This window comes from Urocitellus parryii, chromosome 9, assembly GCF_045843805.1.
Source record: "Urocitellus parryii isolate mUroPar1 chromosome 9, mUroPar1.hap1, whole genome shotgun sequence".
NCBI classification, from domain to species: domain Eukaryota; kingdom Metazoa; phylum Chordata; class Mammalia; order Rodentia; family Sciuridae; genus Urocitellus; species Urocitellus parryii.
In genome coordinates, this window is record NC_135539.1 from 130970670 (window position 1) to 131214462 (window position 243793).

Below are 243793 nucleotides of genomic sequence, written 5' to 3' on the forward strand. Positions count from 1 at the left end.
ACCTTGGCAGATCTGTGTGAATTACTATGTGAATACATTTAGGCCAATGGGATATGAGGAAAAGTAAGGTGTGAAACTTCTGGTTTAATTTTAACTTAAAAGGATGTTAAGGGGCTGGAGTTATAGCTCAGTGGTAGAGCACTTGCCTGGAATGTGTGAGGCCCTGGGTTCAATCCTCAGCACCGCATATAAATAAATAAAGTAAAAGATCCATTGACAACTAAAAAAATAAAAATAAAACATAAAAAGATATCCTTTCCCCCTGTACTGAAATTTAAAATACCTGCATGGTGTGACACAGCTTCGCACAAGAACAATGCAGAGGAGGACAGGTTGTAGGATACAATGGCCTGAGATAACAAAAGTTATTCATCAGAGCTTCCTCTGAAAGAATAAGACTAAACAAAAATATTTGGGGTATGAAGAATGATAAAGCAGGGCTGAGGTTTTGGCTCAGTGGTAGAGCACTTGTGAGCATGTGTGAGGTACTGGGTTCAATCCTCAGCACCACATAAAAATAAATAAATAAAGTTAAAAAAATTAAAAGAATGCTAAAGCAGATTTAGATGGTGAGCCTACACACATACCCTCTAATTATATTTCCAAGGATGTCTAGGTCTCATTAAATCCTTGAAAAACACATGGTTGAGGGCTGTTCTTCCAACATCTGAGAAAAGTACTCTAGTGGCTTCTCTCTGCAACCTAGGGATACCCAGCCATGGCGAGCAATGTTGAATTGCTAAGGGTCCCATGACATCAGGATCCTGGAAAGTTGGAAGTCAAATTACAGCCTTTAAGGAGAGACAAAGCAGATGTGGTCTCCATCATATGGCAGCGTGTCCCATGGGGGTAATCTGAAGACCTTGAATCACCTTGGTTAACTGATCACAAAATCCCTAAACAGAAATACATGAACAACCACCAAGTCTCAATTTGATTTGTTTCACTAAAATCTTCAGTTTGGTTGCCAAGAGGTCTTACTTGAACAAGGACGATTCTCCCCATTTCCCAGAACACTCAGAACGAAGGGGGCTCTGGGCGCCTTTACCCAAGTACATACTGTGAGTCTATCTCCCAGAATTCCCCAGTGTCCTGCAGGGCAATTGCAGGATACTTCTTGGGGAGGAAGGATCTCTGGACCCTGGCTCTGAACATTCATTCCTGAGGACCCAGAATGCCAGTGCCATGCTAGTCATGGTAGACGAGTATAGAATGAGCCTTCCACCCGGCCCAGCTTAACTAAGACACCTATCACGGTTGCTTTCTTAGTTCCTGAGTATAGAACTAGGAAACGTTTTAACTACAGATGCAGAGAGAGTGATGGTTGGAAGGTCTCACTCTGACAGCAGCTAGGGTCAGGCTGTGTGCCATGTGCCTGGCGGTTCAGCATCTGATGCTGATGGAGTCTTTCCTGTGCTGGTTCCTGCTGGAGATCTCTGCTTCCCTGCCTCCTCTACTTGCTGTCTTCTCTCCAAGGCTGCTTTTCTGCCTTTCACTTCCGTTCTGTGTATTACTCAAAATACTTCCAGTGAATATCCTTTCTGTTTAGTTTAACCAGAATTGACTTCTGATTTTTGTGACCACGAACCCTGATTAGTACAAACTGCATATAAAACAAAACCAAGTAGATGTAGAAGAAATGGAAAGAAATAGGAATTTCTTTTCTCTTTGGGCTCGGTGCTTTATTGTCGGTTCGTGATGAAGTAGAATTTCCTAAGCCCCAGCCCTTCTACAGGGTGTCTGGGATAAAAACTGTGAAGAGGGGAGATACTGAGTGTTCTGGAGGACCAGGTTAGGGGAGGGACTCCCTGGCAGCTGAGGGCCTCTCTTTTCCTCTCATGTTTTGGATGGGGCTGGTGGCCCAGGGGACTCTGACTTCTTGGAGGCCATGTGGACAGTAAAGTCCAACGTCTTTTTGCTATAACTAAATTCATTGTGATGCCAAGAAATGAGTTTGACAAAAAGGTCATTGAGGGCAATGCTGACTCCGCATCAAAGGTGGAAGAATGGGCAACCTTGTTAAAGTGTCAGGAGACAACTTGGTCCTTGGGATAATCCAGGATATCCTTCAGGGGGACCTCCAGTTCTGCCTCATGTTATCATGTTTGGTGGCTTTCTCCAGAAGCCTAACACATCAGGGCAGGACACACAGAAGGTCATGCCAGTGAGCTTCCCATTCAGCTCAGGGATGACTTGGCCTGCAGCCTGGGCAATGCCAGCTCACGGGGGTCATGTTCTGGGAAGATCTGTGGCCATCACACCACAATTCCCTACCGGGGCCATCCATGGTCTTCTGGAGTCCATGGCAGGGACAGTGGTCTCAAGTCCCTCCACAGTGCCAAAGTTGTCATGGAAAACCTTGACCCGGGAGTTAAGCCGTCGATGGTGCAGGAGGCATTGGTGATGATCTTGAGGGGATTGTCATACAGGTGTGAACGCCAATTAAAAACATGGGACAACAGCAGAAGGGGCAGAGCAGAGACCTTTTTGGCTCCACCCTTTGAGTGAGCTCTGACCTTCTTCACGGTGGTGGAGACTTTGGTGGACTCACAATATATTCAGGACCAGCCTCACTCCATTTGATGTCAGCAGGATCTCGTTCCTTGGAAGACGGAGATGGGCTTTCCATTGATGACAAGCTACCTGTTCTCAGACTTCACTGAGCCACTGAACTTGCCAAGGGTAGAATCATACTGGAACACGTAGACCAGGAAGTTGAGGCCAACGAAGGGCTCATTGGCTGGAGTTGAAAGCAGCCCTGGTGACCAGGTGCTGAATACAGCCAAATCTGTTTACTTCAGCCTTCATCGTCTTGTCTCAGGCCTGTGGCTGGTACTGCATAAGATGATGCCATTGTCCGTAGAACAGGGAGGAGCAGAGCCGAGACAAAGATTTCTGATGATAAATTTTTATCTCTTAGATCTTGTTTTGTCCAAATCATTCAAATTTAGTAAATAAGCCAAAATTACTCTTCAAGTAGCTTAAGTACCCAGAATTAGGATTCTTTCATGTGATACTGGAATAAATATGAATTATATCTCCTCAAATTTCTGGTTTCTTTAATTTATAGAATTTGCAGGTGAGGACGTATTTAATGATTAGCTGCATTCCTGTAATTAAAGTGTAGGTCAGTAATGTACCAAGGAAATGGGGTTCACCTGAAAGATGAGTGGGTGGGAATGTTTTTGACAGTCTAACTGGAGACAATCAAGCTTCATAAAGACAAGAAATTACTCTCTGTACAATAAAGGGAAAAGACACAAGAGGAAAGCAGGAAGACAACACCCATTCTTCCTTTAGAATCAGGCTGGGTTCATTGTCTATGTGGCAAAGGTAGTAAAGAGCTTGTTTCTACGTTTTACATATTCCCAAGAATTTTGAGCAAGAGGTAGAAAGGTAAGGAAGGAGAAGGATGGTATCTTCAAAAATTTCAAGATCCTCATTATCTGGGGGTGAGTCATACACACACACACACACACACACACACACACACACACACACATGTAGACCACTCTTCCCTTCACCTTCACAAATGGAGATGCTGCTGTTTAATTTTCTCTACTATTGCTGGATGATGAGCCGCATAAATAACATACAGCAATTTGCTACACATTTGAATGTTCTGACACTTGGCATGTCTTAAACACACCGTCTCCCTTTCCTGGGCATTTCCTGCTCTTTGATTAAGGGCTAAATGGATGTCTCACCCCTCTCTTAGGAATGGACTCCAGGGAGGATACTCTGCCTGGCAGGGTCCTTTCTTTTTTCATCCAGGAAATTAACCTTCCTAATTCTGGCTGCTTCTCTGAAAGGCTTTTATTCTGAACAGCATTAAGGAGCTTTAATGGCAAGCTGAATGGTCATCCTTCACAGAAGGGAGCTCACTTCTGAGATTCTAGGCAGGTCGACAGTGACTTAGGCCTGATTTCCATAAGGTAAGGACAATTAGGATCTGTGTGCCCCACGAGTAATCTGTACAGTTTTCTTTCTTTCCTCCTTCTCCTTCTCCTTCTATAAAGTCAGTGCCAAGACTTTTTAAAAACTAGTTTGGGGCGGGGCGAGAAGGCACATGCCTGTAATCCCAGCAGCTTGGGAAGTGGAGGCAGGAGGATCAGAGTTCAAAGCCAGCCTCAGCAATTTAGTGAGGTGCTAAGCAGCTCAGTGAGAACCTGTCTCTAATAAAATACAAAATAGGGCTGGGGATGTGGCTCAGTGGCTGAGTGTCCCTGAGTTCAATCCCTCGTAACCCTCCCCGCCCCCTCCTGAAAAACAGCTAGTTTGGCAGAGCACCTATTAGATGTCCAGCCCTTGGATTAGAAACCAACAAACTTTAGAAGAAACAAAAGAGTCATGTCTTCCCACCCTGTCCTTAGACAAAGGACTTTTAGGTTTTGCTATTTCCCAGTGTCTTCCTTTGCTGGGGAAAGGAAACAACAGCTGATCCCGCAGCTGACAACAAGCCCTTCTCCAGGCAGTTGCCAGAGGACCCTGAGGTGGGAAGCAGCTGCTCCTTGTCCTCTGGGAAATCCACCCAGTGCTGGCGGGAGACAGGACGGAGGCCAGCGATGCCTGCTTTGCTCAGCAAGGGGAGAAGGAGACCTCAAGAAATAAATTAGAACTGATTTCCATTCTGTACATTTTTCCTCTTTTCAAGAGGGGGAGAAATACCTCTATGGACCAGAAATGCATAACCTGCAGGAACATTTTGGTTTGTTTCTTACCAAACGGTTGATTTTCAGAGCCCCCCAAGTGGCATCGGTTATAAACATTTGAAATTACCCTGGGCAAGGTTTTCCTCGCTCAGGATTGAATTGGCTCCCTAGAGCACATTCTTTGCTAGGCTAATTGGGACCCTGGATTTCTAGACACTGAACTAGGGCTAGGACTTCTGGGATGGGCAAAATGGAACTAGGACTTCTGCCCTGTTAAGCAAAGGTGCTAATGCAGAATATTTATCCAAAATACCTATGGATAATACAGTGTTTAGAGACCCTGCCCAAGATGGCTGAAATTATCCAGAACACCAGGAGACAGGCATGTCAGGAGCCTTATTTCACAGACCCCTGTGTGTCCTCTGTGCTCAGTAAAAGAGTGAGGTGTCCCAAAGCAGGTGGGGCTCTCTTAGGCAGGACAGCCCATCAGTGAACTGGTCCAACAGAATAAAACTTATGTTCACTAAGTGTGTCCCCAGAATTCCCGTGTTGGAAACTTAATTCCCATATTAATGATATCTGGAGGTGGAACTTTAGGGAGGTGGTTGGTCATGAAGGCTCGGTGCTGCTCTCGAATGCATTCATCCATCCATGGGTTAATGGGTTAATTGCTTATTGAGAAAGTAGTTTTGCTATAGAAGTGAGCTCTTTCTAGCAAGCTTATTCTGTCTTATTCTGTCTAGCACGCTTTGGCTCCAAAGAATAGAGTTGGCCGTCTATGGACTGAGATCTCTGAAACTAGGAGACTCCAAATGAACACTTTCTCTTCTGATTGTTCTTGTCAGGCCTTTTCATCACAGTTGACTATAACAACTAGGTTCCCTCACCTTCTAGCTTGGGCAGGTTTGGGCAGCTCTGGGAGGAGGTTGAAGGGTAGAAGGAGAGAGTATTGAGGGCATTTCCTGCCCTGGTTATGTCCCTACTGGGTCGTGGTTCCGTTCTGGCTAGGTTCCTTTCTCTAAGACCACATCCCTCAACTGGTTCTTGGAACTGCTTCCTCCAATCTTTGTCCCTTGCCACTGTTACTGTTTTTAGGGTACTTCCCCCCACCCCACCCCCAATCCCCTCTTGATTTTCCTTATCCTATCCACAGCTTTGTAATTGTCTCTTCCTTACCTGTTCTTCAATCATCCCTCTTGAGTGTGCCATTTGTTTTCTGAAAGGACTCAGACAGAAAAAAAAATCATCCCACCCCTGGAAATGGCCTCTAAAGTGCTCTATGGTGCTGTGTGATAGGCCGAATACTAACCCTCCAAAGATGTCCAGGTTTCAAGCCCTGGAATCTGTGAATATGTTATGTCACCTGGCAAAGGGGAATTATGTTTGTAGATAGAATTAAGGTTGCCAGTCTGCTGATCTACAGACAAAGAGGTTATCCTGGATATGCAGGTAGGCCCCATGTAATCAAAAGGGTTCTTGAAAGTGGAAGAGGGAGGCAGAAGAGTTAGCATCAGAATGATGTGATATGAGAAAGACTGACCAGCCATTGCTAAATTCGAAGACAGAAGGAACCATGAGCCAGAGAATGCCAATAGCATCCAGAGAAAGAAACATCAGGCAATCAAGTTGTCCCCCCTTGGGTCTCCAAAAAGAATAAAACCTGAATTTTTGCCCAGTGAGGCCTGTATCAGACTTTTGACTTACACAGCTGTAGGCTAATACACAGGAGTTGTTTTAAGCCAGTAAGTTTGAGGTACTTTGTTGCAGCAGCAACAGGAAACTGATACGGGTTGCTAACGTATCTGATGAGAACATAGAGCCTTCTTGTTGTAGGAAAATGGGATGCAGATAACCCATGGTATGTTATTCCAGTTATTACTAGGAACAGGGATTGGGGTGCAGAGCAGGTGGAGGGCAAGGCATTAAAAGATAATTAGCTCTGGTCCTTAGTTGCTATGGTGACAATGGTCATTATCAAGATTGTGGTGTGAGCTGGCAGTTTCTATCAGTCCTAAATGATGTCCGTAGATAGATTAAAAGCTTTGAAGGTTTAGCCAGGGCACAAGTAGAAAACTGTGTAAAAGCTCTAAAGCAGTTGCTTACCATATTGAGCTTGTTACATAGGAGTTAGGCTCACTCCAGTGTCTGCGAACTGCAACATCAATGTCTGTTTTGTTATGAAGGAGAGAAATAAGTAGAACCTTGAGACATGGAGGGGAAATGTTTGGGCAGACACAGGCAAGACTAAGGACTTTTTACTCATAAGGAACCCAATCCGGCAGAGGGGCTGGAGAACAGGGCACTGATGGTGGATACTGACTCCATGCTTGACAACTTACTCCTCATGCTCAGCTCAGAGACAGGCCAAGCAGCTGTGTTCTATGTTCATCATTCCTATTTCCACCTTGTTTCTCTGCCACCTTATATAAAAAGCACCAGTAAAGTTTTTAGGTTTAGATAGGGGTGTGATTGAATTCACATCACCTACAAAGAAATGGTAGCTGGTAGGACTTTAAGGGTCCTCACTTTGGGAGATGCATGTTTTTCCATCCAGACAAAAGATGCTGAGGTGAATTGTCTCCTGGTGATTACAGACCTTTCTCCACTCTGCGTACGTAGAAGCTGACCTTTGTGTCAACTAGACTTTATCAACCCCACTTCCTGTCTTCTGGCTTCTTGTAGGTTGGACAACTTGAGGATGTTTGTACTTGAGTCTGGAGGGAAGAACAGCTATCTGTCTGGCTGGAGGGTGAGCTGGAGGGAAGAACAGCTATCCGTCTGGCTCTTCCTCGATGGTTGACACATGGCTCTGTCTGCCACAGCTACTGTATCAGACGCTGAGCTGGTGATTCCAGCTCTTGTCCTTCTGGTGTCATCTGCAGCTTGCCCTGCCTCCGTCACCCAGCTCTGGTTGGTCTCCCTTCAACCTGCCCTCACTTTTCCAAATGGTGTCTTGGTTAGGCTCTCCTTGAACACCCCTTTTTGTCTTGCTGCAGCTCTGACTGATGCCGTCATTACAAGTCACATTTATGAAGCAAGCTATTAAATGCCAACCACTGTGTCCACACACCTTACATAAATTAGCTCATTTCACTCTCTCTACAACACAGACGCGTGGCTATCACCACTCCCTTTTATAGATCAGAAAACTGAAAATTGGCACAAAGCTTACCCTAACTAGTAAGTGACTGAAGCAGGATTTGAACTCAGTCTGTAGAGCTTAAGGAAATAAGCTCAAGTACAGAAGTAGCTGAGTTTTGAAGGCAGAGAGACTCAAATACAAACATCAGAAGGTGACATGAGTCGAAACACTTAATCCCTCTCAGTTCAAGTTTCTTAATTTTTAAGATGGGAACTACTACAATGCTGCTATCAGGGTTTTTGTTTGTTTGTTTGTTTATAAGCAATATAAGCACCGTCCAGTCAAAGTCACAGAAGTCCAGAAAGGAGTCTGCATTCACTGATTGAGGGTAAGGATTCCTGGAAAAATCAGTGAGTTTTTTTTCCCAAAAGCAGGTTAAGTGATGCTTTGAAGACATGCACAATATAAAACCTGTTTTCAGGTTTGCTGTATAAAGAAAAGAACAGGATGTAAGGAAAATGATTGGCATCGAGTCCAAGGCTTTCTCTTTCCTTCTGCCAGAGTGTTCAGAGAGTAGGATTTTGGTAGAAGTGGCAACTGGTGGTGGAAGGAATTCATGCTCCACCTGCTGTGTCTATTGCCTGTCTCTCAGAATCTACTTGATGTCTGTCTCTTGTTGTGCCCAGTGAGAGCTGCCGAACCCCAGCCCATGATGACTGTGCTTAAGTAGATTCCTCCTCTCTTGTCTATAGGCTTATGGCAAGAGTATGTCTGGGTACTACCTCTCCCTCATCTGGTCTATCCTTTCGTTAGTCAAGATTTTTTCCCTCCAACATTTCATTTTGAAAATTTTTAAACATACACAAAAATTGAAATAATTATACAGTGAACACCCATAATATATCACCTGGAATCACTGTCAGTATTTTAGTTTATTTGCTTTATTGCATTTCCATCCAGGTATCCATCCATATAACGAGCCATCCACCCATCCATCCATATAACGAGCCATCCACCCATCCATCTCTCCATCTATCCAGTGTCTGACAACATCATGTCTTAATGGGTTTATAAAGATTTTGTTTTATAATGATTCCAAATCTTTGCATCAATTAGCAGACAACTAACAGGGATCTCAGCAACTTTTAGGGGTTGGGAAAGTATCTCTTGGTTAAGGCTTTGAATAGGTGGAATTTTTTTTTCTTTTTTTTTTTTTAATTTGTTTTAATTAGTTACACATGGCAGTGCAATGACCTTGACATATCATACATTTGAATCACATGGGATACAATATGGTGGAAATTTTTAAAAAATATTTTTATTAGATGTTGATGGACATTTATTTATTTATTTATTTATGGTACTGAGAATCGAACCCAGTGCCTCACACATGCTAGGCAAGAGTTCTACCACTGAGCCACAATCCCAGCCCTAGGTGGAAGTTTTTAAAGCTTTTGTTTCTCACAAAAAGTAATCATCTTCTTTTTGTTCTTTCTGACGGATTTCTTGACTCTTACTCTAACTATGCCTCTAAAATAGATTTTCCAGAAAAATGCTTTGAGTTCTTGGAAAATATTCATTCTATGAAGTGACCAAAAATTAGACTATGTGAACGGAGCACATCCTAGGTAACAACAATAATAAAGATAGGTTTTGAAGAATGTTCAAAATTTGTACCACAGGAGTTTTTGATGTCTGATTACCAAATCCTGGAGCTGTCTAAGCTCCTAAGAGGGAAACACCTAATCTTGGGAATCTAGTCACCTCCACTCCTGAGGATGACTGGAATACCACCTCGAGTTGCATTAGAGTCTCATGTGACTGGGTTTCACTGTGAGGCTCATGGTTCAGGTTCAAGTTCCTAAATTCAAGATTCAAACATCCTGGTTCTTGCTGAGTCTCTCACTTGTTGAAAGATGAGTTTGAGCCAGTGCTGGTCAAATTGTAGGCACAGGAGAAGGTGACAGAGTAGAAGAAACATACCGCAGGCATCTCTGAAGTCTACACAAATATCAGTTTACAATCAGCTCTAAAACACGGAGCACCTGGTATTGGTGCCATTGGTCTGTGTTCTGGCACAAAACTTCTTATGTACCTTTCATCTGGAAGGATGCGTAGGCATGGAAGGCTGTGTATGCAGAGTAACTTGAGGACTGTGGAATCAACAGGCAGCTGAAGAAAGCTTGCTGGAAAACCAAAGAGCATGAGAATGATCCTGCCACCAGTGGATAGAAGGTGTAACCTGTAGGACAGAGTATGGGAACATAAACAGAATCCCAGGACCTGTCAAAGGATGTGTTAAGTACTGGTCTTTAGTGACAGGGTTCGAATGAAAAGGGGTAGGTGCGAAGGACAGTTGACTTGTTGGTTGTTTATCTTTAATTTTTTTTTTTTTGCCTTTCTCTCCTATCCCTTACAAAGAGTATCCCAAATTATATTCAGGTGTTCACCGTTGCCTGCTGCCTCATGTTATATATCTCAGTAGAAACTGAACTTGCCCATACCTCCAGGAGGGACTCTCATTGGCTTAAGCCAATTAGCACAGCCTACTGTCTAGTCCAGTCACTGACTCAGGGGTGGTTATGTGACTGTTATTGAAATGCTTGGAAAGAAAATGATCTCTCCCGGATGTGTGTGTGTTTCTTGGATGCGAAGCTTGGAATTGCTGCAGCCGCGTCGGCATCATGAAGAAAGACCCAGTGTGAAGCGTACCAGTGGAAGGCAGGAAAACCAGGTGATCGAGGACAGCCCTGAACCACACTTTGAAGGACCCCTGAACTCAGACAAATTTGACTTCATCATTAAATAGCTACTTGATATTGATGGTGGGGTTTCTCAGAAGGAATTAGCAGCAGCATTAACGGTGCAAATTTCATTCCCAAATTACAGAATATCTTCTAACCCATTATCAGGCACATGGAGGTTATTCAGTTAAAGTATCGGATGGAGGAAAAAGCTCTCATTTCACCCAACACATATCATTGCTAAATAACTGAGGTTGGAAGCAAAGAGAAGGTATTACAGGTTGTGTTATCAACTCCATGGTGTGGAGGTAGTAAGGCAATTGTGGCCATGAGAGGCGTGGAGGAATTGAGGGAGAAAAATTATATGGAGTGTATTTTCTCCCATTCACTCTCTGTGACCAGAGAGGAAGTGACTGAGGAGCTAATAAAAGTGATCAATGGACAGGTTTTCTCACCTTACCTACGCTGCTTTCTCAAGTTCTTTCTATTCCTGAAAACTGACAGCTCACAGAAGGGAGAAGCAGGTGTCTCTTCTTATGTTTTCAAGACAGAGAAAATGACTTAAAAGGGAAAAGAAGTTAGCGCCACATCAGAGCTCACGTCTGATATTGGCTCCTCTGAGTCACCACTGTGGCCCCAATATTCTCTCCCTGCTGTTGGAAAGTGTCCATCCATTTCCACAATGTGAATGACAAACTAGAGCAGCTTTGCTGAGATGTTTGGAGAATCTTAAAATATAAACAACCTGAAAAATATCCAGGTACTAGCTGCTTGGAGAAGGCATTATGCCCCATGAGAAATAAAAATGACATTTTCCTTGTCTTCATCTCTAGGACTTATGTGCAAGTATGTAAGTTATCAGTGAGTGACCCCCGCGAGCCCATTGCTAATGATCCTGAACATATTTCACAAACCAAACAAGGCACCATTCTGGCCAAGAAATGAGATCATAAAGTGGACACACCGATTTCTGAGCAACTATTGTGGGGATGGGGGAATACCTTCTTTACAGACTAAGCACATGAACTTGTATTGTGACTGATTCGCTTCCGAAAGAGTAGTGCATCTCATTTATCAAGACTGTGTACAACCTGGGGTGTGCATTGTGCTAGTAGAAGACAGAGAGTTGGTGAGTCCAGGGCAAATTAGAGTGAGCAGGAAAGGAAGGAGAGGGGCTGCTTCCTCAAGGCCTGTGGCACAGCGTCAGGATCCTGGAGGCTGGAAGGAGGCCTAGATGTAAACCTCACAAAGTCCAGGACTTAGCCACAAAGTAAGTATCTGGAGACTTCCAGGACTTAGCCCTGGAGAACGTGGGTCAAGGCTGCCATGGAAGTACTTCATCAAAAGCCCACGACTACACGCACCCAGTGCACAGAGACATCATGAGGGGGCTCTGCCCTCCCAAGGCACATGCTCCTTTAGGGAGACCAATTATGCACCCAGAGAGATGGTTTATCCTGCCCAATGTTGACACCTCAGGGCCAAAGGAGTCCGACTCCCGACGTTGCGGGAGCCCAAGGTAATGCCGTGGGCTTGGGTAGTTGGGGCGGAGACCATTGGTGGTTTTGAGCTGGGCTTTGCAGAAAGAGTAGTGCTGAATGCCGGGTGGATGGGAATGTGGGAAAGGACTCAGGGGTACAAGAGGCAGCCCTGGTTTTTCTGGGGCATCCATGGACCCCCGGCATGTCCCCCAATTTCCCCCTCACTTTTTCCATGTAAGCAACGACGTTGTACCTAAACGAAGATGATACCAACAAATAGGACAGGTGCCCGGGGGCCTTCTGGAACGCCTTCCCAAAGCGACTCCAGCCCCACGCCCACGTTCTGTTCCTTCTCCCTGGAGCCTCGCTCTGTCAAGGCAGAGGACAGTGCAGAGGGAAAATGCAGGTGACCTTCACACTGCAGCCCTCCTGTGACCAAGACACACAGACGTCCTTCTCTGGAGACTGAGAACAGCAGTGACGTCACCCAAGAGCTGAGCCTGCTTCAGGCCCTGTTTTCAGAGGAATCTTCCAAGGGGAAGGTTTTAGGCCAGGAATGACTTGTTCAAGGGATTTGTCATGAAGCACCAGGGCAGAACCACTCACAGCCCAGTCCTGTCATCATCTGCCTATTCCCAACTCTGACCTCAGCATTATCCTGGGGACAGAAGGAAAAAATTAGCAGTACTGGGAAACGATGACGACATTTCCTGTAAGTGTCAAAGACCCCGGAGGTCCTCCCGGCATGGCCGAGTGATTTCCATCTTCTTAAAGGGTGACAGCCTGTGAGGCAGTAAGTGGTTGGTGTCATTGGGACTGTAGGGTCCTAGGAAGGATGAGATCCACATCTCCTCAGCTGCCCTCTCAGGTCATACTCTTCTCATTGCCTGAAGGGTACGAAACTGAGTCATGATTTTATCCATTTTATTTCTTCCCTCACCCAGAGGCCTGTGAGGTTTTTATGATTTTTGTCATCATTGTGCAGACAAGGAGACCCCTATCAGAGAGGTTAAGTAATCTGCCCAAGGTGAGCCAGCTAGGAATTCTTAGGGCCAGGATGTGGACCCAGGCAGTGTGGTTCCAGGGCCGGCTTCTAACCACAGGCTCCACCGCCCCTGACAACACATGGAGTCACTGCCCAGTGAGTCCATTCAAATGAGGATAAACTGATTAGGTCATGGTTCTCATGATCCAGCCATCTTACCTCTGAACATTCCTGCCTTGGCACAGGAGGTTTGGGGGACACCTCATATCCAAACCATAACGCTTCTCAAAGGCCCCACACCCCAAGACCATGCCATTGGGGGTTAGGGCTTCAATGCATGACTTTGAGGGGCTCGGGGAGGTCGGAGTTCAGCCCACAGTCCTGGGTTCCAGGACTGACTCAGTGAGCTGCCGCTCGTGGAGGGCGAGACCTGAACGAGTGTTGTGAGAATGGCAGCGATTTGGACAGCCGAGGACACGAGCAAGCAGTAGCTTAGGTTCCAATCCGATTCGCCATGGAAATGACCTGGCTGAGGCGGACGGTTATTTTGTTGTTGTTGTTATGAGCAATTTGGCAAGAGTCAGCCTGGAATCGCAGTGGAAAGATTTCCGGCCGTCCCGAGTGGTCAACTTGGTGAAAGGCATTTGGCTGGCTCGTGTTTATTCTGTGCTCTGTTTGCCAAGGAAGAGGTGGTGCAGCCCCAGGTGGAGGTGGGCCATGGAAGCTGGGCTCCAAAGGCGCTTGCTTCCTGAACAAGCCCTTATCACAGCTCGCAGTGCCTTCCAGCACCTGTCAGTCACCGACCTCCTAGTCCTGTGCTGTCTTCCCTTCAGGAACAGGCTCACGGGGACCAGAGCTTCATCTGCTGGCTTCCAGGCCAGATGAGCTGGTGAAACAGGCCCTTCTCAGAGTGGGTGCTGAGCATGTGTTCCGTGAGCATTGGACAGTTTTCCAGAAAATGCAAGAAGGTACTTCAAGTGCTATCGGTCAGACCTCATTTTGATAAAAAAACAAAAGGTTCAATGTAGAACTCTGTCAGGAGAAAGCAGCCCATATAGGGGTGGGATCAGAACCATTTGCTGTAGCCCCTGAGCACAAGGGCCGTTGGAGACGTGGCCCCGGGTGAGCACACTCGGAGCAGACATTTGAGCCCAGCCCTCAATGAAATGCTGGAAGTGGAGTGTGGATGGGGCACCTTGGGTAGGATCCAGTGTTTGAAATTCCTTTCAGAATTTAATACCAGCCAAAATGTTGCTCTCAGAAAACCACGAAGACTTAAGTAGCTCCTTGCTGGGATTTTTTTCCTCTTTGGTTCTTTGGAAGATTGGAACCAAACTGAGTGCCCAGTGAGTACCCGTGAGTGACACTGGCCTAGGCTTTGGTTTTAGAATATTGATTTCTGTCTAGGTATGCTTTAGAAATCAATTTTTATTTTAATAAATCCACACCTGTTTCTTTTATTGTAAAGCTCCTGAACTTTAGAAAATGGGATATAAATTTAAACTTGAATAGCTGAGTAGAGATACAAAGAGCACTCTTAAAGAACACCAGTCATGACGGGGGTGGGTGGCTGGCTGGCAGCCCTGGAGGGTCCCTCCCCTTCCTGGTCCCCTGTCTGGAGTGCATTTATGCCCTCTCTGGTCCTCATGCTCATCCCTTGTTCCAGATTGGCGGGAGGGTCCCCGTCAGCCCATGCATCTCCTGCCACCTCTTTTGCTATCTCACGTGTCACAGCCAAGCATCCAGCCAATCTGCCTCTGGGTTCCACATGGTCTCCTTCAGGATGGTCAGGATCCACTGAGACGGGCAGACCCTCCAGCTGTGCTCCAGGTCACATCTCCTTCAAAATTTAGGCCACAAGACTCGGTTTCCTGAGTTCCTTAGACTTCCACTTCTGTGATTTCCCTCGTTCCTCTTGAAACGCCTCTTTAATCTCCTGATATCTTTGGTTCAGTAAATGCAAACCTGTTGATATAAAAGTGCCTTGAATGTCCTCTGTGTGCCTGGCACTGGGTCCTGGGGCACAGGGCTGCCACGCTCGGCCTTCGTGTGAGCTTGCCAACTCCCTTGGAGGCCTCTCTTTTCCCCAGGGCCTCCTCGTGGGCTTCCACTACCCTCCGTTCTTTGGCTCTGGTCCACAGGGTTGGACTTGCTTAAGCTTATGGCCTATTTCCTCTGCTTGACTCTGAGTTCTTGGAAAGCAGAAGATTCATCTCTGTATCTTAGATACAGAGGCAGGAATAATGGGTGTTGGTACCTACATTTTTTTTTTTAATTGAATAAGCTAAGGACATAAGCAGAATGAGAAAGAACAGGGCCTTTCACATACTGTGTGCTCACTCAATATTTGCCTAATAAAAAGGAACATGAGGTTCAGAGGCATCCAGTAACCTGGCCAGGGAAAGGGAGAAGTGGTGGATGGTGTGGATGAATGACAGCGTACATATGTGAGAATCACGGGGTTCTGTGAAGATGTAGTGACAGTGACTTTGAATGCATGTATCTAATTTGGTCCAATAAATACTTCTTGAATATCAACTATGAATAGGAAAGCAGAACAAGTGGCTGAGGTTTGATTAATAAGACACATGTATTGATTATTTGCAAAGCACTATGGTATTACAGGCATGTACTCTGGGACCAGAGGAACCAGATGTGTGACTTTGAGACTTACATAACCTTTCTGGCCCTCGGTAGTTTTTTTGTATAAAATAATAATTAAAATACCCAATTAACAATTGTTTATGGTTTAACAGGTACATTATAATCATCCTTAGTAGTGGGATTCACTGTGGTAGATTTGTGTGTGCACAAAGCAGGATTTGGTCTGTTTCATTCCCTGTATCCCTTACCTTTTCCTCCTCTTCCCGACCCCAGACCCCTCCTCTAGTCTACTGCTCCCTCATCTATTTTCACGAGGTCTCTTTTCTTTCCTTTTCCCTCTCCATCTCCCACATATAAGAGAAAACACATGACCCCTGACTTTCTGAGTTTGTCTTATTTTACTTAGCATGACATTCTCTGGTTTCACCCATTTTCTTGCAAATGATGTAATTTATTCTTCTTTATGGCTGAGTAAAATTCATTATGTACATATATCACATTTTCTCTATACCCATTCATCTGTTGGTGGACACCTAGGCTAGTTTTAAGGTTTGGCTATGGTGAATCGTGCTGCTATAAACATGGATATGCCTGTGTCACTGTAGTACGGAGACTTCAGTTCTTCACGATGAATACCGAGGAGTGGTATAGCTGGGTCGCATGGAGGCTCCGTGTTTAGCCTACTGAGGAGCCTCCATATGGATTTCCATAGTGCTTGTACTAATTTAAATTTCTATCAACAGTATGAAAGTGTTCCTTTCCCCCACATCCTCCATCTATGTATTATTACGCGTGCCCTTGACATTTGCCTTATGATTTTGAAATGAGACAATTCATGTAGTGTACAAGGCCCATAGCAAGGACAGTTTATAAAGGGTGATAGTAATGGCCAAATAAGGCATCAAGACTACTCTAGGTTCATGTTCACATACAATAAAGAGCTATATCAACTTTTTAAGTCAAGATAAAAATGTTTACCAAACTCCCAAATACTTAAGTTGAACCATATGAAATCATTAACATTCAGCAATTTTTGACTTATTAAAATGGCACTGTCCCCTTTAAGGTCCAATTTTTCCTGTATGGTACAGTCGGTCACGGGCCAAGCAGAAGCGAATCCCTTAGATCTCTTCTGACCACTCTGACTTCTTCCTCTTCCTCTCAGCCTACCTGTTCCTGTGTGTCTGTCCTGCCTGCTCCCAAAAGGACCTGGGGAGACTCACATCCCACAGCAGTGAGGCTGTCCTGTCTGTCCGGTTCATCTGGCAATTTAATCAGGGACATCTGTGACAAGACTTCCATTACCTTGAACGGCCCCTGAGGTGCAAGACACTAACTCAGGAGCTGAACATGGGCCCTGGTGAGGAGGCATTGACCATGGCCATCACCTGCATCTGAACCATGAGCCCGAGGAAGAAGACCTGTTCTATCTGTTGGCAAGATGTGAAGAATTAGGACCAGAGCCAGACACAGTGGCACATGCCGATAATCCCAGTCACATGGGAGGCTGAGGCAGGAGAATTGAGAGTTCAAAGCCAGCCTCAGCAACTTAGGGAGGCTCTAAGCAAACTCATGAGACCCTGTCTCTAATAAAATAAAAAAAGGGCTGGGGATGTGGCTCAGTGGGTTAAGCCCCTCTGGGTTCAATCCCCAGTACAAAAAAATAAAAAAGAACTAGGACCCACAGGAAGATTCTGGAGCAAGAGGTGGGATCCTAAACAGGGATCTGAGGCATGTGACTGTACCTCATCTCTGAGGGAAAAAAAATAAAGACAGGGGTACAGGGCTGCAGACGAATATATATTGTACTTTCTTTTTTTAAAAAAAAATTTAAAATTGTAAATGGACACAATGTCTTTATTTATTTATTTATTATTATGACTTATTTTTTATGTGGTGCTGAGGATCGAACCCAGGGCCCACATGCGTGAGGCAAGAGCTCTCCCACTGACCCAGCCCTATACAATGGACTTTCTAGACACCGAGCCATGGTAGGGCAGGTGGTAGTTCTGTGGCGACTGACCAGCCATCCTGTGCCTCTTCTTTCCGTTCCTAGTGCTTTCTGTAGGGGCTATCCTCATACCCTCCACAAGGTCTAGCCTGGCAGTAAGAACACCGTGTACTTGATTTTTATCCCTGGGGGAAGGACTGGCTCATCCTCATGAGGATGGTAATCTTGGATAATCATGTAGAGTCCCTAACAAGCTCTGCACCCCTCAACTCGCGACTGGAAGGGTACATCTGGCAAAGCTGAACAGAAAGAGTGCCATGGCTGTCGCCATCGGTATTTGTGGAGCTGGCTTTTCTAGACTTTCTCCAGTATCTCTCTGAACTCTGCTTCATAGAGAAGATGTGTGTTTATTACCCATCTCATTTTCATGAGGACTTAGAGAGGTTAAGGACCTTACCCAAGGCCACACAGCCAACAGGGAAGGGGTAGCAGTCTGGTCTTTTGACTGCTGTCACTGACCTGGGGTGAGTTTCCTCGAATGAGCACTCACAGAAAGCTGGAAAGGGAAGAGAAGACCAGGGGACGGAACAGGGGCAGGAAGATTGGCTCCAGCCCAGGAAGCCTCCGACGGGGCGGGGAACCCAGCAAGGGAGGCTGTCATGGGGGAGGAGGAGGCGGTGGCCAGGAGGATGCAGAGGTGCCGAGATGCTCCTACGGATTCATTCTGGGTGAGTGAGCCCAGCTGCGTCCTCAGCCTGGACAGATCTCCACTTAGTGACTGTCCCTGCTCCCGTGTGGCTGTCCTGGCTTGGAAACACTACACGTGCTCCTTCTATTTAATATGGGACCTGCGTTGCACAGCTACCTTGCAGCACTCTTGGGACTGTCTCTCCGCAGAGTGGAGAGCAGATGACAATCGGGCTCTTCCCCTTTCCTGTGCCGTGGAGACAGATACACCCAGGTGGACAATGGGCAGCAGCAATGGGTCTTTCCCTTCAGGCAAGAGACGCAACCTGTGTGTCGGGGGAGTGAGATGGCACCCTCTTCATCTCAAAAACTTGCTTCTTCCTGTGCCCAGGGAATCGCTACAGGCGGCTCACCTTGTCTCCTGGGTGTGCAGAAGGGAGGCATGTGCCCCAAAGTGGACCCAGAGCACAGCCTTCTTGGCCAGGGAACCGCTTACCATGATCAATGCCTCCAGGTCTCGACTGGACTCCACGTTTCCCTGGTGGCCTTGAGCAGGTCGCTAGATCTCTTTATGCCACAGATCCTGTAAAATGCTGAAATACTGTTTCTGGAGTTCTTCGGTAGACCTGGGGTGAGTTAATAAGATGAATTGTGATACACAGAAACAAACATGAATGGAAGCTGGTAATGAGCATGGCTTGTGATTATCACAGTGCCCTGGGAAGGGAAGCTGACTGGGCCTTCTAAGTGCTTTCCATAAGGCTAGACCTCCTCCCAGATAATATTTATGAAACCATTATTAGACAAAAAGACCGGTATTTTCATTTTTTTTTTTCTCTTAGCTCATACTGCCTTACGTTTCAATGGCTAAGGGACCACTATCAATACCCCTTAGTTGCAACTGGGAAAAAAGGTGGCTCCATGTGGTGCATATCATTGATTCACAGCCTCTGTGTCCTGGGAGTTATGAGCATGCACGCCACCTGGGCAGTCAGAGGGATGGACTTCTCCATTGTGGTGTGCAGGGGACCATAAAGGGGCCAGGGCTTCCCACCCACAGTGCTAGTAAACCCCAGAGGCTGAATGCCAGCTTCTGACCAATTATGGCACAGCTACCCTTTGAGGAGACGCACATACAGGAAGTCCAAAAGCCTTTTGTCCTCAGTTGTTGTTTTTTTTTTTTTTTTAAGTTCAAAAAAGTCTATTCCTTCTGAGTTTAAGACATTTTTTCTCCAAGGCTGAAGGGATTTGTGCATTCAATAATTCTTTATGGAATACATCCTGTGAGTCTGAGCACTTTCCTCCACAGCACTAGAAACTATAAGGATAAAAATACACAATCTATCCATTTGAAGAGCTTACAGTCCATGGAGAAGGACAGATAAGAGAGAGATCTCAGCCCAGGGTGGCATGGGCTCTGGGGAGGTGAGTCCAGGGTGCTATGGGAGACAGACAGGACCTCCAACAGCAGTGGAAGGACTCTCTCTATCTGTCTCTGTCTCTGTCTCTGTCTACCTAGGAGGGAGAGAACCGATTTCCATCAATGGTTGTTATAGGAGAAAATTCTGGGGGTAAACCCATGATGATGTAGAAATGAGAAGTGCCCTCAGACAAGGCTTTTAACACATCTATGGGGAAAAAAAAGACAGTTGACACAGTTGTGGTCAGAAAGAGATAAGTTGGAACACAGTAGAATGGAGAGGTAGAGGATGACAGGTAGCTAAAAAGAGCAGGATTTATTGAAAGCCTTGATGAGACTCTTGATGAGAGCATTCTTGCTTCTCCAGCATGTGCAGCAGCTGATTGCCAATCTCCAAGTTGAATGAGGGCATCCTTCAAAGCCTGGAATGGCCCAGAGATGAAGATAGCCTGTACCTTCTAGCATTTGGAAGTCCCTAGGAGAGCAGGCCTTCTGCTCCATCATCCAAGCGCTGTAGTTCTCAGCAGTGAATGATTTTGTCCCCTAGGGAAATTTGGCAGTGTCTGGAGCAGGTGTCTGGAAGGACAACCAGTTTGGGAGAGGTGGTGCAGGTCTCTGGAATATAGGGGCCAGGAATAATGAAATGTGTAGGTGAGATAGGGAAGAATTATCTTGCCCCAAATGTCAATAGTGACAATCTAACATAAAGTCCTCAAGTTTACATCCCACCTCCCCGCCCACCAAACAGAGCTCAGTAGCCATTCCAGCAATGTCCCATCCTGAAGGGTCTACTTAGCCAAGGGCCTGGCCTACACTGGATGCCGTTGGAGATGTGCTATGGCAGATTCATGAGATGGTCACAGGGACAGGAAGAGGAGGGGTGTTTCAACCTTGTTTTGGAAAATTCTGAGACCGTGCAACCATATTTTTAAAAAAGAAGAAAGCATGTGAATTAGGAAAGAGAAAATGAACAGTTCCTATGGCATGCCATGGGGTAAGAAAGGGCCCTGAAGGGTTGGCTGCAGTACCAGCATTGGCCAGCAGAGGGAAAATGGGACAACAGAGCAGAGCAAGGAGAATGCTGCCCCTCAAGGTGGCAATTCCAAAGGTTCTTGAACATCCATGATCTCTGAGCCAGGAGTTCAGCTGGAATTAAAAGCATGAAGCAAATAAGGTGGAAATGTCTGCTGGCTCCAGCACAATGCGAGTTTCCCACAGTTGAGAGCTGAAGCAATGGAAGAACTGGAGCTGAAAGGTGAGAGGCCAGAGGAACATGGGGCTTGGGAGTAGGAGAGCCTACTTCATGGCCAGATGCCACCCTTCCCCAGATCTAGGGAGAGCAGACCTCTGACGTGCCTTCAGGTGACAACTGGGTGTTGGCAGTGATCCCCCCTCCTCTGGACATCCCTTTTGCTTCTTACAGGGCCAGTGTCCCTAATATTTATTTGCATCCCGCAGGCGGTCACAGAACAGCTGGAAGGACTGACCTGCTGCAGGTGTGCAGTGTGGTGAGTGTGTCTGGAAGAGGGACTTCAGAACTGGCGGGAAGGTGGAAGCCCATCCACCACGCCCTGGTTGGAAGCGGGCCATTCCATGTGCAATTCTCGCCAACAGTGCCAGGAGGGCCCCGAGACCCCTGCAACACATGCTGGGGTGCTTCAAAAGTCACTCCACAGGCAGTTTTTTATTTTGTAAAAATAAAACAGGAAGCATTAAAACACTTCCCACAGGAGTTCCAGGGAAGACCTGGAAGTATTCTGGACCAACGCAAGTTACATTCTCATCAGAGATAAGAAACAGATCCACCTTCCAATATTCATCTGACTACCACTGATGATAGTTACTCATTCCATGTTTATTCATGAGTGTCTGCAACAAGATCAAGGTGAATATCTCAGAAATCTCCCTTATCTTTGGTGTGTAGCTAACCAAGGGGGCAAAGGGGAGAAGGTCCAAGGCCCAGGAATTTGGGCTAGTGTTGGTACAACCTCTATAGTGCAAACAGGATACAAAATACTGGTCCATTCCAGAAACCTGCTTAAAATTGCAGCATAAAACTCAGACCACAGGTTCAGAACATTGTGCTTTGTTTGCTGTCTTACAAAACATATTTTCCTGATATCTATCAGGAATAAACAACCCTCCCCTACCATTAGAGCGGGCAAGGAACTGCATGTTCTGTAAGGGCTGGGCACCATCCTTAGTCCTTTATTTGTTCTGACATCTGCTCCTCAGAACAGTCATTTGAGTTAGTATTATTATGCCATTTCATGTAATAAAATGAGAAGAAACAAAGGTTCTAAGAGATCACTGTCATAATCTACTGAGTTTTTATTACGTGTCTTCTGTATTAGGAACTGAGCCGTATTCTGGGGGGGAAATAGAAAACACGACAGTATCTCCCCTGTCTACACGATGAGCACACTCACAATCACATATCATCAGAAATAGCATAATGGAAGTGGGAACAACCAGGGAACCGCCTGAAGGAGCCTGAGACAATTTCATAGTGATGTGATTCCAGATGACTCTGAAGGAAAGGGATTTTCTAGTCTTCCTCTCTGCCCAACGCCCTAATCTCATACTGTCGCAAAATGATATTTCCAATTTCCATGGAAACTCCCTGCAGGCTAATTAGAATACAGCTTATAAATTTAAAATAGTGCTCGTGCTCCCTGATGTCTCCTTCCTGCTGGCAGAGTTCAGTAGCCCATCGAGAACATTTTGGGGATTCTCAGGATGGGACAAGACTGGTGGATGCCGTCACTCTCTGATCCAGCAACTGGATTCACCTGAAACACCACCTGGGGCAACTGAGTCACCTGCGTCTTCCATCTGCCCTAACCTGCAGCCACTTGGAGGGCTAGGTGCCCTCTGCACTTCCTTGGTGGCTCTCAGGCTGGCTCTGGCCAGCCCACCCGTGGCCCTGTGCAAGTGTCTTCACTGGAGCCCATGTTTTAGAGGGCAGCTGAAGGAGAGAGTCCAACATTAGTCCTCCGTTTCTTTGTTATTTTTTGATTGTTGGTTTTTAAAGAAAGTCTATTCCTTCTGAGTTTAAAATAAGAAAAAAATTTCCCCAAGGCTGCATTCAATAATCCTTTGTTGAGCTCATCCCGTGACTCTGAGCCCTCCCCTCCTCGACATCGACACTAGAAACCATAATGATAAAAACACACGATACCACCTCCATTCAAGGAGCTTGAGTGGGGAATCGCACAGGTCTACGACGGCAGACCCCCTGATTTGATTTCTCCCATCACTAATACGCCCTTTCCAAATATCAACTGAAGCAAAGGAGAAAATCAGGACTGTAAGTGAGAAAGCAGATATGAGACCAGATGTGTGTTGGTCGCCATTGCTGCCGTCACAGGGCTGGCTGGCCATGGGGTTATTACCCAGAAGACTTACTGTCACCTTCCATCTCAGAGGACATCACAGTGTGCTTCTTGTTCCACTGGATTACTTTGAATTGACGTTAGTGTGTAATCCGTACTCCACTGCCCTTCAGTGACTTTAAGTCAAACATTGTTCCCTGCAAGGAGTCAGTGCACGGGTAGCAGCTATGTGTGGTTAAGGTGCCTGTGGGTCCTGGCTCTGCAGAATGAGAAAAAGCCAAAGCCCATGTGGCTTGCCTGGCGACCCTGCAGAATATCAATCTAGAAGGTGCATAACAGGCAATATAGTTCATTTTAATTAGGATTAATTTGGAAAGGATCCGTCAGTTCATCTGGCCTTTCACCTTCCTGTCCCCTCTTCCGTGCGGGATCTTTCCCTCGGGTCTGCTCTCAAATGCGTGGTTCGTCTAAATTTAAATGACTGCAGCGAGGTTTACGTCATTCCCCTTGGGACGCTATTACACAGTCTAATGGATTTCTCCATGATTATTATTTTTTTTTTCACAGAGATTCAGCCCATTTTTTTTTTTGCTCAAATTTGTCTCCTTTTTCCTCATTATGTACCCTCAGAATCAGAAAAATCACAAAAATGAAGGTGAGAATGACCAAGCATCTGTTTTCTACTCTTTAGCAATAAAGATGGGGACTGGCCCTGAATGCTTTCTCAGTTTCACATTTTGTAGGTGAGCTGAAACATTTCCAGCCTTTTTACTCATGGAAGAGAGTCTCCTTTTCTCATAAAAGAAATCCAGAGATTTCCCGGGGTGGGGGTAGTTTTGTGTTCTGTGACGGCAATGACCTGCTCTGAGAGAGGATCCTTCTTGTGGGCAATAATGATTCTGCAAAAGCACTAATGAATTCAAGAATGGTAAGGATTGAATTGTTGCTTTTTGCTGTCCCCCAAGCAAAGGTCTCTAAATGCAGTTCCCCTGAATTATCATACTAGGTGGCAACTCAGGTAGAGTGAGGTGGATGGGAAGGAAATGACTCTCTTAAAGTGTGATGGGGCACAGTGTATCCATGCCCACATCTCTACTTCCAAGCCCTGGTCACTCCTTCAAACATTCCTTCTTTCCATCTTTTGGTTATTGCATGATGTTCTGGGCCCAGGCCTGTACTAGATCCTGGGGATAGTTGATCTGGTCTATTGGAAGAAAGTGGGGGCCACGCATCAGCACTTTAAGAGTAAAAAGCTGTACTCTCACTTGGTTTTGGAAGTAAAAGTCCATTGAAAATCTTTCAAAATGGATTACAAAGTTCCATAAAGCTGTGCAAAGTGAGAGAATATAACATAATGAGCACTTATCTGCCCCTAACTATCTTCATATTTAACATGTTTGCTTTCAGATCTTAGCATTTTGACATTTTTGCTCTGGCTTTTTAAAAATAATGAACATTACTACTGTAATTGAAACCTGCTGGGCACTCTGCCTACCCTTTAGCTAGCATCGTTCCACACTGAATGTTTATCATTTCCATTCATGTTTTTTACCCTGTCACATAGGTGTCTTATGTATGAATCTATACATAATAAATAGAACTCTTGTATATGCTTTTAAACTTTATGCAAATGGTATCCTATTTTATCTATTCTGCAATTTGATTTTTATTCAGCCTTATATATTTTGAGATTTTTTATGTTAATATATGTAATTTTACTTCATTCATTTCAATTTCTGCATAAAATTCCATACTATGACTATGTCACAGCTTATTTAACTATTTTTTTTAAGTACTGGGGACTGAACTCAGGGCCATTCTACCACTAATCTACATCCCATCTCTTTTTATTTTAAGACAGAGTCTCACGAGGTTGCTGAGGCTGGCCTTGAACTTGTGATCCTCAGCCTCCCCAGGAGCTGAGATTACAGGCCTGCACCACAGTGTCTAGTTTATCCACTCTTCATGGCCACTTGGTAGTTTCATTTTTTTGCTTTTTCTCACCATTACTAACAAGGTTAAGGTCAACTTTCTTCTATAAATCTTCCATGTAGATGTGACAGAGTTTTGTAAGATTATGTGCCCAAAAGAGGAATCTCTGATTGCTACTAGGTTCAAAGTGGTCTAGAAGAGTTATTACCTATTACTGACCCTGCTAATAATAACTTGATGGGTGAGTTATAGCACTTTACTATAGTTTTAATTGTAGTTTATGAAATACTGGTACTCTAGAACATCTTTTCACTTGATTATTGGCAATTAATGATTGTTTTCTATTTCCTTTTTGAGTTATAGTGCTTTCAAAATTCTTGGTCCCAAGCCTTTACAAGTTATTTGTGTTTCTTACAATTTATACGAAAGTCTCGGACTTACCTTTAATCTTTGTTTATGTCTTTCATTAAAAAAGAAGTTTTAATTTAACATTAATGTAGTCAACTTTGTGACTATTTTTCCTTTGTGGTTTTGGCTTTTGTGTATTGTCTAAGGAATTCCTCTTTAACCCTTAAGTCAAAGATGCTTTCCTATTTTTTTTTTCTAACAGTATATTTTTGCTTTCCTTTAGAGCTATTTCAGGACACTTAGGCTTGGATTTTGTGTATGTGTTTCTTGATTCTTCTCCACATGGATAACCAATCATCCATCTTTTTCCTATCTTATAATTTTAAATTTTGACTTATACATTTTTGTGCTCTTTTTCCCTATTCTATGCTCCCTTTTTCTATTCTTGCACTAGTATCATCTGCCTTAATTATTATAAGACTGTGATGGTTAATTGTATGTGTCCACTTGACTGGACCAAGGGACCCCGGATAGGAAGGTCAAATACAGTTTCCAGGTATGTCCAGGTGATTCTAGAAGATATTAGCACTTGCATCAGCAGACTGAGTGAAGACATCACCTTCTCCAATGTGGTGAGCATCATCCCACCTGTTGAGAATCTGAATGGCACAGAAAGATGGGGAGGGGCTGGAGCATCCACCTCTTACTGCCCTCAGATGCTGGTGCTCCTGGTCCTCAGGCCTTCAGGTTGGGCTGGACCTACACCAATAGCTTTTCTGAGCCTTTATTTTGCAGATGGCAGATTATAGGACTTGTCAGCCTCCATAATCCCATGAGCCAATCCCTCCTAATATAGCTCTCCATGTCTGTGAATATCCATTTTCTTCCATCTAGAGAACCTTGACTAAGACAACACTGTAAGAAATTTTGCTGCTCAGTGAGACAACTCTCTACCTTGTTCTGTTTCAAAACTTCCTTCCATCATCTTTTGTCTTTTGCTCTTGCATATAAAATTTGGGGCCAGCTCATCCAATGCCATGAGGGAATGAATCGACTAGTTCTAGAACTCTGGGCATTTGAGCTGCTGCATCTTTGCTCTGACTGCTGTGACAGCACAGAGGCACTAATGAGATGCAGGCTCATGCTAAGTGCTCTCATTATACACTCAACCATTTAAACCTCACAAGAAGCCTAGAAGGTAGGTACACATTATTTGTCCCTGGTTCTAGTTGAGGGAAGAGAGGTCTGGTGAGATTAAGTAATTTGGCCAAGTTCCCAGGGTTATTATGAGGCATAGCCAGAGTACTGGGCTTAAGTCCATTCTAATCATATGCCAGGGCTCAACTTGACATCCCAAAACTTACTATTATGCACTTACTGACATCCTTTTTATTTTACCAAGGAAGGAACTTAAAGCACGAGGCATATAATTGATCTAATGTCTTTGTCAAGTCCAGTATGGAAGAAGACTTAAATCCCTTGGCCTTCCCTGTATAGCAACTCCTTCTTCCACTCCCACCTCCACACTTGCCCTCCAGCTCTTGCCTCTATGCCTCTCTAGGTCAGAGAACTGGAAAGCACAACTGAGAGGCATAGGGAGCTAGCTCCTGGTCTCAGGGACTCTCCAGGTCTCATGCCCTCAGTGGCCCAGGGCACTGGGACAAGTGAATGCCAGCTCTAAAGACAGAGCAGTGTCTTCAGCCCGTGGTTTCTGGGATGCTTGGTGATACTTTCATTTCTCAAAACTCGTGGTGGTTCGGGAGTACAGACTGACATGACAGAGATCTCTCCTCTATGGCCACGCTTGCCAGATGACAGGCCGTGTGCACTTTCTGGGAAATCTGGGAGGAAAGCTGTGAGTGCTGGTGATGGCGGAGGTGAATCTGCAGGAGCAGATTACATGGAAAGTAATTAAGTAAGAAAACATCGGTTAGGAGCTGTCAAGGGAGCCAAAGAGAAAAGCATATTACAAAGAGATACTCATTGACTCGGGCTGATGGCTAGAGGACAGACCCTGCCATCTGCAGCTTTTGCTATATATCTCAACTCGGCCACCAACGTGCTCAGCAACTTTGAGCAAGTCACTCCAGACAGCCTGGATGTCTCTGTTCCCTTATCTGCGAGAGGAGGCCCCTGGGGGCTCTCACTAAGGGAAGAAAAGCAGCTGAGTCTGAAAGAAAGAGCACAGCCTATTAGTGGGTTCCTGCCCCGCAGATATTGGGCACACCTGGCTGCAGGGGGAGCTGAGGGAGTGAGGGCACGGGGGAGAGTCACAAAATCAGGCCAGTTGACTCTCAGTTCCCCCAAAGGGAGTCAGTTATAGACCAGAGACCTTGATCTCCACTTATTTTCCCCTCTACTCTTGTACTGCAAACAGCGTTGGCAAATCATGTCATTTCCCCACCTGGCAGTCCTCGGTCTCTGAGGCAGGATTAGAGTGCAGCCAGCTTAAAACAGGGCAGCAGATGTGCAAGCGAATGCAAGGTGCTGAGCATCAGCATCAAAAGCAATTAGAGGAAGATGAGGACGCAGGCGGGCTTCAATGGCGCTTTCCAGGGGTCTCGGCTCCCCCTCTAAGACTGCGAGACAGCCTCGGAGGAATTGCAGCGCTGGATGGAGGCCCCAGGAAGGAGCCTGGCCCAGCCCTGGAAGGAGAAGCTTTCCTAGCGGTTTTGATATTAATGAGGTCATTATTGTGCATGTTTACGCACCTGTGCCACATTCTCAGCCTCCCTGTGTTCTTTTTCCAAGGAACTGTGATTGCTGCGCCCATACTTTCCTCTGTGGGGAGAGGAGGCACCAATGGGAACTCTTATGTTTCCCATGGTGTTGGAGATGACTCGGGCACATCAGGGGCGCAGAGCTAGCAGCACAGCTGAGAAGGTGGCGTCTTGTAAGGGGCCCACACCAAGTGCTGTGGGTTGGAGGCTGCACCTTGCAGGAGGGAGACCCTTTATGGCCTAAAAAAGAATTCAGATTGAGAGTGAAAGACACAGACCAAAGAAAGATGGCTAGAGTGTTCTTGAGTCCCCCCAGGGGAAGGGAGACTAGGAATATCAGAAGGGACACTGCCATGTGGGGAGTAAAGAGGATGGTTTTTCCAGGACGGTCAAAGGAGCCTGGAAAATCTTAGGGGACAGAAGTCACACAGTTGAGTGTCTTCGCTGAGAGATGGAGGAAGAGAGAAAGCCATCAATTCCTCTACCTTCCATCAGAGGACCATAAAATAAGACTTGAAAGGATGTACTTTGCATGCATTCAGGGAGAAGAGGAAATTCAGTGGTTCCCTCCATTCTTGGGGGATGTGTTCCAAGACCCCCAGTGGATCCCTAAAACCACAGGATGTCTGGAATGGTACATAACACTGAACTCTTCAAATACTATGACTTTGTATACATTCACGACCATGATGAAGTTCATAAACTAGATGCAGTAAGAGATTAACAGTAAGAACATAATAAAATAAAACAATTATATCCATATACTGCAAAACAAGTTATGTGAATACCTGCGCGCTCTCTCTCTCAATATCTTATTGCTGTGTATTTTCCCTTCTTTTTCTAGTAATAATGTAAGAGAATGCAATACCTGTATGATAAGATGAATTGAGGTGAATGACACAGGCATTGTGACATAGCATTAGGCTACTATGTCAGGGTTACCTGTATACAAACACTGTGTTACCATGGCCTTGGATCTAACAACTGAGATAGCCTCTAAGTGACTACTGGGCAGGTAGTATATACAATGTGGACACTCTGGATCATATCCTAAGAGGGACAGAGCAGAATGGTGTAAGATTTCATCATGCTCACAGTCTAAAACTAATGGATTTTTATTTCTGCAACTTTCCATTATACATTTTCAGACTGTTTGGGTAACTTTAAGCACCACATGTAGAACTACAGATAAGGGGGGACTACTGTACATCTGTAGGAGAAGGAGTTTTAAACTGTGGTGGGAGGGCTTCCACCTGGAAAGAGAGGTTTGTCCTTACAGTGTAAGGGAGTGACAATACTTTATAGGCCCGAGGAGGATGGGCCTCACAGTGAAACCCATGACTTCAGTCTCGGATCTTCCATCTCCTGACAGCAAAACTTCAGGCAAGTCCTGATACCACTGGAGGTTTGGCTTCCTCACACCTAACCTGGTGGCCATGACTCCTGCCTCAGAAGCTGCTGAGGTCAAAAGAGATGAGATCGTGTGCGTGAAATCACCTTTTAAATTCCAGGGCATATGGGAAATGTTAGGAATGGTGTTTTAATCATTTTATTCTGGTGGTGATTCCAGAAACAAGAAGTGGGACATGCTATGGGCTCAGTGTGTAGCCCAGCCGCCTGGCACTTGTCCCCCTTGGGTAAGATTGCAAAGCCTGGGAAATGGTGACCAGGAATGATGTTGAGGTGGGAGGGTGAGTGAGAGAGCCCTTTCCACAGGGAACTCTCTCCTTCCCATGACCCAGTGAGAGGACAGAGATAAGGGGAGTGACCATAGTGACTGTCAAGTTGGAGGAGAGGATACAGGATGTGGGGCTTTGAGGAACCCCTTGTCATGCTCCTCCTCTGAGAAACATTTAACCAAAGTTCTTTGGAGTCTAATAAACATTAGCATTGAGGAGAGTGTAAAAAATGCAAACCTAGCTGAACCTGGGTGGGGCCGGCAGGAGGAGGGAGACAGCACACACAACGCTTTGGTGTCACCAGGTGACGGGAGGATTTTCAGGTGGAGATTTCTCTGTAGACCACACACCATCTGTTCTCAGCCTCCAACTCAACAACTCTTCTGAGTTCCCCTCAGGAGTATTTCCAAGACTCTGTGGTTTCTGACCTGTTTAATTCTCATCCAGTAGACTCTTTAAAAAAGAAAACACATATATTTAACATCAATAGAAAGGATGTCTACTATCCAGTGGAGCTCCATAAGCCTCATTTTTAAAAAGGAGTTCGGAGTCCTCAAGGGATACAGGAAATGAAATTTATCAAAATCAGGTGACAGTTCCAAATCAGGACAGGTCCACACAGCTTGCCTCCTTCAAACCCTGAGCAACCGACTCGGCATTCCCAAATCCCTGAGGATTCCAGTGTGCGTGTGCGACAGCACATTCCTACCAGGTGGCCCCACTTTTCCCCAAATCAGCATCTTCTAGAAGGGCAGTGTGGCAGCCAGCACCAGGTGCCCAGGGTAGGCATTTGTCCTTCAAAGTGCTCTGGCCACTCATGGAACAAGACCTGGAGAAGCTTCCCAGATGGATAAAAGTGTCGTTGATGTCCAAAAGCATGACCTGAGTTGGTAAAGAACTTCATAGTCCAACATTACCAGCTGATACTGAAGGACACAAATCCCAATTCTCGGATTTTAATTTTGTATACCACAGATATTTTCAAACCAGTATGATCCAGGAGCAAATTAAATTAAACCTTGACGATTTTAAATAACGACCTGCCTCCAGATGGCCTGGAAGGTGGTCGAGAGGTACAAGGGGCTGGTGAATGTTGACTTTGTAAACTGAAAAATGTAAATTGGAAGCAACGCCACAGGCTGAAGGATGTTGAAGGTCAAAGTGGAAGTAGATAGGAGGTTAATTAGGCTTTGACAACTTTCAAGGGGCCAGCACATCTCGTTATAACGGACAGCATTAGACTAGAAATCTGGGTATGAGTAAAACTGTTCAAAAGCCCCCAGTCGACCCCCTTTTTGTATAAGACAACAGGCTGATTTTGGGGAGGCTGGGAGACATGGTAATGAACGTACAGTCCTCAGTTCTACCCTTATCTAGCTGATAAATCTCCTCCTCGCTCACTGCCTCATCTCTCCATCTGTCCCACAGGAACTGTAATGCCTGGCCTGCCTTTTCTTTCTTTTTCTTTTGGTACCAGGGATTGAACTCAGGGGCACTCGACCACTGAGCCACATCCCCAGCCCTATTTTGTATTTTATTTAGAGTCAGGGTCTCACTGAGTTGCTTAATGCCTTGCTTTGGCTAGGACTGGCTTTGAACTCTCGACCCTCCTGTCTCAGCCTCCTGAGCCCCTGGGGTTATAGGCATGTACCACCATGCCTGGCTCTGGCTTGCCTTTTCCTAGTGGAAAAAAAAATGAGAAAAAGACATCATTTGATTGAAAAAGAGTAGAAGCCAAACTTTTCATCAATTAACACTGACAAAGCATTTTCAAATCTTGTTGGCCATTTGATCCTCACAATAAAGCTGTGGATAAAACCCTCAGATATTAGACCCTCCATATAAACCATCTTTTGTAGCACCTGTCATACTTTTACACGATAAAATTAACAGACAATACGTTTTCAATACACACAAGATATTCCAAATGATAATCATAATAAAAGGAAATAATTCAAAATTGTATAACAAGGCCATTAATGAGGGTTGAAGAACTCCATTCAGTTATTTTACAGACACGATTGCTCCACAATTCTTGAAGTTATTTTCAAAATTGAGAGCAATTAAAATTAATATTCAAGCATTTCTTAATGCTACTGCTTTGGACTCCTCAGAAAATAGGAAGCTCCTGCCATTTCACAACCAGCTCCTTTCCTGCCAAGGCTCCTCTGGCTGTGTGGGTCAGCTTTCCCGCAGTAAGGAGAAGCCCCAGTTCTCATGGCTGCCAGCAACATGTATCCTTCTCTGGTGTTAATGGAGGCTGTGGATTGGCTGGGGCTTGCTACAGTCTGTGGCTCAGCTCTCAGCTGGGTGTCACCTCTGGTCTGCTCCAGGTGGCATTTTCTTCCTGGGATCCAGGCAGAAGGCTCATAGGGTATGTAATTCCTCCAGCAGAATGGAATAACCAGGAGCTGGTGATAACCCAGATGCCTCTTCACAGCTCTTGCTGGAGTGATCTGCCCTTGGTCACACGGCAAAGGTCAGCGATACATAATCCTCTTAGAGGAAGGAAAAGTGGATAAGCGTGCTACAATTTGTCAAGATCTCAGTTCCATTACGGTACCACAGGCAGTCCTAACAGACTTGAGTTGGCACATTGAGAAACTTCTCAACTTTCTTGAGACCGAAGGTCACAAATTCTATCACTAATAGGAAGTGATAAGAACTGTGGCAAGGGGCTGGGGATGTGGCTCAAGCGGTAGCACGCTCCCCTGGCATGCGTGCGGCCCGGGTTCGATCCTCAGCACCACATACAAAACAAAGATGTTATGTCCGCTGAAAACTAAAAACTAAATATTAAAAATTCTCTCTCTCTCTCTTTAAAAAAAAAAAAAGAACTGTGGCAAGGAAGAGGCCATACCCCTTATAAAGGATCAGCCACCCTAAGTCCTAGCAAGTGGTATGATTGCAAATAAAAGCCCAAGTCCTCTGACTTCTCAAGTCAAAAAATCAGATATTTCTTCTTAAAATTTTGGCAAGTAGTTTCATTCAACAAGAGCAATTACTATTCTTCAGGCCAAACAAATATCCCAACTCCAAATTTGGATTAACTTTCAAAAGTTTTCATTCTGTGCTTTAGGACCACACTTGATGTGGCACACTGGGCAGGGGCAGAGCTCTCCCAGTAAGGAGTTGGACAGATTCTTTTCTCATGTGTTTCTATGACCCAGAGTCAGTGCTCACCTGGGCTGGAGTCATTAACTGGCTTCATAAACTGGCTCAGGACTCGGGTTCTGGTCTACCCACGGCTTCTGTCTTTTCTGCCCTGGGCTGGGCTCTCTGAGTTGTGCTGTCTCCCAAGAGAAGCCTTTCAGGCTGATTGACTTAAAATTAGAGCTCAGATGGCAAAAGAAGAGGAGAATAATAGGGAGAGAGATTGCCCTCATTTGCCTCTTTAAACTTTCATACGGAGTGTGATTTGTTAACAAGGGGGAGGGCCTGAGGCATTGAGGGGCATCAATAATTCAGCAGAGGCTGTCAAGCTGCAAATAGCCCCTTGGTGCCCAGCTGAGCTCCTGCCTGTGACATGGGCTACTGGGTCAGGCTCCAAGAGAAAGGGTCAGACTTTCAATACCCTACCCATCTCAGTCCTGTTCTCCGTTCCCAGTTCCTAACAGAACTGGAAACCATTGTAATGGAGGCATCTTAGGGAGCCAGCCCAGAACTCCACGGCTCTCAGGTTTCCTGAGGAAGATGGTGGCTGCAGGAGCTCCTCTCTCAGTAGGATCCTCAGTGTTAATGCCGTCTCCCTACCTGATGCACCTAACGCTCAGGAGTCAGTAAATAACTTCCACCCACTCACCTCTTCAGTCCCCCAACAAATGTTACTCCTTCCAGTTTGCCAGGCCTTGCTTTCTTCCTTTCCTCAAAATGAAACTCAAACCTCAACTGGACCTGGATGCTGGCCTTCCTCCATGATGGTGCCCCTTGGCCAGAAGTGGAGGGGCATGGTGGTAACAGCCTCTGCTTGGCCAAACTTAGGTTCCCCTGAATCCTTCCAAATTAGCCCTTTACATCTGGACTTCATTGTTCAATCTCAGCAAGAACCTTATAACAGGTTAGCCAGAATCTCCTGCCCTCCACAGACAGAGCTCCGGATTCTGTAGAGCTTCTTCAAACAGCAGGACAGGCCCAGTAACCCAGAGAGAGCAGGGAAGGCGCAAATGTTAACTAGTGGGATCTGCCTCATGCCATTAACTTAACTTTTAGAGTCGATGCTATCAGCCAGCAGTAGATCTAGGAGGTGCTGCTCTCCATTTCTGAGTAAAGCAGGGAGCTAAGGGAATACCACTGTGACCAGGAGAGTTTTGCTCCCGACAAAAGGCCTGTCCTCTCCCCTGTATGGTTGGGTCACCCATGTGGGAACAGGAAACTGAGCCAGGGGAAAGCACAGTAGGGAAAAGCACTTGTCCCTTAGAGAATGGTAAAAATCAGATTCAGTCTATAGTTTTAATAGTTTTCACTTTGACATTGTAATTTCCTTTGGATAATTTAGGGCTTGGATAAAAGTATGAGGTTCCTCTATTGCTTTGAGAAGTGGTATTATATTGAATAAAGGAGTGAAATAATATTGGAGAGTTTTCTTGTCCCTCCTTCATGTCCTCTCTGGCTCCTTGCTAGGAGAATAGACTCGAAGCCACCATCCAGGGTTTCCAGGTAGTGAAAGGCTGTGAGATGACTTTGGAGTGAGAGGGCAGCTGAAGATCTCAGGGAATACATGAAATGAGCCCTTTACTTTCCTACATGCTGTGAGAAGATAATCCACACAAGGAACAAGGGCTGGTAGGAGGCAAGGAGGGTGGAGAGGCTGATGCTTGGGGTGATAACATTCAGGCCTATAGATGCCACTCAACACAGAGTGGGGCTATGTCCTGAGAACACCACTGTAGATGAGGAAGATCCTAGGTTTCAAGTGAATGTACTAAGCCTCACCTACTGAACTTCATAGCTTAGCAATGCACACAGTACCTTATAGAGCAGGGTTTGTTTGGTGTCATGGTCATGTGGCTGACATGGAGCGGTGGCTCGGTCCTACTGCTCAGCATCATGACAGAGGATATCACCAGCCCCAGAAAAGAACAGAATCCAAAATTCAAAGTGGAGTTTCCACTAAATGAATATTACTTTTATATCATTGTGAAGTAAAACAAAAAAAATGGCTAAGTTGAACCAACATAAGTTGGGGACCATCTGTATAAAGAAAATCAAAATATAAAAGATTAAAATGAATATGATCTGAATGTGTAATGATCTTATCCCTTAAATATAGACCTTTGCTTCTCCGTGGAAGGTCATGTCTACTCAGAACCATCTACACTGGCCTAGCACAGTATAGATAGTTCCATATTTAACTGGATTTTTTTTTTTAAGTTTAGAAAGAACGTTCATGTGGAAAAATATCACACACTGTTTTGACTCACAATAAATATGAATGGTGGGAAATGCAGGCACGAATTTCTTAATTCTGTCCAATGTGTCCATCTCTTTGCCACGACTTTGTGTACGGTCCCCTTTTGTCCCAGATTGATGCTGCAGTCTCCTTGTGGCCTCCCTGCCCCTTCTTCATGGGACAAAGGCTAGTCCACATCCCACTCCCCTGCCTCAAACTCTCCAATGCCTTTGGGGAAGGGATAAGCCAAATGACACGCACAACCAACTGTTCTGCCTGCCCCCGCAGACTCACAACTCACCATCACCATCACCCCATCCTGGGCACTGGCCACAGCTCCTCTTGCCCCCAACCTTCTGCACCTGCAGCTCTGTCCTTCTATGTGTCCTTCTGTCCTCCTTCCTCATGGGGTCTGAGGCGGGTGCCACGGACACTACACAAACCCCAGCAGCACCTGCCATCCTCTGCTTCCTGGTCCACCTCTCCCCTAGGGCTGCATATCCCTGAAGGTGGGATTCCTTATGTCTCCTCTGCTTCTAGTATAATTGAATGAATAAAGTCATAACTTTGATTAGAAAACTAATCCTCAAAGGAGTGCAGAGTTTACTCAAGGTCACAGAAGCTGTACTGCAGGCTATGTGGTTCCTTTAGTTAAGACATTGATCTTTTCTTCCTCAACAAGACACTAAACCCGAGTCAAGAAGGAAATGTTTGCTTATGTGACAAAGGATGTCATAATTGGAGTTAACAGAAATATGATGGATTGAGAGAAAATATTTACAACACATAGAACAAGCGAAGGATTCAGGACCATACTCTCTAAAAAGCAAGGGTAAATAGAGAAGGAAGATCATCAGCCTTTTATAAAAATAAGGAAAGATAAACAATTCATACAGGAAAGTAAACACTAAAATGATCTTTAGCCTCAACAACAAAAATATCATTTTCACTCATTAAATTATTAAAGACTTAAAAAAGATTGATGAAAATCCAGAGGTGGTAAGGGTATTACTACTTACACAGGTAATAGAATTGTAAATTAAAAAATTCTTTCTTTCTTTCTTTCTGTCTTTCTTTCTTTCTTTTCACCATTATCCATCGAATTTTAAATGTTCATTCCCTAGGACCCACAATGTTAGTGTTCTGTGGCTGCTTAGCAAACTACTAACAATTTAGTGGCTTAAAACAACACATATTTATTACACCACAGTTCTGTGGTCCAGAAGAACAAAATGAGTCTCATGAAGCTAAATCAGGGTGTTGGCAGGGTGTGTCCCTTTCTGGAATCCCTGGAGGATAGTCTGTCTCCTTACTGTCTGTCTCCTGAGGACTGCCCACATGCTCTGGCTCACGGCCCCCTCCCTTCACCTTCAAAGCTGCACCATCAGGCCCTTCCTTCTCATAATGCCATCTCTCTGGCTCTGTCTTTCAAATCCCTCTTCTACTTTTAAGAACTCTTGGGATGACATTGTACCCTTCTGGATAATACAGGATAACCTTTCTACTGCAAGGTCATCTGCTCAAGAACCTTAATTCCTTCTGCAAGATCAACTCCCCTTGACAGGCAAACCTAATATATTTGAAGGTCCCAGGAATTAGGACAGAAAGATCTTTGGCAAGAGGCATTGTTCTACCTACTACACCCGGCAATTACAATTCCAGAAATCTATTCTACAGAAATACACACATATGCCTCATATTTTTTTATGCTGGAAGATATTTTATGACAGTGGTATTTCTAATACTAAGAAAAATAAAAGAAGAAAAAAAGAGAAAGAACCTAAATGTCCTTCAAAAGTAGAGTCCTTATACAATCCCATATGGTGGTTCATTTTATTTGTCAATTGATGGGACCATAGGTGCCTGGATAGTTGGTCAAGCATTATTCTGGGTGTTTCTGTGAGAGTGGATCAGATAACCACTGAAATCCATACATTGAGTAAAAGATTGTCTTCCAATCTTGGGTGGGTGATATCCAATTAGCTCAAGGTCTGAATAGAAGGAAAAGTCTAAATTCTCCCCTGAGAAAGAGAGAATTCTTTCAACTGGCGGCCTTTTGAACTGATAGACAGGCTTCTTTCCTGTGTTCAGACTCAAACAGAAACACTGGATCTTCCTGGGTTTCAGGCATGTTGGTTGTTGGACTGGAACTGGACTAATGGTTCTCTTGGGTCTCCAGCTGCCAATTCACTCTGAGGATCTTGGGAATTCCCAGCCTCCATAGTTGCATGAATCAATTCCTTAGGATGGCTTTCAACATCCTATTGGTCTGGTTCTGGAAGACCTTGAGTAAAATATTCTATTTTTATGAAAATGTAACCATCAGGAACAAGAAGGCTGAGTTTTATGAACTACCCATAAAATGATCTTCATTGAATAGAATTATATAAAAAAGGAAAATGTATAAAAATTGAAAGGAACATTTGTAGGAAATACACATCTTTATAGATAAATGTACAGAAAGTGACTGAAAGATGCAGACTGAACTCTTAACAATAATCATCTCTAATAATCATCAGATAGTGAGGCTGGTGGCTGGGAGTGGGAATGGGAGCTTGGAGTCTAAAAGGTTTTTATGTATTCTTCAGTTGTTTGGTTTTCTTATAATGAGAAAGTGTATATAAATTGCTTGTATTATTTAAAACACTAAGATAATCAATGATCCATTAATTGTTGGGCAGGGGAATTTTTTTTTCTAACTATCCAAATTTACAAGAAACTGGTTAACCAGCAGCGATACCCATGGATGAACTTACAATAAGGAAGGTTCCTTTCTATTGACTGAAACACCAACACCCTTAACAAGAGATGTGCACAGTATAAAAAAGTATGTAAGGGACCAAATTAGTGAACAGAAGGGGCTTAATAAGCATGAAATCAGAGCACAGGATGTCAGATGGCCTTGAGGGATGGCCTATTGTAGCTGAGGTTTTAACTCCATTGAATTACACAACTGACCCAAACACTTGGGCCCAAGACCCTGCCCCTCTTTCTAATATTATCTGCCCCTCTGCCCTGAAGAGTCACTGGAAATCTCTAACAAACTCTCACTGTCATTTTGTGACTCTGCATCAGATCCACCTTTTCTATTTGCACAGAGTCCTGCGTCAAGCCTGGTGGTTTGACGGATTCTATCAGACCACTTTCCATTCTCCTCTGGTGTTGTTAGCTTACTGACAGAGTACAAAAGATCAGCTGCACGCCCTCAGGAAACCCAGATAGAGGGGTTAACCTCAGAGACATTTTTTTTTTTTTTTTTTGCCAACAACAAAGTCCATTCATCCATTAGGGCTTTTCCTTAACCTTGCTGACATCATCCCTAGATCTCTGATGTTCGACTTCCTTTGAGGAACTGAACTTCCATTGACTATACTGAACTGTGTCCTGGCTGAGTGACTATGGGCAACAGCATTACTCTTTGCCATATTTTTTTTTTTGTTTTGTCCAAGATAAGGGAGTGAGAGCAGTGAAATATAAATAACACTCAACTTTGGCCCTGCAGGACAATGGCAAGATCAACACAAGGAATCATCCACCCATTTGGTAAGTGCTGAGCTCCTGACTTTGTTCAGCTACACCCACACTTGGCTCTGAGGACAGAGTTTCTAGGAGGAGGACAGACTGTGAACAATTACAACCTAGGACGCTGTGCTCCAGCCTGGGGGCTCGGGTTAAGAAAGGTTTGGAGAGTTAACTCCATTTCCTCTGGTGTTTTTAGTTTGTTGATGGTGTAGCAAAGGTCAACTGGAGAAAGAGCAGGAAATAGGACAACGTGGAGGAAGGTGTCCAAGACCAAAGGAACAGCATATGAAAAGGACAGAAGAAGGGACAGGATCATTAGACCCTTGACCAAAGGCAGATGCAGTAGATTTAAGACAACTCTAAATCCTTTGTCATTCCCCTCAAGAGGTGGTGTCTATGTCCCCACCTTTAAGTGGTGGGCCTTGTGGTTGCTTGACCAATAGGAAGCAGCAGAAGTAATGCTAGCCCAGACCTCAAGAGACCTGTGTATTCCACACCTTTGCTCTTGGAACTCAGCCATTAAGTCATGAGGAGGCTCAAGGAACTCCAAGAAGAGATCCAAATGGAGAGGAATAGAGGCTCCCCACCAAGCACCTGGGTGAACTGCCCAAAGACAACTGGCACCGTCCTGACAGCCAAGTGAGTGAGCAGTGTTGGAAATGGGTCAAGACATCTCAGCTAATATCATGGGAAGCAGAAGAGTCATCCCTGTTGAGCCCTGCCCAGATGACAGAGTCATCAGCAAAAGGAATGATAGTTGTTTTTTAAGTCACTAAGTTTTACCTCAAGAATCATCAGTTAATTAGCATCTGGAAAAAAAATGGAGATAAGAAAAAGATGGTCAAGCCTGATTCCTAGGTCTCTGGCTTCAGTAATATGATGGAGAGTCCTTTCAGGAAAACAAGATTTATAGATGGAGCTGGTTTGATGAATGGGAGGGAAGGGAGCACTAGACAGTGATAACAAATTCAGTTTGGGACTTATTGAGTTTGTGGGGCAGTGGGATTTTCTGGTATAGAGAGATGGTTTTGTCAGGCATATAGATCTGAAGTTGGGGAGAGGAAGAGAAAGAAAGAGAAAGAGAGGTATGGAGGGACCTATTTGTAAGTAATATTGATGGAGGCAGAATGCATGATCATGGCTATGAACATCTTTGGGGGATATATACAGTGAGGTGAAACAGGACTGAAGGGAATCACCACAGTTAAGGACATTGTAAAGTCTGAGAAGACATCTAAAACAAAATGGGAATAGGAGCATGGAGAGTTGATTCATCTTGGCGCTAATGAACCACCTTCTAACCACAATGGAGGCCTGCACAACACAACCCAGATTCAATGCTGGTACTATACCTTGGCAAGCACTGGCTGCCTGAGCCCTGCCTTACTGTTTATGGGGAAAGTAAGCTCAGGCTGGAGCTGGGAGGGTTACAACCAGCCAGCCAACAAGTGAAGTCTTCCCCTTCCTCTTTAGCTCTTGTAGCCTTTGCTTACACAGATAGGGCCAGGGCTTCTCCCTGTCCAGGAGACCAGGAAGTCAGCCCCACATGTACTTTTGGAAAAAGGACAACAAACCAAGAAATGAATTGGTGTTCTGCTTCTGGATAAAACTAAAAAGAGGCTTCTTTTCAATGTTGTGTGAAGCTTTTCCTCTCAAGCTGAACACCTAAACAGATGAGGGAGCAACGGCTCATTGATGCAGTGGAGTGGTAACTGTAAGAAAGAGAGGATGAATATTTCATGGGCACCAGTGGCAGTTAATAAATCATGAGGTGCTGCAGATGAGTAGGTTGCTGGATGATGGGTGCTCAGCTCTGGTCAAATGGAACCTCCCTTTCTGGCATGTCCAGACTGCCCTGCGTCTATGGGCCTTGATTTCTCAATTAGTGTGTGTCTTCATCTTTTAGCTACAGTCAACTAGATAAAGATATGCAATGGGGAAATTCAGAGGAAACCAACTTAAGATCACACCATTCTGTGAGTCAGAGTTTCTTGAAGTGACCATCAATGACTCGTGATGTTGAGTGATGTACTTTGTAAACAGTTATTGAAAAAAGTTTTTGTGCTGTGTGCTTTATTCCTGGGGAATATTGGTAACCCCTTTCAATGACTAGGGATATGAATGCACTTAGTTAGAAAAGAAAAAGAAAAGCAAAAATATAGTAGCAATGAAAAAAGTACAGAAATAAGAAGTACTATTTTGCCAAACTCAATATTTCCAATATATTCGTTTATCTATTTAGGATTTAAAAGTTTGACTACATTCAAAAAGAATTTCAGCTGACTTTGTCTATAAGGAAACAGTAACAATTGGTTACATAAATAGTAGTTTTAGCATTGTTAAAATTGCCATTTTATTAATAAACAATAATAACATTTTACCATTATAATAATGATAAAAAGGATACTACAACCATGGAATGCTCAGTCTATACTGAGCTCTATGTAGAATATTTTATAAATATTATTCTATTTATCCCTAAGTATTCTCAAAATAGGTATGAGAATACACACTGATAATAAAATTGGGCTGAGAAAGATCAATTTCCTTGTTCAAACCCCCAAGTAGTAGGGAGCTGATGTGAGATTTGAATCCAGCCTTTCTGATTCCAAGCATACAATTTTGTAATAATAAGTAATAGCTAGAACTTACATTGTATTCACTATGAATTAGAAAATATTCTCAGTAGCTCATTTATCTGGATTATGTTCACCTTTCATTTTCCCTAAGCTATTTTACAACTCTGTCAAGTGTGTAACACTGATAATAATACAAAGGGTTCTTGGTAATAGAAATGCAAATTAAATGATTATTGCCCTGAGGGTAGATATCTCTTACATCTATTTGTAAATTCATTTCTGGAGTCCTTATTACCTATTTATATGTAGTTCTTAGCATTCTTTAAGCCAGTTGTAATGTCTTAGTGAGTCCCTCATTTATTAATAAGCTAACTGTAGTATTTGACATATATTCATTTTCTTTTATATGACAGTCATGATTTAAAAAGAAAAAAAAAAGAAAACATTCTTGACAATTCTTTATAGACAGGCACACTCGCACACACCCCAGGAGATGAATGGGCCAGGCGTCTCTCCTCCCACACCACCCCTCCTGAGATGCGCTGGGGTCCTCCTGTAGGCTGGTTGCTACCAGGCCTGGGCTGCTCTGCCATGCTGGGGTCCTGGCTCATGAGTGTCCCGCTGTCTCACTTGCAGCTGCTCTGGAGTGTGGCTAGCTCTGCCTCCTCATAATCTTGCACTTGCTTCCTGGAATTTCATCTTGATGGTTTCCCTACCTGCTAGTCCGTTCTCATCAACAGCAGGGTGACCTCTCTACAGTATGAATTTAATAATGTCACTCTCCTATTTAAAAAATTCTTCTGCAACTTTTAGATTGATGGTCTGAGCCCAGTGGTCCAGTTCAACCTCATATTTCACCAAGCTCCCATCCTATCATAAATAATATTCCAGTATCTCCAAACTGCTTGCAGATCCCCAAATATAACATATTCTTGACCATGCCCACATCCCTTTTTTGTGTTGCCTCCTGAAGCCCCATTCACTCAGCTAAGTCCCTCCTCCAGGGAACCTTGCCTGAGTCTCCCCAGCAGCTTTCAGTGCCCCTCTCATGCATCCTCCTGACACACGATCAGAGCCCTTCACAAAACTCTGTCAGCACAGCCCATACGGACTGAAAACATTTAGGAAAAACCCCATACTTTTGTGGGGCCTGGTGATACACACCTATAATCCCAGGTTCTGGGGAGACTGATTGCAAGTTTGAGGCTTGCCTGGGCAAGGTAATGAGACTCTGTCTCAAAACAAAATTTGAAAAAGGGCTGGGGATGTAGTTCAGTGGCCGAGTGCTTGCCTAGAATGTGCAAGGCCATGGCTTTGATCCTCAGTACTGTAAAAACAAACAAACACCCTATACTTCTTTCCGAGTATTTTCTGGTCCTTCCCTACACTTAGGGCAGAAGGGCAGTCTATACTCACTACCCTCCAGAGCAGAGCTCTGTTAAATAAACACTTCACAAAGCAGGAAATAAGTTAATATTAGCTTTCGGAGTTTCCCAAAGCAGACTCGAGATGACAGTTCACTGTTTAAAGAAGAATGTTTGACAGGACTAAAAGCCCAGGGTCCTGAATGTCTTATTGCTGAAAATTTATTCCTAAAAACTTGATTAGGAGGCTTTATGGAATAGCTGCAGAGAAAAAGGAGGCCAAAAGGGACAGGAGCAAGAGAGCCACTGGCTGCCACTGGGGTGGGTGAGGGCCAGGAGAGGCTTTGGGAGCACAGGGCATCTGAGAGTTCTACTGAGGAAGGGAGCTGAGGGGGCTGAGGAAGGGTCTGTGGCCTCAAAGGGGACTTTCAGGTGGGCGTGGGAGGGCACATGCACCCTGCATGTGCTGCTAACTAGAATCAGGTAAGAACTCTGACCCCAGCAGATGCCCAGCGGGACTGAGATGCAGCCCTGGGGAGAAGGGCAAAGGGTGGAACCCTGGATTGCCTGAGATGACTCTGAATTGGCTGAGAGTAAACTTCTACAGGCATGACGAAATACCAAGATGGAAACTAAATGTGGTTATAGAAGGAAAAAAAAAAAAGAAAAGAAAAAGTAAAGGTTACCACTTCTTGCTGATCCTGAGTTTGCCGCCTGGGATTCCCACTTGAGACATCTGTTTAGAAGCCAGCCTTCTCCCCTGAACTGGAGGGTTTTTGAGGACAGCGACCACTTGCATTTGTCTCTGTAGTTCCGGCCTGACTCACAGTATCTACTCAGTGAGTGTTGGTCAAGTGAAGAACGATGAATGATCCAGCTGGGGGCCAGGGCTGAGGATCTGACAGGTCTGGGCCAGGGTAGTTGCGCTCAGTCAGACACAAGGTTCCTTAATGGAATTGGAGGTGAGTTTGAGAAACAAATTTTTTTATCATCTGTTCTTTTCTCTGTGTTACAAATAAGCTTGTTCAAATTAATTATTAATTAGCCTTTTCCTGATGCTGTGTGCATTTAGTCATTCTCATTTAATCTTCTCGTTGGCATTACTATGGCAACTAAATGGGAGAATTGTCATACTGCCCACTTGTTAATGTTGTCTAATTTACTTTAGGATATTCTTTCATAAATATTGTGGTATGAGTCAGTGTGTGTGTGTGTGTGTGTGTGTGTGTGTGTGTTTGTGTGTGTGTTAGTTTTAATCTACATGCTAGGGGTACCATTAATTGGGAATAAGCTATCTTGAGCTACTCAGAAGTTTTAAATTCCCTGTGAAGATCCTGAACTCCAGAGCATGTAATGTATGTGCTTCAAGTGTATCCATCCTCATTGGTAGTAGAGAGGTTGTTCTCCAGCAGAAGTAGAATTAGAAATGATACTCTAAGATAAGTGGAGTAGTGTTCAACAGACATGAATTGATTAGAATTGTGTTGATGCTGCTATGTAAACGCGTGTAGAAAATCAGGCACCTCCCTGTGATGCGCCAGGCCCAGATGTCCCATTTGGTCCCATGTCCCATCTCTTGCAGATGATTTTATGTCTGCTTCAGACCAGCTAGCTAGCCGACCCTCTCAAGAGAAAATTGCTCTATCTGTCACAAGTGATGGGCATGGAAGGTGTCTGGCGAAGCACCAAGGGAGGGGAGCCAATAAAAGCATATTGTAAGACACTTTCTGAATCTGTGTGCTAACAGATGTGTGGAGTGTTGCAGGATTTGGCCTGAGATTTGCCTTCCTGGTAATATACCACCTGGTAGCAAGTTTGTCAGAAAGAAGACCCAGAGCCCTTGCCTACTCTTAGACATTGGAGGAAACCATCATTCACCAAAAGATACCAATAGCCGTGAATGACCAAGTTAGTTTGGGTTAGGTGACAACACAGTACTCAAGATAATGCACATTATCAATACCTTTTCTTGATAACATTTCAGTTTTTTATACTGACAGACACACACATATATGTTACAAGCCAAGTTTCCTATATTGTTTTACCTCAATTCTCATATTGTTATATCATGGCTGTCACCCACCAGAACATCCCTGCAGTCCTCATTAGAACTTCTTTCTGGCTGGGACTAAATTATTCATCATTGAATGGCCCTCTAAGCCTGCTCTAGTGTCTTGCCTGGAAGATGCTCTCATTCATACATGTTTGCTGGCTTGAATGGGATGAAATACACCCCTCCATCACCCTGTGGGATCACTTCTAATGCCTACGAGAAAGAGGAAATGCAGTGTTGTCTTGAGGGATGGGCTGAGCCCTAGAATAATCAGAGGCCAACTACAGTACAGATAGACAGAGGCAGAGCCTTCCCTGGTATCACTGGGTGGGCACAGACTAACAAGGAAGAACATGTGGAGGGAGTCATGGATGTCCCAGGGGAATAGCTTTACACAACTAGATGGTTCAACCTGGTAGCCATGTCTGCCAATAAAATATGAAGCTGAAGCATGACTGTTCTACTTGCCACAAAACTTGGGCACCAAGAATGACGGCTCATTATCACTGGGCAGATGTTGCCCAGGAGAAGCTGGATGCAGCAGGGGCCCTTAGAGGAGGAATTTGTGTCTCTAGCACAGACACAGAGGGGTACTCAAGTCCGCTCAGTCATGGTCATCAAATGGCCAGCACCTGGTAGCAGGGCATTGTTTTAATTAAAGCCGTTTGGGTTACAAACTCACCCAGACTGTCTTAAGGAAAGAAGGGAATTTGGGAAAGATATAGGCAGAACTTGCAATCAGACCATAAAGGAGAACCAGGCACGGCTATTAGAATAAGCAGTTTTCTATGTATTCAGGGTCCCATGATTGCTCATCTTGGACTGTCATCTCTGCCCAAGAGCTTCACTATTCCCTCTTGGATTTGTTCCTTGTCTTATGATTGGCTTCGTGCTCTCAACCCTGTGGGAATACTGAGCACAGACTCTCAGAACTGAAGGAATGTTACAAAGTCAAGGACAAGCCCTCACAGTGGGAGCTCTAACCTAGACCCCCAAGTAACTCTGATTGATCCACCTCTATCCCTTCCCTAGTCACTATCCCTGTGCCATGACAGCATCACCACCACCAAAGACCACATCGCTGGCCAGTCACCCCAGAGCTGAATGTCCCAGACTTGCCAAATCATCAGAGTCATGCAGGGATACTTCTTAAAAACACACACCCTCCATCTCCTCCACTACGCATTCTGGTGTGGGCCCAGGAGTCTCTGTCTTTAATAAGCATCTCCTGGTCATTCTGTAATTGAGGAAACTTGGAAGCCACACAAAGCAATTTTAAAACTTTAATTAGCATCAGAATAACTTGGGTGTTTATTACAATGCACATTCCTACTCTCACCCCAAAGATTCTGCTTCAGTAGCCCTGTGGGGGGGAAATCCCTAGAAACCTGCATTTTTACTCATTATTTTCATTTGTTCTAATTAGTTATATATGACATTAGAATGCATTTTTAAAAAATTTTGTTTTTTTAATTGTAGATGACACAATACCTTTATTTTATTTATTTATTTTTATATGGTGCTGAGGATAGAACCTAGGGCCTTGCACATGCTAGGCAAGTGCTCTACCGCTGAGCCACAACCCCAGCCCTAGAACGCATTTTGACACATTGTACATAAATAGAGTATAACTGCTTATTCTTCTGGTTGTGCAAGGCATAGGATTACACTGGTTTTGTAATCCCATATGCACATAGGGTGGAACCTATGTTTTTTTTTTAAATATATATATTTTTTAATTTAAAAAAAATTTTAAAAACATTTTTTAAATATATTTTTAGTTGTAGATGGACACAATACCTTTATTTTGTTTATTTTTATGTGGTGCCAGGATGGAATCCAGTGCCTCATGCATGCTTGGCAAGCGTTCTACCACTGAGCCACAACCCCAGCCCCAGAACTTGCATTTTAACACTGATTATGAGAGATGAGTTCCTGGGCTATAGTTTGATAAATGTTATTTTAAAGAAATTCCATTTAGTTTCAGAATCTCCACTGAGTCAGCCATTGTGATCTGGAGCTAGCCCCATCTTCTATGGGTGGACCAGAGAAGAATTTTGATTCTTGGAGTCCAGGAGCCATAAAACCAAATCACTGGGTAGGAGGCAACAGATAGAATGATTCAAGGGGATGGGTCACAAAGGAGGAAGATAACTCTTCCATTTAACAAAAGAAACAAAGCAAGCTGCCTTAAATCGAATGTAGGTAAAACAACCTTTATATACAAATAACAACAGAAGAATAAGAATTGGCCACTAATGTACTAAGAGTTTACTGTGCACTAAATGCCTGAGGTATGTTGTTAAATCCATGAAGAAATTTTAATCTATATTTTTGAGAGGATAAAAAAATATATACAAACACAATAAGTGACAGAGCTTGGTCTCAAACCTAGGTCTTTTCTGAAGTCAAAGCATATGGATGTATTTAACCATCACAGTCGGTATGTTGAGCTAGGAACAGGCATCACTTCCAAAGTCAGGAAAAAGAAACCCATAAATGCAAAATTATATACACAGGAGGATGATTGGCTAATAAAAGGGACCTGAAGTTGATCACACAATCCTTTTGCGTTTAAAAAAAATCCACTCCCATAATTCACCAACTTTGTAAACTCGAATTTTTATGAATTGCCTTTTATTAAAGTAACACACCTGTGATGCATGGGAGGGCTCTAGAGGTCCCCGAAAGTGCAAATAATTGAAAGATACAGAGGTGATGTAAAAGGAAACCAGCTAAGGATTTCAGACTAAATAACATCCCATTCCCGTGGAAACGCAGCCACGGAAATAAATCGCACAGCTGTTCGCACTGTGACCTCCCCCGCTCGAGTCACAGCGCCCGCCGGGAGCCTGCACCTTAGCTGGTCGGCACCGGCTGGCTGCAGAGCCTCTCTCTGCGGAGGTGGGAGCCTGCAGGGCTGAGTTCCTGGCCCCCTAGCGGTTCCCATTCAGGCCACGCGTCGGTATCCAGCCTGCTCCTCCCAGCCTTGCCGCGCCGGTTTGCACCAAGAGGCGGGATCCGATCTCTAATTTTCTGCAAACTCAACGTGCTTGGCGAACAAATAGCTATAATCAAAATGCCTCCTGTTGACTTTGCAGAACCTTGGAGGAGGAGTTCACCGGTGCTAAATACACAGTTTCCAAATCCTCATCTTCAAAGCAGTCCTTTAAGATACCGACGTGTAGGGCCTGGGAGGGAAAATCCAGAACAATGTAGCAAGGTATGGGGAGGGGGTGGAAAACTGAAAAAGAGAGGCGTGTCCCAATTCCTGCCCTCACTGCCTCCTCCATCCTGTCCTGTGGTTCCTTGATACAGAGTTTTGGATTCCAGGGAAAGACCTCAATTTTGCCTTCTGTCTAATCAAATGGGAACAAAGATTCTGAGTCCGGTGTCAACTTCAGATTTTGAGACTGGATAACAAGGACCTTGACATACAAGTAGCTCCCAAAACCACAGATAAGCACAACCTCTCTACTCCGAGGAAGCAGCCTGAATCCTAAACAGTTCAACTCTCTGATTGTTGCTTGAGTCACTTTAGCAACGAGTGTTTATGGGCTAATCCGTCTGTAAATTCATCATTAACTTGAGCAGGAGCCAGAACGGCAAGACCTAGATTTGCCTTTAAGAAGCTCCTGGTTTAGAGGAGGGCAGATTAATAACAAGGGAACATGGTAGTAGACTAGATTATAAGGAGAAGCTCTGTGAAAGAGGCGGGTTTTGAACTATTAGGATTTGGAGAGCAAGAGAAAAACATACTGAGGTCATTCCAGGAGAAGAGAAAGGGCTTCAATTCTTTCCATTTATCAAAAACTTCTCGGGCCAGAACTCAAATCTGGCTTGCCCTTTCAGTTTTCAACCATGAGGACTGAGAGGATGAATGCGGAGTTACATAAAGTGTCAGTGACATTAAATGACTTCAATTGCAATTTAAGTATTATGCCATTTATAAAGATAGCATCCTGAATTCGAAACAGCCTGGACTTAGAAAAACCACCTGCCGAATACCTTTCACCCTTCTCTTTGCTTGGATACCTTTAAAATATTAAGCTGTAGAGGAAATAATTAGTTGGATGAATAAGAGCAATAACTCCCTTGTATATGATTATTTTCTCTGTACTATATGAACCAAACAGCTGCATTTAAAATAGATGCATGTGATTCCATTATTGCCTAAGCTATCACTTTGGAGGAAAATTTTGAAATACTAAAAGTACAGCTGAGAAGATAGTTTGCATCCTTTGGTTCTGAGAAGGAGGCTTTCTATGAGTTGGATGAAAGCTGCATTGAGACCCTCCACCTGCTTGCAAATAGAATCTTAACTGGCAATTTGGCTTCTAGGTAGTGTATTATGACTTAGAAAATAAATCAATCCTTTTTCTTTCATAAAGAACACAAGGCCACCATCAGGGCCAAGTCTGTTCTCCACAATAATTTGGCAGTGGGCCTGGATGTTCAGCAGACTTGCAGCTGAAGCTTCCTGGCCCATTTGCTATGTGGTGCTTTTATTTTTTGTCTTCCAGTTTAAGGCTGCAATATGTCCCACCCTTCCTGGGTTTTTTTGGACAATAGTATTTTCAACTCTCCCTTAATGTCTCATTTTCCTAAACCGGAGGTCTAAGATTGACTGTGATTCTCTTTAAGCTCTTATGGTTCTATTATTCATTTAGATAAGCCCTTGTGGACTCAGATTCAACTTAGAAGGTGTTCTCCAAACTGTTAAGTTTCTCAGGATATTAATAGAGATTTCATGAGATAAGGGTTCTGATGTCCAATAACAATAGGAAATGCCTCAAACCTTCTAAGTATCCACTTAGGGCTTTAAAGTGGACATCAGATTAAAAAAGAAAAAGAAGAAAAAGAAATCAAGCAGGAAATATGTTTATTTCAAAACTGATTTGTTTATAGAATTCTCTCTCTCTCCCTTCTTTCTTTTTATAAGCTCCCTAGAATATAATGAGAGCTAATATTTATAACTATTTCTTTTCCTTTAGTGATGATTACCTTATAAATTGTAATATGAACAACTAACAGACTTTAATATTAATAGCCTTACTCTCCTTCTGAGCCTTATGAGAATCTTAGAAATGCTGTCATGCCAATCACCACCTACCCTAACTTATATGTTATCCTCTTTTGATATTTTTGCCTCAAAAATTACACATTAATTGTACCATTCTTCATGGTCAACATTTATGCTTTTCATTTTTTGTGTGGCTAATCTTCCTCCTGATGTTATAAGGAAGTACCTGCATTAGAAATTCCTTTGTGAAGATTCATTGGTACTGAATTCTCTTGGGTTTGTGTCTGAAAAGGCTTTGTTTATTTTTTTGAAAGATTATGTTACTAAACATAGAACTATAACTTCAAAGTTATTTTCTTCCAGTATTTTGAAAGCTTATTTTCTATTCTTCTTTCTTCCACTGTGTTTACTAAATGGTCAACCATCAGTCATTGACGGTTTTTGGTTTTTGATTTGTTGTTGTGTTTTCTTGTTTAGCTGATTTTATTATCTTCTCCATCTATTTATTGTTCTGAATTTGTTACTCTGTTGTCAGTTTCTTTTCATTTATGGTGTTTGGCACTTTGGGGAACTTCTCTAATCTGTGATTTGGCATTTCTAATGTGTTTAACCCCTTCTGCAAAACACTAAGTCACTGTGTCTTTTAATATTGGATCTACCTCATTCTTATTTCAGAACTAAGATCATGTGTGTGCTGGACCTACTTATTCTGCCTTCCATGTTTCTTAATCTCCTTTTTGTATTTTTCTCTGTCTCTGTCCCACTTTGTGTGTAACTTCTTCAGCTTCACTTTCCAAGTCACTAATCATTTCTTTAACTGTGTTTAATAAAGTCTTAAATCTATCCGTCTGGATTCTACTTTTAATTATCATAATTTTCACTTCTGGAGACTCTTTCCAGAACTTTTTCCAATTTATTTCTTCATATATATTAATTTATTTATACATTTAAATTTTATATCATATACTTGGCATCTATTCATTCTAATAACTTCTAAGTCTTTACAGGTCTGATTTTGTGGTTTATTGTTTTTGCTGAATCTCATTCATGGTTGTATATTTCCTAAGTGTACAGTAGCATATATAACATGAAATCTGATTAAGGGATTTCTTTGAACCTAGGTTGTGAGGTTTGTTCCTTCAGAGAGGATTTGTGTTGGTTTCTACCTGACAAGACACTTGTTCTAATGTACATAAGGCTTATTATAAAGCTGTAGTAATTAAGATTATGTGGTGTTAGCAAAGGGATGGGAAACTGAGCTCATAAATAGATGTTCACATATATGGTAAATTGTAGATGACAAGTAGCATTGCAGACACTGTACAAAATATGAACTATATAATACATGTTGCAAGATAATTAAAAAAAAAGGAAGATGTTTCTTTATGGGACTACAACAGGAAAATGTCTTACCCTTGTCTGCTTTTTCATTATGAGGGACCATTATAAAACTAAAGTGAAGAAAAGTCATTTTTACATTAAGGAGTTGAAAATCGTATTAGCTACGGAAAAAAAAGATTTAAAAAATCAAGCAGGAAATATGTTTACTTCAAAACTGGTTTGTCTACGGAATCCTCTTGCATTAAGACCGACATATTGACTTCAGAGTACGTGTGAGCCCTGAGAGTGTATGAAAAGATAGCATATGTCTGCATAAAAAATGAAGGAAAAGCAGGATATACTCTTGTCCATGTCCCACGTGGGTAATGGGAATGGGGTTCCCCTTGGTGGAATGGGCTGGCTGAGAAATAAAAGCTAAGAGAAATAAAATGGTGAAAAAAAAAAACTACAGAACACAGAAAGTAATATCAAAAGTGGGGGCAGGATGGGCAAGCTGACCGGATGGATGGAGCTTCTAGATTCTGGCAAAATGGAGCCCGTGCCTGCTTTAATTATATCAGGAAACATCAAAGGCCTTCCATAAAATGTTTTTGTTTTTTTTTTTTTAACCAAAAATGGTTAAATGTGGGCCGTCCAGTTGCCAACAGGTTACACCCATCTCTGGAGCTACTATGAGGGATTTTCATAGTAGAGCAGAGATAAAGGTCACCACATGCATTGGGCAATCTATTGATGCCAGAGAGCCATGGATAGTTCACAATGCCAAACCTAAATCTTCCTGGCTACCCTACCCAGAGAAGACCCTCAAGTTATTCACAGATGGCTTCCTGCAGTATATATTTGCAAAAATGTTTTAAACTGTTTTTGAGTCATCATACTTGCCCAGGCCATTTTAACAAGGTATGCCCCTATCTCAGTTGGGTCCCCTCATTATAATATGGAAAAGCAGGTTCAGTGTAGCCATCCATGGAGAAAGGATTTCAGGAAGCACCTTAAGGGAATCAGAAAATGATCCAGGGAAGGCAGACAAACCAATAAATTGTGGGTTAATGTACCATCATGTGTGACTGGCTTAACAATTCTGGAGCCATTTTAAGAAAATGGACGCGAAACACTCCAGAACTGCTCCCCTGAAGGAACAGAAAGCTCAACTCCCACCCCTCACTGGTGGAGACCGGCTCCTGAGCACTGACTCTCGGGTTTGGTTGGCCTGGCTGCCCTACTCCTCAGCACGCACGGGAGCATGGACAAACTCAGTCCTGCAGCTGGCAGAGAGCCACAGTAAGCCAACAGAGTGTGTGAAAGCCACTGGCAGGTGACCTCCAGGCTAAGTGGAGGGGACATGGGTGGAGTATCTACAGAATCCCCGTTTCCATGGAAACGGGAACTCACGGAAATCTCTTGTTTGCCCCCATCAAGCACAAGCACGTTAGGTATCAAGAAAGAAGATGGGCAACAGAAGTCAGGCGCTCGCCGAAGGGAACTTGACCCTGCACAAGGCTGCGGGTGAACGCGGAGACAGTACAGCTACTCACCATTGCTAAAAGGGCAAAGGTTGAAAAACACAGTCTGCAAGCAAACGGGACTTTGGGCCTCTTCAGCACATTCCTCCATTTAACTGTCAGTGCCTTGGGCGTGAGTGAGGTCTGCGGTGCGGTTGGGCCTCCCCAGCAGGGAGGCTCTGGGCTATGGTGTCATATTAGGAGTGGGTGTGGGTGGGGTAGTTTTTAAAGGGTGACCGCTCTTAGGTCTATTCCCAGAGAATGTTGGGGTCACGGTGTTTTCAGATCTTTAGGTTTTTGACCAAAGGATGTGAAGGAAGAGGGCACAAAGACCCTAGTCAAGCCAACAGAAAGTCGAGTGGCCATGTTGATCAATTTAATGCCCCAAAGAGACCTGTCCCAACCAAAGCAATACAGTCACCCTTTTGGCGTTAATTTTAATTATTCAGTGACTCCTTGAGAAATAGTTCTCAGGAAAAAATCAATATGAAGGCAAAGTCAGGGACCCTGTGAGGAATTCCACAAATATATTCATTCACCTTTAACCGTATCTAAGGTTTTAAAGTTTCTTTATTTCTGCAAGGAGAGAGGAGTCTTAATGGCAGGTGGTCTTGTGATAGGCGACCATCATCATGGACTTCACTCATTTATTTATTCAACCACGCCAGACCCTATTTGAAATGCTGGGGTATCGTAGTGAGCAAAAGAACTAAAGTCTCTTTCTTCGTGTGGCTTAAAGTTAATTGGGAGGGACCAACGATAAAGAATTACTGACATGTACCGTAATGAAGTGACCATAATTGCTAAAGCTCACAATAAATCAAGATAAAGGAGACCAGGAAAACTGAAAAGATAGGTTGCTCTTTTCATTTGATGGATTCTCTAATAGGATGGCTTCTGAGCACTGTCCTGAAGGAAGAGAAGATGCTAGTCAGGCATCCACCTGGGGAAGAAGGTTCCAGACTGAGGGATAGTTTATGCAAAGACACCGAGGTAGGGCTGGGTGATAAGCTCAAGAACACCAAGGAGACCAAGAACAAATGAACTAAGAGAAGTTGTGGGAGAGAGAGAGGGTAGAGGGAATGTTGGGTCAGGTTGGGGAACCTGCCAAAAAACAAGGAGCCTGTGAACCTCTGAAGAAATTTAGTTAGTAACTGAGTGACATTAGAAGCCATTGGTGGATTTTGACTTAGGTTTGAAAATATCACTCTAGTAGAGGAGGGAACAAAGCATTTGAGATGCTGTTACAATCATTCAGGCAACGTGGTGGGGGCTTGGACCAGACCAGAGCAGTAGTGTGTTGAGAGCCACATCCAGGTCGGGATGGCGCCTGGCATTCTGCCAGGAGGAGTGGCTGAGAAGTAACGCCAGTGAGCCATTAAGATGATGATGATTGAGTTAAGCTGTGTATAATTATTAAGATAATGACTGATTTCTGTAACCGGATGATGCTGGATTGGGGCAAGCTGTGTATTCAGTTGTGTATGTGGACCTCTGCTGTCGGGCAGTGGGGCGGCTCCTGCTGCCTCGGGTGCCCGCTACTTTTGAGTTCTCGCAGAGTTTCCGTAGAGTTCTGGAGAGTTCTCGTTGGGTTCGGGCAAAAAAGTAGTTCCTGTTTGAACCTACTAGTGGCTCGTGACCCCGGTTATTTGTGCCCAGCCAGACTGCGGCAGTAGTGGTGGAGATAGTGTTTATAATAGAGTCACAGGATCTGTTCACATGAACACAGAATGAAGAGAGGAAGATAACTCCAATGCTCTTGACCTGAGCAGCTGGAAGGGTTGGGAACGTGCCATTCACTAATGTGGGAGGACTGTGAGAAGCAGATTCAGTAGGCAGAATCATACCTTTGGTTTTGGTCATTGTAAATTTGAGATGTCTCTTAGATATTGCTGTGGTTTTAATGTGTGTTTACACCCCCCCAAAAAAAAATTTATGTGTTGAAATTTAATCACCAATGCGATGGCATTAAGAAGTGGGGCCTTTGCTGGGCACGGTGGCACTCACCTGTAATCCCAGTGGCTCAGGAGTTGGAGACAGAAGGATTGCAAATTCAAAGCCAACCTCAGCAAAAGTGAGGCACTAAACAACTCAGTGAGAATTTGTCTCTATAAAATACAAAATAGGGCTGGGCAGATGGCTCAGTGGTCAAGTGCCCTGAGTTCAATCCCTGGCATGCGCACACACACACACACACACACATACACACACACAAATACACACACACAAACACACACACAGAAAAAGGAAGTGGTGCCTCTGGGGAGTCATGAGCATTTGGGAAACCTGAGGTAATATGTTAATCCATTTTTAGTTGCTATAACAAAATATGTGAGGTTGGGTACTTTATAAAGAAAAGAGAATGGTTTGTTTAGCTCACAGTTTTTAAAGCAGATAGTCCAAACAGTATGGTGTCATCTCTAGTGAGAGCCCCCTGGCTGCATCACATCATGGCAGATGGCATCATGGTGGGAACATGTGTGAGTGGGAGAGATTACGTGATGAGACAGAAAACCAGAGGGACTGGGAAGAAGTCTGATTCCTTCCTAACAACTCTCTTGTGAGAACGGCCTTAATTTCTTCCCAGGGCAGCACTCCCAATGACCTAGTGACCTTGCACTGGGTCTTGTCTTTTAAAGGTTCCGCCACGTCTCACCTTCACTACACTGAAGACCCAACTTTCATCACATGAACCCTTGGGGGACAGGCTCAAACCACACCGAAAACCTGGCCCGTCACCAGGTTCTCCACACTCTTATATATTAATCCCTTTCAAAAAGAGGCCTGAGGGAGCTTGGGTACCCCAGTCACCATGAGAGGACACAGAAGGGGCCATCTATGAGAAACACACCCTCCCCAGAGAACAAAACGGCTGGTGTCTTGATATCCAACTGCCCTGTCTCTAGAAGAGCAAGCAATAAATATCTGTTATTTATACATGACCAGGTTAAGGAATCTTGTCACAGCAGTCCAAAGACAGCAGGACGGACATCCAGAGGTCAAGTAGGCAGACATGCGTGTCTGGCGTTCTGCCTGGAAAGTTCTGAAGTACAAGTTAAGAAGTTGTATTTAAGGCTCTGTCACCACAAGGACTCACTAAAGGAGTGAATGTGGTAATGGAAGAGAAGAGTCCAGAGCTCTTCTTCCCTAATAGCCACTGAGGGAGAAGGACATGGGAGAGAGAGAGAGAGAGAGAGAGAGAGAGAGAGAGAGAGAGAGAGAGAGAGGTGGGTGGCCAAGGGAGAAAGGTGTTTCTGAGGAGGGAGGTGGAGAATGAACCTTGAGGTCAGATGCTGCCAAAGGAACAGGCGAGAGGAAGATGGGGAATGAACACTGGGTTTGGCTCCTCCGTCCCTTGGAAGTAAGTGACCCTGACAAGTCAGGATAAGGCTCTTTTCGTAAAAAATAGGTTCCTTTATAAATGAAGAGAACTTAAAACCTGGAATGCAGTGGAGAGGGAGAAGATGAAGAATTTACAAGGAAGGAAGCCCAAGGGAGAATAAACTTCAGTGACGACAGGCGATGTCCTTTGCTTCCTTGGCCTCTGGGCTGGTCACTGCCACATAAGAGGCGGGTTTCTATCCTAAGTTTTCTCTTCTGAATAATGGGAGTAATAATTGTAGGGTCACGCTTGGAATTCAGTGAGTTAAAACATGTGAAGCCTATAGGGTACTCATGGACATCCTAAGTGCCGTGATTATTGGGCTGTCATGGTCATGTCCAATACGCTTGTGTCCTCTTGAACTTGGAGAACTCATGACTCTGTGTCATCACCTCCTTGCCAAGGACCAGCCATCCCTGGTGGCTCGTTCTGGGTTATATTGCCGTAGCAGGGCAGATTTGCTCCCTGACCACATATTAGGCATGGCTTCCCAGTCATTTTCTCAGCCAGATTCAGTATTCAGAGTCAAGTAGGTAAGAAAAGGAGTGGGGAGGGGGAGTTCCATGAGTGGTGCTTTATTGACACCCACAGATCAGTGGATAGAGCAGGCTGTGATCGTGGGCTTTCACCTTAAGTTTCCTTGGCTTGACAGAGAACACTGTCTTGGAAAACTGGCTGTAGGGTTTGCGGTGGCTTTCGACATGCCTGCTCTCCGCAGCCTGGATTTCTTTGTCTGATTGTTTTTGAAGTGTTTACACTGCTCTCTCCAGCTAAAATTGCCGGCTGCCTTTGTTTCATCTGGACCTTATAGTACACCATAATGATTAATCCACTTGGTCTTTGCCCGAGTCAGCTGGCATCTAAGCACCACTTGTAAATTCCACACCCATGGAAGCCATTCACCCTAGCTTGGAGTTTGCACTTGACATACCTCCAATTCTCAGACCTTGATGAGAGCATCCAAATAGTGAGAGATTTTTGAAGTTAATTTTTTTTTTTGCTGACTTTTATCCTCTATCCAATTTCCAAATTTGAGGAAGGAGTTGCTTTAGAGATATGGGACTGAGACTGATAAAACTCAGAAAGGGCCAGGAGAAGACGAAATTGGTCTCATGATTTGATCTGTCTTCCTCCCCTGAGGCATGGATGGCAGGATGGGGCCGGAGTACAGCTGCCAGTGCACCAGGCACGTAGTCACTGAGGTGTGGGCTGTTGGAGAGGAGGGGGTGGGGAAGTCCTTGACTGACCTCCACTGTCCTGCTTCCTCAAAAAAGCTGGAAGTAGTAAAGCCAGGAATCCAGACTCTGGTCAGCCTCATTCTGAAGTCTATATTCCTAATGATGCCTCCTGAGTCAATCTTATTTTTTTTTTAAATTGTGCATATCAGTGTGTTCTCATATATTCAAGAGTTGTGCAAACATCAACACAATTTTAGAGGCTTTTCATCACCAAATAGAAATCCTGTACCTATCACCTTCTAAACTTGACATTATTCCAATTACAGGCAGCCACTAATGTACTTTCTGCCTAGATATTTGCTTACTCTGGACATTTTATATAAGTAAAATCATTCACTATATTGGTATTTGGTGACTGGCATGTTTTCAAAGTTCATCCATATCGTAGCATGCACAATACTTCATTCCCTTTAATCCCCAACTCTATCCCATTGTTTGGATATATTATACTTTATTTATCCACTCATCAGATGGTGGACATTTACATTGTTTCCACTTTCTGGATACAATGAACAATGCTTCTGTGAACCATCTGTGGAAAAGTTTGTACTTTGGATATAGTTTGATATATTTTGGGTACACAGGTAAGAAGGGAATTTCTGAATTACATAGTAACTATCATTTTGATCAAGTACTGGAGTGTTTTGTAAAGTGGCTATGTCATTCATAGGCTCACCAGCAACAAATGAAGGTTCCTTTTCTATACAGCCATTACCGATTTTTGCTATTATCTGTCTTTTCTATTCTAGCCATGGAAGTAGGTGAGTAATGGCACCTCACTGTGGTTTTGGTCTGCACTCCCTGTTGAGTATCTTTTTATGTGCTTCTTCGTTATTCACATATCTTCTTTGGAAAAATGTCTGTTAAGACTTTGTGCCCATTTGTAAATTGGAATTTTTGTCTTTTATTATTAGGTCATCAGAGTTCTTCCTGTATTCCTGATGCAAATCCCTTTTTAAATATCACTGGCAAACATTTTGTGTTTCATTTCTGAGTTGTGTCTTTACATTCTTGTGGTGACTGTATAAGTCTGTTTAGGCTGCTATAACAAAATGCCCCCAAACTGGGCATATTATAAAGAACAGAAATTTATTTCTCACAGTTACTGAGGTTAAAAGCCCAAGATCAAGGTGTCTGCAGATTGGGGTCTGGTGAGTCTTCCTCACAGTTGGCTCTCTTCACTGAATCCTCATACACATTGAAACGCAAGTTCTATGAAGGCAGGGGTATTTTGTCCATTGTGTGCACTGATGTATCTATAACACTTAGAACAGGGCCTGGCACAGGAAAAATAATAATCAATGGATACTTTACTTAAATTGAAAAGAATTGATTATATAATCAACAATATTCTTTAAACTAAATTATTATAAATTCTGGCTATTTTCAGACTTAAACAGTCAAAACAAAAAAATCAAGTAGATGTCATATAAGAAAGAATAAATTATGTACATTTTGACAACGTGCAATTAACTCTGATGAACTGAAGCTATGATATGGGGGTGGACATGAGAGTAGGGAGGGGACAGGCAGATGGGGCTATTAAATCCCTCACTGTCTTAGAAGGAAGGCAAGAGAAACTGTCCAAATTTGATGAACCAAGAAATGGAGGGTTGAAGATGAGTGGATAAAGAAAATATATATAAATAACATTTATACACACACACACACACACACACACACACACATACACTGGAATATTACTCAGCCTTAAAGAAGAATGAAATTATGGCATTTTCAGGTAAATTAATGGAGCTGGAGAATATCATCCCGAGCAAAACAATCCAATCTCAAAAAAGAAAGTCTGAATGTTTTCTCTGATATGTGAATGCTAATCCACAATTGGGGTGTGGCTAGGAAAGAATGGAGGAACTTTGGATAGGGTGGAGGAGAAGGAGAGGAGGGAAAGGGATGCCAAGGTGGGAAGGATGGTGGAATGAGTGGGACATTATTACCTATGTGTATGTATGATTGCACAACTGGTGTGATTCTGCATTGTGTGCAGCCAGAGGAATGAGAAGTTGTGCTCCATTTGTGTACAATATGTCAAAGTGCATGGATAACTAATTAGAACAACAACAACAACAAAAGAAATGGAGGGTTGAGTGTGAAACTATAGAAACGTCTCATAAAATAATGAAAACAAAATACCTGTGCGCATCCTTGTTGATGACTCAGTAATAAATGAACCCAGAGCTTTGTTTCTCATAAGAGGCCACAACAGATACACTTTGATGTTGATACATAAGAAATAAAGAGAGAGCGAATTATTATTGGGGGGGTTGGCCTCAGCAGGATTCAAAATAGAGAAACATTATGCAGTCACCTCTGGGGGAATATCATGGGGAAGGGGGAGATTTATGTTTCGTAAAAAACCTGCTCTCTAGTCCCAGCTACATTTTGATTGCTGCGTATTCATACTCTAAAAGTGATATTTTTGACTTAAAAATAGTTTCTAGAGAAAAAGAATTTTTAGGACAGGAAGAAAAAAAAATGGATCCAACAGTTTGCAATTACATACTGCCTAGCAGCAAGGACCATCAAACATTTTGCAAACATTATCCGATGGCGAGTGTCAGAATCTACGTTTGCCAGATGGAGAAACCCAGACAAAGACGGGAGCCACTTGCCCATTTTCAGTACATCTGTGACCAAGCCAGTGATAAAACCCAGGCTTCCCGGATTCTGAATCCAAAGACGGATTTGGATCGATCTCTTCTTAGAGAAACTACCACATATTGGTTCGACGACAGTTAAGGAAGAAATCCAAACTAATAGATGGCACACTTGGTGTTTGGGGCTTGGAAAATGCTTGTGTTTTTCCATCCAACAGTCTGGTGCCAAAATGCACATTGCCTGTCAAGAAAAAGACCAGTGCTTCTCGGAAGCACCTGACGGGAACACATATCATTTTTGGGGAGTTATGTCTGCAAAGACAAAAAATGACAATGTCTGCAACAACCACAGTTAATTCTTAGGTCTCATGATACAAGGACTGTGTCTCTCTCTGTGTGTGTGAAGCTCTCTGACACTTTATCACCACTTAAGAAACAATCTATGGCTAATTGGCTTGATAAATAATTCTGATTTTCCCTCCATATGCCTCTCTTTTTAATTCAGACTCCTCGCACAGGTGGAAAGGAGAAAAAGCATATTTGACCGATCTGGCATCATGGAATCTACTGGTTTCATTTTAATGTAATTTTAAAATATTTATTTATTTTTGTCTGGCTTTCTCATGTAGTGAGAAGACTGGAGGAAAGCAGTCAGAAATGACTACAGGAGAGGCCTCCTGCTTTGTTGGTCTGGCTTCCTCTTCCTTCCCGCTTTCTCCGTCATCGGCCAGGCCTCTGAAAACAAGGCTGTACCAGCTGGCGGGGTCCAAATGTCCCAAGTGAGAGCTGGATCAACTCTGGGCGTTCTATGGAAAGTGAGCATTGAGACAAAGCTATTGCGGGACTTCCAGGAGAGTGTGGAAGAGAGGATTATGAAAGCCCAGATGCAGTCTGTCTGGTTTCTCGAGTAAAGGAATTATAGCCAAATTATTGTTGGCTATAACATGTTTTAGTGTGTGATATAGAGACAGAAGTGACCAAGAAAGTAGGCGGACAGGGAGGAGCAAAGAGAGGGACCAATAGGGTGACCACAAAGTCATCGGTAGTTTTATTGTAGTCAAATATGCTAATATCAAATTTGCCACTTTAACCTCCCACCCCCGCTTTTTTTTTTTTTTTTTTTTTTGGTACGAGGGATTGAACCCAGGGGTGCTTAACCACTGAGCCACACCCCCAGCCCTTTTAAAATTTTATTTAGAGACAGAGTCTCACTGGGTTGCTTAGGGCCTTGCTAAGTTGCTGAGGATGGCTTTGAACTTGTGATCCTCCTACCTCAGGCTCAGAACTTCTGGATTACAGGTGTGCACTTCCGCACCCTGCTCTACTGTAACTCCTTTGAGTGTTCAGTTCTGTGTCATTAAATACACTCACCTGTGGTGCAACCATCTCCCCCATGCATCTCTAGAACGTCTTCCTTATCCCAAAGCTAAACTCTTTACATCAAACAGTAACTCTCCCTTGCCCACCCCCCCTCCCCGGGGAACAACTGTTGTATCTTCTTTCTCTATGGCTTTGACTATTCTAGGAATTCATTATTCTTACCAGGTTACTCCTGCTGGGAGTGGTGTCCTTAGCAATTTATTGTCTCCCAGATCCAAATTCAGCTTTCCATGCAATATGGATGGAATTTTGTCAAGCACTGTTCCTCTGTAGCATGCACCACGTCCTTCGTTCTCCACAGAGGGTGCTGGACAGACACTGCGTGAGGAAGGGGCTCTCTTGCTTTTGGTGGCTGCACCATGAGTCAGCAGTGTGGGTGTGGGAACATCTGGTGATGCTCTAACCCAGACATAGGCCCGGAACCCATGTTCCCCTGGTGACCTAGAAGCCCTGGCTTGGTGTGGCCTGCTGACCATCTTCCCATGGCCTTCTGGGCATAAATATGTCATACTCCAAACCTCCTGCCTGCAATGGTGTCTCTGCTCCCTGTGCACACCCACGTGCCAAATGACTGGCTGCAGTTTTCCCATGTCTCACCGATGTCCCAGAGGGCTGTTTCCTGCCTGCCCAGGGACTACAGCTCTGGCCTGGGAAAGTCAGCAGAACTCCTGCCACCCAGTGGCTGCTATGCCAGCCTGGGAGAAAGGGGTCCCCTTTATGCATGTGTTTCCTTGGGTTCTCTCCTGGGGGTACCTTAGGGTAGCATATACAGTTGGCTTATGTTTTTAAATTGTTCTGTCTTCATAATGTAAGAATTTTTTTTTTAGTCAAACATTCCCTGTTTCTGCTCCCTGATGTCCCAGACTGACAGAAAAGTGAAAAACAACAGGATGACAGATTTAAACCAAGGCAGGTCTGCACAATGTGAGGCCACCGTCTCTGGAGCTGGGAAGGCGGATCCCACTGCACTGAGACCCTGGCTCTAGTTTATTTCCGACGTCCGGATGTCTCCTGCCCTTGGGTTCTGAGACAAACCTGCTTCCCTAAGTTAAATTGTGTCTCTTTGCTTTAAGAAAGTTCAAGTGTGATTCTGTTACTTAAAACCAAATGAGTCACCTTTAATAAATATGCAATTTCACACTCTCTTAAACGTGGTTCAGAAGAAGGGATAAAGGGGTAAAGAACAATTCTAGAAGAATTAAAAAAGAGAAGAAGGGAGATTACGCTGAAGATTGACATGAAGGCAAATTCCAGTTCTTTAAAGAATCCCTTTGGGCTTCAGGTGATGGTAGGACTTCCAGTTTCATGGCTCACCCACGAGAGTCAAAAACTGCTCCTCATTTTCACTGTATTCACACTCTTTGCAATGTGTCTCCAAATCTCTTCCATGAGGAAGTGAAGTTCATTTCCTTCCTCATCCCTTGAACCCGAGATGGTCTTGTGATTTGCTTTGGCCAATAGAGTGTGGCAGAAGCGACATTGTTCCAGTATGAACATCAAACCTTCTCTGTCTGCCTGCCTCTCAGCCCACTGTGCCATGAGAGCCATGGTGGATGCAAGACACGGAGACCAGTGGAGCAGAGTTGAGTCAGCCTAGTTTCTTATCCAGAGTCCAAGCTATGTGAGAGCCAGCCAAGGTCAGCAAACCTCTGTTGCCTTGTAGCTGACTTCAGAGGCAAGAGCATGTCCCACCCACCAAAATTGACTCAGAGCAGCAAAATCCCCCAGTCGATCTTTACACTCATGGGCAGATCTGAGCGTTTATTACTGAATTCTACCGAGGTTTCAGGTTGCTTCTTACTCAGCATTATCCTGAAATAGATAGCTGATACATTTCCCTTGCTCGGTATTCTTCAGACTTCAGGAAAACACTAATTTTATCCCACTTTAGTCTTTGCACTTGTTCTCCCTGCCAAGAACATTCCACCTTGACCCGCCTGCCGCCAATAGCTATATACCTTGATCCCCAACCTACTGCAAGTCTTTTCTCAAACATCACCTTCTCAAGGGGAACATGTAATGCCTCTTTCTTTTCACATCTCCTATTCCTCCTCCTTGGCCGTTAACTTTCTTCTCAGCATATTTTGTATTTCCTTCTTTTTCTTATTTCTGATCTACATAATTGGAGAGAGCTTTGAGAATGGAGATTTTTGCCTATTTTATTCTCTACTATCTCCCCCTGGCCCAGAATAGCGCCTGGCATAGAAAACACACACAGTCTCATATGTGGAGTGAGTGTGAGAATGAGTGTGAATTCCTCAGAGAACAGTGGAGATGATGAGAGAACTTAAAAGATTTTTCCAATTGGTGAAGTTAAAGCTCCTCAGATTTCACTTGTTTAACCTCCTTTCCTCCTGGCTCATGGCTCTAGTCAGAGCTGCCTTCAGCTCTCGCTGGATTGTTTGCAGTGGCCTCCTAACAAGTAGTTCTGCCTCCTTCCCTGTTCCCACAATCCCTTTCTTCCCTCACAGCCAGGGTGGTCTTTATTTTTTTAAAAAAAGGTTTATTTTATTTTTATTGACATATAATTATAGCATATATAAATATATAATATATAATATATATCATGTATAATTTTTAAAAATGTATATGTTCTTATATGGTGTTGAGGATCGAACCCAGTGCCTCACACATGCAAGAGTGATGCAATACCAACTAAGCTACAACCCCAGCCCTATAATATTTTTTATTTGAATATGATGTGTTTTATTTTATTTATTTATTTTTTTTTTTGAAAAGGGAAAACTGATGGAGATCAAAACACTTAGCCTGGCCTTTATAACAGGTCCTGTATGAGCTGTAGAGCTCCTGAGAGCCATCTTCAGCTCACACAGGAGTTTCTCATTCTCTTTTCTCCCTCAGTAATCTTCAGGTATCTCAAAATATCCATGACTCTTGGGGCTTTTTCCAAGCTGTTCCCTTTTCCAGAGAGGAGTGCTTCAGTATCCCTGGGCCTCGTCAACTCCTTCTCCTCCTTCTGGTCTCATCTCCTCAGGAAAGTCTTCCCTAAATCCCCACATGCAAGTCCTCTGATAGTCTGTGCTTTTAAAAAAGACACCCACCACCTCTTATAATTTTCTTTGTACAATTATTTGTTTAATGTCTGCTGTCCCCAACATCCTGTAAACTCAGAGAAGATCTCAAACCCTTCAATGGATCCTTGGGCTAAATCTGGTCTCAGGTTCTGCTAAACTCCGGAGTTGAGAGACTTGTAGAATCAAACAGGAAACCGAAAGAGAAGGGCCTTTGCATGCTGTGTTAAGTCTTCCAGGAAGGACTCAGCTCCCGGGATATTTTTATTCCCCTCTAAAGCCACAGGCCTATAAACCACTCTTCCCCAGGACCACGACCAGCCCATTAGCAGGAGGAGACAGACTACACACACTCTAAAGGGCGTCGTATTGAGGAACAGTGCCCCTTGTCCTGCTTGCACCACTGTGATTTATGCAATCAAGAATTGCCTTTGACAGCAGCAATTAGGAGCCGGAATGGACCCTGTGAGAGCAGCAGACATTGCTGATGGGCTGCAGGTAGTGTATTAGTCTTCTATTGCTGTGAACAAATTAGCACAAACAGTGAATTAAAACAGGACACGTTTATTACCATATGGTTTCCGTGGATCAGGAGTGTGAGCACCACTTTAGCCGGACGCTCTGCTGAGCTCTCCCAAGGCTGCAAATCAGGGCATGGGCCGCTGGTCTCCCCTGAGCCTTGGGCTCCTCTCCAAGCTCATCAGGTTATTCACAGGATTCAGTTCCTCGTGGTGGTAGGAATGAGTTCTCCATGTTCTTGTGAGCTGCCAACTGCTCCTAGAGGCTGTTGGTGGTCCTTGCCACGAGCTCCCCATGGACCTTTCCTGGAGGATGGGTATCTCCTCCAGGCCAGCAGGAGGGCTCCTCTCTGACTCCTCTCTCTGCACCAACTGGAGGAAGTGCTCTGCTTTGAAAGGCTCACCTGATTAGGTCAGGCCCCAGCAGGACAGGCTCCTCTTGCTGTGTCACATAATCAGAGAGTGATGGCTCATCGCAACCCAGTCTCCACTCACACCCAAGGGGACTGACTCTCCAGGGCCTGCACAACAGGAGTGGAAATGCTGAGGGCTGTGTTAGAATCCTGCCTTCAGCAGGAAAATCATCATAATAATGAAAATAAAGTATTGGGTGTCTTCATTGCTGGAACTGTGTTAAGTGCTTCTCAGCATTTAATCTTTAAAAAACAGACTACAAGGTTAATTCTCTTACTTTCTTTGTTTTATTGGAGAGGAAAGGAGGCTAAGAGGCCAGGTAACTTTGCCCCATTTCATATTGTCAGTAAGAAGCACATCCTGAATTTTGAATTGGTGTTAAGGTCTGTAAATGTTAAGGTCTGTAGACAAGTCAAAATAACACCTGGTATTTTGCCAGGGGAATGTTAGAGTTTGTAAACAAGTCTGATTGGTGCCTGGCAAAATGCCAGAGGGAGTGGTTTGAGAAGTAACAAAAGCGAGCCATTAAGTGTGGAGATTCCTTATTGGTTGACTGATGTATCTAGTTTATGCTAATTAAGATAAGCTGTGCAAAATGTATAAATACCTCTGTTGTCCTAAAATAAAGGGCTCCTATTCCTGCTGTATCAAGTACACAAGTTATTCGTCACCCCCCCCCCCCGGCTATTTTGCCCAGCCAGCGGGGCTGCGGCAAATTGGGGTCTTTCTTACTCCAGAATGCACTCTTACCCAAGTTTCCTCATCTAGCAGGCTGCCCGGCAGGAATGATGATGATCAAGGTTAGGGGGACGTAAATACCCACTTGGAGAGATTAGGTAACATATACCACCCAGTTAGTACGGGGTAGAGCAGTCTTCAATCTCATCTCCTTGGTCTCTGCTCCTGACATCCCATGTTACCAAGGGACACTCCCAAATTGCTTGTCAGCTAGAAGAAAACTTGGTAATTAATCCTTCCCCAGAACAGGGGAAAAGAACATATCTTGGGGCTGCAAGACTTGGTGGTGTTACATGTCACATAATACGTGCTGTTTAACCTACTTTGTTCAAGCTGTAGTGAGTAAGAAACACCAGCGTTTCATTCTGGTGCTGGGGAATGATGGGAGCTAAGGGCCAGGGCACCTCCTCCCTCAGACGTTTCATAACAAGCACCAGGAGAAGGCACCCCCTGAAGGGAAAAGGTTACTGATCATTAACTTCCCTGTCCTCTATCCTGGGCCTCTGTGCATTTACATCTTTAAATGAAAGGTGTCCTGGGGTCAAAGCAAATGATTATTCAGGGCTGAAAATGTATTTGCTTGAAACCAATGTTGTTTTTTCATTACTTCTTGCAAAGAGATAAAATGGTTTTTGCCCACAGGTGTTAACAAATACAGTTATTCATTGCACACACCTTCACGCTGCCCTGTCTTGTGCTTTTAGCAGCCAGACGCTAGTTTCTCCTGATAGTGGTGTCCCCTTAGTTGCTTCTCAATGCCTGTGAATGCCAATGGCAAAGCTGGCCACTAAAAAAGCATAGTTGTCTCCCATGTCTGATGTCTTACCTCCTGGGTCCTGTAACTGTGCTTCAGGCAAGAACTAGAGCACAAAGTGCCCCAAGAGTTCTCATTTCCTTTGCATGCCCTGACAGGTCGTGGTTTGGCCATAACTGCATTCCTCGGTTAGTCTCCACAGCTCCTGTTGTGCACCTTCTCTCTCAGGGCTGCAGCTAGCCTAGGTGCCAAGAAGACCACTCCATCCTTCTGACCCCTAGGAGCAGGGTTGGCAATGTGTCCCCAGAAGCTTCACCATCTCTGGATGGTTCCCTTAGCCCTGCCCACACCAGAACAAATAGCTCCTTCTTAAAAATATTCTTAAACCACGAACCCCAATTGAAGATCACTGTAAATCCTTAATGAAATTATTGATTTAAGCAAAAAGCTTTAGACTGGTGGTTAAAAGCATTAACATTGTCAATGGGGAATTGGACACTTGTATATTACTCAAACAGCACCACATGCATAATTTTCTTGTCACTAGAGGGAAAACCTAATGCTACAATAGAAGAATTAGACTATTGGTTGGTCAATGCTAGGATCCCCAGTGATGGATCACCAGAACATACCTATCTCCTGACACTATACAATATGAAGTCCATGTCTCCACGGTATAATCTAGCTACCAAGGCTAAAGCTGAATCTAACACAGCTTTGCATTTTGCTTTCAGTTTATAAAAAAATCAGGTTGTTTAGAGAACATGGTAAATGACACCATAAGGAAGCAATTAGTCAAATCCAGAAGATGGAATATTCTATAGGTTAACTGGCCAAATCTATTTATCTCAGATCTATTTAACAAGCAAAATGTCCTGTCTATGATTGAAATGAAGTATACATGCAATGTATAGGCCTGAACTGGTTTCTAATTGGACAAACCAGCTACAAAGGATATTTTGGGGGATAAATTAGGTTATCAAACATAGACTGGGTATTAGATAAAATATATGGACAAAAATATATTGACATTTGTTGATATGGAAAATTTCAAAACAGTATGTAACAATTTTACAAAACAGTATTGTTTTCATATAAAATAATATATGTATATATATGCATAAAAATTATAGAAGGATATATAATAGGATGTCTCTGGATGGTGAGAATAGTGCATTTTAATTTTCTTACTATTGAGAATCTCGTTATGTGCTAATGTGTAGTTACAAGAGGTTTTCATTTTAATAATGAGGACAGGAAAACCATCTGTATAAATTGTAACAAAGCCACGAAAATAAGTGAAGTTGCCCAGGGGAGAGCACATGAAGAACACGAAGTCTGAAGAAAGGGCTTTTAGAAGCATCTAGACTTCAGAGAGGGAGCTGGTCAGAGACTAAGAACTCCTGAGAGACCTGGAAAAACAGGAGAGTCGGAGGATGGTGTTTCCAGGAGGGGATTGTCGGGTGCATCAAAGGCTACAGAGGGGATGAGTGGGAAGCCACAGAGAAGTCACGGCGGGAAGTCCATGGGGACGTGCCCATGACTGTCCTTTTGAGAAGCCAGTAATATAGGGAGAGCCACGGGCAGTAACTGAAGGAGCCGTAGTGCCCTTCTTTGCACAAGGAGAGAGTTCTCATCCTGGGTTTAGTCTATGTAGATGAAAACCCCAGGGACCGCTGCTCCTTTACCTGGAATGCAGGGTGAGTGGCGCCCCCTGGGGGATATACATAGAAGGACCTAGGAGGCCAGCCAACCAGACTTGTTTGGAAATGGAGACTTAAGTAGTTTGTAGACCAATTAGGAAAAGCCAGGGGAAATAGATTTAAAAAAAAAAAATCCAAGAGGAAAAGGATCATTTATGGACCAGGATCCAGGAGGTCACAGGATGAGCATTGTGGAGGACTGAGGCAGATGGCCCTGGAGTCAAGGCGAAGGGGCCAGGAAGGAATGTGCAAGTCACATCTATTCACACCTGTGGCAGGTGCTAGAGTCTGCTGGTGATCCGTGATTGTAAATATACTTTGAAAGCAACTTTCCAAGTTTCAGGGTGCTGCTTGGGGAGCCATTAGATCATGTGAGCTTCACATGGGTCAGGGATTTGAAGGGTGGAGAGAGACCTGTCACCCAGGGGATAGCTCCCAATCTGTTGGTCAGACAGCATTGCCTCTGGCATGTGCTTCTAGAAACTTCTCTTCCCAAATTATCCTTCCAGCAATGCCATGCAGGAGAGGTGTGGTGACCCCTGTTTCCCTCACAGATTTAAAAACTCTGGGGCTTTGTTCATATGGGTACACAGTGTAGAGGCTCCAGCCAAGAGAGGAGAGTGGGAAGGAGAACAGCAATGGCAGGGATTGGGGGAAGGTGCTGGGCCATTAATTACACTTCAGGGAACTCAGAGAGGAGCTCCAGGGCTCAAGCAAACAGGGGGCAGTTAATGAGAAAGTCCCTGAGAGGAAATGACTCAGTGGCATGGAAAGAGGTGCTGTCCATGGACAGGGAGGGAGGCCAGTCCAGAAGGGGCTCCCTGGGGGAGAGCGGGGACTCTCTCTTTGGTGCCCAAGTCTGAGGAGCCAGCTTCGTTCTCCACTCAGGGTGTTGGGGAGGGGAGCGTCCAGGGGGACTAGCTGTGGCCACAGGATTGAGGGAAGCATCCTGGCTCTCAGTGTGGGAGGGGAGCAGAGACCTTATTGTCAAGTATCTGCCTGGAGAAAGGTTGGAAGGTCTGGGGCTGGGCTTGCAATGAGGGATGCTGGAGAGTCCTCCCTGTGCCTGGGACAGAGAACAAAAGGAAGGGAGGGAGAGACAGAGGGAGGGGAAGAAAGAAAGGAAGAAGAAAGGAAGGAAGGAAGGAAGAGGGAGGGAGGCAGGGCAGACAGAAGAATTAAGACACAGCATTTGCTCTGATCCTGTTTCAGACTTGGTATGTACACTGGCGAAGAAATGCATTTTCTGATTCAAAAATTGGGGAATAGCATTTGACAAAAAAAATTTTTTCCTGCATGAAATGCTTTACAATAGTATAACATAAAATCATATTTTTTCATAAATGTAGCAAAATAAATTTATTAAAAATTATAACGTTGCACGACATTGAAAACACCCTGGAAAATCTGAGGTGAACGAACACCACGTTCTGAAGGGAAGTATATTGAGAAGGCTGAGGAACAAAACTGGATAAGTCACAAGTTGGTTAGTTGAATCAGCAGCGTTTGACGGGGAAAAGAGAGGGAAGAAGAAGTTCCTCTGGCTCCTCAGACTTGGAGAAGAGAAGTGGGAGCCCTTCCGGTGTGTTTGTGTGAGAAGTACCTAGAAGCTGGGGCCAGACAACTGGAACTGAGCCCTCGACCTTGGATTTCCTCCCTGTGTCACAGGAGAATCTGTTTCCTGATCTGGGAATTGTGGATCGCGCTCAGCTGGCTGGGGCTGATGTCCCCTGGGCACGTGGTCCAATGTCTGGCACTGGTGGACAGTGTGCAGACACCAGTTCCCTTCCTCCACCCAGTCTCTGGTGATGTGTGGAAAGTTGCCCAGCTTTTGAAAGGAACCCAGTCACCAAAGACACCTTGCAACGTAGCAGACATCTGGGGATTGAGTAGGTAAATGGGGGAGAGGAAACCCAGGACAGGGAGAGCCAAGCTGCCTGTTGGCCAGCACTCTGCACACCAGTAATGGGCGGGAGAAGAAGCTGTCAGTGGTCTGGGCAGCAAGAAATTTTACTGTTGAGCAAGGGGAAAGCAGGAGCCTGGTAATTATGGAAGAGCAAAGATCAAAAGCAATAAAGAGGGGGCAAATGTTAATGCAAATTAACTGGGGAGCCCCCAGTATGCTTTGTCAGACTGGAGGAAAAGCCTTGGTAGAAAGAGTACAGGAACCTCAGAAGATCAGAGGAAGTTTGCAGCCTTCCATGATCCAGAGAGCAGCTCCTTCTGCGAATTCAAAGGCGTTTTATAAACCACTCACCAATAACCTCCTGCAAGGGCAGGGAAGACTCCTGCCATTTCCACCCTTCCACACTGTCCCTTCTGGGTACCCTGGCTTTTTCTAGAAAGGTCTCTGTCTCTTACATTCCATCATTTACACTACTTGCTTCGGTGACTCTGCACTTGGCATGCTGCTCCGTGGTTTTGCTGCTCTCTGATCACACTGCACTTTGCTTGCATTACCTATCAGGGCTTGCAGTCCGGCCTCAGGAGCAGGTAGCCAAAGCATCTCATTCTGTTGGAGGCCAGTGGGCGGCTCCTGTCAACCAAAACACATTTTCTTCCTAAGGTCTCTTTTCTCATTTTAACCAGCTTTGAAGAAATTTTCTATGACTGAGCCACAGGGAGAGATCAAATCAATTTAAATTAACATGCATTTGGGCACCTGCCTTATGTAGACATGCAGGGGAAGCCGAGGTGAGGTAACCCTTCCTTGCTGCTCTCCTGGGCTTTGCCACCTGTGATGGAGAACAGCTGTGGGTGGAGGCGACTGTGATGAAACAGTTCACTCTTCTTGCACTTATTCCAGAAATATCCACTGAGCACCTACCATGGGCCATGTACCTTTCAAAACCCCCGGGGAATCAGCAAGGAGCAAGAATGTTTGATCTGAGCTTAGATAGAATTGTGCCCAAGCCCTGCCTTAGGCATGACTATGTTCTTGGGCAAGTCTAACTTCTCTGAGTTCCAGGCTTCTCATTTTAAAACATGAATCACAATAACAATCATCGTAATGTTAGTAAGAAGATCTATTTTGCAGAGTTCTTGTGAAGTCAAGAAGTAGTTACAGCCGGGCACAGTGGTGCATGCCTCAGCTCTGGAGGCTGAGGCAGGAGGATCACAAGTTCAAAGCCAACCCCAGCATTTAGCCAGATCCTAAGCAACTTAGTGAGACTCTATCTCAAAATAAAACATAAAAAGGGCTAGGGATGTGGCTCAGTGGTTAAGCGCCACTGAGTTCAATCCTTGGTACCAATAAATAAATAAATAAATAAATGTAATTATGCTAGGCACTCAATAAATAGTGCTAATTGGTTGCTCTATAATAGACAAACATATATGTATGATGGTTGCCTATACAAGGGGAAGGTAAAGAAAATTAATCTTATGTTCTGCTGAACCAAATGCATACACATGGCATAAGGAGAAATAAAAAGGTATCCAGAGAGTTGGCCTTTCAGACCTTGGTGTAATGAAAGAAGTGTTCCTCAAGGGTTTATGAGTTTCTAAAATAATGTTTTAATTTGCCATTTAAAGTTAAAATTTGATGATTATCTTATATAACATAGGTGTGCATATATACATGTATATCTATATACATACATATGTGTGATGCATATTTAGAAAATAGAGTATGTATATTCTTCTAAGCTTCTATATTCTAAATGATCTGAATGGTCCATACATCACACAGGGACCACATGATCCCCACCTCTGTTTGCTTTGTGGCCACATCAGTGCAAAGTAAAATTCACTTTATCAGGTTAATGAAGAGAGATAAACTTAACATATAAATACGTTTACATCTGTTGAAAACTAAAAACAGCAGGATGCCTTTTATCAAAAGGGTTAGAAGTAATTTTAATAGAGAAAAGCTGAGAGGGGAGAGAGATTTTTGTGTTAGTGACATGGTGGTGTGGGTGACTCATTTCTAAAGACCTCAGGCTTGGAAGGTCAGCACCAGATCATTTGCTAAGAGTTTGCACTTTAGCAAAACAACATTATGTCACATTTCATTAATGTTGGTATCTTTATTTATACTTGTTTGGAGACTTTTTCATATTTTCAATCATATGAGTTTGTTAGTCTTACATAAGCACTAAAGTAAAATGAGTTAACACCTAATCTTACACAAATCTAAATAACATATTAATAAAAATAATTGAAGCCTAACACAGGGATTCACCAGCCCTTTAAAAGGCAGAATGTGCTCTTTGTTTAGGAGAAGGCTGCTGGGATCTCCCCTGGGTAAGGAAGGAGGAAATCCTGACTCCTGTGGAGAAAGGTCCATGGTCTCTAATCCTGGGAACATTCCAAAAGTCAAGCTATCCCAGAAGAATTTGAGAGGCTGCAAAGGAGCATGGTCCTGTTTCCCCCACAGAACCTCCTGAGTCTCCCCACCTCCTACTGCTCTCTCCATTACTCACTCAAAAGGCCACAGAGTCCACATGTGCCAGCTACTGTGCGAAGCCCAGGGACACAGTAGTGGACCAGAGGAACACAGTCCCTGCCTGTCAGGAGCCTGCCGTGGAGTGGACCTTAGAATATTGTATTTAAACTTTAAATCTCAGCTCCCACTTCTTGTCCTGCCCCCAGACCTAAGTCTGTAGACTCATGCGCCAATTCCCCACCCTACTTTTGCAAATAAGCAAACTTCTTTGGATTTATTCAGCCACACACCTAGAAGAGGGAGCTGCCCGGTGAGTCAGGAATCTTTCCTCCAGCTGTTGTTCTAGGCCAGGCACCTTCAGAAAGCAAGAATTTGGAATTAGGGAGCAGAAAAACTTGGGTCAAGTCTTTGGAAGCAGAACCTGAGGCAGGATTTTGAAGACACATGATTTATTAATTCATTTAGGAAAAACTTGTAAGGAAGGAAGGGAAGCAGGAAAATGAAATGAACCAGTGGAGCAGGGATGAGGTCTCAGGAAAAAAATCCAAATTTGATCCACAGAAGACTCTGAAGCATAAATGACATCACAGTCTCTGGTGTGTGTGTGTGTGTGTGTGTGTGTGTGTGTGTGTGTGTGTTGGGGGCAAGGGGTGATTAGAGGGATAACCTCTATCTGAGGCAGCTCTCCTCCGCTGTAAGGGTTATTCCCAGAGAAAGGGGAAGCTATGAGCTGTTAGCTCACAGCCCCTGTAGAATGGGCGCACCAGCCCCATAAAGAGGATTGAGTCAAATCTCAAATGAACCCACTTCACAGAGGTTCAAATGCCTGTTCACTGTCACCAGCTGGTGTGACCTTTATGTAAGAGGACTACGAAAAACACCTCAAGCAGTAGCTGTCCCTCCCTCTCCCTTAGGTATTATGGACAGATTATTCTTGACAGATGAACCCCGTCAGAAACCTGATTTAAACTTCTGGGTAGGCAAGAAGGTAAACGTGGTTCATGCTTTAACTTAATACTAATCTGCTCACCCTTTCCAAACACATGCAGGAATCCAACCTCCACCTGGCCCAGGGCTCACCTGGTGCTTTGGTTGTTATCAGTGTCCCTAGAGAATTTATTTCTTTCCTGTCTAGAATTTATCCCTCTGGATACCTTTGGGGCAGTGCTTACCAAGCTGTATTCAATTAAACTCTGGTTTAGTGGGGTCAAGGAAGGAGTATGACTTCAGACACAATAACGTGCCCCTTCTCCTAATCCCTGGGACCTGTCACTGTGTTCACTTGAGTGTTAAAACAAATTTTGCAGATGAGACTAAGGTTGGGGACCTTGAGGTGGGAAGATTGTCCCGGACTATCCAGGTGAGTCCAATCTAACCAGGGTGACCTCAAAAGCTGAGAAATTTTCCTGGTTTTGTCTGGGAGCAATAAGTCGGAAGGAGGAGGAAGAGAGAGTCACAAGGTGAGAGGAATTTGATGCACCTCTGCTAGGTTTGATGAGAGAGGAAGGAGCATGGACTAAGGAATATGGGAGTCTCCAGAAGCTGGGAATCACCCTCCACTGACAGTGGTTGAGACCACAGTCCCAACCGCCAAGAACACAAATGACTTCCCCTTTGGGCCTGAAGAAAGGCATGCAGACTCACCATACCTTAATTTTAGCCTGGAAAGACCCATGTCAACCTTCCAACCTACAAAAGAGGCTCATGTTATCTAGCTGTTAAGTCTGTGGGAATTTTTATTGAAGCAGCAATAGAAAACAAACACAGGGATTCTGGTCAAATAATTTCAAGAAAGGATGCTGTAGATTATATCGATCATTTTGATTTTGAAGATTTGTGTGTGTGTGTGTGGTGCTGGGGATTGAACCCAGAGCAAGCACTCTACCCACTGAGCTATATCCCCAGCCCTATATCAATCATCTTGTTATAAAAGAGTCATAGTAAAAATAAAAATAAAGCTCTAATTGAATCAAGGAGAAGGTCATTTGTTCACCACAAAGGCAAAAGCTGACACTGCACTGATTCATAATTCTGTGGGTAAATAGAGGGCCGCTGCAGCCCCACAGCATGCAACTCCGTTGTCATGGCTACCCTCTGAAGAGAATGATGCCCTGACACAGACCAGATTGGCTGCTTCGAGTGGTGGGGAGGTACCCCGAGGGTGGCCAGATGTTTCTACATTCATGTCAGGGATGCTTTCTGGAATTTGTATTCACTCAGCTCTGCCCCAAATGGAATGGTCATTTGCATTCAGAAAACAGGAAGTCTATATTAACGAGGGATGTCTTTTAGGGAGGAGGAGTTGTTCTTCCATCCTAAGACCTAGGGGAACAACTAGCAGCAAAAGCAATGTTTTGAAATGGATTTTGCCCTGAATTAGGTGTTAACCACTAGCCACTCTCACACGCCATTTCCTGTCCTCCTCCAACTCGACCCTCCACTCTAACCACAGGCTTCTCCCCATTCCTTGGCAGGCCAAGCTTTCTCCTCCTCCTCCGCAGGGACCGTGCTCCGGCTCTCCCCCGGTCCAGGGTGCCCTTTCTCCATACTGCATGCTTCACTCCTTGCTCAGACATTCCCATTTTAGGAAGGCCTTCCTGAAGCACTTTATCTAAAGTAGACATCCCAGTATTGTTGGTCTCCTTACTTGAATTTATTATTTCCTCAGAGGGCTTCTGTATTTATTTGAGCACTAGCTTCCTGTATCCCCACAGACCACGAAGGCCAGGGCCTTGGCTCTGGCTGTATCCCTAGTTTCTGGCACATAAGTACCATGGACATTTGTGGAATAGACAAAAGAACTGCGGGGACTCTTGATTTTCTTGACACTGGCTCCACATAATTTGTTTTAAATCCAAGTTCTTCCCCTAGTCCAATGTCATTGGTGTCACAAGTTGTGTTTTTCCAGATGGCCACCACAGTGTGTAGCCCACACCACAAGTCCTTCCTACAAATGGGTGTTGATATTCCTCCCTTTAATACATATTTCTATGTTCTCTCCTCTTGCATTTGTACTGACTAGGATTATGGTGGGATTGTACTGTGACTTTGTGCAACTTCCGTCAACTTCTAAGACTAAGGTTATAAAAGGCGATACAGAATTGGCCTCATTCTCTTGGTCTCTCTCTCTCTCCTTGTGGAAGCAGTCTCCATGCTGTGGGGAGGCCCAGGCCATAGGAGAGCCCATAGGTAAGTGTCCTGATAGACAGCTGAACAGAGGACCCTGCTGACAGCCAGTGGGGGAAGTCTCTGAGATGACTCTACCCCATTCACTGTCGGATGGCAACTGCAAGAACCACCAACCAAGACCCGTCAGGCCCCCAAATCCATGGGAGTTAATAATAAATGATGGCTCTAGTCCTAAACCACTAATCTTGAGAGTGGCTTGTTATATATGAATATATAATGGGAAAGGATGGTGTTTGCTGGTCAAAGATCTGATTTTTAGTTTTCTTTATGTGCCATTCCCATTCTTCAGTCTCTGGATGGCCCGGGGACTCAGTGCCCCACCTCTCCAACCATGGCAAGCATGCAACCAGTGCTCCTAACCTTCGTCCTAGGGTGAGATTATGAAAATTGATCTCGAGAACAGTGCTTATTTTTTTAAAAGTGCATATAACTTTTGAGATTTTTCTATGATCAGAATTTAGGAATTTCCTGGGTTTAGCTACTCTCAAGATTGCTAGGTTACCCAGGACAGTGGGTCAATGAGCCTCCTCCCTCCATGGTCGGTCTTCTCAGTCCAGCCCCAGGCCTGGTAGCAATTCCTTTTCCAAGTGGCCCTTGCCATCTATGGAGCCAGATTCTGAACCCTTCTGAGCACATCTCTCAGAAGGCTGCTCTATTGTTCCCACCAACCTGTCCTTACCCAGGGCTGGGGACAACCCCTGTTGTCACACTACCTTGTTGTGCTATTCTTGTGGCACATGTGGGAGGGCTATCCAGGGAAGACAGCCTGGTTGCAATGGGAGCTGAAAAACAAGCCTGTGGTCAGAGTTCCTTGAATTCAATTAAACAGTGAGCCTGGAAAATAAGCTGGAGATCAAAATACATGCAAAAAAAACCAAAAACCAAAACAAAGCAAAAACCCTGCAGTCTATAACTGGGGGAAGACACTGGATAGGTTGAATGTATAGAATTGGTCAGTACAAAAATGAAGGTCAAAACCCTGAGATCTGACTTTAGGTAGGCCTAAGTTTGAATTCTGAGTCTTTCACTTGCAAATAATGTGCCCTTAGGCAAGTCCCCAACTCTCTCTAAGGCTCAGTTTCCTTATCTGTAAAATGGAACTAATATTAGAAGCTTCTCAGAGGGAGGTTTATGGCAGAAATACTGGTGCAAGCACTGGACACTGGCACAACCGAAGTCACCAGTAAGTGGGAGCCCCCACTTTCCACTAAGACGGGTCAGCTGGGAGCTGGCTGAGCTGCGGGAAACTGTTCTGATTTCAGAGATGCAGTGGGGAACTCACTGCCTCAGGGATGCTGCAAAAGGACCTTGGGCCTCTTCTGTTCCTTTCCTTCGCAACACCAGTGACACCCACCTCCACCTCCTCTGACACTGCCACCCACAGATGACTTTTGAGCCACTAAAATTGAGGGCCCCTGGGACTAGCATCATGGGAAAACCCTGCCCCCATCCTCTTCCATATCTCCTCTGAAGGTTGACTGAAGGGCCAACTCTCAACACAAAATAAAAACCAGAAAATCCACTTAGTGCCCTTGGTTTCCCAGGAGCTGCGGTGGACAGTCATTTGCACAAAACGGCGTGTACTAAAATAGGCAGTTGGAAATATTCCTGGCAGATGGTGCTAAATATAGACACAGTGACAGATTGGACCCACAGAACAGCTCTTCTCCTGCTCGTTAAGAACGTGCCGGAGCCAACAAGCTTCTCTTCTAGCTTCTCCTTCCTGGAAGATTGTGGCAACAGCCCCAGGATATCAGCATGCCAGAACACAGCACCTTGCTGAGAGCTGCCCAAATTACCCTGGGAAACTGTTTGGGAATAAAGAAAAGGTTGCAAACTGGAAGATCTGATGGACTCACTGCTTTATTGGCCTCCTGAAGGATTCACTAGCCTCCCAAGAGATCTCCTACACCAGCAAAACTCTGCTGAATGCAAGTGGAGGCAGCATAGAACAATGGTTAAGGGCAGAGGCTTGGGGGTCAGTGCTGACATCTGAGCCCTGCTTTTGCCCTCTCCTAGCTGTAGGAGCATGGTCAAGCTATTTAACCACTTGGTGCCTCCATTTTTTCACCTGCAGAATGGGGATAATGATAGCACCCACTTCACATGAAGATGAAGTTACTTAAAGCACGTAAAGGCCATGCACAAGGCCTGGTGTAAAACAACTCTGGCACAGATGGCGGCCAATTTACTCAATGGGACATGGAGGAGAGAGAAAGATACCCCAAGTGACCAAAGGTTTTAAGGCTTAGAGGAATATTTTGGATAAGAACAAAACTAAAATTAAAATAAATTCAAGTTGCAAATAGTTTTTCTGCACGCCAAGATCATATTTGCAATGGGCAGTATCATAAATACCCAGAGAAGGCTGCTCACTCAGGGTAAGGTGTTAGAGTGTAAGAGTGGCTTTCCATGGGTAGAGCCTCAACTGACATCTTAAAAGGGAAGACAAACCTTCTTCATAACCAGTAAGGATGCCTCTGAACATTGTGAAATTTTCTCTGTGACTTCCATACAATAAGACATTTAAAAGACCTAGAGGACTGTCCGTTAAACTTAGTTGACAGAGCTGGCCAGTCTGTGGCAAGGCATGAGGGGCCTTGAGATGGCCCTGGGCCCTGGTGCTTTCTCTGCTACATGTCATGTTCCTGTGTGGCCGTGCCTCTGGTTTCCTTCTATCCCATTTTGTTCTCTTCATATTTTGGAGTTGGATTTTCTGAGTGTTGATTTATGCTTTATGTGGTGCTAGGACCACATTCTGAAGGCCAGGAGAAATGTTGGCTCGCGAGCTGTTCTTGAAGACTAAACCCTGTCCCCCAGAGTCAGAGGAGGCTTTCCTACACAGTTTTAGTGGGAAATTGCGATGGGGCAACATCTTCAGGAGAATTATGGAACCATATTCAGGACTCTGGCTTCCAGAATCAATAGTCCCGTGCATGGTCTTCATGGCGCAGTCTTGCCTATGTCCTCACTTCCTGGGCTAGTTAGAAGAGGCTCACTCTGTGACAAACATACTCCAGCATTTCAGAGGATTCACACAGCAAAAACATCCCCCCCGCCCCCCCCCCCCGCCAGCAAAATCCATTGACACTGGGATGGGAAAGAGAGGGGATTGGTAGTTTCTACTCCATCCAGTCATCCAAGGACCCAGGCTGCCAGAGGCCCTGCCATTTTCAACTTGTGGCTTCCAAGGCTGCCTGGGTGTCATCATCCAGTAACAGACAGAGAAGGTGTGTGGGAACCACAGTAGGAAGATTTTATAACTCTCAAAGTGGTGCACATCACTTCCATGCACATTCTATTGGCTAGTACTTAGTCATATGACCATATATGCTGCAAAGGAGTCTGGGATGTGTAGTTTCTCTGTATGGAGAGGGATAATAGGAATTCCAGTGATGATCTAATCCTTCTAGACTCATCTCATGAAGTGCTACTTCAAGAGACCAAGAGACATTCTGCAGAGGTAGTTTGAAGAAATTTCAGAAGTGTTTCCAAATTCCTGTGTTGTTTTCACTCAGTCTTTGACTTGGACTTGCTAAATAATTGCTTGTAATCTGTATCTCTTCCCTCCAAGTCTTGAAATCAAAGAACATCACAGCTTCTCTCCAATGGGAGTAGGCTGATCTGTCCCTCATAGCCAAGGTTTCCTTGTAAATGACATGGTAAATGAGTATCTCCTTTTAAGAAATAAACACCATTTATTCTTTCAAAGAAAGCTCATTTCTCTCAGTGAAAGACCCAGAGTTTTGCAATTTGTATCATTACTGGAGTTTCAGTAGAAAACCACTATGATTACTTTTCCAATACTACTGGAACCTTCTGTATCAACAGTCTGCAAAAGAGCTTAGTAGACAAAGGGGAAAAAAAGAATGATCTTATTTATGAAAGAACTAGTTCTGTAACAACATAGAACAGCTCCCTAGAGTTTTTAGTAGAAACTATCAAATCCTTTTCTCAATTCTACTAGAATAAGTTATATGCATCAATATAGTAATATTGTATGTTTATAGTGTTCTCTTACCTTTATGATCATTTTAAGAACATTCAAAATTTCTGCAATATATTAATAGAAATAAATCATATTGCTACGGCATTAAAACCCTAATAAAAAAACTCCATTACCATTGAAAATCGCAATATATTGTTAAGTATACAGATTCTTGCTATGGTAAGACACAAAATTTAATATACATTCTATCCTATATGTATTTCTAACACTCTTACATTTTATTACATTTAGTTTTTTTATTAAATGTTTTTACATAGACCAATGGTTATGTAACTTTATTGAACATCAGATCACATGAAAAGCTTGTTATAAAAAATAGATTCTTGGACCCACTGAACCTCAGGGGTAGAGTTGGGATGTGTGTATCACTAACAGATTTGTCAGTAGTTTTGATGCACACCAGAACTTGAGAACTAGGCCTTAATGTCTTTACATTCCCAGGGCCTGGCATGCAGTAGCACCTAGTATATGTTGATAGATGAATGAGTGAATAAATGAACCAAACAAAACAGTATTCTCCTTACAAATAAATTTGCTACTGAGATGAAGGAACTAAAATAAAAATTCACTGGTGATTTATTACCACAAATATTAAACACAAAATAAGAAATGGTTTCATTACCAGGAAACTTGCTGCAATAGTTGAACTTTATTTGTATAATTTTCATTGTCATGTTTCACCAGTGTTAAATATTCAAATTACTACTAGAATATGAAAATGTCATAGGTGAATAATGGGGTTATTAGTAGGGTTTGTCACACTTGCAGAGTGACACAAAAGATTGGAGGACAATCATTTTCATGAAAACACAGAGTGCTGTTAACCCAAAGTCTCCATGCCACTGGTGTTCCAGGTACCTCAGGCTGAGAACTACATGTCTGATGTCAAGAACAATTTCAATTCTCATTTAACTAAGGAGAATTTATTATAACCTCTCTGGCTGCTCTCTCTCAGCATCAGGCTTATCATCCTCTACTCAACCACTAAATATTATCATTCCTCAGTGTTTTGTCTTATGTGTTTGTCTCTTCTCACTCACCATGGAGTGTGATCCATCTTCACATCTTCAGTTACTGTCTATTTATATATTGTGCCCAAACTTCAGTTCCAGGGCAGACCTCTCCCCTGAACTCCCATTGGTTATACAGGCTCTATAAGGAAAAAAGAAAAAAGACTCAGGTCTAACTTTCATGAGTAAAAGGAAAATATCAGCCAATCTTTTGAATTGATTAAGCATATGGATTATGCAAAGTATCTGGACTTGCCAGATACTTGTAAAGTATCTTGAAACATGCCAACCACCATTAACTAGCATATGCTGGATTCTGTTTTGTTTTTCCTTTTTTTCCTAAGATGTTGTATAACATAGCCCTCCAAAGCAGGATAAAGTTTGAGTTTCAAAAGCTATGTCAAGATGTATATCTGAGTAGATGTGTCAATCATGCTAGGATGGAATGATATTTGGCTGGAAAATGATCACTCAGTCTTGGACCTGCTTCCTCTGACAGCCTCTCTAAGGCTCAGGAGGGGAAAGTACCCATGCAGGGGAAACCTCTGTGTTCACTGCTCTGAAGGGTTAGCCCCTCTTTGCCCTCTCTGCTGGGAATCAACCCCTATTGAGCTGCACAGGGCCACAGGGATTCCTTTGCCTGGAGAATAAAGCCAAATAGCTTGGATCAAAATCAAGCACTGTGGCCTATTTCCTTAAGACCTGCACCTAGTTATGGTCTTCAACTGCCTACCACTATGATGACTAGAAAATTCAAGAAAGATAAAACCCAAGGACAAGCATTAAGGGAAAGGGAGAATTTCTTCCTATGGCTCAAAGCAGTGGGTATCCTTTATATCTCCCACCCTTTGCCCCAGTTCATCTCAGCATTCCATGGATATTAATCTGTTTCTGATATCCTCCAGATGGGGAGGATGGAAAGTCTTACACTTCCCCATCTGTTTGGTGATGCTTTTATTCATCCACCAAATATTTTGAGTGACAAATACATGTCAGGGACTATTCGAGGTGATAGGTATATATCAGTGATGAAAAGTCCCTGCCATTAGGGGCCTTTTTATTTAGTATACAATAAAATAAATACTAAGTCAGATGATGATAAGTCCTAAGGAGAAAAATTAAGCTGAGATGGTGGATGGGGAATTCCAAGCTATTACAATAACCTAAGCAAGACATGCCAGTGCCCAAAAATGACAGTTTGAAAAGTTAATGTCACATTCTCAATATCTAATTGAACAACAAGATAGAAAATCAACAAGGATACTGAAGACCTAGACAATAATGGATCTCAGTGATGTTTGTGAACATTCCATCCAGTGACAACAGAACAGACATTCTTTTCAAGCACACATGGAACATTCTGCAGAACAGACCATATGCTAGGCCATAAAACAAGTTTCAATAAATATGAAAGGTTCAAAATAATAAAAAGTATGTTCTCCAAACACAATGCACTTAAATTAGAAATCAACAACATAAGGAAGTTTGGAAATCACCAAGTTCTTGGAAATTAAACCAAACACTTCTAAATAACCCATTTGTCAAATGAAACATCAGAAGGAAAAATGTTTAAATATTTTGAACTGAACAAAAATGAAAACTTGGCCTATTCAAATTTGTGAAATGCAGCTACAGCAGAGAATAGAGGGAAAAATTTAGCTGTAAACACCTACTTTAGACCAGAAGAATGATATTAAATCAGCATCTAAACTTCTACCATAAGAAACTAGAAGTAGAGGAGCTAAATAAACCTAAATCAAGCAGGTGAAAGAAAATAGAAAAGATTAGGTAGAAAACAATAAGGGCAAACAGTAAAAAAAAAATTAAGAAATCCAAACCGTTTCTTAAAAAAGATCAACAAAATTGAGAATCTTTAGCTAGACTAAACAAAATAAAACAAAGACACAAATTACTAAAGTTAGGGAAAAAAATTAGGGTAATCACTACCAACCTCAAAATTAAAGGATTGTTATATATTGTGAACAGCTTTATACCAACAAGTTGGACAACTTAAGTGTATGGACAAATTTCTACATAGACATAATTTACCTAAACTGACTCAAGACTATAAAATGCAAATAAGCCTAAACCAGAGAAATTAAATTAGTAATTTAAAATCTTGCTCAAAGAAAATATCAGGCCCAAATGGCTTCAATGGTGAATTCTAAAAAATGTTAAAAAAAAAAAGTTCTAATTCTTCACAAACACTTTCAGAAAAGAGTAGCAGGAAAGTCTTCCAAACACATTCTATGAACCTAGTACTCCCCTGATACAAAAATCAGGTAGACATCTCGTGAACAGAAAATCTGACTGATATCCCTCATCAATATATGTGAAAAAAATCCTTAAATTTTTAGCAAGATTAACTCAGAAACAAATTAAAAGAATTATGTGTTATCACTAAGTGGAATTTAACCAGGGAACATAAGATTTAGTGTTTAAATATCAACTAATATAATATACTAAATTAATAGAATAATAGCCAAAATTCATGTAAGTTTCTCAGGAGATGCAGAAAAAGTCTTTAATAAAATTCAACATTCATGATAAGAACTATTATCAAACTAGTTATGCAAAGGAATTTCTTTAACCTGAAAAAGATACATCTACACGCAACCTATTGCTCATATCGTTCTTAATGATGAAATATTGAACATTCTCCTGCTGATTGGGAATAAAGTAAAGACAAGCATTGTTATTTCTTTTATTCAACTTTGTATCAATGTCAGTTAGTTTAATAAGGCAAGAAAAAAAATCAAAGGCATATCAGTTGGAATGGAAAAAAAACTGCCTTTATTTACAAACATTATAATCTTGTATGTAGAAAATCCTAAGAAATCTACACATAAAAAAATCTGTTAGTATTAATAAAAAAATTAGCAAGGTACAGAATACAGGAATGTATAAAATCAATTGTGTTTCTATATATTAGCAAAGAACAATCCCAAAATGAAATTAAGAATTCTATTTAGAATAATATCAAGAATAAAATACTTAGGAATCAATCTAACAGAACAAATGCAAGACAGAAATTGTACAACAAACACCACAAAATATTGCTAAATAAATAGAAATACATTTTACATTCATGAATTATAGATTCATTATTATTAAAATAACAAGTCTCCCCAGAATGATCTATAATTCAACATAATACCTGTAATGTTCTCAGGAGGGAATTGTTTTTGTAGCAATTGACAAGCTAATTCTGAAATGCATATGAAAATGCAAAGAAAATGGAAGAGCTGAAACCATCTGGAAAAAGAGGAATAAGTCAAAGGATGTACACTACTCATCTTCAAGCTTACCATAAAGCTACAGTAATCAAAACATTGATTGGCAGAAGATGGGCAAAGAGATCAATGGAACCGAACTGAGAGTCCAGAAATAAAGCCTTATGTTTACAGTCAATTGATTTTTAACAAATGTGCTAAGTCAGGTCAATGGAGGCAGGATAGTCTTTCCAACAAATGGCATTGTGACAATTAGATATTTATATGCAGAAAAAGAAAAAAATGTTGATGATACATCATACTGTGAACAAAAATCAACTCAAAATGAATTATAGACTTAATGTAGATATAAAATATTAAAACTTAGAGGAGAAAACATAAGGAAAAAACTTTATTTTTTATTTTTTTATTTTTTTTTTAAAGAGAGAATGAGAGAGGAGAGAGAGAATTTTTAATATTTATTTTTTAGTTCTCGGCGGACACAACATCTTTGTTGGTATGTGGTGCTGAGGATCGAACCCGGGCAGCACGCATGCCAGGCGAGCGCGCTACCGCTTGAGCCACATCCCCAGCCCAGGAAAAAACTTTAGTTATATTGGATTGGGTACACAATTCTTAGATATGACAGAAGCATAATCCATTAAAGAAAAGTTGGATAAATGGGATTTTATCAAAATTAAAAATTCATTCTTCTAAAAACCAGTGAGGAAAGGAATAGGACAAGGCAGTCACTAAGAGAAAAAGGCTGTAAAACATAGACCTGATGAAGGACTTGCTTTCAGATATATAAGAAACTTGAATAACCCAATAATAGGAAGACAATCCAACTTAAAAATAGCCAAAAGATGCAAAGACCCTTCACCAAAGAAAATTAGGAAAAGCTAATAAGTACATGAAAAAAGATGCTTACATCCTTAGTTACCAAAGAGATGCAACTTAAAACCAAATTGAGTTACACTGCACCCTCATTAAAATGACTAGATTTTAAAAAAAGAACAATAACTCTTCTATGGAGGCATAGAAGCCTGGTCCCCGTGGAAATGAAATATGATTGAGCCATTGTGGAAACAATGTAGCAACGTCTGATAAAGTTAACCATGTATTTTACCATACAATCAGCAATTCCATATCCAGATATCTACACAAGAGAATCTAAACATGTGTCCACACAGAGACTTACACATTCACAGCAGAATTAATCAAAATAGCTCAAATCCAGAAATAATCCAAATGTCCATCCACTGAAGAAAGGAAAAGCAAACTGTGGTCTAGCCATGCAATAGACAGCTATTTAAAAAAGAAAAGGAGCTAACTAGTGATACAGACTACAACATTAACACATTATGCAAAACATTATGTGAGAGAAGCCACACACAATATGCTACATATTGTATCATTCCATTTATATGAAATTTCCAGAAATGGCAAATCTGGAGACACAGAAAACCAATCAGGCAGTAGTTGTCTGGGGTTGAAAGGGCAAGCAGAATTGACCATAAGTAGGCACAAAGAAACATTTTGGGGTGATAAAGTTATTCTAAAATGGGATCATGATGATGATTATATGATTCTGTACATTTACTAAAAATCATTGAATGGAAGACTAAGAATAGGTGAGGTGAGTTTTATAATGTGCAAATTATCCCTCACTGAGCTTATTTTTTTTTTTTTAAGGAGGTGATATGACTTGGACCTTAGGTCTCAGAAGAGAGGTGATAACAAGGGATGGCAGGTAGTGAGGACATTCATTCCACTCACAGATGTGGGAGATTGGGGTCTTGATTCAGGACACCTCATAGATCAATAAATCCATGAAGACAACACTTGGTTCATTTTCCACCATGGACTATTACTGCAGACCTCTCTTCTGTAGGAAATCCTGAGAAGATGTGATAGAATATTTGCATTCATATCTCCTGAGGCCCCTTGGCTTACAGACACCCAACTCTACTGCTGAGGAGAGCCTGCGCTCCAAGCTGTCCCTTGAAATGCAGTCCTTTCTCCCTGGCTATTTCCCCCGTGATGGAAATGGGAGTGAGGAGAAGCACATCACTTCTTAGAGGTCATTCTAGGTAACTCATCTGTCCAAAGTTACACCCACAGCAAAGTCCTTGCAGGAGTGCCACATGATTGTCCCCAGTGACTTCTCTGAACTTTTCTCTTAATGCCTTCCCCAGTCTCCCTCTCCTCTAGCCACATCCTTCCCCTCGGGGTCCCCCAGCTCACCAGACATGCCCTACCTCAGGGGGTTTGCCTGGCTATTTGCCCTGCTTGGAATGCTTTCCCCAAATACCCACACGCTAACCCTCTCACTGAACTTCAGGTGTTTCCTCAACAGTCTCCATTTCTGAGGGATCTTGTCTGATCGCCGTACCTCCCAGTCAGCTGGCCCTGCTTTGGGTGCTCCGAGCTACTTACCACCATCTGGCACATTTTGTATTTTCTGTTGTATTTACTGTCTATTTTAGGTAGACAATTCATCTAAGGATTGTCTTTAGAGTCTTTAGAATCTAAGCATGCATTCTCTTTACAATAAAATACATCCTTATGTTCTTGACTCTTTGGAATATAAGCTCCATGAAGGCAGGATTTTGGCCTGCTTTTTTCTCACCTCTTCTCCCAGAATCCGTGACAGTGCCTCATTCAGTAGGTGGAATAACTATTTGTGGAATGAGCAAACAGCCAACAACTGGAGGACAAACAAGCACCCGTGGGTGGAGCTTGAGCCAACTGGCTTCTCCAGGGCACTCAGGGTGTGGCCCCAGAGGCCTTTAAACCTGCATCACTTGTGGGGCTCAGGAAGTACTGTTCCCTCACCACCAAGCCCACCCCACTTACTCATCCCATCCACAATACTTTGCCCCATCTCAGGTCAATGCTCAGTGATGTTTTCACCTGGTTCTTCACCACCTGACCTTCTTAGAGAGTTGATCCAAAACAGCTCCCAGGACTCACACCACTCCGTCGGCCAATGCTCTTCTGATTGCCATATTTTTCACTTTGCCGTTTGAATTGTGCAATGCTCTTCTGCATTTCTGACTGGTAGAATGGAATGCCTCTGACTGGTCACCGTCTGCTAAGAACCAGCAACCCAAATCTGACAACCACGCAACCGTGGCATGCTATTTAAACACCCAAGCTCTGGTGGGAGTATGGTTTCCCCTCTCCTCTTGCTTTGCTAGCCCAATGTGCTGCTCCCCACAGTTCCCGAGGATGCATAGCTGTACCCACCCTCATCGGGGCTCTGTTTTACACCCGTGGCTTGCTGGAGAACCACCTACAATGCCAATCTCTTTGTCTAACTCAAGGTGTAAAAAAAATCTTTGAAGACTGATTTCCCCAGAGAAAAGTAGAACAATCTTAATGTAAAATTACTACGTTTCAGTCCCACCAGCAGGCATCTAGCTTTTAATCTTTTATTTATTGTACATATTCTTTTTTTATTTTATTATTGGTTGTTCAATACATTACATAGTTCTTACAGAAAGAATATGTACCATGTACATATTCTTTCTGTACCTACACACACACACACACACACACACACACACACACACACACTCATTTCCTTGCTTATTTGTTTGTGTTTAGTTTTTTTAGTTTTCAGTTCTATGTACTGGGGCTGAATTCTGTTTCCGTTTCTTAGTGATTTATTCGTGTCTTTGCAGAAGACACCACGCCCTCCTGAGCTCATTGACCATTCCTCTTCTCTCTCCACACTGTTTTAATATGCAGAGTCTCACCACCAGTGTCACAGTTCCTGCAGCAGTCAGAGCTGCCCTAACCTGGAAGAGGAAATAAAAGAAATAAAGGAAAGGTTGTGGAAATACAACACGGAGACACAGCCAGCCTTGGAATCATGCCCTCATTCATATTTCATGTATCCAGAAGAACTTTTCTGTATTTCTAATATGTGAGGGTCACTGTGGAGGTAGTTTAAGAAATGCCAAGATATAAAAGATAGACTTTACCTTCAAGGAAATTGTGGCAAGTCATGGATATAGGAGAGATATGAAAGAAAGGGCAGCGTATTATAAGTGGTAAGCACTTGAGTGAGTGGCAGGTTCAAGGGCAAGCAAGCTCACTTTCAGCAAGTCTGTTCGGAGGAGGAATCCCTAAGGCAGTGGCTTAGTGGTGGCATTTGAACTGGGCCTTAGAGGATGGATGAGGCTTTGAAAAATAGAGAAAGGGAGGTAGAGGAGAAGGAACTCTAGGGAAAGGGAGTAGTTTGAGCAAAACCATGGAAACAGAAGAGTATAAATTGTGTTTGAGAACCTCATCAAGGCCAGAGTCTCTTCATTGGGAGCATCCAGGAAACAGAGCGACAGCCCAGATCACAAGTCTCACCCAGAAATTCAGTTGGAATGTTCTTTCTACTTCTCTTTGTAAGGTCAGCTTTTTCCCTATACATTTAACTCGGAGGTTATATATCATCTTCTCCAAAAAGACCTTTTCTGACCATCACATCTATTGTAGGACCTCTTCCTGCCAATTTTCTTTCTCTCTCAGCCCACGTTTAGATCTCAACATGTGCCATAATTTATAATCACTTTGTTGCTATCTTTGTTTACTTCTCTGTCTCTAAGAGTAGCATCTAAAGCCTCTGATAATCGAGACTGTTTCCCTGAGTGCCTGAAAAATAGCAGAAGTCCAATGAATATTTTGTTGATTGAATGAATGAATAGTGAATGAATAAATGGAATTTGCATTATGACTTTTATGAGACTGAAACATAAATTCTTTCATGGGTTCCTTTTTTTATTAAAAAATACTCAAAATTAAGTTTTATAACCAAACTAGTATAAATGTTAACATAATCCAACTTGGATTAGATTCATTTTTTTCTTTTGATTTTAAAAGAAATTAAAACATCATGGAACTCTAAAAAATATTATGGGACTAGGCAATGTGCCTCTCATATCTGACGGCTAAGTCAGCCTTGTGAATAGCAAAAAGCTCATAAAGAATTTGTAGGATGCATGGCTAGACAGATACTACAGAAGATAATTACAGAAGGTCTGGTACATAAGACTTTGAGTTTAGTAAATTTGAACTCTATTTGTCCAGCAATAAAAGTTATGGGAAGATTTTTGAGTATAAGAAGGTTTCAATATGCCAGAGCCATTGTAGGAAGAACTGAAGAAAGAACAGAGAAGGAAGATGTTGGGAGAAGGTTCCAGAATATGGCCCAGACAGTTCCAAGTGGAAAGGCATCTGAATTGTGGTGGTGATGGTGATGAGGTTTTTGGAAGAGTAAAGCAGGCCTGGGTGAAACTGTGGACATCTCTCACACCTGATTCTAGGGAGCGTGGAAGTTATCTGAGGCTGAACAGAGAGAACCATGTTACTGAACAGAAATAGGGCCATTAGGAGAGAAAAAGTAATCCATGGGGACCTTGATTTGGTTTGGAATTTGTTTGGTGGTAGGGGTGCTAGCAGAATAATCAACTGGAACATTGTAGTAGTCAGGAACTTACAAACATAAGACTAGAATTCTGGAGCTCCAAAATTTGTGAATCATGTTCAGCCAACTTCAAGATTTTTAAAATCATGGTCCATGAATAGTTAAATCCATAAAGAACATGTGTAACGAATCATTCAAGAATTAACTCTCTTGGGGCTGGCTGATTATTCCCAGAAACTATTTCTAGTTAAGAGGTTCCCTAAGTCTTCTCCCTTTTTGTTCTTCTAGCTAAGAAAAAGGGCAAGAGTCAAATGAATTATTCTATGACATAGGGTAAATATAGAATTCAATAGGGTAAATACAGAATTCAGTGAGTGTACTCCTACTCTCAATTAAACCAGAACAGGCCATAAATTATGAACATTTTATTTTTAATTAGTAGAAGCTTACACATTTTTTATCGTGTGTGTGGTACTAGGGATTGAACCCAAGACCTTATGCATACGAGGCAAGCACTCTACCAACTGAGCTATGTTCCTAGCCTAATGTTCTTAATTCCATAAACCTGATAGGCAAATGTGAGGCCTGCCTCATTTCAACAGATTCCAAATAAGAGAAAGTTGATTGGGAGAAGAGCAACTTCAGCAGTAGAGGCTGAGGAATTACTAGAACTTCTGGTTCCCAGTCTCAAAGTGTGCCTACTCTGAAAAAGATTCTTGAATGGGCAATCCCCCCCAAGCTCCATCCCTACTGTAAATGGCTAGGTTGCCATGGGTTTTTAGTATTAGAATGGGGCTATATTGCTGGAATGATTGGAGCAATAGCTATGTCTCTGGGTTGGGTTTGAGCAATCTATTCCTTTTCAACCAAGTTCTGAGTTATTCAAACATACACATTTTACTATGAAAGCAGGAGCAGGAGGTGTTATCATAGGTGTCTGTATCTTATTAACTAGTATGTGCCTCTGTTGCCCTGTTTGGAAAATGGAGGGAATACTAGCGTGAATTTCAGAGGATGGCCATGAGGATTAAATGAGATGGCCAGTATTTAGAAGAGCACCTGGTTCATGGTCAACTCTCAATTAACGTTGATTTTCAACTCTTTGTCATGGTAGTTCTTGTTCAGACGCTTTCCCTTATCTACTCCACTTTCCCCCTGAGACTGGAAATTGTACATGATCTGCATCAAAATCACTAAAGAACTTTTTGCATGTAGATTCTTGGTTCCTACCCTAGAACCATGGAATAGTGATCTCTTGGAATGGGGTCGAGAATGTTGCATTTGATCAACTTTTATAAGAGATATTTCATCTCCTTGGAGTTTGAGTCCACTGGTTACTGGATTTATATGAAGCATGGATGAAATTTGGATTAATATAAAGCATTCTACCTGAACTAGTTTGAAATAGGTTCCGACATCTAGAACCCCAAGACATGCAATAGAGCTGCAATGTCCTGTTCAAGACACGGTGGAGCTATACCACTCTGCAGACCACCTGATCCCTGTTGCACCCCTGTCCTGTTCTGGAACCCTACCTCATGATCTATCATGATCAAATCCCAGCCTGCAGTTGCTGGAGAAAGCCTGCCACAACAGCCAGCTTTCCTAGAAGGAAGTCTAAATGTCTAGAGAGCCTGGAACATGCTTTGAATGCATCTGTCACTGCCTCAATCAAGTTACATACACAACCTGCATAATTTCAGACAGCTCCTGACTATGAATTATCTGCTGCCCTGGCACATCAGCTTACCAGATGATTTAATTTGGACTCCAACACTCCTGGGTGGCCCATTCAAATTTAACCCCTTTAAGCAACCCCTTCCCAGAGTAGCTAATGCATGTCTCATATTTAAAGTATGAAAATCTTGCTACATCATCATAGCCATCACAGTACAAAACAAAAAGTCCCATAGGACTGCAAGGATGGTTGTCAAGGTACTTTCCCACCTACCATCCAGCATTCTTTTACAGTGGGAGTTAGAAAAATCAGGTGTCTCTTTGCTTTATAGAAAACAGAACCTCAAGGAGTTTATGAGATTACCTACATTTACCCATCAGATTCTAGGCTAACATGACACATGATTCTTCTTTTTGGGGAGGAGAGGGGAGTACCGGGGATTGAACTCAGGGGCACTTGCCCACTGAGCCACATCCCCAGCCCGATTTTGTATTTTACTTAGAGACAGGGTCTCACTGAGTTGCATAGCACCTTGTTTTTGCTGAGGCTGGCTTTGAACTCATGATTCTCCTGTCTCAGCCTCCCCAGCTGCTGGGTATTCAGGCATGCGCCACTGCACCTGGTGGAACATGACACATTATTCTTGATGCTCTGATCTCTGGGCAGGGGCTTGTGCTGTTAGTCCACACTGCCTCCAGCTGTCAGAACATTGGTGTGGAGAAGAGATTAGGGACGCTGGTCTTGGACCACACCTTATACCTTGACTCCAACACCCACCATCTTTGTGGCCTTGAGAAAAACCCACCTGACCTCAGGATGTCGAATGCAAATGACTGTGTGGCCCATACTTCACACTTGGTAGTCGTTACATGTCATCATCATTGCTATTATCATTAGCTACAGACTGACAGTGATGGTCGTTCTGACCAATATGGCTAAGTTTCCAGTAGGAGTCTATCTCTTATTTTTAGATAAAAAGAATAAGATAAAAAATAGTTATTCATTTCCATTTTTGTCTCTCTCTTTTTTTTTTTTCTTGGCAAAACTGATGGGTTGAACTCAGGGCCCTGTGCGAGCTAGTCAAGTGTTCTACCACTGAGCTACACCCCCAGTCCTGCCCCCACAATTTTTTTTCTTAAATAAAATAGAGAAACCCTTTGGAACTTATTCTTCAATGGTCAAGAACTTCAATCTAAATTATCACTCTATGATAGTATACTTGACATCAGGAATAGATTTTTTTTTTCCTCCCAGAGAAACAAACTTAAAATTCACCCTTGCTCCAAATCAAATGAATCCAGTTACTTTGTTTTGTTCAATTAGCTTCTTGGCCAGTATGGAAAATAAGTGCACAAGAGATAACACCAGGTCAGAGGAGTGGGTGAGCTCTGATCAGCCAAGGGGAAGTGAGTTGGACGAATCTCCCTGATACATGCTTGGCTTGCTGAATTGGTCCCTGACTAATTTCTCAACAACATCAAGAAATTCAGAATGAATACACTAAGTAAAGAAACAAATAAAAATATTGGTGCCCAGGGAACTATTTGCCTTAGATGATGTAACTCTAACTTTCAGTTAATTACAGTCATGGAGATTTTATGAACAACAATTCACTTCACTGCCACTACCTACGATGTATTTTGTTCCAGGTGCAACACTTACTGGGAACTTAATAGGCCCTTAGGGGAGATTGCAAAGTGAAGGAGAGAGGGACCGTGGAGATTCTAGGTTCAGAACCAACTTCTAGCAGAGGCAGTATCCCAATGATAAAGCTTAGCATTAACACAGAAAGCACTCTCTGTCCTAATGAGCATGAACCTCTTCCTGCCTGCCACTACCTGCCCCATCCAATGCCCCGGACGCACCTGGTAGCATGGGAATTCCTGAGTCCAGGGAGGACCAATGAAGTGTGACACAACAGTTATAGAATCAGAGTGGCCATAATGCAGAGAAGTGACCTGAGGGGAATGGAACTTCAAAAAAGAACTTGTGAGAAAGCAAAACTATGGCTGGGTATGGTGGTGCGCACCTGTGACACCAGTGGCTGAGGAGGCTGAGGCAGGAGGATCGCAAGTTCAAAGCCAGTCTCAGCAACTTAGCAAGGCCCTAAAAAACTCAGAGAGACCCTGTCTCTAAATAAAATATTAAAAAGAGCTGGGGGTGTGGTTCAGTAGTTAAGCTTCCCAGGGTTCAATCCCCGGTACCAAAAAAAAAAAAAAAAAAAAAAAAGAAAAGAAAAAGAAAGAAAGAAAGAAAGACAAGAAAGCAAAGCTATCTCAAACGATAGTCTCAGTGGCACTATATTTAAGGTGGGGAAAGTATATAGAACTAAAAACCACATGAAAGTATGGAAGGGCCAGAAATATCATGATGGGAACTATGATGAAATAATATACAGTTCTTTAAACTAACAAGTTTATGAGTTGCAAACCTGTGGAGATGTTCACATAAAACAATGTAAAATGGAGAGACACAATGGAATTAATTTATGTGTTTACACTGAAATGTTGAACAAAATGCTATAAGAATATGTCACAACCTGAAAGGTTGTAATCTTTGTGGATTCTAGCCTGTATCACTTTTTTATTTCTTTGTTTTTTATTCTAATTTGTTATATTTGATAGCAGAGTGCATTACAATTCATATTACACATATACAGCACAATTTTTCGTATCTCTGGTTGTATATAAAGCATATTCACACCATTCCTGTCTTCATACATGTACTTAGGGTAATGATGTCCATCTCATTCCACCATCTTTTTTACCCCCAAGCCCCCTCCATTCCCCTCCCACCCCTTTGCCCTATCTAGAGTTCGTCTAATCTTCCCATACTCCCCCTCCCATAGCCTGTCTCACTTTAAATGAACCTCTGGACCCTGTTGCTAGATTTCTTTAGCAAGGTCATTTTCTCAGTCTGGTAACCTCTATTTCATGCTTCCTCCACTCTCCAAACTTCTAAGTTCCCTCATAACAGAATCCCAGGAGCTGTCTGGGACTCTCCCTCTGCCTGCTCACATCTGGCAGCACCATACCTGTCTTCCATAAGGTCTTTTGGATCTTTGAATTTGCCATAGTCTTGAGGTCTTAAGTTCTTCTGTGCATTTTCTGCCGCAGGGAAAGCCTTGCATCAAGACGGTGAAAACTTAAGTGTCATATTTACACACTTCCACTATTATCCTCACTCTTGGGGACCTGCATTTCCCCTTCATAGCACTTCACACACTCTTTAATTATCTATGTATTTGCATGATTATGGTTCCACTGTGCCTCTTTCCCCTGCATAGATGGTGAGTTCCAGGAGGAATGTGATGGTAAGTTTCATGAGTTAGTTTGATTGGGCTATGGGGTGCCCAGATACTTGGTCCAACATTATTTGGCATGCTTCTATGAAGGTGGTTTGAATAAGGTGAACTTTTTTTTTTCTTCTTTTGAGATGAACATTTAAATTGTTAAACTAAGGAAAGCAGATGCCTCCCTAACATGCCAGTCCTCATCCAAGCAATGGAAGGCTTAAATAGAACAAAAAGGCTGACCATCCTACAGATAAGAGAGAATTCTTGCCTGATTGCCTTCAAACTGGCATAGTGGCTTTTCTCCTGCCTTTGGACTCAAACTGAAATAATGGCTCTTTCTGGGTCTTGAGCCTGCTGGCCTTCAGTGACCACACCACTGGCTCTCCTGGGGTGTCCACAGCTGACTCACCCAGCAGACCTTGGGACTCACCCATGTTTACAATTGCATGAAACACTTAAAATATAGCTCTTTCTATTAATATATACATTCTTTTGGTTCTGTTTCTCTAGAGAACTCCGACTAATATAAGTAATATCTGGGCTGTTCACAATAACACACCTTACCTAGCATCAGTGCAGTGCTGGCCCAAGTTGGTTGTTTCATAAAACTTCACTGAATGATTATATGAATGTATATGTGTGTGCAAGGGCAGACAGATGAATAAAATGATGTGGATATAATTTAATATTCATTAAATTTTAATTTTTCCACAAAACACTATGTGGCATATGCAGACTATTGAATATATGTGTTCACTTGAGTAGTATTTTTCAAAGCATTTTCATATACAGCAGTGTTTTATTATTATTATTCTTAGATCCCTTTGACGGTAGACATCATTCCAACTTCATATTTGAGGAAATGGAAGTTCAGAGAAATTAACAGATTTGCCAGTGCTCCTATTGTGAGACAAATGGCAAAGGCTGAAATTGAGACCTGATAAATTCATACCAAGGATTCGGATCTTCTGCTTCTGTAGGACACTGTGTCCACTGCAGGGTGTTGGAGAGCATGGAGGGCTGGAAGGCACAGACACATTATCCTGACGGGTCTCTCTGCAGTTCAGGAATGGTAGGAGGTGACAGTGGTCTGGTCTGGGGAATGGTCCTGGCCTGGCCCAGTGAGATTGGAATGATGAGGTCATGAGCAGTGGGCAATGAGCCTTAGACATGGCTCTCAGGTCCCTCTTTCACATGCAATCCATAGTTGTCATGGCCACATTTTCAGTGAAATTTTGGTGCTCTTGTAGGAGTCATATTAATCTCTTAATTATGACTCACAGGTGGCTTCATAAACACCCAATCTAGATGTAGGACAATGGAATGGGAAGCGCATGGGTTGAGCCCCAAAGGTGTGGTTGGAGAAGTCAAAGGACAGAGAAAGGTCCAGGAGAGCCAGTAGGTGTATTCTCACACTGTCTGTCACTCTGGCAAAGTCATGACCTTGTTACCCTATTCTTTATCCTATTTGAACATTCACAAAAGACACAAGCTCAAAGAGCAGAGCTGTGATGGGGAGGAAGGATGACATAAAACCACCCGTAACCAAGTGAAGGCCTGAGTCTCAGCTTGGATGCAGAGAACTCCTCCCAGGGCCCTGTGCGCCTAGCGCACCTTTTCATCATTCGACTTTCACGTCCTGTTAAAGCCTTCATCTTCTTTTCAGCTCCTGTCTGCAGCAGCTTTCTATAAAGAGCTTGATGACAGCTGAGTCTGCTGGGAAAACCACAACCTCCCTTTCCTCCCCAGAATCATCTTTGGACTGTGACACTCACCACCCTTAATGAGGTGGGGTTTGCAAGGCCAGCAGTGCAGGGGCTGGTTACCTCCGTCCTGACAGCTTCTGAAAGTCCAGCATCTGCCTCCAGGCCCAATGCTGAGATTCACCGGACAACGACAACCCGATAAACCAGGAGCTGAATGCTCGATGGCCTCTCATGATCTTTGCATTATTAAATTACTAATTTTTTATATTATACTTTCACAGTGCTAAAATAATAACAGTTACTTGAGGGACACAGTATAAGAAGATTAAAACAAATCCAATAATGAAAATAGCTACTCTTTTTAAGCTTTGTCTATGTTACATTTTTCATTTCTCAATAATCTATTTTCCTAATAAGGAAAATGAGTTTCAAGAGACACTTACCCAGCAGGGCAGGGAGTTGGAAGTTGGGAATTAAGTGTCTCTTGGCACTGAGGTTATTGGTTGGCTGTGTGGCCTTAAGTGAGTCTCTTTATTTCTGTGGGATTTAGTTTCATTTCTGGAGATAGGAAAAGAGCAAGTTAGACTTGAAGATGGAATAGATCTTCTCTTGCTCTAAGGGTTCTCGTGTTGAGTTTCACTGCTTTTCTTCGTCAATGATTATCCTCGTTCTTGTTTGGGTTTTTTGTTTCTTACTTCCCTTAACTTTCTCCTCATCCAATTCTCAAGTTGTCACCTTTCAGAGAGCCTTTCCCTGGCCAGGCTAGTCCTGTGTAAACGCCTGCCTGCTGTCCTCCACTTGTGGTCATAGCTGATGATTTCCTTTTCTTCTTAGCTTATGTTTCTTTTCCTTTTCCTTTCTAAACTTTTGTAATTAATACGTATTAATTATACGTATTGACGGAGAACCATCCGCCATCCCAACACGTTCCTACAGCATGCACTGATCAAATCAGGGTCATTCACATCTTTTCTTCACATTTGGAACCTTCAAGCTCCTCTTTCCTAGGTCCTCATAAAATGGACCATAGGTCATTGTTAACTGTAGCCACTCCACTGTGCTGCGTTACACCACAACATAGTCTTTCTATCTAACTGTGTCATCCAACCTCTCTTTATTCCTCCCGCCCTACATCAAGGACCTACATGTAAGCCATACTACTTAGTAGTAGTGCCTAGTAAGCACTACTCTACATCCAGGTCAACTTTTTTTAGCTCTTACATATGAGAAAGAAAATAACAAAGCAGGAGACATCACAATACCTGATTTCAGGACATACTACAGAGTCATAGTAACCGAAACAGCACAGTGTTGGTGTAAAACCATACACATGCACCAATGGGACAGCATAGAGAGCCCCAAAATAAGCCACACATCTACAGCCAACAGATTCTTGACAAAGGCACCATAAACCTACACTGGAGAAAGGACAGCCTCTTCAACAAATGGTACCAGGAAAACTGACATCCACATGTAGAAGACTGAAACTTGACCCATTTCTCCCACACTGTACAAAAGTCAACCAAAATGGGTCAAAGTGCCGCAGTCTGGAGCAGGAACAAACTTTATTTCTGAACTCCACCAGCACGCTCCACACACGCTCCCCGGGAATTCTCCTAAACGCCACCCACGTGGCTCCTCCAGGAACCACCAACCGGAAATCCCTCCTCTGGCACTTCCCCAACCAATGGGAACTCTCTGGGAATCCCCGCAACTCCAAAGTAGCAGGCCAAGGCGGACAGCAGGGGTCTAATATACACAGCTTAACATAACCATTATCATCTCAGTGGCTTGCTGGCATCACCTCTCAACCACTCCGTTCTGGCAAAAATGCCATGCGTCATTCGGACTCGGCTATGGCTCTCAGCATCAAGGACCTACATGTAAGCCATACTACTTTTTAATTGACTAATGCTTTTTAACACATGTCCCCAAAAACATAGGAGACAAAAGCCAGAATAAGCAAATGGTATTATACCGAACAAAGAAGCTTCCACACAGCAAGGGAAACTATCAACAGTGAAAAGGCAACCTACAGAATGGGAGAAAATATTTACCAACTATTCATCTGACAAGGGATTAATATCCAAAATACATAAAGAACTCAAAACCTCTAACAATGAAACAGCAAGATCTCCCATTAAAAATTGACTTGATTTTCTTCATGGAACTTTTTTCTTTCTTTTTTCACTCTATTGCTTCCAAAAGATTGCCAGCTGTATGAGCCCGGGATGTTTTCTGTGCCATTCACACCTGATCACCCGTGTGGGAGCTCTTTTATCATGCTCCTTACAAAGCCTAAATACCTGGCATTATTCCCACAAATTGGCCCCCACTTTCCCCCGAGGAACAAAGTCAATAATCAATAAACATTTATTGATTGAATTGGTGAAAAAAATCCAACTGTTTGCAAGTACTTTGGATTCTACCACAGAAAATTCTGGAACTCTGTGGTTCCATATGGTAGTCAATGGTTACATATGACTACTTAAATTTAAATTAATTAAAAATAAAAATCCAGGACCTCAGCCTCTCTACCACGTTTCAAGTACGCAAGAGCCATACGTGGCTCCTGGCTTGCCTAACATAGAGTGAAAAACAGAACGTTTCCATCCCTGCAGAGAGTTCTATTGGAGAGTGCTGGTCTACCTTCTGACCCTTCTTCTCCATCCCACCGTAATTGCTCACCTGGATTCTTACAATACCCTCTTCATGAGCCTGACAGTGGTTTGTTTCACACAAGTTCTTTTTCCACTTGGCTTTCTTCACTTATTTATGCCAGCTACCGTGTTAGGCACAGAGGACCAGCTGGGGCCTGAGTCAGATCTGGTCCTGATGCAATGAATTTACAGGCCAGTGATGATGTGTGCATGCCATCCCTGTGCTGAAGAGCAAGTTGGATCCTCTTCCCCAAAGTCCCTCAGTGTCCCAGATCCCTGGCTGTTCTTGGGGGATTCAGCAGAGCCCACTTTGCTGTGTCTGGAGGGATTTAGCTGAAATGAGGGTGGTAGGCATGCAGTGCAGGGTGGGGCATATGTGTGGGGTGCACTGTGTGGGAGTGGGATGTGTGTGTGTGTGTGTGTGTGTGTGTGGTGAAGTGTGGGGATGCAGACTGTGTGGTCAGTTGCACTTGTGCCTTTTGGCCCTTGAGTTGGGTCTCAGGGCGCTCAGCCCCATCCCTTTCTGGCAGATTCTGCACTGGTACCCCATCCTCTCACTTTATGCTCTTCCCTGTTCTCTGCCTACAGTCATACCTCATGCTTTTGCACAGGCCCAGCCCTCAGTGAGATTTTCTTTCTCAATTGCTTAACCTATGAATGCTCACTTCAAATTTCACTCTCTATGAATCCTTCCCAGCCATCTAGAGACATCAGGGGCTCTTTCTCTCTATGTGTCTGTGGGTATCTGTACTAAGCCCAGTACATTGCTGTGTTTACTCTAATGAGTCCCCTCCAGCAGACCAGATTTCCTCCAGGGAACTCTGTATCCATCATTTGATCCCCAGTGCAAGAGATGTAATAGGTCCCTAATCAATGATTTTGGACAAATGATGAATGAACCATGAAGAGATGGATAAAGTGAGTGAATAAATGTATAGATGTAAAAGTGTCCGAGCCATCTGCATCTCCCCAGGGAGTCTGCCTTGGTGCCAGACTCAACACTGAGGAAAAAGACCGTCATTGTCTGTTTCTCTTATCAAAGAGAAAATCTTGGTTTCCATCTTAACATTTTTATTTCCTACCGTCAATGTTCCCCTCACCCTATTTTCACAGAGAACACACCTTTTAGATGCACCCACAAACTTTCCTTTGTGGCTGGCCACAACTCTAGAGAGATCATTCACTTCATTTCTGAATACAGAGACCTAAGGTGCTCTTGCTTCTGATTGGGGAAGTGACTCTCTGATATCGAAATGCTCACCAGCCCCTTCTAACTTTTACATGAGAATCTGAATCAAAACTGTTTTATAAAAAGTACACAACGTTTTCATTAAATGGTACCAATTGGAAGCCATCTTAACGTTTCTTAATTTTCCCCAGACTTGTAAAAAACAAGCAAACTAAAGAGGAAACTGTGACATTGTTAGACAGAGGTTCTCTCCAAGGTCCCTAGAGGTGCCCTTCCATTCACCCACTCAGATTGTTGTTTTATAGTTCTGCAGAGGAAAGAAAGGGGAAGTCCCTGGCATCCCTTAACAAGCCAGGTCAGGAAGCCAAACGTTGACTAACACATTCAACTAGTTTGTGTGCTTTCTGAGATTCAAATAGGTTATCCTGATCTTTCAGGGTATGTTTAAATAAGCAGATTAATTAACTCCCTCCCCTGTTCTTCCAGGTGACTCTGAGGTACAACTTCAGAGAAGGGACCTGGGAATGTTTACCAAAAGTAGACAATTCCAGCTTCTTATTGCTCTCCCTTGAACTTGAAGCTCTGAGCCTGTCACTAGAGGTTGGGGGGACAAAGAGGGTTAGAACATACCTAGAATCACCACTCCCTAGGATGACTAATGTTAACGTTGCTAGTGTCAATCACGCAAGGACAATATGCCATCATCATGACACACTAGTTGCTAAAATCTTTTACTAGTCACTTATTCAGTGATTAAGATGCTAAGCCAAATCTACCTCTTGTTAAGTCTGTGTGTGTGTGTGTGTGTGTGTGTGTGTGTGTGTTAAAGCTTCTGGTTCTCAGTAGATATTAAACCACCACAGAGCAGGTGTGTCTGTGAAAACTAAAGGCTTGTCAGAGGCCCTGGACTACCCAGCTCTGACTTTTCTAGAAATGAGGGAATCTTCTTCAGACTGAGAAACGGTTGCTGACTCTTAACTACTAAAAAAGAAGTGATCTTAATATGAGGCAAGTAGGTTTTCGAGGAAACAGTGTTGTGAGAATCTGGTGTTTCCATGATCTTGATCTTAGCTAAGGTGGCATGTTATCCAGCCTCAAGTCTACATGCAGGCTTAATGAGGACACTGGACATCTTTTGTCCATCTTAGGGAAGACTTTTTAAAAATAAAATCAAGTTAAGTTTCAACCCATGAAACGTAACCACACTTAAGCGAGAACTACTTGATTATTAAGCTGGTCTGTGTGGCTTTCCTAAAAACAACAGGGAATCTGACAAGTATTGTCTGAGGGACAATTTGTGGAGGAGAGAAAAGAAAGTAAGATCCACACACAGTCTATGCTCTGCAAGAGGCCACAGTCTAGGTGGGGAGATAATTCACTCACAAAATCATGGTTAATATAGCATGAGACAGTGTCCACAAGGGCTGAGTGAGCCGGAAAGTCAAACACTCAAAGAGGAGGGAAGAGCCCCATGGTCTCTCCATGTTGAGCCTTGAGGTATGGAAAGGGTTTGGGATGAGGGGAGAATGAGAAAGAGGAAGAGGGGAAGAAGGGAAGAGAGGGAAGTAGAGAAGGAGGAGGGAGAGAAAGCGGGGGCACTTCAAGAAGGGCTACTATACATTTTAAAATTGAGTTTGAAGACAAATGCTATGTGATTCTACTTGTATCAGGTACCTAGACCCAGAGAATCGAATGGTGGCTTCCAGGGGTTGAGGGGAGGGAGGAAGGGGGAGATATTCTTCAATTTCAGTTTGAGAATATAAAATCATTCCAGAGATGGGTGATGGTAATGGTTGCAAAACAATGTGAAGGTACTTAAGACCATTGAAATGCACTCAGAACAATGGTTAAAGTGATGAAGCTCATGAATATTTAAAAGAAAAAAAGCTTAGGGGAGACAACCATCTGTCCCTAGAAGAGACAGGATGGATTCATACTGAATGCTTTTGATCTTTTTCTTCTATGACTTCATATTAACTACATGTACAACCCATGTGACAGCAGATGTGAAATGATTAAATATAATCCACTCCTGGGGTGCTGCACATCAGGAGGGTATTTAGAGGCTGTGGTTAGCTCCCCAACAACTCTCCTCCTTCGTAACACATAAAATCCACTTTCACTGTAGAAGCCAGTTAGGTTCTCAGTTTCTTGAAGGTAAAGAATAGACATGTGACCTATTCTGGCCCATGGTATTTAAGGGTAAATCTCCTAGGGAGCATATTCTTCAAAAACTTTTCCTCCTATTTAACAGAGAAAGAGAGATAATTCCACTAAGGTGCACCCTCTCCTTGCCTTCCTTTGGATATTGCTGTGGAATGACATAATGTCCAGCTAAAGATGGCTGGGGTGCCATTTTGCATCCACAGGCAAGAGCTAAAGAATTACAGACAGTCAATAGGGAGTCTTAATAATCTCATTACTGTATTTAACTACCATCAAAGATTAGACCCTTTATTGTTTAAACCACTTTTATTTTTGCATTCTGTCTGCTTGTAGATCCTACCGATAGATTATGACATTACCAAGTAGCCCTGTGGCACATTGTGGTGACTCCATATTCAGCTGGAGTTCACTCTTTCCTCCAAAAAACAACCATGTTTATTGATTTTTTTCCCTTCATTTCATGGCAGGCAAGTGAAAGAATACATAGAATATGGCACCAGGACAAAAAGAACATCAAGCACTGGGTTTGGAAAGATGTCGAACCATCAGGAGGCAAGTGGGTGGTGAACAGAGTGAATAGCCAGTGTTTTGGTGTTTTGCCTTGTCTTGGAAAGAATCAAAGTCCTTAAAACTGTGAAAAGTCATATATAAAGGAATGCTGAATAAAAGCACTTGGGACAAAGACTAAGGACTCTGAAGATGATAAGGTTCAAAAGCAAGCAAAAGCAATAGTCCAGTGAACACCAAAGGGAGGCTAACAATACAAGCTAAGAAGAGAATCAGGAGGCTCCAGAAAAAGAAAAACCCAACATCTACACCAGACCACTGTCTTTTCTCAACTCAGCTTCATAGATTTTCTCAGCCATGCTTTTTACTTTTCTTATAAAGACCTATGTTAAAGTTCCCCTGGACATACTGGTATAGATTCTTATGGTCTGTGTGGATCTGCTTTGATTCTTGAATTAAAGATTCTGGTGTTCTTCATAGAGAAATGCAGTTGGGACAAATCTGTTGTATCCTTCACAACTCTTTCAATGGCTGAAACTATAAATGTGTTTTTTTCCCCAAATCATGAAAAAAAAAAGATTCTGGTGTTCTTGTATCAGAAGATAGAAAAATTATTAGGTTAGACATCTTTCTAGGGCTATTACAATTCAGATGTTTACTAAGCACTTTTATCAGCTAGTTATATGCTAGCGGCCTGTAAAGGTGATTAAAGAGGCACAAACAAGGAAGCTCCATCTGTCCATTGAAGATGCTGGCAGCCCTGAGAGAGAGGTCCAGGCATGGGCCAATCTGTCACATCCCAGCTATGCATGTTCTATGGCACTTTAAAAAAATTATTGGTGCATACTAATTATGCATGATTCTTTGTGACATATTCATACTTTCAGATAAAATAATTTGATCAATTAACTTCCCAAGTACCTCCCCTTTCCCTCCCTTTTTCCATAACCCTGATCCTTTCCTCTACTTCATCGTTCTCCCTTCTATTTTCATGAGGTGTCTTTTTTACTTTTTTTCTCTCTGGCTTCCACATATGAGATAAAACATTTGACCTTGACTTCCTGAGTGTAACTTATTTCATCTAATATAATGCTCTCTAGTTTCATCTATTTTCCTGCAAATGACATAATTTTGTTCTTCTTTATGGCTGAGTAAAACTAGCCACGTTTATAGACCACGTTTTCTTTATCCACTCATCTGTTAGTGGACGTCTGGACTGGCTCCATAACTTGGCTATTGTGAGTTTCACTGCTGTAAACATGGGTATGCAAGCATCTCTATCATATGCTGACTTTAATTTGAGGGGGGCGGTAAATACCAGGGAACCGGATCACCATTCCTAGTCTTTTGAAGAACGTCCTGACTGACTTCCATAATGGTTATATTCATTTTCATTCCTATCAACATTATATATGAGTTCTATTTCCCCCATACCTTACCAGCATTAATTGTTTCTTGTATTTTCTAATTGCTGCGTTATAATTATACATAATAGTGGAATTCATTGTGCCATATCTGTATATGCACATAACATACTTTCATCAGTCTTATTCTCCAATACCTCCTTGTTCACTCTCCTCCCCATCCTTCTGATCCTCTTCCTCTACTCCACTGGAGTCCCTTCTATTATTATTATTAATTAATCACTCTTTATTTCATAGTGCATTATATTTGTACTTAATAATGGAATCCATTCTGGCATTTTCATTCTGGACATAGCATAATTTGGTTGATTTCATTCCTCAGGATTTCCCCATGCTTTCTTCTCTTCCTTCCCTCTTGATCCCCTTTCTCTACTTTATTGTTCTCCCTTCTATTTTATTTATTTATTTTTGCATTAAAATTCTTAATATACCACTCCCTTCTATTTTAATGAGATTTTATTTCTTGGGGTTTTTTTCTCTCCAGTTTCCACATATGAGAGAAAATATTTGACCCTTGACTTTTTGAGTCAACCTTATTTCACTTGATGTAATGCTCTCCAGTTTTATTCATTTTACTGAAAGTGACTTTATTTCATTCTTCTCTGTGACTGAGTAAAACTCCATTGTGTATATTTTCTTAATCTATTCATCTGTGCATGGACACCTAGGTTGCTTCCATAACTTGGTTATTGCCAATTGCATTGCTGTTAACCAATGTCTGCATGTATCACTATATTATTTAGTTCTTTGGGGTAAATATCAAGGAGTGAGAAACCTGAGTTACATGGTGGCTCCATTCCTAGTCTTTTGAGGAACCTCTGTGATGATTTCCATAGTGCTTTTACTAATTTGCTGTTCTATCAACACTGTAAAAGGGTATTTTCCCCCCTGCATCACCAGAATTTATTGGTATTGATAATCGCCATTCTAACTGGAGTGAGACAGATCTTGATATAATTTTGATTGGTATATCCCTGATTGCTGAAGATGTTATTTATTGCAGTTCTTGCATGTTTTTAGTTCATTATATATTCTGCATATTAACCTTCTATCAGAAGAGTGTAGGTAAAGATTTTCGCCCATTCTATGGGCTCTTCCTTCACGCTATTGTTTCCTTTACTGTGTAGAAACTTTTAAATTTGATGCCATCCTACTCATTAATTTTTGGTACTGTTCCTGAGTTTTAGGGTCCTTCGGAGGAAGTCTTTGCCTACACCTGCACGATGCACGGCTGCCCCGTGTTTTCTTCTAACAGTTGCAGTTCTAGTCTAACTCCTAGGTCTGTGATCCAATTTGGATTGACTTGTATGTAGAGGGAGAGACAGGGACTTAGTTTCATTCTTCTACACACGTACATCCACATTTCCCAGCAACATTTGTTAGAAGGGCTGTCTTTTCTCCAATGTATGTTTTTGGCACCTTTGTCAAGAACCAGATGACTGTATCTGTGTGGGTTTGTCTCTGTGTCTTCTATTCTGTATCACTGGTCTATGTGTCTGTTTTTAGGCCAGTACCATGCAGTTTTTGTTACTATGGATTTGTGGTGTGATGGAAATGAGGTAAAGTGATACCTCCAGCATTGATTGCTCTTTTAGCTCAGAATTGCTTTGGCTTCTCAGGGTCTCTTATTCTTCCACATGAATTTTAGGACTGCTTTTATACTTCTGTGAAGAATGTTGGTATTTCCATGGAGATTGCATTAAATCTGTAGATCACTTTTGGTAATATGGCCATTTTAACAATATTGATTCTGCCTATCCAAGAACATGGGAGGGATCCCCATCTTCTGGTGTCTTCTATTTTTTTTTCTTCAGTGCTTTGCTGTTTTCATTGTACAGCTCTTTTACCTCTGGTTAGATTTATCCCTAGGGTTTTTAAATATTTTGTTTTATTGTTCTTTTTTGAGGCTAAGTGGAATTGTTGTCCTGGTTTTTTTTTTTCTCAAACAATTCAACTGGTGCATAGAAAGCTACTGATTTTTATATGTTAATTTTGTATCTTGATAACTTTGCTGAATTTGTTTCTCAGCTCTAGAAGTCTTCTGGTGGAGCTTTTTGGATTTTCTAAGTATATATCCCCCTATTTGTATCCTTTTTATTTTCTTCTTTTATCTAATTGCTCTGGCTAAAACTTCAAGTACTATATTGAATAGGAGTGGTAAAAGCAGATACCTCTGTCTTGTTCCTGATTTCAGAGAAAATATTCTCGGTTTTCCCTGTTCAGTATGATATTGGCTTTGAGTTTGTCATATATAAACTTTATGATGGTGAGTTTTTTTTCAGGATTTTTATAATGAATGGGTGCTGAATTTTGTTGAACACTTTCTGAATCTATTGAAATGATAATGTGATTTTTTTTTATCGTTGGCTCTTTTTATGTGATTGAGTTGAATATGTGGAGTTACCATTGAATCCTGAAAAGGAGACCAACTTGATCACTGTGTTCAGGTTTGTAATGTGTTTCTGAATTCTGTGTTCTAATATTTTATTAAGGATTTTTGCATCTATGTTCATCAGTGATATTGGTCTGTAATTTTCTTTCCTTAATGTGTCTTTATCTGTTTTGGGTATCAGGGTGATACTGGCTTCATAGAATGAGTTTGGAGGTATTTCCTCCCTTTCTGTTTCAGGAAATAATTTGAGAAGCATTGGTATTAGTTCTTTTTAAAGGTCTGGTAGAATTCAGCCACAGATCCTAGAGTTTTCTTTGTTGGACAGTTTTTTTATTTCTGCCTCAATCCCATTGCTTGTTATTGGTCTTCTTAGGTTTTCTATATCCTCTTGGTTCAATTTTGGTAGGTTGTATGTGCCTAGAAATCTGTCAATTTTTTCTAGATTTCCCATTTATTGGAATATAAGTTTTAAAAACAATCCCTAATGAAATCTTGATTTCAGCAATGTTTGTTGGGACATCTTTTTTACCTCTAATTTTATTAATTTGGGTCTTCTCTCTTTCTTTTGATTAGTTTGGCTAAGAATTTACCAATCATATTTATCTTTTCAAAGAACCAACTCTTTATTTCATTGATCCTTTGTATTTTTTATTCACTATTTTACTAATTTTTGTTCTGATCATCATTGTTTGATTCTTTCTGTTGGTTTTAGAATTGGTTTGTTGTTTTTCTAAGGCCTTGAGATGACCATTAAGTTATTTATTTGGAAATCTTTCTGAATTTTTAAGTTAGCATTCAAAGCTATGAACTTTCCTCTTAGAACTGTCTTTGTAGTATCCAGAGGTTCTAGTAGGTTGTATTTCTATTTTCGTTTGATTCTAAGAATTTTACAATTTCTCACCTGATTTATTCAATGACTCACCTGTAGCACAGGACCCAAGTTACCATAGGATACACCTGTCCCATAGGAAGGGAGTTCCTTGACTTGAGGCAGCTAGATTTAGACACTTCTACAGAAAAAATAAATAAATAAAAGGGAGATGGGTTCCTTACTATGGCCTACCTGTTTCCTCTTGTACACATGCTGGTTCTTTTCAAAAAGGAACCTCAAGTTCCCTGGCAGGAAGCTGATCCTAATGGCTTTGCAAACGCTCCTAGGAAAAATTTGAGTCATGAATGAATGCATACAAATATAGTCATAAATCTGAAGCCCATGTGAAATGTGGCTGATCCCAAGCCTTCCCATAAGGCTCAACTTCCACATTAAGGCTAAACATGGAATTTGCAACTCCAGTTATATCATCTGATGTTGATCAAGGGCAGAGGATATTCTCTCAGCCTTCAAAGAATGTGATATTATTCCCCAGATAGCACACAAATACTCCATGATTTGTGGAGTCCCAATGGAGTTGTGTTTCGCCTCTGGTGAAAATGAATTTCCATGGAAAATGTGACACAAACACTACTTCTTGGGTCTCAACTGAATCAGATTGTACATCAGAATTTTCTGGTTAAAATTTTACTTTGGGGAAGTGAATCTCAAAGACCTGATGAGGACCCTGATGGTTTTCTAGGACTTTCCTGAGGCCCCAATGACCTGTTCTGTTTATTCAAGTTGTTAAAAGGGAGTCAATCATGTAAATCAGGGAAAGAATGTGAATTCAGATCTGGGTTTGAATTCGTAACCTGCTACTTCCTTACTTCCTTGTGATATTAGACAAATCATTTTTTCTGGGGACTTAATTTACAGGGTTGATGTGAGATCCTATGTTCTGTAAAAGTACCGAATGCTAACAGATTGCGCCACTGGAGCATCCAAGAGATCCTATATTCTGTACATAAGATAATAAAAGGATTATGTGAAAGACAGTAAACAAGAATAGGGATCTTAATCCAGTTTCAAACTTCACTAATAATTTCAACAAAATGAGCAATCTCAAGGCTGGGGTGAAGCAGGAGTAATATAGCTCCCAAAGTCCTATCAAGCCTCACCAAGATATCCTCTTGCCCAGATGAACACAGGTCTTCAAGCCACGTATGTGGTCACCTTACCTCACAGAAAAGAGCCATCATGAAATATCTTCACATCATGCTCAGATAGAGAACTTAATCATAGAACCCATCTCAGTATACCAATAGATTCTAGATTTGTTATAAATGAGCAAGCTAGGCCAACCAGGTACTTCTTTCTAAGAGAATTCCATAGGTAAGAACCCTGTGCTAACAAATATCATTAGTGTGTTTACCTGGAAGTCTGCATGGTCACATGAAGACTGGTTTGTGTTCTTTCTCATGGATTCTCCCTTGATAGGGAGAGAAAATTTATTATAGATATAGGGTATTGACTTAACATTTGAGCAGTCATCTTAAATGTTAGCCACCATCTTATGAGATAAGTTTCACTTTCCTGTACTTCCTCTTACCTGAATTTCCCCCAGCCCTATTAGTGACCTACCCCATGGTACCATAACCCTAAGCCAATCCCAGAAGGACATGACCCCTTTGCTCTGGAAAGCCCCATGGCACCATCACCTAAGCCAATCCCATGCTATTCCACACCATCCTCGCTCTGATGCATGCACTTCCAAGCCTATCCCATAGCAACACAGCTACACCTCCAAACCCCTGCCCCACAAAAGCTGAACCCCTGAACATCTCGGGGCCTCTCTCCACTCTATAGAGGGATGGCCTTTATTTGTCAGCTTTGATCTCTGTCTGGTCTCCATCCTTCATTTCTAGCTCACTGGTCTCTCACTTTCTCACTTTCCTTTCAATAGACCTGTTGCTAAACATTTCCTCCTCCAAACTTAACCCAGACTAAGAGTTAACATGTATAGATTTTAGCACATTATTGAGAATTGTCATGAGAAAAGGATTCTGTTTACATTTTCATTTCTGCTTGACTTCCCAGATCTTGCAAATCTAGCCTGCCTGTCTCCTGACAGCATCCATCTAGGGCTCAGTTTCCCAACTGTGTGTGACTCTTATTTCTACCTTTTCTTCTCTTGGTCTAGCATTCAAATACTCATCCGACCTGGCCCTGCTTAGCTTTGGAGACCCGATGAGATCAGGCAAGTTCAGGGTGGCAAGCCAACAGACTCTCTTCTTATTCTATTCCATTGCTCTATCCGTCTCTGAGGGCCATCCACCTGTCACTTTCTCTTGGAAAACTTCCAAGCCTACATAGGCCCTCACTGATTTCACCGATTTCTACCCTTTAGGATCCATAGTCTAACTCCGAACACAGAGTGTCTTCTGAGGCAGTTTCTTACTTTTACATGGACGACAGTCTTGTTCTCTAAAAGGATTGTAAGCTCCCTTAGAACTCAGAACTCCAGCTAACTTCACTGGACTCGTTCACATCTGGAAGCATCCCTTGATCCACTCCCCCAACAGATGTGGTCCCCTGATGCTGGACCCCTTAGCCTCTCACTTACCCTACTGTGATGAGATCATAACGCCTGCTTTAATTATTGCAGCAAACTCCGCAAAAACAGGGTCGCGTCTCTCTTGCTCACTCTTACTGCCTGACTCAGCACCTGGCAAGTAGAGATAATTAATAAATATTTGTTAAAGAAATAGGTTTTCTGGTGGTAAAACGAGGTGGAGCAAGGAAACTCATTAATCTATATGATGAGCATATGGAGAATCTGCTCTGGGTACTCCGAAGGCAGAGATGAATAAGTCATGATCTCTGTCATCTGGTCTCTGGTCTGAAAATGTTGGAGGAAATTTCTTTTGCATTAGCAGTCGAGCCTCCAGATATGTACAAACAGTTGTGTGGAAAAAATCAAAACCAAATCCTATTAATTAATACCAGTGATTTACTGGCAGAAAAAGAAAACAATGAGGGGGGATGCAGACCCAGAAGGGTGTGGGTCCTCTCAGGAAGACTTCCTCCCTGGTGCCCCTTCTTTCTCCCCAGATGGCCGCCAGGCAGGACTTACCACTGGCTCCAATTCACGTAGAAACAAATCCTTAAGTTTGAGTTTGAATTTAGTAGCTAGTATATCCTTCTCTTGCTCCTCGTTTCTCTTTCCTTATCCTACATTAGTGTAGATACAGGCTGAGACATGTCTCTGGAAACTCTTTTTTTTAATGATGCCATTGAAATAACCTTCCAACCTGTTGGTCACAGATTTGGGTCACCAGCACAACAAATTCAAAGGAAGGCGCTAATAATTATGATGTTCAAATCAGATAATAACATATTTAATTTTATTCATCTTAATTTCACCCCCGTAACAAAAACCATCTTTATTGTCATTGTTTTTCCTAAGTCAATAAATTTCTCATGGGTTTCCTACAAGTTGACTCCATTCCCCAGTTTTCTAAGAAACAAGGGAAATAATGGCTATGGTGTTGTTAGCCAGATCTTATGGACACCAGAACGAAGCTGTTTGACCAGTCTCTCAACTCCTCGATGAAGAAGGAGCTGAGATTATGGAATGGGGTTATGGGTGGATTGGCTGATGATATTTTCTCAAGCCAAATAAGCGACTCCCTCCTACCTCCTTCCCTCCCTATCTCCCTCACTTCTTGTCTTTGCTTTGTCCGCCCCTTATTTTCCTTGCTCCTTGTGTGCCAAATAATTGTTTCATCTATACCAGCCTCACCAGCTGCCTTCAGCCATGCATCAAAAAGATTGATTCTGTCAGAACAACCTGCTGGCTGCTTCTTTATTCCCAATTAAATTGTTCCTCCCACAAACGCTCCTCTCTCTTTCTTCCCTCCTGGGAGGTAACCTCCAAGGCCACTGCTATTCTCTTCAAAGCCTTTCTCCATGCCTCGTCCTCCTTGGTGGCCATATGTTAGTTACTATCCCTCTGCCCTCCCACTAAACTGGAGCTCTTTGAAGGCAGGATCTGCATCTCATTTGCTGCAGCACTCCCAGGGCCTTCGAAGGTGGATGCTGAGTAGGTGTTTGAATTTAATGAACACATCGAAACAACGTTGGGTGTATGAGCAAACAGTGTCAGGGAGGTACAAAAAGAAGCAGGTTCATTGAATCAGCTTTGGGCCTTTCATCCACCTGTGATGGAGGTACATATGGCAAGTGCTCCTCTGGGCTGCAACATCCGACCGTGTGAAGTCAGGGTCTCAGAGATTCAGTAAGAGGAAAGGACAAAAGAAATTCCAATGGAACCTATGGAGTCTCTAAAGACCATTGGACAGCCCTAATTTAAAGAAAAACTTGGGGAAAATAAAGCAACTGGTTTCAATGAAGCCAATGTAACCCCTTCCCACGTAGCAGAAGTTAGCCCATTTTTCCCTCTTTTTGCACCATTTATACCTCTGACCAGTGATCCCAGATGGTTCTAGTCTCTCACATGGATTTTAGTGCCATCTTTAATGCATTCGTTAGGATTGAACATGAAGGCAAAGAGAATCACGATTACTTGAGAAGCTTCAGCTACGGCCTCCCTCATCCTGTCTCAGGAGATCTGTAGAAAAAAAAAATCCACTTGGAGACCTTGCTTATGGGGTGTCCTGAGGAATGTAGACACTGTGAAACCAGAACCTCAGAGTTAAGGTGAAAAAGAGTGTCTTGTGCACAGCCTCTCCCTGATGTGCCCACGAGTCAGGAGTAGCTGGACCTCTAAAAGTGACAGATCAACCGTTAATCAAGGCTGACACGGATTGAAGTAAAATCTGCCTTGTAGTGAAAGTTCAACCCTGCAATTCCTAAAACCACTCAGCCTGGCCTGCTTCCTGACTGTACCGTCTAAACTAGACAGGGTGGAACGAATCCAATTATTTTATTTTATTAGTGGCTCTCTGTGCACAGTCCTAGCCTCAGGCACCTGGCCCTCTAAGACAGCCCATTAACTCACCCTTGGAGGCAGACATTTGACCAATGGACAAGCAGTTGGCACAAACGCATTAAGTCCCTCAGAGGAAGGATGCAGTCATATTTTTTTGACACAAATCATCATGACTTAAACACAGAAACCGGATAGAAAAAGTTGAGTGGCTGTGCTTGGCTTTCTCTCTGATGCCCTCAATTTCTCGTCAGAGGCTTCAAGTGGATTTGCAGCTATCTGGCCTTGGAGTTTCCAGAATTCTGTCCTAGAAAGACAGTGTTTTTTTAAGAAGGAATACAAATTGCTACCCTTAATGAATCTCTTACCTTGTGCCAGGAGATGTACCAAAGCCTTTTCCACGAGTCACCTGGGTATTAGTTTGCCGGAGCTGCTATAACAAAATACCTCAGAATGGTGGCTTAAACAATCAAAGTGTGTTTTCTTACAGTTTTGGACACTGGAAGTCCCAGATCAAGGTGTTGGCAAATTCAGTTTCTGGTGAGGCCTCTTCCTGGCTGACAGAGACCTAATTTCTTGCTGGGTCCTCACGTGGCCTTTCTCCCATGCACATCATGGGGGCAGGGAGGATGAGTGTCATGTCTGCTTTCTTCCAAGGATACCAGTCCTGTTGAGTGAAGGCTTCCCCTTCTCCCTCTAGATCCTAACTCCAAATACAGTCACACAGCAGGATAGAGCATCAGCGTAAGGGGATACCTTCAGCCCATGATATCCTCATGGAGACTTGATGACCAGCTGGGTGAGTCAAGGGCATCCTCTATATTTTATCTGTGGATACACAGAGCCGAGTATTTTGCTGGAAGTCTCACTACCAGTAGGTAAGCTGTGGGTGTTGCTTCTTTCCATAGAAGAGAAAAGGAGAGATGGAGGATTCTTTTAAATAAATGTGGGGCTGCTCCCAGGGAGGTCAGAAGGGAACCTGCAGGTGGAAACTAGAGTGGGGCACCGAGCCCTCGGCTGTTCAGTTCGGTTAAACATGTCACAAAATCGTGTGACAGGTGTGTCCCAGGACGCTGGGTTCCGGGAGAAGAAGTCGAGAAGATGTGGGCCTTCTTGAAGGAGCTAGCCATCTCAGCCTCAGGGAAGGACGGCTTCCTTTCCAGAGAGAGAAAACTGCCAAAGAGGAAAATATCCCCTGGGTTCCCTTCCTTCTCTGGGAGACACGTTTGGGTCCCTGTTTGATGTCTCTGTCCTCAGAGGTCACCTCCAATCTAACAGTGACAGCACACCCAGGGTCTTCATCAAGGTGACCCTTCTTTCCTTGTCCCCCATCCCACTCTCCAGAATTGTCCTGGATCTGCTTCCATCAGAGTATCTTGGTTCCAAGTCCTATTCCCTTGAGGCAAATCTCTCAGCTAGGAAAGCAAAGTTTCACCAGTTGCTTCTCCCGGGTAATGTATTGATATTTCATTAGTGGTCTCAGGAGACTGGTGACGTGTGGCACAAATTTTAGGTGCCACAGGAGGCAAAGTGGTGGGAACTTCACGGTGAGTGAGACGGCACCAATCCTGGGCTTTTCACAGATAAGGCTGTTCCTGCTTGGACCCAGAGCTGAGCCAAAGGGTGTGTCCCGGCCCTTAGACTGGACCTTCCAAAATGTGAAAGACCCTGCGCTTCTGGCCACCCGCTCCTCTAGCAGCAGCCGTCAACCAGTCTCTCTGCAGAAGTGGGGCGTCAATCCTCTGCTCCCTCGTCCCTTGCACAGGCTGTTCCAAGTTTTCCCCGTCTCAGTCACTCCCAACGGAGGCTGGCATCACGACACACCGGGATCGGCTGTCTCCCTTCCCCTCTGTCACTCTCTCACTGCCAAATAGTGCTTCCTGTACTTTACAAATCAGCTACTTGCACCCAGATCCTTTTCTCTAGGTCATCTTCTAGAGTATTCAAACGAACACACGGGGACAGTTAGAAAAGTGGACGGAGCAGGGCAGCTGCATGGGGACCAGCCAGGCTTTCTCATCAGCCGTGCCTGGTGGGCAGCTCCCTGTGGGCAGCCTCACCAGCACCACCCTTCCCTCCTCCGCCAGGGCTCTGAGAGCGGGGAGCCCACCCAGAGCTGGTCAACCAGTGGGGACATCAGGAACGCACAGCCCCAGCTGACCATGACTCTAACCTCTCTGGGTGGAATCTTTCCTGGAGTCTTCTAGGGCACAGGGTCCCTGGGAACTCACCTGTTTCCACAGGCTGTACGGGATTTGAGGTCAGCAATGCCCCATCTGGACTTTTTTGAGCTAAGTGACTACTTTATTTCTCTGGGCCTTATTGTCCTCATATGTAAAAGGGGGTAATATTAGCTGCTATAAAATACAGTTGCAAAAGTGATAATAATAACTAACAAGATTCTCAGAGGATCACATATAGTCGATGGAGCTCAGCAGCCCTGTGGGGATCTATCCCAAGGCCTGGGTTCAAATCTCTAGAAACCAGATGAGTCTTGGAGTTCAGCATCTGGGTTTAGTGAAGGCAGCAGAGTGCATATAATATATATTACAGAACTCCCTTCAAGGTCTCGGGCAATCCCCTAAATTCAAACATAAATTTTCTTTACCAAAAAAATAATGTGTATGTATATGTATGTATGTATGTATGTATACGTATGTATGTATGTATGTGTATGTATGTATATATATATATACATATATACATATATATCACTATATAGGTGAAGGCTGCAGAAAGTTTCAATTTGGAGTTGCAGGTAAAGGACTATGGCTCAGAGAAGTTGAGCAATTGCTCAAGATCACACACAGGGATTTGAACCCTGGATGCTGGCTAGAACCCCCGTTCTAACCACTACCTCCAGCAGACCATCCCTCTCACCTGGATGAGTGATGTCCCTGAAGGACTTGAACCTGATCCATAGAGTAAGTGAGAGCTGCTTCTTGTTCATACACAGATCACTCCTTCCAGAAACAAAATTAAAAATGAGATCACAAATTGTCACAAAATATTCACTTATTTCTTGAGAATGTGAGGAATAATTTAGATATGTTCATCTCACTGATCCCCATAAGAGCCCTATGAGATAGGTTTTGTTAGTATCCCCCCTTTGCATAGATGAAGACAAGTACTTTACCCAAGGTCACCCATAAGAGAGAGGCAAGGCAGAGGATCCAATTCAGGTCTGCGGAACACGGTGCCCCTTCCACGTTGCCCGGCCTCCAAAGGGCACTATGAGCTGCTGACCATCATTGTGTGACTTGCCTAAGGTCACAGTGGAGCCAGTGTCTAGAGCACCAAGTGCCTGGGCCTTGTGACCTTAGAAGGCTTTGCAACGATTAACTTCCACTTTTGGACAGCTCTGCAAGTTCAATATCGTTTCTTTTTGCTGCCCACTCTTGCCACTCTGAGAAAAGAACAGTATCTCCTGTTCAAGGGAAGATGAAACAGAATTGATCAGAAAGAAAATGTTATCTTACTCCAGTCCTGTCCATAGTGTCCTACTGTTCTATATTTAGATAAACGCTCTGCACAGCTAAAGAGGCAATAAAGCAAGCTAAGAAGGTACTAGGCGCATGCCAAGAAACCATAAAGAGCTGCGAGTTCTCGTTCTTTCCCAGAGAATGACTTTAAAAAGCAAGAGACAATGGGAACAGGCCGTCTCAGCAAGCAAATGGAGCTTTCAGGAGTGGGGCAATTCAGGATTGGGTGGAAATTGAAGAAGGATGGGGATAAGAGGGCCCTCTTCTCTCTCTCTCTCTCTCTCTCTCTCTCTCTCTCTCTCTCTCTTTCTCTCCTGGGGATTGAACTGTGGGCTTCCTGCATGCTAAGTAAGTGTTCTATCACTGAGCTACCACTCCCCAGGCCCTGTCTTCTCTCTTCATGGAAATGTGACTGTGCTATAATTTGGATCTGGAGTGTCCCTCAAAGGTTCAAGTGTTGAAGTCCTGGTCCCCACTATTGGGAGGTAGTGGAAACTTCGGGAAATAGAAAGAAGTAGCACACTGGGTGCATGTCCTGAAAGGATTTATCCTGTCCTAAGCCTCTTATTTCTTTATCTACTTCTGAGTCATCATGAGGTGAGCAGGTTAGTTCCACCATGCCATCTCCACCATGATGTTCTGTCTCAACACAGACCCCAGAAATGACAGACCCAAGAAGCCATCAATTGAAATCTCTGAAATTATGAGCCAAATGAAATCTTCCCTCCTTTAAGTTGTTTATCTCAAGTATTTTGTCACAGTAACAGAAAACTGATTAACATAGCTTCTTAAGGGTGGAACCTATACGAATCTCAGTGTGGATGACTTGTGAAGTCAGGGAAGAACACAGATAAGGAAGGCATGGGCTGACCTGAGGCATCATCTCAATGCCCAATGTATCAAATCTGAACCACAGATCAGATGTGAACCTTGGTGCTTCAACAAGATGAAGATGAGAGTGAGAGACGACTGAAGTCCATTCATTCGTAGGTTTGAGGGATAGATGAGCAACCAAGTCCGTGTTCCCCGGTCCTCTCAAGAACCTGTATTCTGGGTTCTCTCAGAACATGGTAATTCCTGTGCTGTTCATAGTAATATGTGTCTTGATTGTGAATCATCTTCCTATACAGTTATTTGAACACATGTATTATCTCCTCTTAAAGCATAAAGTCCTTGAGGGCAGAGATCAGTCCTTCTCTAGTAGCTGGAATAATTTCTAGTAGATTGAAATGTTTAAATGAACCTAAGCTATTCAAAGACTTTTGCAGTCATACAGTCTGCAGGTTGAGATTAAAAAAAAAAAAAGTAGTTTACTTTTCCAATCCTTTGAAGCATCAGCTCTCTGAATTCTATCTAGTCTCTTTAATCTCCACACTCACTCAAACAGATCCTTGCCTGAGTGCACATGTCTTACTACACCTTCAAATACAGTCCATAATGACCAACCTCTTCCCGGGAGATAGAGGCTTGTCTGGCACTTGGCCTTGCCTTGTAAATTATCACCAGCGACAGATTTTACCAAATGCTTTGTCATCTTTCCACAGGTCTCCATCTTCCCAGCCTTTGATATCAGGATGTCTGCCACCCACCATCCAACTGCTAAGCCAGTGCAATATATTTAGTTTTTTATTACATTAACCCCGACATCTAAATCCCAATTTATAAATTTACCAGGGTGATTAACACTACCTGCTATAATAAATGAACCTAATATGAAATGTTTATTTCTTCCTTATGAAGTAGGCCAATGCAGGTGTTCCTGGGTGATAGGCAGCTGTCTTCCCAGTGGTGAGTTAGGAACCCCAGGATCCATATCTCTTGTGGTTCCACTATCTCCAAGGACTTTTTTGTCTTCTACATCCAGCTAACAAAAGGGAAAAGATAGAATGGAGAAGACATGTTCTCTTCTAAAATCCTACCTCTCTGCCAGGCACAGTGGCTCATGCCTGTAATTGCAGGCACTGGGGAGGCTGAGGCCAAGAGAATCGCCAGTTCAGAGCAAGCCTCAGCAATTTAACGAGATCCTAACCAACTTAGTGAGACCCTGCCTTAAAATAAAAAAATACAAAGGACCAGGCATGTACCTCAGTGGCAAAGTGCCTCTGGATTCAATCCCTGGTGTCCCACATAAATAAATAAATATAAAATCCTTACCCGAGAAGAAAACCACCACACTCATGTTCTATTGTCTCCATGTCACATGTTCATACTTAAATGCAAGGAAAGGTTGATAGCTATTTCTGTCACTAAAGTCTAACAAAAATCACAAACTAGGATACATTATGCATCTTTGCTTCGCAAATTGTGTACCTTAATCATCTCCTATGTACAACAACAAAAAATGAAAAATGAAAAAATATAAACATGTATATCAATCTCAGAGCCTTGATGATTATAAATAATATACAATACTGTCCTGTACATGTATGTATTGGGGCTCAGAGGATTAATAATTTACCCTGAGTCCTGCCTAATAAGCAGTAGCTCACATAAGCCCTCTTTACTCTGTACCATGTAGCAAGAGATAAATAGATGTGTTTTGAGACTGGTGAGAACAATTTTTTTTTCATCATGAGACCTAATTAATTTAGGAAACAATTAAACATGACATGTATACTGACATAAAACATTCAGATTGATGTCAAACACACACACACGCTCTCTCTCTTTCTCTCTCATCATTCAGAGTGAAGTTGGCTGTCACACTGTGGGGACCCTATACAGGGGCCCACATGGTGAGGAATCAAGGCCTCCTGCCACAGGAGTGAGCTTCCTTGGAAGTGGATCTTCCAGTCCCATTCAAGCTTGCAGACAATGACAGCCCCAGCCAATGTCCTCATCTTAGCCTCATAAGCATCTTAGTACCTGGCTAAGATGCTCCCAAATCTCTCAATTGCAGAAACAGCAGGGAATAAATGTTTAAGCAGCTGAATTTGGGGATAATTTGTGACCCTACAACAGATATCTAATCTGTCCACACTCTCACCGCTGCACGTCTACCTGAGGACAGGAGAAGAGAAGTGAGATAAGAGCTAAACTTACGCTTTGCCCACTAGCATTATCAAGATTGGCTTCAAGATCAGCCTGTATGAAGTCTTTTCTAACAAGTCCTGACCAGTGCCTCATACTTGCGAGGCAAGCACTCTGCCACTGAGCCACAATTCCAGGCCCTAGGACTATTTTTTCTTTCCTCCTAAAGGCTCTTGGGCACATGTTAATATATTTCTCTGCACCATACATACTAGGAAGAGACAACATGTACTATGAAAAGATGGTGGGCAAAGTGTCAGGAGATCTGGTTCTCCTCCTCATCGCTTACCCTGTTCACTTGCTATTAAAACTTCACCACTCAGTGCCTTAATTTCTCCATCATCTGAGAATATGTTAATGATAACTAGCAAGTAACATCATGAGAATCACAATAAAGAGTTGAGCACACTTAGTGAATAGAGTGCAGCAGAACTATAATTTAGGGGTTATACCTTATACTGTCTTGTAATGCTCCCAAATCATTTCATACACAGGTTTTCTCCCTTTCTAGTCAATCATCTCCATGAGGTGCACTGTGCAATTTTTCTTGGTATCTGTCCCAACATTGAGTCCTTTCAGACAAATAATACACATACAATCATTGTTTAAAAAGTATTTATCCAAGTTGTTGAATCGTCTTCATTCTTAAGTAAACTGCACAAACTATATATGCCTCCTTCACAGCGTGACAAGTGTCCCTGCATTCACATTGATAACATGCTTCTAGAGTTTAGGTAAGGAGAGCTGTAGTTGGCTATGTGTTCCTTTAGGGCAGGGGTCATGTCTCATTAATCCTTGTATTCCCAGCACTTACTATAGTATCTAAGCACACAGAGGGCGTCCAGTTGTTATGGACTACAGTATGTCCCATGGTCCCAAATTCATAAGTTGATGCCCTAACATCCAAATGTGACTGAATTTGGAGATGGGGCCTGTAGGGAGGTAATTAGGGTTAAATAAGGTCATAAGGGTGGGGCCCTAAGTTTATAGGGCTGGTGTCCTTATAAGAAGAGGGAGAAACTCCAGGACACGCAACACAGAGAAAAGGCCGTGTGAGAGCACAGCCAGGAGTTGAACATGCACAGGGCAGCAAAGAGCTGGGAACTCAGTCAGCTGGCACCTTGACCTAGAACTTCCAGAACTGTGAGAAAATAAACTTCTGTTCTTTAAGCCATTCAACCTATAGAAATATTTTTATGGCTGCCTAATTAAAATACTAGTAATGCCTTAAGATAAATTAATAAATCAATGATGTGAACTTTAACAAAATACTTTTTAATGTTCTCTCCACTCAGTAAGCCTAAAACCCAAAACTTAATCTTTGATTTTGCTTACACTGGTTTTTGGGGAAATTTCCAGAATCATATAAACATTATAATAGCACAATATAGCTGGGCATTATAACAGCCCCATAGACATGTGATTTTTCCATTCTCCTTCCTAGTGAGCATAAACAGTTCTTACTTAAAGATCATTAGGAGAATTAGACTGCTGGAATGGAGGTGGTAAGAAAGAGAATAGTCATTGGCTAGAAAGGAGGGAAAACTAGGCTATTGCTCAGAGGACAGCATATTATTCTGTAAACAGTCAAGGTAAAACACGGCTGATGAATAAGAGCTTCTGGATAGTAGAACTAAAAACTTTGGCAGGAACTGCTGAACAGCGCTGATGAAGAGGCCTCCTGCTGGGAGCTGCAATGGAAAAAGTGACCTCAGAGAGGAATTCAACACAGAAAAGCCCTGAAAAAGATGAAACACCATGGAGTTTTGATTAAGTTATTTGGTTCCAAGCTTATAAAACTGTAAAGCTGCTTCAGCCAAAAAATACCGATGACACGGACTTTATGGGAGATTACTCGTCGTTCTAATTGTAGCTTAGAGTTCCAAAGTTTCTCTGCCCTCTCGCTCTTCACAACGGATCCGTGACACTACAAACACATTCTTCTACAGAGGCCCAGGTAGGAGAAGCAAGGTAAGTTATTCTAGAGGCACTGGACCTTGAGGACTCCACATTTCCTGGAGGCTTCCCAGCAGAGGGTACTCAGATCAGGAACTCCAGAAAAGAACAGCAAAGGCTGCACTAGAAAGAAATCCTAACAAGGCCTTTCCCTCTCTCCTGCCCCAACGAGAGAGGGCACCTCTACCACAAAAAAAAAAGAAAGAAAGAAAAAAGAAGTTTAGATTTATTAGAGCAGCAATTTACATCTTTTACTACTGGTATTTAGCCAGTTTGAGGGAATGTTTCAGAGTAGGGTCTGTTGTTATGTGACTGATGCTGAAATTCATTGAATAAATCAGGCTTTTGCAAGGAAAAATGAAAGCCATAATTTCATATGGGTCTGAACAAAACCATAATTTAGGGAAAAGAGAAAAAAAAAACCCACCTCACCATCCCACTCCAAAAAGGCTTTTGTTTTTAAATATAGATCTACATTTTGAGCAAAGCATGAATCAAGTCACATATTTAATGCCAGCAAAGTGTAATTTTAGAGGCCTGCCAGAAAGAGAGGGGGTGTGAGCACATAAAACTTATTTATATTTTTATTTATGCTACTTCCCACAGATTGAAAATAAATTTTCAAGAGCATTTCTCAAGCCAATCTAGTCCTAGTCTGACAATATGCTTATCTAGCAGTGCCCTCTGGTGTTGAACTGGGTCCTTTTAGTTTGCCTTGAGGTGAAAAGGCACCTTCAGTAGCACTCATTTGTTCATCAAGCATTTGCTGAACGTCTATAATGTGCCTATTATGTGCCAGTTATTGTGGAGAGTGGTGGGAGACAACAATATATGAAAAAGTCACAGCTTCTTGTTCTGTCCTTGAGGAGCTCATGGTCATTAACAAGGGAGACAAATGTATACTGAATTGCAAAATTATTTATCCAAACAACTTGACCTAGTTTTTCATTAAAATGAGGCAAATACAACTGGGCTGTCTCCTTTCCTAAACTGTGTTGGACAGTTTGCACATTAGCAGGCATCTGGCTGGCTTTAGACAGAACAACTTTGGCCAAGGAAATAGGGAACATCATCTGAAATGGAGTAAACATTTCAGGACCTAATAGTGGGATTGTCCTGGCTCTAAAGATTTGAGAAGGGGCTGAGGATGTGGCTCAAGCGGTAGCGCGCTCGCCTGGCATGCGTGCGGCCCGGGTTCGATCCTCAGCACCACATACAAACAAAGATGTTGTGTCCGCCAAAAACTAACTAACTAACTAAATAAATAAATAAATTCTCTCTCTCTCTTTAAAAGGAAAAAAAAAAAAGATACCTGAAACAAACAAAAAAAAAGATTTGAGAAAGTGCCTTCCACAGTCAAGCCTGGTGGTTACCTAGTCACCAGATCCAAAACATAAATACGACATGTTACACTTTTCACTTCTATCTAGAAGGATAGATTGTTCTTCTACCAATGTGATGAAAGTTCTCAAATGAAATCAGATGAGACCCTAAAGGTATCAAGAGACCCTAGAAATTTATCATATACTATTTTAGGATTCTTGGATCTGCAGATTGTCTGGCGTCATAGAAGCACACCCTGTTGTGAGCAGGTACATCTCCAGGACTTCTGGGAGAGCAAAGGAAATCTTAAGTTGTGGGCACTTTCCACCAAGAATAAAAGTGAAATTCTAATACTGATGAAATAAAGGAGCCAGGAAAGTCAATGGATCAGGAATAATGCTTTATACCATTTTGTAATGCAAATTTGCCATTTTTTCCCCCCATTCTTGTTACTGTTGTTTCCTAATCAGACCTAAGACCCTGGTGTAGGGGGGATCTAAAATTTGCTTCTAACCAATAGAACATGGGGAAGAGGAAGGATGTACATAACTCCATTACCTGAGATTACAAGGTCTACCCTGCTGAGAGAAAGTACCCCTCGTCTTGGGAAGGCCTATGTGGCAAAGAGCTGAGAATAGCCTCCCACCATCCCATTGACAACCGAGGCCCTCACAAGGAAGACTGCTGACCACCACAGGATCGAGGAAGCAGATCCTTCCCCAGGCAAGCCTCAGATGAGACTGTAGCCCAAGTAACACCTCCACTGCACCAATTAACCCATGCCCACACCACCTGCCCATAAAAGCTATGAGATCATAAATGTGCAGTTTTAAACTGCTAATAGTATCACGCAATGATAGATAATACAGATTTTGAGGTATTTTTATTTTAAAATATTTCATTATAAAAGTAACGTAAGTAAAGCTAAAATATTGAGGAAAGATAAAGTTTTCCATTCATTGCTCTGCCATCCTACTATAACCAGTTAGTAATTTCATCCACTTTGTCACATTCTAACATGTACTTGGTGAGTTACTTGCAGCCAGGATTACATAATTTTAATGAGTACATAATATACCTTTCATAGATCTGTTTATTGACTATTTACCTTGACCAGGGGATGACAAAGTACAGCCCAACATCTGACTCCTGCTCTAAACTTCAAGTGATTCATAATTTGAGTTACAAAACAAAACTGTTTGGAAAGTTTTTGTGCATATTATTTTCATACTTGGATATTAACAAGAGGAATAACTGGGTCTAATTAACAAGGATATTTTTAATGCTGAAACTGTCCCTCACTCTCTTATAATACTCAAGCTATGATATAATAAGGATGGTGGTGACAGGACAGAAAGGAAGGCCTGGCACTCTCATAAGTAAGCACTTCTCTGGTCCCTATTAATGCCGACATGTGGATTTACACTCTTGACAAGCATATTTTCAATTCTGATTTAAAGTCAACTCAAGACGGAAATAACAGTAAGTGCAACAGAAAAACAAACCCACTCAAATAAATCTTTTACTTTATACAAAAGATGGAAAAGCAGGCAGAAATAAACTCTCCACATTTCACAATGTACATGAAGTGCCAGCTCAAGCTAGCTACAGAGGTCAGAAGGCCCTGGGAGAGCAGAGTAAGGGAAGAGGTGGTGGTTTCAATGACGAGCCAGCAGCAGCAGCTGAGTGTGGGTGACGAAGAGGTACAGCAGTTCCACCCCTCTGAACACATCCTCAGCATAAATATGAGTACAACTGTAACTAAACTGTCTCTAATAAGAGTTCTAGAACAACAACTCTATGGTTTTAAGCAATACAAAACCTTTTATCTGAAAAAGTTTTATTCTTCAGAAAGAAAACTTATGGAATGAGAAGAGCTAAATCGACTCTGACTATCTCCGAGATAAAAGATAAAGCAGTTAAATGAGTCTCAAATTCAATCTTTTATGAATAAAGTGTTGAGAAGTACAGATGTCATCTTCTAAGGGTAATATTCTGCAATATAAACAAAAAAAGTTCAAAATGCAACTTTTTCTGAGTCATGTAATTAAATGCAAAATTAGAAAGCTATTTAATGTAATTATCCCATTATGCCAACAAAATATGAAAGAAATAATATACAAAACATTCATTTTATTAAAATGTCCCTGTCAAAATGTCAATGAATTTAATATCTCCTAAAGAAGTGTTCTTTTAGTTAGAACTACTAATAGTAGTAATAATCCTTATTACCTACTCACAAAGATTATGTTAAAAAATTCAATAAAATGTAACTAATTTCCCAACTTCCTTTAACATCACATCTCAGTTACTCACTGAATAATTAAATGCATACCTCCATGAAATACTCTGGGAAACTATGAAATTCTCCACAGAGGTGGGGAGTCAAACAATTTTTGCAAAAATAATAAGGAAGATATTACTCTGTACAAAACAGTTTTCTGAAATATGAAAATGTAACTTTTTTTCTTGAATATTTCTACGGCAAAAGAAGCAATCGTTCCATGAATGACTTAATTCACATTTTAAAATTTTGTCATGATTTTCCTTCTTCAGTTTATTGTCAGTTATCTGAAAACTGACCTGAGGGTCTGGCAGCATAAACCCGTCAGTGAGTTTATAATAGACTATTGTAGAATCAGACTCCACGATGGCCAGAGTGAAAGACATGGGTAAATCCGGATTCCCTCGTAGTTTCTGAGATGCCTTCAAGATGTCCCTTATCCTGAAAATAAAGACATGACATACTTAGGAGTTACAATCACTCAGCTGTGGATAAGACTGAATACTGTGAAATCTTGGGAAGAGGCAGGTGATTATATTTACAATGCTGAGGAAACGTCTGAAGGCTGAAAATAAGTATCTCAGCGCCTCTCACACAGGAAATCCTGCATGTAAGTGCTACCTGATGACTCTCAGTCCTTTTCAAAAGCATTCCCCTTTCTGTCCTTATCAACTGTATTCTGTCCTTATCAACCTACTAAGGGGGCTAACACTGTCCTGTGTATATAAATTGACTAATGGCCACAGGTGTTATTTTTTTCAATTATCCAACATGGTGTTATATAGTGGAACAATTGGTATTCAGGTATGATTCTAAAAAATAGACTGTAATACACTTTACCCCCATGTTTTTATATGGTGTTTATGATTACTATCTTTCAATGGTTATATAAAAATCTACTGATTCCTACTTCACCTAGTCATTTCCCTATTGTTATAAAGTTATTTTGGTTTAATTTGGGAGGCAGAGAATAGTGATCCTAATAAAGATAAACCATCATGGTCCTCTTTGTACATACGACTGTTTCTTTTTTAATATTTCTAGTTTTCCCAAGTATCAGAATTATTAGGGCTGGGGATGTGGCTCAAGTGGTAGCGTGCTCGCCTGGCATGCGTGCGGCCCGGGTTCGATCCTCAGCACCACATACAAACAAAGATGTTGTGCCCGCCGAAAACTAAAAAATAAAGATTAAAAAATTCTCTTTCTCTCTCTCTCTCTCTCTGTCTCTCACTCTGTCTTTAAAAAAAAAAAAGAATTATTAGAACTGAGTAGAGATACTCCTGTGGTTCTCTGTATGTATTCTGACACTTAAAGAAAATTAAGAGAAAAATATACAAAGAAATAAAACTTAAAAAAAAATTTTTTTGGTAATGTTAGTATTTTTGTGTGCTTGCTGTGGAAAATAAATAAACAAAATCTAATATAAAGGTCCTCAAAGGATTATTAGCCTTTGACCACATATTAAAAATCCTTATTACCTACTCATAAAGATTATGTTCAAAAATTCAGTAAAATGTAACTAACTTCCCAAGGAGCTTTCTTAAACAGGCAAATAAAAAATGGTCAGATGTTTTTTTAATTAAGCCAACCAATTTTCTAGAAATTGGAAAAAGATTTGCTAGTATATTACTATTCTACAACTGAATATATATTCTGATTCCAATTACACACATGTTAAATATACTTGATATTATACTGAAGGTCTCTGATGATTTGTTTTTCTATTGATATGGTTGGATTTATGTCTGTCATTTAGATTCTTGTATCAATCTGTTTTGTTCCTTTGATCTTTTACCATGTTCTTTTGTATTAAATTGATACTTTCTAGAGCACCATTTTCTTATTTGTTTTTATTATAGTTTCTAAGTCTCTTAGTGGTGTCCCTAGAGGTTACCATGGAATCTTATCACAATTTACCTCAGATTAATACTAACCTACTAAAATACAGAAACTGCTCCACTATACCTTTATTCCTTTTATATCTTTGTGCAATTATTGTTGTACATTATCTGTATGATATAAACTCATAAATATGTTATAATTATTTACATAAAACCTTCAGTCTTTTTTTTCAGTGCTGGGGATTGAACACAGGGCCTCGCTCATGCTAGGCAAGTGCTACACCACTAAGCTATATCCCCCCCCCATCCCTAATCTTAAGTTTTTAAAAAGTTAATAGGAAAAATAAGAAAATATATTAAGGTCTTTTATATTAACATATTTGACATTTCTGGCATTCTTCATTTCTTTACTCTCTGATGTCATTTCCTTGTTCCATATAGCTCCATTTCCTCCCTCAAGCTTTCTGTTAAAATTGTCATATATATTACTTGTTAATAAGCTATAAACCTTGTCAGCTGATAAAGTGCAAAGGCAATTTAATAGGGAATATCTTTTCAACAAGTGGTGCTATAAAATGAAGATGGTCTACCTCTAAGTCTACATAACACAATGAAGTGGCATATATAAAAAGGTTTTACAAGCCATCGAGTAGTCATTGAATACAAAATATTATTATACAGTAACAATACCAGTTTTATTACCTTACAAACTGAGACAAAATGTTTGTATACACCACCCTCTCCATGGTTACTGCTAAAAACAAATACTAACTCAAATATACTAAGGTACACTGTGCCCTTAGTGGAAATATAGAAAATGTTCTGTTACAGATAGCTGATCCCAGAAACTGACTTAGTCCTTAAAATATAATAGCCCACCATGTTGAACTACATGACAGAGAGTGAGATTCCTACAAGCAGTTTACTTCAGAGAGATTCATACAAAGAAACCACAGACATTAATCAGATACTTCATTACTCGGCACTAATGGGAAGTAACACTTGATAAAATAGCATTCCTTATATCATCAATGCAAATCTCAGTGTAATTAAATACTTTGCTTCTTCAAAAGTGGCAAACCAATATCTAAATTAATAGTCACAGGAAAAGATTAATTTTTATATAGTGTCCACCTTGAATTAATTTTTTTCTAAAATGGTAAGAACACTACAAATTGACTATAATTTTAATTTATCTTAATTTTCTGTTGTATATATCCCAGTTATTTCTCAATATGCAAAATACATAAAACCACTGCAGTGCCATAAGTTAAAAATTCGTTTCTCTAAACATCCCTAACTGGCAAATGAGAATAAGATGACACAAGAATGAAAAGAAACCTACCGAAATAATTTTTACACATTTTCTCTTCTTCAAAATATAATACAGTTTAAAGCAAAGGGAGTGTGTGTTTAAGGTCAACTGTGTGAAAATTCTAGCCCTTGAACTGAAATTTAGGATAGAAATTTCCATCACATTCACTGTTCTTCTTTCATTCTCAATTGATACTTGTTTTCAGAGTTCTTTGAATATAAACAGCAAAACATTTTCAGAAATATTCAAAACACCCATGTGGGAAAGTTGAAGGCTTGAAAATTAGCTCAGAGTTGTAAAGGGGGTTTTGTTTTCAGAGTTGAGGGAAATCACTGTCAAAAATGAAATGGAAGTTCCCATCTCTGAGCTCTTATTATCCTACGTGGTAGTCTGTATATTGGGAAAACTACCAATGAATCTTCACAGTAATATCAGAATAAAATAGTTTTTCTAACTCTGTTACCTAAAGCACACTTGGGAAGTCTTACCAAGTTCCTTGTTCAGGATTTTAGATAATCTATTTTTATTATACATACCCACTGAAGATTTTTCTTGTTTGTTTCTATTATGAGATACTGCATAAATCCATAAAAGTATTTACTTTGTCTTTAAGTCAGCAGACGGTGTTTTCTCGATTTATTAACAATAACAACAAAGAGTTTTAAAGTTCTACTTAAAAACTCACACATACTTGTAAAGATCCTGAAAATGGTGAAGCATCACCAGAATACTAAAACTCACTTAATTTCAAAAAAACTCATGGGAAAAGTCCCATCTAAAGAAAAAGATCTATAAAATCATGGCTGTTGATTAACAGCAACAAAATTTGTTGTTCACAGATTTTTCCCCTCTCATAACTGTTCACTGACAAGCTCTACAAATTGAAGAAAATAAGGTGATTCTAAAGCTTATTATAACTAACTTGACAAGAAACCTGAAGTAAACACACAGTTAATGCTATTTAGCTAATGTCCTTAGCCCAAGTTATTTAAATATTTTCCATGAATCTTAACATTGTTTTTAGGCTTTTTTTTTTTTTTTTTTTTTTGGTAATGATCCTAAAATAGAGACTAAGTTATCTCTGGAGATTTAGAGTGAGGACAAGAAGTTGAAGAAAACATTACTTTTAACTATAAATCTTGTTGAAATACAATGCAGTATGGGTTAAAATTAGTATTCATTGCAATGCACAGAACGTAGTGTTTCCTTCTGTCCTCAATGTGGCCAAACTGGTGTGTGCTGCAGTCTTATCAATAAAAGGTACTAACTCCTTGATATGCCTCAGGATGTAATGAGATGATACATATAATGCAACTCTAAAATACAATGCAAAATTAACTTGATGCCAGAGGCACCAAGAAGCCATATTCATCCACTAGCCAGTCCTAAAGGAAAGTTCCACAGATAAAGAACACCTCCTCAGGAATCATGCCAATCCATTCCTAGAAAAAAAAAAAAAATCAAAGCAGTTGAAATCTCAAGAGGATTTACTGAACAATCAAGTGCCTGTGTGGCTATTCCCTCAATGGGAAGTTATTCTGCTAAAATAAATTAGAAGATCCCCCACACCCCCCTTTTTTTGAAGGGAGGAGAAAAAGATGCTGTGTCAGTTGAAAGAAGCTGCCAGACTCGGAGGTTTCACCAGCAAGCAACAGAATTCCAACAGACGTAGGGTGAGGACACAAACATCCTGATGTGAAGAAAGCCAAACGACAGCAGGAACTTCACTAGTTATTAGATCTGAGGCATCAGATAAAACAGCGGTCATTAAATAAGTTATAATAAGGACTATGCTTTCAAAGGGGAATATTTTTCAGTTACAGGGAAATAATAATGGAGCATCCTTCAGTAAAATGTGTGGCATTTTAGGATTAAATTGCATAACTAAAAATATCTCTGGTTATGTTCCAAAGAAGTAACTCAGTGCTTATAACCCTTTATTCCACCATTAACACAGTTCTTTCCCCAAAACCAGGGAAAAATTAGGTACAAAAGGGTGGGGTGAATATAGATGAGGAAGAATTTAACTAAATTCTTCACTGAAAGGAAAGGACAGCATTGGCAGACTGCCTCTTCAGATTTGTGATTGTTCTCTGTCCTCCGATGCACATTATAATTACAGTGTAAAGTGTGGGAAATGGTGATAAATCCTGCAAGTAAATGGATTTTCCAGACAGTCTAAATTTTGGAAACTCTTGGAAGGATGCTTATAATATACAGTTTGTTCTTTGGGCATTTTAGTAAGTCTCTGCTGCAGATATTTAGTCATTCAACAAATACTTACTTAGCCCCTGGTATCAGATACCAGGCTAGGCACTGAGGATACAGTAATGTTCAGAACAAAGTCCCTGCATACTGCTTGGTGAAATAAGCCAACCCAAAAGGGCTACATTTTATATGATTACACCTGTTTAACTTTCTGAAAAAGGAGAAACTATAGAGAAAGTAAAAAGTTCAACAGCTGTTGGAGAGGAGGCTGGGAATGGGCAGAGGAGATGAACAGCCGAAGCACAGGGGATTTTTTAGGGCACTGAAGTTATTGTGTATGCAATGGTACACACATGACATTAGGTGTTTTTCAAAAGCCATAGGATTGCATAATAAAAAGAAAGAACTCCAGGGGGATGGGGTTGTGACTCAGTAGTAGAGCACTTGCCTAGCATGGGTGAGGAACTGGGTTCAATCTCCAGCACCACATAAAAATAAACAAATAAAATAAAGGTATTGTGTCCACCTACAATCATACCAAAAAAAAAGATGAACTACAAACTATGCACTTTAGTTAATGTGTCAATTAATGTGATTAATTATAACAAATGTACCATATTAATGCAAGATATCAACAGAGGAAACACTATCTGGACCAGGGCTTATAGGGAAATCCTCATACTTAATCACATTTTGTGTAAATCTGGAATTGTTCGAGAAAAATAAATTACACACACATGCATGCACACACTCCAAGACTTTGGCTTGAGCTTCAGAATAAACAGAGTTGCCATTTAAAGACCTGGGGAAAACTGCAAAAGGAGCAAATGTAAGGGCAAATCAAGACTTCTTTTTGGACATGCTGATTTGAGATGCTGCTTATACTACAGTGGAGACAGCAAGTAGGCTTTAAATAGAGGAGTCTGAAGTTCATAGGGGAGGCTGAAGTGGAGATTAAAATTTGGGAGTCATCAGTATTTTGAAATACTGATAAAATACAAAGAAAACCCAAAACTGTGAAAACAAATGAGGCTACTTAGGGAGTGAGTATAATTCTTTATGGCTTGGAAGACTGAGCCATATAGCACTTAACCAGAAAACAAAAACATTCTGGAGAAGTGAAGAAATGGCAAGTGACGGAGTTATTTAACCTCAAGTCCCCGAGTGATACTCATGCACTAACAGTTGGTTATTTCCTATATCCTAACAGATGTATAATTGATATCCATAACAGAAAATAGAAACAAGCATTACAATTCCTAATATCTTACTCAAATTTTTCCCTTCTTTGTTTCAGGAGTGTTTCCTTGTAGTAGCAAAACTCTGCATCTAATTTTCTCTTACTTTTGAATGAATAGGTCTTCCAATTCCTTAATTCTTACTAGGTTGCTTCTCCAAATATGGCTTCTCAGAAGTAGGGTTATTTTAAAAATATTCTTTCTCTCTCTTTCCCTCTTCTCCTCCCCTCCCCTATCATTCCCATCTCTCACTTCACATACTTTCTCTCTCACAGACATCACGCTGCTTTGCAAACATATATGCACAATCCAGGGCTTTCTCGCCAGCTGCTGGCAATTCCTCCATCTGCCACTACTCATGCCCAGTCATAATGAACTATTTGCAATTTGCAGGCTTTCTCAGCCCTCAGAACTTTGCCCAGAAGGTATTACTTCTGCCAGGAATATCCATCCCTCTTCTGTATTATAAGTCTGTGCATAATTAAATAACTTCTCCTCTAGCAAGTCTTCCCAGACTTACCCAAATCCCATACCACTAGTAGAGGTTCTGTCTTCTACCTCTGCAGCCCTCCTCAGTGCCTTGGACGTATCTCTCATTACATTTTTCCCCTGGACATAAATGTCTATCCATCTTGGCTCTAGACTGTCATAATCTCATGGGCAACATCTGGGATATTTTGTACTCTTGAACCCAGGTATCTAATAAATAAATGAGTAACTTAGAAAAATAATAGGACAATCTACATTTACCGTTTATCCCCTCCCCAAACCAAAACATGCTTCTTTTTTGCCATTAGTCTACAATTATATTCATATTCATTTATGAATATATGTTAAGGCTTAAATTAAAGGTGTAAGCATAGACATTTAGACCATTTTTACTAAGGGTATATCATTTTAGAGTAAGAACAATAAATAAAATTTTAATTTTTCCCACATAGTTCAGGGTTTATAATATTGATTCTTTTCCTTCTTCCCATAAAATACTAATGCAATAGATTTAAAAAAATAATTGGTCAATTTATATTATCTAGGTGACTACATGATATATTACTGGGATAATGTAAACGGCTAATAAAATATTTTCAAAAGTAATCATGTCCTTGAAAGAAAAATTACTATTGACAGGTCTTTAAAAACTATATTAGGAGAAATTAATTCTGTCAAAACAGAAGGGACAGTTCACTTAACTCAATGTAGGAAGAAAAAGGAGTGCATTCCTTTGAAAACAACACTGTGGCAAGTAGGTATGATCCAAAAATCAAGCATCAGATTAAGAAAATCAGAGGCTAGGAATTCTAACTTTGACTGCAGGACTCATTTCTTATGTTTATTGAATTGTTTTCATTTCTCCTTAGGAATAACTTTAACTGAACAAAAATTTTGTCCAAAAGAGTAAATGGCAAAATTTCTTAGACCTTTACTTTATGACAGCTGAACTAGCAGCTGAGCAATTTAGTGCTTGGAATTTGAAGTGTTTTCATAATTTCTAGAGTAACATTCAGACTTGAAAGAGATGCCAAGAAAGAACATACTGTAGGATTGTTTGTCCTCACTAGGAAAATATTTTATAATTAAGTTGTAGTTAACTACACAAATGACAGAGTTTGGTCAGGTTTTTACAAACAATAGATTCTAAAGCTTGGGAACACCAATAAAGGAGACGACGATCAAGCATTATATGCTCTTTGTAAATAATATGAAACTATCTCCAGCAAACTGCCAATTCCTCTGGCTCTCTGGTTTTATATTTTTCCAGTTTCCCCATTTTTTATGGTGTTTTTGGGGGACTAGGGATTGAACCCAGGAACACATTACTACTGAACCACATCCCCAACACTTTTTTTTGGACACAATACCTTTATTTTATTTATTTATTTTTACGTGGTGCTGAGGATCACATACTAGGCAAGTGCTCTGTCACTGAGCTACAGCCCCAGCTCCCCCAGCTTCTCTATTAATAAAAATATGATTAAAGTTTCTCAAGAATGCAGAGCATTAAAAAAAACCCAAAACATCCCATGTTCAAGCGGTTAAGCAGCAAAGCCTAAATAGTATTTTATAACTGGGTATTGTGTAGTATATGGCAAGTAATTTGTTTCTAATAATAAATATCAAAGTTGGCAAATTACTTCTTTATTTATTTTATTTTTTTGGAGGGGTTGTACCAGAGATTGAACTTAGGGCCACATCCCCAGCCCTATTTTGTATTTTATTTAAGACAGGGTCTCACTGAGTTGCTGAGGCTGGCTTTGAACTCACAATCCTTCTGTCTCAGCCTCCCAAGCTGCTGGGATTACACCACTGCACCCAGCAGCAAGTTACTTCTTAATATAAAATTAATATTCCTGACAATCAATGTAATCCATTCAAATTTTAACAGGCTTTCTTGATTGAGAGTCAAAAGGGGAAGGTAGCATTAAAGGGTCCTGAGAACAATATATACTAGCCAAATCCCACTTTATCATAAGAGATGAGATTACTTTTATAATGAAGGAAAGAGCTATGCCAGGTACATAGAAGGGGCTCTGGGATGGCTGGAAAAGTCCTTGCTCCTCACTTGATCATAGTTACAACGGTTAGAGTATCTGCTTTATGATGACTCTTTAATCCATATATTTGTATTGTGTGGTTTTCTGAATCTGGTTTTATTTTACAATAAAATATTTTTTAAATGCCAGTAAAGTAGGAAGAACTCTAATAGCTAAGAAACAGCTTTTTATATGTAAAATTATGATAAAACAAATGGCTTGTATACCTTGGATGAAATATGACTATATTCAAATTAAGAAGTTTTTCATTAATATACACCCCCAAAACAATGAAGGATGTAGTTAAAAACTGGAAAACACAGCCAACAAAAGATAATGTCAAGAATGTTTAAAGAACTCATACAAATTAATGAGAAAACTACAAAAAATCCAATAGGCAAAGAATATGCACAGACATTTAAGAGAGGAAATAACTATATCAAGTTATTACTAGTAAACAGTATTAAGTTATTACTAGTAAACAATATTACTAGTAAATAGAAAAATGCAAATTAAGACATTCAGATAACCCATTCAACTGGCAAAAACTTATGTGACAATACCAAATGCTGAAGACAGTAAGATTCCAAAGGATTTTGTTTACATGGTAAAAAGTAATGAGGCAACCACTTTGGAAGTAGTTAGCAATTATCTCCTAAAGATGAACAGCAGTAGCACTCTATCATCAGAAGAGCAGATGTAAAAACTGTAGTACAGTAACACAATGGAAAGTTATCTAGTAGGCCAACAAAATGCACAATGGATTAATTTTAGAAACACAGTATTAAGTGTGTAAGATGAGCCTCAAAAAATTACATACTTTTTTATAAAATTAAAAACATCTAGGGCTGGGGTTGTGGCTCAGAGCCACAGCACTTGCCTAGTATGCGTGAGGCACTGGGTTTGATGCTCAGCACCATACAAATAAAATAAAGATATTGTGTCCACCTATAACTAAAAAATAAACATTAAAAAAAAATCTAAAAAAAAAAACACCTCCTTATTGAACATAGGATTCAGGATAACTTATCTTAGGTCAGTAGAAGTAGGAAAGAAGAGATCCATAAGATCTAATGTCAGTCATTGGTAAGAATACAGCTTTTTTGGGGTGACTAGTTTGGAGATTCTTGTTACAGTATCAGTAACTAATTAAGTAAATAAATAAAAAACAATCAAGAACTAATAATGAGAGTATATCATGAAATAAATATATATGTAATACAGTTCTGTGCAGCTAAGATTTTTTTATAAAGGTCCCACCAGCTTTCTTTGATTTGAACTTGCATGTTGATCACACTCTTCACCAACTCCTACGGTAAATATGATTTGTATCATATGATGTATCCTACATATCTCTTGTTTTCTGCAAAGGTCTTGCCTCCTTACCAAGAATATAAATATTTCCCACTTCCTTTTATTTCTGTTAAAATAAGATCAAAACCACCTGCTCACCTTTGATGGCTGAGGGAAGCAGAGATGGGTGTAGGCAACACAGTCTGTAACCCTTCCCCTTCTATCTCAGTACCAACCAGGCAGATGAGCTGAAGTTCAGGTAATCCCACACAATTGACTTCATACCAACTTTTACCTGAAAGAATATCATTGAATGCACAACAATGTTTGTCAAAAACAAAAGATGAAAATTCCAAACTTCTACCTAATCCTCAGCTGAGTATACAATACTCATAATACTACCTCTCTCTCTATTTTTCCACTCTTTTCTGTTACCTAGTTATTCCCAGTGTAAATGAATAAACCATTACAAAGTTAATTGGCAAAATTCATAGCAATCATGGGGCTGGGGTTGTGGCTCAGTGGTAGAGCACTTGCCTCAAGTGTGCGAGGCACTGGGTTCGATTCTCAGTACCACATATATATATAAAATAAAGGTCCATCAACAACTAAAATAACTAAAATAAAATTTTAAAAAGTTAATAGCAATCATAAATGATATATTATTATATGTCAACAATGCTATATCCCAAACCAACTCCCCAAGCCCCCACCACAACTCCAATAACCAAGAAATATAAACAAACAACTTACTCTCCATGAGGTCCAGGTAAACCAAGAATGCTATATAAACTTGAGAGGCATCTCCAATATTTAATTCCATCATTTCTAAATACTGAAAATCAAAATATAATTGTCAAATAGAGAAGGAAGAATCTCTCAATCTTTTCTTTCAATCAAAACATATTCACAATACACACACACACACTCTTATATAACTGTCTTCTAGATTTAGTGGACATTAAAAGGCAATATAAGATCTGATCTATCTAAAGAATCTGTAATTGTTAGATTAAACATATACATACAGTGTTCTCTCCAGTATTCACAAGAGATTGGTTTCAGGACCTTCCCCTACGACCTAACCCCACAGATTCTAAAATTCAAGATGCTCAAGTCCTTTATATAAAATGTATATAACTGATGCACATCCTCCTGTATACTTTAAATTAGATTACTTATAATATATAATACAATGTAAATACCATGTAAGTAATTGTTAAACTTTATTGTTTAGGTAATAATGATAAGATAAAAAGTCTGTACATGTTCACTAGAGATGCATTTTTTTTTTCCAAATACTTCCACTCTGAGGTTGGTTGAATCTGAGGATGCAGACAAAAATATGGAAGGTTGACTCTACTTAAAACTCTTAGGCAAATAACAATATGTGAGTGATTAAAACCATGTGAGTAGAATTTAAAAAAAAAAAAAAAAAAAAAAAAACATGGTAGAGGAGCTCTACTCCAGGATTGGTTGGTGAATATTTCATGATATAAATGGGACACAAGTTAAGTCCTAGGGGACATGTATAATTTTAATAAACAGAGAAGCAGAGATAGTATGGGAGATCACCACACATATTCAAGAAAGAAATCTGCCTGAGTAGAGAAAACTTCAATAGGATTTTTGTTGGGACATGTTAGTGGAGACTCTGTTTCCCTGGCTTCTTATTTGCATGTGGAAAGAATCTGCTAGAACACCACTCCTAGCCTCTCCACCCTTTCTCTCTCCAAGAGTAGGGAATTATCTAATTACTGAATTTTAAAGAAGCAAAATTCTGTTTCTTTCAGAATTGCTAGTGGGCAAAAGAACATTTTTTAGGGACTTAACCCTGCAGGAGAAGCTGGAAATTATCAATACACATTAGGGACCAGGTATGTAAGCAGACTAATGTAAGGTAAGACAAAAGCAGACTCCACATGCAGGCATATGTGAGGTTACCTTCTCCCGTCTGCTTCATGATAAATATACAGGTATAGGAAAAGAAGGGTGTTGAGCTGTCTGCCCCAAACATCAAATGTGTTTGAAAGTGACACTGAAAATGTGATTTGGGGAGAGGTTGCAAGATCTTTGTGGCCAAGCCAAAAGTGTGAATTTTATCCATAAACAAACACTGAGGATTTCTAAGAAGGAGAATAATATAATAAAAGGAGTGTATGCCCAAGGATGATGAACCTGATAACATTTTACTGGATTCACTGAAGTCATTTTATTAAGTAATTTTCAAACTGAATTTTTTAAAAGGCAGAACTGTAAAGACACTCATTATTATTCCTTTTTTTAAAAATCAGTTTACTCCTTCAAGAAGAAAAATCAAAAGAAAGATTTGATGATCAGGGTCTATATAGTTATTAGCTTCAAAGAGAAAAAAATCCGCAAATATGAAAATTGTCTGAAAGCAACATCAAATCCAGATTAAAAAAAAAAAACTCTGTTACATTAAATACTTATATAGTGCTTTCTACATGTCAATGCTTTATAAAAAATTACTAACACTACGAGGTAAGTACCAATATGCCAGCTTTTTAGGAAAAGAAACTGAGGCATAATGAAATTAAGCAAAGAAACTTTGACATAATAAGATCAAGCAACTCAGACCAAGGTGGGGACAGAACTAAGATTCCCACTGACGGGGTCTGCATTTGAGTTCATGCTCCTAACCACTATGCTGCTCTCCTTGCTATTGTTTTTCTTTTTATGGCACTGAGCAACATTTCCATGTTATTGTTTCTTTCCTGGGAGGCTGAAAAGAGATAGAGACAGAAGACAAATTCGGGCAAGATAAAAAAAAAAAAAATCACTCTTTTCAGACTTCTATCTTCAAAATTTTCCTTTTCTTGACTGTTTCCAGACAATTATCTGTGAATTACAGCTTTCAAACAGAAGAGAGCCAGTCTACTGTACCAGTTCAGTCCCTAAGATTCCTACAAAATTCACATATCCATTCACTGTCTATTCGGGAATTGGGACAATATTGGTATAAGGCAGCAATTCCCCAAGCAGAAGCAAGATAGGTGCTATCTGTATCTTCATTGCTGCTAATCAAGAGTGTGTAGCTCCACATTGAGCAAGAACTTCCTCAAAGTTTTCCAAGAAATCTAAAAAATTGGTTATTGGCAGCTGTGCGGAATCAAGGTGCACACCCGGGGTCCGAGGCTAAGTGTAAACGTGACTGCCTAAACGTTACCACTGGGGGTCCTAGATCTCATCCACGGCCCACACACCGACTTGCACGGTCCCTGGGAACCAGCTAAGCCACAAAAGACGCTCTTTCTGGATAGCAAAACGGACAAGAGTGGAGTGCTTAGGAGGGTCTCCAGACTGGGAAGGGAGGGGTCCCATATAGGGTCCAGTTTAAGAATGGCTTGGTGCGGGGGTGGGGTTGCTGGGAGAGACGTCAGCCAGGGTTCTACTCATTTAAACAACAAACGATCCTTCGCGCGGCCGGTGCGCTTTGGTCCCGCTCCCTAGGCCAGCCGGCCTACTAGAACTCGAGCGCTGCCCGAGAGTTCCGCCTGCCTCAGGGACCGGAACTGGCGCCCTGCTCCTCTAGCGCCTCCTAACCTTCGGGTGGGTGCTCATCCAGGCGTCCGCCGGAGTCCACTTGTGAGCGCCGCCGCCATCGCGAACGCCGCCCGAGTCCAGACCACTACAGCCCGGGGTCGGCTCAGAATCGCCACTCTCCTCCATGCCCGCCCGCGCGGCGCTCCCGTGGTGCACCACGACCCGGGCCCGACCAGAAGCAGGGGGGCGCGCGTCAGGGTTCCGCCTCCCACCCACCTCCCCCGGCGCCTGCTCAGAGGGAGCACTGGAAAGTTGGGTCGGTCACTCTCTCTGACCAGGTAGCAGCACCTGCGCGATCGCACTTTAGTTTGGTTCTAGTCTATTCGAATCTGGGCTACCGTGGCGTGAAGGAGTTTCGAGAGTACCCTGAGCCCAGAAGCTCTTCACCCTCCTTCAGCCTGTGCACTTTGTAGCTCTCTGAGAAAAGTGGGGGACACTTAAATCCTCTTTGAGTTCTCCTTTGGCGGGGGGGTGGGGTGCTCATTCAGTGTCCTTGTCATAGAAATGTAAGCAGAGCCGTAAGTTTAGGGCAGACATACCTTTCAAGGTAAGTAGCACAGTTGTTTATGGATGGTCAGAAGTCAGCATAAGCAGGAGACCTGGAGGCCATGGACGAGCTGTCAGTTTCGACCAGCATTGAGGACATTATAAACATCTTTATGGATTTACCGAATGAAATAGGGGGACCTTTGGAGGCAGTATCACTCTAATGTGTTGAGAATGGACTGTAGCAGGCAAGAACAGAAGCAGGGAGTCGTTAGGAGGTCATCACATTAACCAGGACAAGAAAGGATTAACAAAAAGTCCCCGGCAGGATAGAACTTCTACTTCCAAACATGAGAGACTAAGAAGCTGCTGCTGAAACTGACACAGAAGGATTTTAATGTGACTCTTGTAACTATCCTCAATGAAGTAAAACAAAACATGTTTTCAGCAGATGAAAATCACACGAGGAACAAAATCTCAGCGGAGGGGCGGGGGAAGGACTTTTAAAAATCAAATGGACTTTCTATAAATAAAGAAGATAGTTTCAGAAATTTTAAAAGTTGCCTGGCCCGGTGGCTTAGGCCTGTGATATTCCAGCGGCTCAGAAGACTGAGGCAGGAGGATCGTGATTTCAAAGCCAGCCTCAGTAATTTAGCGAGGCCTAAGCAATTCAGCCAGATCCTGTTTCTAAGTCCAATATTTAAAAAAAGGACTGAGGATGTGGCTCAGTGGTAAGTGCCCTTGGGTTCAAAAGGAAAGGAAATTACAGAGGAAGAAGTAAGCACACTTGAGAGTAGAGCAATAAGAAATCATCCGAGGCAATAAATAAATAAATAAACCCAAACAGAACCTTGGTTTTTAAAAATGAACAAAGACTCAGAGCCTTGCTAACATGACAATTCAGTATACATTTTCTCAGCAAGAGAAAAAAAAATGAGGCAGAAGAAAAATTGAAGAAATAATGGCCAAGATTTTCCCAAATTTGATAAGACAAAAATTTGCCAGTACAAATGCTAAATGAATACCAATTAAAATAAATACTGTTCCAAACTGTTGAAAGTCAAAGAAAAGAAGAAAACATTGAATCTATCAAAAGAATCATACCACATTACCTACAAGGAGAGGCCACAGATGAGATTCATAAATTGCCCTAGAATATGTTGCATTTGAATGAAATCATTAACCTTTGCCACATAAAGCAGCTACTAAATCCCAAAGAAGCAAACAGCACTGACATTGGTAGGCTTATTGAAGCACTCAACACTGACACTAATTCAAGTAATTGGAAGTGAATAAATCTCTCTGGTCCCTAAAGATCTAAATCAGTTGACATGATGGTATTTATAGAAGCATTAAGAGCATTTTGTTGCTAATCTGAGTACAGGGGAAATTTTATAAATCAGTAATGAGATCTAATGGAATCAGATCCTGTGTGAATAAGGCTAAGACTTCTTCAGGAAAAGATTTCCAGCTTAAGTTTAAAATGAAAAGGGGCTGGGGTTTGGGGAGAGGCAGAAGGATAAAGAAAGAACCATAAACTGAAAAAGCAACAAATAAGTGCCATCCTTTGGCAAATAGGCTAAGTACTATTGCTTAGGAAAAAACACAATATATTCAAGTATTCAAAAATATCAAATACTTCTGACTTCTAATATCATTGTCTATTTAAAGAGTTGAAGAATGAAATTGGAATGTCCCTTGGCTTCCATATTAAGCAATGAAAGAATTTAAATAGGTCTTGCTGGTTGGAAATGGCTATAAATGGACACAAAGGATTTGGAGACACTTAGACAACCAAGTGTTTTAAGTACAGAATCAAGATGGCTATTGTTTCACCCTAGAGTGAAATCTGTCCTAGAATATGTTGCATTTGAATGAACAGGGTAAAATTTCAGCTTCTGATAGAAGGAGGGAATTCTTTTGTAAATGCTTCAATAGTTCACTATATTAGAGAAGCAAAGTGGTTAGAAAAAAAGCTAGGTAAGTAACAACAAATAAAGTTCCCTCCAGAGTATACTGCATTTAATCAAATTCTGTGTAATCTGGCACTTGCTATACTGATTTCCCAATTTGATATCCTGAGTCAGACCATTTTATTCCTACAAAAAAATCTATAGTGTCTAGGCAGAGACATATTAATTCAGTTAGAGTCTCAAGAGGAAAAGAAAACATTGAATTATGATGCAGACCTTTAATGTGTTTTTTAAAAAGGAACAAGAAGAAAAAGTTTTTTCACAATATAGTATAAGACAATGATCTCAAGCTGAAAAATGTAGGCTAGCATTCTAGAAGAGCTTTTCATTCATTAGCTGTTCATATATATCTTCCTGTTTCTAACACAAACCATGCAATTTCCCACTCTGTTTCAAGAATGGCTGAGATATTAATTCTTCTAATTAAATATTTAGAAAGCTATAATATTTTGCTATTCATATGCATGAACATATGTGAGGAGTCTCCATCATGCAGAAAAAAATTTAGAATAATCCAGATGCTATTCTTCATTCTCCATAAATTTAAGAGTGAGATCTATTCCCCATTTTACAAAATCAAGATATAGTATATTTATTTACTTATTTATTTATTTGTTCTGGGGATTGGACTCAGGGGCACTTAACCACTCAGCCACATCCCCAGTCCTATTCTGTATTTTTTTAAGAGATAGGGTCTCACTGAGTTGCTTAGTGCCTCACTGTTGCTGAGGCTGGCTCTGAACTCTCCATCCTCCTATCTCAGCCTTCTAAACCACTGGGATTACAGGCATGTGCATCGCACCCAGCTAATCATTTAATTTTTTAAAGAGCTGCTTACACTTTGAACAAAGCAACTACAAAAACTTAGAAGTTGTATTTCATATTTGCTTTGCAGATGTGAAAAAGCATTAAAAGCAATTCGTTGTTCAAAAAAATCCCAACTCTGTCTCTAGCTGTTTATTCAATAAATGCTATCAACCTACCTTACTGCAGACAGAACAGAAACCCACACTGAAAATTAGCAAATTGAAAATACCATATTAAAATTACTCCAAAATCTTAATAGTGGTTCTGGTGGGGTAGTGGATTATGGGAGATTTTCCTTCCTTCTTTCTTTCCAATCCTTTCTCTCTCTCTCTCTCTCTCTCTCTCTCTCTCTGCCCTCCCCCATCTTTCTTTTTTTTCTATTTCCAACATTAAAAAAAATTATTTAGTAAAGTAGATTTTTTAAACAAATTATTGAATTTTAAAGACTTTGGCCTAGAAAGACAAATCCAGCCCTCCATATTCATGTTAAATTATCTCTGGGCTGGGGTTGCGGCTCAGTGGTAGAGCGCTTGCCTAGCATGTGTGAGGCACTGGGTTTGATTCTCAGCACCACATATAAATAAGTAAATTAAATAAAGGCTCATCAACAACTAATAAAAATATTTTTAAAAAAATATATCTGACATTTAACCTTGTTTTAAATGCCCCTTCCTGCTCCTTTCAAGTCCTCTTTCCATCTCTTCCTCCCCCTTCCTTCCTTCATTTCTTCCCTCCACCTTTCCTTTCTTCCCTCCTTGTCCAAATCCTCCAGTACAAGATAGAGCAGAAGTGATGAGACCTGACATTCCTGTTGTTCCTGATCTTAAGGGCAACCCTTTCTGTCTTTCACCATTAAGTCTGATGTTAGCCGTAGGCTTCTTGCAGATGTCTTTTTCAGGTTAAAAATGGTCCCTTGTAATCCTGTGAATATGAGGATTTCAGTGAGGATTGAGTGTTGGGTTTGTAAAATGCTTTTTATGCTTCTCTTGAGATAATCATACTGTTTTTCATTTCAAGTTTATCAATATGGTAAATTGTGTTGATTGATTTTTTCCAATTATTTTATTGTGATTAAATAATATAATGAAATTTATTTCTCGACCAATTTTAAACGTACAGCTCAATAGTGTTAATACATTCATATATTGTGCAGCTATCACCAATATCTATCTCTAAAATGCTTTTCATTTTGTAAAACTGAAACTTCGTATTTCCTAAATAGTGACTCCTTGTGTCCCCTACCCCGGCCCCTATCAACCACCAGTCTAATTTCTCTATGATTTGTCCTATTCTTCATTCCACATGTAAGTGGAATCTTACAGTATTTGTCTTTTTGTGACAGGCTTATTTCACTTAGTCTAATGCCCAGATTGACATGTTGTAGCTTACATCCCAATTTCCTTCTATATATAATATTTCATTGTATGCATATAGACAATTTGCTTATTCATTCATTAGTCATTGGGTACTTGAGTGGCTTCTACCTTTTAACTATTTTGAATAATGCTGCCATGAACACAGGTGTACAAATATTTCTTTGAGACTCTGATTTCAATTCTTTTGGTTATATGCTTGGAAGGGAAATTGTAGTTGTTGGATCATATGGTTAATTCTATTTTTAATTTCTTGAGAAACTGTCATGCTATTTTCCACAGCAGCTGTAGCTTATTCCTACCACCAGTGCACAAGGGTTCCGGTTTTTCTACATCCTATCCAATGCTTGTTATTTCCTATTTTTTGGTAGTAGCTATCCTAATGGGTGTTAATGTGAGTTTCAGTTTGCATTTCCCTAAAGATTACTGATGTTGAGAAACTTTATGTGCTGACAGTCTTTTATATATCTTCTTTGTCGAAAGATGTATTCCAACTCTTTGCCCATTTTAAGAAATGATTACATATTAAATTATATAAAACCATATGATCTTCCAGCTTTCATTCTACTTCCCATGCTACCCTCTAGCCATGCTCCATAACTTCAGTGCAGTTTCTCAAACATGCTGTGCTGTTTCATTCCTTGATTGTGCAGTTCTACTTACTTGGAATTCAACCTCTGTCGCCCTTTCTGCCCATTGTCCTTTCCTTAAGATACTCTCATTTTTCATGGACAAAACTTTGAGACAGTTTAACTTGAGCTCTTTGCAACTCAGTACCTGCTCTTCCTCCCTCATTGCCTTTCCCTTTCTAGGACCCAGAGTCCTCAAACCCACACACCAGATATCTATAGAGCTTGCTTTGTCATCAAAATGTTCCATGCTCCAAGTAGTGATCCCATTCGTCCAATCTCTGCCATCAAAGCTTCTTATAGTACCTTTCAGTTTAGGTGTTAAGATTATGAAGTCTGATGTGATCATTTTGCAAACGTAGGAATGATAGAAGATATTGCCTAAGATAGTGCCTATTTCTCAAGTGTTTTATGTTAAAATTGGCATATTTGTCAGTTCAAATGGATTTTACATTGTAGGATTTTAGGCTGGATAAGATGGGGAATAAAAACTAGTCAGGTAGTGAAAAGAAGCAAGAAACAAACAGAAGAAACAAACCTGGATGATTCTGCCTCAAGATTCTCTCTGCCAAGTGCCGCCCAGCAGGACCATATGGAGGCCAGGGACCTTGTCTCCTTTTTTTTTTCCAGGAGGGAATTCAAATGCACAACACCCAAGTGAGAGACACTAAGTAATTTTAAAAAATGTCTGTTGAATGAAAAAATGAGGCAAGTCTTCACTTTTTTTTGTTTTTTACATAGGGAGAAATTGATTTTCAGAGAGGTCTTTAACTCCCCAAGGTCACAAAGAAAATAAGTGACACAAATGAGATGGAAATTCAATTCAAGCATCTATCGCTCTTTCTAGCATGTCACAGCTGCCACAAAGGCAGCTTGCCTGCTGGAGCCACTGAAACCTTGAAAAGTTTTCCTGCAAGAATCCCTCTGCCCACCTCAGAGGCTTTGCTCCTGCCACTACTAGGCTAAGGGTGACAGTCAATGAGGCTTTATTGTCCCCAAAGGAAGCCCACTGTGCTGGAAGAGTGTGACAAGGGGTTATGAGAGAAAGCATGTACTTCCAGCTTCACGTGGGGACTGTTGGGGCAGTCCAGGGGCAGTGGGGACAAAGACAGGTGTGCAGAACCCTGACTTCCCATCCCATCAGTTTCCCTGGAGAGAACACCATAAGCAATGGATATTTAAAAAATACAATTGGCTTTCATTTTAATTAGGTTTTACAAATTAAATATCTTAGAGCATTGGTTCTATGAGAGCAAAAAATCCAAGATCCACATGACTGGTTTCTAAAGAATTTATGGAACAACTCTGTGAGTAAATTGGGGACCCAACTTTTCCTAAGCTTTTCCTCCTCCTTTCCCACCCCACCCCACTCCTATATTTAAAATGATCTTCTACTGTTAACACACCCTGCTGTTCCCTTAATATTCTCAGTGACTACATTAGCACACTAAGTTAGCTAAAAGTTTTAAATAGTTGTTTTGCAATTTATATAACTAGGAAAAGTTTGATTTCATCTACAGACCAGATTATGATTCCTCCAGGAGAACTCTGTGGAGTTGATTTCATTAAAATATCAGAAATGGCCATAGGGCCCAGCACAAGTAGGACTTTAGGTGTTTCATCCATTGAAACAATGAGCTCAGATAAGCTGTGGACTTCAGGTAGCTGAAGGAAAATAAGAGAGAAATGTGGTCTCCTGGCTTTAATCTCCCTCTGTTAGCAGTACAGTGAACAGATGATGAATATTAAACCAAGTGTCTCTAAGGCATGGGAATCCTAGTCTTGAACATCTCATGACATATGCTAAAAAGAGAAAAGAAAGAAGATACTACAAAATGGAAATTATCTCTGTGAAACACTTCTTCTAGTCCACCATTACCCCCTTCACTGTAGAAGTGACCAGGCCTTCCTCTCTCCCTCTGATGTAGCTGGTACAAAGTTCTGTTGTGACAATTCCAAGAAATGTTTAACTCAAGTTTCTCTACAAGACTGTGAGTCCCTTAAGAACAGCACAGTTCCCGCAGGATGGCGATGTCTTTAGGCTGTTAGATGTAAGAGTAGGAATATTAGACATGAGGGAAGGGCAGGAGGCATAGATTTGGAAAATGAAATCACCGCAGGAGAACCCAAGGATCAGAGGATCAGCACATGGGAAAACGGTACACAGGGAAGGGGCTTGCGGACAACTAGGATCAGAAGAAATCATCAGAAGAAGAGATTATGTAAGAGAGGTCAGAGAAAGTGAAAATCAAAGAGAAGTCACTGAATTTGCCAACACTGAAGTCATCTGTGGGCTCTGCCAGAACAGTCTCAGTAGAGAGAGCTGGAGCCACATTGCCTGTGGCAAGAGAGCTGAGAGAAGAGGAAGTTGGAAAGGATGGCAAACCTCTCTTTCAAGGAGATGGCCAAAGGGTTTTTTTGGGTTTTGTTTTTTTAAATAAGAGAGAACACTGACTCAGGGTTTTAGGTTGAGAGAAAAGAATTGGTGGAAAGGCACCAGTTGAGGATTCAGTGGACAGCGGAGATAAATGAAGGTGAAAAATCATGGTAAAAAGGGAACAGAGGTTATAGATGACTCTGGAGAGAATAGGAACCTGCAAGTAAGGAGTGCACCAAGAATGCTGGTTAAGGGAGAGTGAAGGGAGTTGGGTGGAGGAAGCCATGGTCTTCCAAGGAACTGAGCAGGTCAAAGGAGAGTGACCAAGGCTTAAGAGCTGAGAATGTTGACACAAAATACATAGGCCAAGGGACAGAGCCAAGGACGAGTGGGATCCTCCACATTTGGTTAAAGGAGTTCAAACAAAAAGAAGGAACTTCACATTCCATACTCACTTCCCTGAGCTACCTTCAAGAGTAAATATCCTTCCTGAGTGTATCCAAGCAATTTCATTGGATGTGCTGATTGGATTTTCCCTGTTACTCTGGGTTAGTTTGGGTCATTATGAAAAAAGAAAGAAAGAAACGGGGGGGGGGGGGAAGGAAGGAGGGGAGAGAGAAAGGAAGAAAAAAGAAAGAAAGAAAGAAAGAAAAGAAAGAAAGAAAGAAAGAAAGAAAGAAAGAAAGGATGGAAGGAAGGAAGGAAGGAAGGAAGGAAGAAAGAAAGAAAGAAAGAAAGAAAGAAAGAAAGAAAGAAAGAAAGAAAGAAAGAAAGAAAACAACTAAATTAATCGCATCTTTCACACCCATCCTCACTTGGAGTGGGGGCTTCAGAACAATGACCTGTAAAGAGTTTACTTTTATTTCCAGGGGTCTCCCGGGACTCTAAAATTCTCCACGTCTTCAAGTTTGGTGTTATTGGGTGTTTACTCAGTCAAGAATAAATTTCAGAAGAAGTCGAGTGTCTTAAGGAAATGCAAACATTCTGCCTTTGCGGTAGTTTAAAAATTGTTCATCATAGTCGTGAAAAGTTGGGGTGACTTTCCATTTCAGAATTCGACTCATTTGTCAATAGGTGCATTATGAAAAACTGGATACATTGCATCACTGTGAAGGACTTCAGACTGCGGTTTGCAGAAGCAGAATAAATTTTCTTGGGGTTGTACCGTTATGTGTACACACACACACACACACACACACACACACGCGCGCGCGCGCGCCCATTGGCAGACACGGCCACACCTCGCAGCTTGGGGAAAGCCACAGACCTCATCTGTACCGACTGAGCCTGGACTAGAGGAAGTTTCCGCAGGACTCCGGACAAACAGACTCACGGCCACGACTGTCTGCGAGCTAAGCCACAGGCGACCGCTGGCTGGCAGGTACGCGGTGCGCACCGGCGTCAGGGCCTGGGTGGCGGCAGCGGCGGCGGGAGGTCCTGGGAGCTGCAGCAGTCGGTGCCAGCGCGCGCGCGCCGGCTGTCCAGGGCCAGCCGCATCCCCCGGCAGCCGCTGGCAGCCTCCTCGCTCCGCGAGAGCCGCCGCCGCCCCTCCCGGCGGCCTCTGGCGCCCTGGGGCAGCCGGGCTCCGCGCTCGCGGCAGGACCTGCCCGCCGCCGGCCCCAGTCCGAAACATGGCTGCGCGCCCCGCCGCCACCCTCGCTTGGTCGCTGCTGCTCCTGTCCTTGGCTCTGCTCCGCGGCGGCTGCCGGGCGCGCTTTGCTGCGGAGCCGGACTCGGCGGATGATGAAGAAGAGCCGCTGGTTTTCCCAGAGTCGCCCCTGCAGAAACCCACGGTGCTCGTGGCCATCCTCGCCCGCAACGCTGCGCACACGCTGCCTCACTTCCTAGGCTGCCTGGAGCGGCTGGATTACCCCAAGAGCAGGATGGCCATATGGTGAGCGGCAAGGGCCACGGGCTGTCGCGGCGGGAGGCGGGAGCGGCTGTCGAGCACTGCGCCCCACGCTCGGGCGAGGGCACGCGGGACGCCTGGCGCGCACACCCTTCGCTGTCTGTGCGGGTCCTTGGGATCGCGAGGTGGCGCTGAGAAAAGGCGCGCAGGTCTGTGTGCTCTGGGGGTGCTAGGGATCTAGGGATAACCGGCTTGCTGGAGAGAATATGGGTGATGTACCATCAGGGTGGCCTCGTCCCCATCACTCCTTCCGGCACAGGGGAATTTGGGGAGACCCCTCAGGAAGACTTTCAACTCCCTACCTTTCAGTTCTCAGAAGTTTTCTTTATACCCCTAACCCTGGATGAGGGGATAGAGTGCTCGTTGCGGTCCCTCCAGACAGGAGCTATGGAACATAACTTCAGCTGACAAGGGGGTTCCGCACTAGCTGGGATGGCGTACAATGCGCCGCTCTCACTTCTTGATGCACGGCTCCTGCTGCTACTTAAGAGGCTAGGAAAGTAACTTCTGGTTCTCCTCTGAGATCGGGGTGGGTTGGGGACCTGACTCAGGGATGAAGATTAGGAGTGCCCTGCGAAGTCTTCCCAACCACACCGCCTTGGTCCCGGTCTTCTTCAAGCGCTCCAGGCTGTACCTGTTTGTGCGTCTTCCTGGGGCACAGTACCCACCGCAGTAGATGTAAACCGCGCAGAGTACCCTCCGGGTACTGCCTCCTGGAACGCAACGGAGCCGCCTTCGGGGAAGAGAAACAACCAAATGTTGTCTCCATATGAAACACCCCTGGTCCTTGCGTTTGTTGCGGGGAGATCGACAGGGGATCAGTAGGAGTAGCTGCCTAATCCACCTGTAGAACTCAGTCGGGTTTCGAGCCTTTTATAAACGCCATTATCAGACAGCAAGAAGTTAGCTAGGCAAGCTCTAAGGGGCCGATGGAGAAGGAAGTGGACCCTGGCAAGAGCAGACCTGAGGTCAGATATGCAGACAAGACTCAGGTCTCTGAGGTTGCCAGAGCCTAGGTCACTCTGGTGAGGTTTTAATTCTGTGTCCCTAAAAGGATCTGACCTCAGAAAAGACATATGCCTAAAGCAGCAGTGGGCAGGAAAGTAGGGGAAAGGCAGGCAGCAGCTGAAATTGGCAACCTGATGGTAGGTACCTGGTAGGAGAGGTGCAGAGGTGCGAAAGCAAACAAGTGCCACAGTACAGCATTGTGCTGCACACTGCGTTACTATATGCCTGCTATACGTGACCGCCTCCACGGAGAAGGGTACATTATGTGGAAAGTGGGAGCGCTGGTCCAGCCAGGCTTTAAAGCAGAAGGATTTTTTTTTTAACCATCTCCACACCAAAAGAATTTTAAAATGTTAGTTCTTTTACTGCTTTTTGGTTTTTTTGTTTGTTTGTTTGTTTGGTTTTTGTTTTTGTTTTGCAAAAGAGATGCTTTACAGTATGCTCTTGGGTTTTAAAATCTTACAGTATTTACTACAGTTAGTAGAAAGGCGGGTACCAGACACAGGTGTGCCACCCAATTTACAGATGTTTCCTCTTTTATCACACAGCAAAATTTAAAGAAGAATACTGTGATCTTTACTGTATAAAAGAAGAAACTAGGACTTGCACTAGTTCAATAATTCACTTTATTGAATTAATAAATTAATTAATAAATAATAAATTAATAAATGCCAGAAATGAAATTTGACTCAGAGTTTATCTCTAAAGACTGCCCTAAAGAAGTAGGAGTGGAGGGGAGATGATGCAAGCAAAACTTACACAAACCTACAAATTACAAAGGAGGAGGCCTAAGTTGTTTGTCACTAGCTTCATATGTACTTGGGGGCAGGGTGTATAGAATCCATAGGCATCGGTCTTCACATCAGTGAAATGAGGAAATATGAACAAACGACTTCAAAAATTCTATCTGGCTCTTGCATTCCATAGATTTTATAATGTGATTGGAATCAACTAGGGGTGAATGTATATCCTAAATTCCTTGAGTGGTCCAGGCTGTATGACATTGGTTCTATTTACATGGGGGTTATTCCTATTCCATGTAGAAAAGCTTTGGGGATTTATTTTCCCTTACCCTCATTAATGGTGCCTGTCATTGTAGCCAGTGTTCAAAATTGAGGAAGAAGCCCCAGGCCTGGGTAATGCAATCCCTGCATTAGTCACCAAAGACTTCTTTGAAAACTCTTGGTTCTTAGAAACCCTTTATAATTTGGCAACAAAAGTATCAGTTTATAAATAGTCCCTCCCAGACCTTAAAGTACTTTCATCAACTATGTCTGAAAAAAAAAAGTTGAACAAAATGTGGCTCCTTACAAACAAGTATGGCTCCTTCTACTGGGCAATGTAAGGTGATCTAAATGATATTTAAGCATTTTGGGAGAACCAAGGGTTTTTAAATCAGACTAGAGCACTTGTGTTGTCATGGAGGCCCTTGAGAGGAATTGATGCTTAGTTTGAATTAAGTTTTTAAAGAATGAATAGGAATCAGCTAAGACATGGAAAAGAAGGAACATTCCAGAAAGAGGGAACAAGATGCAAATCGGCACCTGGCCATTAACTAGAGCTTCCACTGGGGAATTGAAGCTGGTGGCAGGTCTAATTACTGTGAGTCTCCAAACTCATTGTATTCCACCATAGGCTGTCTCTGAAATGCTGATGTCTAGACTTCACTAGAAGAATATTTGGCTGGCAAGGTTAATTCTATGTATTCCAACATAAGGGCAGATAATGCCTCCATTTAAAATGCTACAGCTTTTAGGAGCTTCTACCAGATGCCTGCCTCTAGTTTCTTACACCCAAGATCTATTTAACATTCTGAGATGCCAAACTGACTTTCTTAAAACCAAGATCTATTCAGTGTTTTGAGATGCCAAGCTGACTATCCATTCTGCAAAGCCAGCACATGCCAATGTCAAAAATAGCTGTGAGCTACAGAGAACTTTACAAACAAAACACTGCTGAGCACAGAGACTGGGTGCCCGCTTCCCCTGCATCTTATCCTGGCAACTCACTCTGTGCAGATCACTCTTCTCATTCATCTCCTTACCCCTACCAGGGGCTAGAGCAACATCTGATAAGACTCCTTCCCTAGATCATTGAGAGTCAAGACTTCTTTGAGGTGTCATCAAGGGGGGCCTGGCTCATGGATCATGTTCAGACTTCCCTGAGATTATTTTTTCCCTTATCTAAACTAGACCACATATGCATTGTACATACAAGTGAGATGAGCACCTAGAAATGGATCTGAAAGATTCTGCTGTTGGAGAGTGAATGCAGCTATCTCAGCAGTGTTTTGGGGGATTAGGTTGAATAAAGAACAGTTTATATTTTTTATAGATACTTTGTATCAGCAAAAAATAATTTTTTACATTGACCTGTCAATCTCAAAACCCACCAAACTCTGAAGGAAACTTCAAAGATCACAATCCTGTGATGAGAAACTAAGGAAGGTGTTCCTTGTGCGCTAATTAAAACATGCACTGAGTTCAGGGGACTCACCACTGTGCTGAGATAAAGAGAACAGCAAGTCACTATGACATATGGCAGTGTACTTCAGTGGCTTCTCTTTAATTCAGTGGAGCCATGAAGAAGTGGCCTTAGAGGAAAGGCTGACCTCATCCGTCTTCCCAAAGCTATGATTTAGGGGAGCAAGGCCACGTATCATAACGGTGCAAAATGGAGCAAAGCACAAGGAGAAAGTTGGCCCAAAGGAGACACCAGTCTTGTCATTCAGAGAGGCAGCTCTTGCGGAGGGGAGACAGTCGATTCACAGAGAGAGCTGTCACAAAGCAGAAACTGCCACGTAATCACAGAATGATTTGCATTTCACTTGGTCAAGTTTTGAAAAGCATTGTACTAAATTGGGAACCATCTTATGGATTTTTAAGTCAAGTGATGAGATTCTGTTGACATGAACATAAACAATGATGAGCTTCTACTTGTTCTGGTTCACCGGTCCTGACATTTTGCACACACTCTCTGCATTGTTTAAGGATTATCTTGAATTTACCTCCACCTTTGAATGCCCAAACAATAGCAGTCTGGTGAATGTTGAACTAGGCACACTCATAGAAGCAAGCATGTTTATAAAATGCTCCAGACTACTATTAATAATGGGTTTTAGCACCAGAGGTTAAGAATGATGTCATGTTTTATCATCACAATCTTGACATTAAATGTCGTGTATTATCCCTATGGAGACAAGTTTCAGTTTATGGCTGAAAAAGTACAATGACTCTTTCCTTTTCCCCCACCTGATAGCTTAGAATGGAGGAGGGGATATGTACACCTAGAGTCACCAGGGCTCAAATGTGATGTGCTATCAGAGCACAGTGGTGAACCTCTAAGAAGCAGCTTCGTCACCCAAACATGGCTCCTAATAACAAGTACCCCAAAGAGTTATGGTAACAAGTGAATGAGATTATGAGTGTACCCTGTCTTTTTTTTCATTTTTAAAATTTTTATTTATTTATTTTTATGTGGTGCCGAGGATTGAAGCTAGGACCTCACACATGAGAGGCAAGTGCTGTACCACTGAGCTACAACCCCAGCCCTGTACCCTGTCTTTTATATCATTGTTACTAAATAAAATGAGGGCTGCTCTTTCCTATCTATCTTTTCTGTTTTGTTTCATCTCCTTTACCTTTCTCTTTCAAAATGAAGTTTTTTTAAAAAAGCTATCTGAACTGCATTAATATGTACAATTTGTATGTTAATAAAAGATAAAATAAAATATAAAGAACACTGAAAAGGAAGTCCATCTATTTTCTTCCTTCCAACAAATAATTCTCAGCATAATGAAAGGTAACATTTATGGAGGCCCTATTTGTTATGGTAAATTATTCACTCCTAACACTAGGTCGGAAAGCCATTCTCTCTCCCTTTACACAAGAGGAAACTAAGGCACAAAGAATGTAAATAACTTGCCCAAGGTCACAAGGCGAGTGCATGGGGGAGCCAGGTTGTGACCCAGGCAGCTAATGCCATAGACTAAATACAGATGGTCTGTTTAAGATCAAGAAAGGATTAATTAGTCCTAGTTTTTGCTTCTGTCCGTTGACCCAACTTGGAAAGATAAGAGCGGCAGTGTTCTTTCGAATGAGAACTGTCACTTCTGCTTGAATGACGGGAGGGACTCACTGGTTCCTTTCTGCTGTCTTGATCATTTTGTCACTTAGCTCAGGCACTTTCTAGTTACTGAACTCTGCTCTATTTTAGTAGATTTCATAGGAACGCATAAGTATAGGGGTTGACATAAATTGGGTCACTGGCTGTGGTCACTGCTATAAAGCAACAGAAAGAAATTTCTCAAGTCTTGTTAGAGGCAAATGATTAAAGCACTTTTCATAACTATATCAGCTACCTTATGGGTTCACATTAGTCAGTTTTTCAGCTTTTTAAGTTAGTGGCCTTGGATTTGCTTGTGCCTAAAGTTAACTTTTTTTTTTTTTTCACAATGATTGGAGAAAACCATCACTTTTTTTCCAACCTCTAATTTCAGTTGGAATTCAGAATGATAAATTCACTTTGGGTAAAAACTGAAGCAACTAATAAATGTCACTGCTCCTATTGCTTCCATTATGATAAATCGCCTTCAGAATTAGAAAGGGCACTTAAATTGCCCTTGTTCTATTTCATGGAGTTCCATGGATGGGGAATCCAAAGCATGGGGAAGTTAAAGGATTTCCCCTACATAATGTTCGGATAAATAACGATTTCTGGATTTTAAATCCTTTGCGGCTGTTTTAATGTTGCCTATTTTTATAATAAATATGCCTCCTGGTTTAAAGACCATGGAAGTTATTCTAAGCTGAGTTTGGTTTTACAGATTTGACTTGAGGTCCTGAATCCAAGTGATTCTACCATTAAATTTCTTTGTGACTCCAGGTTCATAAACGTGCTTCTTGTGGTACTCTTGCTGGGCTGTCTCTGGTGGTTGTAGGAATGAACAATGGAAGCTTTGTAACTAGGAATGCTGCTGCTTGTGCCTTGGTCATTTTTCCAACACTTAAATGCGCACATGGGTTGTATCACTGTGTGGCACTGTCTCCGAGTCTGGGGCACAGTATAGTAGGGCCATTATAAGGCTTATGTAGGAACTATAGTAGGACAATTATAAGGCTTGTTTCTACATATGTCTTAACAAAACATAACAATACACAGTAAAATCTGAAGGAAAACTGTTAATCTGTATATGGTTGTTAGACTATTCCCTAGTAACTGCCTTATGAACACATTTCACTGTATGTGTTTAATCGTAGTTATTATTCATCAGGGGTTTAAAAATGTGTGCATTGTATATGTCTTGATATTTTCATTCTCAAAACAGTGACTTGTTCATTCAATTACTCTTATGTTGCTAACATCTCAGAAGTTGTTGAATTTTTAAAAAATTAAGCCCCTTAAAGCCCATGTAGATTTTTTAGAAAGTAGTTTAATAATTTTCTCTCCTGACTTCACTTTTTAAGTTGAAAAGCAACTTCCCATTATAACACATGCCCACAAACAAACAACAACAACAACAACAACAACAAAAACCCTCAAACAGCATGATGGGAATATGATAAAAGTAAATCTCCTTCAACTCCATGCCACCTGCCAGAGGTGACCAGTGATAACAGTGACTTGTGTATTCTAGAAACTGTCTATGTGTGTACATGTATCCTTTTCATTTTGACCCAGATATGATGTTTGATGGATCCTTTTCTGCATAGAGTGATATTTTAAAATCCATCTCTCTGTACCAGACCTTTGGTTGCTGCCAGCCCTCTACACTCACACCCCAGGTGCTAGTGAGAGCCAGCGTCATATAACCCTTGCTGTAGATAGTTACTCTAAAGGCCTCTATGATGACACCCAGGCTGCTCTATTGTCCTTATCTCTCTGGCCTTTAGAAAAACGTGACCATAGCTCCTATTTTGAAGTTCCTTTTTGATAAGGTATAAGATGCATTCAGAAAGTGCACATATCAAAAATGTATAACTTGATAACTTTTCACAAACAAAATGGGCCTGTGAAACCACTACCTTACCTTGCCAGGCCTGCTTTCATACATGGCAATGTTGTTGGGGCTGAGTAGTCACTGTTCCCTGGACTTTGTCCAGGCAGCCAGGTCCCCATCAGGCCTACACTGAGTGTGCTTGCATTTAGCTCCAGTGTCTCTTTGATTTGGCCTACCTGACCCTTGTTGGCATTTTGATGGTGTCCCTTGCTTCTTCCTTGGGTGGCTCAAGAAGCCGTAGGACCTAAGTAGTTACAGCATTTAAAACCAGCAGACTTAGCAAACTGCCCTCTAGTGACCTAAGGGGTAAAAGGATCAGGATTATATCACTGTCCCTTTGCTCTCCATTTCTATGATAGGAAAGCTACATGCTAATGTTCATAAAAGTTTAAAAAGGATACTATGTTATAAGGCTTGTTATAGGTAATAATTGAAAAGCCATGCAGAGTGTACACAGAGTGGTTATCAATAATCCACTGAGGTGTGTGAAAACACAGCCATTTGTGATTGGTGACTAAGTTGGCAGCTGAGTCTGTTGCAGGAGTTCAACTTTAGATTCAGTGGGAGGGCATTTCTTTTTCTTCTCAGGAGCACCATATGTGCAGAAATCCTTTCAGACTAAGACTTTGAATAATAGCTTCGTGACATCTTATTAAGGCTGAATTTATGGTTTTGTAAGAAGTTTTTATTTAATTGAAGCAATAATTATTATAATTTTAGTTTGTTTCACAAATTCAGCAAGCTGAGGTCTAGCCCCTGCCTTGTTGAGACTTTCCCCCACTGCAAAAATAATGCAAAATAACCCTGTTATGGTTCAGACACTAGGTGCCCCCCTAAAAGCTCACGTATGAGTGCAGGAATGTTCAGAGATGAAATGAGTACATTATGAGAGCTGTAACCTCATCAGTGGGTTAATGTATTTGACAGATAAATAACTTGAACGGAGGCTCCTCTCTCTGCTCCTCGGCCACCTTGAGCTGAGCATCTTTCTTTTGCCACACCCTTCTGCCATGATGCTCCACCTCCCCTCGTGCCCAGAGCCAGTAGACCATGGACTGAACCTCTGAAAGGGAGAGCTGAAACTAAACTTTTTCCCCCTCTAAATTGTTCATATGAGATATTTTAGTCACAGCCATGAAAAACTGCCTAACACAAACCCCTTCCCTCCAGTGTTTTCTGACTGATGTTTGAAGATCTTTAAGAAGAGGTGCATTTCACAAACCTGAATAAAAACATTAGTAATGATACTGGGCTGTACAACCCCAAGAATATTCTAGAAGACTGTGTCTGGGGACAGGCTTTTCCTGGTGAGCATTTTCATAAGTGCCTGGTTTTAGTGGCATATTGGCAGTATTAGAATAGTTCATTTCCATTCAGGTTGAATCACTCCAAGGTCTATTAAGGGATGTGCACTGGGCTGCAAGGAGGAGGTGTCTTAAGTGCAGCTTTCCCAATTTTGGCTGCCAGCTCCAGAAAGCCATGAGGGTAGCTCAGAGTGTATACAGTAAAGTAAAAGGGCTCTTTCTAACCTCTTTCCTTTCTGAGAGTGATTGTATGTGTTTTGCAGGAGGGAGGGCAGTGAATGACAGCGACCTGCTTATTTTCACAGGTGACCGATGTGACTCTAAGAAAGGAGAGTCAAATGGATGTGCATTGGTTGATGTCCTCCCTGAGAGCAATGTTCAGTGAGAAATGGCTGCTTTTCAGGGTCTTGGGAAAGGAAGAATTTTCTAGACATTAACAATGAAACTTAAATTCCCGGGGTATCTGTGAAAAAATAAAAGAAGCGTTTGTGGACATTTGGGGCCCTGGCATTCCTTACAGGGAGTCCCTTGCTGGACTCATAGACAGCTTTTCAGTTTTCTTGGTGGCCAGCCAGCCTCGTAATCCTGTCCAAGCTGCACACACCGCAGTGATTGTGGTTTGGACCTGCCAAGACAGTGGAAAGTGGCTGCCAAGTGGAGTCAGGGTTTTTCATGTCATCACCGCACCATTGAACCGCTAGCTCCTCTGCAGCTCCTGCCCTCTGCGAGACGCAGGTTGGGAAGGAGAGTGTTCAGTCAGTCAGGCCATGTCTTGTGTTGCAGATGGGTTTTGTGGACTCTGCATGGAGGTCTTGAAGCAGCCAGCTTACTAGCATATTTTAGTAAATTCCAGGTCTCCTCTCTGCCCTTCCTCAATCTCATTAGACTTTAAAATTTAATAGGCGTATTTATATTTATTCTAGAATTTTCTATGCAGTGAAGTCAACTATAGACTTCTAAACAGATGAATTAAAAATGTAATAAAGTAGGGGCCGGGGTTTTAGCTCAGTGACATTAACAATGAGGTCCTGTGTTCAATCCTCAGCACCACATAAAAATGAATAAATAAAAAAAGATATTGTTTCCATCTACAACTAAAAAATATTTTAAATGTAATAAACATCAAGGAAATAGAAAAAGAAGCGCAAACCAAATACAAAATTAGTAGAAGGAAGGAAACAATAAAAAAATCAAAGCAGAAATAAATGAAATCGAGACTAAAAACAACATTAAAAAAAAAGCTCATTCTTCAAAATGGAAAACAAAATAGATTAACACTTAACTAGACTAAGAGAAAGAGAAAGAAATTCTAGCAAATGAAATCAGAGATTAAAAGGGAGAGATTACCACTGACACTTAGAAATACAAAAGGGCATAAGCTATTATTATGAGAAACTATATGCCAACAAATTTGATAGCCTAGAAGAAATGGGCAAATTCCTAGACACATACACTTTCCCAACACTGAATCATGAATAGAAAACCTGAACAGATCAATAATGAGTAACAAAATTGAATGAATCAGTAATAATAATAAAAACCCTTCTATCAAAGAAAAGCCCAGGACAAGATGGTTTCACTATTGAATTCTTAAAGAAAATTGAAGAATTAATATCAATTCTCCTCTTTCTTCTATTTATTTATAGTTTTTTTGTAATTGGCAACTTACAGACATATATAAAGGTGAGATTCATTATGTTATATCCATATTTACACACAGGAAAGTTTGGTCTGGGTAGTTTTGATTGGCATTTCCCTAATTGCTAACAATGTTGGATGATTTTTTTTTCATATATTTGTTGGCCATTTGTATTTCTTCTTTTGTTAAATGTCTATTTATTTCATTTTCCCATTTATTAATTGGGTTGTTTTTGTGGTGCTAAGTTTTTTGAGTTCTTTATATATTCTGGATATTAATCCTCTGTCAGAAGAGTATAAGGCAAAGATTTTCTCCCATTCTGTAGGTTCTCGCACATTCTTTTTTTAAAAAAAATTTTAAATTTTACTTTGTTATATATGACAGCAGAATGCATTACAATTCATATTACACATATAGAACACCATTTTTCATATCTCTGTACACAAAGTAGAGTCACACCATCCGTGTCTTCATCCATGTACTTAGGGTAAAGCTGTCCATTCACATTCTTCATTGATTCCTTTGTTGTGAAAAAGCTTCTTAATTCATTAATTAATTCTTGACTCTAGTGACCTACTCCCTCTAACTCCTAAAGTGGTAGAGACCACTTCCCACTAATGTAATCAAGTCAATTATTCCTAAATGGATTAATTGACTGATGAGGTTGAGAGCCCTCATGATCCACACAACCCAAAGTTACTCACAGCTTCAGGCAATCCCTATCAAAATAACAGTGACATTTTTCACAGAAGTAGAAAAAGCAATTCTGAAATTTATATAAAATCATGAAAAACCCCAAATAGCCAAAGTTCTCTTAAGAAAAAAAAAAAAAAGCAGGAGGCATTACATTACTTGACTTCAAAACCTACTACAAAGTCATAGCAATCAAAACAGCACACAGAACAATATAACAGAACAGAGAGGCTAGAAGTAAACCTACACATCTATAGTCAACTGATTTTCAATGAAGGTGCTTGCATTGAAGAAAGGACAATCTTTTCAATAAATGGTGCTGGGAAAATTGGATATCAACTGCAGAACAAAGAAAAGAGATCCTATCTCTCACCAGCTGCAAAAATCAGCTCAAATCTGTTAAAGACTTAAATGATCAATCTGGAACTATGAAACTACTGGAAAAAAATAAGTAGGAAATGCTTCCTTCAGAATGTTAGAATGGGAAAGAAGTTTTTGGAAAAGATCCTAAAAATATAGGAAACAAAAGCAAAATAGACAAATGGGATTACATCAAACTGAAAACCTTCTGCACAGCGAAGGAAACATCATCTGACCAGAGAGATAACCTGCAAAATAGGGGGAAAATATTTGTAAACTATACATCTGGCAAGGGGTTGATGTCCAGATATATAAGGAATGCCAAAAACTCAATAATAAGAAAAACAAAAGAAACAAACAAACAACAACAACAACAACAACAAAAAACCCAAATAATCTGATTTTAAACTGGGCAATAGATCTAATTAGACACTTCTCAAAAAATATATACAGGGGGCTGAGGATATAGCTCAGTTGGTAAAGTGCACAAGGCCCTGGGTTCAATCCCCTGTATTACACACACACACACACACACACACACACACACACTCACAAACACATGGCCAATAGGTGCATGAAAAAATGTTCAACATCACTATTCATTAGGGAAATGCAAATCAAAACCATAATGAAATATCATCTCACCCCAGTAATAATGGCTATTATCAAAAAAGACTAAACTACTGGAGAGGATGTGGAGAAAAGGGAACCCTTGTACACTGTTAATGGGAATGTAAATCAGTACAGCCATTCTGGAAAACAGTGTGGAGGTTTCTCAAAGGTTAAAAATAGAAGTAACATGTGATCCAGCAATTCCACCACTGGTTATATATTCAAAGGAAATGAAATTAATGTGTCAAAGATACCTCGGCCCTTTCATTTTTATTGTAGCACTATAGCCCCCCAAACAACCTATGTGTCCATTGATTAATGAATGGATGAAGAAAGTGTGGTACTTATTATGAACAATGCAATATACTATTCAGCCATAAAGATAATGTAGTTCTGTCATTTGTGATAAGATGAATAGAACTGGAAATCATTGTTGAGTGAAATAAGCCAGGCACAGAAAGACATACAGCATAATCTCACTCGTATAGAATCTGAAGAAGCTGACCTTCTAGAAGTTGAGAGTAGAATGGTGGTTACCAGAGGTGGGAAGAGTAGTGGGCTGGGGGATGGTATGGGAAAATGTTCATCAATGAGTAAGCACTGAGTTACATTAGACAGGAGTAAGGCATGGGCAGAGGTGACCATAGATAACAATAATGTACGGTAAACTTTTGAAAGCTGGAAGGAAAATTTAGAAAGTTTTCACCATAAAGAAATAATAAACGTTTAAGATAATAAATATTTTTACCTGATTTAAACAATACACAATATATAAATATATCAAAACATAACATGATGCTTCATTGTTATGTACAATTTTATGTTTTTATTTATCAGGTGACGCAAATGTAAAACACGAGACGAAAAAATGTTATATGCATCCTTTCTCTCCCACCTCGGCCTCCTCCTCCTTCTTTTTCTTTGCCCACACACATGGTCTATGTGGATAAATCCAGGTGATCCTGCTGAAATTAGTCGTTGAGGTGGCCTAAAAGTAATTCATCTCCCCTGGTCTAGTTCATGGCCATGAGTGGGCCTCACTCTTCCGCTGACTTTCGGGTTTGAACTTTTCAGGCTTTGCGCAGTGTTCCCCAAATACCATTTCAGAGGCCAGCTTATACCGCAGCACCTGGCCTGGCACATTGGTTAGGTACATAGATTTATGTCTGTTTTAGCCACATCCAATCAGACGGGTGGGGCCTGGGAATCTGTATCCTTAGCATGGACCCAAGTGATTTGAATGCCTCTCTGGGTTTGGGTGCTGCAAAAGAGAAGCTCTCAGAAGGCCCCAGTGAGGACCATCATGGAATGGCCAAACACTGCGAAAGCATCTGAAGTCTGGGTCTAGGGTTTGGGATTTTCAGAGTGTGGAAAGTTGGCATACCTTCCAGATTCCAGATGCTCAAGCCATCAAAGAGGCTCAGGGGTCTTCTCATTAAGAAAAGTAGTGAGGCACTGGATTCTGTAGGAGAAGCTCAGCTGGGCATACATCGTCGGTCGTGGTTTTTATTAGGTTAAGCCCTTACATTCTTTCTCTGTTCAGGAGTGGTGATTTAATTTTTTTCTTGTCTTTTTTTTTTTTTTTAAAGGCAGTGCCCCAAACTGATTGCCCTTTGTATAAACCTCCTTACACTGGGGCTCAGTATAAAATGGCACTCTCTCAAACCCTTTTCTCTTCTCAGTATATCTTGCATATGGAGGTGATTAAACATTTAGTTTTATAGAAGAAAAAAAATGTGTTGACGAATATTATTTATGCAGTGGACAGAAATCCAATCAGTGCACATCCTTCACCTAATAGAATTCACCTGAGCCACCTCAGTTCCCATCTTCCCTATTCTTCATTTCTTGGCTGCTTAAATTTAATTTTCTTACCTTTTCTCATACCACTAAAAACCCCTCCACTCATTGGTGACAAATTCGAAGTCTATTAAATTAGCCTTTTATTGGTAGCTGACAGTTTAGGTGTGATTACATAATATTACTAAATCCCTAAGCCTGGTGTCTTCACTGGTTCTGATCTATAATTGTTTTGGAAATCCACACTGTTCTGCTATGAAAAGGATGGTTCTGAGCTTGTTGTTGGTACACAAAATACGTCCTGAGGAGTTAGCATAATGGCATTACTACAATTGCAAGTACAGCAGCCTCCTGTGGGGAGATCACAGCTCAGTTGTTCATCCTGTCCTCTTGGGTTCTTCCAGCTGTCAAAAGTCCCACAGTGGTTGGGTGCGGTGTTGCATGCCCATAATCCCAGCAGCTTGGGAGGCTGAGGCAGGAGGATCAAAGCCAGCCTCAGCAAAAAATGAGGTGCTAAGTGAGACCCTGTCTCTAAATAAAATACAAATTAGGGCTGGGGATGAGGCTCAGTGGTTGAGTGCCCCTGAGTTCAATCCCTTGTATCAAAAAAAAAAAAAAAAAAAGTTCCACAGTAAGTCTGGGGATGTAGCTCAGTGTTGAGCAAATTCCTAGTAGGCATGAGGCCCAGGATTCAATACCCAGAAGAAAAAAGGAAAAGGGGGCGGGGTGGAGGAAGGGAAGGGAGGAGAGAGAGAGGGAGAAGGAAGGAGGAAAGAAGGGAAAAGAATCCCACAACAAAGATCCCCAAACTTATGGGTTTATTTTCTTTTTATTCCTTTTTCCTTCTTAAGAATGTGAGCTGCATTCTACAGTTTAGCATGCGCCACCAAGAAGACAGTAATTATTGGGGGATTGGAGAGGAAGGGAGCCTGGTGCAGCCAGAGTTGTCCCCAGGACAGTTGCCTTTTGCCCAAAGCAGCCTTGTTCATTTCCCCCAGACACAGGGCTCATCAGTTGTGTATGTGTGTGTGTGTGTGTGACTTGTAAAAGGACTGGGGTGCATTGCTCATGCTGGGTCACTTTGAACAAGTCACTTGGTCTCTCTGGGCTCCGTTTCCTCTCCGATAACATAAGGAGATGAGCTAGTATTGTGGTTTTCAAATGTACTGCTGATTAGAATCATTTGATGAGGTCTTTTAAAAAGACCAATGCCTGGGCCTCCCCCAGGTCAATAGTCTGATTCTCTGGGGTGGATCCAGGGCAACTGACATGTTTTGAAAATTTTACAGGGAGTTGCAATGTGTAGCCAGACTTGAAAGCCTTTGGGGTCCCTTTCCTGATCTGACATCATTTACCCTTTCCTGGGGGTACCATACCTGAAGAACTTTCAAAAATCATGATTCTGCTTCCTGGACCTTCAGCCCCACTTTAGATCTTCTTTTGTTTGTTAACCTAATTTTTCTCGGAAGCTCATGGCCTTTCTTGTTGTATACTACCCACGTGAAGAGTGCCTGATGAGTGTCTCCGGGGCAGGCGGTGTGGAAGGTGACGGCCTGCCCAGCAGCGTGAGGACCAGCCTCGCAGTCACACTTACTGGAACTTCTTAGGAAGGGCTCTGGGCACCAGGTGTAGGGGCAGCGGCAGCCCCGGGCTTCCTTCCTTTGGCACAGGCGGCTGCCCCTAGCGGAGGGAGTTGCATATCTCCAGGCTTCAAAGGCACCTAGCCAGGCTCTGGCCAGCTCGGGAGCCCTCCCTGCCGTGTGTGCTTTGGTGTGTTGCCCAGTTTTGCTTTTGGGTTTTCTATTTCGGACTGATGGAGGATCTCCGATCACGTCTGGGTATTGAATTTCTGATGTTACTTTGAATGGCTTTGGAGTTCGGCTTCTTTTGTTTCTAGATTTGCATAAACAGTACTGCCTTTGTCCTGTGGTCTTGACACAGCTTCAAAGCTTGGACAGGGCATCAAAGACACCCTGGATCCTCATTGCTTAGGCATTGGATTGCAGCAATGCCAGCAGGTGACTGGAGGTTACAGTCCCACTTGGGGGCCAATTTTCTGTCTCTCAAAGAAGAATTCTGCCCAGCCTCTTTGATATTGGTTCTGAATTTTAGCTTTTCTTGTGTAAATACTGGTGAACCCAAAGGGAACACTGGTGTTTGAAGAGGGAAAGACAGTAACTCATTAATGCTTGCTGAACTGCCCCCACCCTGCGAGAGGCAGATTTTTAAGAGTCACTTTGGGAAGCATGGAAGTTCCAGGCCCATTGGTGGGACTTTGCTGCTGATGCCATCTCTGTGAACCAAATCCTCATTTTCCCATGTGTCCTATCAAAACAAAGGCAGTCATTGAACTCTCAGTTACCCAGAGTTGTCGTGGTCTGTATAGACAGAGGCGAGTTTGATAATGAGTTAGTTTGGCCCAACCATGAAGCACACCCTTGATCTACGTTCTCATCTCCCTGCTGCCCAATAGTTGTGCATTTAGACAGTGGAGCCTAATTTTCATCTCAGTTCATCGATGTTCCATACACCTGATTTCTTAACTGGTTGCTTTTTCACATTGTCTCTGCCATACACCGGTGTAAAATTATCAGATTTTCCTGAATTCTTGAATTCTTGGCTTTGCCTTGGTCTTCTCGTCTGTTCACTGAGTGTTAAATGGTGGGTCTTTAAAGACTTCTCTAGCCACAAGTGTGCTCTGTATTGGCAGTTCCACCATCTATACCATGGAAACAATGACTTAAATTACTCCATGTGATTTAAGATGGCATTTTGAGTTTGCTTTCTTTGTTGGTACTTGGTACTTTGTTGGTACTTACAGGTGCATAGTTTTGACTTATCAGTGTTCCACATCCTTGATGATTAGGTTGATGATTCATATCTGCAAAAACCTAAACAAGATTTTTTGGCTCTTTAACAGGAATGAAATTGCCACTTTCGTGAACAACAGCAGCTATGAGAACAAGAACCTAGAGAATTAAGTTAAAAGAGATCTAAAAACTGGGAATGTCACTGCCATCAACTCCAGAGATAGAATATTTGTGGAATGAGTGGGCATATTGCAAATGTTTGGTTAGATTTTATGCATTTTCATGGATATAAAATAGGTAAACACAAGTCTTCCCTAGAAGGTTCCCCCCTTCCTTTTTTTAGGAAAAGGTAAAAAATAGAAGTTTCATCACTTTGCCATTGTGATGAAAAACAATATATGTGCTGTGTTTGCCAAAGCCACTGGCCAGCCTGTGGCCGTCGTATCTTGCTCAATCTGCTGCACGGGGGAAAGGTTTGCTTGTGTATTTGCAGGCTAGGACAACCTGGCCACCAGAAGTCACATCGCACCAGGCTAATGGATTGTCACACTGCAGTGATAGCTACTCCCCAGGGAAAGCCTTTACTTCACAGGGGTGCCATTCTATCCTGGAGATGCTGAAAAATTGGTCTGGAGCTAATGCCTTCAGGGGCCAGAAGCACAAGTGCCATGTCAGGTCCTTGGAGTGAAGGCTGGACAGGGCCATCTCTTTCCCTGCAGAAGCTTGAATGTAGGAGCAGAAGGACCGTCAGGGAAATGGAACTATGGCTGGCCCCAAATCCCTTGTCTCCTGATTTCAATTCTTTTTTTATGCTACAGAAAAATAAAATCAAGAAGGTGAAACTTTTCTTTTACAAAGAGTGTGCTTGTTGGTAACTCTGACATATTCCTGGGGCATGGTCTCTAAAATCATATCTTCTCTTTCTGAGATATAACCAACAAATTAAAAAATAAATCCTTCCGCTGGATGAGGATTATCTTGAGGAAGCACTGTTCTCTGGCTGCCCCCTTCAGTCCTCTCTGGTCTTGGCTGTTCTGCTGACAGTCTCCAGCTGTAAGCTGGCTGCACCAGGTCCCAAAAATCCAGTGCCAGCTGTTTTGAGTGACTGAAGCTAGATTATTCTAGGCTGGCTTGGTAATACTGGGACTCAGGCATGGTCACAGAAGATGCCCTAATGAATTTGTACCTTGATATCATAGTACATGGGATTCAGTGGACCAAGGTTAGAACCATTTCCGCCCCCAAATAAGATGGATTTTGAAGTCCCCTCTTCTCTCCCATGTAACAAAATACCTGAAATTTAGGGTTGCTTCTCTGCTCAATATATCAGTTGTCAAATTTTATATAATAAATTGACTTGATATTCTGTAGCTTTGAACTAGAGAGCACATAATTTCTTCAAAAGGAACACCATCATTTGAGGCCAAAGGAACAGAGAGTACATAAGCCATATTTTTACCTTCTGAAATAATTTCTTCCTAGTGAATTTTTGGAGTTCTCATTTTAATTAAATCTCACTCCCTGCTCTTACTAACATGATAGATTTTGCATCGTTTTCTCTTTTCCAATTCTTCCTTATTCAAGTTTCCAAAGAGGCATTTTTCTGGGTTGGCCTTGGTTAACAGATTTATCAATACATTTCTTTATCCATGTAATTAGTTTTAGTAGAAATCAATTGTCTTGTCTGAAATGATGAGGAGAAGCTGTTCTTCCTTTCATCTTGTAGAAAATGATTAGGACTTTAAAATCTCTAGACAGGTAATTCTTGTTTGGGGCAACTTAAAAAAAGTATTTGCCTTCCTTAGCCTTTGATCCTTGGGAAGATAAAGGTTACAGATGGCCACAGTCTGTAGTTAATTTCACTCTGGGTGGTAAAATAATATGCTATCAATTCCAGATCCCTGAACAATCTACTGTTAACAAATGAGATCATTTTGGATAGAAGAATTGCATATGTCATTGTCTCAAAAGAGAAATGGGCTGCAGATTCTGTCTAGTGACCCGCTTCCAAACACTAGCTCAGACTCCTCCCAGCTTTGCCTGAACTTGGCTTTAATCCCACTTTGACATTTCAGATGCTCTGAGTGCTGCACAACTCCAAGGAAGTAGAGAGTAAGGCATACCAGGAGCATATTGTGAAATAAAAAGTACAATTGACAACAATAGTCATTTTATGTTTCTTTTCAGTCGTTCTTTCACCCAGAAGAAATTAATACATTTTTTTTCAGGCTTCTTAGAAAGGTAGAAAGCTTTGATAATCTCTACAAAAGACCTTTATTTGTTGAAATAAAGTGTAAAAATATGAGGTTGCATGGATATTTTCTTTCCATACCTCAAAAGTCTACTTTTTAAAATACCAAGCTGTAATCATCAGTGTGGGAACCGTCCTCCAATATGGTGGCCACTAATCCTCGGATCCTGGAGTTGACTCCTTCTGTGGTCTCTGCCCATGCTGAGTCATGTGACCAAATAGCCAAGGTGGCAGTGAGGGCATGTGACTTCTGAAGCCAGATAGTAGGAGGCACTACAGTTTCCACTGTGGTCTCATGGTTGCTTGCTCTGGGGGATGCCGACCTCCATGCCACAGGACAGCCAAGCTCTCCAAGGAGTGACCTTCATGGAGAGAAGAAGGCTGGCAGCCAACAGCCAGAATCAACTTGTCACCATGTGAATGAGCTCCCTAGGAAGTGTATCTTCCAGTCCAGTTGAGCTTTCAGATGATTGCAGCCCCAGCTGAAAGGCTTTTCAAAAAGATGATATTGATGCCGAGGCCTGAATGAAGAGAAGGAGCTGCCTTGTCAAGGTGGTAGGTGGCAGGATGGGGAAGGGTGGAGAAAGTCAGGGAATGGGCTCACATGGAAGCAAGATGGCTAAGGCTGTTTTGTTCTTGAATGGTATGTGCCTTCTGAATGACATTCCATTCTTTGAGCTTGTTCTTGGGAGAAATATGATCAGTTTTCAATATCAATAGCTGCATATTTTTAATTCTTACCAATCCATTTACCTTTACAATTTAACATCTGCCTGTTCAAGGCTTTGTGTATTAAAGTTTATTTACTATGTCAGCAAATTCCCTACTTTAAGATCCTCTACATATACTGATTTCACAGAGGAATATTCTGATAGGACTTTTTTGGCTCTACTGTCACCAGTGGCAATGCCATTATTAACAGGATCAAGGGGGCGGTGCTCATGAAAAATCAAAGTGCTTTATTTGAGAATAAAATAAAATTAAATTAAACATACCATTTCAACAATACATGGAGACATTCTTCAAACCATCCAATGAGTCTAAAAACAGATGTGTGCTGAGCATCATCAGATCAGAATTTATCTCTCATTTAAATCTCAGGTTAGGAGTGTTTGAAAGGACTCCTAGTCTTACGGCAGAGATTACTGGGTTTTAGGTGATAATTTGTTGTTCTCCTGTAATTTTATTTGTTTTCCTTAAGCATGGAGCAAAAATTTGCAAAAATGTAGATCTTCGTCTTGAATCCTCCTTATCTTTCCCCAGAAATCATCTGCACACGTCAACCTTTGCTGTCCCTGATCCCTTGGTTGCTGTGACAGGACATGTCTTCTTGATTAAGGAGTCCTATCAGATTGGCTCTGGGCTACACACAACAATTTGTTATGGGCATCTGTGAGTTTGTGAATGTATTCTGTCTCAACTACAGAGTATTTTACCCCTTAAAATTCTTCTGTCAGTTTCAATTGTTTGAGGCTTTGGTTTTGTTATCTTCTAAACCAGGAATCAGATTACCAAATGCAGAATGTGAATGAAAAACTATCTTCATTTTCTAGTTTATCAATTAATATAACAGAAAAGTTTGTCAGGCCCAAGCGTATAAGCAAAGGGTACCAATTACTGATTTAAAAACAAAACCCCTTTAAATCAATATTCAAGTTATGTTTCCTGCTTAAATCCCTTAGCCCTGTCCTGGGGAAAAGTCTCAATGAGTAATTATTTCAGACCAGTGAGCTCATAGTGTCTGCTTGGCAAAGCTCAGCTCTGGCTTCTTCATGAAAAAAATAGCTGCCAGGACTTTTTCTGTCTCATACCTGAGCCTTCACAAATGCTACTGGAGACCCGCAAGACTGAGATTCTTTAGGTCACCTGGCATTTTCTCTGTTCCTCATATAGTGCCACCAAGAAGTGTGTTGATACAGAGGAGCCAAATATCAAGGCAGAGAGCAATGATTCATTTATTTTGAAAGGGAGGGGCACATGGACAGTGACTGAGGGAAAGACCCCAGCTGTTCAAATGCGCGTTTTCAAATTCAAGATGTTTCGAAGTCTAATCTCTAATAAAAATCATAATTGCAATCTGGTTTGCTTTAAGCAGATGTATGATTCCACAATAAATTCGATTTGTTTTTCAAAAGGCTTCCCCTGCTCCCCTGCATTTGGCATTCTTACTGCTTGCTACTGGCAGAAACTATTTCTTCCTTCTCAATTTATTCTGATCCTTGCTGTCTGGAGAATCTTCCAGCATATTAATTTATGACCTTCAGAGATTGCATATTCATTTCTGTACAGGTCTCTGTGCCAAAAATTGGCTCCAAAATATCTCACACCTTTCCATTTAGATATGTTGTGCAGCATTACTGTTTATATCTTATTAAATATTTAGATTTTCAAGGTAGAGTGAAGGATGTGTGTATAGCCTGAAAAAAAAAAGGTTTCTAGTGCTCCTTGACTTTATTAGCAATCAAAAAAAAATTTCCTATGAATGAAATCATTGTTCGGATTTGTGTCCCATCTTGTTTGCTTTGCTTCTGAAGATGTTTTGAAAGCTTGATTTATGGGAGTGGAATTCTGTCTATGCTTCCTAGGAAAGGAAATATAACACATCAGTTAGAATAATTAATACTAGAAAAGAAGCATCCTTCCCCTCTTGTGCAACAGATCACCCAGCCCAGCTCAAATGTAGTGAGGCAGGAAGACGGAGAGAGGGAGGGTGTCCTCTGTATGAGCTAGATCTCTCAGATATAATTTTTAAAAGTAGTTTTGTTGTTTGTTGATACTCTTAGATAATATATTTTAATTAATATATACTAATTGTGTCTGTTTAGTGTATATATATTGCTAGCATAGCAATTATTCTTCTGAACAGTTTGCTATATGACGTAACACCCTGAATTTTATAATGCCTTTCACTTAATAATGACAGCTAATGTTTATTGAATCCTGTGTGCCAAGGATTATGATAAATTTCCATGAGTGAACTCACAATAATCCCATGAAACACACATAATTACTAGTAGTAGAGACCTAACCCAGGACCAGAGGCAAATTAAGGGTGAGCTCTGTCCCCTTGCTGAGGACCCATCACTATATATTCACATTTGTTTTGATAAAATCAGCAAAAGGAAATATTTAATCATCAGTTGGCTAAGACCCTTCCATCACACTTCTTGGTCCTGGAGCAGCAATGGCATATCTGTGATCTGGTTCAGGGGACGTTGACTCAGGATGCGTGTGATTTGGGGTTGGTGGGATCATGTGACTCACAGTTCTTTCCACATGCAGTGCTTTACTCTTAAGGTCCACTTGGCACACAGATGAAGGACCCGTATGAGAAGTAAGTGGGGCCTAGAAAAGAAATAACAATTGAACCTTGTCTCTGGAAAATACTTTCATCATGGTTTGGTTATGAAGTGTCCTCTACCAAATTCCTATATTCATGGAGGAATATTCAGTGGTAAATGATTAGATTATGAGAGTTGTGATCTAATCAGTCCATCCTAGTTTAAACCGACTAACTGGGTGTTAACTGTAGGCAGGTGGGTAAGAGGTGGGTCACGGGGAGCTTGCCCAGGTCATCTTCCCTGCAGGCCCTGAACCCCTCTCTCTGCTTCCTGGCTACTATGAGGGGGCTGGCTGTCCTCTGCCACGCCTTTCCGCCATGATGTTCTGCTGCACTGTGGGCCCAACCTGGGTCCAGAGCCATGGGGTCAGCAGACCATGGACCGAACCTCTGAAACTGTGAGCCAAAATAAACTTTTCCTCCGTGAATGTATTTTTGTCAGGTATTATGAGCACAGAAACAAAAAACTAACTATCGTAACTTCATCAGACATGGACAGTTTTAAGTGAATGATGTGGGTCTCATTAATGTCTGCTCAAAATAAAACTAATGTCAGAAATATACTTAGTAATACAGCAGATACAGTTGAATATAATTATTAAAAATACCAGACACACTTCTTTTTTCCTATGGGCACCATGTGAAGTAGAAGGTTTCAGAACTACTTTTGTTTTTTAAAGAACTCAAGCTTATGACAGCACTATGAACAGTAAGTACACCAGACTGCAGGTCCATATTCACGAGTATCTTCTACATAGTTAACCCTCAGGTTGTACTCTGGCAGACTGGAGGCATCTTGCCCTGGCAAAGCCTGGCAGTTCCATTTGAAATGGCACTAGAACTGTCACCAATACAGCAGTGGCTTGCAAATTTCTAAACTGTTAATAACAAAAAGGAAATTTTTATCAACTTTAAAGGAAGAAAGCAAATTTATATTCTGCATATATAAAAATATATCATATATATCTGTTTGGGAAGAAGTTGGGAGTATATAAATGAAAATATGAGAAAGTAAATTTATAGAAGAATATCAGGCAGTTAATTCATGAAATTTTTTTGTGGGTTTTAGATGTTTGTGGTATTTCTCAGCTTTTAAAATGTTGTAATTTATTTTCTCATTCAAAATAAATACTCACTTTATATACTTTTACGTGATATTAAAATAGTTACTTTTATATTCATACACATAGAATTTTTTATATTTTTCTTAAATGAGTACAAAATTTTTGTGGGGCCTAAAACCCCATAAAAGCTGGATTTGACCCTATCCAGGTCCTTGGATTTAAACCCAGCACCTGTCCTGTTGCTGCACAGTGCCACTTTAATGGTACAAAGACTCCTTTTAAAATCTTGCATTCACTTTTGATTATCTCACAAACCAGCTGATCTTTCCATTAAAGCTCATGTCAGTATTTTCTGGATTAATGAAATTAAGCTTTATTCAACACTGAATCTCACTACTGAAAAACAGCATCCCCAAATTAAAGAATAGTATTTTAACACTCACACTCATTCACACTCATTTCCCACAATAAACATGCTTTTCAGACATTCCGTATGGCCGCTTTTGCCACCATGAATTTGCACAATTCTTAGCCCAAGGAGTTCTACTTCCAGCTGGCTTCGTCATTCCCTCCTGGATCTTTGGCATAATTCAGTGAATGACAACAATTTTAGTGGCTGATAATTTACAATCTAAGGGGAAAATTCTAAATCATTTTGACACGGAGATAATTTTAATAATTAAGGGTCATTTTATGCATAAAAATCCTTTTGTCACATTTATTAACTGTGTATGGCCTCAGAAACTACCATGTGCCTATAAATAAAACCACCCATGACAATCTGAGGCTTGGTGCAAGAATTCATTTTTATAGCATTACCTTTGACATTTTAAGTCCTTCAGCATATTCACTAAGGTTGGTAGTGACTGTCAATAAATCGTAATGAATTAGAGTTTCTAACATGTTTGAATACTGCACTTGTCTATCACATCCACTGTTGGGGCTTAGCATCTCTTCCTAGTTTTACATATAGAACTTTGTTTCCTTTAATAAATCTCCTGCACTGCTCAGGAGGCATCCTGAGAACTCTCTGGCTTGTCACCTGCTGCTATTATTCCCTCTGTAGCTTCTTTCCTGACTTTCAACAGAATGACTTCATGGCAGGCCCAGGGACCTGCTGTGTGGAACTTACAACTAAGAATGTTCTGTAGGTTCCTGTGCAGGGAAGTGAGCACAATAGGCTCCATTTTACCAAATTAGCAGATGTGCAAGGGCAAAGCCACATTCTTTTATTTACTCATTCACTAAACACTTGTCACTGACAGGACTTTGAGGAATGAGTGAACTGCCGCCTCCCTCCCCTTGGAAGCCCAGCCCCACAGAGCATGGTGGTGCAGGACCAGGCCCTGCCTGAGAGCCCCGAGGGGGGGCGGAGCCAGGCTGGCGAAGTTGGCTGTCCCCAGGACAAGATCCCGTGCGTTTTAACCTTACATCCACATGGGACTTCTCTCTGTAACAAATTCTGCCAGCTTTACCTACTTAATGCTCTAGAGTGTTCTCACTTTTCCCTATCTGTCGCATCCTTCGTTCACGTCACCATCATCTCCCACCTTGATTGCTCTTCCCTTGGTTTTAACCCCCACCAATCCACCCACTGTCCACACTGCTAGTACGTACTGTTCCTTTAGGTGAAACTGGTGACGCCACTCCCAAACCATCAATGACCTTTGGGGGTAAAATCCATTTGTCTTGGAAAGGCCCTACTCACTATCAGATTCTACTAGTTCTCCTGTCCATCCTTCCCCATCCTGCCCTTGTTTCTCATGCAGCAATTATATGGAAATGCCTTCTGGAGCCACAATTCTCTCTGACCTCTAGGCCTTCGTGGATGCTCTTTGCCAGATCCTGATCTCTCCCTCTATCATTAACTTATGTATTTTCCCAAACTTGTAACAGACCCTACCCTTTCCTAGTAGCCTCATCATTCAATCATGTCAAGCACTGAAATCTGCTCTGAGACCCTTGGTGTGCTCTCATGCATCTCCCATAACATTCCTTTAACTGCTTTCAATAGCTATTTTAATTTCTCTTCTGTGGGGCCCTTTTTAAAATTTTGCTTATTTGATGATAGGGAATAAGTGCATTTCAAAGTGCACAGCAGTGAGGAAGAATTTTATGTTTATTAGAACTTCCACATCCTCACTGAAAATATACAGTTCATATATTCTGATACTAAGTTTAATAAAAACAAACTGTGAATCATTGTTTCAAAGAGATATCCAATATTTCACCATGAAAATTAGATTCAATATTTTTTTCTCTCTCTTGAGAAAAAGGATTTTGAAATATGACCCATCCTTGTGTTTTCGTTTGGTTTAGAAGAAAATGTATTTCTCCTTTAACGATCTTAGATGCTGGAGGATTCCACCACACTCAGGGCTGGATTTAGATTTAGTGACTATTGAAATCTCTGATGGAGTAGTTTCCTTTTGGTGTTTGTATTAGAGATGCAATATTGTACAGTGTTCTAAAATACTTGCAAAGAACTTTTGCATAAAATACTTAGAAGAATAGTGGATTCCAAAAAATAACTTGCACTCTCCATCTCAGAGAAGGAGGCAGCAAAAACAGAAGGACTGGTACGTGGAGGGCTAGATTCAGGAGAGATAGTAGAGGATCTATTTTTTTTTGTTTGTTGTTCTATTTTTCTTCCTTTTTTTTTGGGGGGGGGAGTATGACAAATGCATCCACAGCAAGCATGACAAAGGTCAAAAATAATCCTTCATTTTTTTGCCCCTTTCCTTCTTTTCATATTCTCCCTAGAGATCACAAAATTATGAATTAGAATACAGTATTCTACAGTAAAAGCTATTGTAAATGCCGAGAATTTGTAGGAGTTGCATTTCCTTCCAGTGCACACTGGTTTACATAAACAGTCTGGGAACATATTAACCAGGAACCTAGACTGCTGCCCACTTGCACCTCAGCTGTTGCACTCACATGTAGGAGTTGCACACCCTGAAAGTGACACAAGACAGGAGAATTGCATGCTGATAGGAACTACATAATTAGAACAAGGGGAGTTGAAAATTGTGACCCTTTGCATTTCAGAGAGGGTGCTCCCTGACCCTGTGATTAAAGTGATGAGAAGCACGACAGCTGATTGGAATGAGTTCATCAGTTTTGCACACACTGGCTGACATCAGAGTTGGTACTAGAGATGGAAGCGGTCTGGGTTTCTTGTATAGCAGATGGCAGCAGCAAAGTAGCGAGAGGGTTTCAGCAGAGAACTTTGCAGGTAAGTGAAGGTTAGTTTACTCAGGAGTGAGTTGGAAAGAGACAGGAGATAACGAATAGCAGATGGACTCCAGTAGCTGTCTCCCTTGGGATAAGAAAATTTTTTTTTTTTATCAGTTAAGTCATCAGAGAACTATTTTGGAGAATAGGTGCCAAAATGAAAGCTGTACTGGTCCAGATTCCAGCTTTCATTAAATAGGCTCCCCAAACAAACCATGTGAGCCTGCCCAGCTCACGTCCACTGAGAACTCTGCACGGTGTCCTGTGCGTTCCACTTGAGGTGGGGGCGTGCACTAGGGAGAGGGAGGAAATGTGGATTTCATTGTCCTGACATAGTTTTGAATCTGCTTTTGAAAAGCCCGGGATCTCCACTAGCTTCTTTAGTAGACTGCTGCTGTTGGTAATTATATGTCAGGCAATGGCCTTCTCCTAATTTGTCCCTTACTGAACCACAGCATGGTGCCACTGAGAATTTAAAACAGATCTTCCTCCCTGCTGACTGGCTGTTTTTGCTTCCTAGGCCTAGGGCACTGGCAGCTTCCTGCCCAGCGGTTGTCACCCATCTCCTGGGAGCTGATGGTCACTTGTTTCAGTTCCTAATTCTGGACAGGAGATTCTGTAGATGTTGCTTGAGAGGTGGCTATTACTTGTGGAGCAAAGGTAGACTGAAACCAAAAAAAGTTTGAAGTCCTTTCCTCCTGGTCAAAAGCAGGGCATCTGGCAGCTCTTGGCGAAGAATGTTAGATGCTCTGCCATTTTCCCCTCGGTCTCCACAATAACCACTGTTCTTTCGGCCACAATTCTAGGGTCTTTTTTTCTCAGGCCTGTGTGCCTTGTCCTTTAAGAAGAAAGAGAGGGAGACTGGTAGGGTTAGGGTTAGGGTTAGGGAAATATCTCTTTGTTTCTGAAAAAAATGTGGTCTTTGCCTCTAAATCACCATGATGGCTTTGGAGTTCAGTTAAACTTGGTGTCTTTTAAGGTCTTGGAGAAGTTTGGGGATATTGGGTTATTATGTAGCAGAGCTGTCCCTGACTGTCAACATCTTCAGTGAGAAGACAGTTGGTGAATACCCTTAGCAAAGATCCCCAACTGGGTGCCCATGAGTCATATTCAGTCTACAAATGTTAATTTGGTTTGCATTACCTGTTCCTTTAAAATTGCAATATTTAAGGATTTCCTATTAAAACCTGGATTTCCATCTCCTCTTTAAGAATTGGAGGTTTCACTAAGTCTGAATTTCCAAATGGCTGCATAGTGGCCATGCCGTAAGCATGCAATCCCTCACTCACCTCATTCATTGACTTGACCGGCTGCTCCATGAAGATGTGTAGGCATAAAACCTAGATGGACCCTAGATTCAGGCTGTCTGGAACCTCTCTATGCTGTGACAAGACACTGCAGGAGCCCCTGCTTGATGAAGCCACAGAAGTTGGCATCTCCCCTGGCACCTGCAGAAATCTGGAAATGGACATTGTTTATGAAAACCAGCCTTGTCTTTGGCTGTCTGATGGTGTGTGTGGCATTGCTCCCTCCCCTGGGTAAAGCTGTGGCCTCAGCTCTATGGTGACCATAGAACACAAGCAAGAGAAGAACAAGCATAGATTATGCCCAAGAAGCAGTGAGAGAGGTTATATTTTAAAATCACTTAATAATCCCAAGTTTTGAATTTCAGATGAATTTTTTTTTTTAACTTTCTCTGTCTGTTAACTTCTTGGACTATCACTACCCGTGTTTGGGTATTCAGTGATTTGGAAAATAAAAAAGTAGCCCTGTTTTCTGTTGACAATATGAATAAAATCTCCAAGATGTGGACTTTGATGTCAAGCAGTGACACAGCACATGTCTAGCATGCACAAGGCCCTGGGTTCAATCCCTTTACCAAGGGGGAAAATTAAAAAGAATCCCCAAGATGACCTGTAATTTAAACTATGAAAGAAGCACAGCAACAGATGTTTAGAGAAAGCGAGGCGGGCAGAGCGCAAACAAAGTGGACATAATTTGAAGAATTGCCATTTACAATTTAGACTTATGAGCTTCCTGGAAAAAATGATCCAATGTAATGCATTTGGTTGAGAAAGAGACCAAAATAAGAATCATACTTCTGTTAATTTACTTACACCTCACCTATTTCCAAAGGATTAGAAGGAATTATGTTGATTATAAAAATGTCAATCTCTTAATAAAATGCAATTTCAGGAATGCTGAGACAGATGGAAGGTTTTGTTTCTCTTAATTTGCATTTAACAAATCACATTTAATGCTGGCAACTTCCTCTTTGACCTTGACCTCACTCAGGTTCATTTCTGAAGGTCTGGTAATTAATGTGGCGGAACTCCTAACACTGAGGTTTGCAGGTTTATTCGTCCAGACTCCTCATCTACTAAGTTTTATTTTTCAGCTTAAGAATGGAGTTGTTCTTAGTTATATCACAACTGTACAAGTGTCGGAGACCAGCTCCAACAGGGGGTCTCAGGAGACGAACGGATGGTGAGGAGTCGGCGAAAGAGGGGGTGGAGAAACAACACAGACACCAAAGTGAAGGTGTTGATCCCAATCTTTACTTGTGAAGTTGATCATATATACTTTTCATTTTGGCAGGCTTACAGTACTTTGTGGTTACAAAACAGTAATCATTATTCAAAGAAACAAAATATTACGTAGTTACAATTAGAATAGAAGAATGTATTTTGGCTTATGCATAAGCAAGCATTTGTACTTTCAGTTCGCGTTTTGTTTTGAGCTGTTTCTGCTTAGTTAACTTTTAATAATAGTTACAAATGTCCCAAACTATTGGCCTATACCTTGACTATTCTTTCTTGACTTACTGACTGGAACCGGTGCCATGGTTACGGCAAGTGGTTGATTTGTTATTACTTTTAATCAAACAAAAGTAAGAGCACAAACCATTGTGCACAGGAACAAGAACAAGTTGCCCAGTACTAAGCACTAATCTATCTTCTCTAGATTTTAATTTAATTTCTCAAAAACTTCCTTGACAGGAATACAGGGAGTTTTTCATTAGACATTAACAATTTACACTCCACAGCTGAATCATTGCATTTAGAGCAAACAGATCTATGCTTTAGAAGTAGTTGCATTAATTGGGAAAGTCATGATTTTTCCTTCATACTTAATGGTCATATGAGAAATCACAACTATACTTATTAAAGGAATACAAAAACAAATCAGCCCATTCCCAGAAACATACTGCGCTCCTCCAGAGGATGGACGCCTTGCACCATCCACCTCAGTAGGGCCTTGCCATTGCCTGAGTCAGGGGAGGGGCGCAGCATACAAGTATACACAATAGACTTTCATGTGAATTATTTATTTTTAATTTTAATTTTGACATAATTTCAAAGATTGCAGAAAAATTGCAAAAATAACGCCAAAGAAATTTCTCCTACCAACATTTTGTTATATCTGCTTTGTTACTTTTTTCTTTCTGTATATGTGTGTGTTTAGACTTATTATTTTTGAACCATTTGAAATGGTTCGCATACATAATACCTCTTTACCTCTAAATACTCCAGGATATGTTTCCTAAGAGAAAGAATATTTCCTTATAGTTTTGAAATTCTGTTATATCAGGAAGTTGAACACTGACACAATATTGCAATACAATTCAATCTACATTTCTGATTCATGGATTTTTCTGTCATTAATAGAATTTTCTTTTTTTTAACAAATACAATCAGCTTTCATTTTTTTGCTTTGTTCTCTCTCTTTAGTCATCTTTAACTTGAATTAATATTTGAGTTCAGCAATTTTTCTCTTTCATACCATTGATATTTTTTTTAAAAAAACTAAGGCCTGTCTTTATAAAATGTTCTTCAGTTTAGTTTGTCTAATGTTTCCTTGTGATTCACATTTGTTATCCTCTTGAGGGTGGAATACTGTATAAGTCATATCTTCCATATCATATCTGAAGGCTGATGTCTGTTAGCCCCTTTCTGGTGATATTAATTTTAATCACTTAATTCATGCATTTCTAATTTCTCCATTGTATAGTAATATCTTCTTTTGTAACTAGTAAGCAATTTGTCTCATTAGATGTTCAATTCCTAGTTAGCAGGAAGCATTCTGTGTTCCCCAGGCTATCTGCAGTGCCAAGCATGGGAACTCCCAATAGTGGACACGAAACATTTGTTGAATAAAAAGGATCTGGGTGTAGATAATACTTTAATAGTTTTCAGAGATTCTTAAAGAGAAAGATGAGGTCCCTTTGGTAGAAGAAAGATGAAAGAAGAAGAGTAGAGGGGATTCTTTTCAAAATATTTTTGGCTTGAGGACCTTGGAGATATGAACCAGTTTCCCAGGAATCAACACCAAATGAAGCTTTGATCTTGATTCTTAGAGTGGCTACAAAGTCCCCAGGAAGGTGCCCGGTTCTACTAATTCTTTTTCAAAGTGACAACAGGTTAGGAGGGCAAGACCTACAAGCAGATTAAAGTAAAAACCAAGTGACTTGTTACAAGTATTAAATATTTAAACATTGCTTCAGTTTCCATTTTTATAGACTACTGTCATATTGTAAGATATGGTATTTCATCAGGTCAAATTTTTTATGTTACAGAGAAAGAAAGAAAAGCTACAATTTTGACTATAACACAATTCTTGTCACTTATTTATTTTATGTTTATCAAAAGAGCCCTTTTGAGTTTTGAAACAGAGATATTTATCTCTTTTGAACATTTAACACATAAAAAGAAGAAAAAAGAGAACTACACGAACTGAGATATGCCTAAAACTTCACAGGCAGAGTCCAACTTTCCAGAGTTGCTTTTCCCCCCTAGAGTTATCAGGGTCTGTGTTTTATGCATGCCATTGTTCCCTGTGCCATCGTGAGCTTGGGGTCACAGCTTGCTAAAGCATGTACTCTACTTTGGGTGTCAGGATTCTTTTCTGGGTCACTGATGCCTGCACTGCACATTGTAATGCTGCTTCTGTCCTAATCTCACCAGAATAAGTCAACAACCATGACTTACGGTCATTCCTCAGATGGTCCCTAAGTACATTCTCTCCTCAGATGGTCCCTGAGTGCTTTCTGACTGACATGTTTTACATGATAGTAGTTGTCCAATGGTCAAACCAGAAGGAACAGTCACAATCACTCATCACAGATAACAGAGTCGCAATGGCTACCAAGTTGTGAATGAAGGGATGCCAGCTATTTTATGGTGCATGTGCATTCAGAGAGGTTAAAATGCAGGGGAGCAATGGTTCCTGAGAATTAACAAAGTATAACCTGGATATGGTAGTTAAAGAGTAACTACCAAAATTAAAGTAGTGGTATTAAGCAAGGTTGGTGAGGATGTGGAATAAATCACACGCACTCCCAGCACTATAAATTGTGACTCTTGGCTGGGTGTCGTGTTGCATGCCTGTAAGCCCAGTGGCTCAGGAGGCTGAGGCAAGAGAATTGCGAATTCAAAACCAGCCTTAGGAACTTAGTGAGGTCCGGTCTCTAAATAAAATATAAAACAGGGCTGCGGATGTGGCTCCGTGGTTAAGCACCCCTGGTACCAACAAAACAAAGCAAAAAACATTGTGATTCTTGGGGGAGATGGTTTTATAATGTAAATAGTCTTCATTGTGTTAGTATCCTTTACCCTATTAATCTGATTTTTTGGTCTCTTTTCTAAAAAACAAAAATAACCAAATAGGCAGTTAAAGTTTTATGAACCAATTATTCACCCCAGCATTATTTATAAAAATGAAAAATTGGAAACAAGCACAATGTTCAACATGGGAGTGAATAAAAGAATGTTTAAAAATATGAGCCAACACTCCCTAGAGCATACGAGCTGTGTGCAATGTATGCTCCCAATTTTGTTTAACCACATATTAGAAGGGAGAGAGAAAACAGAAGGATGGGGAATAAAACTGGTCCCTAGATGGTTTCTTTTTAATACCCCTCCTCAAACAGAAAGGGAAGGCATTTTCCTTTCTCTTGAGCCTAAAACCCCTCCTGAGTTTCTATGATAGAGACACATATGAAAAGTTGTGACTTTCTCTTATGGATTTTCTCATCTATGCAATGACTTGCTATTTCTCCCTCAAACATGCTTTCCTGTGGAGCTGCACTTGAGCCACAGCCTCCCATCTCATGGTGGCATGAGACCTGTCTTCACCTGCTGGCTCATGGTGAGCTGGTGAGACCAGCCTGGTACAGGAGAGGTCCCAGGATTCACATCAGGAAGGAGGAGTCTCTTAGGAAATAACCCAAATTATATTCGCACCCAGGGACTAGAGCTGCGTGGGCATGTCCGTTGATCCAGTGGAGCAGGGATTGAGAGGCAGAGTGTGGGTGGACTGTGCAGGGTGCTGAGAGAGCCTCTGGGAGGAAAGCCACCCCTAAGCCAAGTTTCAGGCCAGAGGGGAAGGGAGTGAGGATTCTGACTACAACCAGGTAACTCTTTTCAAATCTGTAGCTAGCCCGGGTTCCAGAGAGTCATCTGGGCCTTCGAGACACGTCTCAGGAGCTTCATGATAGTGGAAACTCTGGAGCCCCACTAACCAGGAGGGTCCTGTGTGCCCATCCTCCTGCCACCAGCAAAGAAGCACTACAGCTAGGATACCCACTCAACTCTCACAGCTGCTTAGTATAATAACACATGAACATGGTGGGAGAAAAACAGAAAGAGTGTGAAAAAGCATACAGGAAAAATGTAAAACTGAACTTGCTCTGTATGACAACCCCCCCCAAATTTAGTGTGGTAAAGAAACAACCATTTTATTATTATCATTCATTCTGTGATTCAGAAATTCATCAAGGGCAGAGCAGGGGCAATCTTGCTGCATAATTTTTGGATCCTTAGCTCATAAAAACTGGAAGGTCAGGAAGCTGGAGTCATCTTAAAGTTCATTTGCCCCCATGTGTAGGTCCTGGACTGGGCAGACTTGAAAACTTAGACCCCTGAGCAGAGAACTTACACAGGGCCACCTCACAAGGCTTGGCTTCCTCACAGTATGGCGGCTTCTCATATGGAGATGTCAGGCTCCAGGCACAAGACCTCTGGCCAAGAAAGAGAAAGCTGTCTTGTCTTTTTGTCTTAGCCTTGAAAGTCATGCAGTCACTTTTGATATCCAGATTTAAGAGGAAGCCACCTAGACCCCACCTCTTGATGGGAGGAATGTCAAGGTCACATCATGAGAGGGGAGAGATAGGGTTGCAGCTATATTTGGAAAAATATATATTTTCCCAACAAATGGGAATTTACTCCTCTTGGAGATTCCATACAGATCTCTCAGACTGTTGACAGCTGCATAATGATGTACAGCTTGACAACACATCATTTCCTTAATGAGTCACCTCTATGGAACACTTAGTTTGTTTCCAGTCCTTTGACATCACAAACAATGATAAAATAAGTATATTTATTTATACCTTTATATATACACTCAGTATACTATTTATAGGATATAACCTTATAAGTGGGATTGCTGGGTTGAAAAAATATTTTTTAAAATTCAAATTTTGGTGGATAGTAAGCCTGGTTCTTTGTATTAAGATTATCTGGGCTAAGTGTGATCAAGAATTCAAAATAACAATGATTTAAATGCATGGGAACTTATTTTTTCCATATGAAGGGATTTGGAGATAAAAAGCATATGACTAAAATTGAATTCCATGCATGTATGAGTTTGGATGAAACCAACTACCATATATCACTATGAAGCTCTAATTAAAAACAAACAAACAGACAGACAGTATTCTTCCAACTTTTCATTCTGAATCTCTCAGGCATGGCCTTTGTGTTCCTAGTCCTAAACGTCAGCTCAGTGACTTAGTCAAGTAACAAAATGGAATAAAAGAGGAGGAAAGACCACCCACTCCCCTGCCTTTAAGAGAATTCCTGGAAATCATGTACAATGTTTTTTTTTAAAATCTATCATTAGCCCCAACTTACACATATACAGATGTGGAACTTGGGGAAGCCTCTTCTTTATTTTGCTTGGTGATGAACCCATATAAAACCATGGCTCTGATTACTAAGGGAGAAGAGGAGAATGGGCACCAGCAGGCCACCAGCAGTTTCTGTATCATTCCTGCATATGTGTCATCTCTAGTTCTCAAAAGGGGAACTGAAGTCAGAATGGGAAGAAACTGGCCCAAATTCCCAAAGAGAGAAAGGTTGGAATAAGGATTCAAACCTGAGTCCTGGTCCCACTCTCCTGAACAGAGTAGGACTTCAGGTTACAATCGCTGCCTCTCCTTGACTCATCCTCACCTGTGATTGCTCTTCTCTGAGTTGCCGGTGAGGGCACTTGGTCCTGTTTTGTTTTAGTAGTGTGTACATGGTGCACATGAAGATTAATTTCCTCCATGGTAATTATTCTTTAAGTGGAAAAGTCTCTTCCTGCTGTTATAAAGCAGCCGCAGCCTAGGATCAGCTGCTTTGCACCTTGACTTGAATGGCCCAACAATCTCCGCTGCTGTTTCTTATTTCAGATCGTCTAGCCTCCTTCTCACACAGTGAATCCTTTCATAAAGATGGCTGAGTCATGAAAGGGAATGCAGATGGCCACAAGTTTATTTGCAGGCCTGGAGTCCAACCAGGTTTCTTCTCGCACCCTGGGGCAGCTGTCATCCGACAATAGTCCACTCCAGGTCAAATGGACCTCATTCCCTGGTGGGTTCAGGACCTTAAACCCTTTAGATTCTAGATGCACAGCCTGTGGGACAGGCCCAGTTAGGAACCCAGATGGACATACCTGAGTACTGTCCTGACTCCCATTCCAAACTCCCAGTAGTCTAGTGTTTACTTTCTGCAGTAGTGAAATTAGAAAATCCTAGTCTTCAAAATAGGACAGGGAGGCTCAAAAAGGAGCATGGAATAGCACAGCTAGTGAGTTTAAGCTTTGTCTTACTTGGAAGAACTTTTTTAAGAGGTAAAATTTTCCACCAGAGAAGCATAAGGTCCATACCTGTGAGGTTTCTCCCACAATAACTGAAGGTTTGGTGTTCTGATTTAACTTACAGATTGTATCGCTTTGAGATTCAAGGGTAAGAAGCATGGAGCAAGGCATTCCGTGGGATGTTATAAATGACACAAAATATTTCTATGTGATGTCAGCTGATTTTCCTATAACAAAGACTCAGAGGCTGAAGTTTAAACATTGTTCAATAAATATATTCATTGAATTAATCTGTAGTGAAAGTGCTGGGGAAAAACATGATTGCATACATGAAAACATGAAGTAGGGATGTATTAATCATTTCTAGAAATTAAAAATATGCATTAAGTGATAAAATTAATAAACTTGAAAATAGCACTGAAGAATTATCCTGAATGTTGTATGGAAAGTCAGAGAGATGGAAAATATGAGAGGTTTAGGCATGAAGGAAGGATGAGAAGACTTACTATATGCTTATTGGAATTCCAAAAGCATATTTTAAAGAAAGTAAGGGAGAAGCATTATATGAATAGAATATGGCTGAGAATTTGCCAGAATCTGTAAAAGATGACAATTTTCAAATCCATATTGCAGGATGATAAATAAGAAGAAATCCAAAACTTGATAGATTACATACAGCAAAATATATATTTTAAAATTTGGAAATCTTTTAAACAGCAGAGAGAAAGGATAGATTACTAAATAAGACCAATGTTGTAAATCATACATGGGGGACATATTTGAATCATAGCTCTTAATAAAAAAGCACCTAAATGCATGTGCCTCCCAAAGAGGAAAAATATATCAGAAAGATTTATGATGCAAAAATCAATAGTAAACAAGGAAATCAGTAAGTTAACTTTTCAAGAATAAAAACCAAAGCCAGAATAACATCTTTAAAGTGTTGAAGTCTTTCTGGACTTTTTTTTTACCTAGCAAAACTTTCTTTCCACAAGGAAAGTCAACTGGAGACACTTTTGGACAAACAAAAATGGAAAGAATTTATTCTCAGTAGACATTTAGTCTATTTTATGTCACTGGAACAGAATGTAGATGCTCCTTGCCTTACAGTAGGGTTACATCTTGATGAAAATATTGTATGTTGAAAATGCACTTAATACACCTTCCCTACAGAGCACAATAACTTAGCAACACTATGCACTGTAGAGTATTGGTTATTTACTGTGGTGATCATGTGGTTGGTTAGGAGCAGTTGCTCACTGTTACCACCCAGGATCTTGAGAGTGTATCTTTCTACATATTGCTAATCTGGGTAAAGGTCAAAATCTGAAGTATGGTTTCTACTGAATGCATGTCACTTTTGAATAATGCATATTATAAGACAAAATAGTTGTTAAGTAGAGTCATCATTAGTCAGGGACCATCTGTACTTGAACCTGTGTGAATTATATTGAACAAAAACATATCTCTCATAGTCTGGAGGCTGGGAAGTGCCAGTTGCTGGCATTTGATAAAGACCTTCTCACTACATCATTCCATGGCAGAAGAATAAAGAGAGGGAGAGAGGAAAGAGAGAAGGAGAGAGGGAAGACAGAGAGAGGGAGAGAATGCTGGTGAGTAAGAAGAAGCCAATTTTGACCTTTTGTAAGGAAGCCACTCCCATGATAGCAACCTTAATCCACTCATGAGGGTTTTGCCCTTGACCCTAACATCTCCCACTAGGTGTCACCTCCTAACTTGTCCATACTGGAGATCAAGTTTCTATCTCATAAACTTTGGGGGACATATTTAAATCATAGCTCTTAATAAAGAAGCACCTAAATGCATGTGCTTCTGAAAGAGGAAAAATGATATCAGAAAGATTTGAGATGCAAAAAGCAATAGTGAGCAAGGAAATCAATAAGCATGTAAGTCTTAGCTTATTGACATTGTAAAATGATAATAGTGTTAAACTTAAGGAATTTAAAAATTAAGATAGAAGTAAAATAAGATATAACAATAATGTTTCATTTGGTATGTAGGTGATCAGAGTTAAATCATTCCAAGGTCCTTCTGTTGATCAGGAGAAGATGAAAATGTTTATTTAACTCTATAATGTTAAACACACACATTCTAATATTTATGATAACCATTAATTACCAAAGGGGGAAATATGAAATGAAAGAGAATTACCTCAATGAATCTAAGTAAGTCAAGAAAGGAAAAAAATGAAAGAAAAAAAGTGCCATAGCTGTAGAAAGCATATTCTTTGGAGACACACATTTACAAAAAATTAAACACATTTAAGGCAAAAACAGAAAGACTCAATAAATTGAAAAGAATTGGTATAATAGCTCATTCCCAAGATGCAATACAGCTAGACAGAAATCAACAACAAAAAGTTAACTCAAAAATGGCCGGCCATATATTTGGAAAATAGAAGTAACAATTGTAAATGACTCAAAGATCAAGGAAGAAATAATAATGGAAATCTAGAAGATATGAAGGACTGACTACTACTAAATAAGATCAGTAGTGAACTTAAGATTGGGGGAAGTTGTTGAACATTTTTTCATATAATTGTTGAGTGATTGTATTTCTTCTTATGTGAAGTATCTATTCAGTTCCTTTGCTCATTTACTAATTAGGTTATTTGTTATTTTTGATATTAAATTTTTTGAGTTCTTTATATTAATACTCTGAGGTGCAGATGTCAAAGATTTTCTCCCATTCTGTAGGCTCTCTCTTTACATTCTTGATTGTTTCATTTGCTGTAAAGAACTTTTTAGTCTGATTCCCTCCCAATTGTTGATTCTTGATTTTAATTCTTGCTCTAAATCAACATACTACAGTGATGCATCCACATTAGCATTTATAAAAGCTCAATTCACAATAGCTATACTATGGAATTAGCCGAGGTGCCCTTCAACAGATGAATGGATGAAGAAATGTGGTATCTACACACAATGGGATACTATTTGACCATGAAGGGAAATGAAATTATGGCATTTGCCAGTAAATGGATGGAACTGGAGACTATCATGTTAAGTGAAATAAGCCAATCCCCCAAAACCAGAGGCCGAATGTTCTCTCTGATATGTGGATGCTAACTAACAATAACAGGGGGTGGGTAGGGAAGAATAGAAGTACTTCAGATTAGACAAAGGGAGGTGAAGGGAAGGGAGGGAGAATGGGAAAAAGAAAGGTAGTAGAATGAATTGGACATTACTTTTCTAAGTGCATATGTGAATGCATGACCAATGTGATTCCACATCATGTGCAACCACAAGAAGGAATATTATACTCCATATATCATTCTACTGTCAACTATCAGAACAATAACAACAAAGATATAGGGGGAATGGCCAAAGAAAACCCCAAAACTCAATAAAAGAAGGAAGCAAATTCCATATGAAAAAGATAAAAGTTAAGGAAATTAAAACTGAAGATATTACAAAGGATCAACCACCCAATATATGATTCTCTAAAAAAAAATGTAGTAAAATCAACAAAATCCTGTTAAGACTGATTATACAGTGCTGACTGTACAATGTAAGAGATGAAAGGAGAATATATTGATGCAACTAATACTACGAATATAAGAATATTACAAATAATTTTATTCCAATAAAAATATGCATTTAATGCATTCACCCTATAGCACATCCACACTAGGTTAATAGTAGGCCTGGGCCAGACCCCATGCCTCTTGTTCTAGAGATCCTTCGGCTGCTTGCCAGCGGCCATGCAGTGACTTTATTTATTTATTCACTTGTTCACTTATTTATTCACCTAATATGGACTGTGACCCTTGACTTGACTCAGGCACTATTCTACTGAAATTCTTTCAAGGATAAAGGTCAAGAAGGTAAAAAAGCCTAAGTGGTTAATATATTGATTGTCTGGGTGGCAGTGCCCTCTGGGAATGTGCTCATCCTATTTACAGTAGATCATCTCCTTCAGCCCATGTAGTATTTACTTGCTTAGGCTCTCAGACATCTGCTGTATGTCCAAACTTTCAGTTTCTCTCAGTATGAAATTCTCATCTGAGCGAGAACTCAGCCTTCCATTAACCCCATGGCCATGTTTAGAGAAGGCAGTCTCAGAGGTTTTAAGGCAGATACATAGGCAACAGCTTGTCAGCTGGGTCCCCCCCTCTAGGCAGCCGGCCTTTACTCAAGAGCCTGCAGGAATGTCAAAACATTCATTTTGTCTAAGGAGAGGTAATTTGTCAGGAAAGGCCCTTCCCTGTTGAGAGCTGTCGTGTCCAGTGTTTAGAGTTAGGTCTCTTTGCTGAATCTTCATAGAGTTTTCTCTGCATCTTATCTCATCAGTCCTGATATGTGGGTCTCTTTACTGAAACTCAATCATTGTCCATGCCTTTAAATCACCTGTCATTGGGTAACAAACATCAGCTTCTAGTGGCTGCTATGTATTACCAAGTTCAGTTTTCTGCATTCCTTTTCTCCTATATGTTTGCTTTTGCTTCTTGAAAGGGTCATAGGCCCAGGATGCAGAGCAAGTCACTTCCCTGAGGACGTATTAGAGGGCACAGAGTAAGTGGGAGCCCAGGTCTCTCCTGCCCAGCATGGGGTCTGCACTGATTGTATTAAGGTCGCTGTGATCCCAAGCGGAGATGTTCATTTCCTATCGTTATTTCCATCTGTCTCTCAAGAGAATGGGAGTAATAGACATTGGAGGTCAAACCAGTTAAAATAGACCTAAAAAAGGATACTGTAAGATTTAAAATAAAACAAAAATAAGATCTATTTCATCACATAATTCAAAAGTTAAAGAGAATGACACCCAGTAAATTTGAAAAGTTTAAAATATATGCATATTATATTTGGGGTTTGTTATGGTTCAGATTTGTAGAGTCCCACAAAAGCTCATGTGTGAGACAATGCAAGAATTATCAGAGGTGAAGTGATTGGGTTCTGAGAGGTTTAACATAATCATTGGATTAAGTCACTGATATGGATTACCTGGGAGGTAACTGTAGGCAGGTGGGGTGTGGCTGGAGGAGGTGGGTCACTGGTGGCATGCCTTTGGGGTTTATATTTTGTCCCTGGTGAACAGAGCTCTCTCTCTGCTTCCTGATTGCTATGTCCTGAGTTGTTTTCCTCTTCCAGGCCCTTATGCCATGTTGTTCTACCTCATCTGAGGCTGAGAGCTAGGGGGTGGGCTATCTGTGGACCAAGACCGAGGAAACCATGAGCCAAATAAACTTTTCCTCTTCTGTATTATTCTTATCAGGTCTTTTGGTCACAGCAGTGAAACAGCCGGCAATAAGAGGGTTGAATATTAAGGACCAGTAATAGGAAGTAAAAAGTTAGGACAAAAAAAATCATAATAAAAATGGTTGCACTTTTTAAAGAAAAACATAAGATTCATAAAGAGAATAGGGCAAGATGATAAATTAGAATTACTCATGAATGTGCAATTAAAGGAGTATAAATAAAGAGTGTGGGTGGGGGAAGATGAGGAGAGAATGGTTAGCAGGTATAGCAATGCATCTGGATAGGTGGGTGTTCTACAGCACAGTGGGATCATTATGATTGATAACTAATTATATATTTCAAAACAGCCAATAGAGGGGATTTTGAATACTCCCCGCACAAAGAAAGGACAAGCATTTCGGGTCATTGGTTACACCAATAATTGATGTGTGTGAGCATTACACATATTAGACATGCATTGAAAGGTCACACTGTCCCCCAGAAATATGCACAATTACTATGTGTCCATTCAAATTAAAATATTTTAGAAGTATCAAGACAAAATATATTTATATGTATTAAAGTAATTGGGATATTTTAAGTAATTGGGTTATTAAATGAAAAAAAATCATGAAGAAAAATTCAGGTTTCCTTAGAAAAACAAATAGTCAAACCCAAAAAAGAAAATACACACACCGGCTGGAAGCAAACATGCAGCGCAGGAGTCAAAGAAGCCCTTGAGCTCTCGCTGGCCTGAGGTGGCTCTTGCAAAATGTCTTGCTTGAGAGAGGTCCATGAAGAGGCTGGGGATTCACTTCCACCCACAGCTAGTTCAAGAGGATACTTCTTTTACTTCATCTAACATGTTTGTTCTATTCTACTTTACTAAGCCTTGATTTAAAATTTTTGTTCATCTCTGTTCAGGCATGTATATGTTTGGAATTATTCATTATCAATTTAGGATTTGAAATTTTTTTTTTTTTTTGCAAATAAGATTTCTTAAATTCTTCAGTTGTTTGGAAGATTTTTTCCCCCCATTGAATCAGAGCCAAATATGTTTTATTGGATTATAATACAGATTTCTGTTATTAGTAACTCTAGTTCATGGTTTCTTGCTCTATAGGTTTAGAAATTTATACATTAAAAAATAACTATTAATATGCAGGTTATTGTTTTCCTCCATTTTGTTTCTTTCTAATATAGTTAGGTACAAATGATAAAAAAAAACTAAGGCTTAAAGATGTGAAGTCATTTAGCCAGGATTAATTAGCTTAGGAATTCCAGACCTCATTTTGCCTCCTGGATGGACGAGAATCTGTCTACAGACAGGATAAAATTAGATACTCTTGACTTTATTTCCTAGGTTTTAAAACTCTGACTAAATACGAGGTCCCTGATTTTATGCCAAGTATTTCGTGTTGACTACCCTGAGACTTTACCACAAGGTAATGGCTTCCTCCCTTGCTTTTGAAAATTCACCTTTAATTTTCAGGTAAATCAGGCTTGATTGGGTCTGTCACTTATAGGTTGAGTATCGGAAGTGTTTCAGATTTCAGAGTTTTTTGGATTTTGGAATATTTGCACACAGTTTATCAACTCCACATATCTAATCCTAAAATTCCAAACCCAAAATGCTCAGAATTTTTCAAAAACTTTTGGATTTTAGATCATTTTTGGACTTTGAATTTTTAGATTAGGGATGCTCATCTGTACTAGTTTTGTGACGATTAACTGTGTTCTCATCATGAAATAATGAGAATATTGCCTTCCTAAGATTTATAAGGATTAGATGATTGATTTTACCAAATCCTCCTCTTGAGAGTTAAAGAGTTAAAAACTTGGATTCCTCTTGGATCCTCTGCTGGAGAAACTTAGGTCAGTGAGTTTGATTCTGACTCTTGGGAGTGCCTAATTCCTCTTCTAACCATTAGCATGTGGGAGTGAAAATAAGAATTTCCTAGTGTCATGTTATAGTTTACAGAGTCAATTGAAAAATTAGTTGGGAAACTTCGGGAAAGTGAACTTTGAATGTTGGACATCGGTGGCCTCCTTTTTGTGGTGCCTCCAGAAGAGCAGGGTGGCGGCTCTTAGACCTGGCCTGGGCTGGGCTGGGCTGGGGAAGGGCACGTGGGAGTTCCCTTGGCCTGCTTGGTCCTAGGAAAGCCACGGGGCCTCCCGGGGAAAGTTGCTGTGGGGCAAGGAGGGGGTCTGGACACTGTTACGGTGGGTGCCAGATCTTCTTGCTGGATCTCTACTTTGGCTCAAAGGACACACCCTACTGAAAGCCAGGAAGAAGAGGGACTCACCTGTTGCCCTATTTACTGGCCTCCACAATGACACTTGCTTGAACTCTGCCTTTGCCCAGTGTCTCCCCAGTGCTGCCTTCAAAGCTACTGATCATGGCCCCCACTTCCTCCTAGTTGGGTTATTGGGCTCCCTCAGGGCCTTTCAACAGCTCGTTACCAAAGAGCATCTGACCCCAGCCTCTTTCCAGGACCCATAAAAGTCAAATTTTCCAGATATGAATTATGAAACAGTAAGGAAGTGCCCTAAAAGACATTTCATCACCCTTATCTAATTACCTGATGGTGTGTCTTTACTGGTGAAGAATTTACATATATATATATATATATATATATATATATATAATTTTTAGCAACAAAGATAAACGAGGGGTGGGGGCCAGCATTCTTGTGAGGCAGTAACTCATTTAGCAACACTTTACTCAGTTCTATCCCGGGCTTGAGGATACAGTGATGATCCAAGACAAACGTATCCCTACCCTGTGGATCTTATAGACCAACAGGGGGAAGATAAATTATTCAGTTCCATAGAAATAAATGTAGAAATGCAACTCCAGTAAGTACCAGAAATCAGAGGCACGTGGTATCGAAAAAGTATTAACCAGGGGATATGACCCACTTGGGGAGGTCAGGCAGGGTTCCACACCTTGGAATTCTGAGACCCTGGATGTTTGTCTTACCTTCCAAAGTCACCACATGAAATCTAGAGCAGGCAATTCACAACAGCCAAACTATGGAACCAACCTAGGTGCCCTTCAACAGATGAATGGATAAAGGAAATGTGGAAATATAATGGAATATTACTCAGCTTTGAAAAAGAATGAAATTATGGCATTTGCAGGTAAAGGGAGGGAGCTGGAGAATATTATGCTAAGCAAAATAAGTCAGTTCCAAAAAGCCAAAGGTTGAATGTTCTCTCTGATATGAGGATGCTAATTCATGATAAAGGGGTGGGGGCTAGGGAAGAATAGAGGTACTTTGAGTTAGACAGAAGGGAGTGAATGGAGGGGAGGGGAGGGGTACGTAGGTAGGAAGGATCTAGAATGAATCAGACATTATTACCCTATGTGCACATAGGGTAATAATCATCAGTGTGATTCTACATCATGTACAGCTAGAAGAGTGAGAAGTTGTACTCCATTTATGTATCATGTGTCAAAATACATTCTGTTGTCTTGTATAACTAATTAGAACAAGTTTTAAAAATCTAGAGCAGGCTTTTAAAAAGCTAGTTTCTCGGGCTTCCTTCTCCAAACGCCCATTTCTCCGCTCATAGCAAGGGCAAAGATCCTCAAAACTACCCATTAGAGAGTTCCAAGTTAATGGAAAATTTTGAGAAACATGAAGGAGAGCAGTCATTCATTGTTCAATGTCCTCGACTGTCCCAGGCATTATTCAAAACGATGAGCCCTCCGTTGAGTGTGTTTGTTCCTGAGGCATGAAGAGGGCTAGTGAGCCAAGAGGCTCTAAAATCACCCAAATGCCCTGTAGCTGCAGCAGTTTTACCGACAACATGAAGTTCGCTGTTGTGCCCGGCATTCTGAAGACAAAATCGCCATTTGCCCTCTGTGTCTTTAAAAGTCTTTCCTTCTGTTTTCAACTTCACTCCAAAGTACAATTTCAAAATAAGACCTAGAGGAGTGGTTGGTGGTGCCCTCCTCTGAGTCCAGCGCTGACTCAAGTCTGCCTCACTTACTAACTCGGAGAGTGCGGGCCTCTTTGGCCCTGACTTTCCTCCTGTGTATAAAGGGGGTCATAGAACACAGTGTCATAGAGCTGAGGTTACAAGAGTTCTAGCTCAGTGCCCATCACGGAGGGCCCTGGGGTTCACGGTCACTCCTTCCTCTCTGCAGAAGGGTAGTGAGTCCAAAAGATAGTAGGAGATGGCTCTGAACAGTGTGTTTACATGCCCTGCTCCCCAGGAGCATGTCACAGAGACACTTTAGGAACAGAGTGTTCTCTGCCCTCTGACAGTAGTTTTCCATAATAGAATGGGAGAAAATACCACCCGAAGCAGGCTCCTGTTTGCCGGGACACCACAACGATGAGTAAAAGGACTTAAAACTCCTCAAAAATATTTCTTGGGACTTTTCAATTTGCATGTGGGTATGAGCTTAGAAGATGAACGTGTCCCTAACACCTGCCAACAGCCGTCCCCTACTCCATGTCAAGACACCACTAATGAAGTGCACGGGGAAGCCAGACTTAAAACTTTCCAAGGCAGGTAAATTCAAGGCAAACATTTCTGTCTCTCTCCTGAGTGGGCTGGGCATGTTGATACTGGCACCAAGACGACAGGTATTGGGTAACGGCATGGAAATGTTGGCCAGCTGAAGCCAAGCTCTCATTCTGGGTGATTCTGTGGGAAAACAGCCTTAAATTCAGTTTTCAAAGTGGATGCTTTTTCTCCTTGTTCCTGTTCCTAGTCCAACTTTTTCAATGGGGGAAAAAATACTATTTGTACAGGACTAGTATTGTTTTTCCATAGATTTACAGCTTCATATGATTAAGTGCAGACCCTTACTAGGTATGACCACCCTATTTTCCTTTTGTCTTTGATTTATGTGAGCATTTATTTATTCACTTAGTCATCCCACAAGTTCATGCAGAGGGTTTACTATGTTCCAGACACAATTTTTGAATGAAAAATTTGGACACGCAGTCTGGCAAGTACATGCAAGTGAAGTTATGGAGAAAATGGCTCAGAGTGCTAGAAACCACACCTTTCCCAGAAAACTCAGCCTATGGGACAGCTAGACCTGTGTATGAAAAGGGAATACAGTCATTCCCTCGGGTTCCCCGAAGACACCAACATCCCTCAGTATCTGGAAGAGATTGATTCCAGGATCCCTGCAGATACCAACATGCACGGAAGCTCAAGGTTCTTACACTAATGCTGTAGCTTTGTATAGACCATGCACATCCTCTATATGCTTTAAAGCATCTCTAGGTTGCCTATAATGTCTAACACCTTGTAAAGGCTATGCAAATAGGTTATGTACGTTCATCTTATACCATACTGTTTAGGAAATAATGACAAGAAAGATATCTGCACATACTCAGTAGAGACACAATTCTTTTTCCATAGTTTTGATCTGCAGTTTATGAAATCTCCACGTGGGGAAACTGCAAATACAGAATGACAGCTATAATGGAATAAAGTAACCCTATGTGTTTTTGAGCATTTCCTTTGAGGAATTCAGAGAATGAATTTCATGCTAAGGGCAAATCAGTCACAATCTGGAACAGTAGACTATTTCATAGTAGACCCCATTCACTGCTTTATTTTTCTATGCAGGGCTGGATGCTAAGGACCCAGAAATATGGGCCTGACCACCACTCCCTATACTTGTTGTGTCCCCAACATTCGTGTCATCCTGACCTTCCACAGCCACCTTACCCCCTTGACTTATGAGCCTCAGTCCAGCAAATTTAAATGTAGTTCCACAAGAAGGTCACACTGTCCCCTACCTCTCTGCCTCCACACATGTTGTCCCTCCTTCTGGAATAGTCTTCGTCCTACCTTGCCTGCCCCCTAGATATCTGCTCCTTCTTCCAGTCTCAGTTCAGGATTCTTGTCCTTCAAGAAACCTCCCCAGGACCCTCTCCAGCCACTCCCTTCTCTCTGGCACTGGGAGACCTTGTCATACCAACACACCACTGAACTACATAGAACTACAGTTCTTGGTGTATGCACTTTTATTTCCTATTAAACCACGAAAAACTGCCTGTGCCTCAATGTCCTCAACAAAGTGATGTTTTCCATCAGGTGCCATGACCCCAGCACCAAGGAGATGCATAGCTGGAGTCTGTCGAACTGAACGAACCATGCAGGTATTTTATGGTTCTTGTAAAGTGAAGGATTTGATGAGAAAAGGAAAGACCAACCAATATTCGTTGAGCGCATCCTATGTGCCAGGGACCCTTTTAAGTGCTGGGGTTGAAACAATGAACAGCCTGGGGTCACGGAGACTGCAGTCTGTCCTTGAAGCTGGGTGGCCATGGACTCAGCTGAAGAGTCCACTGCTGGGAAGAAGAGGAGAACCCACGTCGAGATATTTAGCAGTCTTTATCATACTATTCTGGCTTTTTTTTTTTCTGAGTTTAAATGGGATGTGTACTTTTTATCTTTCAAAAATGGTAGACTCTAGTAATTCTGGGTTGTTTGCTTGAAGTGCATGTGTTCAACTTTGTTGCATGTGTTTTCTGAGGTTGTTTAACAAGCTGCCTCATTTGTGTGTGTGTGTGTGTGTGTGCACATGCACGCATGTATTGGAGACAGGGAAAGGCCAACTGTTAAAGAACACATTCTTGAAAGCTCCTTCACATGATAAGCCACAGAGCTAGGTAGATACAGTAGATGTCACTCCCCATTTTACAGATGGAAAAACAGGCGCAGAGAGTTCCAGCAAATTCATTAAGATCATAGAGCTCACTCTTAGAAGAGGCGTGACTCCTGACCTTGTATTTTTTATCTGATGAAAGGATGTGCTCAAGACCAAAATATTTACTGTTATTTTTGGCTGCAGTTGATTCCAGAAGCAGTGAATCAAAGCCGACCTTCCTGAATAGAGCCTGAACACTATTTCACCTTTCTTCTGGTCCCGGATGCAGAGGGCCACATTGAATTTCCATTGTCACTACCGTCCACTCATAGATCCTGGGGTGGTGAGGCCCTCCTGTAGGATTGCTTCATTCCGCAAGGCCAGTCCCCAGGCTGTGGCTTTCTCTGTGGTCACTCTGGCTGCAGTTCACCATGACCTCATGTTTCATAGGTTCCGTGTTTTGCCTTAGCATTGCCCTGCCAGGCTCTAGGCTGACTGTTTACATCGGTGGCATCGACCCAGCTGCACCATTAGGCAGAGCTGGGCTTCCTCTTGGGGCTTCATCATCCCGTCCTGTTCCAGCTTCTCCACCCAGCTCCTCCCTAGAGCCCTCGCTTCTTCGGGTGGACAATTGCCCTCGCGTTCCTGAGTCCTTGCCTCTGTTCACGTCACACACGGTCAAGACATGCAGGAAGCAGGAATTCTCTGCTGCACTGGAATAGAAAGTGGAGAATTTCAGAAATCGAGAGATGAATCATAAGTGAAAAGAAAATAAGCTTTGGGAGAGTTTCCAAGCCTCAGGTTCCACAGGTGTAAAATGGGGATAATAATAGCTGCTTGAAAAATCACTACGAGGACTAGTTCCATCTGTAAAATGTTCAGTTGCGTGCTAGAATAGGTTTTCCATAAGTGACAAACAAATTAAAACAATATATTTTCCTCTTTTTCTACAACATTTAAACTTTGGGCAGCACTACTCAAGGAAAATGAAAATAAAACCACATAAAAACTTGCACATAGATGCTCACAGCAGCATTGTTCTTAATAATTGAAAAACAAAAACATCCAAATGTCTACTAACTGATGAGTAGATAAACAATTTGTAGTTGTGTCCATACAATGGAACATTATTTAGCCATAAAGAGAAACAAAGTACAGATACATCTTATAACATGGATGAATCTTGAAAACATTATTCAAAGCGGAAGAAATCAGACACTGAATCCATTTATGTGAAAAACTCTGAATGGGCAAACCCATAGACATAAAGTAGAACTATGTATTAGGGAAGCAATGAGGCTGATGGGTATAGGGTTTCTTTTGTTTTCTTTCTTTCTTTTTTTAAATTTTTTTTTTGTACCAGAGATTGAACCCTGGTGCATTAACCACTGAGCTACATCCCCATCCCCTTTTTATATTTTATTTTGAGTCAGGGTCTGGCACTAGGTTGCTTAGGGTCTCACTAAGTTGCTCAGAGCCTCACTAAGTTGCTAAGGCTGGTTTTTGCCATCCTCCTGCTTCAATCTCCTGAGCCACAAGGATTACAGATGTGCACACCTCACCAGGCTTGGGGTTTCCTTCTGAGGTGATGAAAGTATTCTGGAACTAGACAACCAGTGATGGTCATACAAATCTAATATCCTTAAAACCACTGAATTTGAAAAATTAAAAAGTGAATATGAAATGTGTATCACATCTTAAAAAATATGTTATTTTATTTTATTTTATTTTTGTACGGGACACAGAAGTGCACACCTGTAGTCTCATCTACTCAGGAGACTGAGGCAGGAGAACTGCTCAAGCCCAGGAGTCCAAGGTCAGCCTGGGCGACCAGCAAGACCCCATCTCAAAATTAAAAATGTCTGTGCCTTAGTTTCTATACAATGGAACAAGATACAAATGGTGTGTGGGGGAGGTGTGTGCTTATGATCAATGGCTCCATGGTTCCTGCATCGTTCCCCCCAATACTGTTTTTATTGGTGGTCAAGAGACTTATTTAGACTTTGCTCATCCTGTGTGTTTGTCTTTCTTTTTTAACTGAAGATGGTATCTGTGTTTGTGAAAACAAAGAAGTGATATTTTTGCTATCCTCCCAGCCACACTTGGAATATTTAATTACTGAACTATGTACCCTGGGCATGTGCAGATGGATGGGCCTTGACTGCTAAGAGCCGAGATAATGTGGTCTTTGTGTTGGGTCCATGGTTTCCAGAGAGGCCCTGCCAGGCTGGAATATTTTCATAGCATTTTTAACCTAAAAGTTCTTGTAGGTTATAAATAGACTTTTATCTCTAAAACCTGGAGAGCTGGTTTCTCCTGAGACAATTGGAAAATCTAGCATTTCTGGGCACGTATTCTCACATGGCAACAATCAGATGGGGCCCGTAAGAGCCTACCTCGCACACATTAGCTCATACATGGTCCATTCCGCTGCTTTATGTTAGCTATGCTCGGCCTTTGTGGACATTTGACGGGATTGGAGGAAACTCCCCCTGAAAATATTCATTTATTCATTAGTCAAACTCATGAGCAGTGAGCCTGTTCTGTACCGTAAACTCTGTTAGGTCCTGGCACAGTTCCTCTCCTCGGGGAAGAGAGTCTGATGATAAAGAAATAGAACCAGTTAATCATAGTACATCAGCAAGTTCAAGGCTGGATACATGTGATTACAGATCTGGGGCATTCAGCCTAGCCCAAGTGATCTGGAGCGGAGAGCACTCCTCCTGGAGAGAGTGTTCCTGGGTCCCACTGGGGCCTTACTTAGCACCAGCACTTCAGTTCTTAACCAGGGAGGAAGATTTCCCGAGGAACTCCACCTCCACAGAGGGAAGGTAACATAATTGGGAAATCCACCAAGGAGGAGAGAAGGGGAAATGAAGAGTGGGCGCAAACAGGTGGGAAAAAGAATAAACAAGGGACAGAGGAGAAGAAAAACAGGAAAAAGAGGCACTTAGACAAACGAGGAACAGATTGGTCTTGTCTCGGCACTGCTCCAGATACTTCTGAAGAATTCTAAGGGTTTCAACTCCGAGGGAAATCTTGCTGAGGTCAACCTAAGCCAAACTTGTGGGGAGTTGACGAGTCCTTCCGTTTTTCTCGTTTGGTTTTCTGCTGGGATTTTTCTATCTTTTGCTCTGAGATGATCATATTGGTCATGTTGATGAATGTCCTTGACTGGGTAGAGAATCTGACGGGTGGTTCCTGGGCATCTTCTCTCTGCTGGACAGTCCTGAAGGAAAAACCCAGAGTAGAGGAAAGAAAAATCATACCTAACTTAGCTGATCATAGGACTTGAAAGGGCGTTAGTACATGACACAGAGAAGTTCTTAACACAAAGAGAAGAAAAAGATAGCTCAAAATCAAAAGTATCATGACATGGTTTGCTGGCATTAAGTTCAAGTTCATCCTGATTTTATTAAAATGATATTGGGTTTATGAATCGCTTGGTAACTGGACGAGCAGCAATGTTATCATTAGGAAAAATTCCCTCCATGCATTTCTAGTGTCAAATACCTCTGTTTACATCATGCTCACCCGGGATTCAGGTGCTATGTCTGTGATCATTTCTGGGATGAAAGAGGCACCATGAGGAAAGACATTGCCAGAATGAAAACATTTAACTTATTGGTGAGGAGGTTTTTCTGAGAAGCGAGTTTTTCTGATTTTTTTCATTCATTAGAAAGAATTGTAACTGATCCACTTGGTGGGATCTAGAAAAAGGTTTTTACCTTTCAGCCGCCAAGAACAATAAATAAATTATCACAGGATGCTTATAAATAATTTAGAACAAATGGAAATCCCAGCCCCTTAATTCATATTCACATCTTTAACCATATCCATGTCTAGTTTCCACCCAGCTGATGGGTTCTGGATCTCTAGAGCTCTACCCTGGCAGCAGGGAGCAAGAATTAATGGGTGTATTCGGCCCAGTGGTGGAACACACCTGTCCCCTGTCACATCTGCTTCTGGGCAGGTGTGTGTGTGTGTGTGTGTGTGTGTGTGTGTGTGTGTGTGTGTGTGTGAGATCAGACACAGGATGGGACTAGATGGTGTGAACTTTCTTGAAAATGCATTTCACTAACTGTTTCCATATGTGGAATAAGTTTAGGTGAAGTTCTTTCTTTTCTACACTGATGATTCTTCTTGCTGGATGAAAACAAGAAAACTTTAAGAGGGTTTGAAGACTTAAGTTGGAAAATTCACATAAGCCAATTTGCTTGTCATGGGGGGAGTTGTCCAGGCAGTGACTAACTTTGTTGTTCATTCCATCGCCATTCCCTTGAGCCTCTGGGGAACCAGGTTCTCAGGCAGCAAAGACCAACTGCTGTCTGGTGTTACCAACCTCCCATCAACCACAGTCCTGTTTTTCCGTAACACCAGAGGTCTAGACTTTCTGGGGAGCCAGGGCAACTGAGAACATTCCCTGGGGCTCCGTGTAGATGGAAGCGATCCGGAGCACCCTGTCCTCAGTCTCTGGGTTCCCCACACTTCCCAATGTGAGTTTAGCTCTAACAACCTCAGCTGGACTTGTGGCAAAAATAAACGAGTCAGTTCTAATTATTTAAAGTTGGCTATCAGTTTAAGAGCCAAGACGTAGGAATGAAAACTGACTTTTTGGAACAAGGAGAAATGTCAGTGATTTTAGGCTTTGCCAGATAGAATCTCAAATTTCTTTGGCTCAGAGTCATCCATAAAACCGTGCCATCCTGCAGATGAGCTTCTTCACTGGTGTCTGTGCACTTTCTTCCACCCGCCAAGTGACAAAGCACCTGTTAGCCTGGGATCTTCATCTGCCACCCACACATGCTACCGATCACATTCCTAGTATGTGTTTACCGTTGTCCTAATTGAATTTTGGAGCCAGGGCTCATGGGCCCTTGCTAACTTACACAGTTAGAGATGAGAAAGAAGGGGAAACAGGAACTAGAAGAGGGTCAGAGAGGAAGCAGATGAGCAGCCTCAGGGGGAGAGGTGGCCCACAGTTCCCTCTGGCACCATGTACCTATTTGGAACAGATGTTGTACCTGTTTGGAGCAGATCTTCCATTCCAGATCCTACTCCAAAGAAGCCAAGCAGGGGCTGATGGACAGACCATATCAAGGTCAGAGTTCCCCTAAAATTAGAAAAGGGAAACTCTTCAGTGGCTGAACAGTCCTGGCTCTCCCTGAAGGATATCAACCCAACATGATTCAAAGAAAACTAAACACAGTTCAAGAGCTGAGCTCTCCTTGCCCCCAACCCAAGTCAGAGAGACCCAGGGAAGAGAGAGGGGTGTGGAGTGTGAACCCCTCCAGCTTGGGAGATTTGAGGCAATGGTTGAGCAATCTTAGCCTCTCAGGAGAATGTATTTCCCACAGTTTGGAGGTGGAGAAGTGCAAGATCAAGGTGCTGGCAGGTTTGGTATCTGGCGAGGGCTTGATCTTACGCTTATAAATGGCATCTTGTGGCAGGAGCAGAAGCGGTCGCATTGCCCTTGAGGTTGACCTCATGATCTCCTAAAAGCCCCAGCACTTAACACTATCAACCTGGGGATTCAGTTTCGACACAAAGTTTGGGAGGACACGCTGAGACCACAGCGGCACGCTTGTGTTTTCACGGACAGTGGCTTTCCAGTTTGACTAGTGACTGTAAATCACTTGCAGATCATCCCTCCAGATGGTCCCTCCATTGATTTGCTTCAAGGAGTCATCGGCGACGTCTGTTCACTTTCTGGATCTCTTTCCTGGTCTGACAGAGAAGAATGGCAGACCCCAGACGGCTCATTCTTCATGGGCCCTGGATGGAGCTTTCAGGCTGAGGGAGGAGCCAGAGTGCCTCAGCTTCTCCCAGGGCGTCCACACACGTGGGTGCCCAGCTTGCTATCTCAGTAGAAGAATCCACCTCGGCCACAGAAGCTTTTGTGAGCAGCTGCTTGTAGAGTCTGTGGCAAGACAGGCACCTCATTGTTGTGCTTTCTGGAAGGCCCTGAATATCAAACCCTTAATGTGATCCTGCTGTTTCCCCCGGGGAGCTCGCATCTGGGCCTTGGGTGATTCTCTCTCCAACCCTCTGAACAGCCCAGAGCCTGCATGTTTCCATCATGATGTATTCCAGCGGAAACACATTTTTTTTTTTTCCAGAGGGATTAAAAGGCAGCAGTCAGAAGCATCTGTCTGGATTTCTACAGAGTTGCCTTTTGCCAGGGGAGTCAAGCAGTCTTAGTGAAGGCTGCAAGTCTTTCTCATGTCTGGGGTGGTCCAACACTGCCTTTCCCCCTCTGGGACTTCGAGTTGGATACTGCACATCAAAGACCAGTAGGGATCCCTTCTGCCCACCGCACCTGGAGGAACTGCTCAGACCCACGGAAGTTTGAGAACAAAGAGAATCTTAACAATTCAGGGAAGTAAACATAGAGGACATTTTCTAACTCAATCGAGGGAGTGTTTTCAATCTGTGCTCCTGTTTTTAATGAGACACATGCATATTCCAAGCAGCTAATTTCCAAGGATGTTTGTTGACAGTGGATACTTTGCAGGTTTTGGAGTTGTTGAATCTGTGCTCAGGAAAATATATTTCATCTAACAAGACCAAAGTTTTTAGATGGATTAGGAAATGCACCAACGTGGAGGGAAGGCAGAGAGAATTTAAGTCCTTTGTAATGAAGAAACAGCTGCCAAGAACAATAAATAAATTTCACACGCTGCTTATAAATAATTTAGGACAAATGTAGAATTCTGATAGATTTTGGCTAACATGGTAGTCAAGGTTTGGTTTTGTTTTTATTTACTCTTACTCCTAATATTTTGAGTGAAAAATAACATGCCTTTGGGCTAATTCTCCGTTTCCTGAATTGCTCTACCTGCTTCAAGTCGTGAGACCTGGGGTTTGATGCCCACGGCACTCTGTGTGGCTGCCTGTGACACTGGACATTGGCAGCTCGTTGCTGTGGATGAGATTCTTGCTGACAAGCTGTGCTTCCTGGTCCAATCACAAGTCCCTCCACATTGCTTTCTGGACTTTTTCTACCTTTTCAGTTGCTCAGTACTCCTCCCTACCCTGTCTTTGTCCAAAGGTGCTCACCTGGTATCCCACCACACCATCAGCATCCACAGCACCATGCTCTGGGTCTCTGTAAGACTCCCTCCCTCCTGGGCCTTGTAATGAGAGCAGCTGGTTCTAATCCCATTTCAAGAAGAGACTTGAATGCAGATCAAAGTTGGCCAACTAAGTCACCTCTTAGTGAGTGTTGCTAACATGACTAGTTTTAATCAAAAAATCTACTTTACTAGGTAAGATTTTTAAATATTAGTCACACATCTCTAGCTACCATTTTTCTGTCCTTTCTACTCAAGTTACAGTTTCAAGTTACTTGGTATTTTACAAAAATGTACCCCTATACTTGGAGTTCTGTGCTTTGCTTAATAATTTTTTTTTCTTTTGAACATTCCTGGACACTCATTTTCTTAAGGATTTTAATTACTTTTTGAGTACAAACTCAAGGGAGAAAAAGCAAAAACGCTATTGCAGACTGGGTTTTGCAAAATCCTGTTCCTGACATTGCCATATATGGATAAGTCCTCGCTGTTCCCATATCTTCTTGCCGTTATCAGGGCAGGTGCTAATCCTGATATCTGTCCCTCCCTCAAGGAACCTGAATTACCAATAAGATCTGAGCATTTTCTCTGCCTTCTAAAGGTCTCAGTGACCTCTTTCTTCCCAGGACTCTTCCTTTTCTGTTTCCCTCCCTCCCTTCCTCCATTCCTGCCTCCCCCCCATCCAGTTTTATTTAATGCTGAACTTCTAGCATGGATTTGAATTTTGTGATGTAATTTGAAAATATTTTTTTGTTTTAATAAATGAGTTAAACCCCTTTACCAGTGATCTGTTTGTTAAATTTTAAGGTAGAATAGTAACAAGTCTAGTATACATTATTCAAAGGCTTTTGAAAGATTATTTTGTATACATGATGGTAAATTTAATCCAAAACAGACAGAAGAAGATACCTTAGACTTTGGTTTTTTTATTGGGAAATACTATTTTGATTTTCTCCTGATATTTATATCATGAAAACCGTACAGATGAGATATTTTGGTGTGACTTGAAAATTGACTTGGAATGAAAACAAAACTGAATTATTGCTTAAATTGAGGGTAATTGTTAGTGAAGTTAAAAGGTAGAATTTACATCTTGGATAACTGAAAAGTAAAACAAATAGAAAAGTTTCTAAGAAGACTCATTAAACAGCTCTAGGGTAGTACATGCTTCTATTGTAAATGCTTCTATTATAAATAAGCGATTATTTATTAATACAACCACTTAGGGTCATTCTGTAATTGACTGAGCCCTGTTCAAAGACCTAATGACACAAAGATGCTATTTATCTTTACCTTTCACTTCAGAAATTCATTGTCTAATTTGGACCATGAGGGATTTATTTTCATATACATAATTAATTTTCCCCCAGAACTGGCTTTTCTCCTTTTAGTTAGTCTGGGGTCTTTTTGATTTCCCCCTTTCTTTGGATGACATAACTAAACTAAATTGTGCTTTTCTCATGCAGGGCAGCCACTGATCACAATGTGGACAATACCACCGAAATGTTCAGGGAGTGGTTGAAAAACGTTCAGAGACTCTATCACTACGTGGAGTGGAGGCCGATGGATGAACCCCAGTGAGTAATGAAAGCAAACCTCGCAAACTCATCGCCCTTCCTCCTGGGCAAGTTCTCCAGCCATTGGTGTTTCCAATCTTAAAGACACATGTGATTTTTCATTGTCTTTCATCTCTGTGTCCTAATTACATTTCTTCCTTGGACAGATCTTCATAACTCCCTCTTCCTTTTTATCCCCACAGCTGCCAGCCAAGTTCAGGTTTTCGTTAGTTCATAAATAAATTACTGCATTGGCATGTATTTTTAAATATTGCTGTTATTTATTGATATATTGAGTATATACTTCTTATGCTCGAGCACATCTTAGTTTTTTCACTTAGCATGTCTTGGCAATTATTACACTATAATAATTAAGGAGCTTCTTCATTTTTTAGTTGCATAGTATCCATTGTATGGAGATACCATAATTGTTAAGCTAATACCTTACTGATTGACATTTAGATTATTTTTAATCCTTTTTTTTAAATTTCCAATCTTAACCATAGCAATTGATTAACTGCTTCTGTCTCCAAGTCATTCAGACTGTCAGACCAAGTTCCTAAAACACAACAGAGTTGTCTCATTCTCTATTTTGGGGATTTCAGTGGATCTCAAGTGCCTATAGAACAAAGTTCAAACAGCTGAGTTTTCTATTTAAAAGTCCATAAAGTTAGTATGTTTTCTGCTTCTTCCCAAAAGAAATTCTACTTTATCCAGAATGTTCCTTTTATTTTCAACTCCCAAACTCTTGCTGACATCGGTCTTAGAAGTGTCTATTCTTCTTTGTAATTGGCTCTTATGCTAAATTACATCTACTACAGAAAGCTATTCCTAATCTTTCCAGTTATTAAGATCTAGCTTTCCTTCAACAAATAGATTGCTTATTTTGTACATCATTCTTTTTGACGCAATGCAAGTAGCATTGTTAATTAATTATGCAACTTTTATATTTTTTTTCAAAAAAATTATAAGGTCTTTGGCAGGGGCTAGATCCTATCCCATGCCAATGCTATATTCTTGTCAGGCACTAAATTAATACTTTTTGGATGAATAAGTGAGTGAATAAGACCAATAATAAATGTATTTAAAACCTACTGTTGTAAATGCTCCTAAGACCACTACAATTCCACCTTAAGAAACTGCACAAATAGAACTGAATGAGTTGCCTGAATTTCTACCCAAGATGCTATTTATTGAAAGTCAAATTTGTATAACAACTATAATAAATGTCATTCCAGAACAAATTTCTTCTTTGTTCTCCTAGTCACTCCAATATTTAATATAGATCTCCCAAGTGTATGGTTTGTATATTAAACAAAATTTAAAAGTGAAGATTGAATACTATAAAAATTCTTAAACACCCATTAAAGGTTTCTTACAATGGCATTTGGCCTAATTTTTTAAAAATTGCACAGAAAGACTTTGTGTGCTCATCTTGCATTCTGGTAATGTTCTCTGTAGCTGGATTTTGACTACACACATTGTATGCCAATATCAGAGTGAATTATATTAGTGAAGGCCTTATTCTTGGTAATGTATTCAGAAAAACAGGAATTCCACTGATTTTCATAGAAGCAGGAATTGGGGAAGACTTTCGGGAGAACTCCTGTGCTAGACATGGTTTTATTAAATTTATTTGTATAGTTCCAGACTCTTTGTGACTTTTCAGCATCCATGTCCATAGCAGTTGAGAGCTTTCTGAAGGATTCCAACGGGGTACTGACCCACTTACTTGCCCTGTGGCCAGCGGGAAGTCTTGGCCTGGCTGTTCTATGCATGCTAGTAGAAATCCCTGGGGCATGACATGTCTGCCCCATGACCTCACTTTACCTGGGACAAACTGATGTGCCAGCCTGTATGAAATCATTTACTGAGATTCCACCAAATAAACTCAACCTTTGGTTTTCCTGGCAAACTCATGTCTACACTGCAGCACATCCAAATTTATGTGATGGCAGGAGGTTGAAAAAAGTACCCAAGAACATGAATTTGGGGGTTCAGCTGCCTCGGTTTGAATTTTTATTTTGCCCTTATTAACTGTAACAGTGGGCAAGTGACTTACCTATACCGGTACCCTCATCTGTGAAATGGGGAGAATATCAGGACTTACCTTCCATGGCTCTTATTAGAGCTCCCTGAAATATTTCATACAAAAACTCTGATGTTATGTAAGCAGTTAGTTTCACTCTCTTTGCTCCTGTTTCTTTGTGATATTGAGATGATAACTATAAAAATATCTCACTTCTAGGGTCGGTGGAGGATGAAACAAGTTAGTAGATATAAAGATTTAGGATAAAACCTGGTTTTCAGCAGTCAGTAATTATAAGCTATTATTATAATTCTTTTAGGTCTTATCCTGATGAAATTGGACCAAAGCACTGGCCAAGCTCCCGGTTTGCTCATGTCATGAAATTGCGACAGGCAGCTCTTCGAACTGCGAGGGAAAAATGGTCAGACTACATTCTGGTAAAAGCAGATGCCTGATTTCTTGACAACTGTTATCTAAAATGTGTTCAAATCAGTTGTCCAAAAACTAGGACCATTGGAACAATCAAAACAGTCTTTTTTAGGGGACACCGCATCCCCCACTAAAAGTTGAAAGGGAAATTCTGGTAACTGAATATTGCAATACCTAGATTTCATCGAAGACCCTCTCTTGATATGCACAGCCAGGGAGTGAGTGATCAAGAAGACTCCTGAACTATTTAGTCTTTCATGTAACAGGCTTAAGAAACTCTGAATATTTTAGTTCATGAGGAATGCTATAGGCAAAGCAATAGAAATCATCTTAACTTTGGGGAAGAATTCTCAGAATATGAGAAAATAATCATATACAAGGAGATTAGAATGAACACCTCCCAAATCATTCCCTTTTGTTCCTGAGTGATTGGGGAATGGAGTCTCTTCTTTGTTCTCCTTCCTGGTTGCTCCCAATTTTGTTGGCCTTTCATGGGGAACTTCTCTCCGGGAAGAGGTCACCTCCCTTGCCTTAGGGCTTAGAGAAGTGTCCAAATGCTGGACTTGATGATTAGGAATCACTCTTCAGTGAACCTCTCAAGCTGCAGCCCTTCTCCCTGACAACAGCCTTTTTTTCTCCACAAGTTCTTTAGGCAACTGTTTTCCAGAATAACATTAGGAATTATACTAATAAAGCAAAGCCAATATCGTTTTATTTCATGTATGAACATCTTCTTTCACTAGACTGTGAGTCTTAAAGGGGATGAATATTTTTGACCCATGTCCTCCCCAGGCCCTCAATCACTCCAAAAATCAGCCTAGGAATTTGTTACATACACTTTTAGCACAAAAGTAGAAATTTTCATAGGAATTTTCCAGTTGCACCAGCCATATTTCTTATATACCTGTTTAAACATCATTGAAATACACAAATGCTAAACTGTAGAATTTTTGGTAAATAGACTGTCACAGGAATAAATGCTTCTGACTGTTTATTTTTTAATCGTGGTGAAATATCCACAACACAAAGTCTATCCTTTTAGCCATTTTTAAGTGTACAATTCAGTGTGATCATTTCTATTTTATGGTAGAATCTGCTACACTGCCTCTGTAAGTGAATGAGTGTGAACATGAACTTTAGCTAAGAATGTGAATCAGTGTGAACACCGACCTGTGCTAAGCAGCCTGGGCTATTTGGTTAGCCCAGATACGGGTTGATACGATGTACTTAGAATGAAGAGTCCTCTGATAGCATCAAAATAGCATTGGTAGATTTGTTCGGGGCCATTCTGGCATGACTGTAGAAAAGTTGAATAGGTCTGCCCCTCTGTACCAAGAGTGGCCCAGAGGCATGCTGGGATAGGCACTCTCCCTACCCCGACTTGGGGATTTTTTAAATTAATTTTTCCCATTGTGAAACCAACATAAGAACACTACAGAAAAACTTAAAAAGAGTTTTTGAATGACTCTTTAAGGGCCTGGGAGCTGTTAGTATCTTGTGCTTAAACCACTAAGCTGGGTATAAGTTGGGTCTGGGCCCAGTCTGGCAACTTCAGTTCATTGCTCGGCAGTTTACACAGAGCTGAACACATGGAAAATAGACTTCTCCGATTTTGACTGAGTGAAAGTCACCCAGCCGCCATGGGTTTCACTGAGGAGCATATGGCTCACTGCCCATTCCATATCTCATGATGCCCAGATGAGCCGGGTTACTCTAGAACCATTACTGAAAAGTACCTTTTCACCTGATGTGATCCTTCTCTTTCCCTAGTTCATAGACGTCGACAATTTCCTGACAAACCCACAGACCCTCAGCCTGATGATTGCAGAAAACAAAACCATCGTGGCCCCCATGCTGGAGTCCCGGGGCCTGTACTCTAACTTCTGGTGTGGAATCACCCCTCAGGCAAGTGTTTTGGTTAATGAGTTAAAGCTCTGGGCTTTACCAAGGCAGCAGTGGTGAGAGCAGCCCCTTCGTCTGTCTCTTGTATCCTCCCTTGAAACACGGCTACCATTGTGCGACTAGAGCAAGAGGTTTCAGGAAAGGAGAGGAAATCCAGATCTAATGCAGAACCCAGTGGGCTCTTCTGTGCTAAATAATCATCAAGAAAATATTCCAAAGAGCTTAGCCTCGGAAACTCCAAATTAACCAGTGGAGCATGCAGGGATTTGCACTCTCTCCCCCCTAATTCAGGGATTTTTTAAAATTGATTTTTCCCATTGCAAAACTAACATAAGAACACAATAGAAAAACTTAGAAATGGAAAAAAGTAAAACAACAATCAGAAACATAGAAACAATAAATATTCATCCCACCACTACAATATCACAGAGATGGAAGCTTGTCTGTTTTTAATAACTCTATTCTCATCAAGTGGCTGTACTACAATTTACTCCTCCTTTCCCTTAGTTTGAGCAATGTTTAAGTTGTTGGCAACTTTTAGCTGTTCCAGTGAACATCATGAGGGATAGAAATTTTTCTTTGGTTAAGATTATTTTCTTAGAATAGCTTCTTAGAAGCAAAGTTACTGAGTCAAAGAGTGTACACATTTTGTTGATCTTATATATATGGTGTCCAATTTTTTTTCTATAGAGATCAAAGGATGAAAACTAGTAAGGTATCTTGTTTTTCTATAATTCAAGTTAAAAAGACAAACTGGGTTTCCATCATTGCTTTTTTAATTTTTTTTTTGTAGTAAAATCTTCAAAGGCTAGAGTTCTGGTGTGGTTAATGATGGGTGTTATACTTTTTATTCTTTAGTTAATAAATTAGAGATATAGATGATCTAAGCAAATATATGTCAATGTAGAATAAAGAAGTCCTGATGGGAAAAATGTTATGTTGAATGTGTCCTCCTGGCTAGAAGGCTAAATTTTGTCTTTATTTTATGTTTGTTTTCTTTTGGAGGAGGAAAGAGGCCAGCAGTATGTTGATAAGTGTTTAATAACTGGCTTTCCAGGGAGAAAATTCTAGTTGGTGACATTTGCCAATTTTTATGATTTAAATACTCCCCCTTCCATACATATGTCTTAATTTTTTTTTTCTGGTACTGGGGATTGACCCCAGGGCCTTGTGCATGTGAGGCGAGCACTCTACCAACTGAGCTATATCCCCAGCCCCTTAAATGTTGTTTTATTAAAGAAAGGGTTAATGAAACTGTAGTACAACCACTTGATGGCATAATTAATAAAAATAGAGTCATAAAGATACAGTTATTAAAATATGTAAAGCTGCTTGCTCTCTGAGGTGTGATAGAGAGGTGAGGATTAACATGCTTTTTTTTTTTTTTTTTTTTTTTTTGCAAATTTCAAGCTACCAGCACATCATCTGGTTTGCAGAATTCCTGGATATTTACCAATTGGTATCTCCAGTGCACCACTAGATGAGGCAGTCATTTTTTTGTTGCAATTATTTCTTCTAGTTCTAAGAGATTTTCAGTGATTTTTATTATCCATATGTCTTTTAGGGAGGCAGGAAGTTCAATTTAATTTCTTGGGAGAAAATGTAATGTTAGCTTCAACTCAGTTAAGAATCTGCACTGTTTCATGTGGCAGAATCACTTCAGGGTGGTTTTTAATGAGTTATGCTTTGTCACCAGCTCCTAGGGGGTTGGGGTGGAGGTTTTCCCAGTGGCCACAGTCTATTATTTCCTTCAATTATTAAAAGCAAATAGGAGAAACATGCTCACTCATTTTGCATAGTAAAATCCAATTTCGTGCCCCTTAGGGCAATTATAGCTTTCCTCAATCTATTTTTGGCTTTCTGCATCCTATTCAGGCTTCTACTAGGGTAGGAACAGAAATGGCCAGTGACTTCATAAGCTCAAGGCAGGTCCTGGTCTCCAGAGCCTTTAAACATCCAAAACCAAATGACTCTGGTGTTGTCTGGCCAATGAACAGGGATTATTACCAATAAAATTCGATTTATGTGGAAAAGGAGACACAGCCATTGCCCCTGGCTCTCTGTGGGAGGCATATTAATCCTCCTTCTGCTTCCTTCCCCACCGTCCTCACTCCCGGGACATTCAGTGATTCATCACTGTCATGAATTTTCCAAGCTTTCACTCTGAGAATATTGTTCCTAAGAAATCTAGAACTTTATAGTTGCCACTAGTCCTTAACCCTTTGAAGAACCATTGTTCCTTTCATCCTGTGGAAGAAGGCTTAAAGGTTGCCCAAAGAGCAAAAGAACGGGCCATGGTCAAACAGCTAGGAGATGGTTCCGATGACCCCAAGCCCTGCGTTTGATCCCCAGCACCACAAAAGGAAGAAAGATTCTATTTAATGCATAGGAACTTGTGTATTCCACAAGGATTGTGCTCCTAAGAGTGCTGGCCTTGTGGAACTTGACACACATTCTTCTGAGCCTGCCATCACCTAGAACATATTTAAAAGTGCCTTTCAAAGCTTCCGCTTACTTTTAAGTACGTTTCATTGACACGCATCTTCGTCTTCCCTGGAGTAGACGTGAGCTTTAGTGGTAGTCAAGTTACAGTCAGTGCCATTGGCTTGTAGGCTCCTTGCCTCAAGTCTGCACTCCAAAAGGGCCAAGTCTGGGGCTGTCTTATTTATCAAGTCTCCACCATTTCCCACAGCGTCTGCATTAGAGCAGGTGCTCAGTGGCTGATGAATGAACAGTTGAGTTTGGAGGGCAAGCAAGCTGTATGAGGCAAACATTTCTCAACCTCAGTGTGTTCAAAACCACAGAGCGAGAAGATTGTTTGCCCTATGGACTTGCACAGGAGGAAATTTCCAATGGTGGATCCCCCAAAATGTGGAACTGTCTAAACTTTGCCAGAATTTCAAAAAAGTAACTGCACTGAGAGAAGACCCACCTTTGTATGTCTAAGTAATGAATATTTAATTGAAAATATTAGCCGCAAGGTGATGAGCTCATTTTAATACTAGACAAAGTTTGTTGATGCTTTCTTGATGCCGTGCATTATTTTAAACCCTTTCCAGTTCTATCTTACTTGATTGTTACAGAAAACCATATGGAGTAGATAAGATCGTCTCCCTATTTCAAACATAGGGACATAGGCCTAGCACGTTTGAGTCACTTGATCCACACCCGTAGACATAGCGGCTGAACTCAGAAGTTTGACACGAGAGGCCGGGTGCTTCACGGCTGTGCCCTGCCACCTCTTAATTCCCACACTTCATGTTCAATCATTAGACAGCTTACAATACACCTTCCCAAAGTTATTAAATCAAGAGATACACAGGAATAAAAATGATTTCTGACATGGAGGCCCTTCAAGTATTGTTTTACATATAGACTGCATTTCTTGAGCTCATTTGAAAACTCTTAGGCCAAGATAAGACGACTCTGACAACTTTGGGGATTTCTTTGATGCTAGCAGATGATGGGAAAGACGAAGTCCTGGGATCAGAGAACACAGCCCGCCTATTTGCTTTTTTGCAGGGCTTCTATAAACGCACTCCAGACTACGTTCAGATTAGAGAATGGAAGAGGACGGGCTGCTTCCCTGTCCCCATGGTGCACTCCACCTTCCTAATCGACCTCAGGAAGGAGGCCTCTGACAGGCTGACCTTCTACCCCCCGCACCAGGACTACACCTGGACCTTTGATGACATCATCGTCTTTGCCTTCTCCAGCAGACAAGCAGGTACTGTTTGTGTTTGGTTTTACTAAACTCTGCAAATGCCCAGCTCCCTTATCTTGTGCATCTTGTTAAAAATCCTCCTATTTCAATTGAAATAAATAAAAATGTCCTTTTCAGGGACTGTTAGAGGCAGCGAATTGCATGCCGTAACCTTATGCTGCTGTCCCTCTGAGCATGAAGGACTAAGAGCCAGGAATGGCCTCCACCCAGGAGCCCAGTCTTGGTGGCTGAGTTGAGGGGAAGGCAGTGCTCATGGCATTGGGAGTCAGGGGAAGATGACTGGCGCTCTCTGGTGCTAACTGCTAATTACAGGAGTTCCTCTATTAACTGGGAAATTGTGACAGAAGCTCTAAACAACACGGGCAGAGTTCCCAGACTCTAAGAATGGAATTTTATTTCTTCTCAAAAAAGTCTGAGCTGCTATTGTGGTTCTGTTCCATGAAGTTTGCAGGGCCTCAGGCTCCTTTGATACTGCCTTTCCACCCTGCACGAGGCATCGCCCTGACTTGTAAGATCCAGGATGACTCACCACTGTGGAGGCCTCAGCCATCAACGTGGAAACTGAGAGGGAGGACAAGCTCCATCTCTCCAAGGGCACAGTCCAGAGCTGAACAGAGCCTTCCATGTACATCTCCTCAGCCAGAACTTAGGAGGACAGCACCCAGCTGTGAGGGAGGCACAGAATGTCATCTGTATTCTATGCAGTCATGAGCCCCAGTTCTGTCACTCTAGGAAAAGGACAGAACAGATATTGGAGGCAATGGAGAGGCAAAGCTAAATAAGCATTTTGTGAATCACTGGAAAAGCATTTCCAAGAGAGTCTATATGCTCTTTATTTTCTTTTTAATTTTTTAAAATTTCACTTGTTATATATGACAGCAGAATGCATTATAATTCATATTACACAGAGAGCACCATTTTTCATATCTCTGGTTGTACACAAAGCAGAGTCACACCATTCGTGTCTTCATACATGTACTTAGGGTTGGCGAGGATGTGGGGAAAAGGCACACTCATACATTGCTGGTGGGACTGCAAATTGGTGCAGCCAATATGGAAAGCAGTATAGAGAATCCTTGGAAAACGGAGAATGGAACCACCATTTGACCCAGCTATCCCACTCTTTGGTCTATAACCAGAGGACTTAAAAACAGCATACTGCAGGGACACAGCCTCATCAATGTTTATAGCAGGACAATTCACAATAGCTAAAGTGTGGAACCAACCTAGATGCCCTTTAGTAGATGAACGGATAAAGAAAATGTGGTGTATATATAGACAAAGGAATATTATTCAGTATTAAAAGAGAATAAAATCCATATGCTTTTTGAGAAAGACAAGTCAATGGGAAGGAAAGGTATTTTTCTTGTTTGACCTTCACATTGCAGTCTGGGAGGACATGATTCACAGAAACAGTTCAACAGGAAGGTACCTGGATTTACTGAAGCAAAGCTTTATTACAACAATTCAGTCCTTCCTGAAAGAAGGCAGAGCCCATTATTAATGTGCCAGGAATGTGCCACTGAACCTTTTTATTTTTGGGCAAAAATGGATTTAGAAACTAAGAAGATGGTGAAATAAATCCACCGCAGCCATATAAATTAGGATGAAAGAGATTTTACAAAGACCTGGGTAGTTGAGGAAGTTGCTGGAAGAGGAAAATGTTGATACGAGTTTAAGCTATAATTCACACTCACGCCATAGGTGTTCCACTCATTGGTTCCCTACTTTGGTAGGAATAAAACTATTTGGCAAAAATGTGTAAGGCTGATTTTCCCCACCGATTGCTAGAGCAATTTAGATACTTTGGCCAAGTGTATGCATTTTTTAGCCCTTCAGTCAGGAAAAAGCAATCCTTGGGTGGACTGGAAGTTGTCTTGAAGGTTCTGGTGTCCATGTTAATGGAAACTCCTTCTTTCATCTTGGTCTGTGATTTGCTTTGACATCTCCAGGACAGAAGGCAGAGTCAGGGCCTTCCTGTCCCTTTGCTCCAGAACTTGAAGCAGGGATGTTCCAAGAAAGTGAGCTGTTGACAGTTACCATAATGGTCACTGCCTAACAGAGACCTCCTTTATAAAGCCACATCACAGGGCATTATTGTGACATGTGCACTAAATTATCATGATATAATTTCTTCCACTGATTCCCGGATGGTTGGGCTGGAAGAGTGACACAGGTTAGATAGGAATTTTTATTCTGCCCTTTTCTTGACCTATTCACTAGGACTTGTTTATGCTTCATTGGTCCAAGATCCCAAAGGCCTTTCCAGGACGTCGAAAGGAAGTATGGAAACTCAAAATTGTTTGGTGACTGGGGAGAAGAGAGATGGTGAAGGAAGGAGAGGGGAGCAACCCACCAAATTTTACTTTGGTACCTAGAACTGTGTTCGACTGTTTAAGTTGGCCAGTTGAGATCTTAACATGTGACAGTATAACTAATAGACATGATGGTGGTGAATGCTGAGGCTCAGATTGGTGGCACAGAGGCAAACGGGGTAGAAGTTGAGGCCAGAAAAAATCAGTCATTTGGGGAAAATGAAAGATATTCCTGATAATCGTGTAGTTCCGAGGCAATATTTCACTGATCTTAAAGTATTTTCAGGAGCAACATGACTGAGCCTGGGAGTCACATGCTACCCACAATATGTATCTAAACTTTTCCCTTCTTGGGTCCAAAGCAAGGTACTTCCCCTGTCCCTCAAAAGAGTCCTGGTGAGGGGCTGGGGATGTGGCTCAAGCGGTAGCACGCTCGCCTGGCATGCATGCGGCCCAGGTTCGATCCTCAGCACCACATACAAACAAAGATATTGTGTCCACCGAAAACTAAAAAAAATAAATATTAAAATTCTCATATATATATATATATATATATATATATATATATATATATATTCTTACTCTCCTGAAGCTCCCTCGCTGGCGTGCCATGCATTGGGGATTCATTGTATATGCAAAAGGAAGCAAATGGTCTTTATGTGCCAGGCAGGATAGTTCAGCCACAAACCCTGGTCCTACATCTTTGACCTCAGATTATAGCCATTGTCACATGTGGGTGATGAGTGAGAGCCACAATCCAAGAGCTTTGGTGAGCTGGGCTTGGCTGCCTGTCCTGCCTAAGGAGACAGAGCAAGGTCATTGGCAAGCCTGTGTGGCTGCAGTGAGGCCAGGGTCAAGAGTTTACCTCCCATGTGGCCAGCAATCTAGACTCTGTCTCATGGCCACAGGAGCCATCCCTGGCGCCAACCAGACGTCTTCCAAATGTCTGCTGTGGGTCAAGAGGAGAATGACATGGGTGACGGGCAAGCAGATCTGTTTCCAGGACATCACTGGTGGTGACCAAAAGAGCCCCCTCATGTAGGGATGGCAGTCCTTCCTGATTAACAACTCCAACACGGAGCTTGTGAATCCCGGGTGGGTAGAAAGCACTTGGCTTTGGCCCTTGGGAATGAAAATTTGGCACAAAGGACTTACTGTGTAGCCCTGTACAAGTCAAGTCCCTGAGTCTGATTTTTCATCACCAAGGATAGAGATAATTATGGCACTCTGCATTATTAAGGTCCTATCTGTGTACAAGAAAAGGTTCAATATCTTTGTAAGGAGAGCAAAGTCCTTCGACTCCAATATGATTTGCCTTTCATCTTCAAAGGGAAAATTGTCTTCCCCAGAGGCAGCTTTCACTGAGAGTACCAGATTCCTTCATAGACGTTATCTGATTATCGACAAGCTTCCTTTTTATTTTTTGGGGAAAATTATAATTTTATCAAATCATCCGTGCACACAGTTAAAAGAGTTCAGATCATTACCTACAGTTTATTTAAAACTGCCCAGTCCCTTGCACCATTATCTTCTTCCTAAAGATAACTACTTTTAGCTCTTTTTACATGATAGTATAATATCTTTATTCCAGTTGCTAAATAATGTGTTTGTGTTGCTCCTTCTTTATGTTTTGACTGTAGCTAGTTTCTATTGATTCTATTATAGAAGATAAGGGAGTTGGCTCTTTGCTGTCCTGTACCCTCCACATGCAAATACATCCTTCTCATTTCCTGTCCTCTCGATGTGATTCTAGTTGGCCAGTGTTTCTGTTGTTGTAATCACAGGAGCATAACTTCAAGCTCAGGCATTTGCAGACTATGGCTAGTTGTCCTTCATCTAAATGAATAATTGCCTCTCTCTTTCTCTCTCCTTAGTTTTATTATTACTAATACAATAAAAAATCAATCACTCATTTTCTCAAACTCAGAAAGTTCAGATTCATCAGCTGTTGCCCTTTGGCATGTCTGTGAAGATGTGTCTTTCCTGGAGTCCTCCGATACACTGTAACCTGAGAGGTGTCACAGTCATCTCTGTGGGACCCATTTCTCTTGTACACTGATTCCCCTGGTTGTTATCTGAAGTCTTCTTTCTTATGGGTTGAAGTCCTCCTCCTTCTTCTTGTCTTCCTCCTCTTTCTCCTCTACTTACCTCTCTTCCTCTTTCCACATCATCCAGTAACTTTCTGAGAAATTGAGATGGGAAGTAAATATTTTGTGACCTCACGTGTATGAAATGCTTTTCTTGAACATTCACACTTGGTGGATAGCTTGGCAAGGTATCATAGCCCCTTTTGATGGAAGCTTTGGAAAGTTCGATGGTAAAATGGTTTGCCTAATTAAGGTAGAAAAGCAACCTAAATATTAAATCATTTTTCTTCTGCTTCCTGAATTGATCAGGATTTACAGAAGGTGCCTTTTGGTTTGATGTTCCCCAGAAGCATTCATGTGGGCAAACAGCAGAGCTAGTGAGTTCCCTTGGAGAAAGCAAGAGACAGTTCTTGGTGGACCAGCCCTGACTGGAACCAGATTCAGTAAAGGTGGAGGAGAAAGGCTCTGTTCTTTTCAGTTCTTCTCTGTTAATGCCATGAGGCAGCTTCATCTGACTTGGCAGGTGATACAGCTGACTGGTAGGAATTTTATTAACACAAAATAGAGAAGTCACTATGCAGATAATTCTTAGGAAAACATTGATGATTGTAGCAATTAACAAATCAGAAGTTTAGGCCATGGACCAGAGCTTGGCAGACTCATCCTTTTAACTAAACAATCTTTTAATTAGCCAGGAGTATCCACTGCTGGATCATCTTGATTCCTGGATTCCTGTCTGTCTGGTTGAACACAGATGCTTTATGCTCTTAGAATTCACCAGCTAGGACTGTGAAGACCAGTGTTGAAGAGGAAAGGGATCTGACGTATTGCTGGATTGTCACATTGCACGTTTTTAAAAGGACTCAAAGTACAGGAACTCTTTTGTCCCTTATGAACTTCTTTTGGAAGTTTCATGCCTATCGGTTGACTCCAAATCCATGCCTGCTAAGGGAGGAAATAGAACCAAGGAGAATCATGGAGAATTTTAAATTTATTTTCTATTTTTTCACTTTTTGTATGCATAGATTTAGCTTTAATAATCTGCCTGCCTTACAGGATTTTCCTGTTTGCTTTCATATCAAATATGGATTTCATTCCTCATTTTCTTGTTATTTCCTGTCTATGGATTACACTGTTCCACTCTGCTTTCTGGAATGGGAATTCTTTGCCCCCCTTTTGATCCCTTCATGCCTTCAGTGTTCATTTCAGACCATGAGTATGCTTTTTCTCAGAGAGAAAAATCAATTTCCTCTGAGCTGAAGAAAGGCCCAGGGTTTTTTTTTTTTATGAGCCCCCAATGCTGTGTTTTGCTTTTTTAATAAAAGAACATTTTTGAGGTCTACAGGCAGTACCCGAAACAACCCCTTGGTCAGTTCCAGTGTCAAACTCAGTGTCAGCCCAATCCGGTCTCCTTTTCCACAGCTGTCGCTAAGACGTGTGTTTTCTTACCGGGTGACTTTGTCCTTCTCTTGGACCCTCAGGTATCCAGATGTACCTCTGCAACAGAGAGCACTATGGCTACCTGCCCATCCCCTTGAAGCCCCACCAGACCCTGCAGGAGGACATCGAGAACCTCATCCACGTGCAGATAGAAGCCATGAGTAAGTGACGCAGAAGCCGGGCCAATGGCCTTTGTTTCGTTGCCACAGTGACCAAATGTCTCTCAGGCCTGGAGTTTCGTGGTCATCAGTCTGCCTTGGCTGAAACATGGATAGCCATCATTTCATTCATTCTTGAACTTTTCCTATGTGAAATACAAATGTGACAAGGTCTTTGTCCTCAGGAGCTTCCTGTCCTGATGGAACTAGGGAGCAACGTATCCAAGGAAATACTTTTCACACGTAGTAAGCGCTATCATAGTGTTTTGTGGAATGAGTTTAAATCCTAACTTTGCTGTTTTCCAATTGTATGACTTTAGGCAAGTAATCGTCTTAGTTATCAAGTGGAGATAAGGAGAGTTCCCAGGGTTCGGAGGAAGATTCATCATTATATATTAGGCTATGTCTAATATAATAACAATCATGACTTCAACTTAATAATAACTTATGATTTAACAGATGCCACGCAAAACATTTTTTTTTGTACGTTGTCTCATTGATCCTCACAATTCAATGAAGGGAGTTTATTATCCCCATAATAAAAATGAAGAAATTGAAGGATAGAGGCCTAAAGTAACTTGCCCTAAATCGTTCTACTAAACAGATGACAGATTGAGCATTAAATTGGTCCTGCTGTCTCCAAATATGTTTACTTTAAACACATATTATCATTGTCTCTGGGTCTAGCAAGATGTTGGAATTGGAAAGCTCAAAAATCAGTAGTCAGATTTACTGTGTAATGAACAGTGGTGGCCAAAGGAGGAAGTAGCTGGTGCCCCAAGTCCCAGGGAGGAGGCTGGGAACGGCTTCCCCAAGCCATCTTCTGTTATTCGTCACTGGACCTTAGAACGTGGACATGGTGGCTGTGGTGGAGGTTGGGAGGCACACTGGGAAGTGAGGCTGGAAAGTGGGCAGGAGCTCCGCCCGGGGCCTCTGATGATTTAGAAGGTGTTTGGACTTTTCCTGAAAGGAGGGGAGCTTTCAAAGGGATTGGAGCTTAGAAATTTCAGGTTGAAATCTGGATTTAGGAAGGTCCCTCTAGTGTAAGAGAAGTTATGAATGGAGCATGGGTGGCCATGAGTGCTGCTCTCAGACCAGAGGCAAAAAGACCACTTTGTACATTGAATGGAAAACTGGGCAGAAGATGGTGAGGATCTGATCTGGAGCCGTGGCAGTGGGCAATGGAGAGGAAGGAACAGAGAAGGAGAAATTAGGACATAGATGTGAAAGGACTTAGCCAAGAGCTGAGTGTAGGGGGATGAGCAAAAAGAAAACTTCCAAGGCCTGAGTGGGATGATTTTTAGGAATTTTAAGTGGAATAAGGCATTTAGAATAAGAGAATTTTAAAAGGAAAAACCCACGAGTTTATTTTTAGGTCCATTGAATTGCTAGTGAGAATCTGTTTCCTACTCCCCTGCTCTCATAGGACAAATTCCTTTTTATCATATTTTAGGACCTGGCATATCGCCCATCCCTCATAGACATGAGTAAGTATTTTGTTGAATACTTAAAGGATTACTGAATGAATGGTAGAACAAGGATTGGTTCATTGTGACGGTATGTCTTTAGGAATCTGGTTTGTGAATTTCTCTATTACGTACTGTTTCTTCCTCTTTCCCTGTGTTTCAAGCCCTAGAGCACAAGGGTGGAAATCTCATTGTCTTATACCCAAAGCATCTAGCACAGTGCATGGTACACACTTGGTACCCAACAAATATTTGCTGAATGTACAATCAGACAAGTGAACGTATGAATGAGCAAATGAATGAAGACTAAGTAGTCAGTGCACTGACCCTGAAGCCAGAGGAATCAAACTGTTGAACCCAGCCTCTGTCACTTACTCGGGGAGAATCCATTTCTCAGAGCTTTAGTTCCCTTGTCTATGAAGGGAGGATAATAACACCATGCAGGGTTGAGAGGAGCACATAAAATGGCATGTTTCAACCCAATGAAATAATGAAGTGTAGCTTCACTTAGCACTTGGTAAAGTGCTGCCCCTGGTCATCCTGTTTCATAGCTGCCAGCCTTGACTCCCGGGATGTCAGCTCAGAGAGGGGCTGGCCAGACCTCACATTCTCCTGTTCTCACCCACATGACTGAGCTGAGAAATTTCAGTACACAGAAATAGGAACTTTGCCAACAGGAATTTTAATGACACAGAATTCCTTTTCTCGCCAGGTAGAATTTATTTAAGAAGAACCTGTAAAGTATAGCTTTTGTTATTGCTGTCCCTACATGTGCCAACTCTAATGCTAAGCATTTTATATATGACATTTTATTTCATTTTTTTTTCAGTACCAGGGATTTAACCTAGGGGCACTTAACCACTGAGCCACATCCTCAGCCCTTTTTATTTTTTATTTTGATAAAGGGTCTTGCTAAGTTGCTTAGGGCCTTGCTAAGTTGCTTAGGGCCTTGCTAAGTTGCTTAGGGCCTTGTTAAGTTGATGAGGCTAGCTTTGAACTTTCTATCTTCCTGCCTCAGCCTACCAAGTCATTGTAATTAAAGGCATGTGCCACCACACATGGCCATTTTATTTAATTCTTGTAGTTACTTTCTCTGGTTTTGCTTTTGTTAAAATTTCACATTCTGAATTTTAAAATATAGAACATAATCGGAATAATAAGATGATTGAGAAACAAAGCTTTGAGGGTTATCATGCAAAAATATGGGCCAAAGACCCAAGGTGGTGAATAAAATGTTGGTAATGATGAAATCATATCTATCAAGTGTTCTCCTCTAAGGAAAGATGAACTAAACATTGAAAGCACTTTGCACAGTGTTTGGAACCAAATGGGCAGTGAAAATGGCTGCTGGCAGTGTTATTAGACTACACTCACTGGAGCATTAGAACGTGCATTTTTTTGTGAACAAATATGTAATGCATAACCCATCCACTGGGATTACAGGTGTGAACCATTATGCTGCCTCCTGTTGGTTCTTAAGCTGAGCTTGGATAGGAGAGTGGCATTTAAACAGGAATATGGTTGAGAACGAGGAATATAGTGAGGACCCTCAGGGCAAAGGGAACAGTGATCAGCCAAAGCATTTCCTCTGGAAAAGTTGGCTTAAAACAGTAGAAGGAAATAAAGCTTGAAGAGTTGCCGTGTCTTAATTTGGAAGACAGGGTCAAACTATTAAGTATCTGCTGGGGCTGGGGCTCAGCAGCAGTGCACTTGTCTGGCATGTGTGAGGCACTGGGTTCGGTTCTCAGCACCACATATAAATAAAATAAAGGTTTATCAATAACTAAAAAAAATAAAAATAATTTTTAAAAAGCTGTAAGTATCCATTTGACACATACTTCAGTCCCTAATTGCTCAAGATTCTGGGGTATATACAGCAGTGAACAAATCAGGCAGAAGTCTCACTACTGAGGAACTTATCTTCTAACTGGGAGAGATAGACAAGGCATTAAAGAAGCAGCCACATGAGTATTTGGGGGAACAGTGTTCCAAGCAGAAAGCACAGCACCTCTAAAGGCCGTTAGGGGAAAGCTGGTGACAAAAGACCAGCATGGTTGAGAACGAGGAGCTGGGTAGAGGGAGATGATCCTGGCTGAGATCTGAGCTGCATGATGAGAAAAGACAGATTTAAGATATTTTGATGGTAGAGCCCTTCGGACTTAGAGGCCTGGGTGCAGTCTAGGTAGGACATAAAGAGTGAAGAATGACTCCAGGATTTGGGCCTGAGATGGGAAAGACTTGGGGAGGGAAGTGTTGGTCATGTGAGCTTAAGATATGTACTAGGTACCCGTCTAGGGAAGTCAGAAGGTCGTTGGCTATGTGACTCTGGGACTGAGGGAAGAGGTTCCATCTAGAGGTAGATTCGGTTCCATCTAGAGGTAGACATCCGAGAATCATCAACACAGGAAGGAATTTGAAGCCGTGAAACAGTGCACACTCCTATAGTAAAAGAACATAGAAGAAGGACAGATCCCGGGGGGAGTAGGAAAGACAAACAGCCAGAAAGCTGGGAAGGAACTCAGGAGTGATCAAGACAGAGCCAAATGCTGCTGAGCAGTCAAGGAAAAGGGCAAAGAATGGATCATGGGTTCTGACAAGGTAGAGAGTTGTGTGGAGCTTGACAGGAGCCTCTCCAGGGCACTGATGGAGATGAGAGCCCACTGGAGCCAGCCGAAGAGAAGACAGAAAGGTGAGAAGCAGGGATCTTGCCTGGATGGCATGTAGTCAGCTTTTGCATTGCTGTGACCTAAACACCTAAATACAAGAACGACGCAGAGGAGGGAAGGTTTACTGGGGGCTCAGGGTTTCCGAGGTCTCAGTCCATAGACAGCCCACTCCATTGCTGTGGCCCAAGGGAGGCAGCACATTAGGAGGGAAGGTTCCAGTAGAGGAGCGCTGCTCAGCTCATGGTGGGGTCAGGAGGTGGGAGAATAGGGAACTTGAGCCCTCCCAGGGAAGTCCCCAGTGACCCTCCCCTTCTGGTCATGCCCCCTATGCATACAGTTACCACCCACTCAGTTCATTCAAACTAGGATGGGCTGAGTGTGTTACAGCTCTCACAATCCAATCATTTTAACCCTCTGAATATTCTTGCATCAATCCAGGAACTTTTGGGGGATGCTCATATCCAAACCATAACGGATAAGAATAGAGAAATGGGTTGGGGCTGCTAAGAGGTGAGAGTATATCGTTGTTGTTTGTTTTGCTTTTCTTTTTGGTTTGGTTTCTTTGTGTTATTTGTTGTGTTATGTGGGGATAGCATAGCATGTTTGCATGCTAATGAGAAGGGTCCAAGATAGAAGGAAAGCTTGATGGTGCTGAAGAGTAGGTCATCGCAAGGTGGAAGTGCCTAAGAAAGTAAGGAGCTGTAACTCGAGACAGCACAAGTCGACACAGGGATGCCTCATCCCCTGCCGCAAATGGGAAGGTGAAATGCACAGGATCGCAATTTCGTGTGTGGACTTGAGGTAGAACGAAAAGGCAGATCTAATTGACTCTGAATTCTCTTGGCAATTGTGCAGTCATGAGCTAGAGAGCTGTTGGAGATTCGAGGAGGTTCTCTCAGAGACTGGGAGAGTAAATTTACTGTAGAAGTATATTTGCATCATTTGCCAATTCAGCATCTGTCATTGTAACTTTGAAGTGACCTGGTCAGTAGAGTGTACCCTGAGTATGTGGCGATGGGGTTTCACGAGGATCCAGCACTCTGCAGCTGGAACCTCCCCTCCTGAGGTGCTGCCTCACTTGGGCCCAGGGTCTTGCCAGGCGAGATCAGTGGAAGGGAATTCAGGGTCTGTACAAGGAAATGCTCAGGGAGTTTTATAGACTACAATCTCAGAGATCAGATCTAAAGGGTTTGAGTGGTTGGGAATGGGTTATAACAACAACTAACACCTGTTTAAAACACAGTGCCTACCACTCTGCTTGTACTAACTAGTACATGTAACTAGCTCCTAATTAGTACATTAGGAGTTGTTCAGAGAATTTGGGAGAAGACTGGCAGGAGGCTAGATCTTGTAGAGGAGATAGATGTGAATGGATTATGAGGCACAGAGACTGTTCCTGCAAATCACAGCATGAAACGATAAGTAATCTCAGGTACCCATTCTCAGTACCAACATTTTGAGACAACAGATCATCACATTAAACTTACTAAGATTATTGGATTTGAAGTTGGATGGTCTAAAATTGAGTTCCAGTTCTGCTAATCACTCACTGTTTAACCTTGGGCAAGTCCATATCTGTATTGGTCTCCCTTTGTTTACCTATACAAACCACCACCACCAAAGAGTATAGATAAAATTACATGGTAGCTATGAAAACACTTAAACCATAAAGCACTTAAGTAATTGTTAAGGCCAAGAACAAAACTTGTACTCTAGGAAGATTATTTTGACAACTGTGTGCATAATGAGTTAGGATAGGCAGGCCTGAGAGTATGTTTGAAAAATATGAAGACAGTCCAGGCAGATGGTCAAGGCCCTGAGCTTGGAGGACCACAGAGTGGATGAAGTTCAGGAGAAACTAGAAAGAAGTGTTAGGATTTGATCTGGTGCGATCTCTGAGGTGCTTTTCCAGACAAGACTGGTCTAAATGAACAGCTATAAGCACAGAACTGTGGCCACCAAGGATTCGTGTGGATGGGGGTTAAGAGCTCAGTGCAAGAGTCATTTCTGTGTTCAGATACCAACTCTATGAGCCCTGTGACCTCGGGCAAGTTATTTAAACTTTTGTTTCCTTATCTGTAAAAATAGAGACTCATACCTGTCACATAGGACATGTGAAGATTAGCTGAATGTGATTACTATATATGTCAAGAGGACATCCCAGATCCCAGAAAGCCATACGATCTCCATAAGGGTAGCTCTAATTATTTAGTCCTAGATCTTGAAACTATCTGAAAGCCAGTGAAGTCCATTGTCCTAAGTGGTGGTATAGGAGGCACTACTTCCAGGAAGGAATTCAATGTCAAGTTGAATAAGCTGTGAATGATGGAGTCAGAAATGACCACAACAAAAGCTGGGACCTACTAACCTTCAAGTGTGATGTCAGCAAAGACACATCCTGCTCTCCCTTTAGTAAGTTTCTTAGGTCTGATTCTTTGGATCAAGTCCTGTGTCTCCCTATGGTTTAGTGCCGCCATCATTGATGAAATCCAGGCACACTCCTTTTTTTTTTTTTTTTCCCAACAGCCATTTACAACTTGTGTGGAATGCTTGTCCTGTGAATGTCCGTATTTAATGCCCATATTTGATGGTAAGAAACCGGAGACTAGTAGCCTAGAAAGGGTAATATAAAGTATAACTCAGGTCTAAGGCCAAGGAGGAAGACAGACCATTTCCAGAGCATGACCAATAGGAAGGGGTTGTAACATTAAGTTTCTTTCTCTTCAAAACTTAACCCTGCACATGGATTTTGGACCCTGCATGTTGATTTTGAAGGAAACTGATAAGTAGTAGTGGAGCAGAAAGGATCAAGCTATTCTGAGCTGCTGTTGGAAAGAATAATACACATGCCATGGACCCCCAGAAATGTGATTGTCAGGGTCGGGTTTGAAGTGATGAGACCAACTCCTGTGTTGTTTGGCCAAGGAAAGCTGTCTCACTACCTTCTAGAATTCCACATGATTTGATCCTAAGTGAAACTGGCCATGGTTTCTCTTAGTACCTCAGTGAAGGGTAAGTTAAACAGATCAGACTCTTTGCACAGTATCTCAAGAAGGGAAGACTTGTGCTGGGCTGGCCAAACTGTGCCCAAATCTCTTTGACTTCAAGCAATGGTGGCTCATTTTCTGCTCATCAGAGTCACAGTCCTCCTGTCTTTCTGGGCAGCTGCTCTCCAGGTGTGGAACATTCCAGGCTCTGCAGATCTCTGCCTTCTCTGTCTTAACACATGCTGCTGCCATCCCTGGGTACCCTGGGATGGGATAGGGAGGAGGATTTGGAGAGCCAAGCCAATCAGCTGTCATCCAAACCTCCTCAGAAAGTCACATGGCCCTGACCAACTTCATTTCTTGTGCCCAGAAGAGAGGAGAGAGGGTGCTGATGAGAGTAGTGATGGACATCACTCACAGATCTTTAAACAACCTCATTTCAAATTTTATTTATCAGCTCTCATTTCAAATTTTATTTATCTCTTTAAGGAAAATCAGGTTAGTGCTTTGAATTTGTACAAGACCAAAAAAATCTTTAAGACCCTCTCAACCATTTCCTCTGAACCATTAAAGCATATAGCATATAAGAAGGCTTTTCTGAGGGTCAGTAATCTTCCATCATCTCTGTACCCAGCCTGAGAGGTGAGTCAGCCCTTTGAGGCGAGATGGAGTTAAAACAAAAGCCCTTCTGTACACCTGTAGCTGCCCCTGCCTGATTGGGATAAAAGTAGTCCCAGGCTTTGACAATTTAAAAAAATGTACAGAAAAAGAACATTCTTCAGGGAGGATAAAATTAACCTATTTCTGAGCTCTTTCGCCATGGGCCACAGTAGGTAAAATAGTTAAGAGAATTTATTACATGATTGTGGTCATGCTTTGCATGCAGATCTCATTTAAATTTTACAATCCAGCAAAAAAATACATTTATTATCCCAATTTTGCATGTGAAGAAACAGGCTTCGAGAGGTCTCATAACTCTCCTAGGCCCTCACTGACTGGATCATCTGACTCCAGAACCCTCTCTCTTGGCCATTATGCTAACCTGCCTCCAAACCCAATTAAAGTAAGTCTTCAGGGATGTGAAGCAGATACTGCAATTTGCATATGCACAAGTGCTTTCACAACCAGTGCCTGACCCTCAGGCTTCCTGGAGAACTGCTGAGTGGTTGTCCCCTGCCCTGGGTGTCCAGGGTGATTCCAGCCCTGGTGATCAGGTGTGCAGATGGAATTCTGTTTTCTGATCCTTTCCCTAACAAAGCACTCCGTGTGTTTCTTATGTCTTCCAGTTGACCGTCCTCCCATGGAACCCTCCCAGTTTGTGTCAGTTGTCCCTAAATATCCAGACAAGATGGGATTTGATGAGGTAGGAAAGTGTCTCTGTGTGTGTGCATGGGTGCAAATGTTTGTATGCTGGAACACAGCTGAGCGTGTGTCTGAGAGCCAGAAGGCTGGGCTTGGCTGCTGAAAAGGGGCTGAGGGCTTGGGGAAAAGTACTGAGTTTTTGTTATGCCCCAGTCTTCCTCAAAAAGGAGGACTGTGGTAAAAGTGAGTTGATCGTTCAGTCAGAAAGAAGTAACTAGTGGTGAAAGTGAATTCACCATGTTTTATCAACCGTCTTACCAAGGTTCAAGGGTAGGGTGAAGAGGACATATGGTTTAGACATAGGAGGACATTCACTTCACCCTGCCATAGATGAGTGAGTGGAAACTATTCTGGAACACTTTATTTTCCGTCTGTCCTTCTTCCATGGAAAAAGGTTGGAGGACAGAGTTGAGAGGACAGAGAAGGAGAGAGGAAACTTGTTCTAAAATTCTGCCTTTCCACAGGCAAGAACTTCAAAACAACATTCTGTGAAAAGAATAAGTTAGGACTAGGGGTGTGTGCAGCTCAGGGGTACATCAGTGAGGCTCTGGGTTCAATACCCAGCACCACAAGAACAGAGAGAGAGAGACAGAGAAGGAGAGAGAGAGACAGAGAGCGAGAGAAAGAGAGGATACAGAGGCGCCTCTATTGGCAATATGCACAAAAGACGCTTGACAAGGCCAGAACTGTGACTCCATGTCACTGACTCCTTCATGAGTCTCTTGCATGGCTTCTGTCATTCAGGAAGAGTCTAGAGCTGGGACAGCTTCTCAAAAATCCACGAACTGAGACAGATTCTTCCATGAATTCTGGATATGCTTATTGGTCAAACATCATGCTCTGTGCTGCTCAACGGAGGGAAATGCCATACTGCACTGTACCATGTACACATATGTACACATGTGTACATACATATGACATACATGTGTGTTCCCAAAATAGGTCCTCCTTGAAGAGCTGCTAGAACTGAGAATTGGGATTTCTTCCATAAAATTGATTCAGAGCTAGTCTTCAGGAATGGGAATGAATGCTTCATGAATACCAAATGCAAAGAGGAAGCAACATTCTGCTACTTCCACGGAGGACAGAATGAGAAGAGATGGATTTAAGTGTAGTGAAATAGAGCTAGACCCAGTTGTAGATAGTTTTCAAAAAGGACCAGGGCTGCAGAGAAACTTGTTCCACCTCACACGCTGGCCCTGCTTCTGCGTGGTACTGGAGCCTTCCTTTCCTGTGACCCTTACCAGTGTCTTTACATAATTCATTTTTCTTCCTAAAATCACATTTCTGTAAGGACCCAAACTGTCCTTCTATAAGGACAAATAAAATGGGCCAAAACAAGATCTCACTCTGGTTCTCTTTTGGCAGGACAAGGTGTCAGAACTGGGTCACTCTTAGGGTCCCTCTGGAAAATGCTAGCTCCAGGAAGTGACACACTCAGAGGCTCTACTTTCCTGAGGCTGGGACCTCGTCTCTGTTTGGAACAGGCATGGAGGGTGGGAAGGTATTTTCAGAGCTTTTTCAATCCTGGTCCTGTGACCTCATCAGTGGTGTCTGGGCTCCCTTTGGCTGCCCGGCCCTTTTCTCTGTTTATTCTTTACTAAGTACGAGCGAGCAGTCTGTTTTTCCTTCATGGCCACCATTTTTATTGCACTTGCCCCGGTAGGAACACGTCTTTATTGCATTTGGACTGTTATTGACTAAAGGCCTCCAGACTGAAGGTCTCTGGTTTGAGGGGACTATTTAAATGGATTTTTTCCCCCTGTTTTGTCCTGTTTCTGTTTTCCTGGAGCGAGCCCAGGTGGCCCCATGCTTGTACAAGAGGAAATGCCCTTTCCTTTCCATGTCTGTAAAACTGGGGGATGGAGCACAGCTCACGACCACGATTCTCACCAGGCGAAAAATGAAACATTAAAGAACACAACTCATGAGGTTATAAAGTCCCAAGTAATAAGGCAAATAGAGGTGACACAGAAATTATTTTTTATAAAAAATGATTATCCAGCTAAGTAAACAAAGGAGGTAATAAAAAATCATGATGCACTCAATCTGCTTTGCCCTGCATTGGATGGATGATTTTCTAAGAGAACATGTTGCTCTCCTTAGTTTCTTTGCCCAGGGATTTGTAAACAAATACAAGTGAGAGGAAGGTTAAAATTTTATTCAATGTAGCTTTTGATCCTAGTAAAATATATATTTATGATTAATTCAGAATGATCATTGAACCAAAGCTTAATGCAGTTTATTCTAAACTTAATCTTGGTTATAAGACATAGTTTCTTTTTATTTTGGTCACAGTAAAAAAGCAAAATTTATTATAAGCCCCCAATAGAAGTTTTCACTCATATGAGATTTTTTGAGAGATGAGGTTACTCCACTCCCTTTTTTTTAATATTTATTTTTTAGTTGTAGTTGGACACAGTACCTTTATTTCACTTATTTATTTTTATGTGGTGCTGAGGATCAAACACAAGGTCTCACACATGCGAGGCAAGTGCTGTACCGCTGAGCCACAGCTCCAGCCCCTCAGCTCCCTCTTTTCATGGGGACATACAGATGTTATAGAAGTCATACGGGTGTTTCACTGGGATGAAGTCAGCATCCTCTGACTTATTCCTGTAGGTTTCTCCCTCACTGTGTTTTGTGTCAAGATCATTTCTTGCTGACTGCTAAAGTCTTCCCACTTTGGAGGGCTAATTGAACATTGAAAATCAATTTTTACTGCTTATAGCAAGAAGATCTTATTAAAATGCTACTTGCCCGTGATCACAGTCACAAGGCTTTAGGTTTTTCTGTGGTTCCTTAAATGTGGAATAGCCGGGAGAGCCTCATTGCCTGTGATTCCTTAGAGCAGCCTTTTGTGTATGTAGTCATGCAGCCCTTGGGGATTCCCAGGCCAAGGAGAGGAGGAGGACACAGCCCTCATGGGGGAAGATCTGTACTCCGTTCTTCCTTATGGCACAGACCCAAAGGTGTCCTTTCCACAGTGAAACTGTAACTCCTGCCCAAGATGCTTCGTTTTGTCTCTGTTAATAGCTGCAACCTGCCAGTTTCTGCTTCTGTGATCACGCTTGCTCAGCAGCTGGGGCAGGAACCAGAGCTGCCTGGAGAAAAGGGAAGGATTGAAGGCTACTTGCATGGAACGATCTTGGAACCTGCAAGTCTGTACTGTAGAAAAGACACTGAGAACAAAGGGCTGTGCTCAGCCTTTGGAGAAGGCTCTGCTGAACCTGCACTATACATGTACACATATGTACATGAGCCTTGCTCTTCTGCACCTCCAAGGGCCGTTTGTCTCTTTCCATTGCCATAATTTTCCATATTTTTTCCTGTATTTTCTCCCATATTTTCTGGAACAATAGCATTTCCACTTAGTGTCAAAATTGGGTCTTTCCTTCCCTCCTTTATCCAAGAACCACCCCCAAGGACAGGGCCCCTTTTCTTTAGTTTCTACCTTAGTTTGTATGGGAGTTGGAGAATTCTGCAGGGAAGCTACTAAAAGAGAGGCTTCGATGATTCATTTTGGAACCTTTGGAAATAAAAGCAACATAGGAAGACTTTAGATTTTTCTTATTTTTTGAATGATGTTAAATTTATTCAGTAGATTTGTCTATGTATTATGGGTGAGGTGGGACCATTATTATCCCATTTCACAAATGAGGATAGTGACACAGAAACTGACCCAAGGCAAACCCTCAGCAAGTAACAAGACCTACACTGAGACTGCCTATCAATTTAACCACCTGGCACATTGCTTCCTACCCCTCAGGGCTGTATTGGGTTTAATTCGTCTTTGGCCTCATGAAGAATAACTTTTTGAGCTTTCTCAACAGTAGAGGAAACATGTTTATCAGTGAATATCAGAGGAACAAAGAGTTAAGTCACTACCAATGATTATATTTTGAAAGTAGCTCATTTTTTTCCTCTATAAAATATTTTTGTTTTTTAAATTTATTTTTAGCTGTTGATGGATCTTTATTTTATTCATTTATTTTTATGTGATTCTGAGAATTGAACCCAGCATCTCACACATGCTAGGCAAGCACTCTGCCACTAAGCCACTACCCTAGCCTTATAAAATGTTTTTAAAAAGCAAATCTTCACGGTAGTTTTCCTATCCTCTCCTTGTCCTACCTTAAACTTTGATCCTAACGTTTGCTAAACTGTTCAAACAGCTTGAAATAAGATGGGGTAATTTATGGTTGTTTTTATTTCCCCCCTTTTGCTTCCTGCATTAGATTTTCATGATCAACCTCAAACGCAGAAAGGACAGGCGGGACCGGATGCTGCGCACGCTCTACGAACAGGAGATCGCAGTCAAGATAGTTGAAGCGGTGGATGGGAAGTGAGTGGGCTTGACTCCCTGCACAGATGTGGTTGGAGAGGGGAGGTGTCTTCTCTGACAGAGAGTTAGTCCTGTCTGAGGCACCAAGTGTCCTGGTCCTTAGGGATGGACACATTGCACCGATGCCATTTGTAGCACTGAAGTTAGTTTCACCGTGTAGGACAGGCCTGAGGTCCACTTCCCAACTGGTGACCTTTGGTCTGCATGACACTGAAGACTCACATTGGACTTGATTGTCCCCTGTCTCTGACCATTCTTGCAATAGCCGTGGTGGTTCCCAGCTTTCTGTGTTGTGACAGAAGAAGGAATGTCAACTTGAGGTGACTAGACTTGAAGAAAGGAAGCAGAAAACCACATAAAGGTCTCCATGTCCTGTAGTGTGAGGTACATGCCACAGCCCACCTGCGATGACCACAGTGGCCATATTTCCTGGGAATATGGCAGGAAAATCACACAGAGAAACCCAGTTGGATTCTTTTGCTGCTGTTTTGCTTTGCTTTGCCCCCCCCCCTTTTTTGCCACCCCAAACTCTTTCAAGGCACAGATTTTTGCAAAACATGAGTTTCCCTGTTAGATGCTGGTTAAGAATATGAGTGGCATTGTTCTCTCCTTATGTAGTGCCAACTAACGGGTGTGGCTAGCAGCTGCTCAAGTTCTTATGACTCCCGTAGAGAATCTCATCAGAGTTTCTCAAGGTGACTCCCCCAGAGAGTCCCAGAGATGGTTACCAGGACACCACACTGCTTTCCTTTTTAGACTTGTTAAATCGTGATCTCGAGGGGTGGACCCAGGAACTGCCTGTAAGAAGCCTCAAAATAATTCTTGGGGAGAGTCGACATATGAAATACTGGATATTTGGTTGAATTTTGTCCCAAACATTACATGGGACTTAGCCATCCCAAAAACAAAATTTCATTGTTTATTTGCAATTTAAATTTGAATGGCTATTTCTGTGCTTTTGCTTGCTAAATCCAGTAGCTCTATTCTTGGGTGAGTTTGGAAACCACTGTTTTTAAAACATCTCCCCCAACCCCTGACCCCTTTAGGGACCAGGGAAACTAGTTGAGCCATGAGAATTCTTTATGTTTTTTGAATACAAGTCCCTTACCAGATCTATAATTTGCAAATATTTTCTCCCAGTTTGTGAATTGTCACATTTTCATGATGGCATCATTAAAGCAGAAAAAGAAGTTTTTTTTTTAAATTTTGATTAAATCCAATTTGTTGTTGTTGTTCTTGTTGCTTGTGCTTTGGGTATCATATCTAAGAATTCAAATTCAAACCCAAAGCCATGAAGACTTAATATTTTGTTTTCTACTAAGATTTCTGTAGTTTTATCTCTTACATTTAGGTCTTTGATCTATTGAGATATAATTTTTATATATGCTGTGAGGTAGGGGTCCAAATTTATTCTTTTGTATATGGATATCTAGGAGTCCTTGTATCATTTGTAAAAAGATTATTATCTCCCCCACTGAATTTTCTGGCACCCTTGTTCAAGATTAATTGACCATATATGTAAAGGTCTATTTCTGAACTCTTAATTCCATCCAATTAATTGATAGATCTGTCCTTATGCCTGTGCTGTATTGGCTTGTTGACTGTGGCAATGTATTTAAGAAAATATATGTCCCTCAACTTTGCATTCTTTTTTAAGATTGTTTTAGCTATTCTGGGTCCCTTGCATTTCCCTATGAATTTCAGGACTATCTTGTCAACTTGCATACACACGGAGTCAGGCAGCTTGGATTTTGATAGGAATCACATCGAATCTGTAGCTCAGTTTGGGGAATATTGCTATCTTAACAACATGAAGTCTTATGATTCATAATTACAGCATGTCTTTTCATTTTGTAGATCTTCTGTAATTCCTTGAATGATGTTTCATTACTTTTACTTTATATGTCTTGCATTTATTTTGTTAAAGTTATTCTTAAATAATAACTTTTATATTATGGTAAGAGAATTGTTTCTGTAATGTCATTTTCAGAGTTAGATATATAGAAACATGATTGATTTATGTACATTGATCATGTATCCTGCAACCTTGCTGAATAGTGTGTGCAGGCACACATTCCTTAGGACTTTTTTTGTGTGTGCAAGATAATGTCATTTGCAATTAGAAATAGTGTTACTTTATCTTTTCCAATCCGAATACATTTATTTCTTTGTCTCACCTTACGACCCTGGCTAGATCCTCAGGTACAATATTGAATAAAGTGAAAGAAGACATTCTTATCTAGTTACAGATCTTAAGAAAAGCATCTATGCCAGGTGCAATGGCATGCACCTATAATTCCAGTGGCTTGGGAGGTTGAGACAGGAGGATTGAGTTCAAAGCTAGCCTCAGCAACTTAGTGAGGTCCTTTGCAACTCAGCAAGACCCTGTCTCTAAATAAAATGTGTATAAAAGGTGGGGAGCTGAGGATATGATTCAGTGTTTAAGCATCCTGTGTTCAAAAGAAAGCAACTAGACTTTCCCCATTAAATATGATGTTTGCTGTGGGTTTTTCACAGAAGGCCTGGAGTTGGGGAAGTTGCCTTTTATTCCTATTTTGTGAAGTATTTTTATCATGAAAGTATGTTGGATTTCGTCAAATGCTTTTTTTCTGTGTCTGTTGAGATGGCACACAGTGTGCCAAAACATCTAACAGGACTTCCAGGGGGACTTGCAGCTATGAATGCCTATGTTAAAAACAGATGATTTCAAATAGATAATCTAACCAACCGCTTTAAGAAACTACAAGAACAGAAGCAAACTAACCTCAAATCAAGTAGGAAAAGAACATAATGAAGACTACAATTGAAATAAATGAATGAAAGAACAGAGAAATAATAGAGATTGTCCAAGAATGGTTATTGGATAAGATCAAAAAATACTTTACATAGGTTGATGAATTTAAAAAATGACTAGAATCAAATGATTAAAATAAAAAACAGAAGAGGGGACATTCCTACAGATCCTGCAAAAGTAAAAAGGATTATACTATGAACAATCATTGGCTAAAATTAGATAACTTCCATGAAATGGATGAATTGATAGAAAGATGTACACTACTGAAATCGACCCAAGGAAAAAGTAGAAATTCTGAATAAACATATAGCAAGTAAAGAAGGCAAGTTAGTAATCAAAAAAATTCCCACAAAGAAAAGTCCAGAACCAGATGGCTTCACTGGAAAATTCTGCCAGATATTTAAAGAAGAATTAATACTGATGTTTAACAAACCCTTCCAAAAAAAAAACAGAACAGGAGGGAACGTACCCCAGCTGATTCTATGAAGCCAGTATTGTTCTAATACAAAACCAAAAGACATTACAAGAAAACTACGGAACACTATCTCTTATTAATACAGATGCAAAAACCTTCAAGAAAATGGCAAATAGAACCCAGCAACATGCAAAAAGGATTATACAGCACGATCAAATTTATTCCTGAATTGCATGCTTGGTTTAATATGTGAAAGTCTGTCAAAGTAATGCAGCATATTAATAGACGGAAGTCATACATGGTCAGTTTGGGTATACTATGTTTTTTCTATTTCAAAATATTTTCTAGTTTTCATTATGCTTTCTCCATTAAGTTAATGGAGTTGTTGTTTAGGAGTGTGTTAATTTCACAGATTTGTGAATTCCCCAAATTTCCTTTGTTAGTGATTTTTAACTTCATTCCATTGTAATTGGAGAACATACCTAGTACGATTTCAGTCCTTTTTAAGTATTCCAAGGCTTGATTTATGATCTATATGGTCCCTGTGGCCTAACATATGATCTCTCTTAAAGAATGTTCCAAGTACACTTGAAACAATGGTATTTTGCTCTTGTGAACAGAGTGTTCTACAGATGTCTCTCAGGTCCAGTTGCTTCATATGCTATTCAAGTCTCCTATTTCTTTGCTCTCCAACCTAGTTCTTCTGTCCAGTGTTGAAGGCAGGATATTACAGTCTCCCACTATGAATGTTGCATCGTCTATTTCTCCTTTCAATTCTGCTAGATTCCACTCTGTGTTTGGGGAATCTGCATTAAGTACATATGTATTTATAATTGTTTTAACTTCCTGATGGATTTTATCATCTGCTTTTGTGTCTAGTAGAAGTTTTCTCTAGAGCCTTATTTTATAGCTCCTCCAGCTCTCTTGTGGTTACTATTTGGTATTGTGAAATAATAAGATTCAGTCTATCTTTTTCTTCCTTTTACTTTCAATCTATTTGAAGTTTTTTTTTTTAAATCTAAATTATGTCTCTTGTAGAGAGCACATAGTTGGAAGTTTTTAAACTCAATCTCTGTCTCTGAATGTGGTTGTTCAGCCCGTTTGCCTTTACCACCTTTTCCCCAGGTCCTCAAGGTTAGCCAGAGGTCTTATCAGGTTCCTCTCAGGTCTTTTTTTTGGGGGGAGGTACTCATCCTTGAATACATCTAGAATCTTCTAGTTCTCAAGAATATGCTAGAGGGCTGGGGCTGGGGCTCAGTGGTAGAGCTCACAACTTGCACGTGTGAGGCCCTGGGTTCGATTCTCAGCACCGCATACAAATAGATAAAATAAAGGTCTATTGACAACTAAAAAAAATATTTAAAAAAAAGGAAAAAGAATGTGCTGGAGCTTTTCAAAGCTCCCTGTGGACATCTTATTCCTGTTTTTCCTTTAAAGTGTTTCCTTTAGGTGTTCCCTTAGCCTTCACTGGTCAGGCTGCCTGGGTCGTTGTGACGTAAGCGGTTGCTACTGGTGGTTTTTTGACATACTCTGCTGAGAGGACTGTTCACAGAGAGTGAACCTGAGTCAGGTCAAATCGAGACAAGCTCTGAGAAAGGAGCTTTTCAGGGACTGCCAGAGAGGTTGAATAGGGACTGTTTTGCAGGGACAGGTCTTCAGGAGAGTCCTCATCCACCCTGTCACTTCCAGTGGCTAAGAGGTGGCTGTTTTCACAGCTACAAAATAGTTGCGAGGTGCTGGTTTTCGAGACTCCTGTAGGGCTGGGATGAGGTGTAGGGCTGGAGTTAGCTCCATGCAGCTCACTGTGCTTACAGAGACTCCGCTGGGGTTTTTTGTTTTGTTTGTTTTTAAATAACTATTCCTTGGATTGTTGCAATTGTTTAGCTAATTTTCAGAGTTCTAGAAAAGCTGACTGTGACAATTTTCACCAGGGCCCTCATTACTTTCATGGATGAGCGGATTTTCAGAGTCCTGCACACTACCATTTTGGAAATTGATTCCTATTTATTTTTATCATCAACATTGTTTTAATTTTAGGTCCAAAGGAAAGACCCACAGAGGCACATGCTTCCTAACCGCACCCTTCCTCTCCTCATTCCTGGCTGAACTGAATGCTCCTAGGAACCACTTTTCCTGCATTAAGAGAGCACTTTTGGAAAGTTTTCAGACAACCTCAGATACTCAGAAGCATGTCATACACCATGGTGGTGTTTGACAATGAGAGACACCATCTCATCTCCACACACCTCATGATGCCACTGTGACGCTTTAACCTTGAGTAACTCGTACAGAATAACAGGAAACCGAGAAGTCCTTCTCTCTGTGTGTGTGTTGCGGCTCTGGGAAACCCCTGGGATTCTCTGTGGGGGCCACGGGGTGAGGACGCCCCGACCTGTGTTTTCAGCCCTGCTCTCTGTCCTGCAGGGCTCTCAACACAAGCCAGCTGAAGGCCTTGAATATCGAAATGCTGCCAGGTTACCGAGACCCCTACTCCTCCAGGCCTCTAACCAGGGGTGAGATCGGCTGCTTTCTTAGTCACTACTCTGTCTGGAAAGAGGTAAATGAGGCTTGATTTAGAGGTGCAGCTTTGTAATGAGGAGAAAGAAGAATGGGACTTTGAGGGGAATTAGGACCAGAGGGCAAGTGAGCCCCAGACTTTTCTGGAAGGCAGTGGGTTGATCTGCCTATGACTCCCTCTGGCCCAAGGCCAGTAGCCCTGGTGCCCCCTGGGACACTGACAGGGGAAGAGAGCCACATCCCAGGAGCCTTACTCCTGTTAGTTCATTCTCTTTACCAACAGGATTGCCTGTACCCATCTGTCATGTCAGCAGTGATTGTGTGACAGGAAGTCACACAGAAGTCTCATGGGTGGGTTAGGAAGACAGACCTTTTACCCAAGAGGAAGTTATTAAATAACTCAACTGGGTAAGAAGAGCAGAGCTGAAACTTGACCCCAGGTCTTACAGATCAAGTTCTTGATTGGAGTGTGGGGTTCCCAAATAAGGGTCAGCTCCTGCAAGAAAAGAAGGAGTCCCCAAATAAAGAATCTTAAAGTAAAGTACCTTCTCTCATTTGATGGTCTAGTTCATGTCTTTTTTTTTTCCTTTAAACTTTAATGACATGTGAGATATATATATATAAAGATACAGCTCGAATAAATCTCACAAACGGAACACCACACCTGTATTAATCAACATCTGGATCAAGAGACAGGTTACCAGCTATCCAGAAGTGCCCCTCTCTGTACTTCCTCTCAGCCCCCCTCCCCAAGGGTAATCACCATCCTGACTTCCAAGAGCAAGACACAGCTTTGCTTTTTTTTTGTACTTTCTTTTATATGAATGAAATCTCACAGTCCGTGAAGCCTCTCACCATTGTATTGGGGAGACTCGCCTGTAGCATTGCACTCAGTTACAGATCAGACCTCCTCACTGCTGTGAATATACCATAGTTTACCCTTTATTCTGTAGAAGGACACTTACTTAAGAGTCCAGTTATGAGCTACTATACCCTTGACTTTCCAATACTTATTCCAATACTTATTTATCTAATAAAAAGTGAGTGTCAAACTTTTCACAGGGTGTCTCCTCGCTGATGACCTTTGTAGGTAATTGACCGGGAACTGGAGAAGACTCTCGTGATCGAGGATGATGTGCGCTTTGAGCATCAGTTTAAGAAGAAGCTGATGAAGCTGATGGATGACATTGACCAGGCTCAGCTGGACTGGGAACTGATGTGAGTGACAACACAAGCTTATTAGAGAACGTGCAGGGCACTCAGTCCTTTCCAAGGGACAGAACGTCCTGCCTCCCCAGCTGGTGGGAGAGACAGTCAAGCTTCAGTGTGCCTGGTTTTCTCATCATAAACGTTTGCAGATACAACAAGTGGGTGGAGGTTAGCCCCTGGGTTTGCACCCATCTCCTTCAGGACGAGACACTATGGGAGATGCTCTATGAGATGGGAATCTGCCCGCAGATCCTTCTGACAGAGCAGCCGTGAGTGGCACCAAGCACCACTTGGGAACACAGTGGACATCTCACCCATGAAGTCCAGGGGCTCTTGAATGGGTGTGGAGAGGGAGAAGGAGGCAGGCATTGGAGGGGGAGAGGCATGGCATAGTCAGACTGCAGCTCCAGGGAGAGAGCCCTCTGCAGCCCCATGGGGTTCGAGGAGGAGGCTCAGCAGGAGAGGCTGTCCAATAAGACAACAATGACCGCTGGGCTGGGGAGGTTCTGAGGTCAATGCAGGAGAAACAGGCTCTCCAGGGAGGGCAGCTGCCAGCTGAGGCTGAGTTCATGCTCCCTGTGGACAGCCGTTAGCAACTGAGTTTCTCTCTCTCCTTCCTTCCTTTGTTCCTCCTCCTCGTCTCTCCCTCTTTCCTTCCTTCCTTTCTCTTTCTTTTCTTTTTCTTCTCTCATTTTCTTTTAAAGCAAAACAGCTCTTACTACTTCCCTCCAATGAGGCAGAAAGTTCCCGAGCATTTAGTTTGCTCCCCAGCTGCATGTCACGGCAATTTGTCAGGTCGGAGCCTGATCCTTGGGAGCAGCTGCAGCAGCCCAGCTGACCCTGTTCCCCCCAACCAACTGCCTGGGGGATGCTTAACCGTAGACCCAGGGGCCATATCTGCTCTCTCAGAAAATGGGCCAGTCTGAGCTCAAAAGGAGCCCAGCAATGGCCCAACTAACTCACGGGAAATAGACCCTAAATCGGCACTATGCAATAAAGACACCGCTCCCAGGCAGATGTCTGTCCTGTGACTCAGTTTGGCATGCTGCACAGTCCCTGGAGATCACTGTTCCTCCCCCATCCTCTAGAAGTCTCTGCACTTCAGCCCTTTTTGAACCTGCGCCTGCCACCTGGGGTGGAGGACTCTCGGGTGCAGAGCCATGTGACATGGCTGAAGGTGGCTTCCACTTAAGCCTCGTAATCACAGAAGACTCAGCTCAGGAGAGCTAAGGCTTATCCTTGGAGTCCATCCCTGTCCACAGGTACTTTGGTTGGCACATTTCTCCGAACAAAGTACCAACACATCCAGGGAGTGATGGCTGTCCCGATAAGACACAGGGAAGAAGTATTTTAAAGTATTCTAAATCCACAGTTGGATCCAGTAAAAATGTTTCATTAAAATATATTGTATAGTCTTAAAAACCCTGCGACAGTTTCAAGGTTTACTTTTCACTTTTTAAAATGAAGAAGAAACAAATGTCAGTTCAGCCCAAACACAAATGCTACTAATCTATCCATGGTTGCTACATTGAATTTTTACAGAAAAAGGAAATGATGAATGAGATAATAGACCCAGTTGTTGGAATCATCTAGGGAGTGAGCTCTCTTCAATAAAAATATAACGTGATCCCCATATGGTGTTTTAAAATTTCTAGTAGTCACATTAAAAGGTAAAAATAAATTAGGTGAAATTAGTTTTTAAAATACATTTTATTTAACCTAATATATCCAAATATTATTATTTTAGCATGTCATTAACAGTGGTGCTCATTCTTATTAGTGTTCACATTGAAATTTTCTCCTCCTCTCCTTTCCTTTTAGTTACATTGGTAGGAAGAGAATGCAAGTAAAAGAGCCAGAGAAAGCGGTGCCCAACGTGGGGAATCTGGTCGAAGCGGACTATTCCTACTGGACGCTGGGCTATGTCATCTCTTTGGAAGGAGCACAGAAGCTGGTTGGAGCTAATCCTTTTGGGAAGATGCTGCCAGTGGATGAATTTCTGCCAATCATGTACAACAAGCATCCTGTGTGAGTCCCTTCTACTGCCTGCCCGTCCTTGGGCACAGCCTGTTTACAAATTACACTTTCTGGGTAGAACTTGATGCTTTCTAAAGTGGTACTGCTTTCCTCAATGTTCGTTCTGGCTTCCTAAATGATCTTATGGTTATGGTTATAACCATAACCAGGAGACACTGACTCAAGCCACTACCCCCCTTTAACAGATGGGTAAGATGAGGCAGAGAAGGTGAGTGTTTTGCCCTGTGGTCCAGTGTGTAGAATCATAGCCTGCTCGGATTTTACTTGTCTTTATCCTTCTTACTTCCATAACCTCACACACCTTAAGAAGAAGGTCTCACCCTTTGAAGCACCCCATTTTTTTCAGTTCTTTCAGCTGACTTCGTGTCTGCACAATTGGCTGGGCAATGGTACCCATCCTTTCAGAGTTCACAATCTGGTTGGACTCATAAGCAAATCCTGTTGATATATAGTAATTTCTGAAGTCACAGAGGTGTGTGAGAAGTCCAGGGGTGTGGAGGTGGCATCTGAGTAGGGTGTCCATGGAAGAAGGTGGTGTGATGCTCAGAATTCCCACAGCCCAGGTGCTTACTCTGACCTAGCACTGATCAGAAAATGTGGCAGATAGTGGTTTACCTGTTGTCTCCTAAATAAGCGGTAAATCCTTTGAGGGTGAGAATACTCACATCTGCATCCTTAGAGCTTAGCCTAAATACTACACATAAAACTGGCTCCATGGATGGTTATTAAATTGAGGAATGGAGCAGGAGACCAGTCTCTGACTTTGGCTCTTTCTCTGCTGCTGGGTGATCTCCAACTAGATGGCTTCATTTTAGCTGTTGAAATTTCCCAGACTGCATCCTGTTCACTTTGTCTCTCATCCACTAAAGAATGGAGCCCCTCACTCTTTTATCTAGCATATGAGACTGACTTGACCTGTGTCCCCTGGCAGAAACAGAAGGGACATCAATCCTTATTCAATTAACATTTCACTGCAGACCAAGGAGCTGTTCAGATGTCAACTCATGTAACCTGCACAGGAGCCCTGGGAGGGGGTCAAGTTGTCCCTCTACTTTAGACTTGAAGACAGCTATAACAGCAGCTGTAAGAAGCTCAAATGCAAAGCCTGGCTGGCATGTACCCAAGCCTTCACCACGTCACTTACCTATGGCTGCTGTCTGGATCTCAGGTGTCTTAACCCTGGTACTGGGCATTTTTTGTAAAATGGTCATGTTTATTTATCATTAAAGTCCAACAGAGCCTAATTTTTAACTTTCAGAATAAGATCTGAAACTCTTCCTTTAAATTACTCCAACAGAAATATCCTGACCCTTTTGCTTGCTTGTGTAGATTTTCTGAAAGCTTTCAAGAAATCTGGATTGTGTTTGGAGCCCAAGGTTTTCCACAATAACACAACTTAAAAAAAAATAATGAAATGAATCCTAGTAGTTTCAGAGATGACTAGCAAGGGCCCCCTATTCTTTCCCCCTGTTCCCTAAGTTTTCTACCCCCTCACGTACCTGTGTATCTCTTGTTTTCAGAGCTGAGTACAAGGAGTATTATGAATCCAGAGACCTGAAAGCCTTCTCTGCAGAACCCTTGCTTATCTACCCCACACACTACACAGGCCAGCCGGGGTATCTGAGTGACACAGAGACCTCGACCATCTGGGACAACGAGACCGTGGCCACCGACTGGGACAGGACACATTCCTGGAAGTCCCGGAAGCAGGGTCATATCCACAGCAATGCCAAAAACACAGAGGCTCTGCCATCACCAACTTCTGTGGACAATGTGCCTTCGAGGGACGAGCTATGAAATCTCCCAGGGAGTGTGACACCCATGGGTCCATCACTGTTTGGTTTTTCTAAAGTGCTATCCAATTTTTTTTTTATTTTTATTTTTTTTTTAGTGATCACAGTTCATCTAAACCAAAGTCATCCCATGTAATTGATCAAAATGAATTTATTTCTGAAAGTGGAGAGGAATAAGGAAATTAAACCCAAATTCCCTAGGATGGCTCCAAGATAGGTTTTATGGGAACTGCCAAGTTACACTTCAGTTCAGACGCCCAGTTCTGCTCAGTAGTCATATGATACTGCTGCCCATGACAGGGAGGCAACAGGAGTGGTTCAGAGTCTTGTCCAAGGGATGGGATCACCAAGTTGTCACATCATTAAATGGGCAGTCAAAACAGCCAAACTAGCTAGACCTCATTCATGGTCTGGACTGTCCATTTTATGTAATGGATGTGAACTTGAAAACTCCAAGTCAATTAAACTACATTTATTAGTGTAAGTTCATCCATATTCTTTGAAATATGACTTTGAAAATTTGTGTACGTAATAAGTTTTTTTTTTCCTTTGAGTGAGGAAATCAAACCATTTAAAATCATATTAATCTGGCTTTTATTTAAAGAAATTCTGTCATGAGCTTTATTACAAAGTGAATTTTTAACATTCTCATCCTCATTATCCAATAGCGATGGGTGATTGGGTCTGTCTGGGACATGGTCCTTGACCATCAATGGCGACTGGAATTCCCAGTTTGCCATGTGGATATAATTTGGTAGACATTTGAGGAAGGTAAACCTCAACCTTTGGCCTTTGCTGTTGCCGGCCACTTAGGTCAAGAAGCTATATTTATAAAGATAAATGTAATATATGTGGGGGGAGCTCGGGTGTTCCTGCCCTGTCCCGGGTTTCCCGTGTGGCTGTAGCTAGCACCTTACACCCTGAGCTCCACCCCTTAGCTTGGGAACGAGCTGCAGGTGGTGAGTTTCATGAATCACTGTTGAGAGACAGAGCACATTTTCAGGCCAGCAATTGTCCTTGCCTGGATTTTTCATCATGTTTTGAATTATTTATTTTACAAAATGTGGGGAAAACATTGTAGGATGAGGCAGAGAAACAGATGTTGTGAGCTTTCATTGCACCCCTGGGAGTGGCCAGCGTAGACACATTGGCTCAACCATCTGAGTCTCCTGAGCAGTATCCTGTCTCTTGCCGGGAGGCCTGATGCTAGGGTATTCTGACCATTGAGAAGCAAATTATTCTCCACATACGAAGAGAGAGACGTTGATTAGAAATGTTGAACTGGACAGCAGATTTAGGCCAACGACCAGGGAAGCTCTCAGAGCCAAAATTCCAGGTAGACAACCTTTCTCAAAAGATGTCCCTGAAACTCCATTCTGCTGCCTCCATAGACTGATGGTATGTGACATTCCGAGTGGGACTCAAGACTGTCCAGCTGTACCGTCTGTCATCCTAGGACACCTAGGACATCCTCCACCATCACCTTCCCTCCTGCCTTACTCTTGATATTCTTCACTGAATAAGAAGCCACGGGGCTGAGAAGAGGGGTCTTGTCCCCACTCCAGTTTCTCCTGCTCGGACAGCTGTCAGGGCTTGGCTCTTCTTTTCTAGAAAAGTAGGAAGAGCATCCAGGGAGCTAGTGACAAATCCTTAGGCGATTCCTAAGGCTTCCATGGGTCTTTGGTGTTTTGTTTGCATAGACGAGTGTGTGTGAGTGTGTCTGGCTTTAATGATTTTCTTTTCTGGGGTGGGCGGCTGGGGCATTGGGAGTGGGAGAAGATTGAGTTCTATGTTGTTTTGTTTAATAGGGAACATTTCCCCCCATCAGCTGGTCTGATGGGCTTAAGAATTCTCATTTTTCAAAGATGTTGGATTTAAATTTTAGAATTTTTGTCTAAGACTGTTGTACTGTGAATAAAGTTCTGGCCCAGTAAGCCCAGTCTTTGCTTCTCTCTGCTCAGGTCTGAATCCCAAGCAACCTTCTTTTCTTGTCCACATTGTAAACCGCAGATCTAGCATTTCTGGGGAAAATCCTCTCTTCAGCAATCCAGAGGTGCTTTGACCTCAGTGTGTGTCCTCCCTCCTTTCTAGTCACAAACCAAGGCATTTGCTGTTGGCTTTCATGTGAGACCTCAATACAGAGGCCTTTGCTTCTGCCCCTGGCACCTGCTATCTCCCTCTGGAGTTTAGATAAACCCTGTCTGGGTTCCTCTTGGACAAGTCCCACCTGAGCAGTGTTGCTGCTGCTGTCTGTGGTCTGAGCACCTACACTTGGCAGAGGACCCACACATGGCCTTGCTTTGGGGCCACTTGGGTCTGCTTTAGGAATCCCAAAGAAGGAGCTGACATCCCAGCACCCTGCTTTTGTCTGTCTTGCTGTGCTATTTCAGGATGGGGGAGTGATGAACTATTTACCTTCTGGAACTCTTTGTGAAAAATTAAAAACAAAAAACTTAGCTTAAAGTTATAATGGTTCATGGGTTCCTCAAACACTGGTCATTGGCCAACACTGCTGGGAGCACTGGGTCTGCACTAGACCATGGACAACGGAGGCCAGAGACCATCGCTGCTGTGTGATCCCCATGGCAACTGAGAAAGGGTGGCTACTGCCCTCCTGTGAAGTGGGTGTGGTCGTGGGCTGGTGGGTTCTGGTGTGCACACTGAAGAGAATTCTAGGGAATAGAGAAACAGAAGCCCCCTGTAGAGGGTGTTGAGGGAAGTCCCTTCATGTATCTGTGTCCTAATAGGCAGTCTATCCAATCACAGAAAGCTACTGAGATGCTTTGTACAGGCCAAGGAACTTTTTCCTGAGACACAAAACCAAAACCAAAAACCAAAAAAAAAAAAAGGAGACTCCATGTTAGCTTGAGTTCTGTGTTGTTTTA

At 41.7% G+C, this 243793-nt stretch overlaps 2 protein-coding genes across 2 annotated transcripts; one reads left to right on the forward strand and one right to left on the reverse strand.

Annotated features, from left to right (window-relative positions):
• Positions 1–123478: 123478 nt before the first annotated feature.
• Tsen15 (tRNA splicing endonuclease subunit 15) lies at positions 123479–138390 on the reverse strand. Its single transcript, XM_077802647.1, has 5 exons — positions 138247–138390; positions 135433–135514; positions 134839–134974; positions 124553–124694; positions 123479–123964 (listed from the first exon to the last, which is right to left on the reverse strand). The coding sequence occupies exons 1-5, from the start codon at positions 138370–138372 to the stop codon at positions 123944–123946; spliced, it is 507 nt and encodes a 168-aa protein (XP_077658773.1). The 5' UTR covers positions 138373–138390; the 3' UTR covers positions 123479–123943.
• A 9132-nt stretch (positions 138391–147522) lies between these two features.
• Colgalt2 (collagen beta(1-O)galactosyltransferase 2) lies at positions 147523–242827 on the forward strand. Its single transcript, XM_026392856.2, has 12 exons — positions 147523–147785; positions 203144–203254; positions 205582–205699; positions 207462–207596; positions 211116–211320; positions 217201–217320; positions 225723–225799; positions 230037–230143; positions 235777–235909; positions 236960–237087; positions 238900–239106; positions 240636–242827. The coding sequence occupies exons 1-12, from the start codon at positions 147523–147525 to the stop codon at positions 240910–240912; spliced, it is 1881 nt and encodes a 626-aa protein (XP_026248641.2). The 3' UTR covers positions 240913–242827.
• Positions 242828–243793: the final 966 nt, after the last annotated feature.

Coding starts and splice junctions, on each gene's coding strand:
- Tsen15 (XM_077802647.1), bottom strand. CDS start 138,372: ATGGAGGAGAGTGGCGATTCTGAGCCGACCCCGGGCTGTAGTGGTCTG. Junction 135,515..138,246: donor GGATGAGCACCCACCCGAAG/GTTAGGAGGCGC, acceptor TTTGATTTTCAG/TATTTAGAAATGATGGAATT. Junction 123,965..124,552: donor TTATGCTGCCAGACCCTCAG/GTCAGTTTTCAG, acceptor TTTATATTGCAG/AATATTACCCTTAGAAGATG.
- Colgalt2 (XM_026392856.2), top strand. CDS start 147,523: ATGGCTGCGCGCCCCGCCGCCACCCTCGCTTGGTCGCTGCTGCTCCTG. Junction 225,800..230,036: donor ACAAGATGGGATTTGATGAG/GTAGGAAAGTGT, acceptor TTCCTGCATTAG/ATTTTCATGATCAACCTCAA. Junction 235,910..236,959: donor ACTACTCTGTCTGGAAAGAG/GTAAATGAGGCT, acceptor TGACCTTTGTAG/GTAATTGACCGGGAACTGGA.